The following is a 253,743-nucleotide window of genomic DNA, read 5'->3' on the forward strand; positions in this document are numbered from 1 at the left end:
AACACCGGGGCGACCCGGGGCGCCTCGAGGCCTCTTCAGGCACGGGCAGTCGTCATGCGTCCTCTCTCTCTCTCTCTCTCTCTCTCTCTCTCTCTCTCTCTCTCTCTCTAGGTCTAGCGTCCTCTCTCTCTCTCTGTGTCTTGTGTCCTCTCTCTCTGTGTCTTGCTTCCTCTCTCTCTGTGTGTCTTGTGTCCTCTCTCTCTGTGTGTCTTGTGTCCTCTCTCTCTGGGTATTGCGTCCTCTTACTCTGTGTCCTGCTTCCTCTCTCTCTGAGTCTTCCGTCCTCTCTCTCTGTATCTTGCGTCCTCTCTTGCAATAAGACATGCGTGTCCTTGCGATTGGCGGCCGTCTGCAAGAGAAGCCATCGCCCTGTTTGGCCGGGCCATTCAGGACTCTATGATTGGCGTGATGACGGTATACATGCGCCTGGAATAAACACAGCCAACCACGAAACACAGGCAATGCTACAAAATTTTAACCCACAGCTGGTTGGAAAATTGTTTCGCTAAGTGTGCATATCTCTCTCTATCTCTCTATCTCTCTCTCTCTCACACACACACACACTCTCTCTAGGTAATAGAGACCTGAAAAATTCGCGGATTCATTTCGTGAAACGCTACAATTCAAATAATTATACCTTAGTGCTGCTTCCGACATTGGTTCACTGTTAATCTGGAGTGATGAGGACCAATTAGAGACCCCTCACTCATAGAAGTGTCGAATCACAGGCTACCCAGTCGAGACGACTCACAAGCCAACAGCCAATGAACAGTTGGCATTTTCCCGGGTGTGTAGAGTGTAGTGGAGTCTATCCTGGAGGTCATTGAACCCGCGAATTTTTTCCGGTCTCTAGTAATAGATGTGGTTTTGTTTATTTGATTAACGGTACTCAATGATCTCTAAGAAACCAAAATGTCAAAAGGTGCAAAGGGGGAGGAGAACGTTGGTTGTTGACATTTAAAATAACATACGAAATTCTACTTTTCCCCGCCAGCGGTTGTAATTCTTCCCGAAGGCGCTGCGCCGTCATGGAGCCTGGCGTAGGGGCGGCGCCGCGTGACGCCGTGTCACGTGGTACTGTCGCCAGGGGGAGGGGTGGTTCGTGCCCCGCGCCTTACGACGCCAATTTGACGCCACGTCTGCACGCGCCCTCCCCTCGCCGCCAGCTTCCCCCCCCCCCCCTCCACTCACCGGCCCTCTCAGGTGCTTCTAGCGCGGTCTCCTCGCCTTGCATAGCTCAACCATGACATGAGTAGAGACCGGGAAAATTCGCGGGTTCAATGACCTCCAGGATAGACTCCACTATCCAATACACACTCGGGCAAATGCCAACTGTTCATTCAACAAAAAAACAATCGAAAATTATTTCGGCGTTCTACATTTACAGCAACTGGTAACTATTCTAGAAATCAGTAGATTGTAGACAAGGCTATTTCCCGTGTGACAATGTGACGTTCACAAGTTTGAGCCCCCATCTACCCGGACACACACACACACAATGGAAAAGAACCAAAAATGGAAAGACATAGCTGAAAACACTGGTATTTTTTTATATTCCATAAGAAAGTAATGATTGTGTCTTACAAATGCCAGATTTAGAAGACAATTGTCCTGTTTCTTTGGCTCCACTATCGCTAGAACCTGATCCAACTGAGCTTTTCCATTATATTTTAACAGAAAAAACCATAATACCTCATGAATTTTATTTGGCATGAGTAGAGCTCCAGAATAAACCACGTGGTTTTGAAACTGCTGGACATATCCGAGTGGGGGGAGTGTGTACGAGAATAATTTAAGAATGCGCTGAGGACGCTGTTTCCGTATTTCATTTTCAAACTGTATTTCAGGAAGAGTGAAAAGGGATTAGACGCCTGTTTTCAGAATAAATGTTTAGACATGAAACAGCCGGTAGGGATACTGGAAAGCATTGCACCTTTATCTTCATTTACTCGCCATATCTCATATCTAGAGACCTGAAAAAAATCGCGGGTTAGTTTCGTGAAACGCTACAATTCAAATAATATTACCTTAATGCTGCTTCCGACATTGGTTCCCTGTAAATCTGGAGTAATGAGGGCCAATTAGAGACCCTCACTCATAGAAGTGTCGAATCACAGACACTCGGTCGAGACGACTCACAAGTCAGCAGCCATTGAACAGTTGGCATTTACCCGAGTGTGTAGAGGATAGTGGAGTCTATCCTGGAGGTCATTGAACCCGCGAATTTTTCCTGTCTCTACCGATAGCTTGATCCGTTGAGCTAGTCGGGGTCAAGTTGGAACAAGTTGTGACTTGTCAGGCGGCTTCCAGAGCCGGAAGAGTGAGGTCGTGTTTATAGTGTCTGTCGGGCGTCTGGCCTCAAGGTCACACACTTGCTCAGCCCATGGTTGCTCTCCCATTGGCTCATTTCTTAGCGGTAGCATTTTTATCCTTGTCAACTGGCACTGCCTGATTCGCTTGCTTCTCTCCTAGCTGGGCATCGTTGGCTCTCGGTCGTAAAGGGGCGTGTCCAGACAACTGCTGTCCAATCACGAGCACACTGCGAGAGTGTGAAGGCTTGCTTTTAAAACTGCAACTCAACGAACGCGCGAAATTCCATTGTCTCTAATCAAGTAATCGTAATCGTGTATTTCGAATGATTAGAGACCGGAAAAATTCGCGAATTCATTTCGCGATAGGTTAAAATACAAATATTTATACCTCAGTGCTGCCTCTGCTATTGGCTCACAACTCACCTGGATGACTCTGGGCCAATGAGAAACACCCAACCAAAGCTTTATCGAATCCCAGGCTGCTACGTTGGGACGTCTCACAAGTCACAAGACAGCAGCCAATGAGTGGGTGACATTTGACCGAGTGTACGTAGAACTATGGAGTTCATCCTGGAGGTCATTGAACCCGCTAAATTTTCCGGTCCCTAGTCATTAGAAAACATTGATGAAAAATTGCATACTTTTTTTAATTTTTCAATATTATTTACAGTTTTTGAAAATTAAATTTAAATAATTTGTTTAAATATTATCACGAACAGTTAGTTATAGAAATAAACTGAAATCAAATCAATGTCAATAAATTATAAATTTGAAATGACGAAATTGGACAAATAAATCAATTATTTTAAATTGCTGCTTTTAAAAAGCCTGCCTTAACCTGTTTTATATTATAGAAGATTTTCTCGCACAGTGGTTTGGCCGGTTCTTGCACGCTCGGCTCAGGCGGAACGTGACAATGAGTTATGCTTTTTCGTGCGTGCAGCCGGCGTTCATCGATTTATAAGACGTTAACACGTCAAAAATAAAATTACGCAACAAAGTATTTCATGGGCATGAGATGTACCGAATTACATCTTTCTCGTAGAATCACAAAACTATTTCTTGGCGAGTGGTTTTCGAAAGGAATGTTTTGTAAAAGTAAATAAATGTTTTTTTTTCCCTGTGCACTTTGTTCGTAATGCAATAGTTGGTGGTGTTGTTTGAAGCCGTGTGGAGGGGATAGCGTGTGGGTGGAGGGGGAGACACCGCGCGACCTAGTGACACCTCGCCAGGCGCGGGAAGTTGAGCAAGCCGTGGACATTCCTGTTTGCAAACAGTTGCATCACGTCTGGCAGTGGCTTGGCAACTATCCCGGCCTCCTCGCGACACTCCGCATGCGTGGCGCACACCCTTAACGAGGTCAGTTAACTTCATGCCTTTTAAACTACAACCCGACTTGGTCGTTCATCGAGATGTCACAGGTGATGCAGCCCCTTAATGAGGTCAGTAAGTTCATGTCTTTGAAACTCCAAACCGACTCAGTCGTTTATCGAAGTATTTTATTACTTTGTTTAATGCGAAGTAGCCCGTGGCTAGAGACCAGGAAATTTAGCGAATTCAATCAGGCTAAAATTCACAGTCCTGCATTATTCTGTGCCCACAGTGTCTTTTCTATCGGCTGATTTCTCACTGCGAAACCCCTCCATTAATTTTTTATCTTAACTCGGGCTTCTTACTGCTGGCTGTAAGACAACTAGCCCTCGGACTTAGAGGTAAGTGTCATCAAAAATCCAATCAGCAAAGCAAATGATAGGTATGCATGTTTGCAGGCTACTTTGTGTCGAAAACAATTCATGGATTTTCCGTACCACTTTCCATGGAAATATGCAGATATGCACACAATAACTGGGCGTAAATATTTGATTTCATTATTTGAAAATATCGATGGTTTAATTAAAAGACTAACCAAATTTGCGAAGAAAAATTTTGTACGAAAAGCTGATTTATTATATGATTAATTTTATCTGAATTTTCACAAATAAGATTTTATTTTGGCTCTAAGCCAAAGGCTCAACGAAGCCACAAATTATCTCCCTCCAGATCAATTAAAAAGAAACACTGTAAAGTAATTAATTGCGTAGGCATCTAAATTAACATCATTTAGTAATATTTTATGTAACGATATTTTGTTATTTTTTCTTTTTTATTTTGGCTCTACGCTTCACAGATGAGACCCATTAGTAGAGGCTAAAAAAATACGCCGATTGATTTCGCGATACAATAATGTCCAAATGCTTATGCCTTCGATCTGATACTGGTATTTCTCAATGTTTGTCTGGAGGACAATAATTCTAAAACAAAAACTGAAATGTTTAAAATCAATTTACACGCTTTAAATTTTATTACTACGGCCACACGCCGATTATGTGTATGTATTTGGTATTTTGAAAGAATTTTTTTTTTTTTAATTTTACTGAAAATATTTGTTGGTTTGTAAATAAGTGCCTTTTTTCTGTAGTCCAAATTCTAGTTCCTCGTCATAGTTAAGTTTTGCACTTTAAATTGGGTTTCTTTAAGATCGTGTCTTGGGGGATTTTTTAATTAGACTATTTGGGGAAATTTTAGTATTTTTTTAAAATGTTGTTGTTTTAAGTTTGTGGAACTGCGAGCCGTGTGTTCGCCAGGAGTCCGAGAGAGGCCACGCGCTCTGCAGTGAGAGCGAGAGGTAAACAAACACTCAGCCCTCGGCCATCCGGGCGCCGCCTGACAGCGCGCAGCTAGCGGGCCCTGCCCCTACCTGGTGCTCCACCAGCCACCACCATCCCACCACAGCCGGGAGGCCAGGCGGCCATCCCCAGAGACCTGAAAACTTCGCGGATTCATTCCGTGAAATTCTACCATTCAAATAATTATACCTTAGTGTTGCTTCCGACATTGGTCCACTGTTGATCTGAAGTAATGAGGGCCAATTAGAGACCCCTCACTCATAGAAGTGTCGAATCACAGGCCACCCAGTCGAGACGACTCACAAGTCAGCAGCCAATGAACAGTTGGCATTTGCCAGGGTGTGTAGAGGACAGTGGAGTCTATCCTGGAGATCATTGAACCCGCACATTTTTCCGGTCTCTGGGTATCACTAGAGACCCGCAAATTTCGCAAGCTAGAATGCAAACCTTCACACTCTCGCACTGTGTTCATGATTGGCACGCAGTTGTTTGGACACGCCCGTCTACGACCGTGAGCCAACGATGTCCAGCTAGGAGAGAAGTAAGCGAATCAGGTAGTGCCAAAGAACAAGGATAAAAATGTTCTCGCTAAGAAATCAACCAATGGGAAAGTAAACATGGGTCGAGCACACCTATAACTTTGAATTCTATCCTGAGGCCAGAAGAATCCACGAAATTTCCGGGTCTCTAGGTATCACGTACCACGGCCGCCGCTCAGGCGTGGTGGTCGGTGTGTGCCGGCAGAAGCACAGATAGAGACTGGCAGCTCGGGAGAGGAAAGGAGCAGGCGGGGTGACGTGAGGCAACAGCGCGGCAGCCGCTGGCCCGGGGTAGACGGCGGGCTGGCTGGGACAGTCGCCGGCACGAGATGGCGCCGAGCAGACAGCTGCTGCAGCTGGCGGTCCTGCTGACTGCGGCGCGGGTCTGCAGCTGCGCCCTGGGTGAGTGCTTCACTCCCCGTCACTCCCCGTCACTCGCCGTCACTTCCCGTCACCGCTTCTCCTCTGCCCTGGCGCGCGGTCTTCTCTGAGTGCGGAGAACTGTTCTATCTCATCTCACTCTTCCAGAAAACACGGGTATGGAACCACCAGTCCACCCTCAACGTGTTCTTGAATGACTTCCTACCACAAACACCACTCGGATATCGTGGTTTTTGACGTGATAACGTCTTATAAATAGAGACCTGCAAAATTCGCGGGTTTAATGACCTCCTGGATAGACTCTATTACACTCTACACACTCGGTCAAATGCCACCTGTTCATTGGCTGCTGACTTGTGAGTCGTCTCGACTGAGTGTCTGTGATTCGAAACTTCTTTGAGTGAGGGTCTCTAATTGGCCAGTGAACCAGTGGTAGAAGCAGCGCTAAGGTATAAATATTTGAATTGTAGCATATCACGAAATGAATCCGCGAATTTTGCAGGTCTCTACTTATAAATCGACGAACGCCGGCTTAGCGCACGAAAAAAGTGCCACGTTCCGCCTGAGCCGAGCGTGCAAGAACCGGCCGACCACCGTGCGAGGAAAATCTTCTATAATTTCAAACAGGTTGAGGCGGGCTTTTTAAACTAATTGTTCGTGATTATAATTAAACAACTTATTTAAATTAAATTTTGCAAAAAAAACTGTAAATAATGTTTGAAAATTAAAAATTTGTGCAATTTTTCATCAATGTTTTTATATGACGTTATCACGTAAAATTATCGTTCGTAAACCGACTTTACAGACAACCCTCTTTTTCCCCTGAAGCTCTGCACACAGTATGTGTATAGGTACGTGACTGATCTGACTATACAACCCGTGACATCGTAGCGCCGGCCACACTAGAGCCTGTCGCTCACAGCTCACGATTGCGGTAGGCCCCGGCGGCTCAGTGGCCAGTGCACTCCGTTCCCGGTGGGGTCGAACACCGAGTTTCAGCACGTGGCAAATGTGGCGGACGTTGTCATGTGATGAGGGCGGGGGGGAAGGGGGGTCCCCGTGCCATCGCCGCTCGTCCTCTCTAATGAACTCCAACGTCCACGAGACGCTAGGCCCTCCTCGACCTGCCAGTGTCTTCCAGTGTTGCCGTCAGCTGGCGGAGAAAGTGAAGCTACGGTGGTATTGCAACCTGGGACGCGCTCAGAGTGCTTCGTGGGAAAGTCTTGAAACTAGCAATTAGCAGAGACCGGAAAAATTCGCGGGTTCAATGACCTCCAGGATTAACTCCATAGTTCTGCGTACACTCGGTCAAATGCCACCCACTCATTGGCTGCTGTCTTGTGAGACGTCCTAACGTAGCAGCCTGTGATTCGATAAAGGTTTGGTTGGGTGTTTCTCATTGGCCCAGCGTCATCCAGGTGAGTTGTGAGCCAATAGCAGAGGCAGCACTGGAGTATAACTACTTGTATTTTAGCCTATCGCGAAATGAATTCGCGAATTTTTCCGGTCTCTACCGATTAGTTCTTTGAAGACCCTGCCATCTCGCGATATATTTGACTGTCGCGGTCCAACCAATGAGCGTCGTGAGGGAGAGGTAGTCCAGGCGCTGGCCCCGTGTCTACTCACTGGCGGCTGACTGCTTCGAAGAAGGCGTCGAGAAGCTCGTGTTTCGATATAACAAATGCCTTGATCGTTTTGGCGATTATTCAGAACAATAAGTAAGACCCTGCTCATCATTTGGTAGTGACAATGTTTGTGTCATGTAAATTTGTAGGTTGAAAAAAAGAAGAAGGGGGGGGTTATCTGTAAAGTCAGTTTACGGACGATAATTTTACGTGATAACTTCATAAGAAAACATTGATGAATAATTGCAAACTTTTTTTAATTTTCAAATATTATTTGCAAAATTTAATTTAAATAATTTGTTTGAATATAATCCACGAACAATTAGTTTAAAAAGTCCGCCTTAACCTGTTTGATATTACAGAAGATTTTCTCGCACGATGGTTGGCCGGTTCTTGCACGCTCGGCTCAGGCGGAACGTGACAATTTTTTTTCGTGCGTGCAGCCGGCGTTCATCGATCTATAAGACGTTATCCCGTACAAACAGGCCTCGTGCTGGTCAGGATGAAGGAAGAAAGGGACAGCAGGAGACCCGAGCACTCGGAGAAGCGGGCGAAACACGGGCGAGCTGCAGGCCTCGGAGAAAGTGGACTCCGTAACAGGCGCCAGCGGTGGTGTTGCGTGGCGGCGTGGTCAGCGCGGAGCTGACCCGTGGGCGAGGTCAGGCCCGGGTCGCTTCCTGCCCCGCGCGGCTTTCCCCGCCAGGGGCGCCACCGCGCCGCGTCGCGAGCTGACTGACCGCAGACCAGCAGCCTCGGGGTAGACTCGCGGGTTCAATGACCTCAAGGATAGACTCCACTATCCTCTACACACTCGGGCAAATGCCACTTGTTCATTGGCTGCTGACTTGTGAGTCGTCTCGACTGGGTAGCCTACTGATTCGACACTTCTATGAGTGAGGGGTCTCTAATTGACCCTCATTACTCCAGATTAACAGTGAACCAACGTCGGAAGCAGCACTAAGTTATAATTATTTGAATTGAAGCATATCACGAAATGAATACGCGAATTTTCCAGGTCTCTAGCTATTGGCTCGCAGTTTAACTGGAGCTCTCTGGGCCAACGGCAGACTATCGACCAAAGAAGCGTCGAATCACAAGCTACCCAGTGGAAACGCCTCACAAGTTAGCACCCAATGAACACGCGTGTTTGCTTGAGAAATGCAAAGGATAATGGAAGCTATACTAGAGGTCAATGAATCCGCGAATATTTCAGGTCTCTAGCTCGGAGTAATAACCCAGGTGTGCCAAACACTAACAATGCGGGCCGCTAGGCCCAAGCGCCCAATCTCTGCATGGTTGATTTTCAGCCCGCCCAACTCTTCTTACCCGGACATTCTTCCCTCTTGTCCAGTAGTTACCTGCTTGCTTAATGCATGTTATTGATCCCCGCATGACCCGGCCCAGAGTTTTCCCTGTGTCTATGCAGGTTTTACCTGGGTCACTTTAGTTAGCTCTTAGGCTAGACTTTCAATGGGGCGTCAGCCATGGCGCCAATCGCTGCCATGTCTGGCCAGTAAATAAACCCCAATTAGCACATTATGCACGCGCCCTTGTCCTGCATGGTTAAAAACCCGCATGGTAGAGTGTATAGGCATATGCCTGAGACACACTGAATTCCTCCCCTAACCTGGCCCTCCCCTTACACACTTAGAATAACTTAGGCTAGGAAAAAAAATCAGGCTCGGAGCTGCAAGAGCGGCCCAAGTGTTTTCTTGCAGGTTCCCTGTGGCTAGTGAACCCGGGTGACACTGCTTCTCTCTCGTCGTTACTGGTTCACTGCGTGGCTGTAATACATATTTGTCAGTGGCGCATACGGAATTATTTTCGGTGCCGGGATATTATAATTTTGGAAAGAAAAAAAAGTGGTTGTCTGTAAAGTCCGTTTACGGACGATAGTTTAACGTGACAACGTCATAACAAAACATTGATGAAATGATTGCATACTTTTATGAAAAAAATTGAATCATTTTTATTGAATTATCACTATTTTGTATGGACACAAAGAAGGAGTGAAATGAAATCTACAATTTAATTGATAAATTTACTTTTATTTCCACTCATTAATTCAAATATGTTTATTACTTTAACGAAGAGATTATTTTAACTATAACTTTTATACTTGTTTGCTATTTATCTTCTTCCAATCTGTGTTATTCTGTTAAGGATAGGACGATGATAGGAAAAGTAGGAAACGAATGGGAGTGTTTCAAGTTTAATGTGCCTCGAAAAAGTCATATCGATGGTTGTTCCAATCGAGTGGAAGAGAGATAGATGCGGCGCAAGCGTACAATGAGCGTAACGGGACAATATGCGTAACGGGACCGAGTCATCCTTTTTCATGCGTGCAGCTGGCGTTCATATATTTATTAGACGTTGTCACGTTAAAAACCAAAAAAACCTGTTTTGGGTCTTTTTCATTGTCCACTGTTGACGACACCATGGAACGAAACTTGCATGGACGAGTGCAATGGCTCTTTAAGTGCCGTTCGTTATCAGAAACTTTTAATAAATCTTCAACGGGTTGTAAATGGCGCGTTAACATCTGGAGTTCTCCACGCTGCCTGACGGCCTTAAGCTAACTCAGTGTCAATAGCCAGGATTTTATTTATTCATCTGTTTATTAGCATGGGAAAAGACGCGAATACCTATTATTATATTTAATTTATGGCCTTTGTATTTATTATTAAAATTAATATACCTTTGCATATTCTGTGACGGTGAGACCTCGATACTTGAGGCGGAACGCGGTAACCCAGGTAACGTCTCGGTGGTGGAAGCCGTGAGGCGCCCGGGGCTGTCTGGCAGCGACTCCGCAGTGGCTTGTCGTTGCCTTCCGCGGTACTCAACAGCACCCGGTCCTTCACCGGGAGGGGTTTTCACAGATGAATACTCCCCGACTCCACCGGAAAACTAACCCAGTACCTTTGACTACAAGGCCCTGTCACGCCCTCAAATATTTCATCTCCAACAGTATTTGACAAAGCTGGAAGAAAAATGGTTTCCAATTTTCTCCAACAAATAAAGTTGGACATAAAATCTCAAATACTTTTTAAATAATGTCACTTTATCAAATTTAATTTTTGTACTAAGTGATCTCCATTTTTTTTTTAAATGTTAACCTTATTTAATTATAATTATGCACTACACAGTGCTGGATGGAAATTTTGAACTTGTTATATTTCAACCCTGTAGGCCTATTTTCTTCGGGAAATGACCCCCTCCCCCCCCCCCCCCACTCCCTTTTTTTTCCCCTCATCCAATATTCCAAAGGATGCTGAAGAACCACCACCTACATCTTTTCATATTTCTCTTTGCCGCCCTTGTTCTTCCATGACCATAGACCCCTTCCCTTCCATCCATGTCAAAAATTCTGAAAATAATATATATCTGGTAATATTGTTTTGCTCCATTAAGAATTATTATTTTAATTAAAATTTTAAAAAATATATATTAAAAATTAAAACTCATTTTGTTAAATACTGTTAGGACCAGATTTCCAAAAATCTATCTGCCTAAAACCGTCACAGCACAATAGGTTTCAATTTATTGCTCACAGTATAATAACAAATTAACAATATTAAAAAACAAAATATATATTAAAAATTCTAAAGATAATAATTTATTGGACTAAAAAGATAACATTGTTTAATATAGAAGAAAACAAAGAACATCTATAGTGTTGATTAGAAAATCAAATTAAATTAAACATTTGGAAAAAAAATTAAGTAAATGAAAAAATAATATCTATGTATATGTTTCATTTCTGGACTTGAAAGTACATATTGCCCGTTCGGAAGGGCCAGGCAATCAGGATGATGATGTGAGTGTGTCGAACGAGGCCCCTCCCTCGCAGCGACTGCCGCCGCCGCCACTGAGTGCGCCTGTTGCAGCGGACCACATCTCGGTGTGCCACCGCAGCGACCCACGAGTCGACGACTGCATCAACGCCTCCATCGACGCCCTCCGGCCCAAGCTGCGAGTGGGTGAGTTGGAAGACTCTGGAGTCAAGCAGCCGTCAAGCACCACCCCCCTTTATGCCTTAGGACATGACATTCTTCATCGCCGCTCCTGGTGATAAGCGAGTAGTGGAGTCCAACGGGTCGTTACCACAACGCCGAAATTACATAACGCAGAATGTCAAAATCGACCACAACGCCGACAGCTAGAAAACGCCGAAATAACAACTGAATGAATTTGTGTGTGTTTCTTAAATGTACCTTAACGCCAAAATACCACAATCAAACCTAACCTAACTCAACCTAGCCTAATATAACCAAACCTAACTCAACCTAGCCTAATATAACCTAACCTAGTCTAACCTAACCTAACCTAACCTAACCTTTGTGGCAGTCCTGCAATGACATTTTTCGGCGTGTGTATTTCGGCGTTGTGGTACACAGCAGTTTTCTAGCTGTCAGCGTTGTGGTCAATTTGGCATTTCGGCGTTGTGGTATTTCGGCGTTGTGTTGCGTCCCCGAGTCCAACCACTTCTGTCCACGTCAGAATAATCTGCTTCTAGCAAGGCCGGATCCGGAATGAATATACGGGGAGGGCCAGACGGAATTTACTAACACAATTTTAGTAGGTACATTTAGAATTGAAATATTTAGTACATTTTATGTGTGGCTCAAAAACCTCCTGTCATCTATGTCACTGCAGTAAAATAATACTTACGTAAGTTTGGTAAACTATGATAAGGAATTAGAAGAAAATTGAAAAATCATTTGGTGTTCGGTTGGGGGGGAGGGGGTGGGGGGTTTGCCGTTACGCCCCTCTGGATACGCCTGTGGTTTCCTGTGTGAGACTCAATATACTTTTCTTAAATATCACGTTTACAATATTGTTTATTTAGATAAGACTATTCTTAAAAAAAAAGTGGGGAAAAAAAGAACCATGTCGTCATATGTGACTCTATAGTAGGCTAGTAGCCAGAGTCGCAAACCACTTCTTGGATTCCGAGTCGAGGGCACGTATGCACTTGTAGTTGATGATGTGCTGACGTTTCGGCGTGCCTTGTTGCAGCCATCTTCAAGGCCGACTAACCTAGAAGCCAAGGAGTAGGTAAAATGTTCTTCGTTCCCTTTCCATGTGACTTCATTGTTTGTGCTAACATTTCAAAAATACATTTGCCCAGTTTTGTCAAAGTAATCGCTTATAACCTGCGGCATACAGTAATTATCACATCTGCCTCGTAGCTAGGGCCGCGGCCGCAGAACTGGATGACCGAGAACGGTTGGTATTGAGTTCTAGCTGCGAGACCCGCAACCGGTAATTGGGCGCACAATCGAAAGAATAACATTTAAAGTAGCTCGTACGCACAAGATTTGGCCGCCATGTTTTTCAACCTACTGATCCACAACAGCGCATGGGAGACAGGTCGCGCGCATGGAAGGGAAACGAATAAATTTTATTTCTGTTACGGGCGCATGACGCAATAGCCAATGAGAGTAGAGTAGGAAGCCATTTTGCCGGGACTAGAGAACTGTTTGTATTTACCAACCATATTGAGGCACGAAAATTGTCGAGATATACCAATGTTCGGGCGTGATTCCTGCTTTAAAATTTAATAAATGCAATTACTTATACATCACTGGCAAAAACTGTAAATAAAAGAAATATGGCGTGGTTAGAAATGATTAGCTAAAAATTGTATATTACTTATTTATTTATACGTTGAAATTCTGTGCTCATAAATTGCTGATCATGTGTCACGGGATAATCATTTGATAGTTAATATCACTCCTTGGTTAATATAGTTACTGTTACTCAACACTGCCAACAGATGTCGGATGCATCGTAAGATTTCATTGGCTGAACTTAACAGTAAGATATCAATTGTGAGTGGACTTCGCTTAGTCGCTCACGTCTTTCAATCGCGAAGCCAGCCTCACAGGAGGCGACGTGTGCGCAGGCATCCCGGAGTGGAGCGTGCCGCCCATAGAGCCGCTGACTATAGACCGCGTGACTCTGAGGCGCGGGCCGAACAGCGCGCTCCTGGAGGCCGTGGTGCGCAACGCCACCGCGTGGGGCGGCTCGGACTTCGTCATCACCAACCTGAAGTGAGTCCCCCGCGCATGCATCATTCACAGACGAGAGAGCCGAATCATAACAAATTTTGAGAATTTTAAAATGCCAAGTAAAATTAATATGATTTTCTGAAAGAAATTCAAACCATTTCTTGAAGTAGCCAGTGGCATTGTAGTTAAACCTAAAAAGTTTCAGTTCTGCAATAAATTAAATTCTCCTTATTTGTACAACCCAAAAACGTGAAAAATGTAACTTTGGCAGCTAATTATGCAAAAAGTATGCGCTGTATATATATTTTTCATTTCGTGAAAGTTAAACAATTCAAAAAGTCTACAAGTTTATCTGTGATAGCTGTGAATATGTAATCTTGACCTGATTTGGGAGGCACCCCCTGAACCGAGCATGCAGAGTTGCACAGGAGACGCTGGTCGTGGGCTAGAACGGCAAGTGTGTGTGTGTGCCTGTGCAGATCGGACCTGGACAAGAACGTGTTCCGGGCCAAGGTGTTCCTGCCCAGGATCCGGTTCGAGGGAGACTACCAGCTGAAGATGACGTTCCTGCTGTTCCACATCCAGGGGCAGGGCTTCATGACCGGCAGCTTCAGTGAGAGCCGTCACGCTCGGACCACTAGGCTAGAGACCACAGCCAGCCTCGCACACGCTCGAGAACTGTCTGCCGCTTGCTCGGAGCCATCACCACATCTGACGATTATTCCTGTTTCATCTTGGTGCCTGCAGCGTCACCGTCAGTGGTTCGACCCCACCTACCCGCTGAGCAGAGTTAATACCCAAGTGTATTGAGAGATAGCATCCACCTTAGAGTTATCCTTTATTGCATAACGCAAACCTACATCCTGGTTCGACTTATTTCTAACACCACTCCGGCACTGAAGTGTCTATTAAACAGTGGTACGCTAACTCAATTCTTATATACTTATGGTTGAATTCCACCAAAGAATTTTACACACACGCAGCAATTCAAGTAAATTGAAAAAGTAATCCACCATGGCCCGATATAAAATCCCATGTGCCTGGAGTGAATTTTGGTCAGCAAAATCTAAAACAAAAGTTTACTACAAGCTTTTATTCTTAACTAATTATTCTCATATTCAGGAAAATATTTCAGGATTCATTTTGCATGCTAAAATTAAAAAAAAATTTTACCTTAATGCTACTTCAGTTATTGATTCAAAATTAACCACAAGTTAACCCAACAGAGATGCCTCACATTGTCAGCAACCAATAACAGGTGCTGTTTGCCCAAGTATGCAGAGGATCTTAAGAGAGTATCCTGAAGGTCATTAATCAACTTCCAGTCCCTAGTAATGAAAATTTATGTATTTAATTTCTATACATAATTCACCCTCTTTAGTGTCTTAAACTATAAATTTTCGGACTGAAATTTATTACTCGCTTCAAAAAGTGCAAAGCGGTCCGTATTTAATTTCTAGGTATATATACTCGGTAAAAACCCAAAATGTTAACATGATTTACTGTAAATGTGCTCATTTGTCCCAAATTATCAATTTATAACTTTTACATAGCATTTAAGTGGCTGCCAAAACCAAGCAACCTAACAATTTTGACGTAGGTATGTTTTTTTGGCAAGTCACAAGCAACACAGAGTGCACGTGTCCGCAGGCAACTACACGTGTGACCTGCTGATGAAGGGCCACAAGGTGAGCAAGGGCGGGCAGGAGTTCCTCGAGTTCGAGAAGATGAGGTTCAAGCTGAAGGTCGGCGACGCTCGTTTCAACCTGTCCGACCTGTTCGGCGGAGACCCGGTCCTTGGTGAGCTTCAGTAGCGGATCCAGAGGGGGGCTAAGGGGCTCAAGCCCCCTCCAAAAGCATCAGGGTCCACTATTGTTTTAGTGTTTGCCTTGATAAAGCCTAGCCTCAGCTGAGTCAAGCCCCTCCCAAACAAAAATCCTGGTTCCACCACTGGTGAGCTTCAACAACCACTGTCCTTCACCGGCAACAATTCCCTTTCACTCGTACGACTGTCTCGTGAGCCATGATTAGGACCGGAAAAATTCCAGAATTCATTTCGCGATAAGCTAAAATAAAAATACTCTGCTATTGGCTCAAAACTCACCTGGCTGACGCTGGGCCAATGAGAAACACCCGACCAAAGCTTTATCGAATCACAGGTTGCTACGTTGGGACGTCTCACAAGACAGCCAATGAGTGGGTGACATATGACCAAGTGTACGCAGAACTATGGAGTTCATCCTGGAGGTCATTGAACCCGCGAATTTTTCCGGTCCCTAGCCATGATGGGTTTCTCCTTTTTCTTGTCAATGCTATTAATCATGGGCTATTTATATAATTTTAACACAATCAATCTCCACTATCTTGCATGTGTTTTTTCACAAATATTTTTCAACAGATATTTACAAAGTGCAGAGAGCCAACTTCTAGAAACATAGTTAGTATAGAGCTGACAAGCGTTCTGAAAATACAATAATAAAAAACTCTATCCGTAATAAAGAAAACGTGTACAATTCATCCCATGGTCAACACTGATAAAAAGTTAACTACCGCTTATCGTGCAATTAGAAGCCATCAGCACACACAATGCGTGTTCCACAAGACGCTAGCAGATCAACTTTCCGTATCATAGAAAGACAAAGGCAGACTATTGTGAAGAGAATTGTTGAAGTTACAAGCACGCACTGTTCTCAACACCTAAATTTTTTTTTATTATTTATAAAACTAGTATTAAATATTTCTTAAGTAGTATTCTAAAAGAGTAACTTTGCAGAAAAATTTGTAACTATTAAAACTGATTTGTATTTGGTATTTCTGTAAGTGTAACATAATGGGTATGCAAAACAAACAACAATGATGATTACACATTTGCACGACTTTTCAAACCCATTATATTACACTTAAGTATTTGTTCAAAATACATATTGTGATAAAACAAGTGCAAAGAACTGTGATGTTAAAATTTTGCAGAAATAGCCCGTACAGTAATGCCAAAAAAATAAAATAATTAACTTATTACTTTAACACTAAGCCATAAGGAATACAAGGAGCCACCCCATAAAAACTATTTTCTTTAACTCTTGATTAAATTACAGCACCATTTACACTAATCAATGAATCATTGATAAACTATGGTGAATTGCAAAAAATGGCAATTGCACAAAAATTGAAAAGCATACACCATAATCCTTAGTCATTAAATAAAACCAAATTAAACAAAAATTTACTCAAACCACCAAAATTGTATGACATAATATTTCAATTTTTAGTTTGTAACCAAATGAAGACTAAGTGGACTGAAAATTATTTCCCAATTGATACCAATCTCATATTACATCATGGTTACATAAGAATTTTTTTGAGGAATTTTACCTATGGTATCAATAAACTAAAATTTTCATTTTTAAATTGCAGTATATCAGACTCAAAATGCACTCTTCATTAAAACAAGCCAAATTCAGACCTGCCACCATTCAAATTTAAAAAATCATGAGGTCCTCGATAAAATTTTTAGGCCCATAAATACAGGTTAGATATAAAAAACAAATGAGTATCTTTAAATTTAAGTGACGTACCTGTACATATGTTACATGGTCTCTGCTTCAAAATTTATTTCAACAAATTATAGGTTGCAGATTTAATTTAGTTGAACATAATTTAGCACTGTCGTGTAGTGATCATGCAGGGCCGCAACTAAAAAAGATGTAAAATAACATTCTGCTCGTGTAACACTATTATCACTGTTTACAGCAAAATTAATTTTTTTATTGGTAGCAATAGCAATACACTTCACGTGTTAGTTGTTTTTTTGTAGCGGCATGTTTCACAATGTCTCCTCTTCCACTATGCAAGATAGAAAAATCAGCATGGCACACGCTACAAAACACAAAATTTCTTCCTTTACGTGACTCGAGTATTAATGGAAACTCGTTACTGTAAGCTTTCGTAAAACTTGTTTTGTAACTTTTACAAACAAAATCTTAGGGCCTGAAAAATTGTTAGGAAACACTATTTTGGCGTGAGGGCGTGAGATGGACCTTAAAATCGTGAGCCTCACACCAAAATCGTGAGAGTTGGCAGGTCTGCCAATTAAATATTTTTATTTTCTTATTTCTTAAAATTACTTATCTTCATATATTAATTACATGAATTAAAACAAAATCACTAACAAAAAAAATAATTTTAAACATTAAAGCAGAACCCAAAAAAACTCATCTCTCTTTATTGGTTACTGGATAAGTAGTTGACTGAAAATTTAATGCCCTAAATTCATAATTAAAATTTATAGAAGTTGGTTACAACTATATGGTATGAACAAACAATTCTTCAAAAAAAAATGTTTTAATAAGTAATGCATTTAAGCACACCTGTAACAATTTTTCCAATTGCTTGGTTAAAAAAGCCAAGGAATCTAAACTGAAAATCGAAGCATTCCTGACGATTCAATCTGAAATAGCAAGCCCGTGGAGAGAGAACTGGGCTGCCGACGTGTCGCAGGTCCGGCCACCAACACCCTCATCAACGACAACTCTGCCCTCATCCTCGAGGAGGTGACGCCGGCCTTGGAGAAGTCCCTGGAGGACATCTTCACCAGGATCGCCAACAGCATCACCCTCAAGTTCCCCTACGACGAGCTCTTCCCCTAGTCGCCAAGGAGAGACACTACCCAACCTAGCGCAAGTTCTTCTGAGGGGCGTCGATACGGCCCCCGAGATCGTCTTGTGCAGAGGAGAGAGTTACCAGCCCTAGCAGAGAGGGCCATCAAGCCAAATATCGCACTAATGGGACACATACCACCATCATTCATCCTTCAACATAGTTGAATGCAATAAAAGCGTAAACGTAACTACATATTCATTTAGGGGACCAATAATAAAAATGTGCAAAATGTAAGAAACGTAAAACAGGATCAATTTACGCTACATCAAATTTGCATTCAAACAAAAAAACAAGGGTATGAAAACATAAACTGGAAATAAAATCCATACAAACCCTTTCGAGTTTCAACTTGCTTCAAACCCTGACAGCAATGCAGTAACCTTAAATGTCCTAAAATACTTTCCAAGTGCTTAAAACACCAACTTGGTACATTTACATTTCAATAATCCTTCAATACAATGTTCAAACAAACTAGATTAGATATACGTACAGTAGACTTATGATAGACCAGCATGTTCCGACTTTGCAAAAGCGTGATAATGGAAAATGCTGGATATTCATGCGGTCCTACAATGACCACTGAATGCTAAAATGTAGAGCAAACATATCTGCAAGATTGTGTTTGACAACAAACATTGTTTAGCAGGAGCATCATACCAAAACTATGCAACCCAAGACAAAATGGCAATTTATTTTTCTGTCAACGACTGCTGATTTCTGCTGAAGAAAATGAAGAGTGCATGTCAATTGCAAACCGCACTTAACACTTACAGCTTCTTCCAGATAGAGGACTTCAAACTAGAACTACTTATGTCTTAAAGTGGTACTGTAAAAGTGTTTCACCTTAGAAAAAAATAGGTTTTTACTTTTTAGCATAAGTTTGCTTTGTTGGCTTAAGTGCCATACCATTGAATGTAAACTATCAAAATCAACTGCAACAAATTACAGCTAATTAAAATGCACAGCATTAATGAAAACAATTACACTTCAAAAAATACCCATATATCAATATGAAATAAACTTCTACAGCCAACATCATGCATATCTATTTATTTACTGTATGCTTCAATTTGGAGTTCTTTGTTTTAAATGCAAATTTGCAGTAAAATTAAACAGAATGCAAAGCCTATGATAAAACTGTAGGTATATATGTGGAATATTTTTAAATAATACAACTTTCCAAATTCCATCAAATGCACATGCATGATTATTAAAAAGTACATCATGCCAAGTTTTCAGTTAACACCTAAGTTTTTATATGTTCTAAAAATTTATGTAATTAGTTTTACAGTAAAAATTACTATACTGTTCGTATTTTTCTTAGATGAAAATTACCGCAGTTTCAAAAAACCCTAACTTTTCGAAAACAAGTGGCAAAAGAAAAATTAAAAAAAAAAGTCTCAGAAATTTCGGTTTGAACGGCAGCACCAAAAACGTTAATGCAATAATTATAAACTACAGCCAAACTTCCAACAAATTTATTTATTATTTAAACAGAATACAGAAATGTAGTGTTTGGAGACAAGTCATTTTTTAAAGGCAATTCAATGAAACCTGCACTAAAAAAAATTCTTATCTTCCAATTTAATAAATACCATAGAAACTAAATATTCAAAATCATTAGTATAGTATTACTTACTCCAAAAAGTTTTCAGAAAAGCAGGTAAAGTTATCTAAAAATCAATGTTAACTAACTTCAATATTGTCAAAATTCAACCCCATTAGCACATGAATCAAGGGGGAGTGACAGTACCGAAAGATACCAACTTGGTTTCAATAGTATTTTAGCTGTACCATTTATTTAAAATCATACTGTATAATATTGAAAACTGACCATAAAGGCATAGACCCAACATAAAGAGATTATCAAAATTCATCACAAAATGCATGGTGACATATCACAGCCCAATAATAAATAAAGTACTTTAACACCAATGACTTCAAAATTGATAACTAATGTAAACAATATCACCTAAATACTGTTGAAACCCACTTAACATTAATCACTCTACATAAATTGAACCAAGCAAATTATGTACTTTGAATGGAAGCCAAGTTCTTCATCTTTGTATCAAATGGGCAGTACATTAGGTCTACCAATCCTTGCTTGGTTCTATCCTTTAAGTAACCCTACTTAATTAGTTCCAGAAAAGCAGTGAATGTTTACGTCAAGTTTTCTTCGGTAGTAAATTCTATTTTAAAGACATTATTTACTCATTTTTGCTCAAGTCGACTATATTTGTAAGCTGCTATCAAGTACCATATTCACATGAAAATAGATCGACCCCAACAACAAAATAACCACTAATTAGTATACAAGTCAAGGTTCCAAGAAAAATTAACTCACCTTTTTTCTCTCCTTGCTTAGTCACAGTACAGATTTGCAAATATAAAAAAATCTGTATATTCTTACCCAAATCTCTTGAGAATTAGAACTGTTTAATATTCATCATTAATTATGCTTCTATTGAAAATATTTAAAAAAAAATCAAAATTCTGTAATTTTTATCTTTTTTTTTCTCAATACACTGCTAATAATTTTCCCCATCTCTCTCACTGCTGAGTCTTGATCACACCACACACATGTATTTTGCAACTCTGTAAATAGAGTATCTAACATAAATGGTTGTTCAAGAAACTCTTCTTAATTTCAGGTTAATACTGTAATTACATTTATTTGTCATGAGTTTCATACTAATCTTTCCGCTGCCATTACATTTACATTACTAAATGTAAATAGTTATTCAATCTTCTAAAAAAACACATATGCTTTAAAAAAAGGTTTGTGTTAATCTCAACTGTCGTAAACTGCAGGAAACACCACATAGGCATGTGCACAACCAATTTATTTGCCGGGGGAAAAAAACACATACACTAGCATCAAGACAAAGAGGTTGAGTCATCAACTTGCTTGAAATTGCTGGATTCAACTTTGTTGATCAACTAGGATTTTAATATTTATCAATGATTAACACTTATTTTAGATGGTAAATTAAGTTACTAAATACACAAAGCTAATATGTTTTTAATATTATAAGTATAAAAATAAACGGACAAAAAAACTTAGCGTATATTTTTTAAATGATTTCATGAAATTTCCCACAAAAAAACCATTAATATTTCACAACCAAAAATTGTTTTGCTTTAATAACCGTTCTTTAAACAAAAGCATGTTTGTAACTAATAGCTAGAGACATGTGAGATTATCAAAATCACTCACTTTTCAGCAACAGTTTTACAATTTAAAAAAAACTCTTGGAGCATACTCAATGAGACCAATAAAAATTACTATGTTTTAGAAGTGGACAAAGCAAAAGTTGTACACGTAGCAAGCATTATCTGATATCAGGACTATGTGAAATGCAGGAATGGTGCACACCAATAAAACAATTGTCAATTTTAGCTGATTATATATTCAAAAATATTCAACCAAACACAAGACACACACAACCAAACCAGTCTTCCTGGAGTCCAGTCGCCCAACTAGTCGAACAGACCTGCCAACCAAACACAGCCACAGTTAGTTTACAAGTCGACACCAGCCATTGCACATTCCCTTTCACTCTGCAAACCAGGGTCAGGAAAAAGCCTGTTTTTTTTTAATTACTTTAGTTATTTCGGTTCTCAGCATGTTCAAATGAAAGCCATATTACAAATCCCGCTTTCTGCAACTCATGTTGAACCAGAAAGATAACATGTAAGAACGGAATTCCAGCAAATCTGCACATCTGACTGGGACTTAACCGAGGAAGGGTTTTTCTCTTCACAGTACAGTTCAGGATTTCCCACAAAATATATTTTTAATATTTTTTTTTTGACTACAATTTACTAATTAATTTTACTTTAGAAGAGTATTTAGCCGAGTACAATTTACGACGATTGAATTTTCATTAGTATATAATTATTTGTTCCCGTAAATCACAAGAGACAATAAGCAAACTATTGTTAATAGAGTAAAATTAGACCATACTTTAAGATTTATTAAGATATTCTATTTGAAATTATATTTTTAAAAAATATTTTGGTTTTTTTATAAAATAACCAAACCTTTCCACACACCCTCATAACATCTGGAAGACATCATTAGCATCAGGTCGTTGCCCCAGAACTGTATAATCATTGGGTATGAGCACTCCGCTTTCCAGCTCGCGAACATACTCCCATTACTAAAGTAGTACACCAATCCGTTACTTAGCACAACTATTTCGTTCCTAAAAATACTCCTGTTATTCAAAATAGCGTATTCTGAAGCATTAGTTTCCATAAACAGCAAGGCTAATTTATTTAATGTGTTCCAAAATTGTAAAGGAAAATACACCTTACATAATATAAATGTGTTTAATAACACTCAACTATAAATATTTCACACCATTTATCTTTATATGCCTCTCATAGCACTTTGTATGACAAATACGACACCCCGTAATGGGAGATACGTGGTTATGTACTTTACCGTCAGTCGGTTGTCTGACTTGCCCGCCCAGGCATGACCTTCAACTCACGTTGCGTACTTTCAAACCATCCTTTACTGACAGTGAAACCGATATTACTGTCCGGATAATTACATTATAATTTTTCAAAAATTAAAGTGCTTGTTCGTGTATCACCACCTGGTTCACATCAATCCTGTCAGGACAATGATTATTTTTTTCATTGCAACATTCATTTAACAACCTTTTCCACGGAATCATCTGTTCATTTCTGTTTCGGTATCTAACGTTAAAATATATTCCCGCTAGAACAACCCACATCAGGCTTTATATAAAATTTTGGTAAGGGTCCTTATTTTGTACGATTGTGCGCACAGTTGACTTGCTTAAAACTCAAGTGCGACCAACATAAGCGTAGCCTTCATGACAATCTGCGTGCCGTAATACTTCTAGTTTTGTCTCAAATACTTGAACATGGTGCATTATGAGTGATCAAGCACGTACAGTTACCAGCAGCTGAATGGGCAGACAGTGCTTTTGTTTGAGTGAATTCCCTGCCACTGGCTATCTATGGCCAGGCGACAACGGTACGGCACGGCGGCATACGCACGGACGTAAAAACATTTGGTCCTTTACACTCCATAGCAGCACTTTAACTTGCCATAGCTGATGTTAGTACAACAGCCGATAGCGTAGTCAGACCTGCACGCATCTCTTCCCCCCTTGTTTGGCTACCTGTATCCCACGGCACATCTGTTGTTTACAGAAGTTGAAACAGACTTCGTGGTGTCGTGCCCGTCTTTTTTTTTTGCCTGTGGAGATTTCGCTCCAACTGAAATTTACAGACGTGATATTCAAGACTGGGGCAGTAAAATTCACATCGCGCTAAATGAATCCGCGAAATCTAAAGACGTGCTAAGTGAGGAATAGGTGTAAACACATCCTGCTGAACAGAAAGATAACATCTAAGAACTTAAGTCCAGCAAATCTGCACATCTGACAAGACTTAACCAGAGAAAGGGTATTTCCCCACAGAATGGTTATTCACAGTATAGTTCAGGATTTCCCACAAATTATATTTTTAATAGGTAATTTTTTTCCTTCTTTATTTACACTTTTGACTACAATTTACTAATTAATTTTACTTTAGGAGTATTTAGCTGGGTATAATTTATAACTTATTCTGATAATTTAAATGATTGGATCTTGATTAGTATGTAATTATTTGTTCCCGTAAATCACAAGAAACAATGAGCTAACTATTGTTATTAGAGTAAAATTAGACCTTACATTAAGATTTATTAAGATATCATATTTAAAATTACATTTTTTTTAAATATTTTGGTTTTTCTATAAAAACCAAACCTTGTCACAACCCCTCATAACATCTGGAAGACATCATTAGCATCAGGTCGTTGCCCCAGAACTGTATAATCATTGGGTTTGAGCACTCTGCTTTCCAGTTCGTAAATATACTCCCATTACTAAAGTAATAAGACTGCAACCATGACAGAGGAACACCATCAGGGAGACTTTGAGAAAATAAAGAGTTGTTTAGGGGACGTAATGTGCTTGCTTTTAAAAGAAAGATACCTGCAGCATTAAGCACATGTGTTTGAAATGACGTGAATACCAGACCTATGAAAGCCATCTGCAATACAAGGTTAAGCAAGTCTTATCAATAGGGTTGTGCAATTATTCAATACTGCAATCAATAAAATTAATTCATGTCATTTCTATTTTGATAATAAATCCCTTTGAAAAATGTTGATAAAAAAAAATATTTTTTAGTTAAATGAACATTGAAATGACTACGAAAATTAATTTGGCGTATATGAAGTTACTATACAATTTTGAAGTTTTACACTCTTTAAGTGGAAATGGAAATAAAACTGTAAATTTGCTGTTTATATACTTTCAATTTCATTTTTTTTTTTTAATGCTTAGCATCATATTGATTCAGTCGATGCCTGTATGGTTTACGCATAATACGTAGTCAAAAACAGACAAGTTATTTTCATCAAGAATGTTCCTCCCGACCGACTACCGTGCGAACGAGCTCCGCTCAAATAGTCAGACGGGACGCGAGACGCGACTCACCGAAGCCCATGTCGTCGTCCGACTCCTCCGACTCGTCCTTCTTGGCCTCCTCCTTCTTCTCCGGGGCGGCGGCCTCCGGCGCGGCGGCCGCGGCAGGCGCTGAGGACAAGACACGGGCGTGAGCACGGCCCTGCGCGGCTTCGCACGGCCCCCCACACGCATAAGCCGCGCCCTCATAACCACAGCTGTCATCACTAGTCAGCAGCTAATACATGCTTCTATAATCACTGGGCACGGCAGTCGTACAAACCTCCAGACGCAAGAGCGTGAATCCTTCTAAACTGACCAGGTGAGACCAACAGAGATCCATCTTAGATATGCAAGTTTGAGTTGAAACACTCACACTCTTTCTCTCTCATACTTTCAATCTCTCAATCTCTCACACTCTCAATCTCTCACACTCTCAATCTCTCACACTCTCAATCTCTCACACTCTCAATCTCTCACACTCTCAATCTCTCACACTCTCAATCTCTCACACTCTCAATCTCTCACACTCTCAATCTCTCACACTCTCAATCTCTCATACTTTCTAGCAGTGCAGGAAAAGCTAATTAATTTGGAACCATGGCCTCATTCTGAGAAAAATACCAAATACCTACAAGCACATAAAAAAAACACAATCGGGCAGAGGTGGTGAAAATGTATCACCACAATACACACGCCTGACATCACAAGACCAGTAGATAATGCACACAAACCTAAAATCACAAAGCACTTCATCTCTCGACGCCAGCAGAAATGCCGTAGGAAAACAAAAGCAGGACTAACAAGTCTTCAGAATGTAGGTCTAGTATCTTGCTACTAACACCACCTTGCTCCACAGGAACAACACTTAAGTAATTGCTTAAACATGTCTATTGTAATCACGTATCCAAGTTAATCCCTCGATCCTGACAGCATGATCCTGATGTATTATTTGTACATGCTTTCTATTTACTTTTAACAAATAATTAGGTTAGGCCATATAAAAATTTTCATGAAAATGGTCGGTTAGGTTAGCTACATTTACAATATGTACTTAAACCAGCATGGATGTATTATTATATTTGGTTAGCTAATTTAACATGCTGTAAAATCATTTGAATGGCTAGTTAGGAATTACCAATTTAAAATGTAGTTAATTTATTTAACTGCCCTAATATTTTAGCCACAAAGTTCAAAAAAATGTCAATATTAACCTCAAATTATTACTTTCGCTACAATTCCTCTGTTGCAGAGCTTTTCTCTTGCAGTTACTCCAAAATTCCCATTACTTCATGGCCCTGCCCGCTTCAAAGTTTCTGAGAACCCAGAAGGAATTTAAAATATACTTAAATGGCTAAAAAATTATTTAGCTGGGCTTCCTTTAGATTTGAAAAGCCAAACTTGGGATTTTCCTTTAAAAATACCTCGGAAAATTGAACATTTTAGTAGCAGTTACTAGGAAATATAACAAATAACGGTAATTGTTAAATTTCACATATCCAAGTATAATCCCTTAATCCTGATGGCATTATCCTGTATGATTGATCATGTGGTACATGCTGCATACTGCTTTTGGTACATCAAAAGATCCTGCTTAAAACATATTACAATACAATGTTAAAAAGTATTAAAAAAATTCGGGATTTTTATTTGAAATAATACCATCAACATTCATTGTTAATCCCAATTTTTGTTGTATCCAGGATCTTTAGATGTACTAAATTAAAACAGCAGGCAGCATGTACCATATGATCAATCATCAAGGACCATGCAATTAAGATCAAGTGATATGACTTTGATACGTTATGCGAAACTTGGTTTCACATGAGTTATTCGATTCCATTAACCCCCGGAATCGGGGACTTTTCAACATTTACCGTGCTTTGTCCTGTGCTTCGAGGCCACCCGACAATGGGTGGTATCGCAAGTTACAGTAATAGTTAATAGCAGCTGTGCGCCCTCAGAACAACTCAAAGAAACAGTACCTGCTACTCCAACAGCGGGTCCCGCGCCTACTCCCGACCCGACATTGGTGATCAGATCCTTCACGCTGATGCCTTCCAGGGCTTTGGCGAACAAACCCGGCCAGTACGGTTCCACGTCCACATTCGCCGCTTTCAGGATCGTCTGGATCTTCTCACCCTGAGGAAGAAGACACGGCAAATCACGACCCTGTCACGAGTCACGCCACGGCATGATCCAGTGAGGTTACAGACTTACCGTAATTGCTACATCGTCATCCGCCAAGATGAGCGAAGAGTACACACAAGCCAACTCCGCCTTAGAACTCATTTTAGTTAGATTTAGTTAGACGATGGTATGAATTCTTGATGCAAGTCGCCGATTAATCGGACTTTAACTTTACAGAACAAGCATCAAAAAAGTCAACACACCGGAAGAAATACTTTTCACATCAAGTACCAGAGACGGAAGTGAACAGATCATAAGCGTTATGGAGATTTTTTTTGGTAGAAATGCCATGAAAGTATAATATACAGCCATGATAATGGAATCTATTCTCAACATTTAGTTAAAACATTTCTTACCGATTAACTTTTTCGAAAAACTCTTAATTCTAGAAAAATAAAAAATATATTAAGAATAGCACTATTTAAATTATGCGACAAAAATTAATAAAGTTAAAAAAATTAATTTAAAGAATAAAAAATTTATAATATGGCAGCGAGATAAGGGCTTTAAATAAAGTAAACGAGGCTGTATGCAAGGCATTAGTATAGTAGTATAGTAGTTTTATTGTCCAAGTCGACTACAAAAATATTAAAAGGTGAAGGAGAAAAAATCAAGACAGAAATGAAGTACCTGGGTAATAAATCAATGAAGAAAACAAAGGCAGCAAGGGAAGCGCACATAGAAATGCTAATGGGTGAAAGGAGGAAAGTAAATGGGACACATCTTTACGATTATGTACAAAAATTGAAGGTAGATGAGAGAATAGCAGCGCTCAGGGAACAGAGAGATAGGAAAACCAAACTTGCTACAAGAGAAGTACCTATTGACGTCCCTCTGCTTTAGGTCCCTGATTCCCCGTTTGTGTAATTGCCCTGTCTTGCCCGTGCAGCTCTCGTCGGTGAGGTGTGGGCCCAGGCCAATGTGGCCGGGACCGGGAAATACGGGACCTGGAGGGAGTTTTAGGTGAGGAGGAAGAATGGTAGGCAGTTCCAAAGATAACTCGGTGTTGAATGTTCCACGAGCCCCTTTTACTGTCGCTTAGAGAGCCTGCCGCAGCCTGGCGGACCCGTCGCGGAACGAGCGCCCTCTCCGCTGCGACCCGGACTCCCGGAAGAAAGTCTCGTCCGTTAACACGTCCCAACACAAACTGGGAAGTTTCTCCCGTAACAAAGGCCCCGATTAAGGTTACTCCAATGATGTGCAACGCGTGCGCAGCCTGTTACGTAAAAGTCTCGTACTGACTGCGAGGTTCGGCGGTCCGTAACTGCGCGTACGCGGCCTATGACAGCCGTCTGGTGACGTCCCGCAAAACTCGTAAAACTCAATATGGTGAGCGAAGCAACGGATGCAGCTCGGCTGCAGCGACAACCCGTGATTTTACACTGTCATCGGTCCACGAGCTGAGAAGACGCGCCTCACGAGCAGCGCGGAGCGGCGTGTACATCTGTCCTCGACCGCGCTCAGAACACCACTGCCCTTCCCCGCCCGCCAGCGGACCGAGGCCCGCGGGCCGCGGAGGAGGGGAGGGGAAATCGGCCGGCGTGGGAGAGGCCCACCCCGCGATGCGCCAGGCTGCGATTACATTACTAGCACGGCGAAACACTTGAGAAAAATCACAGAATTATTTACACATGAATTAATAAGTTACGATTACAAAATATACACAATTGTTGAGGCTCGTGATTGTTTAAAAATACATAAAAACCATACTTATTTACACACAAAAAGAAGCCCACTGGCATACTAGGGCGCACGCGGGTGCGTCCCCGACCGTCGCACTTCACAGTCAGTGCACTAGTATTGCAAGAGAGGACGTTGACGAGGCATAACGGCCTGAAGGAGCCGAGGAGACACTTGGGTCGACGTCACTATGTATTTGTATGGAAAGTGGCATGGGAAGGCAGGAAAGAAGCTAATGTGGGTTTTAGAATTATGGTTGTAAGAGGTGCAAAACGGATTAGGAATTTGAATGGGAGTTAGACTGATGGGCTGGATGGGATAGGGCACAGTCACCTTAGGTTAGGAGGTACGGAGATATGGCGATACCAAACGGTGATGTACCAGCAATCCTTGGGAAAGGGAAATACGCCAAAGTAATGGATAGAAGAAGTGGTGGTACTGATTTACAAAAAAAGGTAGTGATAAGGCAAATACAGGAAATTACAGGCCAGTCAGCCTGACATCCTGCGTAGGGAAGATAATAGAGAAGCTTGTTGGCTGATATGTGGGAAGAGGTGGAAATGAATCATTTAGGGTGGATTGATACGATACAGCATAGTTTCAGGAGAGGGTTCTAGTGTTAAAGGCAGATGGTGGGGTTTGCTGGAGAAGTAATGGATTGTGTTGGGGGAAACAGAAAGACACAATATTCATCGACTTTGAAAAGGTGTCACATAAGAGGTTAATGGAGAAGGAACAGTTGGTAAAAGATGGCAAGGTGATAATTTGGGTAAGGAATTTCCTTAGAGATAGAAAACAGATGCTGTTTTTGGGGGGAGGAAAGGTATGAAGTGACACCAGTAGTGCTGCAGGCGAGAGTGTTGGGGCCCCTGTTGATGATAATGATGAACTACATAGGAGAGAAAAGGGAAGCCAGGATCAGATTGTTTGTGGATGATTGTGTGGTGTATGAGGTGGTTTGGGAAGGAGTACATATGCAGAAGAATCTGATCAGGCTATAAAGATAGATAAGAATTGAATGTCACTGAATGTTGGAAATATAAAGGTGGTTAGATTTCTGAGGAAGAGGGAGTAAAAGAAAGAAGTCTTAACACATCAGTACCCATTCCAGTGTTGAGAGAGTAGTGTGTAAAGGTCTTACCTCAGGGTTCAGATATCGTCTGGCTGGGTCATCTGCAATACTTAACCTATCATGCCACTCTGTCGCTCCTAACCTGCCTTTATGAGTATGTGTGATATATTTGGCTCCAACCACACCTTAATTACACAAACCAATTTCTTATATATATATTTAATGTCAATTTTTAGCTATTAAGGGTTAAGAAACTTTAATTATCGTACGCTGTGACATCGACCCAAGTGTCTCCCCAACTACTTCAGGCCGTTATGCCTCGTCAGCGCCCTCTCTTGCTTTAGTGGTGCAGCTCAGTGTTGTGTTTCGATCAGAGATGCACCCGCGTGCGCCCTGGACCGCTCACGGACGGCCATGTATTTGTATTATATTTTTATTTTATTTTATTATTCATTTGTAATTGTATTTGTATTTTATGTGTATAATGTTATTTCAGTGCCTATGTTAGTGTGTGGATCTGCAGCCTGGCCCGCCGCGAACTCGTGTTCTTCCGCGCCGGCCTGCTTCCCCTTCCCCTCCTCCGTGGCCCGCGCGCAGCGGCGCTCGGGCGGGAGGAGTATCAGTCGCTTATTAGCTGCTGCGCGGAGCAGACGTGCTCTCACTCCGCTCCGCTCGAAGTACACATCACGTACGGTCGAGTTTCGCGACTAGCTGAATATTTCACGGGGCTGCCTTCAGTAGTCATACCAGATCGAGTGCTAACTATTTTAGTAATTCGAGAGTCCGAGTCGCGGCGAGGGAGAATCGTTCGTCTCGCAATGTGTCAGCCAGGCTGTGATAGGGCTTCCGCAAATAAAACCCGCTCACGGACACGGACAATACATACTTTTCCTACTACCTTCACCAGTACCTCCAATCTCCCAGAAAAACCCTTCCCTGTCCTACTTATTTCGGTCCCGGCCACGTAGGCCTGAACTCATCACTCTCCGGCTGGAGATACGCGGGCAATTGGACGAGTTCTCAGGGCATCCTTTGACAGGACCAAGTGACATATGGCCAAGGGATGTTAATCCATTGTTCTTTCTCCTCAATCCCCTCTCGACCAATCACTTCGACCTCTGCAAATCAAGCTACCTCTCCGAAGCTGAAGTCACACAGCCAGATGGTCGGTGGGCTGAACACTGACAAAGAAGGCTCATGTCAATGTAGAGCTATAAGGAGCAAGAGATAAATAAGGCAGAAGATTATTAATACCTGAGGGTGACTCTGCAAAATAACCCAGGAAGGACAAAAAAAAGTTCAGCAGGTGGTGAGTAAGGAGAGGAGGGCGAAGGGTTTGCTTTGTCAGGATCCTATAAGGAGGAGGGAGGAGGGTAAGGGAGAATGCATACTCCACATTGGTCAAGCCAGTGATGGAGTATGCGGCCATGATCTGGGATCCTTAACTAGTGTCGCGGTCTGGTCGACTAGTTCCTGACAATGCTGCTGTACTGCCGGCTACTCAGGGTTCGGTAGAGAGGGGGTTCAGGCCGCGTGGCCGAGAAACTTAGTCTCCAGAGATTAAATGAAAACAATTCTAATAAAGTTTGATGGTCCTTTATGTACAAGACCCCGAACACTTTACATGGGGCTGCCACGTTTCCGCCTGTGACTAATTCGAGGTGGGTCGAAACCCGATTCCGCGCACTGATCCAGTTAAGAAAATTACGGGACGTCCCGTCCGTGATAACTATCACTCCCACGGTAAAGAATATATTCCTTAAGACCCGCGCGTGATAGGATGTCTGTCTGACTGTATTCTGCACAGGCCAGAAAGAAATTAAAAGAAAAATAACACAGAACCTAAGACTGCGAATGACCAGGATGAAACAAAGAGTCGCAACTCGCCCGAATTGACAACAGAACACACGTGTGCGAAAAGTAAAACGAAAACTCGCGACCGTAGCTGCTCAACGACAAGCTCGACTGCAAAGTTTATGAAAACGTCTCCGCACGGCAAAAGTCTAGTGGCTCTGCAAATACCGCGCCCGCTTGCCTCACCGTCCCGGAGCGACGTCCCCAAGACGTCCGTCGCCTCTCGTGCCGGGTCCACGACTCCCTCGCACTAGCGCGGAGCGATGACACTCGCGTGACCGCTGTCTGCCGAGTCCTGGCGACGACTGCTTCCCACTCCCCTGCCGCGCCCCAGCGCCCGCGTCTCCCCCCTTCTCCGCGAGCCCGCGGAACACTCTGATTGGTCACAGGCGGAAGCTGCGGCCTTGGCGCCCGGTGAACAATTTAAACTTATAAAATACAAAACCCTTCAATACAGAATTAATTATAATAAAAATATACAAAAAACGTAAAGCAAAAATATATTTATAATAAAATATTAAGTCATATCCTGTAAAGCAAACATACGTCGCACGTCACCGACACTTGCGTCGCACAACACACTCAAGAGATGGCGCTGGCGAGGCATAACGGCCTGAAGGAGCCGGGAGACACTTGGGTCGACGTCAAATGCCCCCCCTCCGACGAGGCCGTTATGTCCGGGAGCGCCACTCATTTACCCGCATGGACGTGATGCATTGGGTCGCTGTACTGGAACACTGACCTGGTGTGTCCGGCATCGTCGTGGTGTCCGCGCTGACCATACCTGCTGCCATGGGGGAGGCCGAGAAGGGCGGCGGCGGCGGTGTGGCGGCGCCTTCAGCGGCAGGTGTCATGCGCTCCAGGTGGCTCGCGTGGCGGGCGGCGGCGGTGTGGCGGCGCCTTCCACGGCAGGTGTCGGCGCGCCCCAGGTGGCTCGCGTGGCGGGCGGCGTCGTGCCCCAGGTGGTGCGCGTGGCAGGTGGCGGTGGTGTGTTGGCGCCTTCTGCATCAGGCGGCGGCATGCCCCAGGTGGTGCGTGTGGCAGGCGGCGTCGTGCCCCAGGTGGTGCGCGTGGCAGGTGGCGGTGGTGTCGGCGCCTTCTGCGTCAGGCGGCGGCGTGCCCCAGGTGGTGCGCGTGGCGGGCCGCGGCGGTGTGGCAGTGCCTTCAGAGGCACGTGTGATGGGTGTAGGTGGCGCCGGGTTGACTGTGAATGGCTCGACAGGTGGCTGATTCCCTTGAGAGTGTTGCAAAATCGTCGTTTTGCGAAGCCGTTCCGTGCCAGCAGCTTTCTCAGCACCGGTGGGCGGCGCCGTCGGGGTAGTTCCTCCAGGTGATCTTGTGTTGTTTTGTCCTCTGGTGGACGTGGCAGCACGGCCGGTTCGCACCGCGTCAGCCCACTGTGAGCCTTCACGGCAGTTGGGGGCGGCGGCGTCGGTGGTGGTGGTGCGATGACCACGGCATGGTATGGCGTTGACTCGGCAGTCTCGCAGTGTGTTGTCTCGCTGACGATGTTGCCCGACGTCGCAACAGCAATCCACTGGTCAGCTGGGGGCGGCGATGTCGGAGGCGGCGTCTGGAGTGGTAGCGTCGGTTGCGGCTGCGTCTGGTGCAGCGGCATCTGGTGTGTTGGCGTCTGTTTTGGCGGCGTCTGTTGCCGCGGCATCTGGTGTGGTGGCGGCGTCTGTTGTGGCAGCGTCTGTTGCGGCGGCGTCTGGTGTGGTGGCGGCGGCATCTGTTGCGGCGGCGTCTGGTGTGGTGGCGGCGTCTGTTGAACTGTCGTCTCACGCAATGGCCACGTGTCGGCGTCCGCACAGTACAACTTCATTCGGCACGGTTCACATGTAAAGCCAAACATCCACGCCTCTTCACGAGCGGTCGGATGTAAACATTCCTCGTGCCTCAGATTCCCACACTCCTCGCAGAACCACCCATCAGGTGTCCCGCCGGGGCATGAAGGCGCACCGCATTTCGTCATGCTGTACATCCGGTATTCGAAACAAAATCCACATTCATAATTGGTAAAGTGCTCGCAACTCTCGCCTGACTCTGGAAAGTCTGCGTCGGCCCACGACTCATATGCTTCCTGGAAGTCGTTCATGATTGTCACGACGTGTAGCCTCTGTGTCGTAGTCGCGATCGCTCAATCTCAGTCACGTCTCGGGGCGTTTGCTCAGGCGACAGCAGGTTCCCGTTCCACTCTCGACTCGTGCACGTCTTGTCTCGTCATCCACACCACTCGCCCTGCTCGTAGTTATCTGCCATTATCCGTTACTCGTCTTCCCGGCGTATTCAATCTCCGCCTTATCTCGTATCTTCCCGCGACTTTATCTCCCCCAGGTCGGCGATCTCTTCTCGTCGCGAGATACCTGATCCACGCGGCCAGCTATAAGCCGCGCTGCTCCGCCGCGCGAAATACGATGCCGGCGTGAGACGCCCCGCGTTATCTTGCTCCCGCGCCGCTGTGTCGCGCCCGTTTCGTGCGCAGCTGCTCCCACGTCTCACGACTGTCTCCGCGTCTCGTCTCGCCCCGCACACAATGTCCGAAAAAACTATGTCCAATGTCCCGCGAACTACGACTTTTGCCACTGTTCAATGTTCCGCATGCGTAGTCAACCTAGACAAAGTTCGAAAACGTATTTTGGCTAGGCCACACTAGTTAGGGCGCCACATGTCGTGGTCTGGTCGACTAGTTCCTGACAATCCTGCTGTACTGCCGGCTACTCAGGGTTCGGTAGAGGTGGGTCGAAAAGTATCAACCTGATACTTTGTCACTGATACGCACCTGTATCAGGAACGGCAAACGAGTACACTTGAAAAGTATCAGAGACTTTAGTATCAGTTCAGAATTCACCTGGAACAACACCACGTCCAATGAGCGCAGTACCCGATCGCAGATGACGGTCACTTGGGCGGAGCTTGTGAAAGGGAAGGGAGCAGGAACGACGAATAAGGGATAAAGAAGGGAAAGAATGTAGGGGAGGAAGCGCAGGGGAAGGCGTTGAAGCCTTGAAGGAGAGGCGCAAAGCGATATTGTTACAAGCAGAGCTGCCACTCATGGGTTTTTCCACCCAGATCTGGGTTTTTCCAATGGTGTTTGGGTTTCTGGGTCTTTAAATAATGAATTCCAACAATTCTAGGTTTTTTATAATTTTAATTATTTTTATACCTAAAACAACAATAAAGGTAGTAGCTACTGTATCTGTTGCAATATCTGTTTGATAAATGCAAACAAGTCTATGTGTTTCACACACAAAAATACATATAAACACAAAACTAGTTTTCAAGAAGCTAAGTCGAATATTAAATTAGACACATTCTTCAAAGAGGCTTGCAGAACACAAAACCAATGCAACAATTAACCTTCAAACCAATCTTGTAGAATCAGACTCTAAATAAAGACTAACGTACATGATGCAGTTTTATAAAAACAATTACCGGTTTAAAGAATGCAGTGATGGTGTTTGTTTTGTCATGTATATATTTGTAGGTTTTTTTTATGATATGTGCTGGTCCAAGAATTACTTATACAGCCATTTTGCTGCAGTGTAATTTTCTTGTATTGGTTGTATTTAACCATTTTTAGTCTTGTAAGTTAATTAATTAATTGTTTTATATTAAAACCAGTTATGTTTATATTTTTGAATTAGTACGCAAACATTTTCAACGATAGCATTTTAGACGCATCTGGGTTTTTTACCCATGTGTCTGGGTTTTTTTGTAGGTTATCTAGGTTTTTCATGAATATCAGAGTGGCAGCCCTGGTTACAAGTCGTTTTGTTTATTGTCCTACTTAAAAGTACGCTCAGTGCGCAGTGCGTGCACCGTCTCGTTCAATAATAAAACTAATGAAATTTTAATATTAAAAAGTACATTAATACAAGATATAATATTTATATTTATGCACCTAACAGCTATGAAAATGCAAATAAATTCTCAGTTGACACTAATAACAGATGTAATCAACATATGGACTTTCTTTTTTCGAAAACAATTAGTAACTAGTGTTTTTATACATTAAAAATTCACGATTTTATCAAAAATAAAAAATAAAAAAAAACAGATAGGTACATTAGTGAGCATACTATATCAATGTTTTTTCAAATGTTTCTTCAGATTAGTCGATGATTTATAACTAAGTTTTTGTTTACACAAATTACAATTAGCAAACTCATTATTTTCCGTGAAAAAATTCCACACAAATGAAGTCTTTTTCGTGCACTTATCCATTCCTTATTTCACTATAAAGATACTAACTACAAAGCATGACAGCCCGCAACATGGTGATACACGGCCAGGACGAACTGCAGTGAATGTTGAACTGATTGATACTGGTTGTATCAGGCGGGCATGAGAGTATCAGAGTTAGAGAATTACCAGGCGTGATAAATAATGTATCAGATTCTCCTTCCGGTCGCACGGTCTGCGTACGCGGAGCTTTGTTGCCTCCTGGGACCATCTGATACAGAAGTATCAGAGACTTGTAACATGGTACAATGCTGTATCAGTATCAGGTTGGAACAGATACCGAAAATTGCTGTCACAACCCACCTCTAGGGTTCGGTAGAGAGGGGGTTCAGGCCGCGTGGCCGAGGAACTTAGTCTCCAGAGATTAAATGAAAACAATTCTAATAAAGTTTGATGGTCCTTTATGTACAAGACCCCGAACACTTTACATGGGGCTGCCACGTTTCCGCCTGTGACTAATTCGAGGTGGGTCGAAACCCGATTCCGCGCACTGATCTAGTTAAGAAAATTACGGGACGTCCCGTCCGTGATGACTATCACTCCCACGGTAAAGAATATATTCCTTAAGACCCGCGCGTGATAGGATGTCTGTCTGACTGTTTTCTGCACAGGCCAGAAAGAAATTAAAAGAAAAATAACACAGAACCTAAGACTGCGAATGACCAGGATGAAACAAAGAGTCGCAACTCGCCCGAATTGACAACAGAACACACGTGTGCGAAAAGTAAAACGAAAACTCGCGACCGTAGCTGCTCAACGACAAGCTCGACTGCATGTTTATGAAAACGTCTCCGCACGGCAAAAGTCTAGTGGCTCTGCAAATACCGCGCCCGCTTGCCTCACCGTCTCGGAGCGACGTCCCCAAGACGTCCGTCGCCTCTCGTGCCGGGTCCACGACTCCCTCGCACTAGCGCGGAGCGATGACACTCGCGTGACCGCTGTCTGCCGAGTCCTGGCGACGACTGCTTCCCACTCCCCTGCCGCGACCCAGCGCCCGCGTCTCCCCCCCCCTTCTCCGCGAGCCCGCGGAACACTCTGATTGGTCACAGGCGGAAGCCACGGCCTTGGCGCCCGGTGAACAATTAAAACTTATAAAATACAAAACCCTTCAATACAGAATTAATTATAATAAAAATATACAAAAAACGTAAAGCAAAAATATATTTATAATAAAATATTAAGTCATATCCTGTAAAGCAAACAAACGTCGCACGTCACCGACACTTGCGTCGCACAACACACTCAAGAGATGGCGCTGGCGAGGCATAACGGCCTGAAGGAGCCGGGAGAGACTTGGGTCGACGTCACTAGCATATAGCAGCAAGGTGGGTGATAGGTATGTGGCGGATAAGGAAAGATGGAAAAATGTCTAGTTCATCTGAGATGATTATGGAGTTTGGGTGGGAAGTATTATGGGAGGAGGAAGATGGGGAAGTAAGTCAGGTTGTTTAAAATGATAAAGGGAGAGGGGCTGGGGATAGCTGGGAACTAGGGTACACAGAGGTGGGTATAAAGATCGGAAATATAACAAGTGGAAGCTCCAGAGGGAATAGAGGTGAACAGAACGATGGGGGTAGGCTTTCGTACACTTTCCTTGTGAGGACAACGTGGTAGTAGAATTGGCTGGAGGAAGGAATGCTGGTGGTGTAATATCCAAGGGACCTATGAGACAACTAAAAATTGGGAAAGGGGGTGAGAGAAAGTTGCAATTGAACATGCTTGTGACATTATGCTCCTTCTGTGTTTTTATCTATGGGCTGTTATCGAAACCTCAATTTCGATCGATCGATCGAAATTATTATTGTAATACTCTTTATTCTATGATTGTAATCGACTCACTTCAATGTTTATGTTATTAACAAGTTGTCCTGGAATCTAAATATTTCGTACTTGAACGTTGTGTGTTTGCGTTGTTTTTGAATGTAAATAAAAGCGATGTCGTCGAAGAACCAGCCACTGATAGACGTGCGCGGCGAACTAGCGGAGCTGGTGAAGCGCAAGGCGGAGATCGCGGAGACTCTTGCTAACCTCGAACGGCAGATCTACGCGTTCGAGGGCAGCTACCTGGAGGACACGCAGCTCTACGGCAATATCATCCGTGGCTGGGACCGCTACCTCGCCAGCAACAAGAGCACGAACAGCAAGGCGGACAAGCGCAACAGGTGAGGACGAGCTACATTCAATGCCGTTGAATGACGGTGACAAGTTTTGAAATATACCGTGTGTTTATCCGGATAGCCTATTGCTAATCAAATCCATTGGTCAGCATTTAAGTTATGCAATACATGCAGGTCACCTTTGCAGGTATGGCCATGACAACATTCAGTATGTAGATTTCTTTTTTTATTTGAGGTTTGAAAAATCGAACATAAAGTAATGGGGAGGTGTCCCGACATAGGACTCTGGCTGTACTAGGGACATAGTGGTGAATGCATTAAGGCTAAAACCTATTTGCATCCAAATACTAGCTAATCGAGCCACTAGAAGTGCATCGTAGTGGACGCTGTGTTCTTTGCGTTGCTTCTGATTTCTCACAAGGGATGTATTGGCATCTCTACACGCATCCATTACAATTGAAGTTTCTAGGGATGCACACTCGCATCTATTAATGCATCCCTACATTCATTGCCTTCGTAATCGTGTTTTATTTTTTGTACATAATATACGTACTTTAGATTTTTGGTATAAGATTGGTTTGAAATGTTATAAGCATAAGTGGTAACCAAATAGAGATAAATAAAAAACACTGATAGGCAAACTTTTATGCAGGTATTTAATTCTTATATTAAGTATTTTTCATATTTTGAGATTCATAAACAAATTTTTATTTTGATCATTAACATTTATAACATTCACTCTACATTTAACTTAATTTCTTTTTATTTGGCTGTTGTTATTTACGTTTTGCAGAATATTCGTAGATATCACGACTCAAAATAGCTGGTGCACAATAGTACAGCTGTCAACAGTTGGTGCTAGCAGTAAAAGTATTTGGATAGTACTAGCCAACCATTAGAAATGAATCCTTTAATTTATGGCTTCATTTGCTAAGGGATGTAGGCCTGTCGGCGCATTTCTGTGTTCGGAAACAGCTCTGGTCTCCGAAGGTGTGAGCAGTCGCGGAGTCACAGTGACATTTCAATGCGTTAAAAAAAAAAAAAAAATTCAGTGCCTGATTTGTAATACATTGTTAGGACTCTGGTATCCGTAGGTCTGAACAGTCACAAGTTACAGTGGTATTTCAATGCGATAAAAAAAAGTATTTAGTGCCTAATTCATAATACATTGTTAGGACTCTGGTCTCCGTAGGTCTGAGCAGTTGCGAAGGTCACAGTGGTATTTCAATGTGTTAAAAAAAAAAGTATTCAGTGCCTGATTCGTAATACATTGTTAGGACTCTGGTCTCTGTAGGTCTGAGCAGTTACGAAAGTCACAGTGGTATTTCAATGCGTTAAAAAAAAAGTATTTAGTGCCTGATTCGTAATACATTGTTAGGACTCTGGTATCCGTCGGTCAGAGCAGTCACAAGTTACAGTGGTATTTCAATGCGATAAAAAAAAAGAAAAAAGATTCAGTGCCTGATTCATAATACATTGTTAGGACTGTGGTCTCCGTAGGTATGAGCAGTTGCAAAACTCACAGTGGTAATTCAATGCGTTAAAAAAAAAGTATTTAGTGCCTGATTCGTAATACATTGTTAGGACTCTGGTATCCGTAGGTCTGAGCAGTCTCAAGTTACAGTGGTATTTCTATGCGTTAAAAAAAAGATTCAGTGCCTGATTCGTAAATTGTATGTTAGGATTCTGGTCTCCGTAGGTCTGAGCAGTTGCAAAAGTCACAGTGGTATTTCAATGTGTTAAAAAAAAAGTATTCAGTGCCTGATTTGTAATACATTGTTAGGACTCTGGTCTCCGTAGGTCTGAGCAGTTGTAAAAGTCACAGTGGTTTTTGAAAGTGTTAAAAAAAAGTATTCAGTGCCTGATTTGTAATACATTGTTAGGACTCTGGTCTCTGTAGGTCTGAGCAGTTGCGAAAATCACAGTGGTATTTCAATGCGTTAAAAAAAAAAAAAGATTCAGTGCCTGATTCGTAATACATTGTTAGAACTCTGGTCTCCGTAGGTCTGAGCAGTTGCGAAAGTCACAGTGGTATTTCAATGCGTTAAAAAAAAAAAAATTAAGTGCCTAATTCGTAATACATTGTTAGGACTGTGGTCTCCGTAGGTCTGAGCAGTTGCGAAAGTCACAGTGGTATTTCAATGTGTTAAAAAAAAAGCATTCAGTGCCTGATTTGTAATACATTGTTAGGACTCTGGTCTCCGTAGGTCTGAGCAGTTGTGAAAGTCACAGTGGTTTTTGAATGTGTTAAAAAAAGTATTCAGTGCCTGATTTGTAATACATTGTTAGGACTCTGGTCTCCGTAGGTCTGAGCAGTTGCTAAAGTCACAGTGGTATTTCAATGCGTTAAAAAAAAAAAGATTCAGTGCCTGATTCGTAATACATTGTTAGAACTCTGGTCTCGGTAGGTCTGAGCAGTTGTGAAAGTCACAGTGGTATTTCAATGCATTAAAAAAAAAAGTATTCATTGCCTGATTTGAAATACATTGTTAGGACTCTGATCTCCGTAGGTCTAAGCAGTTACGAAAGTCACAGTGGTATTTCAATGCGTTAAAAAAAAAAAGATTCAGTGCCTGATTCGTAATACATTGTTAGGACTCTGGTCTCCAAAGGTCTGAGCAGTTGTGAAAGTCACAGTGGTATTTCAATGTGTTAAAAAAAAAAAATATTCAGTGCCTGATTCGTAATACATTGTTAGGACTCTGGTCTCCGTAGGTCTGAGCAGTTACGAAAGTCACAGTGGTTTTTGAATGTGTTAAAAAAAAATAATTCAGTGCCTGATTTGAAATACATTGTTATGACTCTGGTCTCCGTAAGTCTGAGAAGTTGTGAAAGTCACAGTGGTAATTCAATGCGTTAAAAAAAGTATTTAGTGCCTGATTCGTAATACATTGTTAGGACTCTGGTATCCGTAGGTCTGAGCAGTCACAAGTTACAGTGGTATTTCAATGCGATAAAAAAAAGATTCAGTGCCTGATTCGTAAATTATATGTTAGGATTCTGGTCTCCATAGGTCTGAGCAGTTGCGAAAGTCACAGTGGTATTTCAATGTGTTAAAAAAAAGTATTCAGTGCCTGATTTGTAATACATTGTTAGGACTCTGGTCTCTGTAGGTCTGAGCAGTTACGAAAGTCACAGTGGTTTTTGAATGTGTTAAAAAAAAAGAATTCAGTGCCTGATTTGAAATACATTGTTAGGACTCTGGTCTCCGTAAGTCTGAGAAGTTGTGAAAGTCTCAGTGGTAATTCAATGCGTTAAAAAAAAGTATTTAGTGCCTGATTCGTAATACATTGTTAGGACTCTGGTATCCGTAGGTCTGAGCAGTCACAAGTTACAGTGGTATTTCAATGCGATAAAAAAAAGATTCAGTGTCTGATTCGTAAATTATATGTTAGGATTCTGGTCTCCGTAGGTCTGAGCAGTTACGAAAGTCACAGTGGTTTTTGAATGTGTTAAAAAAAAAGTATTCAGTGCCTGATTTGAAATACATTGTTAGGACTCTGGTCTCCGTAAGTCTGAGAAGTTGTGAAAGTCACAGTGGTAATTCAATGCGTTAAAAAAAAGTATTTAGTGCCTGATTCGTAATACATTGTTAGGACTCTGGTATCCGTAGGTCTGAGCAGTCACAAGTTACAGTGGTATTTCAATGCGATAAAAAAAAGATTCAGTGCCTGATTCGTAAATTATATGTTAGGATTCTGGTCTTCGTAGGTCTGAGCAGTTGCGAAAGTTACAGTGGTATTTCAGTGTGTTAAAAAATAAAGTATTCAGTGCCTGATTTGTAATACATTGTTAGGACTCTGGTCTCCGTAGGTCTGAGCAGTTGTGAAAGTCACAGTGGTTTTTGAATGTGTTAAAAAAAGTATTCAGTGCCTGATTTGTAATACATTGTTAGGACTCTGGTCTCCGTAGGTCTGAGCAGTTGCTAAAGTCACAGTGTAATTTCAATGCGTTAAAAAAAAAAGATTCAGTGCCTGATTCGTAATACATTGTTAGGACTCTGGTCTCGGTAGGTCTGAGCAGTTGCGAAAGTCACAGTGGTGTTTCAATGCGTTAAAAAAAAAAGTATTCATTGCCTGATTTGTAATGCATTGTTAGGACTCTGGTCTCCGTAGGTCTGAGCAGTTGCTAAAGTCACAGTGTAATTTCAATGCGTTAAAAAAAAAAGATTCAGTGCCTGATTCGTAATACATTGTTAGGACTCTGGTCTCGGTAGGTCTGACCAGTTGCGAAAGTCACAGTGGTATTTCAATGCGTTAAAAAAAAAAAAAGATTTAGTGCATGATAATTAATACATTCTTAGGTTTCTGGTCTCCGTAGGTCTGAGCAGTTGCGAAAGTCACAGTGGCAGACCTGCCAACTCTCGCGATTTTGGTGTGAGGCTCACGATTTTAAGGTCCATCTCACGCCCTCATTCCAAAATAGTGTTTCCTAACGATTTTTCGGGGCCCCAAGATTTTGTTTGTAAAAGTTACAAAACAAGTTTTACGAAAGCTTACAGCAACGAGTTTCCATCAATACTCGAGTCACGTAAATGAAGCAATTTTGCATTTTGTAGCGTGTGCCGTGCTGATTTTTGTATCTCGCTTAGTGGAAGAGGAGACATTGTGAAACATGTCGCTACAAAAAACACAACTAACACGCAAAGTGTATTGCTTCCAATAAAAAAATTAATTTTGCTGTGAACAGTGATAATAGTGATACACGAGCATAATATTATTTTACATCTTTTTTAGTTGCAGCCCTGCATGATCATGACACGACAGCGCTAAATTATGTTCAACTAAATTAAATTTGCAACCTATAATTTGTTGAAATAAATTTTGAAGCAGAGACCATGTAACATATGTACACTTATGTCACTTAAATTTAAAGATTCTCATTTGTTGTTTTTTATATCTAACCTGTATTTATGGGCCTGAAAATTTTTATCGAGGACCTCACGATTTTTTATATTTGAATGTTGGCAGGTCTGCAGTGGTATTTCAATGCGTTAAAAAAAAAGATTAATTGCCTGATTCGTAATACATTGTTAGGACTCTGGTCTCCGTAGGTCTGAGCAGTTGAGAAACTCACAGTGGTATTTCAATGTGTTAAAAAAAAAAAGTATTCAGTCCCTCATTTGTAATACATTGTTAGGACTCTGGTCTCCGTAGGTCTGAGCAGTTGCGAAAGTCAGTGGTATTTCAATGTGTTTAACAAAAAATTGTTTAGTGCCTGATTTGTAATACATTGTAGGACCAATGACAGACCTGCCAAGACAGCGTGACCTTAACAAAAATATCCTATAAGAAGTTACATTTTACAGGTGTATTTGTGTACAAAAGGTAAGTTTTAGTACATTGTTATGATCCTCGTGTCTCAGTAAGCTCCTAAATATTGGCTTGTCTTGTCAGTCGTAAGATTTACATTTTATTCAAGTTCTGTGAGTAGCATTTATACTTCTTCAAAAACCACCCTACGATTTATATAACATTCCTTACGACTTCATCTAGTTTGCCATTGTAGGCAGTGCTTTAATGTCTTGTCTAAACGGAGTCGTTTGAGATTATATATGAAATTATGAGAATTGAGCACTTATAGAAATAAATGGCCGGCAAGTGGGGGTATCCCAAGACATTTTCCGCTAGCAAATAATCTTGCGTGTGTTCTACTGGCAATCAAACCCTGATTTCTTTGGTGAAATGCAAGTCGTCTGAACACTTAACAGGGATACAAAAAGAATTCAGGAATAACATGATATAAAAGGTAACTTTATTTCAATTAATTTTTCAAATTCTGTAAAGACATGATTGGTACATGTAATACTAACAGTTTAGACAACTGGTCAAGGAATATGCCATGGTCTCCAGAGATCGTGACTTATTGCTGTTGTGCTGGGAATCTTTAAGGTTTCACAAGGGTATGAGAAATGAATAGAAATAAGCTGTGATTCCGTCTGAATATAATTACTCCATACTTTGGAAACGTATAACAGATATTAAAAAAAATATTAACATACAATATCAATTACGTACTTAAAAAAGCTCTCAGGTATATGTTAAAAACAAATATGGGCCGGCCCCGAATTAAATTATAAAAAGGTTTCATTAAAAAAATACATAAACCAATAAAAACAATACAAATATGTTTAAACCATCCCAGTATATATCCTTATAAAGTACAGAAATGATGTTTATCTGATGAACTTCGTCTGACGGCGTAATTTAAGAAAGTTCAGAAAGAGGTTAAAAGATACAGTAGCACCGGAGGTCGGGGCTTCGTTTCCCGGAGATCAATCGGGAACATAATGCCAGGGCGCCTGTGTGTTGTTGAGGAAGGGTGGTGAAAATGCCAAAATGGCGTCCGGCTCTCGGACCTTGTCTGGAACAGTCCGAATCAAAACTGATCAGAACTATTACACAGACAGTTAACAAACTGGGCAGAGAATGCCGGCAAAAGTTAAGGGGAGGTTGGGGAATTTCGCGGATCGTAACTCACCAGACAGGGAAGTTGGCTTGTATTTTCCGATGCGTCGCCAGTCCGGATCTGAAGCCCGCGAATACGCGGCTGGGCGCGGACGTTCCCACCATTTCAAAAAGAAATTATTTAAAAGAAAATAACTACTATGTTGATTACTGTGCAGATGGACTAAACTACTTAAAGAAATTTACAGGGATTGCATCCCTTGTCTAATTGACTACATCGTCGGTTGCGGCCGAATGGAAGTCTTGCAGTGCGTTGATCCGCCGATAATCACAAACAGTCCGTCTGGGATCGCGACACGAAGTGTCTCGCGAAGAACCGTGTCACGTAATTAAAAGTAAATGTTCAATCAAAAGTAGAGGGGGGAGACTGGGAAGTCCGGACCGAAAGGTTCCGAAGTTCCCCGAGTGGGACTTATGACTGACTTTGATGTCTCGAAGTTGGTAGCACTGGCCGACTTTAGCGCTACCTATTGAGGGGTGTCTGAAATAAAAAATCGACTCGCCCAAGACGTCTGCATTAACCTAGGGTTAATGGCGCAGTCTGGTGCTGCACTCTGGCGGCCTACAGGGGAAGGTACTGGGAGGTTAGTAAGTTTGTCACCAGATGTCGCAGTGGTCAGCTCCACGGGCTCGTGACACGAAAAGAAGTTGCTATGTCCGCCGCTAGATGATGTGTGTGGTCCATCTTTGCACACACATTTTTTATGCCAGTCGTCCTTGGAGTCGGTCAACGCTTGGCGAGGTTCACGACCGGTCAATACTCCGGGGCTAAATTCTAAGAACCGAGAGGGGAGGGGGGGGTGGGCAAAAACGCAACGATGCTGGGAACGAGCGTCCATGACATGACTTTCGAGGAGAGAACCTAAGACGAATGCGTGACGGGAAAGGCTAAGGTAAGCTCGTCTCTGAGAAATGGTAACTCGTCCAGAGCTGTTGTATGCAGTTTTAGTCGTGAAGTAATATTACAGGCCTGGGACGTGCCTGCAAGCGAGAGAAATGTCAAAAGGGCTGCCAACGAAGTCTTAGATTTGCAAATATCAGATAGGTCTCTGGGAAAGGTGCTTCAGTCTACTGGCACAAAGTTTAACTACGTAGAGTACACCAGCCTAACAAAGAGTAAATCACCCTATAGTAACCAAATTATAAAGCAAATAAAATTTCCAAAAATAATTTAAAATTATAATAAAAATTAAAAAAAAGGTGTCGAAAAACCAAATTTCCAGCCCACTGTAAAATTGGATTATTGTTAGGTTTCTATCCTACTTGTTTGCTGTCTGCAGTTTTTTGTTTTGTTAATGATGATAATCAAGAAAAGAATCTTGTTATCCATTTGATTGTGCCAATAAGGAATAATCTGCCAGAAAATAACGAAATCATGAAAAAAATTTTCTTCCTTAAGAAAGTATTGTAAGAAGTTAAATAGCTTGACAAGTAATACTTGGTAAATACTGTAAGCAATAAGTCAACATACCTGGCATTGGTCTACGACTTTGGGATAACAGCACAGGTCCACACTTTTTATTTCTGAAAGCTGAGAATCAGCATCAGGATGCCACTCATTCAGACAGGAGTAAAGAGGGTTACATTTTGTCTTGGTTTAAATAAAACTAGAAGTTGTTTCTTTATCAGCCATTCCTACCCTTGCCAACATGTCCTATTAGACGTGTGTTTGTCACACTGCCTGTGCATTATTTTTCCCGTCAGAAAGTTCAAGGGTTCGGAGCGGCTGTTCTCCAAGTCGTCCATCACGTCGATGGCGGCCGTGAGCGGGCTGGTGGACCCGGCACACGACAAGGACCGCAGCAGCGAGACCGAGTCCCAGACGGGCAACAGCGGCAGCGAGGACAACGCGGCGGGCAAGGAGTCGGGCAAGAACACCACGACGGCGCACCTCAGCCCTGGCGCCTCCACCAACGGGGCCGTCACCAACGGCACGGCCCTGCTCGAGCGTCCCGGCACGCCCACCAAGGACATGGCGAAGGACGGCAAGGTCCTGAACCGCTCCGGCGGGCCCAAGAAGAACTCCAGCAAGAAGGCACGCCACCGCTAGCTGCTTCGGCTGGGAGACGCGGAACGCAGGAGTGCGTTCTGCAAGTGCGAAGCAAAATGAGTTCATGCTCAGCTTTCCCCTCGCAAGAAAGTGTTTGTGGTTCCAGACGAGGATTCATCTACATCATGATGTTTAAATAAGCATTTTGTACTAAATCAAATTTGATTATTTATACGTGAGCAAACACAGTATGACTGTATGGGAAATCTTTCATATTATACTTTAAAATTAATGTGCTCTCACCTAATTATTATCTGTGGAGTTGAAATTGAGCAAAAATATAATTAGAGAAATATTTCTTGATTCTCTATGATGTTACATCTTGCAAATGAATGTGTAGTGCATCATGTAATGTGTGAAAGCTGTTGAATTGTTTAGAGTTGACTGTCACTCAAGATTAGTAACCCAAATTGTGGTACTGTGCATTGGAGTTACCAAGACTTTGCTCATTTATGTACATGATGAATTATGGTGTAACTGTACCCATAATGATAATTGTCATCTGTAATTGTTGCTTTGACTATTTTTATGTTACCTTGACTTGTCTACATTAGTGTGTTCATTTTTGTTATGATTGCTAAAGTAAAGTGTTACATTTTTTCCATCAAGGTTAGCACAGGCATATTTAACAAATAAGAATCATAATTTTATTTAAAAATTATTTTGGAAGTTACAATTAAAATGCATTCACTTAAAAAAAAGTCCTTTATGTAAAAATGTATAGTTTTAGTACATCAATAATCACATAACATTGCATATCAAAAACAATGCTCTTACAGAGTCAAATGCATACATGCTGGCACATGAAAATGTAAAATTATTACATTAAATATTCTACAAGTCTGGTGAAGATATCTGAGGCAGCAGTTTTAGAATGCAGTGTCTTGGGTTGGGCGATTCCTCAAAAACTTTTATTCATATTTGAAACTTACTAAAAAAAATTAAATGTTGCTTTTTATCAAAATACATAAATTTTACGCATCCACCAAAATAATTGTACACTGTGTCGTTCTCTTGATTCTTCAAAGAGCACACACATTTAGTCAAACACTATGATCTACTTCTGAAAATTTAAGAAGTGGACACAAAAAACATTTTGCCAAACCAATGAAGTGGTGTTTTTCGCTCCCTCTGATTACTTCAGTATTTTATGTACTTTTTTTTTTTAAAGGTTCATGGATTTCAACCCCAGTGTTATTGCTGCAAATAAAATTAGAATAAAATACAATTTTACAGCACTTTTAAACATTGATCCTCATCTTTAGGCAGTAAAGTGACAGTAGTTGTGATATTTTTTTCTTGCAAGTGTGATGAAATACCAGATGCCAACATTACTTCATACGTGAGGCAACATTTGAGCTCACTTGTACATTTTATAAATATATTTTTTTTTGTCTTTTATGAAAATGTAAAATAAAGAGTTCTAAGTTCCAAAATTCAAAGAAAAAAAAAAGTATTTATTAAAATAATGTTGGTCTCAAACAAACAAAAACAGCAGGACTCAGTTATGTTCAAATACTCAACGAAAAGTGCTACAGCACAATGAATTACAAAACATAGGCAATAGCCACAATAAAACAATACTGATATAACACAGTCGTCTTGACTCCTTCCACAACATACAACTTCTATTAGTCACAATATTTTAAAAAAATCTATGAAAACCTAAATATACTGTGACTTGACAGGAAATGATATCACAAACACAACTCAAGCATCCCCCTTACATTAAGATTTAGTTTTAGTATACTGTAAAACATACACTACTACAATACATTGTAAATGCACCAATAAAAATTGACAATAATACATCAGTAAAAGAGCACAAAATATAAGTCTGGACGTGACTTGGTTTGATCATATCAACAGTTTCTGGTAATCAACTTTACGGCTCCTAATATTAGACCTGTGCAAATATCAGATATTTGTTTGAATACAAATACTGAATTTGAATGGTAATAATGAGAATCCCACAAAATATATATATTTTTTTACATCATGAAACAAATATATAGGGAAATAAAACAAATAATACTAAAATGAAATGTTGGTTATATTAAGGCAACTACAATAACTACATGTAAATATTGTTCAAATATTAAAAATTTTACAGAAAAATATTGTGTTTTTACTTTTTAATTATGCAGCTAACCTAACTTAACATAACCTACCAACATTTCATTTCAGTTCCTATTCACCTTATTTTCAATAACTACATTTTGATCAAAAACAATTTTTTGTATCAAAAAATAATGTTAAATCCTATCCATCTCACGAAAACCATGGTTTTTGTTTTTTAGTTTTTTATGCAGTGTTCTCAAATTTGTGATTAAATGAGCTTATATTTACATATTTAAAGTCTAGTTATTCATGTTTTTTCATTGTTAATGGTACCCAGGCAAATTGTATTATAGTTCAGCAATATTATAAACATCATTTTCGCTAATTTCATTTAATATCCAAGTGTTATTTTCTCTTTGTTTGCTTTTGAGTCACAGAGTCTTGTTTTGTAATAAATACATACAGCAAGTAAGCTGCTACTGTATCACATGGCATTAGATGTCACAATTATTGTGACTATCAATTTATACCCCGTTGAAACTATAGTGTTTAATTATTTTAATGGCCATCACATTGGAATGTCCATATTTGGTGGTCGTTTATTGTTGTTGAGGTAAATTTTTTTTTCCTATTATTGATGTGTGTGATCAAATGAATACACATGATACTTTGTTTTAAATGCCACAAACATGCCATGTTTATAATCAGTAGCACAATTTTCTGTTACTGTTTAGCTGGACAGAGCGAAATTTTTTTTGAATATTTGCTGCATGTTTAAAACATGACATATTGTTTACAATTTTAAAATCCCATTAGAATATTATAAAAAAAAAAAAAAAAAAAAAAAAACGGTATTTATATCACACAACTGACTACCTCAACAGTGAGCGTTAGAACTCATTAGGTATGCTATGTAAAATATTCCTAAACAAATATTTGTATTTTCAAGTGTTAGCATTCGAGTTTAAATCAAATAATTAATTATTCGTATTCAAATATTTGCACAGGCCTACCTAATATATAAAAAGAAAACTTGCATACTAAATGTTCAGTCTTTTACAATCATTTATATATTCCTACCTGAATCTACGAAAAATTCTCCTATAAGATATCACACAAGTTTATATAGTTAACTAGTAAACTTTGGCACTAAAAATATTTTTATTAAAAATAAAAAAAAAACCTAACTTTGCTATCTTTGTTTTCCTCTTAAAATTCTTGAATCACTACCTTCTTCTCAGGTATTCCAGCCATCTTAAAAAACATCACAAGTGTATTTCTCACCTTAAAAGCTTGCGTGCATATTTGGTGATGACAAAATGTTCCAACGTACTCAACATTTAAGAGTTAAACTAAAAAGTGCGTGCTTGCGGGAACTTCATTTCACCACGTGAGCACACGTGTGAATAACAGCTAGTCTAGAATGTAAGTTAAACAGAACAGTGTACATTAAACCTGCTACAAGGCTTGTGCGACAAACAGTTTCATTACAATGTGGGATATGACTTCTCAATTAATTTTTAATACATTACATCTTTCCATTAAATGTTCAAAGTGGCTAAGGATGTATGGTACTATTTCTAGTGCAAATGTTATTTTTCAAAGAATAAACTCCGTGGGATAAAATAGTTACACTCGCACAACTCTATTCATCTCGGCTGTTAAAAATGTAGTTAGTGCATTGAAGGATAACGCCTGCTCATTAAAACAGCAAAAAGCGGTGTTAGATCCTGGCGCTGAGCCGTAGCACGGGTCGTGAGCGGGAGCAGCAGCGCGCTCAGTCGATGCCGTGTCCCTGGCCGGCGTAGTCGCTCTCGCGCTCGCCCTCGCTGTGCTCCGTGCCGTGCCGACACGCCCAGTCGCCCGCTGCGGACACACGGGCGGGTGCGACGGCTCAATCTCCAGTCGTCTCGTGAGCCGACCAGATTTCATGGTTTTATTTCCATGGTAATTCCAATTAAAACATTAGATTTCAGTGTAATATACATATATTTTTTTTTATGAACTCTGTTCATTAAAAGAAATAGCATGGTACTGAACAAACAACATACTTTAAAATGTTCCATGATACTTCTCCAAAACAGTGTCATTTCGACTGATACATAAAGCATTTTTTTTTCAATATAACTATTGTAATTAAGGATGTCTTAACTTTTCGGAACAAATAAAATAAATCTCTCGAGTATTTATGTGTTTGAAAAATGTTCTACAGTCTTAATGTAAAAATGAATAATTAATAACTGTTGTAAGATTAAAAAAGTAAACTTTTTCCAAGTCTTGTTTTATTAAATTGTGGTACAAACATCAGGCTAAAAAAAATTACTTTTATTAAATTAAATATTTAAAAGATTAGGTATGTCATAAATCTGGTAGTGCGAAACAGGAGTTCTGTTCGCGATGGTTTTACTTACAGCGGCACTCCGAAGAGCAATACACCCTCACGACCGTCCACTTCTCGGAAACACACATCTCGCACTTCATGAAAGTCCCTGGGCTCTGCTCCATTTTTTCACATCCGAAACAGCCTAGAACAAAGTTTCCACCCTGGAAAAGAACTATTGGTACCTGTGCATGTACAGAATACAGAAAACTACATACCCTTTAAAGAAAGAAAATTCTCATTTAGAAACATCTACTAACAAAAAATTTTTATTCAAACACACTCCTCTAAAACTGTTCTGTTTTACTGAAGTAAGGATTTGAACGGAGCAGTACCTAACCAATCCACAAGATATTTTAGTTTAAGTAAGATCACGAATGCAAGTTACACTAATAATTGTGTGGTACATTACATGAGTAAGGATGAATTGTTATCAAACCAGGACTAGTTCTACAGTTGTCTGGACGTTGAGATTCGTCAGTGTATTGCAATGCACGAATGGTGGCGTCAGGTCGAAAACACTTGATGTCACCATCTTCCATTTTTAGTAACTATCGTAGATGTCTACCAACACCGGCACTTATCCATGGTCGTGGTGTTTTTGGCCAGAAAAATCGAGTGCGCAGAGTGCCGAAGATATCCAGCAATTCGACAGCCAAGACGGTTGTCAGGACGCTGGCGCGGGGATGCGGGGGTTTTCCTGTCCTGCCTTCAGCTACTCAAGCAGGGCACCAATCAGCTTAGCAGCGACAGAACTATCCTCCAGCAGTTAGAGGACCTCCGATAAGTATATATACTCCCTGAAAGTTTTTTTCCCACTCAAGGTAAAACCAATTACTAAAAGCAGTTACCTATTGTTTACCTGAACCATCTTTGTTAATCATCAAAAAATATGCAAAATGACGTAAAAATTTTATTTATTAAATATTTCCAAAGCACAGGACAATATACAGATTTGAATAAGTTATATTCTGGTTTCAGGACTTCCATTCTCGGCTACCATCTTTACCACAGAATGAAAACTCAGAATATATATTTTTTTTCAGTCTCAGCTTACAACATATTAGTTACCAAATTTTTCCATAGCCACATAGCTGTGTGAATATCAGATTTTTTAAATTTGAATAAGAATATCAAACTCAAATATAAGACAATACTAATTTACTACTAATTTCAACATTTTTTTTTATAATTTTTATGTCATGTTTCAAATAGTGATGGGTCGAATTTCAATTTTTTTTGAATCCAAATCTCGAATCCAAATACTAATGAGTGCTTCAAATCTGAATCTACGTTTCAAGAGTCAAAAATGAAATAATATAAACGGAATAAAATTTTTTTAACAGATATAAAATTCTTTTGCATTGCTTGTTTGTTTCTGAGAGTGTTAGCTACATTTTAAATTCCCAATGATTTTACAGTAATTTAATTGTCGCTAACCTACATCAACCAACCAATTTTACAATCCAACCATTTAATAAAATAGAAAACTACTGGAAGTATCACAATTTCACAATGCCATCTTGCAGAATGATTCAAAAACATGTCAGGAAAATAACAAACGTTTTGGGTTTCAGAAACCATATGTACGAATATACATAAGATCATCTTCATAACTGTGTAGAATTCAACCAAAAAATTAAAATAACTTTACTGTTGATTCATTAAAACATGTGGTAGGTACTAAATGAAACAGGACACCAACTCTATCTTTTGGCATAAACAGGGCAGAACCTACAGAATGTGTACATTTCTAAACGTAAGTAAATGAAAACATAGAGGCGGGGCTAAACGTTATGTTAAACACATTGTAACATATTTGAACACACCATTAACAATTATTTCTTTGCTTAACCTATAAGATTTTCAAATCGTTAAGTGTAAACCAACGAGAAGATAGGTTATCATCATATTATTATTGAATTTATAGCTGATGTTTACCGGGAAACAACTTTTTCTCCATCTGAAAAATTAAATTTTATGTGTCACATTAAGTAATGAAAGAAATATATGTAAAACCAGGCATAAATATAAAAAGCATTGCAGCATTTCCTGTAAACAAAACCATCCTTTTTTTACCCACTAAATAACCAAAGATATGAAGATACAAGATGTACAAAACGATGAACACAGCACAAAGAGCAACTTGTGTTTGTGGCGTTCATTACAAAAATCAATGGGCAGTGTACTAAAACAAATTTTTTTTGAGTTATATCAAAATACTTTTTATTGAAATTTGTTTCCTGTGTTAAAGATCTATGAACTTCCGCATGGCGTCAATCAACTCGCATGAACCGCTGGATTCCGTGCCAAATAGAGACCTGTGAGTACTCGAATTTCGAGTTCGAGTCGAGTTTTTAATTAGTGCTCGGACTCGGCACGGCTGTTCACGACTCACGAGTCGAGTTCGAGTTTAATGATTTCTTTTCAGACTTTTTTGGTTAGGCCTAAGTATAAAAATATTTAAAATTACGTGTTAACTAACCGTGTTTGCGCATGTAAATAAAAGAAACCCATTGTATCTTTCAGTTCAACGTATGATTTTAAATTCCCGCTCAAAACACCAATGTAAACAATGTAAAAATATTTCACATTAACATTAAAAGCGTATACTACCTTACAATACGACCATTCTTTTCCAGTTATCAGGAAAATTAAATTTTACATAATAGTTACTGTGTTTGCGCAGGGGTTCTTTAATATAAATGTACATTATGATTAATTTTTATCACTTTCAAGAATCGTTAACAAGTATCAAACTTCAACAAACACAGTATAACGCCCCATTCGTCCTCCATGGATCACACACTTTAGTGCACGAGACGATCTAAACAATCAATTGCTATCTCGCCCCTCTTCAAGACAATTGTTTTTAGCTGCGCCATCTTTTGGTTATTTATAGAGTACGTTTTAAAAGTTTCAATTACCGCAGATACAAACGTCAAATAATAATTATATTTTATCTTATCTACAAAATATAAAATCCAATATAATGTTAATTATGCAGGATATTTTTTTTGAACTGTTTGGTGTCACAACATGGCCGACACGCTTTAATTGTTTTGCCATGAAGGTCGGAATGTTGCCTGGCACAGCCATGCTCGCGACGTGCGCTACTAGTGCGGAACTGGTTATCTATAGATGAGAGGTTTGTTTACTTTTGACTTGGCACGAGGCAAACAATATTGTTGATTGAATATTTTAATCGGGATGGATGGCCAAATAGATAAAAAGAAACACAAGCAGTTTACTTTGAAGGAAAATGTGGAAATTTTAAAAGAAGTTGACAAAGGCAGAAAAAATGCAGATGTGGTAGGTCATTTGGATTGGTGCCCACTACACTGTCAACAATAAAAGATCGCGAAAAAATTATTAAACTGTATGAACAGTCATCTTTATCTGCTGGTCGCCTAGAAGATGACGAGGGAATTCTATCCCAATAAATGTTCTGCAAAATAGTTTTAACCATTTGCCATTTTGTGTTCGACAGATATAAATTTTGTATATGTAGGCCTAGAATTTAGGCTAATGTATTAAGTTCAGTAATTTTTTTTTTAAATTCTTGTTTTACAAATATTTGCTTCCAAGCTAATGTAACATTTTATCCCCTACTACTCTATTTTCAAAAATTCAAAAGTACTACACTTTAAAGGTAACTTTCAGAATAAAGTACTTTCATTACTAAGTAGGTATAAAAGTTAAGGGTTTATTGATGTACTTTATAACAAAATTCTACTGTATCTACACGCCGAGAAAACCTTGCTCCAGAGCACATTGAACCGCTGGTGTTTCGCCATGAAAGACTTTTACAAAATGTTGATTATGATCATTCCTATAGTAAAATGTTGATGTCTTTTTTTAATTTTAAATAATGAGTTATGTTCAGGCTTAGGCATTATATTAAAATATATACAGTATAACTATTCTTAAAAAAAAAAAAAGTTGATATTTATTGTATGGCTACAAAAATTTCCTGGAACAGTGGAAATCCTTAATATACCCTGCAGCTAAGTGACTGGTAAGAATTTTGACAAATACTTTTGCACTTATGCTATGGTTTTGAATAAAATTTTGCTCGGTGTCGGTGATTAAAACATTCCTTTATACTTTTTTTGTTAACAAGTAAATTTTATTAATACTCTGCATTTTCAAAAGAAACAAAATTATTAAAGACCATGAAAATATTTGCATCAATGAGAATCCTCACACCAAAGATTTGTATAGGGCCTTGATATTTGCTGGTCTTTAAACATGAATGTTATATATAAATAATGGAGATCTATGTATTTTACTACTTAACTCGAATTTAACTCGAACTCGAAACATTTCTTGAATACTCTCTTGAACTCGACTCGACCTAAAAATCCTATACTCGCATGACTCTAGTGCCAAAAGTTGAGACATTTTGGGAAAAACTTTAAAAACAGCCAAATTTTGACGTTTTTCACGAATTTCGCGCTTCACCATATAATTGGGTCCCTGAATATGGGAAACTATTCATTTTATGAACTAAGTTTTCCAGATAAGTACATTATATATATTTAATTTACTTAATATAATACATATATATTAAAAGAATAATATTTTGGGAATGGTAATAGAATAAGTTCAAAAATAAGCCAAGTAAATTTTTACCAATGTTGAATTTTTTAATTTACCATTTTTAATCCACTATTTTTATTTGAATATTTTCCCTAGATCACCAAATGAACAAATAGCTGTTAAAATACACAGACAAAATATTGCAAAACATAACACTAAAATAAAATGCAATAGATACAAAGTTGCAAAATGGTAGGTAGTACAAATCTGTAGTGCAGACTGTAGTTAAACCGTGGTGCTCCTTCGTGGTGGTAGCCACTCTAGTTAAATCTCCTTGATCTGTATTATATGGTATTCAACTCGCTCTAATTATTGATATGTGTTCTCATGGGGTGCTTGGCGCCTACCCTTGTCGCAGTAAATACCAGGAACGCTGCTACTGGATGGTCTACCCAGACTGATAGTCCAGCTAGCACGTCACTGCCCTGTGTTACTGTCCAGAGAGTAATTATTAAAAGGAAATTTAGTATTGTTGTGTGAATAGTAGAAATTTGCATTACTTATTTATAAATGAAATAATAATAACTAAAAAACATATGATTTTAATGGGTTCTTGAATATGGGTGTGAAGTTACGGTTAACATGTGATTAAGCGAGAACAACCAAGGTGTCAAACCTAGGTGTCGGTAATTAGATGCAAATGACGTCACTGGAACACATTGAATACCATGCCGGGTCTAGCTATACGTTGTCGGAGGCTTGAAGCTCTCTTCACAGGACCTCCAGGTGGTCTGCTGCTACGCTGGAACACTGGACGCTGTAAGCTGTAATTGGCGAACTACAGAAGGTCTGAGGTAGCCGGGTATCTGGCTGAAGACTCGACTTCCCTCTCGTCCTAGAAAGTCTGGTTTAATCTGGATCGGTCTCACCAATCGTCGTGGCCGATCGCAGCTGGTGCTGACCTCAGTTGACTGGAACCACTACGGGACAAAAACGGGATCGACGCGGAAGTTGGTACTCGACGTCGCCGATACTCCCTATCTAGGACTTATTTAGTCCAGATACAATTCTCTCAACTCGTAGAGCGGAGAATTCTAAGTAGTACTCGATCGCGGATGACGCGAATCTTCTATTTCTCGGGCAGCAACCAAGGCTTTGGTTCGCCCCAGCCCGAGAAACGTCTTCCCGCTGCAAGATGGCGATGGCGTCTCCCTTCTTCCTCCTTATAACTATTTACTTTCAGTCCCTAGCAACCAAGGAGCTATAGCTATCAGCAAACAGAATAAGGTGCATAGTGAAATAAAAACTTGGATGTTAGAGTGTAAGAGTATCGAACTAAGACCAAATGAATAAAGTTTCCAAAGAATAATTCTTAGAAGACCCTGAAGTTGAAAGTGTGTTGTCTCTGGCAATAAGATGTGTTATATCTGTTATACCTTGGTTGTCCTCTTTACAATAAAACAATTAAATACATAATATTCGCTCATGGAATATACAATTAATGTTACAATCATAATAAAAATAATAATAATATAACTGTAAACAGTTGTACTGGTTACAAGACATGTGTTCTTTTTCTCTATGCAGTTGAAATTAAATATTAAAAGTAAAGTTTCAGTAAGCATCTGTACCTAAGTAATACTAAAGTAAGGCATGCAATTCTGGTTTTTTATTGGTCAGTTTGGTTTCATTTTGGTTTAACTTAAAGAAACTTGGTTCCAGTTCCGGTTCTTATAAAACAAAAAAAAAAGTTATAACCCTAAATACTTTAAATAAAAATATGAATGAGATTTATTGGGTCAGTACTTGCTTACTGAAAACAATTAAATAATCTTTGCATTAACCTAAAACATTATTTTAAAAGTATTATTAAAGTTAACCTCAAACCAAGAAATAGCCCAAACGGCCATCCGCTGCTGAAAATCTAGATCCAGATGGTGAAAATACATTCTCTTTTTCTAGTTCAGAATAATTATTGGTACTCTAATATACTTCATATAAGCTAAAGTTTATCTGTGGTTAATCCAATTAAAAAAAGAAAAAAATATATCCCTATGAATTATCTCAAGAACATGAGAGTTGGTACATAAATATCTCACAGTTTAGATGAAGATTCTGCATTTTCTTCACTGCACCAGAAGCAGCATTTTTCTTGCCAATGGAACTATGGTTTGTGCAAAACTTTGTGCTCTTCTCTTTGCCTAGAAAATAACTTCACATAAATAACTCTACACCGAAACAAAAATTCAGAAAAATGAAAAATGCTAGTTAATCAAACTGATACTGGTGTTATATATAAAGTTTATATAGGTACCATAATATGTATGTTGAAAGTATGTTGTCATAGAAAAAACTTTAGGAATGGACAAATAAATTATATATACATATATACACACACACACACATATACATATACACACACAGACACACAAATTCACTAAACCGGAAGAAACAGACATATTTTCCGACAAATGACAATACTTCAAGTGCCCATTCAAAACAATGGCATTTTCAACCCATCAAATTAGGCCGAATTTGAGTGGAAACAGGAAATAAGTAAAACGTGTGTATTCTGATAGTTGAGATGGAAAATTCTTAAACAGGTTTGTCTGAGAAACTCATGAATCTTGCAGCTTTGTGAGCTGTCTTGTAGGCTCCTTGAATTATATGCAAACAGCACGTTCCTATACCAAAAAAAACTTGACACTGGACTTATGAGGTACTTGAAAAACACTTTACTTGCAAGTTTCCAAGGAATTTAAAATTAACATTTGGCTCATCTAAAGATATCTGAATAAAATTTGGAAGATTCAATCTCCATTTTGTTAATGCAGTTATCAAAGTGGTCAGAAGGTCTTCTGCTGATTGAACAGTCCAAATATACTGACGTTAAAAACTTGTAGACATAATTTTTAACGTTATCCCTATGGTGTTCAAACTCTCATCAAATGAGACTGCAAAAAAGTGGACAATTTAACATTTTTGAATAAACAATATTGAAAAAAATGACAATGTTCATATGTTATTACATCAGACAATTTATCTCTATGTATCTCCTTAAACTCGTGGGCAATCAAACTATCAGATAATGTTAAAGGACTTCTGGCGGATATATGGCACAGAAACCTTGTTTAACGCCCAAATCATTTCTGCTGTCACTCTGTTATTCATCATGTATTTATGTATGTTGCACGCAAACTTACGACTTGTTACATAACTGATGGATGTACCTGCCACTTAAAGTTCATCGGTGTCCATTACAAATGTGTTAGATGATTTTTGCTGTCCTTGGAGACATTTAAGTGCAAGTTTGAATCACTTGATTCCAAGGTATCCAACCAAGCACATACAGGCCCATGCCCAATATATGCCTCATGACCACTCACATTTGAACTGCAAGTGAAAGTTAACATGGGCTGTTTGCCCGAATTCAAGTCATTCACTAACTGAATGTGGCATTTTCCTTCTTTTCGTGCAATTTAACCGAGTTAATGCTCCCATGAGTGACGTCAAAAGTTTGTTCCACAAATGCAGCATAATACTCTGTTTGTATCCTTCTCTACGTATCTCAGCCACATCTTCCAAATACTCGCATGTGGTGAATCATACCAGCTGTCTCAAAATCTACATTTTATCACATTTAAATTATGAAATAATAACATTTTAACAACACAAACAGAAACATCTAGACAATCTCTAGTTACTACACCTCAGAATGCACTCACCTGATGCCAGATGACAAGTGATGCGCTATCGTAACAGTAATATGTTAAAATAAAATATTTCTTTAACAATAAACACACACATGTATTTAGTTCTCATTTTGCCAAGTATAACGTAATAGCACCACAAATGGGATTGAATAGATTTATTAAAAAAAAAACTAGAACTGTACCGATTCATAAAATTTTGCCGATATGCCGATACAACTGTTGCCGATTCAGGAGAAAACACATCTACTTGTATATAATTTCTATAATTTTACTTGATTACCCAAAATAACTCATTCTTCGAAAAGCATGCAATGCAAATGCACATGTATTTTAGTTCATAAATGGAACATAAGACCATAACATATTTTTTTTTTAACTCGTATTTTTAGCTTGTTTTCATTTGTTAGTTGCTTACTGAAACATGAATTTACTAATGGAGGCTGGGATATTTAGTTTTTTAATACGTAATTATATAAAATAAGATTATTTAATAATAGGTAACTATGAAATATATTGATTCACAAAATACTAAATTAAAAAAATGAATTTAAAATGTGCAAAAAGACTTTATAATGTTTACAATTCAAGAACGGGAGTTCCAATACCATCTTAATGTGTGCGGTGGCGAAAATTTATGGTACTAAACATATATACGAAAATGCCTTTCATTTGGTTGCTTTGCGTGGGTAACAGTAAAAGTAGTTTACTTTAACTCCTATATTATTAGGTTATTATTTTTTTATTCAATTTTAAAAACTTTTCATCAGTTAATTTAAAAATGTCTCCGTCATATTACGGACATTTCTTTGCAGTTAAAGCAGTTGGTATTTTCCGCTGTTTGTAGTGGTAACCATGCTCTAAAAAAAGCAAGTTTTTATTCTATCTAACTTTACCATGCTGGTGATATATTTATTTACAATGCATGAGATTCAAGAATGTTATTAAAACATAGGATGTTTAAGTTTGATATGTACAACTGGCTCACGTAGCTAAAACATGATCGGAGTTCTAAGTATGTATGTAGTAGTACGAAAAGTGAAAAGGGTACCGATGGATTTTTAGGTTATGACAGGCAATTTCAATTTTCAACATCAGCTCAAAATTAACAAGCGTATCGTGAATCAGCAGAAATGCAGATAAAACTAAATATCGGGAAAATATGCTTTTGCCAATTCGTATAGGTTCAGCTCTAAAAAAAATGTATTCTCTCTTGTTAGTATGCTTTCTAGACTCGCAAAATGACTTCAGTTAGAAACAGGAAACGAAACTGAACCGAATTAAGTTGAAAGTAAAAATACACAGTTTATGTGGAACATGGCAGAACATTAACAAGCTAGCCACACACTAATACATAGGGCCACCTGAAAGTGGTGAATAAAAATGAGGTATTTCGTCATTATAAACAGGTAAAAGCGGTATAAAAATTCGTTAAAAAAACTGAAAGGCGGTGTTAAAAATTGGCAAAAAAAATTACCGACAAATAATATTATTATTTTTTAAAATTATTTTTCCATTGAATTTTCTATACAAATATGCATATATACACTTTATTAACTTTAGAATAGCATATTAAAACTAATCAACTTAGCATATAATATATAATGCATTTATATTCAAGCCACTTAATGCATATACTTTGCAATAAATTTTAAAAATATATACATATATAGGTATATTTATATTGATAATTTATTTAAAATGTACAACAATGTCCCTAGAATGCTTGAAATGGTTGGCCTGAAGTATCAGACTGCAGTTACAGGAATCAAGTCTTTTCGTAGCCACTCCACACTATATACAATACTTGTACATCATAATTTTACTTCCTTCATCAAAAATTAAAAAGCCATAATTTTAATTCCTTTACACGTTTTTGGCATGTTGAACTAACCAACAATTAATTACTTCCAAGAGATTTTTTTTTTAATTTCAGGACCTAATGTGTTGCATTCATTGTGAATACTGAACATTTCTAGAATGGCGCCATTTTGGAATATGTAGTGACGATATTGCCTTCTCCTTCCGAAGTTAAACGTTATCTTAGGTTAGGTTGGTGTTATTTAAAATACTTAATGACCGTAAAATAAAAATATTTTAATCCTTTAATTATGATGCTTTTTTACTTGCGATCGGAAAACTTCGGAACTGTTCGGGTGAGCAACTTTCTACATCTGGATAGACACATCTATGCATAGAAAGAGTCTGTGACTGTTTGGTCAAATTTGCAGTATCAACAAAGAAGATGGCGCGTGACTTCGTTAATAAAATATATTACCACGATCGTTTCGACGGATGGTTCTATTTAATTTTTTTCCGACAGCTTTATATATACGACAAGTTATCTGAGGTTAGAAAAAAAAATTATAAATGGTTACGTTGCTACGGGGGAAAAAAATACCATTTGGATTCCAATCCACATCCCTTACTGCATGAATTTATGAGAATACAAGTTTAAAACTCTACTCACGTCAGATTTTTAAGGATTGTTGAAATTTCTTGCCGTGTTTACAGATATAAAACGTATTGCATATTATTTTCGTAGTAAGGTGGTACAAGTTGGCACTGTCTCTGTTGTGTTGAACAAAGGAGTTAATAAATATTTTTTGCGTATTTCGCGTGTTTTATCGTGAATTGTCAAAAAAAAAAAAAAAAAAAAAAGGCAAATTTCGTGGGAAAATCAGATTTAATGAATATTTCGCGTTTTTCGTCGTTTTTTTCGCGATCGCGAAAATTGCATGGCCCTACTAATACACCATGTCAATACCGCATGCACAATAAATAATCATGGCATGTCACAAAACAATTTTATAGGCTAAATAAATAAAAAGATATTATAAAATTAAGAGTCACAGTTTTATATGGTTTCCCACTTATTACAGTTGACTGTCCTAAAATAATTACATATATTTAATTTGCCACTAAACACTGAAGTGAGACATTAAAAAAAGTTAGCAAAAGCCTGCTGAAAATTAAATTTTTGTGACTTTTCGCACCAAAACTGTTCATTTCGTGAATTTCATGACCTGTAGACACCCTGGGATTGTAACTAATATTGGCTTTTTTTTTGTCCATTTAAGTTTCTTCTATGACATCCAGTCAGTGGCGGATCCAGAGGTTCACCTCGGAGGGGGCACTCTAGGATTTCAGAGAAGCCAGAGAAAAAAATGTCTTAAAGTTACTCAATTTGTATTTAATCTACTCACACTACACATAACATACAACCATCAGATTTTATGATTCTACAAGAAATTCATTAATCATATTAAAATATTTTATTGGTTTCAGAAACAATCATTTTTGCCGGCAATATTAATGTAGCAGACAACGGGTTTTTCGGGGGGGGGGGGGGGGAGTCTTGCCCCTGGTGGCCCCCTTTCCCCCCCCCCCCCCCCCCCGGATCCGCCACTGCATCCAGTGTTACTTCATAGTAAAACTTGCCGGCTGGTACCACCGACTGTTTGCTGCACGACAGTAGAAGGTCCATCTTCAGTAGCACTCATGCATTACAACCAGCAGCACAAACCAGCAATGGCACATGTCCACTAACATATTATGGTAAATTAATCTTCCCCATTGCAAAGAATAATTTGATAAAATGTCTAAATACAGGAGAAACTTGATATTGAATTATTTTTTTTTAAAGAGAAATAGTACACTTACTAATTTTAAGCCTTAAACGATGCTAATGTCCATGACAGGTCTTTGTGAACAAGAGCTTAACTTACTGTTCTTGTTCTTCCCCTTTTTCGATTTCTTTTCTTTGCGAGACCCGTCCTCCTTAGTCGTGTTCTCCTGTCCGATATCGTTCGTGCAGGCAGTAGTTCTGGGCTCCGCCTTCATCCCCGCCTTGCTGCCATTGGTCGCATCACCACTCCCCTCCTCAGGATCAACGGCTGACTTCTGCTGACTCGAGACAGCCTCCAGGTTGTCTCCCGAGCTGGCGGACTGCTCAGCAGTGGCAGTCGCCTTGTTCACAAATTCTGCACGCAAGATACTTGTCAGTGAAAACCATAGCACACAGCATATGTCATCTACAGTTTCACAATAGCGTTAATAATTACTGCTTGCAGCATTTGTAGCTACGAGTCTGTGCGTACTTGAAAAAATATTAGATATTCATGAATAATTTGGTATGTTCAATATTCATAAATAACTTGATATTCTATTCGAAATTCCAAGTCGTGTGTGTATATACAAATATATGGTTATCAATAGATATTCCTACACCACTGGGACCCAATCACAAAAAAAAAAAAAATTGTAAAAAAAAAATTGAACTTGAAAGATGATTTACTGATTAATTTAGATTTTCTTTCAGCAACATTTACACGTGGATTTTATATTTAATAAATACAGAATATAATTTATAATTACAGCGGAACCTCGTTACTACAAGAGCTGACAAGGGCGGCAAACATTCTGGTAACGGAATATAAAAAATTAAAGATAAGTTAGATTCTGGACCGTCCAAACAGTCTTAATTTCACACTGTAACTTGAAAACGGTGCACTATAGTGATAAAATGTATTGAATAAAAGTTGTAGCAAATTAAATTACGAATAGAAAGTGTCTCTATGGAATATTTTGTATCTACAACAGTTTTTGATTTAATCACGAATGAAATGACCTGATACAAAGACCGAAGTCGTTCATGGTCACAGAGGGAAGGTATGTGAAGCGGTGGGGGGAAAAAAAAGGAGTGAAGGAAGGAAGGAAGAAAGGGTGTCAGCTGGTCTATTTTTAGTTTTATCCCTCCGCCGACTTAGGAGGGGAAGCAACTGGTGCCGTCAAGAGAAAGAGAGAGAGCACATGTTGTTTTTCACCAGTCCTTCCTCCCCTGATCCTTGCTTATACCTGCTAAGGACCCAGTCCGTCTGGCGCCCGCGTAGCCACGCAGTTGTCTGTATTTACTGCGTGAACATTATTTTTTGAACTGACGGTGATTTTCCTTTTTTGAAGATGCCATTCAAATCACTCGTACTTACGAAAGGGCCAACAAGAAGGCACTCGTAATAACCAGTTTAATTTAGTAAGATTTACGTAGTCAAACTGACGGTGCATTACAAAACTGTCGTAACAACGAAGGTCTTGTAGTATCCCGTACTCTTAATAACGAGGTACCACAGTATACATTATTCATTATTTTACGTATATAATCAGTTATATAAAGAAAGCTATTTGCATACTTAAAAATTTTACAGTATGATAGATTTTTTGATTTGTCTACATTTTATACCTCTTTAATATGGTTCCATCTATATTTCTCTCTTTTTTATTTATTGTATTTTAAATCAATTTTTCTTGGAATCCTGTGTGAAGTGTGAAAAATAAATGCACTGTATGTTGAAATTTGATTTAAAAATATTTAAATATTCGTGAATATTGTAATATTAAATAAAAAATTTGATTTGAATGATAAATATAGTATTCGCAGATGCCTATTTGTAGCATATACCGTATTTACCTGAATATAATCCTATGATTTTTTCGAAACCTGCAGGAACTAAAAAAAAAGGGGGGGGGGGGGGGTCGCATTATAATCGTAACCTTGTATCAGAACAGCTTAGTTCAAAAAATGAATGTTGTGTCTTAACTGTGTCACCACTTAAACCACATTAGTCTAGAGCATAATGAACGTGTGTGTTGCACGCATGTGTGTACATATGTGTGTGTGTGTTTGGATGAAAAAGGAGGGGGGGGGGGGGGGGAGCATTATATGTTCGTGAACTGGCACAATACGCAAACATCACGTTTCTATTTCTACAGTTTTTGTGATGCAACCAAAAGCCAAATCGTTGATTTTTTTTTAAAATACAGCTATATACATCACATATGGTCACAAATTACAAATTTTACATAAAAAAATGCAGCAGAGTGAATATTGTTGAACATTACAAATTGCAACATTCTTATTCCCAAACTTGTGGTAGTATTAACTTTAAACCTGAATCCATGTACACTTAGTAACAACATAAACATCATAGATATACACATGTTTGGTTTGTAAGAGATAGCACATGGTGTACACAAAACATAGGTACTCTTTGAAAAGGTGTCAATGCCATGTTTTTCAACTTTGTCTTCTGCAGTAATTGATGTAACGCTCACAGAAAAGAGAATCATTTTACTGTATTCAAGTGTCATTATAAAAATATGGTTCTAACTTCCAAATAAACAAACATTGGCTCTATCGTGAAAACAGCATAAATGACATTGTTGCAGAAATTCACTGGTTAGTGATGTTATTGTGTTTTGTCACATATAAACGTGTTTAAACATTTATTAGCGGGGCTATATCGTTTAAATATCATGAACTCTTAACGTGTTTCACACTTTTAAGGCAACAATTTGTGTCAGTTCATTATTCCTCTCTCTCATCAGAGTAAACAAGAACACACACAAAGACACCACTAGACAGGGCCTGATTAACCCTTAGGCTAATTAGGCTGCAGCCTAGGGCGCGAGGATTGGGAAGGTGGGGGGGGGGGCTGAAATTGTGTCTTCGCATGCACTAATAATCTAGCATCACTGCATCTATCCTACATATTTTAACTAGACCGAGACAAAACACTAAAACAAAATGTGCTGTGAACTGATAAAGCTTGGGACTCCCTGATTTATAGGTAGTATAGGAACCATGTTAAAATTTTCACACTAGTAAACAAAGTCAAAACTAATATACGACCGTAACACACACGCCTGGCGGGGGTGCGTCCTCATAATTAGCCTAGGGCGGTCAGAACTCTATATCAGTCGCTGCCACCAGAGCCTGGATCTTACCTGCCAGTGGACAGCGTCACGCTGGAAAGGAAGGTAATCAGACACTCGCCTTTCAACTGGACGGCCCTGACGAAGTGCTTGACACTGCCGTCGGCAACCGAGCGCAGGCACGCCGTCCACTCCGGGGAGCAGCCGCGCCAGCCGGTGCGGGTCGGCGCACGGATCGGCTGCAGGCGGCGCACCAAGTGCTTCAGGTCCGAGAAGACAGCGCAGTAGAGCCGTGCGACGGCGCCCGGCACGCCCTCCTGGGCGTCGCCCGCCGCGCTCTTGAGCAGCAGCACGCCTGCCCTCAGCTGCGAGGGGCACACACACGACTCCCCTACAGGCAGTATCGCACACTCTCATTCCGGGAGGGGGGGGGGGGGGGGAATACAACCACTTTGCCTGCTGTTTTATTAAAATAAAAAAAATAAAAAATAAAAAAATTGGTTGGTGTGGTATGATATATTTTTCTTTAGGATTTCAGGGGGAGGGTGGAAGAATAAACATCTTTGACTGCTGTTTTATTTTAAATTCTTCCATTTTGTTAATGGAAAAGGAAAGAGGTTTTTTTTTTTTTTTTTAAATTTAGGGAGGAGGATAAACACAGGTCATCCCCTTCCCGTCAAACTCACTCCCGAATGCACACAATTAAAAAAAATACACCTATGACACTCTTCACAGTGCCGTGGTTTCAATTTCTGCAAAGCCAAATTGAGTTCTTCGAATTTCCCTGTGAAATAACTTTGGATTAAAAAAAAGAAAAACCCAGGCTTCAATTTTCCACACTGGAATTGAAGCGCCACTCACGAGCTGGGCGAACGAGCCGGGCACCATCCGGGCCGTCTCCAGGTCCCCGACGAGGGCCCCCCGTTCCGCCACGTGCAGCAGCAGGTGCGTGCCGGCGCCGTGCAGGAGCTGTGCGTGCTTCATCGCGTCGTCGGGGACGCACGCCGGGTCCGCGTAGAAGGCCGGCACGCTCCACGCTGCGCACACACACCCCCCACCACCACACGTGGCTTCACTCTCGGGCAGCGCTCTCCGCGATGCGTCTGCCGCCGTGTCCCGTCACATCTTAGGAGGCCACTCCAGTGTTTCAAGGGCACTGCGCAACCCGCGTTAACCTCACAACATTCAATGCTATTTTCATTTTGTTTATAATAACTAATCAACTAATATATATATTTCGAAATGATGCTTGCTTGATATGCAAGACAACGATGCTCTTATCATAAGCCCCTTTCTTCAAAAAACGTTCATAAATTACAGTTCAAACCTAGACAATACACACTTATGCATAATTGGTAAAGATTAGTATAAAATCATAATTTATGCACGTTTTTTTGAAGAAATGGGTTTTTGATAAGAGCATCGTTTGACTTACATATCAAGCAAGCATCATTTCAAAATCTATATTAGTTAATTAGTTATTATAAGCAAAATGAAAATAGCATTGAATCTTGTGAGGTTAATGCGGGTTGCGTAGTGCCCCTGAAACACTGGAGTGGCCTCTTCAATCTCCCAAAGTAGGGGACAACACTCTTACTACAAAGCTTCACACAGCACAGTACCGTAGGCTAAATACATCATACTGACTGGTTCCTTTCTCCTGCACACGAGGTCATCACGAGCTTACTATCTGCCATCATAACCAGCCAATCAGCTTTTTCCAAAACATTGAAATTGTGTGTGTTTACAAATGATACTTCAATATTTCAAAAATTCAATCATTATAACTTATACTATATAACCTCAAACTGCATTGCCACTCTGAGAATCAACGTGACATGAGCAGGCCTTAGTAAATATCAGTACTTAAATTAGAATAAAATACAAAAAGCAATTATTCTCGAATACATATACACATCAAATTCGGTTAGTAAGAATAAAAATACAGTAGCAAAAATTTTTTGAATACTTAGTATATGTTTGAAACACAAGCGTATAGATCATGTTTTTGACTACGCAGTCCCATTTAAGTATCTAAACTGGGTATTTATATAACAGTTGACAACCTTCACAGTGAAAGTTGATACATGAAAAAAAATCACATGGTATGCTATGTAAAGTGTGCACCAACTCGTAGTTAAATGCACTAGGATAATAGAACAAGCTTTCTATGATGTTGCCTGAACCCTTGTGCGCCGAACTTGTGTTCGCCACAGTGAGCCTTCGGCTGTCTTCGTCCTACATCGATGTTAGGTGTCGTGATCCTACCCCTTCCCCTCTCCACATCCCACTTACCCTTCCTGTCCACTCCAGTTTCTGGTGACCCTCCCTCCTTCCCCTTCTCTGGACCTATTTTCTTTGCCTGCAGACTTTTTTCCTGTTAAAGTTATATAAGATCGTGACCACATGCTGCTCCCACGACTTCACCTTAAGTTTCTTGGACGAGCTGTTTGTCCTGTTGTCTCGGCCGGTCGATCATGGGTAAGTGTCGAAATTCAAGTTCGCGATGTAGCTTAGTGTCATATTGACTCGTGGTAGTTATTGTACTCTGCTTACAATTTGTTTCGTGGCCACATCTAAATTAATAACCTGATTGTCTTACCCATGATCGACACCCGGATGACACGCTTCACATATTATTGCCTTGTTTGTAGAACCCTAACATTAGGGTGTGTAGAAGCATTCATGATCGATTGTATCTTAATAAATGTGCCTTGCCTTTGAAATGATTTCTCTTACATCAATGTTGAAACACGTAGGGGAACTAACGCTTTTCACGGAGTTACTACATGAAAGGACTTATTAGTACTTCTGTACGCCTGGAGCTTTTTGAACGCTTCACTAGTATAGTTTTTAGTATTTATAATCCAGTAAAAATTTTTTGTAGCACTTGTAAAATATTACTTTACAATTTATTGCAGTTCAGGTAAAAAACCTTCGAAGTTAAAAAGTAAGTAGAATTCATAGAGTTTTGACTGTCTGTATGATAATGGCGGGATTAAAAAATATGTTAACAAAAGTAAGCTATTAAGTGGTAAAGAAAAACTAAATCTACATTTTATTAGTTCGTTTTGTGTCAAACAAGTTGACAAACTTTATTTGTGCATTGCTGTGAATATTTAACTCAATGGAAATAATTCTGGCTTTGCAGACAATTTTCCTGTAATTTTACCCAGAATATTTACCAAAAACACCTTTCCGGAAAACTACAGTGTAACCTCGTTACTACGAGAGCTGACATCGGCAAAAATTCTCGTAATAACCGAATATAAAAAATTAAAGTCAAGTTAGATTCTGGACCGTCCAAAGAGTCTTAATTTCACACCGTAACTTGAAAAAGGTGCACTATAGTGAAAAAACATGTCGAATAAAAGTTGTATCAAATTAAATTAGGGATAGAAAGTGTCTCTATGGAATTTCTTTTATCTACAACGGTTTTTGATTTAATCATGAATGAAATGGCCTGATACAAAGACCAACTCGTTCATGGTCGCGGAGGGAAGGTATGTGAAGCGGTGGGGGGGAAAAAAAAAAAAAAAAACAGGAAGGAAGAAAGGAAGGGTGTTAGTTGGTCTATTTTTAGATTTACCCCTCCGCCGACTTAGGAGGGGAAGCAACTGGCGTCATCAACAGACAGAGAGAGGGAAAGAAAGAGAGAAAGCGCATGTCGTTTGTCACCAGTCCTTCCTCCCCTGATCCTTACTTATACCTGCTAAGAACCCAGTCCATCTGGCGCCCGTGTAGCCACGCAGCTGTGTTTACTGCGTGCATGTTAATTTTTTCAACTGACTGTGTTATTCCTTTTTTGAAGATGCCATTCAAATCATTCGTACTTACAAAAGGGCCAACAAGGAGGCACTCGTAGTAACCGGTTTAAATTAGAATGATTTACGTAGTCAAACTGACGGTGCATTACAAAACTGTCGTAACAACGGTCTTGTAGTATCCCGTACTCGTAATAATGAGGTTCCACTGTAAATTGTCGGACGGAGAAGTTTCCACTGCGCAGATTGCATGCACATCACGGGCCGTGGCTCGGGAACACGGCACCTCGCAGGCAGTCCTCCAACAGCTGCTCCAGGTAGGCGAGGCCGGTCGACTCCAGAGCCGCGCAGAGCTGCGCAGAGTAGGCCACGGTGTCGCTCTTCTGGCAGTTGGAGAGCAGCACCTCCACGAGTCTCAGCAGGAGGCGCTCCGACGACTGGAACACGCAGTCGGCACGTCAGCCCTCTCCGCGAACCCCACAGTCACCCCCAAACTGTCAATAGGAAAACTACCGTAGAATGAACACAAAAAATAACTCGAGACTTGACAAATCAACGACATCATCCTCTTAATTCTACCCGTGCCATTGTGATTTAAGCTTCCGAATGATATAGTTAGAAATCATTACTATTAAACAAGATTATATTTCACTCAAATGATTCAACGTGAACATTTACACTGATGGTTTATGACAAGTTTATGTCACCTAGAACTAAATATCAGTACAAGCATTTCCAAAGCGAATGAATCGGACTATTACGAACCAATCATCCGAAAGTTGCGTAACATTTATCCGTATTTACCCGCAGAAGGATCGCCCCTGCGTACGGGTCACATCTATAATTTTGGGGGAAAAAATATAACATACAGTGAAAGTCCGTTGTAGCGAATACGGTCTATAACGTAAAGTCCGCTATAATGATAATCGCCATCGGCACCGTCAGTTTTGCATATGCTGCGTACGATAAAAATTTCGGAAATAACGAATGCAACGTGGGCTCATTTTTGCTATAGCGATAGATTACACACCTTGTAACCAGTACAACTGTTTACAGTTATATTGTTATTATTTTTATTATTGTAACATTAATTGTATATTTCATGGACCAATATTATGTATTTAACTATTTTATTGTAAAGAGGACAACCAAGGTATAACAGATATAACACAGCTTATTGCCATAGACAACACACTTTTAACTTCAGGGTCTTCTAAGAATTATTCTTTGGAAACTTTATTCATTTGGTCTTAGTTCGATACTCTTACACTCTAACATCCAAGTTTTTATTTCACTATGCAGTTTATTCTGTTTGCTGATATCGATAGCTCCTTGGTTGCTAGGGACTGAAAGTAAATAGTTATAAGTAAGAGGAAGGGAGACGCCATCGCCATCTTGCAGCGGGAAGACGTTTCTCGGGCTGGGGCGAACCAAAGCCTTGGTTGCCACCCGAGGAATAGAAGATTCGCGTCATCCGCGATCGTGTACTACTTAGAATTCTCCGCTCTACGAGTTGAGAGAATTGTATCTGGACTAAATAAGTCTTAGATAGGGAGTATCGGCGACATCGAGTGCCAACTTCCGCGTCGGTCCCGTTTTCGTCCCGTAGTGGTTCCAGACAACTGAGGTCAGCGCCAGCTGCGATCGGCCACGACGATTGGTGAGACCGATCCAGATTAAACCAGACTTTCTAGGACGAGAGGGAAGTCGAGTCTTCAGCCAGATACCCGGCTACCTCAGACCTTCTGTAGTTCGCCAATTACAGCTTACAGCGTCCAGTGTTCCAGTGTAGCAGCAGACCACCTGGAGGTCCTGTGAAGAGAGCCTCAAGTCTCCGACAGCGTATAGCTAGACCCGGCATGATATTCAATGTGTTCCAGTGACGTCATTTGCATCTAATTACCGACGCCTAGGTTTGACACCTTGGTTGTTCTCGCTTAATCACATGTTAACCGTAACTTCACACCCATATTCAAGAACCCATTAAAATCATATGTTTTTCAGTAATTATTATTTCATTTATATGCAAATTTCCACTAGTCACACAACAATACCAAATTTCTTTTTAATAATTACTCTCTGGACAGTAACACAGGGCAGTGACGTGCTAGCTGGACTATCAGTCTGGGCAGACCATCCAGTAGCAGCGTTCCTGGTATTTACTGCGACGAGGGTAGGCGCCAAGAACCCTGTGAGAACACATCAATAATTAGAGAGAGTTGAACACCATATATTACAGAGCAAGGAGATTTATTAGAGTGGCTACCACAACTAGGGGCCAGCAGCATAAAAGTTAACTTTCAGTGGCGATCCAACTTTGGGGCTTCGACGAGGGTCTACGCGCACTGGACAGTCTACCAAAAGTGCATTTGTGTAGTTTGCTGTAGCGTAGCATATTAGTAAGTCGGAAGCACTACAAGATGGCCGACGAAGGTATGTATTTCCTGAGGCACAAAAAGACCAGCTCTGACAAGGAGGAAACGTCAGTCGAGGGCCAGAAAGAAATGCTAGGCTGTGTTGAAAACGAAAACAAAGAGGACACACCCACACTAAGCATTGAGGCAGGTCAGGAAAGTAGCTTTGCTCCCGAACCCGCGCGCATAGAGGAAAGTAACGCTTCTGAACCAGTTGTGCAGGCAGCTAAAGAAAACACGAATAATATTTCCATGGAGGATTTTATGCGAGCCTTTTATGTGGTAACTATACAAATTAATACTGGTTAGAATCACAGCGTATGGAAGTAACCGAACATATGTCTAACGAAATGGCCAGACAAATTAATACTGCGTTAGAATCCCAGCGTGTAGAAGTAACAGAACAAAACAGGTTACAGTCGGAAAGACTAACTAACGAAATGGCTAAGCAGGGGTCAGAAGCGGCGGAACAGGCAAAAACATTATCTGACGAGATGGCTAGGCAGAGGTCCGAAGCAGCGGAACAGGCAAAAACATTATCGGACGAGATGGCTAGGCAGAGGTCCGAAGCGGCGGAAGTCTAAAAATTTGTCTGAAGAGCTAGCGCGACAACACTTTGAATTGATAGGCAAAGTAGAAGCTAAAATTTGTGACGTAACCAGACAGCTAGTTACACAAATTCGCGACACACAGGAGGAAGTTAATAACATTCGTGAAACGGTAATGAACAGATTTGAAGAAATTGATGCGCAAGTAACCGAGCTACAACAACACGTAATTAACACAGAAACTACGTGCGTAGAGGTTGCGAAACGTACTGCAGAGGAACAGTTCAACCATTACGTTCAGCTTAGCGAAACACAATTCGCGAACGTAAATACCGCGTTACAACGACATGAAGCGAGTAGTGCAGACGACATTCGAACCGTGAATAGAAAATTGATCCAGCTCGAGAACTGCGTGCAGCATTTGTCATTGTCTGGAGCGGCAGCGCATACACAGATAAACGTCGACACAACGAGCGCGTCTGTGGCGGAAACGATGACGTCAGCGCAGCGAGACCCATCCGCGTCGTCACACCAGGCTACGCCTACTTACCGTTCACAAGACGTGATTACCAACACTGCGACCGGACAACAAGTAATAGTAGTGGATACAGCAGCCTTAAATCACCCTGCTAGGCATTGGTCAGATGAAATGCCTGTATTTTCCTCAAAATCCACGGAAAATCCACGTAAATTTATAAAATTATTTGAAGAATACGCGGAGAGATTTAATCTTTCGGACACAGAAAAATTGAGGTGTTTGAACAACTGCTTGAAAAGTACCGCATATTATTGGTGGGAAGTTCACCAAACTTCCATATCGTCATATATATTTATATAATTTGTGTGGTTGTCCAATGTAATTAGAGATTTTTTTAAATTTTTTTTGTATTCGCGAATATGCACCCGATATCATCAGCTTAGCGCACGTCTCCAGCAAACCAGCTGCTGTCAAAGCGACAGGAAGCGGCCGGCATGACCTTGCGTGACCCCGCCTGCCCGTCTCCACGTAAACAAACAGCTGTGCGCTTAGCCACGATGTGCGTGACGGCCTCATCATGGCCACGCGGTCTCATATTTCGCAGTCGGCAAGTGCTGATATAGCTTAAAAATATTATTTTAGTAAGTTTTATGTATATTTCCTTTACTTTGGTTGTTAATTTCCATAGTAAAAACAAGTCAGAAAATAACATATTTTAAAAATGCTACAAAAAAAAGATTTTTTTTTTAATTTTGGCTATAACGAAAATTCGCTATAACAAACTTTTGGCGCCGTTATAAACTTACGTTATAACGGACCTTTACTGTATTTATAGTTACAGTAAGGATCGCCCTAAAATATGGATTGCACCATACATGTCTCCAGTAGAATACAAGTGAATTCTTTATGGTCCGTGTTTCCGTTTATTGCCGTGTAAGAAACACTGCACCGGTTCTTCATTGTTCCCCTTTCCATTCTTCATGGCACAAGAATACTATTTTTTATACTCTTGTTTCCCTACCTGTCTGTTGTATTTTTTTTTTTAACCAATTTCCTTCCCCAAGAGAAAAAAAGATGGCAGCTAGCTGCTTAATTTTTTTTTCAGTTCAATAAAAACAAACACGCTCTTTGCGGCAGTTTTGTCATGGCATGTGGCAGTAGAAACGTGGGGAATCTCACGCCAAAAACAATTTTAGGATACAGTTGCATCACAAAAACCTGTCGAGAAAGCATGATGAACAGTGCAAGTTAATGGACCATTCTTTAAATGATTCATGCAATCGGGTATCTTGATTCAATGCAGTTTTTTGGACATACGTCATTGCAGTTTTGCACTGTTTGCCATGGGAAAAATCCTAAAATAAAATAAATAAAAATATGACGATAAAAATTCACAGAAAACAAGACTGAATCGGTTGATGTCGGACAAACAGAACCAACGATGAAACTAAACAAGTATTATGGACAACACGATGACGACAGCACGGACCAAATACTTGTGTCAGAATGAAATAGTACATGGCCAGGTACGAGTCTTGATAGTAAATGAGCACATTATACACACAAGCGAACCAGAGTTGGCATCAGCGGGAGCGAGACTTGCCTCGCAGAAGGGGTGGGTGGTGAGCAGCGGCGACAGGTAGGCCAAGCAGACGGCGCGCAGCTCCAAGAGCACGGCCAGCACCCGGGAGCGCAGGTTGCACGCCCGCGGGAGGAGGTCGGGCCCGCTCGCCTCCTCGGCCCCCCGCTCGTCCCCGGCCCGCCAGCGCCGGCACGAGGCCACCGCGCGGTTCACCCTGAGCACCAGCAGCTGCTGCAGCCTGCGCGACGCCTCGCGGCAGCCCGTCTCGCGCGCCTTGCGCAGGGCCGCCAGCTCCTCCGGCAGTCTGCGGCACGTTCCAGCTCGCACGGTCCCAGACTCCATATCCCTTCATCATCCCACGTCAACTATACAAGCAAGCTGCATATCTACCACCGATTTTATGTTCGTTCCTTTGCCGAAACTCCCGTGTTTTCCTCTAAGCCAACTTAACTTGCAATGTTTGTAACACTTTTTTACATTCAGATAATCACATTTACAAGAGAAGTTCCAAAAAAATTTTTTAATAAATAACTGGACTTATTGACTCGCGACCTTCAGGACCTTCGTAACTCGGCAGACACGCAGGGTAAGCCAATGGGAAGCTCACAGCACGGGTGTGTGGAGCGCCGTGCCGGGACCAACACACCTGTACTCCAACTCCGAGAGCAGCGGGTATCTGCGCGGCTCCCCGCTCCCACCCGCTTCCGCCCGGTACTGGGCCCAGGACACGGCCGCCAGGAGCTCCGCGCGCTTCTTCTCAAGCTCGCGCACGGGGTCCACACGCATCTGCACGTCGCTCAGTTCCAGCGGGTCTGCGGGCACACGACACGACCGTGCTAGCAGCCTGCGTCTCGTGAGGGTGGTCTGGATATGTGATTATTATTCTACTTTCATTAAAATACTGTATTTATACTGTCAGTTGCTAAAAGCTCTGTGAGGAAACTAGCAGAAAAAGAATAATCACCACAAACTAAAATGTTTAGCAAAATACAACTTTTTTACCAGAATCCTCAAATACTGTATTTATACTGTCAGTTGCCAAAAGCTCTGTCAGGAAACTAGCAGAAAAAAATAATCAACCCAAACTAAAATGTTTAGCATATACAGTAGAATCCCGCTGATGCGACCCCTCATGGTTCCCGGAAAAACGGACTTATAAACGGAATGGTCGCAATAGAGAATTCGGGCCAATTTTTAACCCCCCCCCCCCAATTATAAAGTGAATTCACGTCACGCGAGTTCGGCTATGCTAGCTGGCTGGTTGTTATTTTCGTTCAAAACGTGGCGAAGGAACTTGTGTGGATCAGGTAGAAAACATTCGGCTATAAACGAAAGATATAAGAACAATGCTATTCTGAAATGCTGTGACATGTTTTTGGAGTAGATAATCACAGCGACAGACCGACAGGATGCTCTCCCGCCCTTGCCGTCAGCAATGTTTATTTTGACAGCTCAAGCAATTATGTTTTCCACGTCCCTTCCGCAGCGTAAAAAAAGGAACAAAATAAACACGTAGGAATGGAGATGGAAAAGTAACTATGCAGTAAAATATATATATTTACGGCCCTGCTAAATTTTTCTATTCAAAAAATTTGAGGTATTAGAGATTTTTCAGCAGAAACTGCTGTGTGACTAATAAACAAATTGTATCATAATAACTTAAACTTATAAATTATTTATTAACAGCGAAGGACAGTCGTATAAGCCCATAAAAATATTTATTTTACCGAGAATGGACTATACAACATGGCTTTTGCCGCACGCGGTGTGGGAGGGGAGGAGGATGCTGACAGTTTCTCACGCAGAAGGTTGAAATAAGGGAGGGAATGACTGTGTTGAAATGTTAGTTGAAAAAGGGGGGGGGGGGGGGGGGGGGGGGGGGGTGTTTTTACATGGTTTGTGGCTCTGGGAGGGATGAGCCTTGAAGAATTAGCAGGGGATGGGAGAGGTAAGCGTCATCACGTCACGTATGACGTCAAGCCGCCGCTACCGCCAGCCTGGCCGGACGAGTTTTTTACGCTCTCGCAGAAGCTACCACAGCGGCTTTTCGTGTGGGCGGGTAAGATAACATGACAGCTGAGACGGCTTTTCGTGCGATAGTGCACGCGCCGAGCTCGGCTAGACACTGCCGCGTGGACAGTATAGAGGGGTGGTATCTATTTTTAGCCGTCTTTTGTTTGCCTACCTGTTTACAGTACAGCTCCCGCCAAGATAAACGTGAACACATAGCGTCCAACAAAGTGTAACAGACTTATTTTTCAGCCGATTTTACTCAATTTAGACTTTCTCTGCTCAAATTTTTCACGGTTTCTCAAAAAACGGTCATATAAACGGAATGGACGCATCATAGGGGGGTCGCATCGGCGGGATTCTACTGTACGTAGTAACTGTTTTACCAGAGTCCCCAAATGTAGGTTAGGCTACTCAATCGGAAATTTTTTTAGCTTTGTGTTTTTTAAGTGAATTTAGGGAAAAATAGACATTATAATGCTCAATAATGCTGAGTGTTAACCATTATAAAAAAAACAATCTCTTTTATTCTTTCTGAACCCATTAGCCATGCAATTACCCAAACCTTAAAATATTAGTATCCACAATATTAGGATGGTGGCAATTCTACTATACTTGTCACACTATCAACTTTTAAATGAGCTAAGATCTACCATACACTAGTCTGAATAGGTTAAAAACTACTTTTTGAGTACCAATAAATGCTTATTTGAGAGCAACAAAAATTCACAATTTATAATTAATAAACACTTCAATTTTTTTAACACAACTTATCTTCTAATCACTATTCTACACTAACTGAGATTATGAGCAGGTTTATCATCCCGTGCTTATGAAAATAACTACTAAGTTACCACTCAGGCCTTTCTTATTCGCTTGGCTTGTTGTGCTGGCAGTTCGACCACTCTCAAACCACAGGGGGAACACCGTGACGATACCTTCGCACGGCCCGTCAACGATCACGTTCCGGGACGTCAGTGTGTCCAGGAAGGCGTCCGCCTGCCCCACGCTAGAGATGACTGCTGCTCCCTTGGGGGCGACGGCGATGCTCTCGCACGTTTCGCTGAAGAACTTGGGCGCCGGGCAGGCGGTTCTCTGGTTGAACATGTTGAACACGGCACAAAGCCGCCCGTTCAAGTCCGCCCTCAGACGCAGGCACTCCTTCATGAGGAGATGCCCGAGCAAGTCCTTGACAGACAAGACATGAACAGGAAACTGACTCCTGCGAGGTCCGCCTCACAGAACGCTCCATAATCAACCTCAGACAGCCTTACACATAGATACGAACTTTCAAGAAAGTTAATTACAGCGTTTTATCGCATAATCAACTCACATTTTACACTGCTACCACAATGGGGGTTGAAGTGTTCGTCGAATCCTAGGTCGCCACCACATGTATAATAGGAATAGGCATGTGGACCCGGCTACACTGTTCTCAGGGCTGTGACATAGCTAGTGTGTGGCGAGGCCCGTTTCCCCCTATAGCACTGAAAACCTCCGAGAACGACGACAGGTGCATCAAGCTCCTTCCTCTAGCAGCGCTCGCGACTCACTGCCCCTTCGTCCTCGCTCGGCAACTCTCGGGAGCGGAGCACTGACGTCACATCGGCGGGCGCGGGCCGACACACACGCACGCACTTCAGCGGGCGGTCATAGAGGGTGGAGGTGGAAGGAGGGGGCTCGCAGCGTGTAAGAGGAGAGGTGGTGGCACATCGGGCTCAGAAGGGCGCAGCCCGGGACGATGTCAACACTAAAATCCAATTTGAAAAGTAGGGGTGCGATTTTTATGCGAAAAAATCATTATTGTTGAGGTAAAGATGTTCATAAAAACAAAGCCAATACATGGAAAGTACATTTAATTAAACCAAACGTGAGCTAAACTAACGCATAACTATCATCGTAGTACTCACTAACCATGAAAGAGTGCATGCTATCAAATGTAGTTTACTTGGAATGAGACAGTGCGCGTAAAAAACGCAATCGGTAAGCTATTGATATTGATATTCAACCACGTGTGCGCACTCTATACAGGCATTAACGTAACCAAAAATAATGCCAACTAGCACTGGATACAATTTTATTTGCGGGCTAACAGATGAAGGTTATAAAGTTCGATAACTTCTTCAAAATAAAATTTTACACTTTGGAAAACTTTGTATTTCTGTTAATTAAATAAGTAAGCAGTTTACGGCATCTGGGGCTGCTACCCACAGAGCCCGATATGTCACCACGCCTCCCAATACCGCTTCTTATGGCATTTGAACTCCCCGCCGATGACGTGCATGTGTGCGTGTGTTGAGTGCGCCACAACCAAACACAAGAGGGCACGGTCGTGACAGTGCTATAAAAGTAATTAATATTTTAAGCTTTTCTTTTACGGACTACAGAAGGCCATTTTATATTTTCTTCAGTTATAGTTGTTACGTAAATTGTGAAACTTCTTGCTTATTAGGCTTAGATAGAGAAATTATTTACATTTTCAATCACACTATTCACATAAAAATTGCACCAATAACTCTTTTCCACACAAATAAATATTTTGTAGATACTGTTATGACCTATGAGGGGAGAACAGGGTATGCAAGGGATAGCCCAATTAAGTTTTCCCATTAAGTTTTTATTAATTACTAAAATTTTTATTAATAATAAATGATTGTACTTAAAAATGTCCGATCACCAATCACAGGCACTTAAAAATGTTTATTCGCAAGTCACTCAATGTCTGTAAAGCTCCACAGTTCGCACTCCTCACTGGAGCTAGGCTCAACAATGGTTAGCCCCACACCAAGCACCTGTCCTCACACACAGTCTCCACCACTCCATCACTTTCAATTGATCCCGTCGCTCCGCGTCACGCCACTCTCAAGGGCTTCTTCGCTGATGTCACACTTCCCTTCACTCGCGGAACTCTCCGAACTCTCGGAACTTGCCCGGAACTCCCGCAAAGGCCGACGTCGCCCTTTTATACTAGTGGGTCATCTTTCCAGAACAAACGAGAGCAGCTGTGACGGGATGACCTGACGTCCGTAAAGTCCAGAAAGGCAGCGCCCATTCACGCCACTCTGTGCGGCAACCTTCGGAATTCCCAAGGCCGCTCAGCGATAGATAACAGCGCCAAGGAAGGACGATGCACGGGGAGCGTAGAGGGGAAGGGGAGGTTACGACGACCCTTGTAATCCGGCCAGGCACGTGTGGCATGCCTTACGTCAGTGGACAGCACGTGACATTGTGTGTGACGCCAGTAGCCGTGGCGGGCTGCCAGCCAGCTCCGAACCTGTCTGCGTTCGTAACAATACTTTAAATTAAATAAAAGAAATATGGTATTAGCAGTTACAAAAACTGAGGAGTAGACAAACACATGTAGCGTTACAAGTATTCTGTAGCAACACTGCTGTGTCATTTCTACCTCTCCCCTGCTGTCTCCCCTCCCGGCCGTTACAACTAGCATATAGCATGCTCCGCTACGTACCTTCCCCCCTGATGTTTTCCCTTTCGACCGCTAGTGCATGCTGTTGGAGCGGCGTCGCCACTAACTCACTCTCCTCTAGCGGTTCCCCCACAACGAACCTAACTATTCCCCTCATGCAATTGGAATTTCGTAACATTCAAAAATTGTAGCCCCCTCAGCAAAGAAGTTTCACTTCAAAACTGATAGAAAAAGATTTTTCATGTTTTTTAAATTATTTCTAGCAAAATTGAAAACTCTGTGTGTGATATCGATAGGTGATGAATCATCCAAAGTATTCACACTTAGAAATGCTTCTAAATAGTAGGCCTGTGCGAAGTGGACATTTTCAGTTCGAATCCAATTCGAAGCGAATATTGTAAATATTCTCGAATTCGAATCGAAGTTTGAATAATTTTTCAAGATGTGTTCAATACTGCTCCCACATGACATACAGCACAATTATTTTAATTTTGTACTGTCACTACCCTTAAAAAGTTTGTTTCTAAGGTTCCTGTCATATTTCCCTTTTTTATGTGGCTCTTACTGTTGCCCCAAATTCCTTTATTCAGAAATGGGCCTGACAAATATCTGTAGCCTGAATCCCCACCTTTGTTCATACTGTTAACAACACCATATCATTGTGCTAACTACTAAATTCACAAAATGGTTTGAGTTAATTAAAATGTATAACAAAAAATTTTGTGCTAGATATGCTAATTTGTGGACTGTGAAAGTGACTGAAACCGTCGGGAACACATTTTTCTACTCCCTAATATTTTATTTAATCACAAATAAACGTACCTAGTAAGCTTACACATTTTTTGTTTATATAACCTTCAAATAACACATTTCACGCAACATCTTATGCACTTTTCGCTTTTAACAGCGACTCACTTACTAAATAATAAAGAAAACTTGTAGCGGTCAGGTCCGCTAATTTCGAACTGCGCGCGTAATCGCGGGCCTCCGGCACTACGTTCCCCTCCTCCTTCTCCCTCCCTTTCACCTTCCTAGTGATGTTCAATTTTTACTCGTTTCCCCCTCCACTTGATCGGTGCACGTGTGCGCTGTGGCGCGAGCTTATAAATTCAGCTACAACCATGTTGTTCTACTGGTTTACTTAGTCAGACTCGGTTGTCAGCAGTAGCTGATCTGTTGTAATTCTACTAGCATGTAGTCCGAGAGCTTCTAGTTGAACTTTGTGCGTGTGCGACCTCAGGGGAGAAATGTAAGTTGGTTTGAGTCGTCAGTGAGGCGGTGGCCCTCACCCTAATGTAGAGTCATTTGTTCTTGAATTTGTTCTGTCTAAATTCCTTTTCGGCCGCCACCATCAAAAATTGTTTGGATTATTGCATTAAATTTAACTTCATCTTCGCTTCCGTTTTTCTGTTTGTAACTGTCTCCCCCTGAGACGTCGTCGCACGTATTTGTTTGTTAAAGTTTTTTAAAGAATAATGTTACTTCTTTCTTTCTTGTACCTGCACTTTGCAGTAGTTTTGTAATTTAATTTTGTAATATAACTTCATTCGTGGCAATGCTTGTGTTTCGAGTTAACTGCGCATTATCTCTTATTGACGATCGTTGTTTGGATCGCTTAGTGTAGTCGGCATACCCATTAAAATTACAATTGTCAACTAACTCGCTTTGTCAGAAATTGTTCTCACTTTATGTATTCAGCCTTGCAACATTATCAGAAATGTTAAGGTAATGGTTTTTGAATTAATTTTGAATTTGAATAAAATGTCTGTGTACCTGAAACCATTTACCGTGCATACCTGATCTATTCCATTCACGTATACCCCAGTCCATGCCAGGTTCTGGCCTCCCTCCACGCTTAGTAAGGCCCCCATTTCATTACAAACTGCTTGCCTGTTGAAATTTTGTATTCCTTTTTGCATTTATTGCAGCTTGCAACTTTTCAGTCACTCAATTTTGTGAAATAATTCCACACTTCACTGCGAGATCTCTTAGCAGTTTCCTTCGATTCCATTGCAGGTTTAGTTTACAAATATACGTCAGAAAAAATATAAAACGGTGACACTTTCTACTTAAACAATTAAAGTTTAATGTAATTACATTTTTTACCATTCAAATTTTACATTGCACGCTTATAGAACTCAACCAACGTGGTGAACAAGTAAACAAAAAACGTGACGTCGAGACATAGAAAAGAGAGGGTATAAATGATCGCAGTTAATACAGTGAAGACAATTTCAGGCTACTTGGATACCACCAAGCCAATATCATTCTGTGAAATGTAATGGTTGGCAACCACGGCACTTTACTTTCCGAACAAGAATTTAAAGAAAAACATGCGGTATATATCTGAAAAACTAAGAAACATATTTCCATTCAAATTATTTCCGTGATCATGTTAATACACTGTGTGCGCATTGTGCAACTGACTGGCGTAGTTCGGCTAGTTGGCAGCATCTAGCCGCAAAATGGCGGTAATATTGTCGTAGTAAATAAACATTAGAAAACGTAAATTAAATTTTAAGCATAACGTGGTGTTTTTTTATGTCTTGTGGATGTAAATGCATTAATAAAGATTTTGTAATGAATATCTGCACTAGTAATAGTCAAGGCATTCATATTTGCTATGGTACCTAATATTTATGTATGACGGAATTGTACAAGTACGCCGTCCGTATGTTTAATCTCAACGTAAGTATACGAATACTTAACCAATTTTCCTGAAGTTTAAAGCAGAAATTATGCACATTTTAATAATTGGCTCTACTAAATGCCAAGTTAAAGAAGACTAATTTATACTCACTTGCCTTCGAAGCTTCAAAAATTTACGAATATTATTTTTTTCAACGAATCGAATACGAATCCAAAAAATATTCGCTTCGGATTCGAAAATTTCAAAGCTTCGCACGTCCCTACTAAATAGCATACATCGCACATGCGCGTCACAGTTCGTACCGACCTGCTTGGCTGCTACTGGAATGTCCTTGAAGTACTGCGCAACCCTGTTTGCGTTGAAGAGACGCAGAATTTCAATGCCCGGAATTAGGTGGACTACCAATTCTAGAAACAAGATACAGAAACCAGTTGGTTTGATTACAACTAGCATGCTACCATACCTACAGAAGAACTACCCATATCTAAAACCATTGATTTTAATGGTTTTCAAAAAATTTGTTGTAAACTGGAAAAAAAAAATATAAAATCATAACACAGAAAAAAAATGGCATTTTCAAAATACAATATAATATTGCAGAGGCAGAAATATTGATTGCAAATTTATTCAATGTTAAAGATATCATTTAAACAAGAACTTGAGCAATTCAAAATATAATAGTGTTATGCCCAAGTGTAAGAATAGGAGATTTCATGTTTTTTTAAGTTTGGTTGGTTCAAGAATTTTATGTATGTACTAGCTGCAGTACCCGGCGTTGCCCGGGCTGAACACAGGGTGAAGGGGACCTTTTTCAAAATCAGATGTAGTTAGTAATTGTCTTCTTAATTTTAATGTCAAGTGTTCAAAATAATTTATGTATATCACTTTCAGACCCCGTGCCAGTGTATAGTTATTTACCTCTATATATATAAAAATTGGTGTTCTGTATGTAATCTAGACTCTTATAAGCACTACAGAAAAAAGCTGAAAAATAAGAGATTACTAATATTGAAAAGATTCCATTATCTAGCTAATGCTCGGCATGCATTGCAATGCCTAATTCAGTTTTGTTTTGGAATATGTTTGTAGTAGTTACACATATACAAATCATCTAAACATCTCTCTAAATATATATTTATCTCTATCTACATCTATATATGTTTATATATATGTATCTCTATCTATTTATCTCTTTATATCTACATACATACATATATACCTTCCACTATTTCTATCTCTTCTATATATAAATCTCTATATAGCTATATACATCTATATATCTCTTTATCTAACCCATTTCATTCTCTATACCTCGCTCTATCTCAACTTATCTCTCTGTCTCTCTTTTATATTTAAATAAATTGTGTCGTGCGTGCGCACTTATGCAACAAAAACATACAAAGTGCCGCTATATAATATGAAATAAATGCATATTTTGAAACGATTCGTGCTCCAACTATTGCAAAATAGTTATACCGTCTCAGAAACCTCCACGGGCATGAGCATAACAACTCACCAAAATTTCATCGCAATCGGATGAATGGTATAGGAACGCATACGGCACAAACAAAAAAAAAATAAAGACATGACAAAAGCATCAAACGATGGTGCGTTTAAAATTCAAGTCAACTCTATCTATTGATGAAGTTAAGAACAAAACTGTTATTAGCGCCTTTATTTTGCTAGCCGCTGCGAGCTCCACTAAGCGGACTGGTCTCACCAAGGAGAAAAATATTAATTTGCCCGACCTTACTATGTGTATGATCGTGTGTCAGACATACTGAAATGACACTCACTCACTATTTGTATGTCTATGACCCATGATTTTTTTCTGTTATAAAATGGAATTATCACTTTTTCACTCCCTTACGGATGGAATTTCATATTAATATGTGGTATGTGTGTTAATCCAGGTTATGAACTCACTGTAGGCCAAATTTCATCCAAGTGCGTGCATGTGTTCGTCCGTCCATCAGTTCTATCCTTCGATTTATTTAGTTTAGAGGTGGGACGATACCACACTTTCGATACTACGATACTTTTGATACTTTCGATACTTCCGATACTCCAGGGAAAAATATTTTCCCATTAAGTAATAATTATTACAAATAACATAAATTAGTTTTAAACTATATAAATTCAATCTATCATACCAGCATTATGTCAGATTAAAATTAAATACATAATGTGTAAATAATTGCATTATATTAATGAAAGATATGAATTCATCATTATATATACATATAATAAAACCACCAGAAATGTAAAATACAGTCCATAATCAAGTAAAGCTGTCATGAGAAACAGTGGCCTTACAAAATGTTTGAAGTCCTTTCTTGGAGGGAGGGAAAAGTCAGCAAGCCTAAATTAGAAATTAAAAAAATTAGGCTATTGTAAATAGAAAACCAGAAATTTTTGCTTGTTTGTTTCATTTTACAAACAACTTTATGCAACAGAACAATTTTCAATAAAATTTTAACTTGAGAAACATAAAATACAAAACAATCCGATCGTAAGAAAACAATAACAAACGAGTATATTCAGTTCAAAGATTAATTAATGCACAATATATGAGATCCGTGCCTTGGTAAAGCGCGTGCACCATTTTCATAATCATTGCTAGTTTGCGCCACTAGTCTCGCTTGGTGCTGGCCATAGATGCTACTAGCGAAGTGCACAGTCTTCCTGATACTATCCATATCTATGGTGCGATAAAGTTATTTTCTTAGGCTGGGTTCACAATTGAAAAAATAACAGTAACAATAACAGTAGGTCGTGTGCATAGGATATGAACGCCATGTTTCCTAACCTAACGATTCACAATAGCAGAAAGTTGGTCGTGTGCATGGGAACGAGGTCGTGCGCATAGGAGTGAAATGAATATACACTAGAGTCCCGTTATAGCGAGGTGTCACGGTTCCGGGTTTGATCCTCGCTATAACCGTGTCCTCGCTATAACCGAATTGGACAAATTTTGGCCCCCAAAAAATAAAAATTAACAGAAAATAGCATAAAAATTGTGTTTAAACCTGTATAATTGGAAAATAACAGGTTATATTAACGAAATCTTAATTTCTGTGAGCAGATGTGTGAATTCTCTTTAAAACGATACCCCATAAGTACGGATGCGATCACCGATTGCGTCAAAATAACCAGAATACCCTACCACGCCACGTAAGTATAGCATCTCAGCCCGCGGCGGACGCAGCATTGTCCTGCTATCTATTGCCGACGCGGGCTGTCTGCTAGCGGCCATGTTGGTTCGGGATGTTGCTAACAGGTGGTGCTAGTGTAGCGCGACGATTTAATTCCTTACAAAATAGCAGGAGTGCGGCTGCGGCAACGCACGTACGCCTCAAACAAAATAGTCGCTGGAAAACTATACTTTTTTTCATTTAAAGAAACCGGTCAACTTTTTTAGAAAATAAATTTGGGATTAAACTCAAACCATCACCACCCCTTTCCCGGACAAATACCCCAACAACTGACCGAAACAAAAGTTACAAGAAAACTGTCCTAGCGATTCGGAAATAAATACAGTAGTGCCTACTAGAAGTGTAAAAGTAACGAAAAAATGCGTACCCGTATGTATTCGTTACTATCGTTACGTTACTCGTTACCGCATAATTTGCTATGTTATGTTGCAGCAACGAATCCAGTCGTATTGCGTACGCGTACAGTATGACGTCGCGTAAATAATAATAAATAGAATATAAACAATTAATAGTTTTTGTTAACCAAGAAACAATTAAATCTCATTAGAGCGGCTTTTTAATATTATCTCTTTTAAGATAACAAAAAAAACGTGAAAATATACGCGATTATAAAAACAAAAACATACATATTTCTAATTTGTAAAAAATACTTTCTTACGTTGTTTCTGTTCCAATATCAAACTTTGTCTACACACGGTACAGATAACTAACAGAAGTTTGATAAAATAAAGAAAGGACGGGATTCTATTTTTTAAGCCACGCACTTAGGTGGCGACTGCACGGCTGAAGAATGTGACAGGCGTCAACGGCAAGATGTCTAGTGGCGAGCGAGAGGGGTGGAGATAAAGCAGACAAATAACAAAAGCGCGCTTCAAGCTCTCACGCCGTAAATTCCTCAAAAATACCTCGTTATAGCAGTGTTCTCGCTATTACCGTGCTCGCTATAACGAGATTCTACTGTATTTTATTTTGGTCGCGTACGCATGGCACAACAGCCAATTAGAGAAGAGCAGGGTGCTTTTTTGGCAGGACTAGAAATATGTTTATATTTACTAACCATATTGTGGTAAGAAAATGTCGAGATAATAATAGTATTATCGTTATTTTGAAATTTAATATGTTTATTTACTAACACTGCTAACAGATGTCGCATAGTTCGCGAAATTTCATTGGCTGAAATTAACAGTAAGAATTCAATTGTGAACCGATTTCGCAGTTGGCACAGGTCGTGTGCACAGGTCGTGTGCATGGCTTGCTATGCACTCGCTTAATTTTTTTAATTGTGAACCCAGCCTTACGTTTGCAAAGGTAAACAATGAACGTTTTTCAAAATAAAAGCAATAATTCAAACGTAATTTATCAGGAGGAATATATCTAACAAAAAAATTTGTGAATTTTAGGACTTTTCCGCTTCCTAAAAACGTATAAAACAGGAAATTAATGATTTTATAAGTGTATGTTCCGGGAAAGTAAACCATTGTAAATATAGTAGTAATTTCGGCGGGACCAAAATTAATCAGCGTATGACACAGGAAAATGTATGAAACGGGAACGTATCATCGAGGTTCTACTGCAGTTGTATTTTGTACGATGGCGACTCAAAACTTAATTCAATACAAATGAACAAGCATTCCAGTATCGAAAAAATGTATCGAACTTACAGTTTCGATACTTGATACTTTGCGATACCGTCAAGTATCGAAGGTATCGAGGTATCGAAGGTATCGAGGTATCGAAGTATCGAAAATCCCATCACTAATTTCGTTACAATTCAAGCATTTAATCATTGAAATTTGATTCTATTAAAGTACACTTATTTCATTATAATTGGGTTCTTTTGATGCTTTTTCATGTAATTTTACTTTATTTTATTTACTTTATTACATTTGGGTACAAATCATTTTTTTTCTATTGTATCAAGTTGGTTGTTTTTTTTTTTTTGGGCTCGGCTGTGGAGTTGCGATGCGTCACACCCACAGCTACGCACCGGGCAACTGCAACTGGGACATCATCTCCAGGACGCAGTAGTTGAACTGGAACAGCACTGACTCCTGCAGCAAGCCACTGGCATGCATGTAAGTGCTCGCATCGAAGATGGACTCGGGTGCCCGGAAGACGGTTGGGCCCATGGCTGAAACAGCGTGGTTATGCCCCTAAACTTCTACATGGTGCACCCCAACCTTAGGCGAGGTTACTGTTCTATATTTAGTTTTCGATTTATTGTGGCTTGTACACATCATACACAACACAACAACGGTCCATCTTGACTTGACAGTGGTACCAACAGAGGCTATGCACATTTACCATTCTAGGCAATTATCCCTTTTACCATACATAACAGTTACACAAAATAGTAGGGGTCTGCATGTAATCTAAAAATATTTTATATTCATGAATAATTTCATATATTCAATATTTTAAAATAATTTTTTTTAAATTACATTTTGTCACCAATAGATGGTCCTACACCAGTCGGACACATTCACAAAAAAAAAATTATTAAAAACAAAATGCAACATGTTTAAGGCCAAGATGATTTATAACAGCCACATGTTTCTATGGCACATAATTTTTTTAAATTTAATTTTTTAATTATCAACTTTTAATTTTTTTTTATTACTTAAAATAAGCACGTATACGAATGCAACATAGTGTCGAAATTTCAAAGCAATTGGTGAAGAACTTTCGGATATGTCATTTTATACAAACAAACATTTACATTTTTATTAATGTAGCTATTTTATTTTATGTATTTAACCAGATCAACAAAACAACTTTCAAACTTAAGATTTAATGGTTTAAGAAAATGCTTGCCAGTTTTTTTTAATCCCTTTATTTTATAGCTCTTTGTAATGTCAAAATGTATATTTATCACTAATTTTTTTTATTTTACTCTAGATAGGAAAAATAATTCTCAAACTCCTGTGACGGATGGGAAAAAAAATTTCACAGAATATTAAAGAAATTTTATTAGATTAATTTCAATATTCGTGAATATTGTGATATTTGATTCAAAATTCAATCTGAATGAAGGGGGGGGGGGGGGGGGGGGGAACAGTATTCAAAGAAGTCTTCAAAAGAACCAAAATAAATAATAAAGCCACTATAAGCAGGGTCGGCTTCAGAGTCACGTATTTGGGCAAGTGCCCTGGGCCACACTGCCCTCTTTATTACCAACTCACCTGCGGTATCAAAAAATTTTGTAAGTGAAATGAGAAAAACCACTGTCTAAATTCAAGTTCCAGGCTGGCGTAGTAACTTTATTTTGAAGAGTTGATTTTTTTCCAATTTTCCGGCAGAGGACCCATGAACTGTCCTTTCTCCTGGGGGGATGTTACACACCCCCAAGCTGCTAGGTGAGACAACCCCCCCCCCCCCCTTCCCAACAAATTCTCGGGGCCCCAAAAAAGTAAATGGCCCAGGGTCTTGCGAAGTCCAAGGCCACCACAGGCCCGGCGCAACAGAACAGATGTTATCATTATGCGTACCGTTGCTGAACTTCCGGTAGTACAGCTGGTCGAATTCAAGGCCCGTGCTATTGTTCTTGCGATGTACAAACTTAAAATTTCCCACTGCTTTCTTGAATGCTTCAATTTTCTAGAAGAAAAAAAAAGTTTTAATATTAAAAATTTAATTTTTTAAGAATTCCCTTATTCACTTGGACCTCCAGATAACCCATATTTATAACATATGAACAAAAAAAATTTATGGGAAAAAAAATTATTACCAGCATGAATGTGAGGCTCAGAAGCAGCACTCCACACTTATGCAGCAGGAACATTCGAGTTTTACTTTTAGAATTAAAACTTTACTGTTACATATACTTATGTTTGATAAGGTGTCTCGGTAAGCTCTAAATGTTTCACTTGTGTTTGGTTCAATTAAAAGAACATTGTCTACTTGAACTTCTCTGGTCAATTCAGATTTTTGCTAACCCATACAAGCTATTGCCCCAATTGCCAGATTTAATGACTGTTTACTACAGTAAATCCCTCTTAAGAAATTTACCAAGGTACTTAAAAAAAAAGTCTTTTTTTGACTTAATAACATAGAACACTCATTAAAAGGTAAAAGTATATCAATTAGTAGGTCACGTTCTAAATTTTTTAAACTTAAAATACAGGAAATTTTCTTAAGTGGAATTTTTTTATGAGGGTTTTATTGTACTTTCATTATTTCTTATAAAAAAGAACAGACATCTCAGAGAATCAGTACATCATAATAATAAAACAGCGCTATTATAATCCATTCCACCATTTCACTAAACAAATTCTAGACGTACAGCAGAGAAAGTAGAATTTTAAAATAATGGACTCTCATCTGAGAGTAATTAGGTACGAATCTAATTCCCATCATTCTGATTTGGGTTTTATTCTGTTTCCTGAAATGACCCCAGGCAAATGCTGGGATTCTTCCTTACTGAAGGACTACAGCGGTCCAACTGCCTGTCTTGTCTCAATCTGCCAAATGATTTAAGTGGTCAGTGACAATTCATTCACGAGTTTAAATATCTCTGTTCTATTTATGCAAAAAAAAATTAATCAAAACAGAGACACATTCCGAGAATATTATTGGACTTGGAAAGGCACTGGTGTGAACACAACTCACCTTACAGGCTTCAAAATAATGTTCACTGCGTTCGATTGTGTGCGATTCATTCATTTTGAACCAAAAACCTGTACTTCTGAAACCAAAATTTCCAACAAAACTTCAGCAGTTTAGAAAACCTCCAAACAATTTCCTCAAAACAATGAAATTCACTTTAAGTTCCTTAAAAGCATGGCACAAACAAGTCCAAACAGAAACAGGTAGCAGCTTTTCGCCAGACATAAAAAGTGCTCATTCACTTTTTTTCTTTTGTAATATTGATAGTACATAATATAAAACACTCCAACAAACATAAAATCAAAATCGTGTTACGAACCATGACAAGCTTTGATCAAATGCATCATTTTCGCTCAGCATGGCACTAACAGATGTGCATTTTTCTAGTTTTCCCCCACATGTCTACAAGTAACGCATGGTATGACATAACTGTAGCGTTATAGTGTGCAAGAAGCACGATACTGGAGCAAGTCTATGCCAACATTGATGGTGGAGTCCTTGTCCTGAACATCTGAAACACTGTCTCATAAGAGTATTCTCTGCAACGATAATGCTCATCCAACTCGAATGACAAACACTAGGATACCACCACTCACCTATAGTTCTCGGAAAAGCACAAGTCTATGTTTATGTTTGCTGTGTTGGCGTCGCGCAGAAACCTGAAATCTTCCTTCTGGGCGTCAATGCTTATCTCTCCTTGCGTTCGCTCCTCCGCCGTCCAGCCGGTCTCTACAACAACTGTGAGTAACTTTCTCAGTACACACACTGGAACATCACTAGCCATGAGAAAACATTTGTGAAAAAAGTGCAGGTATTTGTTTAGAATTATTGCCATGAAAAGACATTGTTTGCATGATACTGAGCCGGCTCCGGGGTCGCCAAGGGAAGACATCTACGGAGCGTCAAAAATGCTTTAGAGATCCACCTCGACTGAGATGTTTCCCCTCCTTATTTCCTTACCTGGTTTCGTTTCCCCTCTTTGTTCCCCCTTCCCCTTGTGTGGTTTCTTGGTTGCGTGGCAACGTTTCCCCTCCGCGCCTGCACTGTTAGTTCGAAGAGCCGAAAAGGTGAAGCTTGAGAGGGACGGGGCGTTCTTGAGCGAGCGGGGAACGGACCAACATGTGGAGGTAGCAGCAGGGGATCCCTTCTAGACTGTGGTCACGAGGACAGCGTGCCAAGTAAGTTGACTTAATAGATTGTGGCCTTATTTCAAAATTTCGTTTGGCACCGTCCTTCTAAATTCCGTTTCGATTTAATGTTTGTCTGGGCCATGTTTCTTCAGTTATCGTTTAGTCATGCAGAAACCTCCACCTATTTGGTCTGCTTAGCTCTCTTCGTGTAAGTGCCCACGCTGTCTAATAGGACCTGTAAATTATCTGTGTGAGTCGTTCACGCAATGCGTGTGCTTAGCGTGAATCATTAATGTTTGTATCATTTTAATTCCATATTTGTGATTTGTATTTCCTGCAATTAATGAAAACTCATGGTTTGTAATCACTACTGTAATTTCTGCAACTCTTAATTTTGATTTTGCTTATTAATCAGTTGGAATTGTAATGTCTGCAGCTTTTAACATTGTAATATTGTATATTAATCACGTTCGTAATATCCAAAGCTAAGATTTGAATTGTTTATACGATTTACTTTGTGTCTGCTGTGCAGATGAGCTCTATGTGCTGCAGCATAAGTTATGACCTGTTATCAGAAAATATAAAGCTATTGAATGGAACCCTCTTTGTTTCCTTACAAGCAACTGTGAACTAGCTTGAGTCCTTTGAGGCTCATTACTATGATTGTATGTGAATAAGGAAAGGCGTTAGACCGTACTTTCGTTCTTGTTTTGGCCATTAATCCCTTCGATCGGTTCAATATGATATAGAATGATCAATAACTAGGCACAAGATTATACAAAGAATTGCGACAAAACCAAAATAACACCACAAAGCAAATCAACACAACACCTATATGCAAGTAAATACATCATTTAGCACTGAAATGTAACTAAAAAAATTAAATCAATCAGCAATTTGACAAAACTTAACTCAGATAACAGAAATTTATCTTTTATCATCGTAAATTCATTGAATGTAATTAATTAACATGATCTTTGTACCAAAATGTATAAACAAAATGGATTGGAAAATATCAATATGATGTTTGATCTTGCATCTGATTTTAGTTACATATTTTACATCAATCACATTTGCACATTTTTCAGATACACTAAAATATGCTGATTTCTTTTTCTTTTTCTGAGTTCATTTTAAGACATGTTTATTACAAATTATTTTATTGTATGATTGCATCTGTCAGTCAAAATGAGACTATTTAAGTGTAATAAGTACTAAGAAATATTGTGGAATACCTAATATTAATCAAAAATATTATACCATTTTAATGAATAAAAAAAAAGAGTAAAAGAACACTGAAGTCTCCTGCTTTAAAAACAAAATTGATCGAAAAATAAAACCATAAAATAGTGTCTCTATCATTGACCATGCAGAACAGATGGTCAATGAAAGTTTTTTCACAATTACAATGTGTTTTGAGAACTAAAGCACTTCACTGGAAAATAAATAATAGTTTAAAAAACTTAAAAAAACACGCTTTTATAGAAAATCCAACTAAAAAATAGAAAATAATTTTAATAAATTTGAATTAAAAATAGTGTAAAATAAAAAAAATGTATGTTATTTAAAAAAAGCGTGGGGTGCATGGTGTCAATAGTTATAATTATTTTATTGACAGATATGAGTAGAAGGATTATCATTTTGATAATATCTTAAAAAGCACCCCATGCTTTTTTTTAAATAACATACATTTTTTTATTTTACACTATTTTTAATTCAAATTTATAAAAATTTATTTTCTATTTTTTAGTTGGATTTTCTATAAAAGCATGTTTTTTTTTTGTTTTTTTAAACTATTATTTATTTTCTACTCTTTAGTTTGGTTTATTTATAAAAGCGTGTTTTTTTTAAATTTTTTTAACCTGTTACTTGTTCTAATCTACTATTAATTCCGTGACAACTATAAGTAACTGTAATTATTTTCCAAATTATTAATGTGTACAGCTGTATTAATAGTCAAATCTCAATTTTAGAAGCCATTCAAAGATTTTAACGTTATCAATATATACAGTGAGTCTTAATGGTATAAGGTTATTGACGAACAAATGATATTGACCAGTCTTACATACTGTACGAAATTAATGCTGTGAAGCAGGAAAGGATGGAAGTTACGGATTAATTATTACGTGAAGCGTTTCACATTTACTTAACAGGAATTTTTGGAAGGATAAGGATTGAGAAAGGATGAGGAAAGGACCTTCTCAATGAGACTGTATAGAATATGTGAGAAAAATTCGGATAGCCCGGACTGGGATTCAAACCCAGAGCCTTCCAATGACATGTCGGCTGCTCTACCATCGGGCGCTCGATGTACAATAAATATGGAACAAAGAGCCCCACGCTTTTTTCACAATAATACTAGTATTTTTCATTCATTATTGTTTTTAAGATTACAGTAGAATCCCGCTGATGCGACCCCTCACGGTTCACGGAAAAACGGACTTATAAACGGAATGGTCGCAATAGAGAATTCGGGACAGTTTTTATCTCCCCCCCCCCCCCCCCCCCCCCCACAAATATATCCAAATACATAAATTACTCGCGCTAAATGAATTCGCGTCACGCGAGTTCGGCTATGCTAGCCGGCTGGTTGTTATTTTCGTTCAAAACGTGGCAAAGGAACTTGTGTGGATCATGTAGAAAACATTTATCTATAAACGAAAGATATAAGAACAATGCTATCCAAAAATGCTGTGACATGTTTTTGGAGTAGATAATCACAGCGACAGACCGACAGGATGCGCTCCCGCCCTTGTCGTCAGCGATGTTTATTTTGACAGCTCAAGCAATTATCATTTCCACGTTCCTTCGCAGCGTAAAAAAAAAAAAAACACGTTGGAATGCAGATGGAAAAGAAACTATGCAGTAAAATAAATATATTTATGGCCCTGCTAAATTTTTCTATTCAATAAAATTCGAAGTATTAGTGATTTTTCAGCAGAAACTGCTGGGTGACTAACAAATTGTATCATAATAACGAAAACTTATAAAGTATTTATTAACGGCGAAGGACAGTCGTATAAGCCCATAAAAATATTTATTTTACCGAGAATGGACTATATAACCTGGCTTTTGTCGCATGCGGTGTGGGAGGGGATTAGGATGCTGACAGTTTCTCACGCAGAAGGTTGAAATAAGGGAGGGAATGTGTTGAAATGTTAGATGGTAAAGGAGGGGGGGAGTTGTTTTTACATGGTTTGTGGCTCTGGGAGGGATGAGCCTTGAAGAATTAGCGGGGGATGGGAGAGGTAAGCGTCACGTCACGTATAACGTCAAGCCGCCGGGCGGGTAAGATAACATGACAGCTGAGACGGCTTTTCGTGCGATAGTGGACGCGCCGGCGGGTAAGATAACATGACAGCTGAGACGGCTTTTCGTGCGATAGTGGACGCGCCGAGCTCGGCTAGACACTGCCGCGTGGACAGTCTAGAGGGGTGGTATCTATTTTTAGCCGTCTTTTGTTTGCCTGCCTGTTTACAGTACAGCTCCCGCCAAGATAAACGTGAACACATAGCGCCCAACAAAGTGTAACAGACTTGTTTTTCAGCCGATTTTACTCAAATTTTTGACTTTCTCTGCTTAAATTTTTCACTGTTTCTCAAAAAAACGGTCGTATAAACGGAATGGACGCATCACAGGGGGGTCGCATCGGCGGGATTCTACTGTATTTAAAAAATTATTTTTTACTTTTTAGTTCAATGTGCTTTAAAAGCGTGTTTATTAGTTTTTTAACTATATTTATTTTTCACTTTATATTTTGAATAGAAGAATTGGCGAAGTCCCAGACGAATTACAGTTGGATTTATGGCACCAATCCCAAAATTTGTTGAAAAGAAAACAAAAAAAAAAATTTTTTTCAGCCGTGGATAGGATTAGAACCCACGACCCGTGAATCCGTGGGTTGATGTCATCGAAGACAATTGCAATTTTACAATATAATAGGTTTTTATTCGCACATATTCAAACTTTACATGTTTTGTACATTTTTTTTTTTAATGGCATCCCAGCACGCAGTGCTCTATTGCCAAAGTTATTTTACAGATATTTACAATGATTGATATTATGTACAGTTTTGATTCAAATAAAAGGAAAAATTTTAAAAACCTTTTGTTAATTCGCTCGGCCAACAAACCAACTGTCGAGGATATATTGTAATAATACTAATACCCCGAGTGCTCGAGCTGGAAAGTAGGTAGACGGTACGCATGCGCTGAAAGCACGGTTGTCTCACTTGCTCTCACACAGAGGCTGGGTGAGGAAATTATTTAATCCTGTCGATCCTAATCAGGATAATGAGATAAACCTATTAAATTAGTGTATTTATTGTCACCGGTCCTTGATAAGTGTACGAAGTTTAGATTAAATCTGTTCGTTTAAAGTGGGTCAAAATCGAGTGCAAAGGAGTCTGTTACAAACATACAAACAAACATACAGGTGAAGCTAATATAAAGCGTGTAAAAATCAACACCTTCATTTAATTACAATTTTAAATTGGTGAGCAGCCACTCAACACATCTACTCTAACAAATGCATAAGTAATGACTGTCGAACATTGCCACGCATCTTACTCCGAAATGACCAAAGACACTTATGTGACAAGTTGTGCCGTGCCGTGAGCTCATCCGTGTCGGACTGCTTAGCGCGCGCTCTGTGTTTATGATCAAACTTAAGCGATTAGTTGTTTGGTGAATTCAATATTAATTCCTCAATTTTAGACCAACCTGACTTCCAAAGGGTTTTCAACACTCCAAAACAAAGCAAATAGATCTCACTCCAGTTCTAGAGGATCAGTTTATCATATTTAAATCACGGGAGCTAATTATACTTTTCTTTTTGGCCGTCCAATACGGAAATTGGTAAATTGGAAGAGCATAAATTAGATTATCTAATAAAAAAACTTTGAATTGTTATTAACTAAAGTGGACGACTTTAAAAGAGAAACTTGATATTTTAAAGACTTTGCTTAGACTCCCGTGACGAAACCACCGCGAACAAACAAGAACGCCTTCACTTACGGCAAAGCTTATCATCTAAAAATGTTGGTGAAACGTTAAAGAAACCCACGAACATGAAGAAGGATGTCAGTTTGTAAACACTGCAACGTGCGCTTCGGCATTCAGACGCCCGCCGGCTCCTCCCCTTCCCTCGTTCCCCTTAAAACCCCCTCCCGCACTCTCTTGTGACGTCCACGTGACGTAGGCGCCTCCTTCAAGCCCTACTGAATGTAACACTAGCGCCATCTGGATTTTTTATATATAGGGCTGTAATTATTTTGCTTGTTCTGTTCTGTTCCGGGAGCGATCGCCGTGAGGGGTGCTTCGGCGTCGCGGCGTGTTACGCATGGCTACGAGATGTTCTCTGGTCGGTGTCTTACTTTTTTTTTCTTGATAATTCTGTAGTTTGCCTTCTGCGTCATGTTTGGCTTGCCTCTTTGTGGCTTCATACTGTAATGTTTGCTGGACACCGAATTTGTTTCATAATTTTCTGGTTTGCATTGCCAGTGTGTCTCACCTTGTGCATTTCCTTGATTTTTTTTTTTGCATTCGACCCATTTTCCATTAGGGCGTTTGCCGTTTTTCTCCGCCGCACCTCTCACGTCCGGACAGACAGCATTCTATCTGCTTGATTTAAATAACGTTAGCACATAACATTTGTATATTGGCTATTTGTATTGCTCACCAGTACCTGTTTACGTAATTATTTCTTTCGTAATTCTTGTTATGTGTTGCCCCTCTACATTCATATGGGGCTTGATTTAAAGAATAATAAAGTTGTGTATTTTTGTATTTCTGATATTTACACTTATTTCTTTAAGGGTTGCACAACACGTCTGGCACTCTGCCTGTCTCTTTACAAGGGCCATTTTTTTTTTTATGTTTCTAATTGTTAACGTCATTGAGGTAAAGTGAGGTGGATTTCCCCTTCCCCTTCACGATACTTCAACACCTGGTGGCTCGGGTAACGGTACTTTGTCTCATGACCTACATTAAACGCAGCATAAAAACATGTCATTTGCAGCTCTAATAACAACCAGCACGCTGATGACAACCACGGCTTCGCAGTTGTGCAATATGCACAAAAGCCTAGAACAGAGACCAACAATGAAGTCAAAAACGATCAGAAATGATAGAAGGTAGAAATTCAGCCTTCCTAGCAAAGAACAACAACTTGTGATTTGGCCAAAGACATTTTAATATTCATCATATCTGAAGTATACGGGCATTTGTTTCTTACATGTTTTTTTTTTCCTTACATGTTTTTTTTTTTTTTTTTTTTTCATTTGGAATGATATCCTTGCTTATAAAGGTTTATATAAGCAATAATCTTGTTATTATAACGTACGCTGGGCTGCAGGTAAACACTCAAAACATGAATAAGTAAAAAAATAAGGCCTTGGAAGCGTCAGCCCAGAAAACAAAACAAACAACAATAATCTCATAGGTGCCCAGACGTCGTACAAAGGAATTTACTTATAACCTACTAGCAACTCTAGGAGGCTATGTGGATCAGGGATGAGTAATCAATAAATAATAAGAATGCTGGTTTGATTTATATAACTGCCCTTTTACTAAAATAATTTACTTAGTTTTTTCTTTTCTTTTATCTTCTTCTTTTAGGTAGACATGTATTAAAATATATTAATTACAAACAGGAGGGAGCCCTGGGGCAACAAAATAAATATAAAAGTAAAACAACTATCTCTCTTAAACTTGACCCTGGTTTTACGTGAGCTCGCAGGCTCAAAAGAAAGACAATTACATTTTGTTCTTAATTTGGTTTTCAAATGAATTTAACCAAATCCTATGTCCTGAAAACTAGCGGTCCTGGCACTGGAGGTTTCTGTAGATTAAAGTCCAGAAGAATTAATTTTATGTAGAAACTTGTATGTCGACCGGAGAGGGGAGAAATCTTGTGACTGCATGAGGCCAATCACGTACTGCTAAATTTTGGCAGAGAAGTTCCATTCTAATTTGGTGTCCAATTGTTGAAGCTAATCTTGCAGCTAATCTTGCATCCCACCCAAAGTAGCGGGGTGAAGTCACGTTAGCTGGCTCCAGGAGTAGTGTAGGCAACTCCCGGCGCGGAAGTTCGCGGAAGCCATGACGAAATAAGGCATCTATGCCTTGGACTACATGACGTAGTGTTCAGTCTTGGAAGTACAACAGAGATGGACTCTCGCGAATCGCGACGCGTGGTCTGTACTGACCAGAAGCTGCAAGCCGAATGTTCAAAAAATGGCGTCGGTGTGCCTAATTAAAGAAAGTTACTGCCCTCATCCAAAGAGGGGGGGGGGGGGGAGTGTGATTGCCCGAAGGTTACCGAAAATGCCCGAAGGGGCGAAGCAGACAGCAAATGAGCTCGCCACGCGCTCTCGCGTGTCACAGGCGGACTAAGGCCGCAATCGCTGCGCGACTTCTGCTAAAGTCGATTGTGACAAGCTGTCTCTTATGGGAGGGATGAGTAGTGCGCTTTGGCGGCCAAGATGAGAAACTGCCTGGAGGGTCATAGAAACGTCCGCTAGAGTGCAGCGGGCGCACTCGTAAGCAGCGGACAGAGCAAGGTTAGGGATTTTTCTCACCGCTAGGCTTCGCTGATGGCTCTGTTGAACAAGGGCGGATGTCCTTGAATAGACCATGTACCCTGCCCGGGTTCACTGGAGGTCGATGCTCCGGGTTGAAGTTCCCTGGAAGCCACAGGTGGGAGATGAGGAAAGGGGGGTCAGAACTTGCTAAGTCGCCTGGGAAAGGCGTCGTGTGGACCGGCCCAAGGCGTCGCCGAGGACTGTAATATGCTCCTCGACGTGCTGCCAAACAGCTTACCTATGCTTGCCTCCGAGAAATGAAAGTTGCTAGCGGTAGGCTTGGGGTAGCACGAAAAGTCATACTGTTACAGGGAGAAAACGTGATGCAAACCGCGGCCGAGATGCTGCGATAACCAAACGTCAGCAAACGGTATCTGATTGGGCCTGCGAACAAGAGCAGGTGCACTGGGTTGCACAAAATTACGTCGGAGAGTACAGTAATGGAAACAAAATTAAATGAAATTAAAAATGCAACTTTATTTTTGTGGTTTCCTTCTTTAAAAATTAAAAATTAAATTTAAAATTCAAAACTTTTGCGCAATAATTATGATAAACGGCACATTATGTGTCCACATTTCAAATATGGCTATATACCTAAGTTTATACTGATTCTACATATATAAATTTGGTTTAAATAGTTTATTTAATTTTTATTTACAAGGAATGGCTTTTGGTTAATGTACTAAATGTTTGCCGCATTGTAGTTGTTCAGTGATTAAGGTGCAGGAACTGCTGCCTTAGTATTTTCTTTATGAATGCAAAATATTTAAGTGAATATCAATTTTGATTCAAACTGAAAAAAAAAAAAAAGTAATTACACACCCGTAGAAGCAACATGAAAATATTCTTACTTACATTTCAAAAGTGCATAGCTGCTGCCATCATTAAAAGACTTCATTTTTGGAGCCAGTCGCTCCAGACAAAATTTGAGAAGCTCGCGAGACTTTCTGTAAGTAAAAGTAAAACATAAAATAAATAATCACGAATATTTACTTTCATTAACAACAACCGAAAAATATAAAACATAACTAACAGCTTTCTAGATAGTCAACATGCATGTTGAAACATACAGAACTATTACCCAAGAATCTCAGCCCATCATATTTCCAAACATACCCACAAATAAATATTGTTTACCGTGTTTTGTCTCTTAATCGCCGCACCGTTATTTTAGGGCATCAAAATTTGGATTAAAAAAACCTCTCGCGTAAACGTTGCATGATTTTTTTGGTCCCGCTATCACATTCCGATTGCATTGTGTAGGTAGTTTTCCCGTATAAAACAATGTATTACAAGTTGAAATTTAATACAGTGGGACCCCTGAATTACACTTTTCAAGGGGAAAGTCAAATTTTACTAAAAACTTCATGAAGATATGTATAATTCTTCAAGTCAATGCCTGCTGTAATAAAGTTTTACAACAATAACTATAGGTATTATTTTTGTTTGCAATTAACTTGAGTAGTTAATGGCAATCTCAAAACTTAAGTAAAAATATGTTATAGGCCTAACATTTAACAACTTGACCGGTCCCATCGGCATTAAATATGTCCTTAGGGTGATAACCCTTTAACACATCTGGCAAGTGTTTTTCCAGTGTTCAACTGTTTCCAGATCAACACTTTTGCTTTCACCGCAAACAGTATGGTACACAACATTATCTCTCTTTTTGAACCGATTAATCCAACCATTTCAGGGGGTAAACTCAATGCCTAAGCGATCCGCAATCTGTGTTGCTTTCTCGCGAATCAACCTGCCGTCCACTGGAATGTTTGCTGCCCGTGTAGCATCAAACCACTCCTTAACTAAGCCTTCCAGTTCTTGGTATTTGGACACCTTCACAGTTTTGATTTTTTTTGCCATTGGTCCACTTTGTTCTGCAGCATTTTCGATGGATGTTCGATTACGAACAATTGTGTTTAATATAGACACGGGGATATCCAATGCCTTGGCTAAGGCCACACGTGATCCAAAGTGGTTGTCAAACTGCCTCAAAATATTACATTTTTGCTCAACTGTTAAAGCGTTTCTTTCACAACCACTCGCCATTGCACGAATATTGCGAAAATTTAATCACAAACGTGAATAAATTATCTGTAGAACGTGTCAAAAAAAACGCTGAAATTTACGTCAAGGTAAACAAAAATAAAGCCCAGAATCACTGGTACCAAACCAACACACGAACACAGCGGTTTGCAGTAATGTTGCCAACATTTGCCAAGGAGCGAGAAACTGTACAATGTATGTGCTACACGGACGTGTTCCTTTCACTTCATGGAACAATCTGAAGAACGAAAAAATTTTTGTAACAATAAAAGCACCCGAATTTCCATTTGCGACGTAGTGCAGAACATGCATGTGCGTAACGGAACGATACTCTATTCGAGGAATCGATAGAATCGAAATGGAGTATGTATTCTTACTATAGTTGCGGTTGGCAACACGTAACAAGCGCTTTATTCGATGACAACAATGGTGTATATCACGGGAAGGCATTTGATTTTACCATGTGATTAGCGGGAATGTAATGTATTGTAAACATAGGACAAATGGCGGGACCAGCAAAAAATGGTTTAATTGACGGGAAAATGCTATTCGCGGGAACGTAAATGCCGGGTTCCACTGTATTCATTTGGATATTACCGCTTACTTATTTAATCAACAGAAATACAAAGTTGTCTAATGTGTAAATTTTCTTTTCAAAACGTTTTCAAATGTTATAAACTTTATCTGTACATCTTCGTTGCCGCTGTGTATTGCTCAACAACCACTTATAAAAATGTAGCCAGCGCTAGTTGGCATCATTCATTTTTGGTTAGGTTGATGCCCGTATAGTGTGTGTGCATGTAGTCCAGCTCACGTTCAGGTCACAGTTTTAGTTTTTCTATTTAAAGTTGAACAAAATGTTTTTGTTGCATGACTCATTATTTTTAATTGTTTGGCATGCTTTTGTATACTCTACTCTTTAAATAAATGTACTTGCCCTGAATGGGATTTTGTTTTCATGAATAACTTTACCTAACAAAAAATGCTTTTTTTTTGCATAAAAATTGCATCCTTACCTTTCAAACTTGATTTTAGAATCAAATGTGCACCAATTATGCCATAAAACACGGTAGTTTCATAAACACACATGTAAAGTAAACCCACTCTAACTCCACTTAAAATATGCAGAGTTATAACACATGACCTCCAATTTTGTTTAATGTTCGCTCAATCAAGTTAAAATAATATCTGCTACAACAGTTCAATATTCTTTGAGCCACTTAATGTTCTTGGCAGACTGGAAAGTTCTGCAAAGAGAGACTGGATGTTCTTCAAACAAACTCGTTAAGAAAACAATAAATGAAATAACAGAGTTAAAAAAAATACTCTCTTGACTCATTGAAGTGGTAGATTGTACTGACGTTTCGCTCTGTATTTCAACAGGCATCTTCAGAGTTGATAAATAAATGGATTTTATTTCATAACCCAGGTGGCAAGATACTGTCAGGTTCTCAGATCATGCATGTCCTTTATGCCTCTTGAACACATGTGAGGTCAAGCCATCTGCTTTGTTTTGACATGATCACATAATTCTGTGTTCATAATGTTCAGAGTATTGTGATTTTTAGGACAATGAATAACTTATGTATCACATTACAAATGACAATGATGATGACATATTTATCTCTCATGATATTTGTAATATAGTATTGGTGTTAACATGTATTTATTTAATTACTACACATTATGTGGAGTGTATTCATATTGATGATCGATGTTAAAACACATACCGTAAGTGGATTAGGTTCTTATTAGGGATGGGTCGGTTCTGTAATTTTTTTGGTTCCGGTTCCATTTCGGTTCTTGGAATTCGGTTCGGTTCTTCTCCGGTTCCGGTTCCTGTCTCATTGGTTGTGAGGATAATTAATCTTTAAGAAAAGAAAAAAAATTTACTGTCTCATTGGTAGTATTTTATGCAATGTTCGCATATAGCAAACTTCTCATCTGCATCAAGATCAAAATGTTCCCACACAGACGACATCACTGCAACGAAACAAACTCATCATGCACAAAGCTGAAAATATTACTTCCTTTATTAATTTACGTGCCAATAACACCAATTATTTATCGCCTAAACCACGACAGTAGCCAAAACAAAACGTAGAAGTTCTGGCTGTACCTCCCGGTATTATTGGTCGCATGTGTCGAAAAATTACGATAAATAAGTATCATTTTAAAGTAACATCTAAAAGGGTGTTAATTGTTTACTTCAATTTTCACATACATTAAAAATCACATGGTTTAATTTTGGAATGGTAAAATAACGTTTACCGTTTACAAGTTAAAACGTGTGACAAGTTGTGTATTCCATGGCAAGTTGGTCACTATGTTCACAAAAACATGGCAGCGCAGCCTCGGCATATTACGTAAATAAATGAAAATAACAATATGACCAAGACGGAATTTCGGAAAATTTCCCAATTATCTGTATTGTGCTACACTTACATACAGAACAAAGTTATCCCGGCACTAAATATAATATAGAACATAGTTATGGCTGTGATTGCATCAATTTTCTTAAGCGCATTGAGTCACGCCTGAGGTATGTACGTACGGTAACGTCTGTCTGTTTTATATATGCGGAATGTTTTATTTACCTATTTATTATTTATACGATTATACGTAATGGAAAACACCATTAAATAAATAATTGTAACACGTCTTAACAATAATTATGCCGAATGGTTGTGCTTTAAATTTGAAGTGTAGTGAAAATACTGAAAATGAACATTAACCCCGTAATTTTAAAAAACAGGTCTTTTCAGTATTCGAAAACGGTTCCGGTCCGGGGGCCTAGAACCGGGGAACCGGGGAACCGGGGAACCGAGGAACCAAAGAACCGACCCGACCCATCCCTAGTTCTTATCATTTGTGGAACGACATTAGGTATTGCCTACGCAGTTTTACCTTCAGGCGAATCTTAATCACAATTGTATTTTTCTAGAAGTCTGCTCTAGTGCCATGTAAATAAAAAGTAACATATATATAAAAAAAACCCTAGTTGTTATCTTTGGCTATTGGGGGTAACCAACTCTTTTTGACCTAGGTTCATATGCTCCTAACTCTTACAACTCCTAGGGAGCGAAAGAGATTGCGAGTGAAACAAACCTAAAAATGCATGTCCCTGCTTAATCACACCTGCCCACCATCTCAGCGATAACAGCCACAGAGTAGCCGACAAACGCAACTAGAAGCCAAAGCACTGACTTGTGGGCTCCTTCTCTGCCATTGCTCTCGTCCAGCCATATCTTCTCGGCGACAATGATGGCGGCCTTGGCGAGCAGGCGGGGCTCGTGCGACAGGGTTGCCAACATCCTCTCCAGGAGCCTCGCAACGCTCTTCCTGACCGGGAAGTGACACACAGCCAGGAACGAGCTCTCGAACTGCAACAAGCGGGACAGGTCCGTAACGCCCGGCCTGTGACATCCTCCCTTTCCACTCTCCACCTCTCGCAACCGTCTATACCATTCTTACCAACTGTCTGCCACCTGTGAGAAACCATCTGCAATTTGCGAAAAAACTATCTACGCTGCAACGCATTCAAAAATCAACGAAAGTAACTAGGAGAAAAGTTAACTGTTGTTTTTTTCTTTTATCTGTTAGCAGAAATTCGTTTTTTTTTTTTTTTACACAAACTCATTCAACATTTGTAATATGTATACTTACGCCAACAAAACAGTGGTAAAATTTATATGCTGCATTTTTACGATAAAATAATCAGAAATGAAATTTATTCAAACAAATACATAAATAAATACAGTCAAACCTCTCTGAAACGACCCCTCACGGTTCCCGGGAATAGGGTCTTAATAGAGGGGGGGTCGTAATAGATGTTTTCCAAAATTTTCAGTTGATTTAAACCCCCCCCCTTCACAAACAGCTACTCACTAAGAAACCAGCCGTACAATGGCAGGATGCTGTCACTCACAATGCTAGACGGCTTTGCTTTAAACCCACTTCAACCTTCATGACAAGTCCGTTGCCCTACAGGCCACCTCTAAAGAAAATATGTCAATAGACAGTTTATTTTTACTGGTTAGTTTACATGTAAATTTTCTGCTAGAACCCCGATGTCACGAACCCCGGATTTAACGAAGCAGTGATTTTATGAATACATTCTCGGGAACCGTCAAAAAATTGGACATTTTGACCAAAATGTGAAAATCAAAAAAAATAAATAAAAAAAAAACGAAATGAAAGATAATTAAAATCTGTTAATTTTAACACACAGCGTATTTTTGTGTCGGCTTTAATACTTCCAATAATGTTCATGTAAGAATAACAAAAAAAATAATGGGACATTTATTTTAAAAATATGGCAGCAGTAGGTTCTGCAACGCGAGTGGGTGCACACGAAGCTCGCCCGGCTGGCTGGCGGCAGCGGATTCATGACGCATAAGCTCACCCCTCCCTCCCCTCGTTAGCATTCTTCAAGGCTAGCTCATCCCTCCCAAACACACAAACCATCTAGTGTCCTCCCTTATAACACCCCAACTTCGCTCCCCTTTGAAAAACCTTCAGTGAGAAAATGCTCTTTTCACCCTCTCTTCTCCAGTAAAATTATCTTTTCCACGACCCTTCACAGCGTAAAAAAAAAATCACGTTGGAATGCAGATGGAAAAGAAACTATGCAGTAAAATAAATATATTTACGGCCCTGCTAAATTTTTCTATTCAATAAAATTCGAGGTATTAGTGATTTTTCAGCAGAAACAACTGCTGTGTGACTAATAAACAAATTGTATCATAATAACTTAAACTTATAAAGTACAGTAGAACCTCGTTAATTCGTGATGGTCGGGACCGAGATAATCACGGATTACCGATTTTCACGGACTAGCGATTAAAAGCCCGGAAGGTCTTGTCAAGCTTCTCAGACACCGGCGTGTAGCTGGATTAAGGCCAAGGTCATGTGATGTAACATCTCCCGAGGCTTACTGCGCCTTGGCAGCAGATGAATAAAAAATAGTAAACTCCCAATTATTCGTGTTAATTGGGACCCGCCGATGCCCGGATAATTGACACTCTGTTAAAAAAAATAAATAAACTTGGATAATCCGTTAACGGTAAGGGCCGTCTTCGAATTAGTGTCTCGGCTTAAAAAAATACGGCTCTGCCTAGCCATTAGTTCATGGTCATTTACAACAGCCGAAGAGAGAAAGATAAGATCGTGCTGACCTTGCACTCATAAATTTTGGGTAGGCCCCCCCACTCCACCCTTCTTCATCCAGCCGAATGCCAGCCAGACACGACACTCGCCAGGCGCCTGCCGTGCGTTGGCGGGTGGAAACAAAGGGAGACGGTAAGCAGAAGTCAAGACATCCCCCTCAAGTTTAAAGAGTGACAAATGTGACAGCTGAAAGGGGGGGCGACACAAAGGGTCCGTACAAACAGAATTGCAGAGATTGGCGGCCCACGCAATGGTTTGCAGTGTTTGCCGGCCGCCGGCCCGCGTGACGTTAATTTTAAGCGCTGACAATTTTTACTTCTCTTTTTTTCCTGCACTTTTAAATCGTCCCGAATAAGCGTGTCACGGATTAACGAGGTTCTACTGTATTTATTAACGGCGAAGGACAGTCGTATAAGCCCATCAAAATATTTATTTTACCGAGAATGGACTATACAACCTGGCTTTTGTCGCACGCGGTGTGGGAGGGGAGGAGGATGCTGACAGTTTCTCACGCAGAAGGTTGAAATAAGGGAGGGAATGTGTTGAAATGTTAGTTGGTAAAGGAGGAGGGGGGGGGGGGTTGTTTTTACAATGTTTGCCTGGCTCTGGGAGGGATGAGCCTTGAAGAATTAATTAGCAGGGGATGGGAGAGGTAAGCGTCACGTCACGTATGACGTCAAGCCGCCGGGCGGGTAAGATAACATGACAGCTGAGACGGCTTTCCGTGCGATAGTGGACACGCCTCGGCTAGAGCTCGGCTAGAGCTCGGCTAGACACTGCCGCGTGGGCAGTCTAGAGGGGTGGTATCTATTTTTAGCCGTCTTTTGTATGCCTGCCTGCTTACAGTACAGCTCCCGCCAAGATAAACGTGAACACATAGCGCCCAACAAAGTGTAACAGACTTGTTTTTCAGCCGATTTTACTCAAATTCTCGACTTTCTCTGCTTAAATTTTTAACGGTTTCTCAAAAAACGGTCGTATAAACGGAATGGACGCATCAGAGGGGGGTCGCATCGGCGGGATTCTACTGTATCTCAAAATATGTCACTTTTCACATCAAGTTCGAGTTCAGTCATCTCTGGCAAGGAATTTACAAGCTTTCAAAATTAAATATAAATATTTTTTAATAGCAAGGGTCCTATGAAAAGGAATATACCAAATAAAATCAAGCTGCTGTCACCAAACAAAGCATAAAACGGCCCAATGCGTGGTCGCTTCGTTATTGCTCGCGCGAGAGGCGAGACGTGGAATGTTAGAAGAAAGATAAATGCGGGGGAGACAGACGGCAGCCAGTGTGTTTCCTGCGTGGGGAATAAGTGGCGTAGCCTTTTTTTTTATGCTGGGTGTAGCGACCTTTTTCTGTCAACCCACGGGAAAAGATAATTGCTTGAGCTGTCAAAATAAACATCGCTGCGGCAGTTAAACAAGTCAAGGCGGGCGTGCATCCAGTCGGTTGCTGTGTATATCTACTCGAAAAACATAACATCTCAATTCATAACAAGATTCCTTATAACTAGAGACATGCAGTTTTGGGGTTTATTTTATAGCAAAATTCGTTGTTATTTACCCTTAAAAGTGGTGTTATCATACATCAAAAGCGGTGTTATTTTTTAAATAGTTTTAGCACTATAAATTAAAAAAATTAAGCTAAGCATACCTTGAAATTTTGGACACATTCTTGCATTGTACAGTTGCACTAGCAACAGTAATTTACAATCGAATTTACACATCACTTTTTACATACAGTAATTGAAAATATTTTAGTACCTAAACCAGCAAGAATAAATATGAAGTCTCTAAAATAGTGACATAAACACATGGAACAAAATCCTCAAACTTTAGCTCTCGAAAGCAAAAGTAGCCATGATACACAAATTAGCCTCACTTAAATTTGTCCTGCGGTCTGTTAAGACTGTGTTATATGAGGACAAAAATCGTTCACAGTCAACGTTTGCAGAAGGCATCCAGATGGCTTCAAGGCAGCTGGAAGCAAACAATGGCTGTGACAGCTTTACTACATTCAATGACTTCACTACGTCCACTGAATTGTCTGTTTCCATTTGTTTTGTAACAATGTCCTGAAGCTGACCAAAACCAGCTGTTAATTCTTCAGTGCTTATGGAGTAGAGACTATGGACAGTTTTCAGTTTCTGCACCATTTCTGGGTTTAATTTAGCAAGCAACAAACTTTCCTGACTAAAAATTTGAATTGCTTCAAATCTCTTTCTACTTGGGTCAGTTGTCATGAGAGAGTTCAGTTTGGAAAGGGCTTGTGTTGCTGTTCTTGTGATGGACACTTTAGCTTCAGCAGCTTTAGCGGGGGGGCATGTTAGACAAAGCTCTACTGGTTGCCTCAAAATAAATGCCACGAGTGATGTTTTCAAATTTTTTTTTTATACCTTGCAAGTCCCCATATAGTGAATGGGCAGTTGGATACAAAGAACCTTCAAGTTTCTGTATTAGCTCTACAAGGCTCTTGGCATGCTCTTTCACAAAGACAGCTTGACAAAGAATGAGAGAAATGTCATTTTCTGTGAGTGAACACAGAAACTCAACCCCTGAATTTTGTGTTGCCTTTAGTTCATCTGTTTTGCAGAAATCAACAATGTCATGTATGTAGTCTGCTACATAAAAAACGCTGTTGAACCAGGAATTCCATCTAGTAACAACAGGAAGTGGGAACAATGGACGTTTCTCTCCATGCTTTTCTTCAAGAAAGCTAGCATACAGGTGCCTTCTTTTCCTGGTGTTGTTGAACACATTTTTTATTTTGCTCATAGCATTGTTCAACTCAGGCAACTCTTTCACCCAGACATTGCCAACAAGATTTAACTTATGTGCCCAGCACTGGACATGCGTTAACTGGTCTCCAAGGATTACTTCGAGAGTACTAACAGCCTTGGTCATATAACGAGCAGCATCGGTTACTACTGAGAGCACATCACCATACTGTACATTGTACATTTTGAGTGAATCTAAAATTGCCCTCACACAGTTTGTGGCATTAGCAGCTTCAAGAAAGTGAACTCCTGCAACAAATATTTCTGGTTTATCCTGTTGAAGATTCAGAATTCTAAATAAAACAACAAATACACACCTACCCATTTTATCTGTTGTTTCGTCGCACAGTATGTCAATTTTTTTGTCCTTTAATGCAGTTTTGGCATCTTCAATTCTGCATTTGGCTATGTCCCCTACATATTTCTCACGGACTGTTCTCGCAAGTGGCATGTCTCCAGCACCTTCGATGTATTTGTTCAGCCATGCCCTGATATTAGGATCATCAAGCTTTTCAAGGGGTATATTTGCCTTTATAAAGGTCTCTGCTGTTTCCTTTATAAATTCCAACTTTTTGTCTTTTTGGACATTATTTTTTGCTGTCTGAAACGCTGAAGATATTGACGACTGGCGTTCAGACGCACTAGATGAGCCTTGCAATGAAGAGAGACGCTTCTTGTGTTTTTCACTGCCTACATGTTTTTCACATGAGTCTTTCCTATCCCAAGAGACGGTGACATTACAGTGACGACAAAAAAGTGTGGTTGAATCACTAGCATAAAGTCCGTGTTGAGAAAATTCAGAGGCTCGCTGTTTTGCAGTTACCGGCACTTTAGGCATTTTAATAGGCCTAATGTTTTAGCCGACCTTTAAATTGTACACCTTTAATTTATTTCACACGTTGAAAACTATCTGTAACAAAATTCGACCCGTTAAACTTTAACTTGCGCACAACAGAATGTTACGAATCGTCACCGTGTTTGCATTTTAAATTTGGTATTTGGTTAATAAAAATGGACGCAATGGACAAACAACGCTAAAGACTATATAAGAGAATAACGCTTCGAGAAACAACCTGCTGTAAACACCGTGATAATCGACTGTCCAGGCGAGCCGAATATCAAAATACAGCAAAACCCCTTATTTGCACTTTTCATGGGGACAAAGTAAAAAAGTGTAAAAAGCGGGAAAGTGTAAATAAAGGGAAAAGTAAGAAATACGTTAAAGTTAATTAAAATACAGTCGCATCCTGCCGCGTTCAGAACGGGCTACATTACACAGTAAAAATAAATAAAAAAGGGGCGCAAATTGATGAAAATTTACCGTCAATTGCGCGCCTTGCGCGGAGAAAGGTCATTGTACTCAATCATCTGTTGTTACAGTGCGGCGTCTGTTCTCTGAGCTGCGCATGCGCAGTATAACTCATTCAATGCTCCGCCCAGACTCGTGACCTTCCATCAGCAGCCAGCCAATAGAAGCGAGCCTAGCGGAAAAAAATATAAGCTCCACCTCCCGTGTACCAGTTTTGTCCAGTTCTAATACCAGTTTATTGGTATACGCACCCGCTTACTCGCTGCCGTGACATGTTCAAGTTTACGTTCATCTTGATGTCTTGATACCAATAATTAATAATTTACGATCCCCACAAATAAATGGTTAGTTTAAAAAATATGCGTCAACAGTATAATACTTCCGAAATTATATAATACGTATAAAACAGTTACCAAGATTCCACTCATTTTATCTTGTGAAGTTCATGTCTCGTACCAGTATTTCGGCTAAGTTGTGACATAAATACAGTATCAGCACTTACAATGTTACGATCAGCCACGTAATATTTCCGACATTTCCGACATTTCCGTTACGTTTCTATATTCGTGAGTTTACGTTTTTCCCTAGTACATTTTAGATTGTCTCCTGCTGTAATTACTCGGACTTTTACACGCCTAGGCTTAAATTTTTACATGTTTAGAAATAAAAGCAACTTTTCATGTTATAAAATACACTGTGTGGGTAGTTATCTTTGGTTTTTTGTTGTTTCACGTTTGTTACTGTATTTACAAATTGAATTGCAGTGTTCGAATGAGGAAAATGTTCTGACTGTTCGCCGAAAATTCAAGGATTTCGCGTTATTATCCAAAATGTGAGAAATTCGCGTTATTCTTAAAAATGTACTCAAATTCGCGTAAAAATTCGTTTTATCGCAATCGCGAAATATGCATGTCTCTACTTATAACCTACACGTATTGCCGGATGTTTTCAGCCTGATCCATACAAGTTCTTTAGCCACTTTTAAATGAAAACAACTGGAGGGCCAGTGTTGTGCCCTGTTTTGCGGACACATAAAGCTTTTATCAATTTGCTGACAGTTTTAATATATTTTTACTCTCCTTAAAATGAAGCAAATAACGTGATTCGTGGAATGGGGGTTGTCAAGCGCTGACAGCGGTCGACAGGAAGTGGTATCTATTTTTAAATATGCACTGCCTAGGGCAGTACAGCACTCGGCAAGAGAAACGCAGTAACACACTACTCACCACAAGTAACTTATTTTCTGTCTGATTTTCTTCGGATTTTTGGCAATTTTTTCATGGTTCCTTGAAATCGGGTTGTAATAGAGAGGTGGTTGCAATAAATGGGGTCGCAACAAAGAGGTTTTACTGTAAACGAGCATTTGTGTTTTAAAAGCGATTCAATAAGAAGTGCACAGTAAAAAATTAAAAATTTTTTTTTGGGTCCATAGACTTTGGTACAAATTTTTGTCTGAAAAAAAAAAATACTTTTCTTGAATACCAACAATAATCTAACTTTTTTTTATGATTTGTTTTAGTTTTAGTTAAATGCTACTTAATTCCATGACATACTTGCATTTCAATGCTGTATAATGGATTGACTTGCATTTCAGTGTTATTTCGGTTTAATCGCAATTCACCATAAGTATTACTGTTCACAAATAAGTGTGTTTTGTCATGTAAAAGTGTGTGCTGGTAGTGTAAATTATTATACTGTTAGAGACATGTATTTTTTTTTTAAAAAAAACTTCCTGCACTACTACAGAGCAATATCCAGCTATCAAGTTGTCTGCCTGCCAAGGTAGGCATGCCCTGTGGCTTCTGGAATAGAAGCAGTTGATGTTCGACCATCATGGTAGCAGTGGCGGATCCAAAGGTTCACCTCGGAGGGGGCACTCTAGGATTTCAGAGAAAACAGAGAAAAAATGTCTTCAAATTACTAAATTTGTATTTAATCCACTCACACTACACATAACATACAACCACCAGATTTTATGATTCTACAAGAAATTCATTAATTATATTAAATTTTTTTATTAGTTTCAGAAACAATCATTTTTGTCGGCAATATTAATGTAGCAGACAACTATTTTTTTTGGGTGGGGGGAGGGGCACTTGCCCCTGGTGGACACCCCCCCCCCCGCCCCCTGGATCCGCCACTGCATGGTAGTCACTTGCTGCCAATCTGTATGAATTGTGTTTTATTGTTTATTTGTTATAGATTTTACAGTCCATTAAAGTTTTGTGAAAAAACAAACTTTGTTTCTTAAATTTGTACACATATGTTTATTTTTAGAGAAACTAGAGGATCAATAGAGGGAGGCATCTTTTAATTAGAATCAATGGCATCTGAAATCTGAGTAAATATGGTATCTACATTAAAAGTCTTGAAAAACAATCAAATCACCAACCCATGAAAAAACACCACAGAGCCTATGGTTGTAAGGCACCCATTGAAAAATATTGAAAATATCAAACACTTTAATTTAATACACATGATATTTTTATTAATAATTAAATTTATTTTAAAGTCGTGGAAAAGAAACTTATTTATATATATATATATATATATATATATATATATATATATATATATATATATATATATATATATATATATAAAGAAATTAAGTGACCACAAAAGAAGAATATGATATAAAAATTCAAAAGAGCTTAACTACAAAAAAAAATTAATCTACCATAAAACTTTCTGGTATACAAACACACATACACACATAAAGGACAAAAATATGAATGTTTTTATTTAATAAAATTAAAATAATAAACATCAACGATATAAACATATTAAAAAAAAGTTTTAAAATTCCCAGTGAGGCAATCTTAGATTTGCAAATAGGGAATTATTTTCATGGTTTTCTTCATTTAGAGCTAAACTTTCTGAAATATAAGCCTTTTAAGAAGCTCATTGAAAAAATGATGAATACAACGAACACTTTAATTTAATAACGAAGGTGTGTTCCACTTGTAAAGCTGTATTTTAAATGTTACTCCATTGTTACACTTCCATTTTCTATTGTACACACATCGAGTAGGTTAATATTTGTGCTTCACGGTACACATATCATTTTCACGCTACAGAGTCAGTGATGAGCGTAACTTGACATCGTCCCGGGCTGCGCCCCTCTGAGCCCGATGTGCCACCACCTCCCCCCTTACAAGCTGCGAGCCCCCTCCATCCTCCACCACCCTCTACAACTGCCTGCCGTGTGTGTGTCGGCCCGCGCCCGCCTATGTGACGTCAGTGCTCCGCTCCCGAGAGTTGCCGAGCGAGGACGAACAGGCAGTGAGTCGCGAGCGCTGCGAGAGGAAGAAGCTTGATGCACCTGTTGTCGTTCTCGGAGGTTTGCGAGTGCTACTGGGGGAAACGGGCCTTGCCACACACGGGCTACGTCACGGCCCTGGGAACAGGGTAGCCGGGTCCACATGCCCGTTGTACATGTGGTGGCACCCTAGGATTCGACAAACACTTCAACCCCCATTGTGGTAGCAAACTATGCAACTGTCTCACCGCACCACCTGTGACACTGCATGCCACACAATGGACCCACCGCGTACGTCTGCACCAGCGCCCACTCCAGCCAACTGAGGCACAGCGTCATGTTCCACGGCAGGCGTGCCAACACCTCGGGGGATGTCCACGTCTCCGCGCTCGCCACAGTGTTGTGGAAGCTGGGGTCCAGCGTCATGGCTGCCGGGAAGAAGAAGCCACGTCACAGCTCCGTCCCCGCTCTGCACTACAGTCTCCTGGAGCGAGCGGAGGGCTCGAGTGACGGCCGTATCCCTGCGCAGTGCCTCATCTCACTCATGTCCACAAGCAATCACCCACATCGGTTGCAGATGGCTAAAGTAAAGGAGTGACTTCTATCTTTATTCATCGCAATGCCCACAGCAGCATATGGGTTCGAGTCCCTACCGCGATCCCGCTAGAGAAACAAATTTTAACACCGCCTTATAAGTAACCCAGTATCATCCTTCTCAGACATCCACACATGAACTCTATTTCACAACAAGCGGTAGCGGGCGGCACTCCGCGGCCTGGGACTCCTCACAGGGCCCTTGGTTCGATGCTCGGCACGAGGCCCGCAGTAGCTGTGATGACAATACAGTTTGCGGCACACTGTCGCGGTGTTGTCTTGTTGTCTGATTAAGTAAGAAGTCTGAGCACTGCAGTGCCTCGTGGAGGGTTCCAGTCCTTGATGGCACGGGCGGTACGTGGGGGACACTTCCCTCCCCCCCCTCCCCAATATTTTCAAGTACATCCAGTAGTTTTATTTACACTATTATTTTCATGTTTATAAAATACATGTATTTACAGTGATGACATATAGTAGATCAGGTGTCAAATAAAAATTATGTACAAAGTGTAGTTTGAAAATAATAGTTTGAAAATAAACAGACATTTTATTCTTAACTCGATGGAGGTGCTAGCATTTAAATAAATTAATTTAATTTCCCCCCCCCCCCCCCCCCCAAACTTTATGTGCCTGAGACGCCCATGCCTGATGGCCATCCTCATTTTTGTGCACCACGGCACCCAGAAATCATGTCAGGAAAGTATTGATGGGCCAATAAAATTATCAAATACCATCAAATCCTTAGTATTTGAAGGATTCACTATTCGAGGAAAAAATTTGAAGAAAAATATTAGAGGGAATAAAGTAAATTTAAAAAAATTCAGAACTGATAACTTCTAAAGTTTACTATGTCAATTTGTTTTCCATTTTCCAAGGTATTGTAATTTAACATGTAATTATATAAATAAAATTACAATATGCATTTATTCTGAAAACTTAGTTTGCGAAAGAGTTGTGTTATCAGTTTTTAAAGAGTTGAAAGTTTCAAAACCATAGCTAACATTTTTATTTCTTGTGTATTATTTTATTTGTTGCCCTTGATTGAGACACAGATTCGGATTCAAAGGGTGTATTCGAGGTACTCTGTGAGATTCATATTCAAGATTTCGATTCGAGAAAATTGTTGTTTGGCCCATCACTACAGAAAAGGTTTGGTACTTCCCCTGCTGTCAGCCATGGCTGATTCATTTTCCAAACATCCCTCACCTGCATAGTTGTGTGTTACTGTTTTCAATGATCTGCTGTCAACGAGACAGGAAAGCAAATACAATAAAAATAAGTCCCTCTTTTCCCAGATAAGCCACAGGTAGGATTTGCACTGCATCTTTATATCCACAGCAACGAAAAAGGCAGTTAAAATAGGGTAGGAAACACTATAATAATGGCCTGATTCAATAAAACAAGTTAATTCAAAAACCAATTCATATTTTATTCAATGAATACCTATATTATAAATAAATGAACAAGCATATCAAAAAAAAAAACTTTAAAAAATATTTTGTAAAAAGAAATCAGAAGCAATCGTCGTACCTCGTCACCTTCATCATTTGGTAAACTGATCACTTAACATCTGCCGTTTACATTAACATTTCTAAACCTCTTTTCGTTGCTTTGAGGCACCCCTCCCAGGGGTGAACCACTTAACTTAATTATTTTATTCCCTTTATGGATTTTTGCCATTTTTAAGTAAACTCTAACTTTAGACCAGGACACAGTGGCTTGGTCTTAAAATATACCAATTACATGCCGTTTGCTTTTTAACAGCTTCAGTGCTTGTTATTTGGTTTTTATTGTAAAGAGGCTTGGTCAATAAAAACCCTCTTACCAGAACTTATCGTTATTCTTTAGTGACCACCTTTTCAATTGAAAGACTGAGGCATGTGGGATGTTTTAGTTACCATTTATATGCGTTGATGAGATGTATTTGTGGTGATATTTAGAGCCTAGTGCCACACGGACCACATCACGGCCCTGATTGTGAGACCTAGCTGGATCCATGTGCTCTCCACGAGGTGGTAACCTTGCAAACGCACCGCCATCCGAAACCCTAAATTCCATCTCGCCCATATTCACCCCCATTATATCACGCCTAAGTCGCCCCATTCTATGCTTTCTGAACGACTACAATCATTTACTCAATTTTTTTTTTAACTCAAGCTTTCTGGTTTAGAATAAGGCCAAGAAAATCACTATACTTATGATAGTGGCACCAGAAAAACTTTGGTAAATGCTGTATAAATTTACTAATCGGAATAATTTCTTAAGTGCTTTTTACCTGAATTGATGATTTCCACCCCATAAAGTCTTTTTCATAAACTCCTAAACCTAGTCAAAAAGTTTGGGGTCATACTATATTCAGTCACATAATTTTCTGGTAAATATGATACACGACATAAAGATTGAAATAATAACTTCAGTTCCACAAAGTAACTGGTTTTAGCAGTCTACAGATTCTTTTGATTATACGTATATAGTTACACAATGTTTCAAAGGTGACATCGTCCTGGCCTGCGGCCCCTGTTAAGTCCGATATGCCACCGCCCAAACACCACCCACCCGCCATTCAAACCTCCCGCCTACCCGTGCGTACGTGTGCGTGCGTGTGTGCTCGCCCGGCAAGAGGGCGCTGTCGAGTCAGTGCGCTGCACCCCTAAAACAAGTAAATATAATTGTGTTATTTGTTTTTATATTCCCTAAGTGCAACATGACGGCAGATCGGCCGGGAGGGTTTTATGTACTTTTAATTAAAGTAAGGTAACAAAATAGAATAGGGTTTCCGGACATTCCCGAGGAAACCAGAAGCCAGACAATAATTAAATTTAAATCTTAATAATTATAATTTGTACAATCTTTTCTCTTTATTCAAAAATTGTCACGTAATTTTTAAATTTTTCTTGTCATGTTAATTTAGTTTCCCGTGGCACGAATTCGCAAATATCTTTAACGGCAATTGTTTCGGCGGGAGGACGCCATGTGAGTCGAGCGAGCCATGATCTCATCCGAGTCCGCCGCCATCAACGACAGAGGGTAGACGCGCCAGCACTCCGGGGACCTCACCGCTTGTTTCACCGCCAAGTAATTCTGTTTCAATTTAATTCCGTATAAATCGTTTTCTTTTCATCCTCGGAGCTCCTCTCGGTCGGGGGACTGCATAAATAATTGTCTTACGACCAGAAATGGTCTTTTCTCTTTTGTACTACGTAATGTCAGATGTGACCACGTGGGGGTCTTCACACCTAAACCGACTCGTGCCGTGGGCGTTTTAAACTGTTTCAATCGTGTTCGTGTGTAAGTTGCATTCGCCGAATAAATCACGTGTGTAAATAAAAATATTATTTTCTTATTTAAATCTGTTCGACTACGTGGAGCGTGACGGCGTGTGGGACGCCTGAGAGCCCACTGCGTAGATAATAGCGTACCCAACGCTGAGAGCGGGCAGGAATTCGTGCTAGGTGTATTCAGGGGGGAATTAAAATCACGCCTCACATGGGCGACGTCACGACCCTGGGAAAGAGTCTCACATCGGTCCGTGCACGTGGCACGGTTGCGCCCATAAAACCCGAGCACGCATTAAAATTCAGTCAGTAAATATCAGAGACTACGGCCCCCGTAACAAAGGTTTTTCATATTTATAACAACTTTTTTAGTTGTTTTTTAAAGCTATATTTTCAAAAACAGCATTGGATTATAGTATGTGCTGTTTTATAGTATGTGCTGTTTCATATAAAAAAAAATTAAAATTAAATTCAGAACATATGGTATTTAAAAAATCTAAGTTTTACCATCTGGCTTTTTATTCCATCACCAGCCATAAATAAATGGTTTACCTTATACCTCACTATCAATAATACCTCAGTAGATACATACATGATTCTGGGCAGAACTATCTAATATACTTTTGAAAAAAAACCTAAGGTTCTCAATAAAGACAAAATAAGACAAGCCAAGCGGACCAAAGATGGTAAACTATAACAAAACCAGGTTTTACCATTTTCTGTGCAAGTTAACTGTATTTTATAAACTCTGCCTCCTTTTCTTTGTTGTCCGTATTAATTGGTACATCCTTAGAATGTGATGTGGTCATATGTGAAATGTAATCTCAAATGGCTTTTCAATATGTACTACTTTGAAGCAATTATTTGGATTTCACATGGCCATTTTGTGGATCTTATGTTACTTTGCACAGACTTTGCACCGCATGAGGGCCATCGAGTAAAATTCAATTCATAGACATGAAAAACTGGATAACGTAACTGTTTTCCAATAATCTACAGTCTAGTTAATCAATTGTAAGCAGAAATTGTGCCGTTAAATACTCTCAGTTACTTTCGAAAATAACTTCACACTCCTAGAACTGTTGTCGTGATCGCTCACAGAATACACACTTAACATACCTGCATGTGCCCACATACTTGTACTACATTGTGAACTGCCCCAAACTATTCACATGTTGCACTAAAGAAAGTCAAAATAGTAATGAGAATCACACACACACAAACACACACAGAGACAAACAATTCCATGCTATTTACAAGTTAAATCCGTATTTTCTTCAAACGAAATAATAATTATTAGTCCTTGCCAAAGAAATTTTACAATTTTTTTGTTAAATAATTTCAATTTTGAATTAACTACCCTAATTTAAGCATGAACCTTTCTCCCCATTAATTTATACCTTGTGTCAATATGACATTCATTAACAGACTCCAGTATGCAACCACCATAGAAACTTATTAGTTCAGCACTGTGATAATTACGTCAGTTCCAGATAGTTGACTCCAGAAGTGACCACAACTTGGGCCTAAACTCTGTCCAATCGGAAACAGCAATTTGGAAGCTGTTTAGCAGGATGTGGCATCGTGTTTAAAAATCCAATATAATCAGATGCTGTAATTATTTCAGGATGTAAGCAACAAAAAATTATTGCTCTTTTCACAAGCACCAAAAATTTTAAAGTACATAACAATATTAACTTTCTTCCACTTACCTTGTCTCACTTCGATTTGTACATGTATAACGTTCGTGACCCAGTTCTTTCTACCTGCAATGTCTGAAATCAAATTATTTTAAATATTTTAGTTTTCTGCTCCATTTTCATTTTACCCCAACTGCTACAGAAACTAAAAAAATATACCAAATTATTTCCATTGATTTAATTCATGTTGATGGCAATTCATAATTTTCAGGTACATTCTTAATCCTTTATAACACAAATATAAAGTTCTCCTTCCGGCACAGGCCACAACAGACAAGCAAGCATGATGAGAACCTCGGTCCGGAGACAATGCACTGCCTTCAGCCATTAGGCACATGCAAAACCAAACAAACATGGCATTATAAACAGGCTCATGAAACGACAGGATATTAGCCTCGCACCACTTGAGTGTCAGCATAACCAAACTTAGCATCGGGTAAGTAGAATTGAGTTAAGAGTCAGCACTGAGTACAACATTGACATGCACTGATCGTCGAGTAAATGGAACTATTCAAAGTGAAAACAAGCCACACATGATTGTGGATACACACAAAATGTCACACTTGATATGGTATCTGAACGGAAACAACAAAAAAAAACTAATACCATGTTTTATCGCATAATCATCACACATTTTATACTAAAATCAAGTTTGAAAAGAAGGGGTACAATTTTTATGTGAAAAAAAAAACTGTTACGTCAAGTTATTCAGAAAAACAAAACTCATTCATGGAAAGTACATTTATTTAAAAAGAAGAGTATACAAAAGCACGCCACACATTTTAAATTAATAATTCATGCACCAAAAACTTTCAACTTTCTTCAACTTTAAACAGAAAAACAAAATCTGTGATCCGAATGCGAGCCTGAATGAACGCATAACTATCGTTGAAGTACACACTTCCAACGAAAGACGTGCGGGCTATCAAATGTAGTTAACTCAGCACTTGACAGAGAGTGCGCGTTGCATGCAATCTGCGAGATATCAATATCAATATTCGACTACCTGAGCGCGCTCTATACGGGAAGCAACATGACCAAACATGAATGATGCCAACTAGCGCTGGCTACAATTTTATAAGCAGTACACCGCGGTGATGCAAACAACCAGATAAAGGTTATAACGTTTAAAAACGTCTCTTTAAAAGAAAATTTACACATCAGACAACTTCGTATTTCCGTTAATTAAATAAGTGGTAATGTCCGAAAGAATATTAGATTTAAACTTTAAAATACATAGTTTTATACGGATAAAACACCTACACAAAACTGTAATACTACAGTATTAGCAGATTGACTGGAACTGTTTGTTTATTATTTTACGTTCGAGGTTAATTCGCTTCCAGGACTATTCGGCAGTGTTTTGTTTTGTTTCTCGCGTGGCGGCGCGCGCAGCCTTTTCTGCGTTGCCATGATGATGCCTCATATAAATAAATTGCAAGGTTCAGGGACAGTTTTGATATGCCTATTCATGTTTTTAAAATGAAATTTGATTGGTCAACATGGCAAAGACGCGTACGTATCACTGCGTGATTGGTCGTTATTAATTAATGAAATAAAAAGATTTTCTTTTTCATTTGAGAGTTTTTTACTGTCCGAAAGACGAAACAACTGAATCCAATCACTTTCAAAAATTTTCTTACTCATTCAATTCATACATCCGCCTGTCGAGAATTGCTCGCAGCTCGGGCGATGTTAATTAACGAAAAATGACGTAGGTTAAGTCCTTCAGTAACGTTTTACTGTAAGCACACAAAATCAGTGCGGCCTCAAACAGGGCCGCACCCAGCAAAAACTAATTTCACCATGAGCCAGATGCCGACGTCGGTAGCCGCAATTTCTAATTAAAAATGTCCAAAAAGTTCCAAAAACAACAAATGATTAAATTACTATCTTCGGCATGGCTTGAGCTACCGACGTTAAATTTATCCTTCTCAATTTCTACTTTTTTTGTGAGAAGCCACCGAACGCGCCCTCCTGGTGCAGCGATCGAGACTACTGGTGAAATCATGGCACTGGTTCCTCCACGCAGGAAGGGCAGTCACATGACCTCACCGACCAATCACATACACTCTTCATTCACACTAACAATTACAAGCCAATCAGAACACAGAACATATACACTGAAAACCATTTTCCTACATAGAAACAGGGGATTCACTTTCTCCAGTTCCCACGCAGTGACGAGATATCGCTACAGTCTCTCTCTTACTGGGGAATCACCGTTTCTTTCTCACTTGCACTTACAGGCCTCTTATGCCTCTCTCTTTCTACACATCACCCCAGACACAGTCCCTTGTTCTAGAATCATTATGCAACATATGCATTCTAATAAAAACGTAATATTTAATTATAATACAATATTCAAATTTAAATAAATAATAGAAAAAACTCATTACACATAATATTAGGCAACTATAAGTAGCAAAACAAAGTTGAAAGGATGACAGAAGAAACATGATTATTAAATAATTATAAATTCAGAATAAAATATACTGGCAACCTACCCTGTTCTTAGTAACAATTTTATTTGTAGAAAAGGCATGTATACTGCAATGTTACAATTTTTGGTTAAGAGAAAAGAAGAGTGAAAAATGACGCCATTCAGTTAATCGTGGTGTTAATTCCCTCAGGGAATTTTATTAAATGGCGAGTTAATATTCAATGTTTTCGTCGTAAGAAATACGTCTTCCGCAAGAGGAGTAGTTGAAGCAGCACTGACCTTGAATGCCAGTTTCAGGCATTAATTTTCCATCAGTTACGGCGGATTTTGAGACGGTAATTAATCGTCCAACTATCAGGTTTGGCCGGCATTAGCAACTTATAGTGACGCCAACGTGATATTACCGTGAATATCACTCTAAATGTTAATAAACATTGTTCGTTCCATTCCTAATTTCTTGATAAATTAAATAAACTGTGACATTTCGGCATAAAAATATTAATTTATTATAAACCAATCATAATAGCTACACACAGGTCTAGAGGTTTGGAAGGACTCTCGTGTGCGAGCGAACCGGAGCAAAACCCCAAAAACTTTACGTTTCGAAAACTTTAGAGGAATTAAATAAATTTTATTTATTTTTTTATATTTTTTTTTGTGTTAGTTTAACATTCGGACATAACTCAAGAAATACCATAGACTGAACAACTCTAGCTATCTCATATTTGGTTTTGTCTGTTTAATTATGACTCGAGGTTTTTTTTATGAGATTGGTAATGTAATAAAATAAATATTTTAATTTTAGTTCAAGATTACACTAAATATTATTTCTAACTTCTATGGTCTTCATTTTGTACTATGTTTTAATTTACTGGCGCCCAAGGCAATTCATTCCTTTATCGATAGTTCGTTCGTATTAAAATTATTTTTATTCGAAACACGTTTATGTACAAAGCGCTCAGAATCTATTAGCAGGACCATAAACATCATGCAACGTTTACGCGAGAGGTTTTTTCATCCAAATTTTGACGCCCTAAAATATCTGTGTGACGATTATGCGATGAAACAGGGTACTACACTACATTTCTCTGAAGCTAAAGGCATTCACTGAATGTCTCGATTTCAAAAGCAGTAGAATCTACAAATGGGAAAACCACAACAGCCGATTCCAGCCTAAACGATGCAGCATAAGACAAAATAACTGTACCAGACTTCTGTGAAACAATTTTTTTTAATCAATTCGAATTTTGAATAAAATATCAAATTATTATATTTGAATACTCGCAGGCCGCTACTCTGTGCATCAGGTGCCAGGAGCGTGCGGGGTACGCTCGGGAGGCGACGGGATGCTCACCCGTGAGACAGTCGCGGGAGCTGCTCTCGGTCTTGTCCCACCGCCGCCACAGCCATGGCCCCACCGACCGCGCGTACACGCACGCCGGGAACTGCAACACCAGGTGATCCGTGGGTCCGCTGGAGAACAATGTAGGTAACCTCCACTCAACCACAAATAAATACTGTTTTCACTCCTACAGTAGAAACCCGCCGATGCGACCCCCCTCTGATGCGTCCATTCCGTCTATACGACCGTTTTTTGAGAAACAGTGAAAAATTTAAACAGAGAAAGTCGAAAATTTGAATAAAATCGGCTGAAAAACAAGTCTGTTATACTTTGTTGGGCGCTGTGTGTTCACGTTATCTTGGCGAGCACTGTACTGTAAGCAGGCAGGCATACAAAAGACGGCTAAAAATAGATACCACCCCTCTAGACTGCCCACGCTAGCCAATACCGGTAAACTGAGCGCGTCACCTGATAGCATCTACGCGCGCGTCTATTGCCATCCCAGCCCCGTGCCGACGTATTAGGTGCTTCAAGTGTGCGTTAGTGATAAGATAAAGATGAAGAGGGCCATACCTGCCAGCCAATATATTTGTGGGAGGGGGAGACAGAAATAAAAGAGAGTGAGCCCTGCAACAAGCCAAAGTGGTCAAGGTTGACATTTACCGTCACACTCTCGCTAGCTAACGATGCTGCTGGTCGCCAGCCTCTCACACACACACGCGCGCGCGCTCGCGTACTCACGGCTCACTGCTTAGTCACAAAGTAGTGTTCAAGGCCGACCGAGATTGCCCGAGCCTGAAAAGTTTGGACAATTATCCACCCGAGCCCACCCGAAGTCAAATTTTGCTGCCCGACCATGCCTAACAGACACTCAGACCTAGTGCCTAAACAACTTACTGCCTGCCCAAGTCGGCAAACACATTTACTTTGCTCCGTTCCATCGTCAGCCAGTGAATAAAATACAAGTGCCTGTGTCGCCAAACAGTGGCGACTGGCGTGTAGAGGTGTGCGCAGCCAGCAGCTCTGCTCTCCTTCCCCTCACTTACCCATCCACACCTCTCCCCTCCTATACTTACCCTACTTCTCGCATTCCTGCATGTCAGCCGGACGGACCAGAGCGATAAGCGCCGCAGACCACCCGTCACGCACATATTGCTACGTATTGTGTCACGGGATGCAACCTTTCAAACGCCACACTAATAAAGCCCGCAAGAGACATAATAAACCTTTAATAAAAAGTTATTATTTCAACACTAAATTGTCTGATTTTTCTAAACAAAGATGGCGAAAATGGACACGTTGCACTATTTGAAATTTTATTCTAGGGTATCGTTTTTTTCGGGAGGCAAAATGCTTTTTAAATACTGTAATATGAATTTAAAAAGTTGTCTTTTTTACACCATAGACTATTTGAATATGAAATCTATGCAAACAGTGCGAACAGAGGCGATTTTTTTATGTATTTGGATACATTTGTGTGGGTGTGTGTGTGTGTGTGTGGGGGGGGGGGGGGGGGGGGGGTAAAAATGGGCCAGAATTCTCTATTGCGACCATTCCATTTATAAGTCCGTTTTTACGGGAACCGTGAGGGGTCGCATCAGCGGGATTCTATTGTATTTGTTTTACTAGTGATGAGAGATACGGATAAAAATATATAAACACATTTCTTTAACAGACCCGATAATTAATACAAATCTGATATAAAATTTTCTCTTAATATATTGACATCGTTCAGGCCTGCGGCCCCTTTTGAGTCCGATATGCCACCGCCCAAACGCCACCCACCCTCCATTCAAACCTCCCGCTTAGGCGTGTGTGCGTGTGTTGGTCACCCGGCAAGAGGGCGCTGTAGAGCCAGTGCGCCGCACACCTAAATATAATTAAATTCAACTTTGTAAATTATTTTTATTGTTTCCCGAGTGCGACGTGACAGCAGATCGGCCAGGAGGGTTTTTATTTACTTTTATTTAAAATTGTGCATTTAATTATAAGGACGTTTCCGGACATTCACGAAGCACACCGAAGGAAACCGAAGCCAGACAATATTTAAATATATTTCTTAATAATTGTAATTTCTATTATCCTTTTTTTTATACTCAGTAAATATCACGTACATTTTTAAGAACCTTTTTCATGTTGCTTTAGTTCCCCGTGGCAAGGAATCAAAAATACCATTAACGGCAATTGTTTCGGCGGGAGGACGCCATGTTAGGCTAGCAGAGCCCTGAGCTCCCTCCAGTCTTCCGCCATTAACGACCGAGAGCAGACGCTTCAGCACTCCGGGGACCTCACCGCTTGCTCATCACCGCTTAGTAATTCTGTTCAACTTTAATTCTTTTCAAATCTTTTTTCGTTTAGTCCTCGGAGCTTCTCTCGGTCGGGAGACTGCTTAAATAAGTACCTTGTGACCATTATCTGTCTTTTCTTATGCTTCATACGTAAGTCGAGGTGTGACCGCATGGTTGGTCACTGCACTTAAAACGATTCGTGCAGCAGGCGTTTGTAACAGTTTAAATTGTGTGCGCGTGTAATCGAAGTTGGCCAAATAAATAAGGGCGTGTAAATTTAAATGAATTCTTTTTTTTTTTTAAATATGTGTGACCATCTCCAGTGTGACGGCGTGTGGGACGCCTAAGAGCCCACGGCGTAGGGAATAGCATGCCTGATGCTGAAAGCAGGCAGGTATTAGTACTAGGCTGGCTTCAGGGGGAAATTAATATCACGTCTCACATGGGCGACGTCACGACCCTGGTAAAGAGTCTCACATAGGTCCGTGCCCGTTGCACGGTGGCGCCCTTAAAATCCGAGCATTCACCGAAAACCCCGCTTATTAAAGATCAGAGGCCACGGCCCCGTAACAATATATAAAAAAAAGGTATTTCACTCATAAAATTTTTTCATACACATTCTGGATTTGATGAATTAACATGCACAATTTAAGTTTTGAATTCATTATTAAATATAAACAATATTCTCTCCTAAAATAATTGGCCTTATATATTTTCAGAAAATTTAAAATGCGTAAGGTACCTATGGTTAATTATTAAACTAGCCCAATTAGTCCGTAATCACCCAATTAGTTGTGAACTGTCTGATTAGTGGTTGAACACACATTAGTAAGGTATCTGACAATTAGTGGAGTATTGCTCGATTAGTGGGGTATCTAACAATTAATAGAGTATGGGACCATAAGTGGAGTATTACCTGAGTAGTAGGGTGCCTAATGAAATTTGTACATTTTTAATAAGTATCGATTAGTTAAGTATTGGTTGTAAACAAGAACATCAAAAATACAGAAGATTGGGAATATCTGTACATTTTGAAATTTGCATGAAGCAAATATATGTAATTGGTATTGCAAAAATACTTTTTTAAGAAACCACAGAGACGCACTGCAAAATGTAGTACAATGTAAAAGAAGATGCATTTATAGTCCATTAACACAGTATTGGAACCCAGAGAACTAACATGAATTGAAGGAAAACATTAATAGAATTTTTGATTCATATTATTTAGAGATGAGAGAGTTTTAAAGCAAGTTTCAATTCATCATAATGATTCTGTTGTAATAGATGTCGGTGTACATACGCACAGGTATAAAACAGAAGTTCTAATGTAATATAACAGACTCTACAAAACACTCCATGTCCTCGTGAGAATCAGCCCTTGGCAGGGCCAGAGGACCAGATAGTGCACGAGGTATGGATCTGAGCATGGACGTAGATCCCGGGGAGGGGGTTAAGGGGGGTCTGTGGAGGTGGCAAGGAGGGTCCGGGTCCCCCCCACCCCCCTTGGAATTAAAAAGCCCCTCACTGAAGGGGCCCGCTTGAGCTTGCAAAATCGTGATCGTGAAACAGGTCTGATAAACGTAAGGTCAAAACTATATTTTTTTTATGTGGAAAAACTTTCTGTATATGTTAAAGTTTTTTACTTATCGCATGCACATAGGCCCAACATATGGGCTGTATACATCATACAAACACCCCATCCAGAAATGACTTGGGTCGGTTGAAACCCACGCTAAAATCTTTCCCCCCCTTGCTAATTTCCACGGGGGCCCCCCCTTATCCCCTTGCTAATCCTGCAGACTTGCGCCTCGGCACGGCTCTGGAAGCCACGCACGCACCTGCGCATATGGATGGAAGACGAGGCTCTCCTCAGCGATGTACATCTCACGCAAGCACACCAGCAACCTGAACTCCGGGCGCACGCCCGGTATGTCAGACAGCAGCATCTTCTGACCCATGGCGATCATCTGCATGTTGCGTAGACCCATGGGTCTGTCCGACTTCACAGTGTAACACCAGTCCACCTTTCGGGTGAACTCCACCTGCGCCACGCACAGGGGTCAGTTCCCGGGTGCTGTTGAACCGCTCACACCGTCTCTAACGACCTCAATGTCAACTACACGATTAACCCCGATTCAGACATTCGCTATCACTAGGGGCAAGATAACATGGCGAATGGCGATAAAACGGAACGAACACTGAAAAGTAGAGATGGGTCGATTCCATATTTTCTCAATTCCGATTCCGATTCCAAAAATGCTTCGATTCCAGATTCTGTTCCGATTCCGATTCCACCAAAAAAAATTGCCATGTACCTAATCATTAAACAACTTAAAGGAAAAATAATATATACCATGATTCCAAACAAACTTCTATTTCAAGACAAAGTTTTTAATGCAATTCTAATGAGAACTCAGCTGCTTGTATTATGCTAATTAATTCATAAGCAATACAAGGTTAAAATTTCATCAATTTCTAGAAATCAGAACTCAGGTGTATTTACAAAACAAACTGAAATTCTAAAACAGTATATAAATCAAAAATAGAATCTTATGGTACATTATGAATTTCATTGGAGTCCCCCAAAGCAAGATAGGTCCTACTTACGGCATGTTGAGTCCGAAAATGTTTTAATAGGTTGGTTGCGGTCTTTGTTGGCCCACGAGATATTTTCGTGTTACAATAATTGCATATTGCAAATTTGTCATCGAACAGGTAGATTGTAAAATGTTTCCACACTTCAGACATGATTTTTTATTTCTAATACACAGTATCACGTGTGTTTCTGCAAAAACGAGTTATATACATCACAGAAATACGTGTACTATACTATAGTAGAAATAAACTGACCTGATCTCTTGAAAAATAGTAATTGAAACCACGCGTGTCAATAGAAACAAAAGTGAGGTTACAACATAAAGTATGTATTTGATAATATCGAGGCTTTCGTTCTGCATCTCATGCAGCAAGTGCTCAGCCGCGTCAAAATGTACCATCTATGTGCGAAGCAAACCAAAAAAATTTAATGAGACATACTAGTTAAATATATTATATTAAATAAAAATACTGTGATATATTACATGTTTTAACCCAATTTTAACCATTTTAAAACTTCAAACAAAAGAAATTACGATAGATAGTATTGCTTTTGTTGTGTTGTACGCTCTGTTAGCTGTTTACAACGTTAAAGTATGGCAGACTCGGCTAGATGAGATGATGTATTCGTAATTTGTTTCTTTTCCTTTCTTTACGTATTGTGTAATTCAACACGAAATAAGTTAAAACACGGTTATGATTCTAGAGTTTGGAAAACAAATATTTCATTTGATTAACGACTTTTATAATGTAATTGTACAAGCTGAAACTGCAACCAATATAAACGTGATATAAGATAACTATCATAATTTACCGAATTTTGAAATCAAAGTGCAAGGTGAGTTACGTAAATATTGTGACAATATTCTGGCCGAAAAAAACTGTAATTTTAGCAGGAATCGCTGGTTTCATTCAGGAAAAAACATTTCTTTTTCTAAATTATTAAGAGTGCTTAGTACCATACTAAATATGATACGATTCCTTGAAACTTGGCGGAAGAATCGTCGGTTCAGATTCCTGGCAGAATCGGTGGAATCGAAGTACCGAAGAATCGACACGACCCATCCCTACTGAAAAGCACGTTAAAATACCGCTGAACACCGAAATGCAAGTTAATGCACCATATAGCACCAAAAATACAAGTCATATCATGGAATTTAGTAGCACACAACCAAAACTTAATAAAAATCATAAAAAAAGTTATCTTTTAATGTTCGATATTCAAGGAATGTCGTTAATTCCAGAGAATTAAATTGTACCAAAGTGCATGGATCAGGAATATTTATTTAATTTGTTTTATTGTGAATCTTTCTTTGAATCACTTTTTTTTTAAAAAAAAAAGCTCCCTAATTTATTTTTATTGTTCTGAATGTATCTGTTTCAGACTAATTTACTTAATACAAATTATTTTATCATAAAAATGCAACACAAAAATTTTATGAAAATAAAAACAAACAAATCCTCGATTAAAAAAACAAAATTGGAGTAAAACTAAAACCACAAAAACTTGTCTCTACCTATCACATCACTACTTCATGAGCATGTAAAGAGTCCTGTTCCCAACCACTACATACAGGCAATACTATGAAAAGTAATAAACTTAAAAAGAATTGAGATAGGACACTATATTCGTATTAGCTATGAAAAGTTGTCAGTTACATTTCTCTTTCGGATTTCTTGCCAATAGAGCCAACTCTCGATTTTACGACTCTACTCATTACTTAATAAATGCTTCAATTTTTTTTAAAGGTATTGCTACTGCAAATTGGATTTATTTTAACTCATTCCAGACCTCTAAACTAGAGAACAATTTTTGCACGAGGTCAGTGTTCAGTTCAGGTGCACTGAGCGCGTGCCGAGAGACGACACGCCACTCCCCTGCAAGCCACGAACCTTGAGTAGATAACAAGCTCTGAGGGTAGCTAGTGTGTTCGAGAAGGGTATCACAACAAGCAATACTTACTTGTTGACCTATTAACTTCAAATTTTCCACAATTGCTTACAAATTAATCTTCATTTTTCTCCAAACATAATGCCTTTGCTTTAAGGCATGTGATATTTCCAGGAGTCGTAAAATTAAATGAATGAACGAATGATTGAATGAATGAGTAAATAAATAGAGTAATGAGTGAACAAATGAGAAAAAGGGGGTGAATGAATGAGTCAATGTGTGAATGAATGAAACACGGCTTGAAGTCTCGCCCACATCTATGTCACTGGAGATGATGAGAGGTGATGAGACATAATAAGTTGGAGGAACAAGAGTATGGTGACTCGCCATGTCGACGCTGTTCCACCAGGCGGTGTGGTCCTTGATGGCCAGCATGGAGTAGAGAGACTTCCCCCAGCGCTTTTTCAGGTGCGCCAGGAAGGGCAGCATCTCGTTGCTGTGATACCAGGACTCTGGCGGGGCCCAGTCGAGGCGGGCGCTGCCTGACGCGCCCAGCCACAGACGGAACACCCCCAGCAACCCGCCAGTGGCGTACAGGTGCAGCACATGGGTCATCAACACCTGCCGAACCGACAACACATTGTGCCCGCACTTCCGCATGCTTAATGGTGACGTCGTCCCGACCATGGCCTCTAAGCCCGTGCTCCGCACCGCTAGTACCATATTCCGTTTTCGGAGCGCACCCCTAGCCCAGCGGGAATGAGTCGAGCGACCGCCTCGGGCGTAACCCCACTAGACTCAAAGAAACTTAAGGGTACGAAACCGGGGGCTCGATCCCATAAAACAATTAAGGAACAAGACACTAGGACATAATTATTAATTCACAGGCATTAGACAAGTGCGTCGTAGCCACTCCGGGCGAGTACACCACGCACGGAGTAGACAACGAACCTCATTAACAGTCACCGCGGCCACTGGCCGTAATTAAAGTGCCCGTGACAATGATCGAGTCAGATTAGGAGAAATCCCACTAATACAGTTCACAGGGAGACAATATGTTAATAAATTTACAGTCGCCAACTTGATGCCACAATTCAAATAATTAAATACTCTAAAACAGTTGTTAAGCCTTAAGCACCCAATTACCAGGTGCTACCTTTTAATGGGGCACCTGGAACATGTTTTTAGCTTATAAAAGAGTAAATACAGTTGATATAAGTTTTTGGCGCCGACTCACAAAGGAGATGAAAGTTTCCCTACCTTGCGAGGCGGCCATGTTCGGCAGTCTCCAACCACTCCGCGCCGGTTCAAGACGTGTGTCCGTGAGCAGCCTTCAACTTTGTTCCACCGATCATTTACTCTGTACTCAATTTAATATCCAAACCTTTTTACTTCATTGCTGCTCACGTCGACTCGGCGTGTATTTCGCGGACCCGGGCTTGATCTCTCAAAAATACCATTTTTTGGAAACTTTCCAAACTTTTTTTTTCTCATAAAAGAAACTACTACTTCCAAAACTTGCCTTAATACGTGGTTGTTCAAAACACTGGTAGTGTTATTTACTATCTGTAGCATCCAATAAACAGTCTGGACCAGAAAGACACTATGTTTACCATTTCCATTGTTTCATCTGCTTTTACTCCACCAAACAAACGCTTGAAGGAAGCCATGCCGTCTATTCGTTCACCTGCAGGAAAAATACCAATTTGTTTTAGTGACTTTGAACTTGTACAAATTGTTGTTATTATATGTTTTCTACCTAGCAGGAGCAGGAGCAAAGAAGTAAAATATTACACCATTCAATAAACTTCACACATAACCATAGTAATCACATTTATTTATTATTAATTTTTTTTATATGCCTTATCGACAGTTGTGCAAGTTAACTTTAACGATAGGCACAAAAAAAACATAATAAACAATACCCAACAAAGACACAAGATGCCACAAAAATAACCTATACACACATGAAAACAAAAACTTCTAATGTTAATTGAAATACAGTGTAAACTCCATTTAACGCCACTCTATTTAACAACTCCCTAAAACGTCAAAATTACTTGAGACTGGTTGGTTTGCCTTGTTGTCCATTCAATTACTATACACTCTATGTAGCATCACACCCACTCTAAATAACGATACGTCATTATTAAGCAATAAACAGTACTTTCTAAATTGCCGAAATTAATAAGAACTGCAGCTGTGTAAGTTCTTTTGTTTGTTATTTTGTTGCTTTATTGGCTAGCACGTACCAAAGATTTTAAGAAATCTGTTATTTTGTTTTGTTTTTTTTGGTTACCTTGCACATGTTTACCTTGGCTGCTAGACTGTCGTTAGGTTGTTATGCATTGTCTATGTGTTATCATATTCTTAGTTGCTCACAAACTTTCAAACTGTGAACATGGCGAGTCATAGAAAATCTTCGTGTATTGACGAAAAAGTTCTATTAATATGTGCAATAAAGGCGGGAGAAAAGATAAGTGATGTTGGGAGACGCTTTGGATTCAGTTGCTCTTGTGTGTCCACAATATGGAAGAACAAAGCAAAAATTCTACAAGCCGAGGAGGATGGAAAATCTTCTAAGAAATTAAAGAAACCTAAATAAGATCAAGCTATGATATCGTGGTTTCACAGACAGCGCCAGAATAATATGCCTGTCTCGGGGTCGATTGTGAAAGCTAAGGCAGAGAAGTTTTCTGAATAACTTGGCTTAATGGCTTTCAAAGATCATAAGGATGGCCCGGGAAGTTCAAGCAGCATCACCATATAAACTGGAGAAGCACAAAATGTTGATACAAATGTTACTCACGACTGGATTAATAGTGTGTGGCCAAATTGAAAGAAAAGTACATTCCAAATGACATTTTTAATTATGAAGCTGGAAATTTCTTTAAGTTGACCCCCAATAAAACTTTGAAATATAAAGGAGAAAAGTTTATGGGAGGAAAATTCTCCAAAGAGTGTATCACAGTGCTTGTAGCTGCTAATATGAATGCCACAGAAAAAAACGAAGATAGTGGTAAAAGGAAAATCAAAAAATCTGCTGTGTTTTAAGAACATTAAACAATTACCAGTCACCAGTAAAGCTAATAAATCAGCCTGGATGACAAGTCAACTTTTTAAAGAAGAATTGCAAAGGTGGGATGCAGAATTAAAGGGACGAAAAATCTAGCTTCTTGTCGACAACTGCCCTGCTCACCCTCTTATATCTAAACTTCAAAACATAGTTGGCATTTTTTTCCACAAAACATGACTAGTGTTTTACAACCAATGGATCAAAGCATGATTAAAAGTCTAAAGGGTCACTACAAAAGGAAACTATTGATGGATCTTCTAATGCTTCAAGATATGTTGTATATGTATTAGTAGATGTTTAAGGGCGAATTATTAGTTAGTAAGTTGGTAAATTTTTAAGTTTGATCAAGAGAGCTTCAATTCCAGGTAAATTATAAATTTGATTTTGATGGACTGATGGAAATTCGTGTTTATTAAGCGCAATCAAAACACCGCCACCTCTTTCCAGCAATGCAAGATAATGATTTGTGAAATTGTGAGAATTTATGCTTCAATTATTAAACCAAGTTTCTGTTAGACAGATAATGTTATATTCGGTGGAGACTAAATCATCAATAAATTCTGTAGATTTAGTTCGCAACCCTCTTGACATTTTGGTAATATATTACCCACTCAATGGGATTAGGTCTCCGAACATAACAAGGTTGCCGTGGAGTTACCAACAGATGGCTTCTAGTTGATGGTCCAGGCATTTTCTGTAGTATCATTATTAGGGGCCGGAAAAATTCGCAATTTGCGATAGATGCGATTTTTTTGCGAATTTTGAGGTTAGATGCGATTTTTTACTAATTGTTGTTATAAATGCTATATTTGCGAAATCGCGGTAAAATTGCCATTATCGGACGAAAAACCACTATAGAATGCAACAAAATGGCTTGAACACACATTCCTCAAAGTATTTTTTTTGAAAATAGCCACCATAACACAATTACCGTAAACAATAGCTTCTGACAAGGCTTGTTGAAGGAATAAAATCCGAATCCTAACCTTTATTTATGAAACATTCCTTAACCAAATATCACGCATGATAGTATAGAATAAGTAATTTTGTAAATTTATTCTTTACGATTTACTCAAGATACCGTTGAATGTTGTTTAGAAAAGAATGTTCACACTACTTATCGACGCAGTTATTTTGTTTTGTTAGATCACATCACGTTCGCCTACGTTCGCCATTGCATCGTGTGTTGCCTGTTCATGAAGAGTATCTAACCTAACAAAACAAAATTTCCCGGGAAGCGCATCACGGAAACCAACAACCTAGAAAATATCTAGGTCGTTGACGGGATCGTAGTGAACTTGCAAAGATAAAAATGAAAATATTTTAAATGCTGAAAACTACTACAAATATTTTAGTACGCGGTTTTTTACATTCGTTGATAATCACTTTAGTCTTCAAATTTTTTTCTGATCAATATTTTACATAGGGACAAATCATACATTTTGTGGTGCACGTTTAGCGTACTGAAGTTGGTCAACTCGAATCGTCAGTTTGTTTCCATCTGAAATTACTAGTGGTCAAACGTTTGTTTACAAATACCGTTTAATGATTTTGGTTTGTGTTAAAATTCGTCATAATGGGTATAAACACTATTACAACTTCTTGTATTGTTATGTAACTTTAATATCTTATGCAAATTTCTTAAAAATAGATGCTAATTTCTGGAAAATAGATGCTAATTTTCAACATCATAACTGCTAATTATGTAATAAATAGATGCTAATTTTTCCAGGCCCTAATCATTATAGCATAATCGTAGCACATTTTATTCTAAAATCAAGTTTCAAAAGTATGGGGTACGACGTTTATGCGAGAAAAGTTTTTTTTTTTTTTTAGATAAGTTATTCATGAAAACAAAACCCATTCATGGAAAGTACATTTATTTAAAAAGTGAAGTATAAAAGAGCACACCAAACAATTTAAATTAATAAGTCATGCAACAAACACCTTTCTTCAACTTTAAATAGAAAAACCAAAACTATGAAGTGAACGTGAGTCAGAATGCATAACTATCGTTGTAGTACACACTTACCACGACAGAGTGCGCGCCATCAAATGTATTTAACTCGTCACCTGACAGAGAGCGCACGTTGCATGCAATCGGCGAGATATTGATATTCGACTACGTGTGCGCGCTCTATACGGAAAGCAACTTAACCAAACATGAATGATGCCAACTAACGCTGGCTAACGCGGCGATGCTGACATATAGATTAAGGTTATAACGTTTAAAAACGTCTTTAAAAGATTATTTACACATCAGACAACTTTGTATTTCCGTTATTTAAATAAGCGGTAATTTCTGAATAAATCTTAGATTTATACTTTAAAATACATAGTTTTATACAGAAAAGATACCTACACAAAGCGTTCGGCATCTAATAGCGGGACCAAAAACATCACGTGACGTTTACGTGAGAAGTTTTTTTATCCAAATTTTGACAACCTAAAATATAGGTGCGACAATTATGAGAGTGCGACGATCATGCGATAAAAGAGGGTAAGTTATTGCTGGCAATTTGCTCTGGACGTAATTTTCCAAACAAAGGGCTAATCAAACACCTGCTGGGCCAGAAGAAAAAGTTGTTGATTCTGTTGAAATTATTCTTCTAATACTAATACTGAAAAATAAAATAATTCATACATATTGTATTTGGTACGCAGTTTGACCACCTTAACTTGAGAAAGGTTAGTTCATTAGTGATGTAATAGTATATAATATCTTGCTCTTGGATGGATGGTTTCAAACTGTTACAAATAGTGCTTTAGTTTTTTTAATCACAGGATTGCCTACTGTTTTTAAGGTAGAAATATTCCTTATGCTGACTTGCATCGGCATTTACTTATGTTTGTTTGAGGTTGCTGAATGATCCTGGGTGCCAATTTGGTTCTGGACTTACGTGTTTGTTGTACCAACATGAATCCTTGCTCGTCGACAATCTGTTTGGGTCGAGTTCTGTTGACATCGCGCGATTCCCACTGTGTCGAAACCGGCCGCAACACGAGTGGGTCACTGGTCGAACTTCTGTCGTCCGCTGTTGCCAAGCGTTTCGCTTTCTTGTTGTTTGAAGATTGTATGAAAACTCGGATATAGGATTTATCACACCTTTCAGTCATTTTACATGCACAATTTTAGTTTAAGTTTAATTCTTTCTTTGTTTTTATCGATGTGAAATATATCATCAAACTTCTTGGTATCCACTATCAGTTCCGGAGGTTTTCCCGTTTATTTTAGAGACCTCTTTTTAGGTGATGATTTGAAAACATTCAAGGAGTCGTCGTAGGGTTGATCTAAAATAATTTCACTGTCGTTATGGGGCATTAAAAACCCCAGAAACTCTGATTGATCCAATAGTGATGAATTGATGTTGACAGGCATTTCGTATTAAAGTGAATAATACTAAAATAACATATATAACGACACGGACACATCTACTGGGAATGAACAATCAGTCACGACAATACTAGGTACACAGATGTGTAACGTAACCTAACATGTAAATACATTATTATCACTCTCTGGCTGATTAATAAAAATAGAACATGCGGTAGTACTAAATTTAAAGTCGTTCCACCTCCACGTCACCTACTGAAACGCTGTGACCCGTGTTATGGCTTAACTTTCAAAGCCAGCTACGAAATGGTCATAACTACGGGAGAGTAGACTTACTGATGTTTTGGTACTCCGGCAGTGTGGTGTCAATGCAGCTCATGAACTTGCCGTAACGTGCCATGGCGACCACGTCATTGATGTACGTAACGACGTGCTCCGGCCTGAAAGAGCCGTCATTACAGAACATTACAAAACAGGACATAATAGCCATACCAATTCCAGGCAGGCTAAACTTGGAGATACCTCCAACCTCTCTGATGGGTGGGCATTTAGACATGACGGGTTACGACATTACAAGGGCTAAGTTACCAAACATAAATAAGGTGAAGTCCAGTATGTTAAAAATACTACGGGCATGTTAAGCATCCAGCATTGCTTTTGAGAGGCAAAGCATTGTTTAGTGGCTTATCGAGCAGCATTTGCAGAGCTCCAAAAACATCTCCATCTGTTCTAGAAATCTTTTAGGCTCACCATTTTCTACTTTAAAATACATTGCTTTATATGGAAAAAATACCCACACAAAGCGCTCGGAATGTAATAGCGGGACCAAAAACATAATGCAATGTTTATGTGAGAGGTTTTTTTATCCAAATTTTGACGCCCTAAAATATAGGTGTAATGATTATGCGATAAAAGAGGCCATATACTGACTTGTAGAAGTGACTTAAGTTTTCAGAAAAATACTTACAATAAGATAAGAGAATAAAGTTATAGATTGACTGACAATACGAAATTTTCATTAAGTTAAAAATAGGTCCTTCTTGAAACATGTTTCAGCAGCGGGCTCGAGGGTCCTACACTCGCCTTTTGCTGATCAACACGTCGTGCAGGCCGATGAAAAAGCGGTCGACCAGGTTGTGCTTCGTGCCTATCAGCACATTCATGTCATTGTCGCGCCGCTGAACCTCCCACAGCGTCACGGTGAACGCCACCCAGAACGCTGGCGTCTGCAACCCGTTCACACACATGTGAACTACGTACATCACAGGCTCCACACGATGCCAGTAGTACCACAAAAAAAAAAAAAACACTAGTCCTTGATACCAGGACGGCAAGACATCACTTAGCCAAGAGCAGAGAGCACAGTAGTCTTGTGTTTCTTGATACCAACCATGTTAAACACAGATGACACTAGTTTCTTTATGGTCAAAAACAAAGCATTTCCAAGTTATTTTATAACTGTGATTTCAATACATAGACACATGTACATTCCCATGGCCAGCACTTGGGCTTGTGACCAGTGGCGGATTTACCAGCAGGCTGAGTAGGCTTGAGCCTAGGGTGCCAGATTTTTGGGGCAGCAAATTAGGGGACCAATTTTTTTTTTCCCTCATAGAAATCAAAAAGATTTCTGCATGATGTGACGTCGTCCGGGCCTGCGGCCCTCTTTCGAGTCCGATATGCCACCGCCCAAACACCACCATCTCTGTTCAAACCTCCCGCTTGTGCGTGCGTGTGTGCATGTCTGAGTGTGTTGGTAGCCCGGCAAGAGGGCACTTAGTTGCAGTGCGCCGCACCCCTATTTGTAATTAATATTATTGTAACCTTTTCTTTTCGCCCCTAAAATAGTGTCCCGACGAGCCAGTAAGTGAGTGTCTTTTATTTAACTAATATATTATGTTTTTGTAATAAAATACGTGCAAACACGGACAAGGGCGCTCCCTAGCGGGCGACGAAGGAACCAACACATAACTTTATTCAAACTTTATTTTACCACATAAGTAATTATTACAGACGGTCTGGTCATGGATGTGATATGCTAATTTTTATAAAGAGGCTTTTTTTTTTTTTTAATAATAACCCAGGGCACGCAGTCGCAGAGATGTAACAGTAATTGTGTTTGGCGCGAAGAGCGCCATGTTGCCTGCCGCAAGCCCTTGTCTCAGCCCAGTCTCCTTCTTCAGCCGGCCGAGAGTGGACGTCTCTGCAGACACCCCGAGGACATCACCGTTGTCTCCCCGATAAGTAGTTCTGCTCAGTTAATTAATTCAAATCGTTTTCTCTTATTCCTCAGGGCCTCTCTTGGTCAGTGAGGCTGTTTAATTAGTGATTTCTATACTCTCCGGAGTTTTTAACCACCCGTGTTCTAAGTAAAGGCTTGAGGCGACCACGTGTGTGGTCCGCCTCCTCAACTAAACCGATTCGTGCCTCGGGTGTTTTCTAACAGTATCAAGGAAGGATTGTATGAGGGCGTGTAACGTGTAAGTAAATAAAAACAACTTAATTGAGTCACGTCACTTTGTGTTCGGGGGGGGCCACGTGGGTCCTTAACCCAGTCAGCGGCATGTGGGACGCCCTAAGAGCCCACTGCGGTTAAGTAGAAGCGTGCCCGACGCTGAGAACGGGCTCGGTTAGGAACAGGTGTTGAATTAAATATCAGGAGGGCTAATATCTCGCCGCACACGGGCCACGTAACGCCCTGAGTAAGAGTATCAAGCCGGGTCCACGTGCCCACTCACGTGGTGGCGCCCACTATTTCCACCAATAATTCAGATCGTAACGCCGGTACGCCCTCAGATGGTTTTCTGTTTTCTGATGTTTTACAGATAGAAGTCTGCAACAAATTTTGCCGATGACTTTCCCCTCTCTCTTATTGTACGTTCCATGAATCCGTGTAGCAAACTTTCATATTCTAGAGTAAAACAGCTAGTTCCCCCCCCCCCCTCCACAAACCAGTAATCTGCCTCTGCGCCCTCTGCCCACACTTTGAATGAGTGAAAAGAGCGAAATTATAGAAAATGTATTTCTCTCTTCCCACTATCAACCCATACATGCCAGTCCTCCTACTGGTTGGAGTCTGTGAACTGGATGGTTTGTATATAATGAACACGATTACTTACGACGAAATCATCGACGATTTTGCCAACAAAAAAATCGCGCAAAAACGTATTGTAACGAACTTTTACAACTTGACTGAGTTGATTATTTTTAACTGTTTGTAAGTGCAATAAAGATTATTTATTCACATTTACCAAATGTACATTATTGTGTAAGTAGCATGCATTACCCCGCCTTATTAATCGTACATGATTGAGCTTTGATTAGCTCAAAAATATACCCAAAAATTATTTTAAGTGCAATTTCAAAGAAATTGTTGGATTGTAAAAATAATCTAGGACATGAAAATTGTAAATGCAATGGCAGAAAAAACTTTACAGCCTATACCTTGAAAATTTGTAAATCCGCCACTGCTTGTGACCATGTATGAATTTGCACCCAATTGGAAATCATTTTTAATTGTCTAAGGAGCCATTCAATGTTTTAACATTTCTAATGTGTAATAATTGAAACCCCTAAGGTGGTTCCTGTAGCTAATATAGAGATTCTCAAATTTCTTCAGCTGACGCCTCCTTTGAGATGTGGCTAGTCCCCAAGCACCTTATCACTTTTCAACACAACAGGGAGGAATTTTAGAATCTACCTAAACAAAGCAAACATATGTCTAAAATTAAGAGCCATCCTGTAACAAACTCAAAATAATTCTAATATATCTTTCACGTCACCATTTCAGATTTCCATCAAGTTTGCCACAAAGGTATCCTCTATAGAAACATAGAAAAACAATAAATATCTTTGTAAATAACCCAGTTTAGAAAATGACCCCACAATCAGATTTTTCCATATGTATTTGTTTTATAATGAGATTACAGTTTTCCTAAGTAAGATTGAATAACAAGATAGGAGTCATCCACAGCATTTTTAATACTATTTTCTTAAAAATAAAATGGTTCAACTAAACACCTTTATTTTTTTACACTGTACAAACAAATATGAGCGAATAAAAAAGTAAAAATAAAACAATACACCTTCTGAACATCACCCCATTCAGTTTTGAATTAAATGTGTGCAACAATTTCAAGTTACGATTATGTCACAAAGGGCAAGAAGAAACTCAATAACATCTTGATGTGTGTGCAACATTCAGATCAAGAATCTTTGAGCATCCCCCCCCCCCCTTGCATGTCTCCCCGGTTCAGGAACCAATGGGCTAATGCTACCGACGGCAGGTACCTGGTCCTTGATCATCCGCAGGAAGTCGCTCTTGTGGTTCTTAAGGAGCATGTACAAGGTGCGGTTGATCCGACACTGGAACACGGGGCTCTCCTCCCGCAGCGAGACCCGACGCATCCTCTCACAGTCGCACACGCCCTGCAACACACGACGGAGATGTTGTCGGCACTCTCGAGCGTTCCACTCAGGGACCTCAAGGCCCCACCTGTGAGTCAAAAGACATTTGTAATTTTCTTGACGATATCAGACAGAACATAATCAATCAGCTTACTGATGACGTAGCAACAAACGGACCTTTGAAATATTACTTGTGGTTGGACTGTATATATGGAAAGCCATATCCGTTCGATGACAAAGTGAAGAAGTGAGCATTCAAGACATTGGCTGCAGTAATTTACAGTTATGACGATGTGAAGCAAACTGTTAAACACGGTATTCAGAAACTCTGTCAAGAAGAGGAGGACTATATGTCAGTAAAGGATCTAGTTGGCCTCTGTCTAGTATAAACCGGCTGGAGCTAAGAATTAGTCATTTCACGCCTATGCAGGCCTAAATGATTATAAAAAAAAATCTTTATTATTACCATAGTATGTTATAATATACATTATGGCTAAAGAGGTATAGTCTAAAGACATACCTATGTCATTAGATATTAGTTTAATCAAAATTTCATTAAAAAGTATTTTTATTATGCTATTAGGTTATATAATAATTTTTATTCAAACCTATTTTTTTTAAGGAATCTCCAAAATTATATTTTTTCTGAGATATTCTTATTACATACGTTTATAAGACTATTGTATTTAATGAAGTCATGGTAAAGGCGTATGCATTTGTAAGGACAAAAATCAAAGTTAGGCGCCATTGAGTGTGGTTGGTACTTATATATATAAATCGTGGTAACCTATCCAAGTACCAACCGCACTCAATGGCACCTAACTTAGATAATAGTCCTTACAAAAGCATACGCGTTTACCATGACTTTACCATGATCGAGCAAACTATCGTACAGGTTGTCCCAGGAACCCTGAAGGCTCCACAGTGTGGTTTTCAAGATTTATATCACAAACATTATATTATTTTGGCCATTTTACCGATAGAGCTGGTACATAGGTACCAGCTCTATCGGTACCAAAGGCTAAAGCGGAAAAAAAAAAAGTTTATTAATATACTCCATGAAAACCACACATTGGTAGCCTTCAGGACTCGTGCGAATACCTGTACGATAGTTTGCCAAATAATTTACTCTTTATTTGTTAGTCTATACCTTTAGTAAATTATCTATGTATTAGTTCTAACGGTACAAATGGCCAAAGTGACCAAAAAAAAAATTGCCTTCAGGGCTCCTGGGACAACCTCTACAAGAGTTTTCTCGCAAATTAATTTTTTATTTGATAGTTTATACCTGTAGGAAGGTACCTATGTACCATCTCTATCAGTCACATCGGCCAAAGTGGCCGATATAAAATAGTGTTTGTGACATACTCTATGAAAACCACACATTGATAGCCTTCAAGGCTCCTGGGACAACCTCTACAATAGTTTGCCGTCAAATTTATTTTCTATTTGCTAGTCTTTACCTTTAGGAAGGTACCTATGTAGCAGCTCTATCGGTCACATAGGCCAAAGTGGCCGAAATAAAATGTTCGTGATATACTCCATGAAAACCACACATTGGTAGCCTTAAGGGCTCCTGGGACAACCTCTACGATAGTTTGCCTTCAAATTTATTTTTTATTTGTTAGTCTATACCTTTAGGAAGGTATCTATGTACCAGCTTTATCGTTACCAACGCCTCAAGTGGCCGAACAAAAAATATTGTTTGTGATGTAATCCATGATGAAAACAATACTTTGGAGGCTTTCAGAGGTCCTGGTGCTAGCTGTACAATGGTTCACACTCTAAATTTAATTTTTATTGATAGAAAACACATGTAAGAATGTCACCATGTAACTGCTCTAACATTATGTCTGTTCATTCTCTTGTAAAAATATTAAAACTTGTTTGGAAATTGCCATATTAGCGTGGAATGTCTTAAGCTGTTGTTGCCCCAAGTTCTCTGTCCCGGGCTTACTGAATAGAGCCGGCGGATAGAGCAACTTCTGCTCAGTGAAAATCTTGGTAAATATGTAGTTGGGCGGTATTTGTGAAAAAAAAAAATGTTAAAAATCCGAAAATACCTTTATTATATGCTCTTCAACTTCCTCTTTTCATTAAAAGTGGCAGAGGTAAGAAATTCCAAATACTTTAGGAGATATCGAATTTTTAAATTTCAGCACAATACCAGTGCATTCATGTGGCGTGCGTACACCATTGTTTCTTGTTTACGTACGAGTATCTATTTTTTTATTGGATAATGATGTCACGTGATTGTTCGTGATAGGCCAGAATTCAAATGAACTAATACGTGATTATTTAGTTCATTTATTGTTTAAAACGGTGTTTAATTACCGCCTCCAACTTAGGTGAGTTTTCAACGTTTCTAATTTTAAAGTCTTATTTTTTATTTGAATATTATTGCGCAAGTAATAAGTAAAAAAAAATTACATGAGTTCCTACTGTCCATCCTTTGTCCCGGTTAGTTAGGTTAGGTCAGGTCAGTTACATTATAAATAATTTAAAACTAAAAAATAATTAAAATTAATTCACATTATTTTTAATATCACCTTAGTTTGAAAGTATTTATAATGTAACTGACCTGACCTAATCGACCATTTTAGTTTACTGTTCATCCTCTGTCCGGGTTTGTTTGGTCAGGTCAGTTACATTATAAATATTTTAAAACTAAACAGCCATTAAAATTAATTCACATTATTTTTAATGTCGGCTTAGTTTGAAAGTATTAATAATGTAACTGACCTGACCTAATCAACCATTTTATTAATTACACATTCACGAACACACAGCAAAATAACAAAAATTGCCCCGGTCAAATGGTTGCAGAGGTCTTGTATTGCAAAATTAAAAAATTCGATATCTCCTAAAGTATTTGGAATTTCTTATCTCCGCCACTTTCAATGAAAAGAGGAAGTTGAAGAGCATATAATAAAGGTATTTTCGGATTTTTGACATTTTTTTTTCCGCAAATACCGCTGAACTACATATGATGAAATTTAAAAATTCGATATCTCCTAAAGTATTTGGAAATTCTTACCTCGGCCACTTTTAATGAAAAGAGGAAGTTGAAGAGCATATAATAAAGGTATTTTAGGATTTTTAACATTTTTTTTCGCAAATACCGCCCAACTACATATTTACCAAAATATTTGTACCTACATTAAAAATACCTAACAGAACATACAATAGATACGGGATTTATAATTTTGACTAGAAATTTTCAGCCAAACAAGCTAATAAATCATGTGATTATACTTCTCTATCAACTATTATAAAAAATTAATTCAAATAATAACATAGCATTAATAAGAGTTTAAGTAATCGGTTATTTTAGATAGGTAGCCTACTTTAAGTTCATTACATAATAACTAGTTAGACAACATTGTTATTTAAATTTCTTGCTACAACAAAATACTCTCATTAATCAACCAATAAATAACCACAACATATACTTGCCAGTTGTTGAAGTCTGAATATGGTGGATTTTAAAATACTACTCACTAATAAAGTAATCCATAACCAAAGATTATGACCATCAAATTGCGCAAAAACCGTATTTAACACACGAAATATACTGATTTTGAAAATCATTATAAGTTAAAGAAAATTTTTAACAAAAATTTTTGTTTACAATAGTCGTAAGTCAAAATTAAAAAAGCTTGATCTTTGCCACAAGTCCATTTGACCATCACTCAGACCTTTCTAAAAAAAAAAAAAAAAAAAAAAAACAAGCACAGTTAACGGTATTTTCGATTATTGCTGCCGACTGCATACGCCACTCAGTACAAAGAGAACTTTTAAGCTTTTATTTAATAATTTTGCAAGATATCGCAAAATATAACCTGAAAATTATTTCTTGGTTAAGGTTTTTCAAGTTGTAAAGAATTTTCAAAAATTAGTAAATGTGAAAATTTACCTCACGGAACCTTCAGTTAAATTAAAACAAAAAACCTCTCTCAGAGCACACACTACGTTAAACTTTCTACTTTTTAATGTAAACTTTGCACTAGCAAAATTCTTGAAATCCTATTTGCTTACAGACACAAAGAAACGGGATTTCCCTAATTTATTTTTACGTTGTATAATTTAATTTGTGAGGCCACGATGTGGTACCACACAGCCATAAGTTATCTCAAAAAAATTAGCTCGTGAAAGAACTACCAAAATTAAATAACTTTTTTAAATTAGTTAGATTGACGTCGTACCACCTCTTTATTTAAACAAAAACCCGGGGCAGAGTCCTGTCCGCGGCACAACATTCCGGCCATGGCCATTGTAGTGCCACCGCTCGTCACCCGATGGAAGTTGTACATATGAACAGACAATGTTATATTAAGACATGTTATGTTTTGTTATGTTAAGACATGTTATGATTGTAAATATTTATGAAGATTATTAAGTGTGTAGTGTAAGTATGTTTTGTAGCCTTGTAAATAATATTGTAAATGCAAATCATCCAAAGTGATAGCGATATGTAAAATTTAACACGAACGATTGTAAAAGAAAAATGTATATATAGTGTGGTTTATCTTTCCTTCTTCTCTTCTAGCTATTCATAGTGAGATCGCGAGCCACCCTTCTCTCCCTTGAATTCCATTCTTCGCTTTAATTTCCCCTGCTCATAGCATTGTTTACGAAAGAGCTCCAAGAGCTGGAGCATTTGAACCCAATTGTTGGTGGTGGGATTGTGTAATTTACACGAGTATCTTGCTCAATAGGTGATACTTGACTTGTCAAACCTATAAAAAAACCTAGCGACTCTTCGTGAGACTGCGGGCATCCCTCTCTTCTATTCCCAACCTTCCTGCTAGCTACTCCTTGTCAGCACATCCTCGATCAGCTGCACTGGGCCGAACGGTCCACTCCCGCCTCAGAGTGTGAGGCTGCTCTACCCAAGAGCTGATGCCGGGTAAACAACACGAAGACTGAGCGACGTCCGCCCCGTCTCCACATCTTCACCAGAGACGAGGCCGCAACAAGATAATGAAACACCTATTAGACGACAATTCACGACAGACTAGAGTTGCCTATTTGCAGAGTTGAAAATATTATTTTTCACTGTTAAAATATTCTAAAATATGACCCGAAATAGGGACATACTTTAGTTCAATTATTAATTGAATCACATATTGTAAAAAAGTATGTTTGACATCGTCCCGACCATGACCTCTAAGCCCGTGCTCCACACCGCTAATACCAGATGCCATTTTCAGAGCGCACCCCTAGCCCAGCGGGAATGAGTCAGCAGCCGAGCACCTCGGGCGTGACCCCAATAGACTCAAATAAACGTCAGGGCACGAAACCCCGGGGGCTCGACCCCATAAAACAATTAAGGAACAAGACATTAGAACACAATTATTAATTCACAGGCATTAAAAAAATGTGTCGTAGCTACTCCGGGCGAGCACCGCACACATGGAGTAGACGACGAACCTCATTAGCAGTCACCGCGGCTACTGGCCTTAATTAAAGTGCCCATGACAATGATCGAGTCAGATTAGGAGAAATACAACTAGAACAGTTCACAGTGAGATATTTTTAATAAATTTACAGTCGCCAACTTGATGCCACAATTCAAATAGGTACCTAATTAAATACTATAAAACAGCTGTTAAGCCTTAAGCACCCAATTACCAGGTGCTACCTTTTAATTGAGCACCTGGAACGTGTTTTTAGCTTATAATACAGCAAATTAAGTTGATATAAGTTTTTGGCGCCTACTCACAAAGGAGGTGAAAGAAAGTTACCCTCCCTTGCGAGGCAGCCGTGTTCGGAAGTCTCCAACCACACCGTGCCGGGTCAAGACGTGTGTCCGTGAGCAGCCTTCAATTTTGTTCCACCGATCGTTCACTCTGTACTTGATTTAATAACCAAACCTTTTTAATTCATTGCTGATGCTCAGGTAGACTCGGCGTGTATTTCGCAGACCCGGACTTATCTCGACCGTTTCCTTGGTGATTCCGCACCGCATCGTGGTCCATGCAATTTACTGCACTGACCGACTTCAGCCAACTCGTCTTCGTTAAGATCGCCACGCATACACCTGCCGGCTACAACCTCACATAAGTGTAGAATCGAATTTAGGACCACATTCATTGAGCTCTCCTAAAATAAATAACTTTTGGCTCTGGCCGTCTCTGGAGAACTAGTATTCACGTCCCCGCGAGACTGCCGCGGCAAATTCACAGTGTTATGTTAGTGTCGTGTTTTGTTTTGTAATCAGCATATGTTAGTGTAATAGTACAACGGCTCAGACGCCGCATAGCGCATTATCCTAGCTTTTGTAGCGGTTCTGCCACCATGTAGTGTATGTGTAGGGAGTAGAGCATACCCATGCGTACCACCGAAGAAGTCCGTGGATTAAAAGCCAATTTAATATAAACTGTGTCGTCTACGATTATTCCGCACCATTCCGTCTTCCACACGGCCGAGCGGCCTCACCGCCAAGTAGGGAGACTCAGGGTAGATTCCCAGCCGCGTACCTGGCGGGGCACGCGGAGGCAGAGTACCTGCGACCATCACCAACGGCCTAGTGTCCCACTAGCCTGCCCCCCCCCCCTCCCCCTTCCCGGACAAAAGCAGCACCGTGACGCCCGTAGCGCCCGTCAGGTACTTCCTGGGCCTTCTACAGAGACCGGGTGACGGCATGTTCACATAAAACTATTTGTGTAGCAGGTCTTATCATAAGTTTGCAACATTCCCTTCAGTGTGTATTTTCTTTATGTTATCAATTAACGATTCCAGCAAACAGTTCTGTTCTTGTTTGAGTGTGCTCGGTCGCTTTTTTACATATACCCTTAATGATAGAGCACAAAATATTTAGAATACACTTCATATGTAATTAACATTGCATTTTTGTTTTTAATTTTAAAAGAGAATTTTGGAAAAAACATTTTCATGATTTGGATACACTTAATATATAATTAACATTTTTTTTGTTTTTAAATTTAAATGAGAATTTTGGAAAAACATTTTCATGATGTGTTTCATCTAGGGCACCATCTGATAATTTTCTGTTTATACTTCTGAGGCTGTCTCGGTATCAGTTTTTGACGTGACAATGTCTATTAAATCGATAAACGCCGGCTGCACGCACGAAAAAAGTATCCCGTAACGCATATTGTCCCACTACAGATGTCCCACTACGGATGTGTCCGGTTATGCTCATTGTACGCATGCGTGGCATCTCTCTTCCACTTGTAGTTAGGAATGGAATTCTTTGTGAAAAGTGTGACAAGTGGTATCATTTTAATAAGTGTAGTGATGTAAAAGAAAACAACATTCCGGAAAATGAGTGGGAATGTGCCACGAGTGTAATACATGAAGATGACGGCAACAACATGGCAACCCGTTAGCTGGAATATGACACCACGCAACACTTATGTTCTGAAAATAATACTACGAACAAGCAGGAGGCTCTAATAAACCAACTTCTGGAAGAAGTTAGTTCGCTCCGAGAAATCATTAATGTGCTGCAATCAGAACTGAAATCCTTGTCACTCAAACAAAAAGACACTGTAACAACGAGTCTTAATGCTGGATGCTCATGGACGCAAGTGGTACAAAAACGTAAGTCAGGAAAATCAACTTCACCTCGTGACTTTTCCATTCCTGTATATAATAAGTTTGATGTTCTGAAAGAAAGGAAAGGTGAGGCCGTTGAACATGTAAACACAAGAAAGAAGCAAAGAAAGTCCGGTAGCACAGTAATTCTTGCCGACAGCCATGGAAGAGGGATTGCAGGAGAGTTGTGTACTTCAATGCCAGAGAAGTGTGTATTAGGGATGGTGAAGCCAGGCGCAAGGTTGCAAACTATCTTGGGTGATAGTGAAAATGTAAGTAAAAACCTCGGACCTAAGGACTCAGTTGTCATCATTGGTGGGTCCAATGACGTTTCAAAAAATGAAGGTGATGTAGCGATAAAGGTACTTAAGCAAAAACTAAAATCATTTAAGGAAACAAATGTGATTGTTACAGAACTACCCCTTAGGCATGACCTGCCATCTTGGTCATGTGTTAATGTAGCTGTCAAGGAAACAAATCGTAGGATTAACAAAGTTTGTAGTATGTTTAGAAACGTTAAAGTTGTAGAAACTGATAATTTGGACAGGAAATTGTTTACAACACATGGAATGCACTTAAATCGCGAAGGCAAACAGAAGCTGACTAGTCTAATCTATAGTGCAATTAACACGATGTCACATGGGGATAAAATCTCCAAGGCTATACCTTTGGGCTTTATTACACAGGGAAACTAGAAAAGGGAACCGACCTAATTAACAATAATACTTCCAATGAGGTTCGGTTCTTAAACACAATCAGTTGTAATGCTAATATAAATATAACTAATTATGTATTTCCAAATGACATTAGTACTTATGTAAAGCCTTGTGAGTTAAGAACTCAAACTAAAGATAATGCTCTCAATAAACAAAACAAATTCCAGGCATCAAAAAGGCCTGCACTTACTGTATTACATCAGAATATTCAGTCACTACGTAACAAACTCAATGAACTCGAAGTATTGGTAAACACTACTCTGTCAACAATTGAAACCACTATTCCAAATATTATATGTATTACTGAACATTGGTTGCATAATGATGAAATTAGGTTATACCCTATATCAAATTATATTTTGTTATCAAATTATAGTAGATCTAAACAAACTCATGGAGGTAGTTGTATCTACATTCATAGAGATCTGTTAGAATTCACAGAGAGTAGGCAGGATCTGGTCTTGTTAAGTAAGGAAAAATTAATTGAATGCTCAGCTGTCGAAACCAATCTGGCATATGCCAGATGTATAATATTGTGTATATACAGGCCACCTGATGGAGACATTGATATATTTCTTAAACAATTTGATAAAATAATAAAAAAAGCTTGGAACACTGGAAAAAACTCGATAATTATTTGTGGTGACCTAAACATTGATTTTTTAAAAGAAACTAATACCAAAAGAAAATTAATGAATATACTTAATTCTTATAACCTACTTAACATAATCAATGAACATACTAGAGTTACTAAACAAACCAGTTCTGCAATTGACTATATTATTACCAACCTTGACTATAAAGACTATACAAGTAATGTCATTGATTATGGACTTTCAGATCATATGGCTCAGGTAATTAGAGTGCAATCAGCACATTTACCTGATAGAAAATTTAACTATTTAAAATACAGATGCATTAATAAACATAGTAAAAAAACATTCTTAGATATTTTAGGTAAAGAAACTTGGCTAAATATTGATGAAATGACAACCATTGAACAAAAATTTAAATTACTGATTGATAAATTGATAAACATTACTAATGCATCATTTCCAATAAGACAAGTTAGGACTGACCAAAAACCTAAACCATGGTTAACCAAGGGAATAATTACATCAAGTGTAAAGCTAAAAAACTTATATTATCTTAGTAAAACAGACTGTCACAACACCAAATTTCAGCAATACTATAAGAATTATAAAAAAATTTACAAAAATGTTTTAAGACTGGCAAAGAGAAAGAATATACAAAACAGGATCACTCAAAGTGATAATAAAATAAAAACCACATGGAAAATAATTAATTCTGAACTAAACAGGGGCACTAAAATCGAAAAAGAAGTAAATAATCTGGAAATAAATGGTAAAATAAATCATGACAGTGACCAGATTGCTTTAGAATTCAACAGGTTTTTTACTGATGTTGCTGATTCATTAAACTCTACAAAAAACAGTCAAATAACAAATGCTATTGAAAACCTGAAAATTAACTGCCCATTTAACAACAAATCAATTTACCTATACCCAACATCATTTAAGGAAATATTAAAAGTAATCAATAAATTAAAAAGCTCAAATTCGACAGATGTCTATGGCATATCTAACAAAATAATAAAACTTGCTGGACATCACATTGCCAAGCCGTTATCACTATTAATTAATGAGGTTTTTATGGAAGGTATTGTACCAGATTGTTTAAAAAAAGCAAAAATACTACCTGTCTATAAAAAAGGAAATACACTAGAGGCAGCAAACTATAGGCCCATTAGCTTATTACCAATTGTTGCCAAAATTTTCGAAAAAGTGCTCTATAATAGACTATCATCCTTCTTCACGGACTGTAAAATTCTGAACAGTAATCAATACGGCTTCCAAAAACACAAATCTACAACAAATGCTATACATAATTTTACTAGTAAAGCTCTCGAAATCTTGGATAGTGGCAAAACAGCACTAGGCATTTTTTGTGATTTGTCTAAAGCTTTTGATCTTGTTAATCATGAAATATTGCTTGAAAAACTTAATCATTACGGTATCCGAGGCAAAGCACTTGAGCTAATGTATTCATATTTGCACAACCGTAAACAGAGAGTGGAAATAAAATCAAACAATAACATAGTGTTCTCAGACTGGAAAGTCATTAAACATGGAGTCCCTCAAGGCAGTAACCTAGGACCTCTATTGTTCTTAGTGTATATTAATGACCTGCCTTTAAACATCCCACAAGCCAGCACAGTGCTATTTGCTGATGACACCTCAATACTAGTGAAAGGTAAAAATGTAGACAACATTGTATCTAAGGCAAATTTAATCCTTGGCCATCTAAATCACTGGTTGGAAGCAAATAAACTTGTACTAAATACCTCTAAAACAAATTGTATAAATTTTAGGAACAGACATAATCCAGTAGAAGAAAAGTTTGAATTAAAGTTTAACAGTAATATCATAACTAGAACATCAAATGTTAAATTCCTTGGTGTGAACTTAGATGAACAGCTAAAGTATAAAGACCATATTAACTCTGTCGCTAGCAGGCTAAGTGTATCCTGCTATGTACTAAGAAGACTGGCAGACATAGTTAGTATTGAAACATTAAGAACTGTCTACTATGCTCACTTCCACTCTATAATGACATATAATATAGAAATCTGGGGAAACTCTGTGGGAATTGAAACAATTCTAAAATTACAAAAAAGAGCTATTCGTATAATGACACATGACAAAATGTCAGCTCACTGTAAACAAAAATTCAGAAAACTTAAAATCTTAACAGTCATAAACGAGTATATACTAAGAATACTATTATTCATACATAAGGAGAAACGCTATTTACAAAAAAATCTAGATATTCATTTATACAACACTAGAAACTCCAATAAATTGAGAATAACAGGTCATAATACCAGTCAGTATGAAAAGGGCACAAATTACATAGGTATAAAAATTTACAACTTATTGCCACAAAATGTCACAAATATAACCCATTTACCTATATTCAAAAGAACAATCAAACAAGTTCTCTTAGAACATCCTTCCTACTCTCTTATAGAATTCTTTGACCTAATAACTGATAATAAAACTAAACTCTGGTAAATTTTATTTAAATACATCAGAAAATGAGAAATATATTCAGTTTTGTAAATTAACTCTTCACTCTGAGGTTTAAACCCATGTTCTTTTTTATGTACCCATGTTTTTTTCGTTTTTTTTTTCTCTTTCTTACGTTTGAAATGTAAAAAGTACTGTGTAATATATATTTTTTTTTTGTGGTTGTACAGTTTGTTTGTATATATGTATATATTTGTATTAACTGACTTATTCTATATCCCGGAGTCCTTACCTCCATATGGGATCTACAGAACAAAAATTGAATAAATAAATAAATAAAAAACCATTGTACTGCAACATGTTATTTGTTTTGACAGATTAGTTGTTATTTATTTACGATTTATTTATTTTGTTTGCTCTATGTCTAATGTTATTTATTTTCAGAAACGGTAATTTATTTTTATGTGTATCTATGAGAAAGTGACTCTATGGATTTTTCCGGACTATTTGAAATAGGTATTGTTGATACCCCTCTAAGGACTAAATGAACTTTAAGACGGTAAACGGTAAAATTAACGCCGTTATTTTATAATGTAAATAATTATTTTAATATTTTTTTATTTAAATTGTACGTGAAATTTTGTAGTCCGCGCTATTGTTGCGTGCGGATTTCACGTTTTATTAAGGAAATTATGTAACTGATTTTGGTTTTCGGCCAATCACAGGCCGCCATTTGAAAGTTAAGTTTTACTGGCTTAATTTAAGAAGCTAGTAGGAAAGAGAGTTCTATAATGGCCAGCTAAGAGAGCTGTAACTTCGTGACGTCGGCGATACTAAATCCTACGAATTAGCTATTTAGCAGTAGGCATCCCGGATAGTGAATGATAATTATGTATCATTAGGGAGTCCAGATATTAAAATAGGATTTATCTAAAAAGATAAATAACTTAGGAGTGTAAAACGTGAGTAAATAGAAGTGCCAAAAATCTGTTTCCTCCACTGATGCACATCGTCACGTAACTCCCGTTTTTCCGTCACATCGCCGTCAGAAACTAATATAAACATTGATTTTATGAAGTAATTTGACATTATCTACGATTTAAATAATATTTTTATACAAGTTTAACGATTTTACACACTATTTCACCGACGACATTTCGAACCTTACTAGCCGAGGTAAAATTGATTTAAGGTCCCTAAAAACATAAATTAAAACTGTGTAGTTTCGACGAACCCGAATAAAGACTTTTGTTAAAACTTAAATGTGCGCACCATAACTCCTGGTAATTGGAATTTATTTGAGTTATATGATGTCAAGTACAAGTTAGGTTTTTGTTTTGAATATAATTGGTAATTAAATAAATATAATTAATAAGGGTAAACTTTGAATCCATTTTTCATTTGCAATAAATAATTATATATTTTATTTGAAAGTGTCGTGTCATGTTATTTATAGTTTCATTTACCCTAGTGTATATTTATGTATATTTGTACCTATTTAATTAACACCTAACTGTGGCCTACTTGATATCAGAACTTACCAGCGGAGAGCCACACAAGCAATATCAATTTTTTTCTACACAGTTGAACACAGCCCAACGTGTTACATGTATGTTTGTCTCCATAGAGGTGGGGCCTATACATACACCAATATTTTAAGTGTGTGTGAGAGAAGTTAAAGTATAGCCGCACATATTCAATTGGGCGCCCCAAGTGTGGCCATTTCCTTCAAAACACAAGTAGGAAGAATTTCTGCACAAATTTATTTGAAGGCATACACAAGTAAAGTTCTCCGCACACCATCGATTTGATTTTTCAATCATATTTTCGTCGTTTGAATTATTAATATTATGTAATTTAACGATCGTCCACCGATTTTCAGCACGATCGGTACGGTTATTTAAAAGTACATTGCGGACTACATACGTTTTTAAAACTTCCACAACACAAAACAAATTTTTTATAAATATATATAACATATGAAACAAATGTTTCCAATATGGCCTCGTGGCCGTGTGTTTAGCATCGCTGACTGAATGCAAATAAAAGTAAATTTATCAATTAAATTGTAGATTTCATTTCACCCCTTCTTTGTATCCATACAAAATAGTGATAATTCAATAAAAATGATTCAATTTTATTCATAAGAGTATGCAGAGGTAGATTTTATCATACAAAAGATAAAAAAATAAAAATAAAAATTTTTCCTCAAAGAATATAATATTTTTAATGCCAAAATGGTTTGGTTGCAGAAACCTATTACGGTTCAGTCTCAGGCCGAATATGATATTTCATTTTCTTCTGGATCAATAATTTCATAAATGTTTTGTTATGACGTTGTCACGTTAAACTATCGTCCGTAAACCGACTTTACAGACAACCATTTTTTTTTCCTAGCGTGCCTAAAGATGTATAACTTCAGAAACATTCCTATAGTAACCATGTGTTTTTTTAAAAAACAAAAGGGAACACGTTAAAAGTTTTAAAAATTCTGTAAAGGCCCTTGTTTTTATGGTGGGCAGCCCGGAGCAGATAGTTGGAAGGGAATTGAATGTTTGCGGGGGGTTCGAGAAGGGTGGGAGGGGGGCGGGTGGGACACGAGCGGGCGCATTCCGTATTCTCGGCGGCGCGCAGATCGGGGGCACAGGTGCAGAGCGCGCCTGCGCGGGCAGCCAATGAGAGGCCGTGCCCTGCTCCCACGCCCTGAGTCACGGCCCGCGCCGCCGCCAGCATCACGTGTTAGCGCCCGGTTCACACGCACGCAGGTCACGCCGGCCGGACGGAGCGGACATACGAACGACCAGCGCAGCCTCGTTTCCCGGGAAGCCTAACATGTACATCAAGTTCTGTTCCTGCCCGAACACGCCCGAATATTCACCTTCGGCCAACCTCGGGTTTATTTATATTTATATATATATATATATATATATATATATATATATATATATATTTATATTTCTCTGTTTATTTTAATGTAGCTATACTAACCTAACTAACCGCCAGCAGTGTTTTAAAATGTTTTAATGTAGCTTTACTAACCTAACTAACCGCCTGCAGTGTTTTAAAGTGTTTTAATGTAGCTAACCTAACAGACCACTTTTAATATTTGAATAAATTTTTCCTGCGCAAAAATAAAACAAATCCCGAGGTTGGCCGAAGGTGAATATTCGGGCGTGTTCGGGCAGGGACAGAACTTGATGTACATCTTAGGCTTCTCTCGTTTCCCTCTTCGGCCGCGGCGGAGTTCCAGAGCGCAGTGTCACTTGCCTGCCGCTCAGCGGCTGTTGGATGATTATTTTTGTGAAATAACGTAACTGGAGTTAATAAGGTTCTGTGGTTATTTAATTTATGCATATGCTGTACCTGGCCACATTGCCTTAATACATGACCAACTTTAAAATATACCTAGAAGTCAAGCTACTATAAATTATGAAAGCATATTAGTAATTATAATTATTATTAATTATATCCTATGGGAAATACGAGCTACATAGACCCTAGAAACGTATTTACGACAGTTGAAAAAAAAAATTATAACAGAAAAATATTGGAAATGATAAATATGATTAACTTTGCAGGAGATTCTACGGGTACATTAAATTTTTTTCTGGAAAAGAAAATGGAAAGAACGAAATTTGTGAATGTATCAATAAGCAGACTGGCACAAACTCTGATTATAAGTGTTGCACAAATTACCACAAACCACAAACAACTGAGAAATTTTTACCTTGATTGGTTGGGAGGAGTGAGGGTTGAAACCTGATCCGAGGAAATGATGAGAGTATATTCACTTTACCTAGCGCATAGCTCCATCTGGCTTGTTTCACCATATTTGAGGTACAGATAGGGATGTTGCGATATTATCGGTATCATAATGAAAGTGTGACGTTTTATAGAGAAAATAATGTTATATTTACTATCCTTTAAATGATTTTATCTTGAATAATTTATCAAATATTATAACCTTTTAACATATTTCAAAACAGTATATAAAGTGTGTGTGTGTGTGTGTATATATATATATTACACACACTTAAGTTCTAGAATCCAAAATGGCGACCACTTTTAGAAAACAAATTGCCGCCTGTGGCGTCATAATTTCAGATAGCGTAAACCAATGTGGAGGCCGGGATCAATGTCATCTAAGATGGCGGCCCGGCCAAAGGTCAAGATCAAGGTCATCCAAGATGGCGGTCGACAATCCCAAACTACAACCAGGAACCAGTAGCAGGACCAGCCAATCAATTTTAAGTACTACCGGTACTTATAAAACTATTCTAAAGAGTGATCACACTGATCACACTGTTAAACTGAAAAAATACTTGTGGCAAATATTTATAGTTTTATGCACGTGTGTACTTCCATGGAAATTGTAACAAGATAACTTTTAAAAAGTGTTATATAGTTTGTTTTTTAAAATCGGAAATAGGATCGAAGAATGTTTGGTGCAAGTTATAAACAAACACCTCCCGAAACGAGAGAATATTGAGAATATAACTAATATACCAAATAAAAATAAATCTATTAAAATGCGGCAAAAAAATATTTTGAACATAAATAATGTATTTTGACAAAGAAAGAAATAAAACATTCAAAACGAGTATACTAGTTATATGCAGACGTGGCCACTTCCTGGTAGTACCAGGGGCGTAGCCAGTATTTGTGTATGGGGGGTGTTAAGAAGCTAGGCCCCCCCGTATTAAAGCGGGGGGTCCGGGGGTCCTCCCCCGGAAAGAATTGGATTTTAAGGTGTAAAATAGTGCTATTTTAGCAGATTGCGGTTCTTAAATTTAAATATTGTAATGGTAAAATTTTTATTAATTTTAATATGAAATTTGTTTGAGTGATGAATAAGAAATTAATAAAAGATTTGGTGCTGGGGGGGGGGGGGGGTTGAACCCCTTACCCCCCCCCCCCACCCTGGCTGCGCCCCTGGGTAGTACCAACCTAAGACAATAAAGACGAGAAATCAAACCATCAAAAAATAATGCAATCTGTAGTGGATATACGCACCACTACAGATTGCATTTTTTTTTTATGGTTTGGTTTCTCGTCTTTATTGACTTAGGTTGGTACTACCAGAAAGTGGCCACGTCTGCATGATGACACGGTAAGTTTTTGAAGCAGTTTTTTTCCCAATTTTCGCGCCATGTTGGTTAGACGCCCCAAACATTGGATGAAGCTTAGCGTTTGCATTGCGGATATAGTTTTAAATGACGTTTTTGATACAAGTGGCTGTTTTTAACGATGAAAATTCCAATCCATACTTACCAACGTTATCAAGAACAATTTCCAGAATGTTTTGGGCGGAACAAAGTGGTGATGGCGAGATTAAAGAGTGATTTAAAAAAAAAATTGTTTGTCTGTAAAGTCGGTTTATGGACGATAGTTTAACGTGACGTCATAACAAAACATTGATGAAATGATTGCATACTTTTATGAATAAAATTGAATCATTTATATTGAATTATCACTATTTTGTATGGATAAAAAGAAGGAGTGAAATGAAATCTACAATTTAATTGATAAATTTACTTTCATTTGCACTCATTAATTCAAATATGTTTATTACTTTAACGAAGAGATTATTTTAACTATAACTTTTATACAAGTTTGCTATTTAACTTCTTCCAATTTGTATTTTTCTGTTAAGGATAGGACGATGATAGGAAAAGTAGGAAACGAATGGGAGTGTTTCAAGTTTAATGTGCCTCGAAAAAGTCAATTCGATGGTTGTTCCAATCGAGTGGAAGAGCGATAGATGCAGCGCAAGCGTACAATGAGCGTAACGGCACAATGTGCGTAACGGGACACTTTTTCGTGCGTGCAGCCGGCGTTCATCGATTTATTAGACGTCACGTCAATACGTCTCAACGTGCCGTCTCCTGACTTTCCCCAACTCCGCCGCCGCAGAGAAACTATCCAAGGAAGTCAGTCAACGCGGGAGTGACGCGTCTGCCGCAGCAGGTGTGTTCTCCTTGGCGAGAGGGCTACACTCGCGTTCCGAGAAGCGCTCGCGTCGGTCCCTTTGAGGCGCGCTGACGTCACGCGCGTGCTCCGTCGCAGATGCCGCTCGCCAGATAGCAGCAGCGCTGCGGCGCGATGCGGAGCCCGGCGTTGCCAGATCGCCGCGTTTCAGTGGGACGTCATACTTCTGTAGGCGCGTTAGTAAAAATAATAATGACGAGAGTGAATTTTTACGATGAGCGCGCACAATGCATGAAATTTTCACACGATGAAAAAGAAAAGGCTACATAATATTAATATTATATATGTACTTTTAAATCTTATACTTTATAATTTTTTTGTTGAATTCTGGTCCATATAATACAAACAATGATATGCTGTGACTATTAATGATATAAATTGTGTTTACAAACATTTTAGAGTTCATTTATACAAGTGAGGTAATGTTCCCGTATATAGATTATTTGTATTGTTAAATGTTTCATAAATATTTAATAAATAATTAAAATTAATAAATTAGATTAAACAACCAGCATATTTATTGATTTTCATTAGGAATTAAAATTTATTAAATAACTAATTTTATACATATGTTTACATTAAAAATTGAAAACTGGGTATTTATAATTTTTTTAAATTTAATTGAATTAATTCTTTACCATATGTATTTTAAATATCACTCCAGTCCTCTTATTTTATTTCTATTATACATTTGCATTTCAAATTTGTTGCCATCCCGACAACTGGGTGAGATAGGTGATGACTCGCAAGCAAAGAGAAGATGCGCGTTGGGCCACAAACACAATTTTATTCAATAGTGTAAGCAGCATTAAACTCTCAATAACAAACATAAATCAAACAGCAAGGCTCTTGCTTCACACTGACTCAATGCTGCCCCGCACTTGTTAATTCTCGCCATGATCCCAAAGATACTGTAACACACAGAATGTTTTCATTAATACATGAGCAATAAACGAGGGTAGACAATTTTTTTTTTAAATCAAGACAAATAAGAAAACCAAATTGTTGACCCGTGATCTTAGAATTATTTCGTATTAAATATTTATCCTGTTAGCAAATTAGATCAGCGGCGGAAACAGCCTCGAATTTCTGGGAGACCATATTTTTGGCATGTGATACCTCCCTATAAATGAGGAGTCCAAAATTTAGTGTAACACATTTCATAGGTCTTGAAAAGCCATAAAGACTGTGTTTTTAAATTATTAAAAAAAAGGGAGGGGTTGTCTGTAAAGTCGGTTTGCGGACGATAATTTTACGCGATAACGTCATAATAAAACATTGATGAAAAATTGCATACTTTTTAATTTCCAAATATTATTTACAGTTTTTGCAAATTATATTTTAAAAAAAATTGTTGAAATATAATCACGAACAATTAGTTAAAAAGCCCGCCTTAACCTGTTTGATATTATAGAAGACTAGCTGCCCGACCCGGCTTCGCACGGCTATACTAATGGGAAAAAATTAAGCCACACTCCCATTTACAGTAATGGTAAATTAAAAAAAAAATCAGTGAAAATTTATTACAATGCTGTATAATGTACCGGAGAGAAAATGAATAGCACCGATGGTTTCCCGACTCGTGCACGCAACGTACAACTGATGTACCCGTACTTCGCTACGGCAGTCTACAGGCAGATCACTCTTGCGCCGCTCATTATACATGCTCCTCCTTGTGGGTACGCCACTGCCGCGCGATGCCCGTTGCCATGGAGACGCAGAAGGCATTAACAATGCAAAATCCTGTTCTCATGCAGACAAAGTACCCACTGTTGCCTTGTTTTAACCACCCATGGGATCTAATTTTCGGAAAATGTCATCCTGAGTAACATAAGGAACATTACTGTGAAGTTTCAAGTCTGTAAAATATATATACTTGAAAAAAAGGGCAATTTTTGATATTTAAAGTACCCGCAAAATTTCAACGGTGATGAGGAGTGCACTAACAATGAAATAGTCGTTAACTTCTAGCGCCTGCGGCATCGTCAACACACACTTCGTACGTGTACTGCATGTTGTATCTAACCCCCTCTAACGCATTTGATTCTAAATTGGACTTTTAGTAAGGATCCTTAATGTTATTGATAATATAATATAGCCTATAGCCTTCCTCGATAAATGTACTATCCATCACTGAAAGAATTTTTCAAATCAGACCAGTGGTTCCTGATATTAGCGTGTTCAAACAAACAAACTCTTCAGCTTTATAATATTAGTATAGATTTTCTCGCAGGGTGGTCGGCCGGTTCTTGCACGCTCAACGCAGGCGGAACGTGACTTTTTTCGTGCGTGCAGTCGGCGTTCATCTATTTTTAAGACGTTATCACGTCAACAAATACACACAGTATAGTAGATATAATGTTATTTTTAATACAATTTTTAAGATGATACTGTTTTTTTTCCCCCCTTTTTTTCATCTCATGCCAACTATTTTATTTATTAGCGACTGTAGAGAGTAACACGACATTTGATATTATATCTAATTGTTTGGCCCACGGATTAGTTTCATAAACGACACCCGGCCCTGGAAACGAGCGAAGCAGGCCGCCACTATTTCAGAGCATCGCGCGTGTGGGTCTCCGCGTGACGTCACAGGCGAGCCGGTGGGACAGCCCGCGGCGGCTGACGCTACGGTCGCCCCCGGGAGCCCGGCTCCGCGGCGTTCTTTATTTATTGCCTGTTACTGCTCGCTTTTCACGTACTCCCGCCGCGCGGCCTTGGACAGATCTCTCGTTCCTTTTTTTGCCTTTTGCCTTTTGCCTTTTGCCTTGTTCCCAGGCACACAGGTGTTTCCCACGCGCCTGGACCCCCGTCCGTGGCGAGGTCCGTGCTTGCGCGCTGCCGGACGTTACCGCGACTTGACGGACTTTCCAAACAAGAGTACTTCGTCATTTCAAGTAATATACTTTGGTGACTGATACTGAATACTGGTACACATAATTAAAAACCATATATTCTTGTGAATATTAAAGATATGGAAAAGTTTTTATAAACTTTTTCAAGTGTATTTATGAAATATATGTTATGTTCCCGGACGAACAATTTATTTGCATTATAAATCATTATTTAATAAATTTAATAAATTAGAATAAACATTAAGCATATTTATTGATTTACATTGTTGATTAAAATCTATCTAGATTATTTTACTAAATTAAATAACTAATTTTATACACATGTTTATATTAATATTGAACCTGAGTATTTATTTTTAAAAAAAATTCATTTAATTGAAATTATATTTTACCAACCGTATTAATAATATTACTTTTATTATTTTATTCATTTTTTTACATGCAAAACGAATGTTAGTTTTTTTTTTTTACTACGCCAAGTAAATTTAACGTCTAACGCGCGTACGTAAACACACGCACCGATTTTTTTTTCCATAAAGATATGTATAACACAGGTTCTAGTGAATTTATTTAACTTGAAATGTTACACAAATGCAAATCGAGTTTTTCGTGTTAACGTTAAACGTTTTTTTGGCGGGTTGGAAAGTTGGTCGGGGGGGGGGGGGGGAGACGGAGAGAGAGAGAGGAAGGAAAGAGTAGATCTGGTCCTGTGTGCTACACTGGATTCCTGTTGGTGTTTTTTTCATGCGAAGTTACTCGGAAAGGAGTTTCCGATCGTAAGATGACGATTATCGGACTACTTCACGTGTTTGGTATTCCGAGTCACGTGTGGAACTGTGGAGTCTCGATTATCGCTGGCTGCCTATCGCGTGAGACTGGCTCTTAGGCTGTCGGGACATGACTTCAAGATCGGCAGCTCGCTTTCAATCATGGCGGCTTGACTGCGTGGAGCCGTATAGCCACGCATTCATTCACTGTTTAGGCACTACTTACATTTATTCTTAAAGTTGAAGCATATTTAAATGCATTCACGTAGTTTCTGTTTAACTACCCGATATTCCAGTATATACGACGGTTTCCTCGCTTCGACTATACATAGTTGAAATGGTGGCGTCATGAAATTGTTAACTAAGGAAATAATTTTATGATTTCAAAGCTCTCCAAATGTACATATGTATTTTTTATTTCGTAATTAAGTAGATTTCATTGCTGTAAAAATGTGGAAGAGTACACTTGATTTATGATACAGAGTTGCAAATGAAAGAAACATCGTGTCTTCGTTTAGCACAAAAAAGGTAAATTTAGTCGGAAGTTTTTCCACTTTATGTCAATGAATTGTCCCGTGTATCTACACACATGCGTTTGGGTAAATGAAAATTGCATTTTCCTTACGAACATTCCTGCACAGTTTACACATGGAACATCTTGATTAAATTAAATGTAATGCAATCTCTTAATTATAATTTCAAAATTCTTAAATGGTTTTAAAGTTCAACACAGTGTTTATATGTCTACTGGGTAAATTCTTACGATAAACGTTGAAACTCAAAAGTTAAAAATTGATTGTCGGTTTACCAAAAACAATTACGGACTTATCCTCAAGTTTTTTTCAACGTAGTTAAAAAAAATATATAGTGGAAAGGGATTTGCAGAAATCGGTGAAGGCAAAATGTTATTTTGTTAAGTTGGGTTGTCACAACACCTGCAATGTCAACTGTGTGAAAGCTGCATCAGGTACGGCGACTACCGTAGGCCCGTATGTCTCCGTGTTGACTCTCAACGGTAATGGAAGTTATTTTTTTTTAACACACAATTTCCAATTTTTTTTTGACGTGACAACGTCTAATAAATCGATGAACGCCGGCTGCACGCACGAAAAAGTGTCCCGTTACGCTCATTGTCCCGTTACGCTGTGTTCCGTTACGCTCATTGTACGCTTGCGCCGCATCTATCTCTCTTCCACTCGATTGTAACAACCATCGATTTGACTTTTTCGAGGCACATTAAACTTGAAACACTCCCATTCGTTTCCTACTTTGGAAGAAGTTAAATAGCAAACACATATGAAAGTTATAGTTAAAATAATCTCTTCGTTAAAGTAATAAACATATTTGAATTAATGAGTGCAAATAAAAGTACATTTATCAATTAAATTGTATATTTCATTTCACTCCTTCTTTGTATCCATACAAAATAGTGATAATTCAATAAAAATGATTCAATTTTATTCATAAAAGTATGCAATCATTTCATCAATGTTTTGTTATGACGTCACGTTAAACTATCGTCCGTAAACCGACTTTACAGACAACCAATTTTTTTTATTTACTTCACTTTAATTTTTAAAAAAACGAAACCTCCCCTTCACCCGCGCAAAAGAATGACTGTAACTGCCCCCACGGGATCGCCGCGCAAGGAAGGCCTTCCTGGAAGTACAGGGAGAGGGGAGGGGGAGGACTCGGCGGTGGTCAAAGGTTCCCACGCCCTGGGGAGTGACGTTCCCCTCCCTGCCGTCTCCCCCCCCCCTACACAGGGCGAGAGGGCGCTAGCGAGACACACCGCATCACAGGGACACCTCGAGACGACTGGACTCCCGCAGGCGGAACAACGCTTGGATTGCAAATGGCGACCGCTGTCGCCAGATCTAATACCACCCGTATTGTTAGCGATAAAAAAAAAATACATTATTTCGCATACGATCTTTAATATTAATAATAATAGGGTTTTCTTACGGTTGTAGTCATTCTGAAAGAAGATGACAGTAATGATGATTGAGAGCCAAACACGCAGTCTCGTCGGGACACAGGCGCCAGGCCTGGCCTGGCTCCGGACTCCGGAGTCGACGACCTGCCCCTCCCCCCCCACCACCGTGTGGGGGGAGGGGGGTGTATGGGGAGGGGCTAATTGGTGGGCGCTCCAGCGCCTCGGCGCCGCGGGCAAGAGCGACGCAAGTTCCGCGCCCGGCCGCCGTGCGTGACTCACGCCGACTGGCTCCAGGATACAGGCCAGCCTGTTGGCTATGCCGTATAGACGCCAAGTTGGTAGTAGTACGGGAAGAATCCATGAAAGATTGAACGGTGTCCCGCTGAGGTTTCCTGCAAGGCCCTGGATTCTTGTTGGGTAGGGTCCGCACATGGTGGTGGTGCTCCGATCGCTTGGAGCAGGCTCCAAGGGTTCCCTAGCCCGATGCGGAGTCGACGTGGTGAGCGACGACACAGCTCCGGTGCTAGCCCGGACAACTGGCAGAGGTTGGATAGGACCTCCACTGGACCACGGGTTCACTAGGTGTTTTGAGGGGTCCCGGCGAGATGTGGTAGATCGGTGAAGGCGCCAGCAGCGCTGATAACGTCTAAGAGCTTAGGACACAGCCAATTGTCTGGTTGGCTGAGTGAGGCAGGGGGTGAAGGTGGTGTCTATACTGGGATGGGTAGCCTCAACCTCTGGACATAGCCTGATCTCTAACACCTCTCCTGTTTCGCGTATACGCCCGTGGGGGCCCCAGGCCGGAAAGGCCATATGGCTATGGGGGCTGGGTTAAAAAACCAAAAGGGGAAAAATCCCTTTGCAGTCTGTCTATCTGTCATTGGTCTCCAGGATACTTCACGATAGAGTTGGAGGGGAACTGTTGGACGGAAATACACGGTGTGAAAGTTACTATCATAATCGCAGCTATCAGCATTTTCATCTCTTTTACTGCAAAAATTAGAAATCTTAGATTCGAAGCTTCTTCATCGTCTACAAGACTCATTTCTAGTGTCCGTTATTTTTTCCAAAGTTCGGAGGAACTACTTCAGATCGGCTTGAATATATTCTCACTTTTCGTGTTAATGATACTTCCATTGTCTTCAGTCATCCTTAATCCTTCAAAATCCTTCAATTCAAGTTCTCTATCGAGATCAGGAGAGCTTTTTGTAGGATCACACTCAAGACGAGGAAAATTATTTTCGACTTGCAGTGCACTCTTCTTTGTCGTAGTAGCTCCATCGTTGACCTCTATCTTGTAAGAGTGCATGTCTTTGGAAGTCCTACCATGTATTTTTAAGCTTTCACTGCGCGTAAACATCCTGCCACACCGATGACAACTTAACACTTTGCGTAGTGGGCTTTCAACACTTGGGACACTCCTTTGCCACACTTGTTGTTGGTGTGTCTGTTCCTTCGTGCCCACGCAGACAAGTGATATTGCACGCATTCTGGCGGTGCGCTGGTGTACTTGCCACTAGTTTTGGTTCCGAGTGTTCCTGTGTGCGTAGGTTAACTGTATACTTTAGTTTCCAGGCTGTTGTTTTTTATGCTGACTAGTACATCCAGAGAGGGGTGTTTGCTCTCCGCTGTGCTGCAAGTGTACGACTACTTCCAAGTCGCGGTGACACACGGAGTTGTTGTTCGGTCCAGCGTGCACTGTGGTGGGACAAGAGGGGGGGAGGGGGTTGGGGTAAACAGGCGACCTTTGGGCGCGTGGTGGGGCCTGCGCAATGCGGCTCCCACGGGCTCATCCGGCATGCGGGCCGCGGTCAGCGCCGAGGGAGGCCCCTGTTGTCTGATCGCCCCCGCTGGCGCACCGCCAACCGGCTATCTGTAGCACTTCCCGCCGGACGTGACGAGCCTCGGCGTGTCCCCGCAGTCGATATCAACATATATATCGAATTTTTCGCCCCTGAGAACGACGGCAGCATACAATAGAAATAATTCGTTTGAGGGTGGCGTGCGCGGGGATGGTAGGATATCACAGCTTCTACACACTTCTTACAAACTCTCTCAATTTTCTTTGGTAATCAAGCTGATACCTGCTAGCGCACGATTTTCACAGATGTCCGACGATGCCGGTGACAGATCAGCCACTTCCTCCTGGTGGCCACCAGGAGTGATTGAGTTGAGAGCGCCATGATGGCGCCATATTTGAATTTGGAAGTTTCCGACACTTTTTTTTTTACAAAACTGACATATTTTTTGGTGGGAACAATAGATATATTTAGGATTTTGGAACGAGGGGGTGTCTAAAAACCCCTCAATCTACCTCCTTCCTGGTAAACGATTCATAGATTATTAAATAATAAATTATAATCCTCCTCCCCCAATTCCACCTCTTAGAAAAACACCTTCCGGCACATTACCTATTTCTCGCGCCGCCTAACGTCAAGTCAATTGTAACGCCCCTCGTGCCCTTGATTTTTAGTGTTATAACACCTCTTAAAAGTCCTAGGAAACAGCTGAGCAACAAGCTACAAAATTCACATAAAATTCGAACATCACCAGAGGTGGCACGAGGCGGGGAACAAAACAATTTAGAAACTCCCTACAAACAATCCATTTGGGAGTCAGTGGATCGGTAGAAATATACATATAGGTACTCAATTAAATAAAAACAACAAATAAGTCATGTGATCTATAGGCTTCCTGGTTTATTTATATTAATATTCTTTTATGTAGTGCATAATCTTTCTTTAATTAGATTTTACCAGAAAATATCAAGGCAGATTAACCATCGATCAACTAGCATTTTAACATCTTAGCAATCATTAATGAAGAAAACATGAACACAATTTATAGTGTTAGCGAGTCCGGACCGCGAATCTAGCGAAAATTTAACAAGGTTCTAGCCATAGTGAAATGTTTACAAAAATAGTTAGAATATATTGCCTTGGTTTTGAATCTTAGGCAAAAAAAATTACAATATCCCCATGTCCAATAAGGGTTAATTCTTCTTGAGTCATAATTACTGAAGATATAACTTTACATAGTTCACAAAAACTTCTCCCCTGTACACTGGCACACCAAGATTAATGAAATTTTGTCGTTCAGAACTCACGAACAGGTAAAATTCGGCGGGAAGAGCAGAATAAATTTTGTTGGGGTTCACTCAATTGATTTTCAATCACGACCATTTGTGGAGGGGTGACTCTCGGATGACGGGGGTGTTTCTTCAATCGGTAGGTATCTCTTGCACCCTGCCTGCAACAAGGTCCAATATCGACAGAGATTAGACCAAGTAGCAGACAGACCATCAATCAGGCAAAAGCCCGCTAAAAGGGAGCGAATTGGGGGAAATATTTAAAGCAAAAGACTCACTGAAGCAGGGTGATGACAGATGATTCCATTCATGTTGCGCGATCGCCAGTTAGGACGCGCATCGCGGAGATGTCGCGGAAGCACAACTAAAACGTAGCTATTCGGGTTGGCTGACTAACTAACAGAAGACAAAGAAAAGTTTTAGGGAAAAATTCCCTCGGCCAAGACGATCACATCCTATAGCGCAGAAGAAGGCAGATCTGCCCGCGATTTATTATTCAAGAAGCAGTTCGACAGAGACGCCGATGTAGTCAGACCAACAGCCCGCGCATTAATTCATCATGGCGGCTAGATCGTAAAAAAAAAAAAAAAAAAAAAAAGACGCTGGGACCCGGTTGGCCGAAAAAGGGGGGGGGGGAGACATGGCTCAGCGCCGAAAGGAGCCGAAGACGTCCGAGGCAAGGTAAAACGAAGGTCTGTTGCTTGGTAAAAACCTCTATAGCCGTCGAGCGCCGCGCGCTCTATGGAGGCGCAGTTGAACTAAGTTTAACTTCAACTCGCAAATCTCGCGCTAGGTGACTTGCAACCAGCATGGTGCTAAAGGGGTGGGGGACAAGTGGGCTCTCTGGCGGCCAAAGAAAAGAGAGAGGGAGAGACTTAAGGACACGGCCACTAGTGTGCGCCGAAAACCAGGGAAAGAGAACTAGGATAAAAAAGGTTTGATATGAGTGTACAGAAGTCTGACAAAAATTAAATAAGAATAAAAATGCAAAAAATTTAAAAATGAAAATTTGAGCCTAAAAATTAAAATCTGTGCCAATCATACCAATAAACGGCACACAATGAAACAAACGATATCTATCAAGAACTTTGGGTGCCCTTTTATTTTGTTTCTTCTTCAGATGATACAAATCATCACACAATATTGAGAAGTTAAATGGTGCGCTGATCAATATACAACAACGCCCAGCTAGATGGATGGTGTTTGAATGAAATAAACGCAATTTCGATCCAGATTTTTTTCTTCCAAACACTCTGTATTGTCATGGACTATCTGTTTATTCTCTATCTTCTTTATTAAGGAAGCGATAGTGTTAGTTTTAAGCTTCAGAAATAACTGGGACTCTTGAGACTGTTTGTTTGCATATGGAGGAAATTAATAATTACATTTTGTTTTGTCACAATAAAAGTAATTTTATTTAAACATAAATCGATGTTTATGCAAAATAAGAAATTTGGACGCTTTATAAAAAAACACGAATTATTTCTGGATAGGGTGCTTGTATGTTGTATTCTGCCTATATTTTGGCATTTATATAATTACAATTATCAGTAAATTTTAAATTATATACATAAATTTTTCCATAAAAACGTTGACGCAAAATAAGAAATGTGGACGCTTTATAAAAAACTGACACGGATCATCTCTGGATAGGGTGCTTGTATGTTGTATTCTGCCTACATTTTGGCATTTATGCTTACAATCATCAGTAAACTTTAAAATATATACAAACATTTTTCCATTAAAACGTTTTGGCGTTCACGACAGTTACGATCTTACAAGCGCCAGCGGGCCCCATCAATAAGGGGCTTCTTAATTCCAGGGGGGGTCCGGGACCCCCTGCCCCCCGGGATATACGCCCATGGTGTTACTAGCAAAGTATTAAAAATATGCAAAGACAGCTTACACATCGCAGTACCTGCTACAACTAATAATATTTCTTTGTCGAACGATTGTTTAAGAAGGCGACACGTTTAACTTGAGAACAATTTAATATGAACCTTTAAAGCATAATTTCCAAATATCTTTTGAAAACTATAAAAGATACAATATTTTAAAAATATAAAACTAAAAACCGTACCAGTCATATTATTCAAACTTTAAAGTTTATAAATTATAATAGCATTAAGGCACTTAATAGAACAGAACAATTTATAGCGGACTATTTTCAAATAACTCTTAAGACATCATAAGAGAGGGATTCTTTTCCAGCAATGTTTTCAAAATCACAGTTTATAATGAAATGCCTAGAAGTAATACTTGTGAAACTCTGGCGTTAACGCCACGGGATTATTGAGGCCACGAACACATGTCGCAACTCGTCTCTCGGACTAGTAGCTGGCTGCCCCTCCAGCACTCGTCCGATGACTTATGTCGTGGAGCAGAGAGTTGGAGAAGCTCACGTGAGTTGACTCTGCTCGCCGACACGCCTCTCCGGAATACCCAGTCGCTACACAGACGCGTATGTACGTACAGTGCATGTGCATCGGCAAGAACACATCGCATCAATAATCCCTGGCTACGTGTCTCCACTTGGGCAATCACGCTAGCCGTCTGCCCAGTCTTACTTTCCTAACAAGCCAGTTGCAGCGCCTCGACGTAAGCAATTATTGTAAACACAAGCCGTGGTCTCCGAGCAGCTGCCAGCGATGGCCGCGCTTCCAGTGACGTAACACGCGGTGTGGAGGCTTTTAAATATATATAGCGCACTGCCAGTTGCCTACTCCACAGGCGTTGTCACCCGCGGTCAACTGCGGGCTGAGTGTTGCCTACTGCACAGGCGCCATGAGACGCGCAACAAGGCGTCGGCTGATAGGAACAGTACACGACAAAGAAATTAGCCTGGAAGGGGGAGGGGGGTATAAAGGCCAAAATACGTAAAATTAACATTCAAAACTTAGCTGCGTACTAGTTTAAAAACGACAAACAAAAAAACAAATCGGAATACAATCTGATTTTTGGCGCTCTATAGATTCGGATATCGCATTTTCAGACAGGGCAGTTTCAACGTGCGGCAGCGTGACATGAATCACGTTAGGATAAGGACACGGGCTCAACACAGGTTCGTACTGTTGCAGACGGACCCGGTATTAGAATTATTGTCACAACTTGTAAAAACACAACTTGGATCTCCCATACATACCTTCGAAGCACGAGGCCCTCTATCCAGTGTGTCTGCGTGTTTGTTGTTATCTGGATAGGACCAGGGGGGGGGGCGACTTGACGACAGCATCCGGAGATGTTTTCTCACGGTGCGAGGGCCGGCAGGACACGTAGCGCCCCCACAATGCACCCGGCGGGCAGGTGGCGACCTGCGCGGCCGCTTCCCACGCTGCCTGTCCCGCCGACTCTCTCCGCGGCTAACAGTGTCCCCACCACCACCCCCCACCCCCCGGGTAGCCGCTCAGAGTCCCACGGTCGTCGAGACCCTTGTCCAGCGTCGCCGTCAACACGTTTCTCACGTTCTTTAAACCATTCCAGAGCGATGGGGAATTTTGATTTAAGGCACTTTTTTTTTGGACATATGCCATTGCAGTTTTGCACTGTTAAGTCATGGAAAAATCCCCGGAAAAAAAATGAAGATAAATAATTCACAGAAAACAAGGTTTGAATCAGTTGATATCGGACAAACGTCGTTTTTTCCGTTTTGTTTTTGATTTTCGGGATTTTTTTTTCCCATGACTAACAGTGCAAAACTGCAATGACGTATGTCCAAAATAAAAGGGGGGGGGGGGGAGTGGTCCGGATCCCACGGAGTTCTCTTGAGGCTACGCCCCTGCGAGACCAAACATGTTCCGTTAGCAGGGGCTTACGAAGGGATCGTGGTTGGAGGGAATATATCCCCCACCCCCTCTCGAAATACTAAAAACTCCAACCAACTTCATGAAATAATTTGAAAGCAAATAGCAGGGAAAGAGGTTCTATTTACTACCCCTTCCCCCACCTAGGAAATAAAATTCTGCATAAATTCCTACCCTAAAAAAAGGGTGGTAAAAGGGGGGGGGGGGGGGGGAGAAATTAATTGAGTCGAGTCCCCTTCCCCTTACTTGTACAATATTTCAAAAAGCACAGTTTAAAATAAAATATGAATACTGTAAACTTCACCGCGGCCATAGCTGTAAATGTGATCTGCGCGTATCGTACAAGTTGTGAGGTTACCTGCAAATTATATTCGCAACTATCAAACAACCCACTGCTTTTCACACGTGATTTCAGTGTTATTACAATTTGAAGAAAAGTGTGCAATTAATTCCAAAATTTTTACGAAAGAAAAAGACACAATAAATTGTTAGGTGCATACAAATTTATTAAAAAAAAGTTTTCAAATTATATAATATAAAGTAGTTATGCATAAACGTTTTATTTTTAGTATATATTAAGTATCTGATTTTATAATTCCTGTTTTAATGTGTTCGAGCTTCGAGGATATATTTGACATGGATGTAATCGCACTTAACCTCCTTTCCATTTTATGAGATAAACAATTTTAATTTTTTTGTACAATTTTTTTATTTAATTTAAGATTATGTCATTGTTTACACATACATAATATATTTTATATTGTTTATGGTTATGTTTACACAAATTAAATAACATTATTTTTAAGATTTTTGAAAGAATTAATTTTTATTTTAATTGTACAGTACAGTTATCAAATTTATTATCCAACAAATTTGTTGATTCTTAGCCAAAAAATTTCGAAACTTTTCACCCCTCCCCGCTTTTTCACACAAGGATGCCTATGTTTTTGTAGTACTTTCTTCAAGAAATAAAGATGATATTTGCACTATAAGATAATATTTTTTCCCCATGTAATTCTTAGAACTTTCTGTTTCTCAGGTGTAAGTATACTACTCGGTTTTGATTATTACTTGTATTTGTACACTTAACTTCCATGTCTATCAATAAGAGAAAATAGATTAATAAAAAAAGGGGGTTGTCTGTAAAGTCGGTTTACGGACGATAATTTTACGTGATAACGTCATAAGAAAACATTGATGAAAAATTGCATACTTTTTAATTTTTAGATATTATTTACAGTTTTTGCAAATTTAATTTAAATAATTTGTTTTAATATAATCACGAACAATTAGTTAAAAAGTCCGTCTTAACCGGTTTGAAATTATAGAAGATTTTCTCGCACGGTGGTTGGCCGCTTCGTGCACGCTCGGCTCAGGCGGAACGTGACAATTTTTCGTGAGTGCAGCCGGCGTTCATCGATTTATAAAACGTTATCACGTCAAAAAAACCTTAATGAGAAATGCTTTTTTTACTCATTGCGATTGGCCTTTTTGCTAATGACGCCAACACCGATAAACAACGTTGCCGCACTTTCCAGAGATACGCACAACTCAACCCGGCAATGTTGGTTCCGACAGCCGCTACAGCAGCTCCAACAATAGGAACAGGCTGTGGGCCCTCGGGAAGCCGTCTTTTCACAGACGAGAGAGCCAAACCCCCGATCGAGCATCTTCGCTTTTTTTTGTTCCTCGTAACTCATGATAACTAATGGTCTATTAGGTTAGGTTAGCTACAATATAAATACTTTAAAACATTGTGGACGGTTGATTTGGTTAGGATAGCTACATTAAAGATACTGTGAAATCATGTAAACGGTTTCCTAGCCCTGGATAGCTACATATTAAAAAGTCATTTGCTAAGCAACCATAAAATGATTTTACAGTATTTTTAATGAAGCTATACTTACCTAATATAACCAACCATCCACAATGTTTTAAAGTATTTATAATGTAGCTAACCTATCCTAATCGACCGCAAAATTTAATGTCACACGGGTTTATAGAATGAGATAGAACGGGGGGGAAAAAGCGAGCATGAACTTCGGGGAACTTCGGGTGCGGCTCTCTCGTATGTGAAATGAAGGCTTCCCCCCGTACAGAACTGTTCCGACAGCGAGAAGTAGAGCTGTAGCAAACCGTATGTATTCGGTACTGAGTAACGGGTGCGGCATCTAGTACTGAGTGACGAAACGTTACACACGGCTGGATTTCGTTACTCACATTTTTCGTATGTTTTACGCATGCGCGCGCATATTCGATGAATTTACGTTTCAAAGAACAATGTTTGTTTAGTAAGTAAAGTATAATATGGAAATTCGTCGTCCAAGTTTTTTACTGATAATAAGAAAGTATTTTTTACAAATTAGAAATATGTATGTTTTTGTTTTTTATTATCGCGTATTTTCACTTTTTTTGTTCTTATCTTAAAAGAGATAATATAATAAAGCCGCTCTATTGAGATTTAATTGTTTCTTGGTTAACAAAAACTGTTAATTATCTTATATTGTTAATTGTTTATATTCGATTTATTATTATTTACGCGACGTCATACTGAACGCGTAAGCAATACGACTCGATTCGTTGCTGTAACATAACATAGCATGTTATGCGGTATCAGAAGTAACGACTAACGAAACGATACGATAGTAACTAGTACCAGTGGCGTAGCCAGGATTTGTGTATGGGGGGTGTTAAGAAGTATGCCCCCCCCCCTTCCCCGCCCCGTATTAAAGCGGGGGGTCCGGTGGTCCTCCCCCGGGAAAATTTGGATTTTAAGGTGTAAAATAGTGCTATTTTAGCAGTTTTAGGTTCTTAAATTTAAATATTGTAATGGTAAAATTTTTATTAATTTTGATATGATATTTGTTTGAGTGATGAATAAGAAATTAATTAACGATTTGGTGCAAAGGGGGGGGGGGGGGGTGGAACCCCAACCCCCCCCCCCCTTCTGGGTAGGCCCCTGACGAGTACTAATTGTTATAGTAACGAATACATACGGGTAGGCTTTTTTTCGTTACTTTTCCACCTCTATACAGAACTGCTCCGACAGCGAGGAAGCAGGTCTGGTTCCGTGTCGCGCCGCGAGATGGTGCTGGCGGCGCGCGGACACGAAAGGGCCCGGCGCGGCGGTTCCCACGGTCCTCGCCGCAGAGAGGAGGAGTGGGGGAGCGAGCGGAGGGGCGGGTGAGGGGTGGTAGCCCCCCCTGCCAGGGGTGCTGGAGGGGGGAGAGCGCCGGAGGTGTGGACCGGCGGGCGGGCGCGCTCCGACAGTCAGTGTGCCGGGCGCGACCTGAGCACTTGCATGATGAGCTCTGCTGTGCTTCTGGCGGCGCTGTGCTGGGCGCTGGGCGCCGCGACGCCCCAGGGATCGCCGGCGTCGCTGCTGCTGCGGCGCCTGGAGACGCCGGGCGACCAAGAGGCCACCCCCACCACCACGCAGGTACGGCGCAGGCCAATTGTTGCCCCCGCGGCAATTCCGGATCCAGTATGACGGTCAGGCAGTGGCGTAGCCAGGATTTGTGTATGGAGGGTGTTAAGAAGCATAGCCCCCCCGTATTAAAGCGTAGGGGGGGGGGGGGGGGGTCCGGGGGTCCTCCACCGGGAAAATTTGGATTTTACATTTTAAGGTGTAAAATAGTGCTATTTTAGCAGTTTTCGGTTCGTAATTTTAAATATTGTAATGGTAAAAATTTTATTAATTTTAATATGAAATTTGTTTGAGTGATGAATAAGAAATTTAATTAAAGATTTGATGCTGGGGGGGGAGGGGTTGAACCCCTAACCTCCCCCCCCCCCCTGGTTACGCCCTTTGGTCAGGGCAGGGCCAAATCAAAATTTCTTTTACAATTTTAGTACATTTAGAATTGAAATATTTAGTTCACGTTACTTGTGGTTCAATAAGTCCTATTAACTGTAGCACTGCAGTAAAATAATACGTTATGGCGAATTATGTTAAGGAATTATAAAATAAGAAAATTATTTAGGGTTGGGGGGGGGGGAGGTATTTGCAGCTACGCCCACTCCCCCCCCCCACACCCTTTTTCTGGATCCGTCAGTGACCCACAAAAATGTAGCAAACAACACACAAGCGTTGTGCGTCAGTGTTTATAGCAAATATGCAGACAATTGTGGTGGTTGGTAAACGATAAATATGCGATAACTTACATTTGTGGTAATTTTATTTATTTATATCTTTTGGTGGCGAAGTAAAATTCGATACGCCTTTTCTTACGCTTAGCCACATTTAAAATCTATCTATATTCAAGGCCGGCATAGTACTTAGCTATGCCTACTTGTTGAAGTCAACACTTGTAAACTCGTGATTATCATGATAATTGTAGTCACCCGCGCGAAATAATAAGTTATTTCTTTGCGGCGCTTACAGGCTGGAGCATGTTAGTAAATACGTGGTTGCAACAATATAGGAGGTCTGGGATATATGCTTTATGCCTTGACATGCCTAGATAACGGGGCCTGATGCCTCTTAACATTTCATATTTAAAAAAATGAATTGAAGTTTAACAAAAGCATACGTGATAAGTATTAACCTATGAAAACAAACTTTTATGTTAACTTATTGTTCAAGTATGAAAGATAAACAAACTAATTCAAATGTAACTCGAGATTGGCATACACCTGCAGGAATGTAATTGAAGATTAAAAGTCATTCGTTGTCAATGTAAGATGAAATGATATAGTACCTATTAAATTAATACCAGTTACACATTCACAAATACACATTCTAACAGTATGTACGCAGCTAATTAGGCATTCCACTGATGCTTTTTAATCGATAGCTGGTATCTTGAAGAAACTATATAAAACTTTTGACCTTTTTTAATTCCCTTAAAAACATTTATTTCTTCAAATTTTCAGACCAACATCATAGCTGTATAAAATTTTGAACAGAATTTCAAATGTAATTATATACATGCATTAAAATTGAAATTTAAAGGAGGCAGAGGTATTAAAACATGAAATTGTTTTAAAAAAAAGTTTAACATTTATGCTGACCTAAACAGTTAATTGCAACGTATCTCGTTTGTTACAGTTAACCCATGATAAACTATGTATGCAAATGATAATTTAAATTTTCATGTAGCTAGCTGACATAAAAGCATGTGATTGAAATAAACAAACGTAGCCAATAAACAACTAGGTCTGTATCTAAATAATAAAATATGTAAAATACTAAACAAAATCCTCAATGAAAAACCTAATAAATTTGAATTATAAAAACAAAGCAACAAAACGTTCTATGAAATAAATAAATATTACTTCGAAGTTCATAAATATGTCCTGATAAAAGAAAATAGCAAGCATGATGTATCCTCTCAATTATATAATCATCTGACCTCCTGTGTTGTCTCATATCTCTTTCGAACTCTTGATGCGAAATCTAATTTTGAAATTCTGAGAACAGGTTAGTTAATGGCATTTTCGGTGTTAATTTATTTAACCTTGGTTCTTAAAATTTACCCGGGGGATATTGTTCTGGTAATCTAGAACTGGAGCCAGGAATTTTCCGCTTACAATTTGAACAAACTCTTTGGGTTTCATTATTGTTAGCGCATTCCATCGAGGTTACTGTTTGCCGTTATCTAGTTTCTGCATGAGAATAAATTGTAACAATGATTGGCTGCTTGCTTTTCGCGCGAAAGTACGAAGCTAAACGCCGATAACTATTCCAAACAATGCTTCTTATCATCTGAGTGTCCTTTAATAATAAAACCCCCTTAAAACATAATTGTTAGCTTCCTCACTGGGGTTGTTAGGGGCGTGGTACATTTGGCGCCTCCGTAGTTCGATGCCCGGGTCTGGCATTCGACGCTCGGGGTTCGACTATAGGGATAGGGAGGAAATAGTTGGGCGCTCTCTTCCTTTTGCTAACACACAACGGCTGTTTCTGCGTGCGCTGTTGCCAAATATAACGTATTTGAAATTTAAAGTATTCGATATATTTTTATTTATTTATCAAGTGAACATTTAAATAGTCGTACGTATCCGTATCAATAAATTTGTGTGAATTGTTAAAAAGAGGCGATGTATTACGGATTCATGAGCGTGGATGGTAGTAATAGGCCTGAAACATCTATTTATTCCTAAGATTGATTCTTAAAATTCTTCTCGTGCCCTCAGAATTCCAAAGGAGTGCATCCCCCTGAACTCGTTTGTAACTTGTTAGAGATCTGGCAACAGCGCGTGCCGTAAGGGGTTCTGAAATCTATCTGTGAGAACTTATGTACTTGTTCGCCTCCTTCAGATATTAATATTTTTTTCTGGAACAATGTGATACTTTATCATGCATTAAAAATAAAATATTTTTAACTTTAAACTTTATAGAAACTAATTGAAGTTTTTTTTCTTGTTATTTTAGTTTATTTTTTTACATTAGTCAAAACACCGCTCGTAGATAAGTGACTAGATGCACTCACACACAAGCTAAACTTCCTGTTTGATTGTGATGTGGTCAAATGTAAAAAAGAGGAGATAAATAAATGAACAGAGGTGAGAAGAGAGTCTGACACGAGCGAGGCAGCAAGCGCGCAGACTCTGCGAGCCAGCACGATGACGTCACCGCCGACCCACTTAGTACGGTATTCCAAACACGCCGGGGTCGAGGTAGCGAACAAGCGCTGCCTTGTTGGGATACAACCGTAACTTAAACCCGCGACCCGTATTCCAGACCGTGCCAAAAGACCGGGTCCCAGCCAGGGAAACCAGAAAACCCAACTGTTTTAATGAACCGTGTTCTGCGCGAGGCTAGAAACTGGTTTCCCACGCATTCTAGCTGATGTTTTGCCAACAACTTGTTCCTTCAAAAATTCCCGGAGATGCCCCCACCATCGCACGGATTAAATGATGTTATTCTAATTTTCTCGAGTACTTTTTTTATGTTGCGACTATTTCTTGTCATGACCATCAAAGTGTGCCAAATGTATTCCAAAATAATTTCGCCACCATTAAGTTTCTTCGGGCACGCCAATACATTTGGTACAACCCATGATATTTACGGAATTGAATATATATAGAAGTTAAATGGCGCCAGATTCGGGTCCGCCATCTCGAGGAAACAAACAAAAAAAAATTGGTTGTCTTTAAAGTTGGTTTACGGACGATAGTTTAACGTGACAACGTCATAACAAAACATTGATGAAATGATTGCATACTTTCATGAATAAAATTGAATCATTTGTATTGAATTATCACTATTTTGTATGGATCAAAGAATGAATGAAATGAAATATACATTTTAATTGATAAATTTACTTTTGTTTGCACTTATTAATTCAAATATGTTTACTACTTTAACGAAGAGATTATTTTAACTATAACTTTTATACATGTTTGGTATTTAACTTCTTCCAATCTGTGTTATTCTGTTAAGGATAGGACGATGATAGGAAAAGTAGGAAACGAATGGGAGTGTTTCAAGTTTAATGTGCCTCGAAAAAGTCAAATCGATGGTTGTTCCAATCGAGTGGAAGAGAGATAGATGCGGCGCAAGCGTACAATGAGCGTAACGGGACAACTTGCGTAACGGGACACTTTTTCGTGCTTGCAGCCGGCGTTCATCTATTTATTAGACGTCGTCACGTCAAAAAGTGAGCTCTGCGCAAGCGCGGAATTTGGGCAGGAGATCGGCAGTTGATAGGACACCAAATTCCGTGCCCTGAAAACAAGTGACTGGCCGTGTCCTATCGTGTCCTATTGGAATACTGTAAGGGAACAGGTGTGTTGGAATACCCGCCTTAGTGGCCGCACTGACTCAGCGGCGCGCCGTCGCAGTCAAATGGGACACTTCACTGGTCTCGTCCACTTGTTCCTTGTTGCCAGGGACAAGATTACATAATTAATTGGGACTAAACCAAAATGAAACCGAAAAGCCATGTCAATACCCCCATATAACACCCAAAATTCAAACTAATACGCCACAAATGCAATTAAAAATCGTGGAGCTAATCAGCATTTTCAATCAAAACTTAACTCTAATGACAAATACCTAATCTTTTAAGTATTGTACTAAGTGAGGTAATTTATTAAGCATGGCATTTGTAGCAGAATATAAATAATTTTTTTTTAATCAAACAATCTATACATTGCATACCGCCAATGGGGGTGAATATGTGAACACAGACTTGTTGGCGACATTAAGGGATCTGGGAATTCAGTACCAGACCACTTTCCCCCACACACCTGAACAGAATGGAGTAGCTGAAAGACTAAATCGCACCCTTGTGGATAAGGCATGCTGTCTTCTCATTGAGGAAGGGTCCAACTAAAAAAAAATTATTGTGAATACCTAGTCGATATAAATTGTTTATAAACTTTTCAAGTGTATTTATGTAAGTGAAGTTATATTCCTCTATGTATGATTGATTTGCATTATAAATTTCTACATTATTATTTAATAAAAAAAATTAATATATCAGAGTAAACTTTCAGCATATTTATTGATTTTCATTATTAATTAAAATTTATCTCGAGTATTTTACTACCTAAATTAAATCATTTATAATATCACTTCAATCCTTCTATTATTATTTTTCTTTCAGAAACTTGCACAATATGTAAATTAGAACTTTTTTCACGGAGAGTCAAGCTAAATTCATAAAAAATTTTATTGCAGATTTCTAATAAATAATAATTTTTGAAAAAAAAATAGAGGTACGCGTAAAACTAGAAATATTATTTAGAGAAAGAGTGATTTTTCTCGCAAAGTTTAACGGTCTAGTCATCTAAAAGACGTTTTGATCCTGTGGAAGGCACATCTTTCCCCGCTGGTCCCGGTATGGCGAAGGCCCGTTCCGATTTCGTAGGGACCGGAAAAATTCGCGGTATCAATGACCTCCAAGATGAACTCCATAGTTCTGCGTACACTCGGTCAAATATCACCCACTCATTGGCTGCTGTCTTGTGAGACGTCCCAACGTAGCAGCCTGTGATTCGATAAAGCTTTGGTTGGGTGTTTCTCATTGGCCCAGCGTCATCCAGGTGAGTTGTGAGCTAATAGCAGAGGCAGCACTGAGGTATAACTATTTGTATTTTAGCCTATCGCGAAATGAATTCCCGAATTTTTCCGGTCTCTACGAATTCGACTAGGCCAGCGAAGACTGCAGCTACTCTGTAGAGACGCGATTATTTTGGGGGGTTTTCTCGCTCCGAGATGGACCACACTAGAGCCACTTCAGAGCAATCATTGGGTAACATGATACCAGGAACTTTTCATTCGTGGGACTGTGTCGCGCATGATTGGGTTAAAACTTCTCCTCTTGTTCATCGCTGGCTCAAAGTCGTGCATGCTGTGCCAAGAGAACTCCAAGCCAGCCATTAAGGGTGGATTACTGCTAGTGAGGTGCAGTAAGGGTGACTCTGGAAGGTGTTTCCAGCGCGGTATCGCCTCTAAGCGCAGGGCTCGTCGTACATAGGGTGACTGTGAGAGTTGTGCGACGACATTAATATCATATGGCGGTTAAATAAGATAAAGATGTGTTGCAAATTCCTTGAGTGCTTTCAAGAATGTGCACCCTATGCTTATAGATCATTTAGAAAACACTCGTTTTAGTCATTTACACTGTTTTAAAAAAGACAGTTTAAAAAAAGGGGGTTGTCTGTAAAGTCGGTTTACGGACGATAACTTCACGTGATAACGTCATAAGAAAACATTGATGAAAAATTGCATAATTTTTTAATTTTCAAAAATTATTTACAGTTTTTGCAAGTTTAATTTAAATAATTTGTTTAAATTTAATCACGAACAATTAGTTAAATAGCCCGCCTTAACCGGTTTGATATTATAGAAGATTTCTCGCACGGTGGTTGGCCGGTTCTTGCACGCTCGGCAAAAACTGTAAATAATATTTGAAAATTAAAAAGTAAGCAATTTTTCATCAATTTTTTTCTAATGACGTTATCATGTAAAATTGTCGTACGTACACCGACTTTACAGACAACCCCTCCCTTTTTTTAATACCTACAATTACTATGCAATGCGTATTTTATAGTAATTTAGGACTTATTTTACTAACGTGATGAAACAAATTTGTTGTGTGATTATTTTTTCCCGTAAAAATTGCGAAAAAGGTTTTCACTTCTGTCGGCAGTACTCATGACTGCTTTGAAAAAAATTTTTCCCTGCTCCATGACTCGCACAGAAAACAAGAGTGTTGTATTGTTTGGAAGCTTGTGGGTGCTCAGGAAGACTGTGCTGCGGCGGTTGGGAAGCCATCTTTTCACAGACGAGAGAGCCAAACGCCCGATCGTGCATCTTCGGTGTTTTTTTTTGTTCATTGTAAATAAATATGGCGGTGTTGATAAAAGGATACTAATGGTTAGAGACCCGGAAAATTCGCGGGTTCAATGACCTCCAGGATAGACTCCAATATCCTCTACACACTCGGGCAAATGCCAACTGTTCATTGGCTGCTGACTTGTGAGTCGTCTCGACTGGGTGGCCTGTGATTCGACACTTCTATGAGTGAGGGTCTCTAATTGGCCCTCAGTCCTCCAGATTAACAGTGAACCAATGACAGAAGCACTACTACGGTATAATTATTTGAATTTTAGCATAACACGAAATGAACCCGCGAATTTTACGGGTCTCTACTAATGGTTAGAGACCTGCAAAATTCGCGGTTTCGATGGCCTTCAGGAGAAACTGCACATTCTCCTGTACACTCGAGCAAATAACGCAAGTTCATTGGTTGTTGACTTGTAAGTCGTCTCACCTGGTTTGTCTGTGATTCGATCCTTCTTTGCTTGAGGGTTTATAACTGGTTGAGATTCGCCAAGATGAACAGTAAGCCAATAGAAAAATTATCTACGAGGTAGGCATATATGGGTTTTAATTCTAGCCTATCACCGAATGAATCCGCGAATTTTGCAGGTCTCTACTGTTGGTCAATTAGGTTAGGTTAGCTACATTATATGTAAATAGGGACCAGAAAAATTCGCGGGTTCAATGACCTCCAGGATGAACTCCATAGTTCTACGTACACTCCGTCAAATATCACCCACTCATTGGCTGCTATCTTGTGAGACGTCCCAACGTAGCAGCCTGTGATTCGATAAAGCTTCGGTCGGGTGTTTCTCATCGGCCCGGAGTCATCCAGGTGAGTTGTGAGCCAATAGCAGAGGCAGCACTGAGGTATAACTATTTGTATTTTAGCCTATCGCGAAATGAAATCGCGAAATTTTCCGGTCTCTAATTATAAATACTTAAAAACATTGTGGACGGTTGATTTGGTTAGGATAGCTGCATTAAAGATACGGAAACAGAAAAGCGATTATGAACTTCGGGGAACTTCGGGTTTTGGCCCTCTCGTCTGTGAGAAGAAGGCTTCTTGCGGCGGTCAGCGGGGACCGCTGCCCTCAGCCCTCGCGCCAGTGTCTCGGCCGTCGTGGCCATGGGCGCCATTAGACTAATGGGGTAATGGCCGCCAGTTGCCCGCGCGTCGGCCGACCTGCCTCGGCGCGCCGGCGCAGACACCGCGCCGCGTCAGCACAGAACTGCGTTTGCGTTCCAGGTCTTCTTCCTGCCTCTGACAATTACTCGGCGCGTCTTTCATTGAGTGAGGGCCCTCACACTGTATCTGTGTCGGCGAGGCGAGATTATACGTAGAGCCACGGATTTTTCGCGCATTCATTTAGTCGCAAGCTAGAATGCAAACCTCCACACTGTCGCACTGTGTTCATGATTGGACCGCAGTTATCTGGACACGCCCCTCTACGACCGTGAGCCAACGATGTCTAGCTAGGAGAGAAGTAAACGAATCAGGTAGTGTCAAATAACAAGGATAAAAATGTTGTCGCTAATAAATCAACCAATGGGAAAGTAAACATGGGTCGAGCACACATAACTTTGAATTCTATCCTGAGGCCAGAGGAATCCGCGAAATTTCCGGGACTCTAATTATACGTTTGGTGTTTCTAGCGCGGTATCGTCACCACTAAATTCTTTATAGTTTTTGACGTGACAACGTCTAATAAATCGATTAACGCCGTCTGCACGCACGAAAAAGTGTCCCGTAACGCACATTGACCGTTACGCTCATTGTAAGCTTGCGCCGCATCTATCTCTCTTCCACTCGATTGGAACAACCATCTATTTGACTTTTTCGAGGCACATTAAACTTGAAACACTCCCATTCGTTTCCTACTTTTCCTATCATCGTCCTGTCCTTAACAGGATAACACAGATTGGAAGAAGTTAAATAGCAAACATGTATAAAAGTTATAGTTAAAATAATCCCTTCGTTAAAGTAATAAACATATTTGAATTAATGAGTGCAAATAAAAGTAAATTTATCAATTAAATTGTAGATTTAATTTCACTCCTTCTTTGTATACATACAAAATAGTGATAATTCAATAAAAATTATTCAATTTTATTCATAGAAGTATGTAATCATTTCATCAATGTTTTGTTATGACGTTGTTACGTTAAACTATCACACGTAAACCGACTTTACAGACAACCAATTTATTTTTGTTTCGTTTATGTTCCCGGTCTCTGAGAACAGCCGCTCACTGTAAACGGAACTGGCGGGACAACAGAGGTACACTTCAGCGATGCGCGACATTTCAGGATACCTAGAACAATTGCGGCTCCACCACTGAAATGGGTCATCATTGCGCTTTATCACCGGTAACGCACAGTAGGACTTAAGTTCACGAGCTGCCATTGACCTTAATATTGAATATCTTCTATTTTTCTTGATGCAAATTTTTAGTAGCATTGCCGAAAAATTCCTGTGTGTTGCTGTTTCTGTATCGTCTTCATCGATGGAGGTGCTATGTAGATGATCTTTGCCGTTTTCGCTTTTGTCATCACTAGAGACCTGGAAAATTCGCGGTTTCGATGGCCTTCAGGATAGACTGCACATACCCCTGTACACTTGGGCAAATAACGCAAGTTCATTGGCTGCCGAGTTGTAAGTCGTCTTAGCTGGTTTGTCTGTGATTCGATCCTTCTTTGGTTGAGGGTTTATAACTGGTTGAGATTCCTCCAGATGACCAGTAAGCCAATAGCAAAATTATCTAAGAGGTATATGTGTTTGATTTCTAGCCTATCACCGAATGAATCCGCGAATTTTGCAGGTATCCAGTCATCACTCATGCTATTTTTCTAAGATTCCAATAAAAATTCAGACCTAATGGTGATGAGATCCTCTGTCTCGAAAAACTGTTGCATATATCTTGGATCCAACAATGTAGCCAGGGTGATGACTTTGTTATGCTCCAAGTCGAACCTACTCTTTAAATAATTTTCCAGCTGGACTTTAATTTGGATGATTACTTTGTTTTCATCATTGTAAATTTCTAGGTATTTCAGTAAGGTTTTCAGATGAGGTATTACTTCAGAACACCGAAGAGCATCTTGAACCTATAATCTTGGTAATTTCTTCAAATGGGTTCAGCAATTCAATGCTTTAAGTATTTTCCACTTTTCATTAGGCAAATTTTTGTAATTTACTGATGTTTCAGCCAGGTATAAATAAACATCCCGTTTTTTGTTCTAAAAGGGGAGATATCACATACATAGTACGTGGAATTCCATCTGGTACATACGGCTTGGACAAGCTGGTGTTCTCATAAATTTAGTTCTTGTTACAAATCACTAAGTTTTGACTGAATTTGATTAGAATGGTTAAAGTGTGTGACAATTCGTCTCTGTTTTACAAGTATTTGTGCCATGGTATCATGTTTCAAAGCAGTGTTGATTGCCAGTTGTATAGTATGTATGAAACAAGGTACTCTCTTGAAAACTGAATCGTCAATTGCTTTCGTCCAATTTCTGCCGTTGTCTCGCACAACGGCGTGCATATTGGTCGTATCTATATCCCACAAAGTGGGAATTTCTTCTAAACAGTTTTCTTATATTATTGGCAGTATGTGTTTTAGGGAAATATTTCATGTGAAATACTGCGTGATGGTATTTGAATCTATCGTTAAGCCAGCGAGCTCTAAAACTAAAAAAAAAAAAATTCCTTGTTATTTATGTTTGTCCACATGTCAGTAGTGACTGAAATTGCAGCTGCACTCAGCACTCCTCCTCGTATTTCAGATTTAGTCTCTTCGTAAAGTCGAGGAATGATGTTCTCTGTGAAATACTTTCTGCCCGTTGTGTTATATTTTGGTTTAACTTTTCTCATAAAGTTTTCTAAAGCCAGTATTTTCGACAATTGACAGATGCTGGTTGTCGAGTGCAATCATCTCACCAATAGCGATATTGATGTCTCTTGATCTGGAGTCTTCGCGTGACAGTTGAACAGCAAAACTATCTGGAATATTTCGCTGGCTTTTCTGACGTAAACTGACCTCTGACGACACTGAAGTTGACGGAGTAGGCACTGTTGTAGGTAGTTCTGCTTGGATTCGCGACTGGGAGGAATCGTCTGTGGTCGAACATTTGATCGCAGAACCTAACTGAGGTATCAGGGTTGGATGTCGGTGTTTAATATGGTTGTTCATACTTGTAGTATTTGCTGCTTTTCCCTGCCCATCACGAGAAGTTATCATTCGGCACCGTTTACACTTGATTTTACGGGAATCATTGTCCAATTGGTCATGGAAAAAAAACCATGCACGGGACTTTCTTTTTGACATGATTAAAATTTAATTGATCTTTTTTCACTTTAATTAACAATAACGGTATTGTCTTTATTCTTTTACAAAAACAATCAAGAAACAATGCCAAGTTAAAACAAAAAAAAATGTTCCGACACGCTCGCAGGCGGCGGTTGCGACTTGGCGCGCGAATCGGCTGTAAACGAAGCGTCACGGAAATTGCCGAATACTCCCGAAACCGTGATCGGCTTGGCCGACCAGGTCTGCTTCTTTACAACCAACTAATCGGCCAGTTGCGACGTTTCGGGAACTGAGATCTGTTCCCGTCCTCGTGGCACGAACGAGAGACCGTTCAGAGAACGTGTTAGTTTCGACGACGATGGACGCCGGTGAACCACGACGGACCGACAGGCCGAGCCACGAAGCTGTTCTCTTCGCGCGTGACGCGTCAGCAGGGAGCTGCAGTGAGCCCGGTCAGAAGTGGGGACCTGCGACGGGTCGCGGCGAGCCGTCCTCAGTGCCCCCATTTCCGTCAACCCCGTCCCCCGTCACGGGGCGTGTACGGACAGGTTTCCGCGAGTCCGGACCCGGTCTTCGCCTCCGGCGATGTGGCCGTGAATCTTCCACATCGACGCCTCCCGCCGCTGGGCGCGAGTCAGAATAACCTAGAGGTGTAAAAGTAACGAAAAAAAGTGTACCCGTATGTATTCGTTACTATAACAATTAGTACTCGTTACTTTCGTATCGTTAGTCGTTACTTCTGATACCGCATGACATGCTATGTTATGTAACAGCAACGAATCGAGTCGTATTTCGTACGCGTACAGTATGACGTCGCATAAATAATAATAAATCGAATATAAACGATTAAAAATATTTGGTAATTAACAGCTTTTGTTAACCAAGAAATAATTAAATCTCATTAGAGCGGCTTTATTATAATATATCTTTTAAGATAAGAACAAAAAACGTGAAAATACGCGATAATAAAAAACAAAAACATACATATTTATAATTTGTAAAAAATAATTTCTTACGTTGTTTCTGTTACAATCTCAAACTTTGTCTACACACACAATACCTTTAATAAACTGTAAAAAACTTGGACGATGAATTTCCAAATTATACTTTTCTTAATAAACAAACAAACATCGTTCTTTGTAACGAATAAGCGCGCGCATGCGTAAAACATACGAAAAATGCGAGTAACGAAATGCATTCGTGTGTAACGTTTCGTTACTCGTTACTAGATGCCGCACCCGTTACTTAGTAACGAATACATACGGTTTGCTACAGCTCTAGAATAACCACGCGCAGCACGACAGGTCTGACAAATCACGGGAACCCATCGGTAAAAAAAAAGTTGACACAGGACGAACGACCATGACTGGCCGATTAGTTGGTTGTAAAGAGGCAGACTATGGTCGGCCAAGCCGATCACGGTTTCGGGAGTATTCGGCAATTTCCGTGACGATTCGCGCGCCAAGTCGCAACCGCCGCATGCGAGCGTTTCGGAATATTTTTTTTTTGTTTTGCATGCTGTGTTCGTCTGTGCTTTCGTCGTTGCGGCGTTCAAAAATATTTGTTCGGTCGCATCGCTGGGTTCTCCTGTGCGTCTCTTGATGGGTTGTCGTTTTGTTGGCCACATTATCTGTTCATTGTCATCGTTGGGCTCGTCTGTTGTTCGCTGTGTTCCAAGGTAGTTTTCATTTTCTGTTATTGTTGCAACTAACTGTCCTTCCAGGGAATTTTCTGTAGGTACTGTCTAGGTTTTTAATTTTTTGAAATCGGTTGATTTTTGGCTTCTTCTTTGTGTGATTGCATTTTAATTTTTTTTGTCCATTATTGAGGTTTTTATACTACCTACAGTGTAACAATCAATGGCGTATGTAAAAAAAAACCACCTTAAATCAGAACTGATGTGGCCTCAAACCTAACGACGAGCAATGAATGAAAACGTGTGGTGGGGGGGGGGGGGGGATCACGACTGTAGATAATTAAGCGTTTCTAAAACTCGTGTCGCAAGGTTTCTACATGCTGGAAATGCCATGGAAGTTATTGGTCACGGGAATGTAGGAGATTTACTTGAAATCCTTGAGAAACCACGGAAATTCCAAGTGGTAGTAATTGGAGCGGAAAATTTCATGCTGCAGTCTGCAATCACCCTGACTGCGATTTTTTTTTTCGTACAGTGTCTTCGCGCTTTTTTATTCACGCTATAAAATGGCGTATAAAAGGTTATAGGCCAGCTATGTGAATGGTAAACTGCTGTATTTTCATAATTTTTTTTCTGTTGAAATACTCCATAAATAAAAACTGTGGTATCACTGTCTTTTTAAACAATTCTGCCGTTTGGAACACGCCAAATCTCTGAAGGAAACATGACAATCATAACAAGTAGCGCCATCTACGCGGGAAGTGCAGGGACTGTCTCAACAGCGCTCTCTACGCTGCTGGTTGAACAAGGAGGAACGCGAGCGTTCTGGTAGCAAATATAAAATTCAAGGCATTTACAGCCGACTGTACAGGATACCTATATCTATTTTCTGAAGCAAACATAAGCGCACGCTCTCTGTCTTATTCTTTCATTAATCTCGGTTTTATATTTTTTGGGGGGTTGGAAAGGGGGGGGGGAATTCATCTAAAAAAGAGGGGAACTAAAAAGAGCCTAACAACGTTCATAGCTTTAACTCTTTTTGGCCAAGTGCCTATTCCCTGTCCTTTTAGTGTCAGAAACGTGTCCCAACAATGTCACGAAAAGTTGCATTAAAATTCGGCCTTGAGATGTTGCTGTCGTCGCGCCCGAAGATGTGTTTCACTCCTGAAACTGTGTGAAAGGCTGGTGGTTAAAGCGGGAAGCTGGGAGTGGGTGGGGGGAAGGCGCGGTCCAGCGCCCGGGAGGGGATGGGTGGGAGGGGAGGGAGGCTGGAGGAGAGCCGTGGGAACCTCCCACGGCCCTGAGTGGACGCCGCGGGACTCCGGTAGCACACCTGGGGCCGCGCGCAGGTTCACACGACCCCCTCCCCCTCTTCCGACTCCCAGCCGCGCGGCGTTGCCAGCTCGCACCGCGCTCTTCGCCATTCCCCCCCGCCGCGACTGCCCGGGCTAGCAGCACGCGGTCTGCACAAGAACCACGCCATTTGAGAACTGCTACAACACTTCCGTGGAAACCACGATGGCGTCTTTTAATTACGACTCCATTGAAATAAAAAATTGAAATATGATGATGCTGTTAATGAATTACCTACAGCAAGAAAATGTATTAAAAAAAATGGGGAGTGTTGTCTGTAAAGTCGGTTTACGGACGATAACTTTACGTGATAACGTCATAAGAAAACATTGATGAAAAATTTCATACTTTTTTTTTAATTTTTCAAATTATATTTACAGTTTTTTTTGCAAAATTTAATTTAAATAATTTGTTTAAATATAATCACTAACAATTAGTTAAAAAAAAAAAAGCCCGCCTTCACCTTATTTGATATTATAGAAGATTTTCTCGCACGGTGGGGGGCCGGTTCTTGCGCACGCTCAGCTCAGGCGGAACGTGACAATGAGTCGTGCTTTTTTCGTGCGTGCAGCCGGCGTTCATCGATTTATAAGACGTTATCACGTCAAAAAAATTATTCGATTTTTTTTTCGTAAATAAAATGTTTGAGATACAATTGAAACAAATTTTCATTTCGTTTTAATTTTGTGTCTACAACTGTTGAGCTCTTTTGCTTAGATCTGGCAACAGGGCAAGCTGAAACAAGGACAGAGATCGTGCACTGTAAAGAGAGAGGAAATGTCCATTAAATGCACTCTGCAAACTATAGCTACGGCCACACAGAGCGCTGTGTTCGCTATGTTCGCTTCGCGAGCAATATATAGCCAGGCATATTTAAGGGGGTGCCTCCCAGTTCAGGTCAAGTATTTATATTTACAGTAATTTCAGATAAACGTGTACACATTTTCAATTTCTTTAACTTTTACGAAATGAAAAATGTTTACAGTGCATACTTTTTGCATAATTAGCTGCCAAAGTTACATTTTTAACGTTTTTGGGTTGTACAAATAAGGAGTTTTTAATTTATTGAAAAAATGAAAATTTTAGGTTTAACTGCAAAACCACTGGCTCCTTCAAGAAATTGTTTGAATTTCTTTCAGAAAATATTTTATTAATTTTACCTGGCATTTGACAATTCTCAAATTTGTTACGATTTTGACAGCCAAGAAACATGAAATGAGTTTTTGTGATAGAAATGCAAACCATATCATGAAGTAGCCAGTGGAAATGCAGATAAACCTAAAAAGTTCCAGTTCTGCAATAAATTAAATTCTCTTTATTTGTACAACCCAAAAACGTTAAAAATGTAACTTTGGCAGCTAATTATGCAAAACGTATGCGCTGTATAAATTTTTCATTTCGTGAAAGTTAAAAAATTGAAAAAGTCTAAAAGTTGATCAGTGATTAACTTAAATATAAAATCTTGACCTGAAATGGGAGGCACGTTAAGGTATCAGACAACACCGAGCTATGTTCGCTATGTTGAGATCCGGGCGACATCGCCTGGTGTTTGCTTCTCGGCTGTTTTTTCTAAACGTTGCTGACTTCGCGCATGCGCAGATAATAAATCCTTTTTTTTTTTTCGCACGGAATTGGGCTGTTCTTCTAAGTTTGATTTTTTTTTATGAAGTTTTGCTTCTCTGAGTAGCTATTTTGCTTTAAATAATTCATGTCGATGGAAAAGTTAATTGAAGACGTGTACGAAAATAGGCACGTTTATGGAATAAATCAACGGAAGAACATAGAACGCAAGATATGCCTGGGATTTAATTCCAAGGGAAATGCTATCAAGCAGAGTTGCGTTTATTCTGAAATAATCCATTTATTTTGGCTTCGTCCTCGCACGCAATTACTTCATCAAATGATTAAATTATTCAATTTTTTTAAAAATTAACTTCGAGAACTCATTTCTTTTTACGTTCACATACTGCGAGAGTCAGCAGAATATTACAATCGTCGTAATCATATCCCAATCTACGGATAGTCTCCGATATCGCGAACCAGACTATTCTGTCTGGCCGCCTGGCACAGCGAACATAGCGAACATAGCGAACATAGCGAACATGTCGAACATCGCTTAGATACCTGTGTGGCCTCGCCTTAAGGCCCCCGCCCAGCCGGGCACACACACGGTGAGCCAGAGCTTCAGGAAAAACAACGCGATTTCAAAACTACTCAAGATATCCGAGTGGGGTCCGCTTACGAAAAGCATTTAAGAGTTCGCCGAGGGCCGAAAAGTACTTTTGATTTCGGATTAAGTATTTAAACTGTATTTATAGAAGAGTTAAAATGGCAAAAACGAAAGATTTCAGAGTAATTTTTAGGATTAAAACAACCAGTACAGATTCTTGTAAGCACTTAGGGACTTGCAGTACACCTGTACCTTCATTTCTTCACCATATAATGTTACGGTCACCGCTCAAATTTCACAGTTTTCCTGTGACTACGAGGAGACTGCGCGCCAGTCCAGAGGCTATATCGCGCTAGAAGCACCATCATCTCGCCTCACCAACACACATACACCCCTGACGAGGCGGGCCCCTTAAGGAGGCCGTCTGATCGGGGTGTATATGTGTATATGTGTAAGGCTGGTATTTCCAGCGCGTTATCGCCTCTAAGCGCAAGGCTCTGAACTGGCACGCATTCTTGTCTTCGTGCATAGGACAGCTGTGAAATTTGAGCGGTGACCTTTAATATTTTATGGCGGAGAAATGAAGATAAAGGTGTAATGCAAGTCCCTTAAGTGCTTTCAAGAATCTGTACTGGTTGTTTTACGCCTAAAAATTACTCTGAAAACACGCGTTTTAGCCATTTTAACTCTTCTAAAAACACAGTTTAAAAACTTAATCAGAAATCAAAAGTACTTTTCGTCCCTCAGCGAACTCTTAAATGCTTTTCGTAAGCTGACCCCTTTTCGGATATCCTGAGTAGTTTACAAATCGCGTTGTTTTTCCTGATGCTCTGCGCACCGCGTGTGTGCCCGGGGTAGGCGGGGGCATCAAATGATCAGACGCGCTGTAGCGGCGTGGACATTGTTGCGACACATCTGGAAGAACCCCGCTGCGCGCTCCTGATTGGTCGAGGAGCGCAGCGTCGTGACTGGCCGCGTTCCCTTCGTCGCGACTCGCCACAGGGACACTTTCACTCGGCACTAGACCGTGTCCATCCTTGCTTTGCCATTCGCTCTTTTCTCTCTCCAACACACGATATCTGCCATTAGAGCTGTCCTTCTTTCGATCGCTCTGTTGCCAAATATAAACCATAGAGCACAGCAGTTTTAGACACTACTTAATAATGTAATGATTTTTTTTAACTTATCTGAAACATTCTATGTATTTTGTTAAGGAATATACGGAATGGGAATTTCAGAAATACCTTTTCTTCAAGAGCGTGCGCAGTATTTCATTTCGGAGGAATGGGGGATAGAACCACTTTGTTCGCTATTTGCTTTCTTTTTATTTTCGTTTTGTTGGTGGGAATGATAGATATTTTAAAACTTCGTAAAGGGAGAGGGGACATGTACCCCATCTCAAACTTTCCACTCCCCTTGCGAACATTCCTAATTTTCTTGTATTTTATCAAGATTATGAACTGACATAAATCAAATTTTGCTTCTAAGTTGACTTGGTTTCAATCGTTGTTAAAAACTCAGTACACAGCTGCTTTAAAGGTGATGTTGTAAAATAACACACACAAAGAATTTTTTACTTAAACTAAAGGTTGAAATCAGATCTAAAATGTTCCGCGGTCTGGTAGCGGATCGGCTGAGAAAACTGGGTTTGACAAATTGTTGAGCTACTTGGTGATGTAATGTACTTAGTGTTGCGCTGAGTGGTGATGGAGCGTACTGCATGTTGAGCTGAGTGGTGCTCTTGTGATGTATGTTGAGTAGAGTGGTGATAGAGTATACTGCATGTTGAGATGAATGGTGATGTTGTGTACTGCACGCTGACATCTTGAGCTGAGAGGTGATGGTGTATGCTTCATGTTGAGCTTGAGTTGTGATAGTGTGTGCTGCATGCTGAAGATGAGTGATGATGGTGTATTTTGCATGTTGGGTTCAGTGGTGATGGTGTGAACTACTTTTTGAGCTGAGTGGTGGTGAAGTGTACTGAATGTAGAGCTGAGTGGTGATGGAGAGTATTGCATGTCGAGCTGAGTGGTGGTAGAGTGTACCGCATGTCGAGCTGAGCGGTGACGGAGTGGACGGTTGCAGGCGACTCCCAAGCTGCCCAGGCCCGAGCTGTACAGCCTGCACGTGGTGTCGCACGTGACCTACAGGTTCGCCACCACAGTCATCTCGAGCAGGGTCGCCAACCCCGCCAACGCATCCCAGGAGGTGTTCTTCTCCGTGGTGCTGCCCGAGACGGCCTTCATCTCCGGCTTCCTCATGTGAGTGCGAGCTGCTGTCCTGATTGGAGGGTTCCTCTAGCGCAGTGAGGGCTTTAGTTGTTATTATGGTAATTATCTAAAGATAACTATTGTGCTTGTACTGTAGTTATGGTACATCATCCATATTTCTTCGTAAGTTGTTGCTCATTTGTCTTTTCTTCTTACGTATTTATGTGCGCCATTACTATTTAAGAGGGCGGTAAAGGGCTTCATTTAGAGCTGTTTTATGGGTCAATGCGACGGCAAGTAGAGGTCAAACCAGTTAATGCAGATGAATGAGATTTTTACACATCATTGAGGAAAGGTACAATGACTGATCCCAGTTGTCAGAATGCGGTTAATGTTATTAATACGCAAAATTAATTAGTAAAAAGGTTTATATTAGCGCAAATTTGACAACTTGCAGAAAATAAAGTAATCGCCCGCAGAGGTTTTGCTTGGATGTTTCTTATTTGACCGTGCAAGCCGGCATTGTAGTTCTCCAAACAGTTTCTGTTGCACTCCATTCGCAATATTTTACATTTCCCGAAACATTTTTGGTTTGACATGCAGTTGGCTAACAGTTTGGAATCCGCTAAAGTTTTAGGCATATATATATATATATAACAAAACAAATATATATATATATTTGTTTTGTTAAATATAATTTAAATATTTCAAATAGATCGATGCAAGTCTGATGCAGTTAAGTATAAACAGCATACATACTTCCAGTGTTACGTGTAAAATATGCAGCTCTTGTTTTCTCTCTCTCTCTCTATTTCTCACAAGTTAATAATAATGGAGCAGCCTATCTTTTTACAACATGTCCTTAAGTGAATTGCTACATTTATTGTTTTTTTTTTGTTAACTAATTTGGGTACTTCAGTTCTTGTATGGCCAAATAAATCAAGAAGGTTACATATTATTATTTTTTAACATTCCAGTTCTCTTTTATTAAACATTCCAGAGCTTTAAGAAGAACAGAACTGTGAGGGATCGCTCCTTGTTTGATCGGGAGGGTATTAGACCAGCGGCTGGGGCCACCAACCCAGCATAGTCACCGCCTCAGCCCCTCCACCACGCTAGGGTACAGACATAGTAGCGCGGATACGTTTGCCCGAATCAGGGTACGTCTGGCAACCCTGGGAGCGACCCCCGCGGGGGACAGCATTCCTGGCGCCGAGGTCGTAGGGCCCGAGGCGGGGTCAGAACCGGGAATACATGCAGCAGTCTTCAACCGAACCAAAGATTTCCGGTACTCTCGGTACTAGGTAGTGTTTTATTAATGGCGCAGCAGTCGGTGATTGAAGTAGTAATAGTTCTGAACGATTTAACAAGTTTTAGTGACCAGAAGTAAAAAAAAAAAAAAAATACAATACAATTTTTTTTCCAAAAGTATCTATTAACGTGAAAAAATCGCACTCAGTCTTAGTCTCAATCTTTTACTTTAAAAAAAAATACAGTTAAACTAATTATCGTTTTAACGCTTGCAAAACCACAGGATATTTAACTTAAAATAACAATTATTATTTTCATAACAGAACACCGACTGCCGAAACACTCGCCTCGTCATAGGAGAGTATCAAATGGAAGTAACCTTAGCGCGCAATAAAACGAAATTTTATGCTGTCGATGTCGAGTCCCGAAAGTACCGAAAGAACCGGGAATCGATTTTAAATTCCTGGTATTTTTGACGTGACAACGTCTAATAAATCGATGAACGCCGGCTGCACGCACGAAAAAGTTTTCAGTTACGCACATTGTCCCGTTACGGACGATGATTTTACGTGATAACGTCATGAGAAAAAAATTGATGAAAAAATTGCATACTTTTTAATTTTCAAATATTATTTAAAGTTTTTTTTTGCGAATTCAAATTAAATAATTTGTAAATATTATCACGAACAACTAGTTAAAAAGCCCGCCTTAACCTGTTTGATATTATAGATTTTCTCGCACGGTGGTTGGCCGGTTCTTGCACGCTTGGTTCAAGCGGAACGTGACAATTTTTTCCGTGCGTGCAGCCGGCGTTCATCGATTTATAAGACGTTATCACGTCAAAATGTCGCGCCCAAAGATATTTTTCCCAGCCTCTTTGGCCGCGCCCCACTGACACGTATTCGGTCCTTCCCCGCTAGGAGCGCTGGGCGGAGAGTCTTGCTTGGCGCGGTGATACTTCAGTGTGTGACCTGGTCTTGTAGCGACGACTCGTAAATATCCCCGGAACCTCCTGTAGCGACTCGTCCGATCGATGTATTTATAACCGCCACAACCTCATCGTGGCTGGCTGACTCGCGAACGCCTAGAAGGTCTGCGACCCGCCAAGCAAACAATAGTGGCCGGCAGCGTACGTTCAGGAGAAATAGCGTGTAGCTCTCCAGACTTGGCCACAGATGCAACACACACACACACACACACCAACACATACACCAACACACACACACACACACACACCCACACACACATTCTAGGATCCGTTTAAATATCTTCGTCCGGATGATAAATCCACAGCAGTGTTTTCCTGGAGCGAATACTTACGTGTAAATTCACAAAGGCTGTCTTTTGAAATCTCTTTTTTTCCAATATTTGTAGAATCATCTGCAAATTCGTTCAATTATTTTTCTTATATTTAAATAGTTTAAGTTGTCTAAAAGGTACCCGAACTTTATATTATATATATACATATATATAATTTATTATAATATGTAGAGACCTGAAAAATTCGCGGATTCATTTCGTGGAACGCTAAAATTCAAATAATTATACCTTAGTGTGCTTCCGACATTGGTTCACTGTTAATCTGGAGGACTGAGGGCCAATTAGAGACCCCTCACTCGTAGAAGTGTCGAATCACAGGCTACCCAGTCGTGACGACTCACAAGTCAACAGCCAATGAACAGTTGGCACTTGCCCGAGTGTGTAGAGGATAGTGGAGTCTATCCTGGAGGTCATTGAACCCGCGAATTTTTCCGGTCTCTAATAATGTGTGCAGTAAATGAATTTAAATGAATCCAGGAGTGGAAACGGCTGTGTCCCGTGTGCTAGCACAGTTAAGGGAGATGTCGTCTCCCCAGTGAGGTGATGCAGTGGCGACTGCGGCTGTGTTGCAGGGAGGTGGACGGCAAGCAGTACGATGCCTACGTCAAGGAGAAGGCCGAGGCGAGGCGCGACTACGACCAGGCGCTGGTCACCGGCCAGGCGGCCGCGCACGTAGCTCTCAGGTGAGTCGCCAGCCTGGCTTACACACCATGGGACCAGCCTGGTCAACACATCATGGGACCAGCCTGGTCAACACGCCAGGGACCAGGCCGGTCGACACGTCGCATTTGCCCGTGGCCCCCACTTTCAATTACGGGCCCTAAACCCAGGATCGGAGACAAACACAATTTGAGTAACAGGCGATTTGCCTAAACATGAATTCGTTACGGCGATTTGCCTAAAGTAATTTCGCCTAAAGGCGTTTTGCCTAACGGCGATTTGCCTAACGGCGTTTTGCCTAACGGCAATTTTGCCTAACGGCATTTTTGCCTAACGGCATTTTTGCCTAACGGCATTTTTGCCTAACGGCATTTTTGCCTAGCTCCTATTTGGACAACGGCGTTTTGCCATACGGCGAATTGCCTAACGGCATTTTGCTAATGGCGATTTGCCGTTAGGCGTTTTGCCTAAACGGCGTTTTGCCTAAAATTAGGCAAAACGCCTTTAGGCAAAACGACACATGCCCTCGGAGACAAACACAATTTTAAACTCACGTGCTACATTATAATTGCATGGTAATTTCTTACCTACACACCCTTTTAGAATGTTATTTAGCACGAAAATACAGGGTATTATTACGGTACAAGATCTGTTTAACCGTGCAAAAACACTGAAATTTATAATACGTAGGTATTGGATGTAGCAGGAAGTACTAGTAGTGGAGACCCTGGTCGTAACGTCGTAACTCCGTCGCAGCAGGATGGTTGGTTGCGGAGGGGAGGGGGCTCCACTGACCTACACTACGGCGCCGGTTGCCGGGCGAGTTGCCGGAGGGGGTTGGAGGGGAGGGTGCGCGAACCCGGATGCGCAGAGGCTCTCTCTCGGGCCAAGGACGGCGCCTGCGCAGTTCCCACGGTCGCAGGTCCACCGCTACCCCCCACACCCCCGGCTGCACGAGTCTTCCGGGAGGATGAGCCAGGTGTGCGCCTGCGCAGTCACGCTCCCGGGTGACGTCACCTCACGTTTCTATTCGCGCGTGTCTCCCCCCCCCCATCACTCGTACCACCCCATCAGTCGATGTTGCTGCAGCGTCAGCTGCTCACGACCGATATACCGCCTTGATGCTTTAGACATACGCACAGCCATTTGCATGTGCAAGTGTCGGGGATAGGTTTTATACCTTGTTAAAATGTTACGTTTAAGGAATAATAATATAATGTAATAAAAAAAATTGTTGTCTGTAAAGTCGGTTTACGGACGATAGTTTAACATGACAACGTCATAACAAAACAAATGATTGCATACTTCTATGAATAAAATTGAATAATTTTTATTTTAATAATAAAAGAATAAATACTTGAAATTATACTAATAATCAGATTTGTAAAATGCAAGAATAATTAACCTTTATTGCCGAAATTGTTGTTGTAATAAGCAATGAAAACCACATTAACTTTTCACTTCACTTTATAAACAGTCGAGTGGAAGAGAGATAGATGCGGTGCATGCGTACAATGAGCGTAACGGGACACAGCGTAACGGAACAATGTGCGTAATGGGACACTTTTTCGTGCGTGCAGCCGGCGTTCATCGATTTATTAGACGTTGTCACGTCAAAAAAGGTATTGAAACATACATCGTATCATTTAATGTTAATGCATACAGTACTGCCAAGTATTACTGATTTATGTGTCCAGTTACGGAACCACGGAGTGTTATGTATTTCTTACGAAAACAGAAGAAACTTAATGGAAGTCTCAATCAGCATTTCGTGCGAGATAAATATCGCTCATGTAGATCTTTAAATAAGAAGGTTTATCTTTGTTAAAGTGCTTAACGTACCGAAAGTGGTTGGCAAACCTGTGTAATTAGCTGTTACTGTAATGAAGTAACGTTTATTATATTGTAGTCTTGGTATCGGGAGTAAATTTCATAGCGTTTGTTTAACATGTGTTGCATTGGATTCATAAATAAATTTACTGACGGGTGTGATTGGAAGTTGGCAGCACTGTGCTTGCATATATGCTTGCAGTCTTATGTGTTTAACATTCATATTAGAGACCGGAAAAATTCGCTAATTCATTTCGCGATAGGCTAAAATACAAATAGTTATACCTCAGTGCTGCCTCTGCTATTGGCTCACAACTCACCTGGATGACTCTGGGCCAATGAGAAACACCCAACCAAAGCTTTATCTAATCACAGGGCTGCTACTTTGGGACGTCTCACAATACATCAGCCAATGCGTGGGTAACATTTGACCGAGTGTACGTAGAACTATGGAGTTCATCCTGCAGGTCATTGAACCCGCGAATTTTTCCGGTCCCTAATTCATATACCTATATTTACATTTATTTGTATGCACCTAATTGCAAACGTCAACAATTTATACAATGTAATTTTGTGAATAATTGTAGCCAGAGTTAATTATGGAACAATCCAAAGAAAGGACGGTAAAGCAATGACTTTTCGCAATATCTTTGCAGAATATCATTCCTCGTGCCTCGGAAGTATTCTGGTTTGATACGCAGTAGGCCGCGCGGTTATGGTGAAAGCCTTTCGGCCACGCGGAAATGGCGCTATTGTCCGAGTCCAGATTTACCTTCAGTCACACCATTGTTTTAATGTTTTATTCTTCAACAAAGCCGCAAACAGGTCACGTTACGAGCCAGTGGTCTGGATCCACCGCTAACTCACATGTTGTTGTAAGCCCTTCCGGTATTTCGGAGCTCCGACGCATTTTTTCCCCCGACATATCGAGGGCGTTATGTCAATGTCATGTCCCGTACATACAAGGCCAACACAGAATGTGTCATAACTAGAGACCGGAAAAATTCGCGGGTTCAATGACCTTCAGGATAGAATCCAATTTCCTCTACACACTCGGGCAAATGCTAACTGTTCATTGGCTGCTGACTTGTGAGTCGTCTCGACTGGGTGGCCTGTGATTCGACACTTATATGAGTGAGTATCTCTTATTGGCCCTCATTCCTCCAGATTAACAGTGAACCAATGGCAGAAGCAGCACTAAGGTATAATTATTTGAATTTTAGCATAACACGAAATGAACCCGCGAATTTTTCCGGTCTCTAGTCATAACTAGGGACCGGAAAAATTCGCGGGTTCAATGACCTCCAGGATGAACTCCATAGTTCTGCGTACACTCGGTCAAATGTCACCCTATCATTGGCTGCTGTCTTGTGAGACGTCTTAACGTAGCAGCCTGTGATTCGATAAAGGTTTAGTTGGGTGTTTCTCATTGGCCCAGCGTCATCCAGGTGAGTTGTGAGCCAATAGCAGAGGCAGCACTGAGGTATAACTATTTGTATTTTAATCTATCGCGAAATGAATTCGCGAATTTTTCCGGTCTCTAGCTCATAACTAACATGTGCTTAATCAAAATTGAAATACGTGTTTAGTTTTATAATATAATTAAAATACTTCCCTAACAGCATACATATATATTTTAAAGAAAGTTTACAAATACATTGTGACTCAATAAAATAATTAAGCTTAATCCGCAATCCCGCATGGTGATAACCGATATCGACCCTTCGAGACCGATGTGTCGAACTTCCATCGAGATGTTCCGTACATCGCACGTACTCCGTTTTGATGCGCCTGCTTCAAATAAAGGATTTACCAGAACTTGAGCCAAGGTCTTTAGACGCAGTCATATAATATAGGCGTTGAAATGTTGGAACATCAGACGTGTAGCAGAAAATAGATCACATGACTGACGTGGGTGTTTAGAATATGTACTAGCTCAGTTGCTGACAGTATTTTTTTTTTTTTTGCAAATGGACCTAGATTTTGACACGTGTAGACAGTTGTCTAGTGTAATTTTCATATTTTCAGCTATCCACGGGGTATGATGGGACATGGTGGGACAAGGTGGGACAAAGTGAGACGGGTGGGACAAAGTGAGAAATGGTGGGACATGTTGGAACATGGTGAAACATGGTGGGACATGGTGGAACAAGGTGGAACATGGTGGGACGTGGTGGAACATAGTGGGACAAGGTGGGACATGGTGGAACATGGTGGGACATGGTGGGACATGGTGGAACATGGTGGAACGTGGTGGAACATGGTGGGACAAGGTGGGACACGGTGGGACATGGTGGGACAAGGTGGGACATGGTGGAACATGGTGGGACGTGGTGGAACATAGTGGGACAAGGTGGGACATGGTGGGACATGGTGGGACATGGTGGGACATGGTGGAACATGGTGGGACGTGGTGGAACATGGTGGGACAAGGTGGGACACGGTGGAACACGGTGAGACGTGGTGGTACGGACTGTTGCCGGAGCGGCGAGTGCGGTGCGAGTGGTGACGGGGGTGTGTCGCGGTCCTGTTGGCAGCGCTCGGGACTCGAACCGGTTCACGGTGTCGGTGAACGTGGAGCCGCAGTCCAAGGTGACCTTCAACCTGACCTACGAGGAGCTGCTGACGAGGCGGCTGGGCACCTACAACCACGTCATCAACCTGTACCCGGGCCAGGTGGGTGCGCAGTGCTTAGCGGTGCTTGCGTTGAGATGTATCGAACATGGATATTTGCTAATGGCTAGGGACCAGAAAAATTTTCGTGTTCAATGACCTCCAAGATGAACTCCATAGTTCTGCGTACACTCGGTCAAATGTCACCCACTCATTGGCTGCTGTCTTGTGAGACGTCCCAACGTAGCAGCCTGTGATTCGATAAAGCTTTGGTTGGGTGTTTCTCATTGGCCCAGCGTCATCCAGGTGAGTTGTAAGCCAATAGTAGAGGCAGCACTGAGGTATAACTATTTGTATTTTAGCCTATCGCGAAATGAATTCGCGAATTTTTCCGGTCTCTACTAATGGCAGTTTACAATAACACCAGTATTAGCACTGTATATAGGTTGTCCATCATCAGACAACTTTTTTATTTCTGGAAACATCAGGAATAGTGAAAGACATATAATAATAGAGGGGATTTAAACGAAATGGTTATACAAAAATACTAATCACGTATCGCATTTTTTAAACTGTGTCATGCGTATTGTATTTTGAGTTCAGCCTTTGCTAAGCAGAACATTTTTTTTTTTTTTTTAGATATAAGGCAGTGCCTCTGAGTGGGATGTAAGAAAACAATTTAATGAATAGGTTTAAAATTTGTTATTAGTATGTAAACAGTTTTGTTACATTAAATAATATGTAACTGAGTTAGCAGTAATTAATGTATAGGTATTAGTATTTTCACTAGTATGTAAACAGTTTTGTCACAACATCGACGTATCTGTAATTGCTTTAGCACTATTTTAGTGATATGAATTGGAGCTTAATGTGTAGAGACCTGCAAAATTCGCGGTTTTGATGGCCTTCAGGATATACTGCACATACCCCTGTACACTCGGGCAAACAACGCAAGTTCATTGGCTGCCGACTTGTAAGTCGTCTCAGCTGGTTTGTCTGTGATTCGATCCTTCTTTGGTTGAGGGTTTATAACTGGTTGAGATTCGTCCAGATGAACAGTAAGCCAATAGCAAAATTATCTAAGAGGTATATGTGTTTGAATTCTAGCCTATCACCGAATGAATCCTCGAATTTTGCAGGTCTCTATTAATGCGATACTTCGATTTTCTTTGAAATGTCTATTTTTTTTACCTGTGAAAAATCATTAATGATGTAAAGAAGCCGGGAATGTTGTGTGTTTGTATGCTGGACATACTGAGTCTTTGATATGCAAAAAAAAATTTGAAGCTCTTTTTGAATGTATTTTCTTTGAAATGTCTATTTTTTTTACCTGTGAAAAATCATTAATGATGTAAAGAAGCCGGGAATGTTGTGTGTTTGTATGCTGGACATACTGAGTCTTTGATATGCAAAAAAAAATTTGAAGCTCTTTTTGAATGTATATCGATATTGATTGATTGTATCACAACTGTATTGAGGAGGAAACATCAAAGCCGACTGCTCAACATTGTTGCTGTGGGCCGATGGTTTCCTCCTGGTACTCCCGTTTTCCTCGCCGTCACATTCCCTGCTGCTCCATACCAACAGTTTCAGGTTTAATCCGTTCCCGATGACTTCGGTCTCGATTTAACGATGAACCCTAATTCGTTAATTGTCTGTCGGAACACCTGACGATAGTTGTTTTACAGTGCAGGCTTTGAATATATATACTGTATAGAAGTCGCCAGCCCAGGTTTAAATTTCTAATACGGTTTGAGGTAGTTGGTTAATTCACCGCCGCAATCGCCACCATCTATAGGGCATCGACTTATGGTGGTCCCTAGCGGACAAGTGTCGAACACTTTAAACACCCCTTCCCCACCCTCCCTCAAACATGCTTTGTCCTCCACCCACCCTCTACTCCAACCCTCATCCCTTAAGTTTTTTGACGCGCAAACTCCCGTTGAACGATCTTGAGCTGCAGTGAATGTTGGGTTGGGGGTGCGGGGAAATGACAGCGGGCGACAGCGCTGCGCTCTAACGTGTAAATAACAACCTAAGACGATACAAGGCGATACGGCAGCGCACTGCAGCGGTGAAGTTCCCAAGATGCTCATCATACGCGCCTGAAAAACGTAGAGTAAATCCTATACACTCGCGACTTCTATACAGTACATATATATATTCAAAGGTGCAGGCTTGGCCTAGCGATGATGTCAACAACTGACTGTTGCTGTCCCCCTGTGAGGCACGCCACCCGCCGTGCGGCAGTGTTGTGTTGCTTGCCTACTTCCAGGCGCAGCCGCTTGCGCTTTTTAGCGGTGGGACGTTACACTTAATAAAAAAAAAAATTAAGAGTCCATAAATGATTAATGATATACATGAATGGTATTCTAAATGCTGTTTTTTATTATACTTAACTAAATCTGGTTTATAAAATTCTCATCAGTTATTTGCCTTATGAATGATAAAGATTATAAAATGTTTGTATTTTTTAACCTTCATGTAAATTTGAGCCGGTGTAATGAATGCATGACACGGGAGGGTTGTCCACATAAAAGCCTCGCCTACCCGGGCAAACACATAGTGTGCGGAGCTTCGGTAAAAACTACGCGATTTGTAAACCGCTCAGGATATGCGAGGGGTTTCTGTTTGCGGAAAGCGTTTAAGCCCCCCGCCTACCCGGGCACACAAACGGTGCGCAGAGCTTCAGGAAAAACAACGCGATTTCAAAACTACTCAGGATATCCGAGTGGGGTCTACTTACGAAAAGCATTTAAGAGTTCGCTGAGGCCCGAAAAGTACTTTTAATTTTGGATCATGTTTTTAAACTGTATTTCTAGAAGAGTTAAAATGTCTAAAACGCATGTTTTCAGAGTAGTTTTTAGGCGTAAAACAGCCAGTACAGATTATTAAAAGCACTTAAGGGACATGCATTACACCTTTATCTTAATTTATGGGCCAAATATTATTTGGGGTCACCGCTACAATTTCACAGTTGTCCTGTGACTACGAGAAGACTGCGCGCCAGTCCAGTGGAGACACCGCGCTAGAAGCACCAGTGAGCGTCGCGCTTATCATCCCGCCTCACTGACACACATACACCCCTGACGAGGCGGGCGCTCCGGCAGCGAATTCTAACGGCGCGTGCGAAAACTACGTGTGATTCGCGTTCAGAAAAGTAGTTAAAAACACAATTTAGTACATTTATTCCGCTCAGCATTATTTTAAAAAAATTCTTCGTTAAATGTTGTGTCCGAGGATCTAGTTTCGAATCATAAGTGTATTTACAACATAACACATGAATTTGCAATTACGAGGTTAAAAGTTACACATCACCGGCGAGTACTTAAAGACTAGCTCATAATTTTTTTTTCTTAGTTTAAGGAGCAGCATTTTTAAAGAAAATTGAGGGAAAAATTACTAATTACCGCTGCAGTATTTCTTAGGTGTTGATGGGGGGCCTGTTCCTGTCTCTGGCACCCTAGTCTCTCTACACTTGTGCGAGCCACAGGCTAGAAGACATAGACTGTGCAGTTAAGCCCTCTGTATTCTCGCCGGTACGCGCACGTTTAGGCCGGTCCCGCCATGTTCTGGTCCCTCTGCTTGCTGCATTAGCTAGATGCCGGAAAAATTCGCGGATTCATTTCGTGATAGGCTAAACTTCAAACATGTGAAAAATTCTGCTGGTTCTGCTATTGGCTCGCAGTTTAACTGACTGGAGCTCTCTGGGCCAATGGCGGACTATTGACCAAAGAAGCGTCGAATCACAAGCTGCCCAGTGGAAACGCCTCACAAGTTAGCACCCAATGAACACGCATGTTTGCTTGAGAAATGCAGAGGAAAATGGATAGAGACAGGAAAAATTCGCTGGTTCAATGACCTCCAGGATAGACTCCAATATCCTCTATACACTCAGGAAAATGACAACTGTTCATTGGCTGTTGACTTGTGAGTCGTCTCGACTGGGTGGCCTGTGATTCGACACTTCTATGAGTGAGGGTCTCTAATTGGCCCTCAGTCCTCCAGATTAACAGTAAACAAATGACAGAAGCAGCACTAAGGTATAATTATTTGAATTTTAGCATAACACGAAATGAACCCGCGAATTTTCCAGGTATACTAGGGGTCAATGAATCCGCGAATATTTCAGGTGGTTGGTGGGGCTGCACTCGACACTGCTCAAGACGACTCAAGTCCTCGGCATGTTGTCGTCCTTACTTGCTGGACCGCTGCAGATATTAGCTGTCACTTGCAGGTGGACGGGTGTTGCAGATGGTAGCTGTCACCTGCAGGTGGACGGGTGTTGCAGGTGGTGCGAGACCTGCAGGTTGACGTGTTCATCAAAGAAGCGAGGAACATCACGGTGTTGCGGATCCCCGAGCTGCAGTCCGGCAACGAGATAGATCCAGAGGAGGACAAGAAAGGTTAGTCTCCCCCTCACTATACAGGGTGTCCGTGAAAGACCGCACGTTTTTTTTTTTTTTTTCTCTTTTGGATCAATTAGAGAATAAATTTCTGAGACAGGAAGTCTTTGCCCCTTTTTGATCTGACCCATAGGTAATTAGTAATTAATTAAAATAGTTAACAAATGATGAGCGCGCACATGCTCGCTTACTGCTGCTTGCCCCTTATACTCTTGGCGCGCCGTGAGAGACAGTAAGCAGTAGTACCTAGCGCTTCTCTATCTCTCTCTCTCTCTCTCTCTCTCTCTCTCTCTCTCTCTCTCTCTCTCTCTCTCTCTCTCTCTCTCTCTCTCTCTCTCTCTCTCTCTCTCTCTCTCTCTCTCTCTCTCTCTCCGGTAAGCACAGTCCCCCCACTCTTCTTCTTTCTCTTAGAGCGCGCTTATCATTGGTTAACTATTTTAATTAATTACTAATTACCTATGGGTCAGATCAAAAATCGGCAAAGACTTCCTGTCTCAGAAATTTATTCTCTATCTGATCCAAAAAAAATAATTAAAAAACGTGCGGTCTTTCACGGACTCCCTATATATGTTATTTTTTTTAATGATTCTTGAAATGGTGCAATTGATTTAAATAATTATTTTGTTCATACGCCATCGTTGTCTTGCCTGAAGATCGGACAAAGAAGGATAAATACACAGTAATGTTTAAAACAAGCAAATATCAGCCTATGTCAAATGGTAAATATTTCGAGTGCACAGATAATTTTGTGGAAGATATTAGTCATGATATCAAAGCACGGTCTAACAGATGAGTTGTCAACGACGAGACATTCGCAACAAGAACAGTATATACAAACAACCACCTCGGACCACACAGTCACAAATAGAGGAACTCAACAGATAATCCAGGCAACACGACAAAAATTACAGCAACGCAGATAACACAGTAGGCTTCGTAAGAAAAAATTATTTTTGTCATAGGAAGCCTACAATTATTATCGGCTGTGTTGTAATATTATGACTAATTCCTTCCATGGGAGTCTTTGTACTCTGTATACATTTTAAAAAACGACATCGACTGATAATCGGCTTGTTTTATGTGTGTTTGTTTTGTGACACGCATGTGAATGCTGTGGAGCCGCCGGAACCCGCTCAGAGTTTTAATGCCCTTGGCCCCTTTTTTGGCATTTAATTTTTTTTGACGTGTATATTGTTGGGTTTTTCCTTCTTTTTAAGTTTTTTTTTTTAATTTTTTGTCTTGTAATTTTTTGTGGAAGCTGAAGATGTTAACGTTGATTGTTATTTGGCCAATTACAACTAGCATCGCACTCTATTCCTTTTTTTTTATTACATCGTTACCTCCCTTTAGCTTAATTGTTTTGGTTAAGCTCTGGGGGGTGTTTCAGTGTATTCATTTCTCTTTGACTATTCCCGAGGGGATAACCTTTTCACAGACGAGAGAGCCAAACGCCCGATCGTTCATCTTCGGTTTTTTTTTTGTTCATTGTAAATAAATATGGCTACATTATAAATACGATAAAAAAATTGTGGACGGTTGATTTGGTTAAGATAGCTACATGAAAGATACGGGGGGAAAAAAAGCGAGCATGAACTTCTGGGAACTTCGGGTTTTGGCTCTCTCGTCTGTGAAAAAAAGGCTTCCCATTCCTGAGGTTTTCTCTATGATATAGGTACTGTGCAAACTGGTAACTGGTGTCTCGTCCGGAACAATGACTTGAAGAGTGTGCGGTGGGCCAGGGCTGATGTTTGGCGGGTTGCAGCGAACCCGCTGGCGACGGTGGAGCGGCCCTCGCCCGCGGAGGCGCACGTGCGCTTCGCCCCCAGCGCGGGGCAGCAGCTCGCCCTTGGGCAGGAGGGCGGCGGGGGACTGCGGGGGCAGCTCGTGGTGCGCTACGACGTGCAGCGGGAGCCGCAGGCCGGCGAGGTGCTGGTGAGTGTCCCTGCGCGTGGCGTAGCTGTGACTGGCGCCCCTGGCCGGACTTGAACATGGCGGCCCCCTCTTGGATTAAAAAACAGGAGGGAGGAGGGTTCAGTAACACGCGAAACCGTCGTGGCGCCGCCCCCCCTCCCACCCCTTCGACGGCTAATAACTAAATAATCACTTGAACTTTGGTTAACATTTATGCATGAAGCATAATTAACATGGTGGCACTCGTCCCTAGATTAGGATCGATCACGTGGACGAACAAGGTGCGGGCCACGAAAGTTTTTGTTAAAAAATTTTTTTGAATGAAAAGAAAACAGTTTCACTGAGGTTGTGCTCTCGACTGTTGGGGGGGGGGGGGGGGGGGGGGGCTAGCCGCAGAGCCGGATGGACTGGGACATCCCTGCCACCCGCTTGCTACGCCACTGTGCGCGTAGCTCCAGGGGTTGCGTGTATAACATATCGGAGCGGCCAGCGGGGCTTGTGCCCCGGTGTGCAAACTGGCAGTCATTTGTACTGTAGATATTTACTTGAATATCGCAGTGTAAGTACACAAAAAAATAAATGTTGGGAGAGCATGTGAACTGAATTATTTGTACTGAAATATATACTTTAATATATAATTGTATATCGTGAGATGTTTAAAAACTGGGGTACCTTTCGCTCTACTAGTCAACTTGCGATGTAGTGTTAAATAATTGCAAATAAATGTATTTATTTTGCCATCTAAGTTGGATTAAAACATTTTGAACAGTGGAATTAAATGTGTGGTGGCGACATGAGGTAATTTTGGGAAAGGTTTTGTTTTGTCTGTTTTGAAAAAAAAAAGAGGATCACCAAGATGAGTTCTCGGCCCGGGTGGAACCTGGTCTAGTTACGTCCCTGCTAGTGGTGCCTGTTTGTGAAAAGCATGCACAAATATGCGGAGGACGGATGAGTACTTCTGTTTTCGCAAGTTTGCTTCGGACCGAATACAACCTCAAAACTGCGCGATTACTCGGTGCGCACACCTGAACGCCGAAAGTACCCCGGGCGCGGCTTGGCACATACAACTCCATGAAAAATTGGTTGTCTGTAAAGTCGGTTTATGGACGTTATTTTAACGTGACAACGTCATAACAAAACATTGATGAAATGATTGCATACTTAAATTGAATCATTTTTATTGAATTATCACTATTTTGTATGGATACAAAGAAGGAGTGAAATGAAATCTACAATTTAATTGATAAATTTACTTTTATTTGAACTCATTCATTCAAATATGTTTATTACTTTAACGAAGAGATAATTTTAACTATAACTTTTATACATGTTTGCTATTTAACTTCTTCCAATCTATGTTATTCTTTTAAGGATAGGACGATGATAGGAAAAGTAGGAAACGAATGGGAGTGTTTCAAGTTTAATGTGCCTCGAAAAAGTCAAATCGATGGTTGTTCCAATCGAGTGGAAGAGAGATAGATGCGGCGCAAGCGTACAATGAGCGTAACGGGACACAGCGTAACGGGACAATTTGCGTAACGGGTCACTTTTTCGTGCGTGCAGCCGGCGTTCATCGATTTATTAGACGTCACGTCCAAAGATTTTGCTTAAACATAACAAAAGGCATGCCACGGAAATTGACTTAACAGCATGGTCGCACCAGAAAATAGCCAGCGCTTCTACCAATTGATTTGTCCGCGCGTCGCTAACAACTATTGCCACGGGATAACCTTGAAACATAAAACTCCGCAACACTGGAACAGCTAATAGTTTGAAAACTGCTAAAAAAACGCAAAAGTTTTCCTTCTACCACTACACACACCAACAGTGGCGGATCCAGAATTTTGGTTTGGGAGGGGCTTGACCCAGCTGAGGCTAGGCTTTATCAAGGCAAACACTAAAACAATAGTGGACCCAGATGCTTTTGGAGGGGGCTTGAGCCCCTTAGCCCTCCCTCTGGATCCGCTACTGCACTGTGGTGCACAGCATAAAAGAAAATAAAAAAAGGGGGTTGTCTGTAAAGTCTGTTTAGGGACGATAATTTTACCTGATAACGTCATAAGTAAAAATATTGAAGAAAAATTTGCATTCTTTTTAAATTTTCAAATATTATTTACAGTTTTTTGCAAAATTTAATTTAAATAATTTGTTTGAACATAATCACGAACAATTAGTTAAAAAAAAAAGCCCGCCTTAACCTGTTTGATATTATAGAAGATTTTCTCGCACGGTGTTTGGCCGGTTCTTGCACACGCTGGGCTCAGGCGTAACGTGACAAATTTTATCGTGCGTGCAGCCGGCGTTCATAGATTTATAAGACGTTATCACGTCGCTTTGTGCGCCACAGCCCAAGAGCCGCAGTCAGATCAGAACGGGCACACCGAGCGAGCGTGGTCGTTGCAGGGCAGGACGCGCGCGGTACACGCACCTCTAGTTCGCCCAGGCCCGGGCAGGGTGTCCACAAGCGAAAAAAAATATTTCGTACCAACTAAGTCGAGAAAAAAGTACTAGATTTGGAAAAAAAAAAAGTACTAAATTATAATTTGTTACGGTTTTAACAAATCAGGAAGTTAAAATGAAATTGAAATGCTCTAACTTAAACACCACACACACATACATTCCATAGTTTTTAAAAATAATTACGCTTAATAATAAAACATATTGGAGTTACTGTAATATTATTATATTAAAGGGAAAAAAAGTACTAGATCTGAGCGTAAATGTACTAGACCACTAAAAATCTTATAAAAGTACTAGATCTAGTGGACACCCTGGGCCCGGGGCGTATCCGTCCGCGCCGAGTGCCGCAGCTGACTCAGCATCGCCCGTAACACACACACTCAAAGAGCGTAGCGGTCGGAATATGATCCACTTCTCTACACATGATGTTTGGCAACATCGTCCTCTTGACCAGCTCACTGCGAACTGAGCGTGGGACACTGTATGGGCAGCGCACTGCGCCAGGGTTCCCCCGGGTGCACATGGGCTGGAGGTCGCCCCCCCCCCCTCCCTCCCTAGTGACGGTCTGGAGCGACGCCAGACCTTGTGCGTGCTCCGTGGCCGAGAGCAGTCTCGGCGCGTGACTGCAGCCGGTACACCGCCGCGTGACTGACTGCAGTGACATACACACTGTAATAATGGCATAAGCAAGGTTCTGTTCGAACTAGTACAGCTATAGAGATGATGCGGACTTACTGTCGTTTTCCTTCAGAGAATTAAAAATATGAAAATTATTGTAAAATTCGTCAGGGAAATTTGTAAATTTGGGTAATGGGAAAGTCACGGAGAAGTCAGGTTTATCTACAGGTGTTATGTTGACACCCTCGGCTGGTAGTGCATGCTGAAGGCCAGGGAATTTCGACCTTATGACTTGGCCTCAACTCGAGCAAAGTACACGTGTAGCTGGCTGCGCCGGGGTAGTCCCCTGGCGGGTAGACTACCGCACCGTCGCGCGCGCCGGGCGGGTGGCATCTTGCCTCGCAGGCGCAGTGTCGCAGTTCAGGCTGACCGCGACTATATAGCCCGTCCCACTCTTAGATTGCAGTACACGGCTTATGGCGCGCGCTGTTGCCAAATCTCTAACACATTACGAATTTCAGGAGATCAGTGTCTTTGTAATTTGGATCGAACAAGAAGCATTTTAAGAAATCATATCGTAATTTATAATATTTTATACTATTACACATATAAATTTGTAATAATGCCACTTTTATGTAAATTTCAAATAAAAACTACCTATTGTAGACGAAAAATATTCTTATAGTTTTATTTTCTGTTCTAAAAATCCCATATATATATAATTATATATATATATTTATCACATTTTCATGGGCCCGATAAATGCCGTATTTTTGGACAAGTCATGTCCAAAATGATAAATAAAATACGGTAATGGAAATTCTCGGTCGAGTAATTTATGGGAAAAATCCGAACAATTGGTTCGAAATTGGGAAGATTTTTTGAAAAACAGAAAAATCGCAACAACTCCCATAATATGAGTAGTATCGAATCCGTTTTAACGTATGATAACTCGGATTACCTAATGCCGAAAAATGTTTTCTAAATACATTTTTGATACGACCAGCCATAACTGCATGGGTTCGAAAAAAATTTTCACCGGACAAAAAACGTAACTGCCTTAGTAGACACCTTATCAAATCTGTTTAAATTGTTTGTAATAATATCATAATTATTTTCCAAAACTTTGTCTAAAACAATGTTTGATAAGATGCTTGGTGTTGAGAAGGATAGAAAAATAATTCAAAATTTTGTACCATGATCGCTATTGTATTCCTTCGTATTTATTTCATACATTTTACATATTATGTTCAAGAATCGATTATAATATTTTTTGTTGACTAAGGAAGCCATGTATTTGAAATTGCTTGTAGGACAGAACCCCACTTATCTAAACACACGACCCTGTTTCCTCTTACGACGGCAGCGCGCGCTCTTGTACCGATAAGACACATCTTTAACAGCTATTTCCACTGAAACTGTAGAAGAAATTGAGATGGGGCTGCTTTTAAAAACTAATTCAGTTCATTGTGAACATTTTTCTCGCTTTCGTCCCCCATCTATCTTTAATAGAAAAATTTTTTTCCGCTGGTCAACTTTTTGATGTGTCAGTTTGTGAGAAAATGCATTTCAATATATTAAAAAAATTATTTAAGTGAACCCTGTACAGTTTTTGTCTTAACATTTGTTCGGTGGCGTCCTAAGGCATTAATTTACTAATAAAAAAAATCTGAATGAAATACACATGTTGGTTTCCTTTTTTTGATGTGAAACATATCGGAATACTTAAAAACAGTTCGCAGCGAATAAGTTATGTTTTTTAATTTTTTCGGACACTTAAAATATTGTTAATTATTTAAAATAAGCATTGCCTGATGCGTATTTTGATTCTATACAATATGAAAAAAAGCTTGGTCCGAAAATTAAAATTTTAAATTTGGTTTGATATTTGGCAACAACGCACGAAGAAACAAGGACAGTGCTAACGGCAATCGGCGTGTGTTAGAGAGAGAGAGAATGTGCCCATTTACTTCCACACTGCAATCTAAGAGTGGGATGCTCTATAGTCTGTCTCACGCTTAGCTTTCAGTAGTACAGTTATAGTCGCCCTCTGTTGCCAGATTGCTACAAACCGGCTTGCTCTTTTCAAATTTTGTTTTGTAAATCCACTTTATTTACAAGTTTTAATATATATAATTTTACTGTATGAAGGTTTTTTAAGACTATATATTAGTATCTATTGACAGTATTATCACAGTTGTAGTCATTCTCAGAAAAAAATAATAACTGAATGCTAAAAACCAAGAATGATTTCACGGGAGAAATTATTTCTAACAGTCCGTCAAAATTAATAAAAGGCATCCCATAAAAATGATGGGGAATGTTTAGAAGAGCATATTAATTTTTGCCGACAAAAAACATATTCGATGAGCAAATTATTTTTTTCTGCGAAAAAACGTATTCGATGCGCAAGCCATTGTGCCCTTTATCACTCCAGCAGTAGGATCAATTTCGCGAGAGATGTGTCAGTCCTTCACTTGTCAACTTCTATCAGCAATCCGCGTCCTGTTTAACCTCTTACACCACACTCATATTTATTTGGCTTCATGTATGTTATAAGCTTATGCACGTTTAGTCTTTTAAAAGAGGCCCTGTGGAACATGCGTGAAAAATAATGAGTGATTTGAGTAAATACAGTAGTTTGACAACAATCCACCCAGAGGATCTGCTGGAAATTTATTCTCTTCTAGGTAGGTTGCTGTCACACTATACTGTATTTACCAAAGTATTTATTTATTTTTTACTAGTTTCAGAGAGTTTCTTTTAAAAGACTCGCTCTGTACTTGGAACACAATTTAATTATAAAAGCCGTTTTCCTTATCTAATGAACAATTTCGCTAATGGCCATTTAGTAATAATAACACTCGGGTAAACACACTGAGCCAGCATGCGAAGAGCTGACACGCCAGCCTCGCCGCAGAAGTGCTACGCCAGCCTTGCCGTAGAAGTGCTAATCCAGCCTTGCCGCAGAAGTGCTACTCCAGCCTCGCCGCAGAAGTGCTACTCCAGCCTCGCCGCAGAAGTGCTACTCCAGCCTCGCCGCCGAAGTGCTACTCCAGCCTCGCCGCCGAAGTGCTACTCCAGCCTCGCCGCAGAAGTGCTACTCCAGCCTCGCCGCCGAAGTGCTACTCCAGCCTCGCCGCAGAAGTGCTACTCCAGCCTCGCCGCCGAAGTGCTACTCCAGCCTCGCCGCCGAAGTGCTACTCCAGCCTCGCCGCCGAGGTGCTACTCCAGCCTCGCCGCAGAAGTGCTACTCCAGCCTCGCCGCGGAAGTGCTACTCCAGCCTCGCCGCAGAAGTGCTACTCCAGCCTCGCCGCCGAAGTGCTACTCCAGCCTCGCCGCAGAAGTGCTACTCCAGCCTCGCCGCCGAAGTGCTACTCCAGCCTCGCCGCCGAAGTGCTACTCCAGCCTCGCCGCAGAAGTGCTACTCCAGCCTCGCCGCCGAAGTGCTACTCCAGCCTCGCCGCAGAAGTGCTACTCCAGCCTCGCCGCCGAAGTGCTACTCCAGCCTCGCCGCCGAAGTGCTACTCCAGCCTCGCCGCAGAAGTGCTACTCCAGCCTCGCCGCCGAAGTGCTACTCCAGCCTCGCCGCCGAAGTGCTACTTCAGCCTCGCCGCAGAAGTGCTACTCCAGCCTCGCCGCCGAAGTGCTACTCCAGCCTCGCCGCAGAAGTGCTACTCCAGCCTCGCCGCCGAAGTGCTACTCCAGCCTCGCCGCCGAAGTGCTACTCCAGCCTCGCCGCCGAAGTGCTACTCCAGCCTCGCCGCCGAAGTGCTACTCCAGCCTCGCCGCCGAAGTGCTACTCCAGCCTCGCCGCAGAAGTGCTACTCCAGCCTCGCCGCCGAAGTGCTACTCCAGCCTCGCCGCAGAAGTGCTACTCCAGCCTCGCCGCCGAAGTGCTACTCCAGCCTCGCCGCCGAAGTGCTACTCCAGCCTCGCCGCAGAAGTGCTACTCCAGCCTCGCCGCCGAAGTGCTACTCCAGCCTCGCCGCCGAAGTGCTACTCCAGCCTCGCCGCCGAAGTGCTACTCCAGCCTCGCCGCCGAAGTGCTACTCCAGCCTCGCCGCAGAAGTGCTACTCCAGCCTCGCCGCAGAAGTGCTACTCCAGCCTTGCCGCAGAAGTGCTACTCCAGCCTCGCCGCCGAAGTGCTACTCCAGCCTTGCCGCAGAAGTGCTACTCCAGCCTCGCCGCAGAAGTGCTACTCCAGCCTCGCCGCAGAAGTGCTACTCCAGCCTCGCCGCCGAAGTGCTACTCCAGCCTCGCCGCCGAAGTGCTACTCCAGCCTCGCCGCCGAAGTGCTACTCCAGCCTCGCCGCCGAAGTGCTACTCCAGCCTCGCCGCCGAAGTGCTACTCCAGCCTCGCCGCAGAAGTGCTACTCCAGCCTCGCCGCCGAAGTGCTACTCCAGCCTCGCCGCCGAAGTGCTACTCCAGCCTCGCCGCAGAAGTGCTACTCCAGCCTCGCCGCAGAAGTGCTACTCCAGCCTCGCCGCAGAAGTGCTACTCCAGCCTCGCCGCCGAAGTGCTACTCCAGCCTCGCCGCAGAAGTGCTACTCCAGCCTCGCCGCAGAAGTGCTAATCCAGCCTCGCCGCAGAAGTGCTACTCCAGCCTCGCCGCAGAAGTGCTACTCCAGCCTCGCCGCAGAAGTGCTACTCCAGCCTCGCCGCAGAAGTGCTACTCCAGCCTCGCCGCCGAAGTGCTACTCCAGCCTCGCCGCAGAAGTGCTACTCCAGCCTCGCCGCAGAAGTGCTACTCCAGCCTCGCCGCAGAAGTGCTACTCCAGCCTCGCCGCAGAAGTGCTAATCCAGCCTCGCCGCAGAAGTGCTACTCCAGCCTCGCCGCAGAAGTGCTACTCCAGCCTCGCCGCAGAAATGCTACTCCAGCCTCGCCGCAGAAGTGCTACTCCAGCCTCGCCGCAGAAGTGCTACTCCAGCCTCGCCGCCGAAGTGCTACTCCAGCCTCGCCGCAGAAGTGCTACTCCAGCCTCGCCGCAGAAGTGCTAATCCAGCCTCGCCGCAGAAGTGCTAATCCAGCCTCGCCGCAGAAGTGCTACTCCAGCCTCGCCGCAGAAGTGCTACTCCAGCCTCGCCGCAGAAGTGCTACTCCAGCCTCGCCGCAGAAGTGCTACTCCAGCCTCGCCGCCGAAGTGCTACTCCAGCCTCGCCGCCGAAGTGCTACTCCAGCCTCGCCGCAGAAGTGCTACTCCAGCCTCGCCGCAGAAGTGCTACTCCAGCCTCGCCGCAGAAGTGCTACTCCAGCCTCGCCGCAGAAGTGCTAATCCAGCCTCGCCGCAGAAGTGCTACTCCAGCCTCGCCGCAGAAGTGCTACTCCAGCCTCGCCGCAGAAGTGCTACTCCAGCCTCGCCGCAGAAGTGCTACTCCAGCCTCGCCGCAGAAGTGCTACTCCAGCCTCGCCGCCGAAGTGCTACTCCAGCCTCGCCGCAGAAGTGCTACTCCAGCCTCGCCGCAGAAGTGCTACTCCAGCCTCGCCGCAGAAGTGCTAATCCAGCCTGGCCGCAGAAGTGCTACTCCAGCCTCGCCGCCGAAGTGCTACTCCAGCCTCGCCGCAGAAGTGCTACTCCAGCCTCGCCGCCGAAGTGCTACGCCAGCAGTTATACGGGAAGCTCTCCCGGGTGCTGTAGCCATATGTCCGGCGCCACTGGTTTAGTTCCGAAAACCATGTTTACTGTCCAGTGTCCGATATCAGTCTGTGCTCGATGTCGGGAACCATTGCTATTTCCCAAAACGCCGCAACTGTCTTATCATAGGACACCTACTGTGTTCGTCTGTGTTGCTGTTTGTGTGTTGTCCATAATATCTGTTGACATAGCTGATGTAGGCTTGTTCTATGTGGCTTTGTGTTTGCAATTTATTTTACTTAATTGGCTATCTTGAAATTTTTCCATGACAAACAGTGCAAAACAGTAATTGTGAATGTCCAGGAAATTGTATTAAAACGCAATTCTCCTTTGCATGAATAGTTTAAAGAACGTTTATTTATTTTTTCCCCCTAATTTTATAACTCTATTTCTAAGAAAAATCTTTTTAAATTTTCCAAGATGTACTTTTTTTTTCCGGACCACGTTTACAGTCACGGCCACGGTAGCTGACATGACAAATAGGAAAAATTCGCGAATTCATTCTCGATAGGCTAAAATACAAATAGTTATACCTCAGTGCTGCGTCTAGTATTGGCTCACAACTCACCTGGATGACGCTGGGCCAATGAGAAACACCCAACCAAAGCTTTATCGAATCACAGGCTGCTACGTTGGGACGTCTCACAAGACAGCAGCCAATGAGTGGGTGACATTTTACCGAGTGTACGCAGAACTATGGAGTTCATCCTGCAGGTCATTGAACCCGCAAATTTTTCCGGTCGCTACAAATAGATCTTTAATTGACGTTTGAAAAAAAAAATTTCACATAAAGTAAAACGTATTTTCTCTCGTCGGCCCTGGCCGCGGCTTCACAAGCCTTTCCCTTCGCTCGTCGCGTCGCTGGCATTTCGGAGCCGTGCGTTTGTTTCCCAACGGAGCGGCCAGAGGCCGGCTTTCTCGCGAGGCGCGGCGTGTGTGCGTGTGTTTGTGTGGTTGCGTCACAGCGCTCGTCTGCCGAGAGGAGCTTCTTCCCACCCCCCTTCCCCCTTTGACCATCTCACCTTCTGTCCGGGCCGTGGGAACCTCCGCCGCGCGAACGCATCACGCCCCGCCTCTCAAAGTCATTTCATTTTTCAAGTGAAACTTCTTTGCTTTCCTGATCGCGTGAGGGGGGAATGGGAAGCCTTCTTTTCACAGACGAGAGAGCCAAACGTCCGATCGTGCATCTTCGGTTTTTTTTTGTTCATTGTAAATAAATATACAACTCATGATAACTAATGGTCAATTAGGTTAGGTTAGCTACATTATAAATACTTTAAAACATTGTGGACGGTTGATTTGGTTAGGATAGCTACATTAAAGTTACTGTGAAATCATGTAAACGGTTTCCCCCAAATAAATACACCTGTTGTGGTACGGGAAAAAAATTTAGCGAGCATGAACCTCGGGGAACTTCGGGCGTGGCTCTCTCGTCTGTGAAATGATGGCTTCCCGAGGGGGAATAGTCGAGTCACATGGTGGGGGAACCGTCAGTGTCAACGCCACTCGGCATGCGCTAGCGGTCGAATGGGAAGACGGCAAAAAAAAAAAAAGTGGGGGAAGGGATAGGTACGTAACGTACCATGCTATATGCTAGTTGTAACAAACGGAATGGGTGTCGAAAGGGGAGAGGTAGTAATGACGCAGCAGTGATGCTACGGAATTCTCGTAACTATGCTTGTATTTGTCTACTCTCCAGTTGAATATATCATATTTATTTTGTTTTGTTTAAAGTATCAACGATTTATTTATTACTGTGGAAAAGAGTTACAGATCTGAGCAATTAACTTTATAAGTATCATTAATTTTTTATTTTAATAGTGTTATTTAAAAGGTAAAAAAGACGTATTGACTACCTTTATAAATGTAATTAATTTTGGTATTTAAACACCGTGATGGAAATGTCAAAAAAAAAAAAACTTGTAGACTTTTGAAATAGACTTTATAAGTGTAATTTATATTCGATTAGACTGTTTTTTGACGTGACAACGTCTAATAAATCGATGAACGCCGGCTGCAAGCACGAAAAAGTGTCCCGTAACGAACATTGTCCCACTACGGATGTGTCCTGTAATGCTCATTGTACGCATGCGCGGAATGGCGGAATCTCTCTTCCACTCGATTGGAACAACCATCGATTTGACTTTTCAATCATGTTTTCGTTGTTTTAATTATTAATATTATGTAATTTAACGATCGTCCACGGTTTTTTGTTCTTCCATTTTATTTAGTTGAAGATATTCAATTAATATAATTCCTAAAAGTAATAATAAGGAAAATCAGATAAAAGGTATTATCAAAGTCAACGTGTGAATAATGCGGCAAGAGGCGCCGAAAATGCCAGTTAATAAATGCAAGACTAAAGGACGTGGAAAAAGGCTTACTTGTTTCCATTTCAGATCATACCCACATCCTTATTATTCTCAAGAATAATCTCTTGTTCAATTGAAGAGTACTAATAATTAATCCCTAATTATACCTTATAATCAAGAATTTACACTTCTGTCGCACATGGAATCCCACGCACAAATTTTTTTTATTCACGTATTATTGGTGCTAACACTCGTCACCTTTAAACCGCACATTATAAATAAATTAGTAAAGGCTTCCACAGAAACTATTAACCGAAATATTCAATATATATTCATCTGAGGATGAGGTTACCGCTAATATATAATATATTTTTTAATTACCCAAGGCTAACATGGATATACATTGCAAGTTAACGACGCGAGGGCTACTTCATATTGCCGCCTTAACAGTTACACGTCCGGGTGTGACGGCAGTAGTAGTGTAGTGGTGCAGCGGCGGATGTAGTCTAGCAGTGTTGCCACGGCGGACCGAGTGTGGGGTGGATGTCGCAGGTTAACGACGGCTACTTCGTGCACTTCTTCGCCCCCGCCGAGCTGCCGCCGCTGCGCAAGCACGCGGTGTTCGTGCTGGACGTGAGCGGCTCCATGGAGGGACGCAAGATCGACCAGCTGAAGGAGGCCATGTCGGCCATCTTGGACGAGCTGCGCGAGGGCGACTTCTTCAACCTGGTGGAGTTCTCGTACTCGGTGACGGTGTGGAACCTGGACTCGGCGGCCGCCAGCTCCGTGTTCTCGCCGCTGAGCGCGTACGCCTACGACGACGAGCCGCGGCACCCGACCGCGCGCACGCCGGCATTCCCCGCCACGCCCGAGTACGTGCGCAAGGCCAAGGACATCGTGGCCAAGATGCGCGCCGGCGGAGGTGGGTGGCTCTCTGCTCCGGGGCATGGCGTACCAGCGGGCTGCCGTTGTATCATGTAGGGGGGGAGACCCAGGGCCGGCGCGTCCACACAGGCGAACTAGGCAACCGTCTAGGGCGGCGCAGCACGACACATAACAGCTCATGTAATATGTTTAACGATTACTGAAACTAGATGAAAATGGATTTTTGTAACAGTTTGGAATGTTTATACTGATATAAGTAATTATTTAAAGTCCACGGTGAACTGTTTATAATTTGTAATAAGTAAAAAAGTAAAAAAAAATTGATTGTTGACAAAATCTTCATCTTACGTAATGTATTTTCAGGCAAGGAAATTTTTTTTGTGGTGTCCTTTGGTGGGGGGGGGGGGGGAATTAAGGTTTTTCGCCTAGGGCGCCAATTTATCTTGCACCGGCCCTGGGGAGACCTTATGTTTTCCAACTAATATGAACACCTAAAATTCCTTGCTTTCGTTTTTTTCTCCTTCCTGTCTACAAGATAAAAGAAATTGAAACTTTTCTCCCAGTTGTTTTCCTCTTGTAGCTGGTGTAGGTAAGTCTGTTGATAAACCCAAAAGGTTGAGGTTAGGTGAAAAGGACGGCAAACATGTCATACCGGGCGAGGTGGCCCGTTGGTGAGATTTTTGAACTCGCATTCGGGTTGGACTCCCGGTCCAGGTCCATGAGTTTAGAGAGATTGTGGCTGGGTAGATGACGAGGTGGTTCCTTGCATCAGGGTGTGTGTCCGTCTTGAGGACGATGAGTGTAGCAGCCGCTCCTCTCCAGAGACGCAGCTACGCGGTGTGTCTGCAGGCACCAACATCCACGACACGCTGAAGACCGCGATCGCCGTGGCGCGCGAGGGCCTGGCCAACGTGACGGTCGCCGGCGACCCCCCGGAGCCCATCATCGTGTTCCTGACGGACGGTGAGCCGACGGTGGGCGAGGTGCGGCCCGCCAAGATCCTGTCGACCGTGGGCGAGCTCAACGACGGGCCGCGCGCCGCCATCTTCAGCCTGGCCTTCGGCGACGACGCCGACGTGGGCTTCCTGAAGAAGCTGTCGCTGCGCAACTCCGGGTTCGCGAGGAAGATCTACGAGGCGGCGGACGCGGCGCTGCAGCTGAGGGACTTCTACCGCCAGGTGGCGTCCCCGCTGCTGGCCAACGTGACCTTCACGTACCCTCCGGGGCAGGTGAGAGCCCTTACTAGTTACCTTCATGTACCCTTACGAGAAATGTGAGAGCCATCACTGGTGACCTTCACATACCCTTACGAGGAATGTGAGAGCCGTCACTGGTGACCTTCACGTACCCTTACGAGGAATGTGAGAGCCGTCACTGGTGACCTTCACGTACCCTTACGAGGAATGTGAGAGCCGTCACTGGTGACCTTCACGTACCCTTACGAGGAATGTGAGAGCCGTCACTGGTGACCTTCACGTACCCTTACGAGGAATGTGAGAGCCGTCACTGGTGACCTTCACGTACTCTCACGAGGAATGTGAGAGCCGTCACTGGTAACCTTCACGTACCCTTACGAGGAATGTGAGAGCCGTCACTGGTAACCTTCACATTCCTTCCGGGGCAGATGAGAGCCCTTACTAGTGACTTTAATGTACCCTCTGGGGTAACTGAGAGCCCTCTGGTGACCTTCACATACCTTCAGGGGCAGGTGAGCCCTCTCTGTCTCGTGCTTGACTGACACACATGTTGTCAACAGTGGCGTGAACAAGTGTTCAAAATGTGATCATCCCCTGTGTGTGTCACAGCAGTCTATTATCTCAGAGTGAAAGGCACAGCTTACTAAACAAGAAATTAACATTATATACCATCAGCATGGATTTTTTTTATAATTTTTTTTTTTAAGTAGCTTTTAATGTGCTTGTGCTTTTAAAGTGCTGGTGACAATTTCTCTCATTTCTTACCATCAATACGAATACAGACCATTTTTTTTTCTCATGAGCAGTAGGGGCATATGCTGAATTTGTTCTCTTTTTTGGGAAAGAGGGGGGAGGGGGATGGTTAAACTACTTTGCCCACTGTTTTATTTTAAATTATTTTTATTTGTTGGATGAACCGATAATTTTTTAAAGATTTCTTGGGATATATTCCTCCCTTGCGTCACCACCTGTGTGTGCTCCTGATGATCAGGCAACACTAAGGGCTGCTTTACTGCCAACCTTGCTTGTTGAGGTGTCAAAAGAGCTCACTAAAATAAACACCATCTAGACTAACAATGTATTTTTTTCCACCTTGTATCAACTGAGTCTTTGATGTGATGTTACAAGATCAAAGTTTCTAGTGGCGCACTCACAAGGGGACGCATGAAGAAGGAGAGTGAGCTTCTGAGAGCTATAGACACTTGTTATGCAGGATGTCTAGGTGATTATTGGCCAAACTCTGGGGACAAATTTTTCAGTTCGTAAACATGGAAAAAGAAATTTGTACACATTTTTTTTTTTTTTGAAAAATCCTTATTTCAGGAAGTAATTCATGTTTTGTGTTTCTCCAACTTTACTACCTTACCATTTCACGTAAAAACCGAAACAATTGCTACAAGAATGAGCATAGACTTCCATATATGAAAATACTGCTCTAGTAAAGTTGGTAACTGAGTTTTGAATGTTAAAAAACATAATTCAAATTTTTAACAAAATGGGGAGTGAAGGGAATAAATAATAAGTCATTTGATGATAGACAATCAAAGGATGTAGTATTTTTAAAAAATACAATAATTTTTACAACATTTTTATAAATTTACATTTTTGAAATTTGCAAATGTTTGAACTTGGTGCAATTGACTTGCTGTAGTCTCAGTATATATATGTAATTATTTGTGCTTCTATGTGATAAGCCATGAAAAGTTGTAAAAAAAATAAACAACCCAAAATGAGATAATTTAAGAATCATAAATTTAAAAAAAATACAATTTTTTGCTTTTTTCTTTTCAAGTGTACAATTGATTGCCAGAGTTTGGTAACTGAGACACCCGGGATAATCATATGAAATCCTCAGTAGCTGTGAAGGTCTAGTCTTCCTCAGTTGGTTGAACGACATTGTGGGTGTGTGTTACAGGTGGAGAAAGGCTCACTGGAGATTGGCAGGTGTGTGTTACAGATGGAGAAAGGCTCGCTGGAGATTGGCAGGTGTGTGTCACAGGTGGAGAAAGGCTCGCTGGAGATTGGCAGGTGTGTGTTACAGGTGGAGAAAGGCTCGCTGCAGATTGGCAGGTGTGTGTTACAGGTGGAGAAAGGCTTGCTGCAGATTGGCAGGTGTGTGTCACAGGTGGAGAAAGGCTCGCTGGAGATTGGCAGGTGTGTGTCACAGGTGGAGAAAGGCTTGCTGGAGATTGGCAGGTGTGTGTTACAGGTGTAGAAAGGCTCGCTGTAGATTGGCAGGTGTGTGTTACAGGTGGAGAAAGGCTCGCTGCAGATTGGCAGGTGTGTGTTACAGGTGTAGAAAGGCTCGCTGTAGATTGGCAGGTGTGTGTTACAGGTGGAGAAAGGCTCGCTGTAGATTGGCAGGTGTGTGTTACAGGTGGAGAAAGGCTCGCTGTAGATTGGCAGGTGTGTGTTATAGGTGGAAGAGAGCTCAATGAAGGTGATGGGAATGTGTTGCAGGTGGAGGAGGGCTCGCTGTAGATTGGCAGGTGTGTGTTACAGGTGGAGAAAGGCTTGCTGTAGATTGGCAGGTGTGTGTTATAGGTGGAAGAGAGCTCAATGAAGGTGATGGGAATGTGTTGCAGGTGGAGGAGGGCTCGCTGTAGATTGGCAGGTGTGTGTTACAGGTGGAGAAAGGCTCGCTGTAGATTGGCAGGTGTGTGTTATAGGTGGAAGAGAGCTCAATGAAGGTGATGGGAATGTGTTGCAGGTGGAGGAGGGCTCGCTGTAGATTGGCAGGTGTGTGTTACAGGTGGAGAAAGGCTCGCTGTAGATTGGCAGGTGTGTGTTACAGGTGTAGAAAGGCTCGCTGTAGATTGGCAGGTGTGTGTTACAGGTGGAGAAAGGCTCGCTGTAGATTGGCAGGTGTGTGTTACAGGTGGAGAAAGGCTCGCTGTAGATTGGCAGGTGTGTGTTATAGGTGGAAGAGAGCTCAATGAAGGTGATGGGAATGTGTTGCAGGTGGAGGAGGGCTCGCTGTAGATTGGCAGGTGTGTGTTACAGGTGGAGAAAGGCTCGCTGTAGATTGGCAGGTGTGTGTTATAGGTGGAAGAGAGCTCAATGAAGGTGATGGGAATGTGTTGCAGGTGGAGGAGGGCTCGCTGTAGATTGGCAGGTGTGTGTTACAGGTGGAGAAAGGCTCGCTGTAGATTGGCAGGTGTGTGTTATAGGTGGAAGAGAGCTCAATGAAGGTGATGGGAATGTGTTGCAGGTGGAGGAGGGCTCGCTGTAGATTGGCAGGTGTGTGTTACAGGTGGAGAAAGGCTCGCTGTAGATTGGCAGGTGTGTGTTATAGGTGGAAGAGAGCTCAATGAAGGTGATGGGAATGTGTTGCAGGTGGAGGAGGGCTCGCTGTAGATTGGCAGGTGTGTGTTACAGGTGGAGAAAGGCTCGCTGTAGATTGGCAGGTGTGTGTTATAGGTGGAAGAGAGCTCAATGAAGGTGATGGGAATGTGTTGCAGGTGGAGGAGGGCTCGCTGTAGATTGGCAGGTGTGTGTTACAGGTGGAGAAAGGCTCGCTGTAGATTGGCAGGTGTGTGTTATAGGTGGAAGAGAGCTCAATGAAGGTGATGGGAATGTGTTGCAGGTGGAGGAGGGCTCGCTGTAGATTGGCAGGTGTGTGTTACAGGTGGAGAAAGGCTCGCTGTAGATTGGCAGGTGTGTGTTACAGGTGGAGAAAGGCTCGCTGTAGATTGGCAGGTGTGTGTTATAGGTGGAAGAGAGCTCAATGAAGGTGATGGGAATGTGTTGCAGGTGGAGGAGGGCTCGCTGTAGATTGGCAGGTGTGTGTTACAGGTGGAGAAAGGCTCGCTGTAGATTGGCAGGTGTGTGTTATAGGTGGAAGAGAGCTCAATGAAGGTGATGGGAATGTGTTGCAGGTGGAGGAGGGCTCGCTGTAGATTGGCAGGTGTGTGTTACAGGTGGAGAAAGGCTCGCTGTAGATTGGCAGGTGTGTGTTATAGGTGGAAGAGAGCTCAATGAAGGTGATGGGAATGTGTTGCAGGTGGAGGAGGGCTCGCTGTAGATTGGCAGGTGTGTGTTACAGGTGGAGAAAGGCTCGCTGTAGATTGGCAGGTGTGTGTTATAGGTGGAAGAGAGCTCAATGAAGGTGATGGGAATGTGTTGCAGGTGGAGGAGGGCTCGCTGTAGATTGGCAGGTGTGTGTTACAGGTGGAGAAAGGCTCGCTGGAGATTGGCAGGTGTGTGTCACAGGTGGAGAAAGGCTCGCTGGAGATTGGCAGGTGTGTGTTACAGGTGGAAGAGAGCTCTGTGAAGGTGATGGGAATGTGTTGCAGGTGGAGGAGGGCTCGCTGTAGATTGGCAGGTGTGTGTTACAGGTGGAGAAAGGCTCGCTGGAGACTGGCAGGTGTGTGTTACAGGTGGAAGAGAGCTCTGTGAAGGTGATGGGAATGTGTTGCAGGTGGAGGAGGGCTCGCTGACGAGACGCCGGTTCCACACGTTGTTCTCGGGCGCGGAGCTGGTGGTAGCGGGCCGGCGCGGGAGCGGGGACCCGGGGCTGGCCGCCGAGGTCAGCGGGCTGTCCCTGGACGGGCCCTCGCTGTTCCCTGCGGGCGGGACGCGCCCCGCGGGCACCGCCCCCCTGGAGCGCCTCTGGGCGCACCTCACCGTGCGACAGCTGCTGGAGGACAGTGACGCGCTGGGCGGCGACCCCGACAACACCACGGAGAAGGGCGAGGCGGCGAGGCGCAGGGCGTTGCAGCTGGCGCTCAAGGTACCTGCAGCCCTCATCCACTTGCCGGTCCCGACCGTTGCCCCCTTCGCTCCCTCTGTACCTGCCGGTGGCTTGGCAGAGCGCCAGTGCGAGGTCCGGAGGCTCGTGAAGTCAAAGTTCCTAGCCTTCTTGACGATTGTGTCGTCTCCTGTCGGCCACATGAAACACTGTCATTTCCTCCCGGCGGTGACGTGTTGGAAGTTTTATCAGTATTCGAACCACGCCATCATTTAAAACAAAAGCTAGGTATTATTTAATTAACGATTCTTCAAGCCATTAATTTTTACAAAATATAAAAATAAATCTATTAAATTTTTTTTTCTTCAAATTTAAACATTTTGGGAAATCGACAATAAATTGTGCTTCTATTGATAAATTTTGTAGAGAATTTTTTTTTTTTTTAAGATGGATCCATATGATAGGCACCACTACTAAAATCACACCTCTTGCCTTGTAGGTAGGAAGACATTCGTGTTGTGATCCTACATATAAGTAGTAGTATAGTAGTATTGTAACAAACTATTTATTGTGACCTCACATTGAGAAATCTAATGGTCCTGTGTTTTCCCACTAAGGTATGCAGCAGGTAACTGCGTGCTTTGTGACTGCCTACCCGCCAGGCAGGTCGTTATGATATGCCTAGCAAAATAACTAAGTACTTATCTTTGGAAACTGATTTGCTGACAATTATTTTTTATTCTGTTAGGTACCTCTTATCTATCTTCACTTATAAAAGGTTGTGCAAAGGTCTGAAAAATCTGGTTCATAATATATAATTACCAATAAAACACTTATAAAACGTCAGAATAAATTGGAAAACATTTCACCAAATTTCAAGGAACAAAATCTATATATACCAGTAGCAAAACTAAAAATATTATTCGAGATTTTTATCACGTTCTTTGAGTGGTGTTGATTTACATTGAAATAATACAGTATATTGTAATTGTATTAATATAGTAAAAACTCAATAAAAGATACCTACTTTAAAGCAACTCTAGATTTAAATACTTGCTAAAAGTGGTTTATTATCAATTTTAGTAACATTCATAATTTACACACTTTCATATAGGAACCAGAGCCTAGGTTAGAAAAACCTTCATCAGTACATATCATAGACAATAGTAGTTGAAATTGTATCTGGTAGTTTACGACTAAATAATTGGATTTCATGTTTGCAGTACTCTTTCGTGACACCACTGACATCACTGGTCATTGTGAAACCCAACGAAACGAAGTCTGTGGACTCTGAAGCCATACATCCAGGTAACTGCAGTGATCTCATTCTGTTATCTGTAGCTGATTGATTAGAAATAAGTTAGCTCATTGGGTCCTGCGTGCAAGACATGTGTCCTGGCTGATAATCTGTACTTATGGAGCTAGTGACACAACAATAAGACAAGGGATCGAATCCTGGTCTGGCCATCCTGATTTATTAGGTTTTATAAGGTGTCTCGTCAGTGACGGATAGAGGAATTTTATTTCTGGAGGGGATTAAAAGCACAAAAAAAAAGTAAGAATTTTTGTATTCACAAAACTAATGTCAACTACAAGGGGTTTGGACTTTTACATTATTATTATTCTCGACATGCGTCAATGCTTTTGAAGTTTGTGATTCCAGGTGTTGATACAACTCGCCTTGTTTCACCCAAAATAATATGCTGTTTTCGAGATCTCGCATGGTTGGTTTTTACAACTACAGTAGGAATTCCCCCCCCCCCCCCCCTCGGCCCTTTTATCCCTTTTATCCACCCATCAGTGTTTCCTGATATAATTTCAGGAAAATGTTAGGATGGCTGCTCACTATATGCTGTATTACCGATTTCTTAAAATCCTAGTTTTGTATCGTTGAGTGTTGTCATTACTAATGCTTTGTCACTGATACTAAGTAAAGACAAAAGTAAATAGAAGAAAAATAGCGCATGTAACTAAGTACATGTGATAGAAGTGAAACTTCTTTGGCAATTCAAACCTTGACTTGTATTTCATAAGGAGTAAAAAAGCAGAGAGAAGGAAAAAGAGAAAGAAGACAATTTTCTAAATAAACATGAATTAACAAAATTATTACTCACTTCAAAATAACTGATCAGGATATCAATAATTACGGTACTGATCAACCAATAATAAGCAGTTAACAATAAATTTTACTCACTGTTGAAAAACACCATAAAGAAGAACTCTAGGTGTTACTGTTTCTTCTTCATACAATTCTGTCATTTGGAACACACCAAATCTCTGAACAAAATACGACATTCATAACAGGTAGCAAGCGCTATCTATTCGGGAAATGCAGGGACTGTCTCAACAACGCTCTCTACGCTGCTGGTTGAACAAGGAGGTACGCGAGCGCGCTGGTAGCAAACATAAAATTCAAGGCACTCACAACTGGCTGTATAGGATACCTATATCTATTTTCTGGGCACTCACAACTGGCTGTATAGGATACCTATATCTATTTTCTGGAACAATCACATGCACACACACACACTTGTTTTATTCGTTCGTTTTTATATCTTTTTGGTGAAGTATCTATTCTCTGTCCTTTTAGCATCAGAAACGTTTCACAATAATGTTTCACGAAAATGCTGCATTAAAATTTGGCTTTGAAATTTTACTCTCATTGTGCCCAAGGAAGTTTCACTTCAAAAATACTTTGTTTCCCGTACAATTATGTAGTATTGATGTCGACCAGGGCTACGCCCTCCCTAAGCCCAATGTGCCTCACGCCACTGCCGACCCCTCTGTTTCAAGCCTCCCGCCAACAAGTGCGTGTGTGCGTGTGTTCGGTCGCACTGCGCGAACCCTTTCGACGCCCACCCTAACTGGAGCAGTGGAGACAGCATTTTTTTTAAATAATGTAATTCTTAAATATCTGTAATATGTAATCCTTATATCTTAATTAACTTGTAATTTTTAAAAGGTTTTAATAATAGTTATGTTTAACTGTCTTTAATATCAATGTAATAACGGGAAGTTCAGCACTTTCTGCGACCATAACACCCGGGGCCGGGGGCAGTCTCAACCGTTCGCCGTGCGGGGTAGGACGCACCTCAGCACCTCGTCGACTTCAACTGTTGCTCGTAAGCGATCCGTTAACATCCGCCGTGGTAACTATTTTTTAAACCTTTTTTAATCAATCTTCGAGGCCTACCCCGGCGGCAGACTGTGTGAATTAATTAATTAAAGCTCCCCAGATCGTTTTTTGATTAATCGGCGGACTTAATACTTTCGGGACCGGGCCACGCGGTGTCCTGGTCAGCATGAAAGCTGGACTATGTGCTGTTTTCTGTGTGCATTGTCAGGGTACGTGTTGGCGCCAATAAAGCTCAATATTCACTAGTAGGCTCGTTGCACTTAATTCTCGACCACGAGTTTCCCAGCACAGAGACGGAGGTGTGTGGGGTGCCTCAAGACCCCACGAGCAGTGACATAGCGGACCGGTGAGTGCTAGCTTCACATGGGTCACGTCACGGCCCTGGGGCAGAGTCGGTAGCCGGGTCGCCCAAGGTATACTAGTACGCCGATTCGAAACACACCCCCCCCCCCCCCCCCCCCACCCTCACGACAGTGTGAACCTCGTAGAAAAACTGCCGTTCTCACAGTTTCACGTTGACTCACAATGACGACTGTCACTCACAGCGACAGTTGTGTACACAGTCTGGAGACAGTGGTGTTTGGCGGTCACTTCCATGAGAAGCCCTGTGCAGGTCTGACCTGGTGATGCAGAACTCCAATTTCTGGCTCTGAAGGCAGTTGGGGCACTGTTGTTCTCATGTGGGCGTGTGTAGCGCTCATTACTACATGCTGTAGGGTGTTGCAGTTGGTATAGTTAGGCAAGATGTTAAGTTGGCCAACCTGATAAAAAAAAATTAGCATGTCATCATAGCAGCCCTAGCTGCATTCAATACTAACTCTATACTGTATTGTTTGTAACATGTATTGAGTAATAAACAAGTGAAGCTTATAAAGTTATTAAAATATGTAAAGTGAACCATACCACTTGAACAGTACTGTGTTGTGTTGAAGTTGGCCATATATTCAGAAACATGAAATTGTGAATTTTTTTAAAAAAAAAAGAAAGTGAACTAATGTTATTCAATTTTCTAAATGAGGTGATATATTTTGCTGTTTCAGCTAATGATGGGGGACACTACGCTTTACCACTGCACGGAGGTAATTTGTTTGCAAATCGTAGTAAGTTTTATATTTATCATAATTACACCTAGTCCTGTAGTGAGCGTGTCGTGTGTAAAGAATTCAAGGTTTGCAATACCATTTCTAGATATCTACCACTTCCTAAATGCCAACATGTTTCAGTTTGAAAGTAGATTTTAGCTGTGAGCTTAACTTTAATTTATGTAAACAATGTTCAGGATTCCGGTCCCCTGAAAGTCCTCGACAAGTGCTTGATAATTAAGTACTTTATTCAAAGGTTATCTAATTGCTTGGAAAAATAAGTACCGGTATGTACTTGGAAGTGCTTGGTTTTTTGTGTTCATTTTCTTGGTTGGGTGAAGCATTATCATTAGGCTAAGTTCTGATACTGGCATCTATTTTATGATAATGATACCGTATACTTTGGTGTGAATGCACGAGACATGTTATCGTGAAAACTGCTTGCTTGACAGGTGTTGGCTTGGAAATTATTCACAATCATAGTTTTATAGGTATTAAACCATTTTATATTTTTTTCATTCTAAGCCACAATTGATTGGTGGGAAATTGGTTTTAAAATATATGCCTTCCTACGCAGTCATAGTTTTATTTTCAGTAAATGAGTCAATGTATAAACATTTTAATATATATAACTTAAGTATATTGTTTTGGGTTGGAATCAGATCGCACAGTTTACACCAGTTGTGTGTCTTAAGTTCAGTAACTTTATTTTGTACTGAAATTCACACATTGTACATTTATTCACCTCATCTTGTCAAGCTAGAAAATATGTATTAGTATCAGTTGTATTATATTTAATGGATAAATTACTATTATAGTTTGTCTGTTTTCATGCAGCCATTTTAATTATTTAGTTAATTTTAAGTGTTAAACTTTTATAGGTACACTTTCATACTGTTGATAAACTAGCCAGTGCTTTAAGCCAGTTTCGTTGGATGCATTGTCGCACTCATCATTTAATAGTCACAGTGATGAAGGAGACGGTCTTAACGAAAACCCAGAGGCAGAAAGCAACAGAGAGAAAGAATAGTTGAAATACTGAAAAAATGACCCAACAAAGAGTGACAACTGTGTTACCTCTGCAAGTGAAGAAATAAATCATGTACAATATCTATCTATATTTACCTTCATTACGCTCAGACTCCTAGTTTCAGGAGCACAGGCAGGGAAATAGGGGATTGTTGTGACGATGCAGACAGGGTAGACTAGAGCAAGTTAGCCAGACTGTGTCGCCTCGCTGGAGACTGGAAGTCGGGAAACTGTAATGAGGAAACGGAAGAATGTTTGATGCTAGTGTTGACAGCGATGACAACTGTAAGATCAGTCACTTAGCGGGAGAATATGTTTGTGCACAGGGACGATAAAGTTGGTAATAAAGCATGCATACAAGATCACAACGTTGGGAACACCTGGGTGACGTGTCTTGTGAATGAAAACTATGTAATCAAGTTAAGTGGTATTGTAAGAATGAACCTCTTGTTAGCCTAAGCGAGTATGTCCTCTGAGTTACAGTTTTCCCACCCAATGAAGTTAAAGAAAACTCATTTTAGTTACTGATTGATTGATTGATTTTATGTATGTAATTTATTGTAAATTTTTTCATTTAAATTTTTTTTTAACCACGTTGCGACTGGTGACTTAGCAAGTCACCAGAGTTAATGCCTTGCTATTACTAATCCTATTCAATAGGCATATATATATATTTAAAACTTTGTCTTCTTGATATAAAAGCCTGAGGGGTATGCAGGAAGTAATTTATTTTACGAATTTAATTCTGAATAACGTTTTAATGCCACTACATTCTCTTGATTATTTTATTTTTATTTGGTTTTAGGGCATAATATTTTATATATATTTATATAGATTATTATTATAATTATATATGATTAATTGCGATTATATATATACGTATATTTACATTTCAGCAACATATATGTACTTATGTAATTTTCCATTAATCAAATCCATCTTAATGCCGCCTAAAATGGATTACATATATGTAATGCCTTGCTAGTGGGAGAGTGTGCATGTAAAATGGGAGAGATACGAGGCCTCTAGCAACGCTGTTGTCTGCAGGCCCGTTCGACCGTCTGGACTCGCCGGCGTATCCGTCCTACCTCACCCCGCCCCAGCCAATGGGCAGGCCCGACGGCGCTCCGGTCATGTTCAGCGATCAGTTCCACCTCGGTGAGGCTTCGTCTTCGTAGCGGCGCTTGCAGAGATGCTTCTACATTGTGTTTACCTGAAATTATAATGATGAGCTGGTTCTTCTATCCTCTAGCTGATAACTCCTTATATGTAGAGACCAGAAAAATTCGCGAATTCATTTCGCGATAGGCTAAAATACAAATAGTTATACCTCACTGCTGCCTCTGCTATTGGCTCACAACTCACCTGGATGACGCTGGGCCAATGAGAAACACCCAAACAAAGCTTTATCGAATCACAGGCTGCTACGTTGGGACGTCTCACAAGACAGCAGCCAATGAGTTGGTGACATTTGACCAAGTGTACGCAGAACTATGGAGTTCATCCTGAAGGTCATTGAACCTGCAAATTTTTCCAGTCCCTACTGATATGTACACTCTTCATACTGGTTAGTTCAACGTATCACCTGAAAGGAAGTTTGGTCTTTAAAGGGGAAAAGAATCTGGCCATGCAGCCTATTAAACTACTTTCGAGTGTTATAATTTGTCATTTTTGTTTGGACTGACAGTGGCATTGAGTTGCATGGCCCTCAGAGGTTTCGATAATCTCAGTCCCGTCCTTGTGCCTACTTGAACCAAAACTGGGCTTCAAGAGACAACCACACGCACAAGTGTTGTTACATTCGGTAACCTGTAAGAGACAACTAGGGGCAAGGAGCCATTCCACGGGGAGTCCAATGTGATCTCGACTCTGCGAGAAAGGCTGATAATAATTCAACATTGCCCGAGCATACCTTTTGTCTTTGTCACAAGTCAGCACAGGCCTTTTTTTTGATCTAACACTCTGACGTGATTTTGAGTTATAATGTTGGAATTTTAAAAATCTTATATATTCTATTTCAGAATTGCGTCAGTCATTTTGTCAAAAAAAATTTTTTCTTCATTTCCCTGTAGATTTAAGCATAAATTAGCAATGAGGATCCTGTTTAGTTAATGTCCAAGGTAGGGTGCACTAGTTGTTTTTAATCATTAAAGAAATTAAAAACATGTGGCTATGTGCTTGGAAACAGTGGGCGAGGGTACACCACACAGTAACACAAGCAAGCGACCACTCACAGAGTGCACGGCGCCCGAGACAGCCTGCGGCTTGCCTGCAGATGAGGCCGAGGACGCGCTGGACGGGGGAGGGGCGGACTTCCTGGTGACCTTGGACGACCTGGCTTGGCTTCACGACGCCACCAACGGCACGGACACCATCCTGCTGCCCGTCGGAGCCAACGGCACGGAGGAGGTGTTCCGGCTGGCCTTCAACCAGGTGAGCGCGACCGTTGTGTTGTTGTTGGATATGTTTTGTGAGACACACAAGTCATGTTTTATTTGTATTTGCTACATAGACTTTGATTTGACTTCCTTTGTTTAGGTGCCATATTGTTTTTTTTTTGTATGTGTACGAATGTTGTTATCATTGCAGCCATGTCGGCTATGTGTGTACTGTGCGATACTAGTAAACAGAGAGTGAGTTAAAAGCAGAAGGTTGGCTACATCATTTATTGAAACTTACAACAGTTATGTCATGTTAGCATCTATGGCAGGAAATTGTAGATGGCAGAGTCAGTCAACATGAAGATAGAGGACAGTAGTGAGTGTGATGGAAAGAGGAGAGCAATCCATATAAATGTGTATTAGTCAAACATGTGATTAGTTGATGTCTGATTAAAAGAAGTGAAAACACAACAACTGTGCAGTGCAGTGAGACTTGACTATATTAATAGTCGTGGCCAGCCAGTAGGGGGAGGGAGGGGGCGGGAGTGACAGGAGGTATCGGTGTGCTGTTGCAGACGGAGCCCAGCCTCGTGGCGTGCTCCACCACCTCGGGCACCACGGGCGTGTGCCGACACATGGCCCACTGCGTGCTGGACTCCTTCCGCCAGGACGTGCGCGCCTACCTGCGCTACTTCTGCAGCATAGGCAGGTGCGTGCAGAGGCTGTTGGCAGCACTGTGCAGCTGCCGGCCCTCCGGGGCTGTTGGCAGCACTGTGCAGCTGCTGGCCCTCCGGGGCTGTTGGCAGCACTGTGCAGTGGGGCTGATAAGAGACAGCAAGGATATTGGCCTGGCCATTCCCAGCATTTACCTGGAGATCACGGTGCACGGAAACACGAGTCCAGTTTACCAGTCTGTGTCACCTCGCACCAATGGCACTGTTGACCGAGGATCACAAAGGTCATAGACTGTGTGCGCTCGCCACACTAGAACATTCGTGGTCTCCTTATTCAAGTATTTATCACTAATAGGGACAAGATTGAATTGTGATAGAACCAAAATAACACCGAAATGAACGTTTATACACTGTGTAGCACAAAAATGCAATTGAGATTGTGGATTTAAGTAGCAAATAACCAAAACTTAATTGAAATAATTAAAAATTAATCTTTTAATGTTTTAAATCCAGGGACTGTCATTAATTCTGGACAAAATTTGTACCAAAGTGCATGGATCAGAAAAATTAATTAAAATTATTTTTTTGTGCATCACTTATTTTATCACTTTCAGGCCACAAATTATCGCTAATTTATTTTTATTGTTCTGGATTAGTGATGGGATTTTCGATACCTTCGATACTTGACGGTATCGTTAAGTATCGAGTATCGAAACTGTAAGTTCGATACATTTTTTCGATACCGGAATGGAATGCTTGTTCATTTGTATTGAATTAAGTTTTGAGTCGCCATCCTACAAAATACAACTACAGTTGAACCTCGTGATACGTTCCCGTTTCATACATTTTCCCGTGTCATACGCCGACTAATTTTGGTCCCGCCGAAAGTACTATATTTACAATGGTTTAATTTCCCGGAACATACACTTATAAAATCATTAATTTTCCGTTTCATACATTTTTACGAAGCGGAAAAGCCCTAAATTTTACAATTTTTTTTTGTTATATTCCTCCTGATAAACTACGTTTTAATGCTTTTATTTTGAAAAACTATTATTGTTTACCTTTGCAAACGTAAGAAAATAACTTTATCGCACCATAGATAAGGATAGTATCAGGAAGACCATGCACTTAGTAGCATCTATGGTCAGCACCAAGCGAGACTAGTAGCGCAAACTAGTAATGATTATGAAAATGGTGCACGCGATCTCATATTTTGTGCATTCGTTAATCTTTGAACTGAACATACCTGTTTGTTATTTTCCTACGATCGGATTGTTTTGTATTTTACGTTTCTCAAGTTCAAATTTTAATGAAAATTGTTCTGTTACTTAAAGTTGTTTGTAAAATGAAATAAACAAGCAAAAATTTTTGATTTTCTTTTTACAATAGCCTAATTTTATTTATTTCTCATTTAGGCTTGGTGACTTAACCCCCACCCCCCCAACCTCCCCCTTTTTCCACGCTTTTTTCCAAGAAAGTACTTCTTAACATTTTGTAAGGCCACTTTCTCATGTCAGCTTTACTTGATTATGGACTGTATTTTACAGTTTTGGTGGTTTTATTATATGTATATATAATGATGAATTCATATCTTTCATTAATATAATGCAATTATTTATTTACACATTATGTATTGAATTTTAATCTGACATTGTGCTGGTATGCTATAGTGAATTTATATAGTTTAAAACTAATTTATGTTATTTGTAATAATTGTTACTTAATGGGAAAATATTTTTCCCTGGAGTATCATAAGTATCGAACTGAAAAAAAATACAGAATCGAGTATCGAAAGTGTGGTATCGTCCCACCTCTATTCTGGATGTATGTTTTAGACCAATTTAATATATAAATTGTAACCACTTTTTTGGTTGAATAAGTATTCAAAACAGCCTTTATAAAAATAAAAACAATAACACCAAATTCCTGTATTTTAAAAACTATATTGGACTAAAAATGAAACATTTTAGTGCTGAGCCGAACCCGGTTCCGATTATCGAAACCGGCTGATATAATCAATGTCGGAGTCGTGACGATTCATATAAATAATGCCGATATTACAGATAAATTCGTACCGTTTAATACTTAAACATTGTTTTTTATTACATGATCCCTACTGAGTTTATTTATCCATTTCTACAAACTTTTCGCTAAACAGAAAGAAAAAATATGGTTACAGTCTACAGTGTATGTTTATGCGTTAAAAAATCAAAATACGAAAGTATAAAATGGCACAAGTAGTTTATGATCTCACTCGGGTTATGCCCGGTATTGTAAAATTTCAACTCGACGCGTTCAAAAGTTATGCAAATGAAGCTTTGCTTGCGTTGCAGTGACTTTCCAAACATAGGCCCGTGTTTAAGCAACAACGTTGAAAAATTACGTAAATATAGTAACAGCCTTTTGTTTATAATAGGCCTGCAGCGATGCAACTCGTCTGTATAGCTACTTCATTTTCATTAGAAACCGTAACGTAACTTCTTGCAGTGTGTGTGTGTGTGTGTGTATATATATAGCATACACTATTAAAAACAATAGTAGCAAATTTGAAACTGATTCTTCGGTGCCGTTATCACAATAAAAACAAGCTGTTCGGAAGCGATGATGTGTACTTCACGGAACACGTTTGTGCTGTACCAAGATGGCGTCCACAACAATCGAGGGCCAAGGAAGAGCAAGTCATTACAGCGTTGCCAGATGCAACGGCATTTCCACCGTTGCCATAGCTCTAGCAAGGTACAAGCATTCGTAGTGTAGCCAATGTGGCGGCTAGGTTCTGTTTTTACCTCTTTGTTGTAGTAAGTAATCTACATTTATTAAACATTTTATAAGTTATATTTAAAGTTATGGTCATTGATTTGTGTTATTGCATTATATTTCTAAAGTAAAATATGTTGGCTTCATCCAACACACTAGTAATAACATTTAGGCAGTATCGGTAAGTTAGTATCGGTAGTATCGGAAAAGGCTCAGAATCTGTATTGGCTCAGCACTAAAACATTTAAATGTTTTCTCTACACCATTACGTGGCTCACCGTGCGGCAGTCAGCTCAACTACCAGGCCCGCGTGAGACCAGGTGCGTTCCGGAAACAAATCCACAAACTGTATGTTCGATTTACGTTTCTGTTCGCTCCCAACATCTGGAATCACTGACTTGTTGGGTCACCTGCGCGGGCCTTTGAGGACTCGGCACGGCTGGGACCAGAGTTGAGGCGTATGTCGGCCTCCCCTGGATCCACGGCGACGAGACGAGGGCGCGGTTGTTCGCAGGTACGCGGGCGTCTGCTGCCCCGACCACATCCACCAGGAGCAGGACACAACGACAGAGGCCGACGAGGTCACGACCCTCGCGCCAGAGCAAGACGCCACCCACAGTTCCTAGCTCGCGACCGGCCCCTCCTGCGAGACAGCTCGAGAAGAACTCTCTACCTCTCGGCCACACTCCCGGGATGCAGAATAAGGTCGTGAGCGAGCGAATAATTTTATTCAGCGTAACATAATCATATTCCTTGTGTATTTTTTATACATGAAGTTATTAATATATTTCCTACTTAAAGAGTATTTTGTGTTGGAGAACAGAGGACAATGATATTTGCGATGTTGCTTATAATAATTGCGGGGTTTCGATCCAGTATGGATCGTTAAACAACACAGTGGTTAATTAAACATCAGATTCTCATCAAAAATATAAGGCAACCTTGTACAGTTTATAAAACCATGTTACTAAAGTGAATGACACTATGGGTTTTTTTTTTATGTTTTAAAAATACACAACTATAAATTTTTACCCAGTATGTTGTGTTGAGAGAAGACTGACTTATGTTGATGTGTTTTGTTTTGAAAGGTAACATGAAACCAGACAAAAAGTTTGAAAAATTCTACATTAAATTTTGTACCTTGAATTAGCTTTTGAGACATCATATTTTATCTAACTCTTGTGTTAGAGTTTATACACAATTGTCAAAAAAAATTAATGTTAGAGATAGAAAAAAAGTTGTGAATAGGTTATATTACAATATGAAGAGTTAACATCACAGTATGAAGTATTTTGTTGCATTTCAATTTACAAAATTTTGTACCTTCTTTTAGGGTACATGGACATATCTCTATTATATATATATTTGTATATTTTGACCATTATTTAAATAAGTGGTTTTGTACATAGTAATTTCTATTACCTAATTGCAAGTTTATAAGCTTTGTATACTCAAAAAAATAAACAAGTCAAAAATAATTTTCCTTTTTTTTATTGTTTGCTTAATTTTTTATATAAACAAACTCATTAGTTGAGAATTATTTTTTTTTGGCGAGGAATGTAAATCAATGTTCCTGATAATAAACGTAACTATTTACATAGAGAACTCTCCTGTTCTGAAACTATTTGAAACCTTCCTCAGATGCACTTATCATGTCCCTGAAAGCCAAGAAGACACTCGTCTACGTGAAGGCTCCTTAATGTCTCCAGTTCTCTGTAATCGGCGGATGACTGGAGTCCCAGGAAGGCGTGGTCCACACGTTGTAGAGTCCACTTGCATGTTCGTGTGTCTGTTGCTCGATCCTGCGAACATGACGACCTCTCGTTTCATCGAAGGGTTATCACTCGGTTTCTGCTTTCAGGATAAAGTTATGTATAGTGCTTTACAGCAGGTGTGACAGTTATTCCCATCCATGACTGTTTCAGGTGTTAACCAAAACGTAGCCGGATTACGTGATGTGGTGTATGTGTTGAGGGTGGAGAATGTTAATTTTGTCAGTGTGGCACGGCTGGAATAAAAGAGTGAGAATGTTAAGATTGTCAGTGTGGCACGACTGGAATAAAAAAGAAGCAGTGTTTGAGGAGTGATTCGATGGCATAAAGAAATGTAGTGAATAATATGTAAGGAAATAAAGAAGTGTACTGGACCCTAATACACTGATTACAAATGACGGTGTATTGGGTCCAGCAGTTTTTTTTTTCATCTTGAAAGTCCAATTACCAAACAATTGCGATTGTTCAGATAAGTTGTAAGGCATTATACGTAAGCTGTTTTGCAGTACCTCCTCTTCCGCTGCTAAATCATGAATCTCGTTTGACTGTTACAAAAGATTGGTTGCCTTTTGACCTTGATTTTCTCATTCTAAAAGAAGTCTGGAAAAAAAAACTGCTCACAAACGTTTCTTGGATACAGACTACACTATAACTAAGGCTTTCCATTTTGCTGTGACGATTCCTTAAAATAAGCAGTGAATAATAGTTCTTATCTCAGGTAGGTACTGTGCTGTCAGCTACATAATAAGTCTTATATTCCCCGAGATTTGAGTGTGAGACAACAAATTGTCTTAAAATTCCGTCATGAAGAAAACTTGCTCATAAAACATGATGTGACTGCAATACAGGACCCTGCCTTCACATGGCTGATGCTCTAAGGTGCTGGTACCTCAGGCTGAGGCAACCAGAGGTCACACAGCACTGTGCTGAGACGCTGAGACTATCGGCTGAGGGGTCAGGTGTCAGTGACAGGGACTGCGTCTCCTCACCTCTGAAGGCTCCGTGCAGACGCTCCCCCGCCAAGTACGCGGTGCTCCCTATGGCGTAGTTGTAGAGGAAGAAGGCGGCCTTCTGTACAGGAGACATGGACTTGAAGAAAGGGTATATCCACACGTCATCTTGGGACAGCACGTACACGCATCTGCAACACACTGCAGGGTATGATTTTTTGAAATCCACCGACACTGCATCTGTTACTCATCATTTAGCATTACGTCTTCTGATAATTATCCTCTTTTTGTGCCTACTATGGACTTTAAAAATATTAATGAATTTATAATACATAATTATGAAAAATTACTTCATAATGTGTTTTTCCATAGTTATATTACTATTACTATGCTGTAAATTATACTGTGAATTCATATCATTTAACTTCCTTGAATAGAAACGATGCTAACACTCATAAGTTTAAGAGCATTAATTATGCTGTAAAGGTATAAACTTAAAGACTATCGTTCAGGGCTAAGCCTGTCTAAGCCACCTCCCTCCTTGCCCCATAACCTGCCAGCTCTATCTGCGTGTTGTAGTCCGTCACCGCAAGAGACTTGCATGGAGTCTGTGCCACGTACCCTTAATAACTAACTCGGTAATTAATATGTCATTTCATTTTTTTCTTTTGCAATTTCCTAAATGTGTTTCTTGTTACATATAAGGACGAAGCAGCACCATGGCAACCCTTTCGGAACGCACCCTCGTACGAGTGGTCGAGACTTCAAATTAAATAAGAAATAAATTAGTAAATATTATTAATGAATAATAACTTGAAATTAAAAGCTGAAAGGGTTTTTGTGTTATTGTAAGTTTTCTCGCATCTTGGTTCATGACCTAACGGTTCTTCCGAGGGTTCCGGTCACCATGACACCCTGACCAAAGCACAGTCTCTCTTTTGCCGCCCGAACTGTTCTGTCCGAACTGAGTACATGGACTGATCGTGTGTGCATAGGACTCAGTCCGAACAGGGAGCTGGACTGATTGTGTGTGGGGGGACCTTTAGAGTCTCCGCCCAGCAAACACATGGTGGCAGCCAGTTACCTTCCATCAACGTGTACAATCAGAACGTGTAAGACCCTATAACAGCAACAGATTTGTATGACTATATTCCTTTAGAAAATAGGCACATCCTATAGCACTGCTAATTTTTACAAGACATGTTTAAAATATGTTTTAATGGTTTCCAAGCATTGAGATGGTTTTCAGGATCACACGCCCAGAGTCCGAGTGGATCTGGAAGCTCATAAAGCCCTCCTGGGATCTACCAACTGCTGGAGTCTCATTGAAAAGTTTGTCAAATATCAGAAGAATTAAGGGCTTCAGAAATACATTGTTTTTTCCTTGATGAATCAGTGTCTGACAATGAAAAAATAGATAAGTTTAAATGCGAGTGACATTTATACCAGGGGCGGCGCCAGGAAGACTTGAGGGAAGGAGCTATCGTACATACGTAGTTACAAAAGTTTTTATTTTTAAATGTTCTCAGCCTCATTCTGTGTATTTCTTCTCGCAGCAGGAGCTGGACATTTCCGTGCATCTAGTCTGGTTTTGCTTGATTTTGTTAGTTGATATGGAATAAAAAGACACTTAAAATTTAAAAGTAATTAAATTAATTTGGAGTGTGGCTATCTCCTCCACTGTCCCTCTCTTGTAGCCCCATTTGATTTGTACCCATCATTGCCACTACACTTGGGAGCATAATGGCCCATCCACATAAAACTGAACCAGTGGGCAGACCATGTCCTTATCCTGATGTAAATATCACATTGTCGCAAGGAAAACTGCCCTGTCTACAATTTTGGTGTCCGATGCCTGAATCTACTGATTAATAAATTAGTCATCAGAGTGTAGTAAATATACAGTGCCAAAATGTTTTTGTCTGTTTTTTATGTTTATTATTATTATGCATTGTGAAAAGTACGCAATAAGTCTTGGATATTCATTTAACTTCTGAAAGTCGTGGGAGTTCAGTAATATTTATTTATCATGCAAAGCAAAAGTAAATGCTAATAAATCAACCCTGGTGATCGGTATTTGAAAAAACGGTGGTCGTAAACGGACAGCACTGATCAACATTTTGTATGTCTTCTTGGCTTCCTGTCACACCGTCCGTACTTTTCTGGTTACCTGTTTGAAACGGTAACTGGTAAAAGCAAATGTCATAAGTCTTCTTCTTCTTCTTCTTCTTCTATGGTTATCAAAGGTCACATATTGGGACGAAAAATTCCAAGTTGACTAATGTGTTCGGACCAGGAAGATTCGGACTATCGCCCACACCACCCATGATGATAGAGGTTCACGTGGGCCAATCAGCGATCAGTGTCCATCAAACACAATTTGGGACATTGCGATTGTGGACGGGTCTCAACAGTTCCGTATGAAAGCACACGATGAGAGGTGCTGAACTGTCTCAGCCTGGAGCGTGAGAGAGAGAGAGAGTGTGTGATAGTGAGAGAGGGAGACTCACAGCCCGAGGTAGGCCAGCACCAGGGCCGAGAAGACGCCGAGCCCCCGGCGGCGCAGGGGGTAGCACAGGCGGGGGTGGCAGGCTTGCTCCAGGCAGCACCACGCCAGCACCCCCGAGTGCATCACGTGGTTCATCCAGGCGGGCACCGCCTCCAGCAGCTCGCGGTCATCCAGCAGGCCGGGGTCCAGCCAGACCAGGCTCCAGTAGTCCACCACCACCAGCTGTCCACACGCCACGAGACACTGGACATGCGTTCAGGAGTGTAGCTCTGCGTGCAAGTGGCGCCGTCTGATCCAAGGGCTTTCTGACCGTTAATTATGAACGGAATTACGTTTTCAGTGGCGGGAAACACGTAAAAACCAGTTTCTTCTTCGCCAGTTTCTAGATCCGCTACTGAACAACAATTATTTTATTGTGTGTATTGGTGATTCTTGTAATGGTGGTGGTGGTGGAGATCTCAAAAAAGTGTTAGTTTGTTTTTGGGCTCCACATTTCATCCATGTAATGCAGGGGAATTGGCCATTACCAGAAGTACTAAACCGTCCTAAAATTTTCTGGAAATGATTTTCGGAAACTGTGGGAAACTGAAGTCAGTATGTCTTGGCTAGTATAGACGTTGTGTTCTCCAAAAAGGTAATTCCAAGCTGTTGCCAATTTCTTGGATTGTGCTTTAGAGGGGAGTATCGGTAGGTATGTAATTAACAAATTGACGAAAAGACGAAAATCACGAAAATTATGATTACTAATTTAATCTGTTTTCGCTCAGCAGTTAACTAGATAATGCCCGATGCCATCTCTGAAGACTTTGCACATCTAGCAAGCTTTAAAATGAAGAGAGAAGATCTTTAAAAAAATTTAAAGGCATTTTATCACAAATTGTATTAGCCCAGAGATTTAAATTACGCAAGAAATGCATGAACGCAAGAAACGCAAGCCGCAAAATTTTCAGCAAATATATTTTAGACTTTTTAGAGTATCGGTTCATAAACTATGCCAGACGCAGTAACGCAACGCAAGTATTGTTTAACTTCCAAATTTTTTTGTGTTTTGGCTTGATTTCTTGACAGCCATACTTTAAAGAGAAGTTTTCAAGCCCATAATGTTCTTTTTATCATATACGTAATGTTACACTTGTTCAACTTTTACACAATGAAAGAAAACAACTTTTTAAAATTAAATTACTGGCAGTTTGTAATATTTATGTTCAAAATATTGTTACGAACGTGAGCAAGGCCGCGTCACACGCAGGTGCACGCCGTAACATGAGATGTGCTGTGCGCACCTGGGTCGCCGCTTTATCTCCCTCCAGCCCTCCGCTCCCCCCGCGCGCCACTGTTAGTTTGACATCCGAAACCTGCCAGCTGCGGAGTTACGCGAGCCGCCGACACTTGTTTTAGAGAGATTTCTGCCGTCCGGACGGCTCGCGATGACGCGACAGGCCCCGGCCGCGCTCGTGAGTTCTGGAATCGCGCCGGGGCCTATATATATGCCCGAGGACGTCAGGGCAGGGAGTCAGTTCGGAGTGTTCAGTCGGGAGTTCTCCCGCGGCGATAGTGCCGCGGGTGCGGCAGAGTGGCGAAGTCCTTGGACGAAGGATCCAGGGCAGGGAGTGAGTGAGATCAGTGGAGTCGGGAGTTTTACCGCGGCAGAGTTTCCGGGCGATAGAGTCGCGGGCGTGGCGGAGTCCCGAGCGAAGTTGCGAGCGAGGGGTCGAGCGGATCCTCGGCGAAGGGGAAGTGCGTCGGCGGCGGCGGAGTGTGGCGATGGAGTCCCGCGGCGGAGACCCACGAGGGGTGCTGCGGCGAGAGTTGCGCCAGAGGTGCTCGGAGTGTGGAACGAGTGACTGGGGAATAGACCTTTCTTTAAGTGTAGTTAATTATAAAAAAGTATATTTCCCCCCCCCCCCCCCCCCCACCCTTTGGAAATTTAGTTGTTGCACTCCTGATTGATATGTGTTATAATCAGAGCTCGAGATTATTACAACATAAATGACAGGTTAGGAGACGACCAAAGTGCGACTGAAAGGCCGGGCGCGCAGATCGTGGAGGAACGTGGTTGCGCTCACCGCCGAGGAGGGCAGCACCGCGCCGGCGAACAGCAGCGAGAGGGCGCTGTCGCCGCGGTGATAACCTCTCAGGTCCTGCACCAGGCGCGCCGCGAAGTATCCCTGCTGCAGCACCTGTCCGACCAATCACAGTCCGGCGTGAGTGCTCCCGCCGACCTGCACAGCTTTGAATATATATACTGTATAGAAGTCGCGAGTGGATAGGATTTACTCTACGTTTTTCAGAAGCGTATGATGAGCAGCTTGGGAGCTGCACCGCTGCAGTGCGCTGCCCTAACGCCCTGTATCGTCTTGGTTGTTATTTACACGTTAGAGCGCAGCACTGTCGCCCGCTGTCATTCCCCGCACCCCTCCCCCCCCCCCCCCCCATCAATCATTCACTGCAGCTCATGGTCGTTCAACAGGAGGGGGAAGGGGTGTTTGAAGAGTTCGACACTTCTCCGCTAGGGACCACCACAAGTCGATGCCCTAGAGATGGTGGCGATTGCGGCGGTGAATTAACCAACTACCTCAAACCGTATTAGAAATTTTAACCTGGGCTGGCGACTTCTATACAGTATATATATTCAAAGTGCACAGCGACTACTCACGGGAGCGCACGCAACGTTCCTTTCTGTGGAGGGAGGGGGGCACATTACCACTTTGCCCACTGTTTGCTTCTTTTTTTTGACCAGACAACGTCTAATAAATCGATGAACGCACGAAAAAGTGTCCCATTACGCTGTGTCCCGTTACGCTCACTAGGTACGCTTGCGCCGCATCCATCTCTCTTCCACTCGATTGGAACAACCATCGATTTGACTTTTTTGAGGCACATTAAACTTGAAACACTCCCATTCGTTTCCTACTTTTCCTATCATCGTCCTATCCTTAACAGAATAACACAGATTGGAAGAAGTTAAATAGCAAACATGTATAAAAGTTATAGTTAAAATAATCTCTTCATTAAAGTACCTAGTCTAATAAACATATTTGAATTAATGAGTGCAAATAAAAGTGCATTTATCAATTTAATTATAGATTTCATTTCACTCCTTCTTTGTATCCATACAAAATAGTGATAATTCAATAAAAGTGATTAAATTTTATTCATAAAAGTATGCAATCATTTCATCAATGTTTTGTTATGACGTTGTCACGTTAAACTATCGTCCGTAAACTGACTTTACAGACAACCAATTTTTTTTTGACGTGATAACGTCTTTTAAATCGTTGTACGCCGGCTGTACGCACGAAAAATTGTCACGTTCCGCCTGAGCCGAGCGTGCAAGAACCGGCCAACCACCGTGCGAGAAAATCTTCTATAATATCAGATTTGATTTTAGTTTATTTCTATAACTAACTGTTCGTGATTATATTTAAACAAATTATTTAAATCAAATTTTGCAAAAACTGTAAATAATATTTTGAAAATTAAAAAGTATGCGAATTTTCATCAATGTTTTCTTATGACGTTATCAGGTAAAATTATCGTCCGTAAACCGACTTTACAGACAACCCCATTTTTTTTTTTTTTTTTTTTTTTGGTTGGTTGGGAATGAGGGGAATTTCCCCCACCTACCCCATTTGTATGTCCTTGCCTACTGACATAATTTTCACGACTTTTTGATGTTATACTTCTTCTTTGTGTGCGTTATGGAAAAAAAATGTGGAGTGAATTTTTTTGATGCACGCGCACCATGCGACAAAGTTTTCACAGAATGAAAAAAATATATATACAAATTAAAATTATATATGTGCTTTTAAATCTTACACTTTATTGAGTGATATTGAATACTAGTCCATATCATTGAAAATATTTATTTATTGTAAATATTTGTGATAGAATTTGAGTTTATAAACTTGTTAAATTTCTCAAAATCTGATTTGTATCTAATGCTGAGTTCTCGTAATATAACTTCTAACATAAAGATTTAAAAATCATCACCATTGACTGACTAAATGGAGAGTTATAATGAAGTCATACCAGCAATCAGGCCAAGTTCGGTCAAAAAATGGAATTGAATGTTAGAGCCAAATTTAGATGGAGCAGTTGGAACGCTTAGAGCAATTGGAGCAGTTGGAGAAATTGGAAGATTGGAGCTTTGGAGCTGTTGGAGCAATTGGACCTTTTGAGCTGTTAGAGTTAAAGATGGAGCTAAATATTGTTGGAGCCAATGACATCTGAAACCAAAGACTTTTGGAGCCAATGACAGTTGGAGCTAAAGACTGTTGGAGCAAAAGACAGTTGGAGGCAAAGACATTTGGAGTCATTGTATCCTACCGCATCTTGCGACCGATCGTATCTTACTGTTGATTCTGGATCGTTATGCCTGTAGTCAGGTCGATTTTCCTCGTGGTTTGGAGACGTCTGGTCTATAGCCTGACATTGTACATGGCCTTGTCTCGTGGCCTATACGCCTATCATTGTACAATACCTGGTTGGAAGGTATTCCAAGAATCGAAAAATTAGACTTCCGTGGTAGGCATAGCGGAAACCTGTGCGTGGTCCGTGTCCTTATCCGAATGTGAGTGACGTCACATTGTCTCACCGGAAACTGCCCTGTACACAATTGCGATGTCCGATGTCCGAGTGTATTGATTTCTAAAGTTGTCACCAGAGCGCAGTAAATGTGCCAAACCAAATGTTTTTGTTTATTGTTTTGATGCTTTGTAGTTTGAGATTGAACCTATGAAAGTTGTGGGTGTTAAATATTATATATTTATTCAGTAAGGCAAAGTGGCAAATGTAAATGCTAAAAAATGAACTCATATTACACTGCCAGAAATGTATTCGAGTGTACCTTCCATTTCCTTCAATAGCAAAAACAAACACAACGTTTTCAAACGGGAACCGTAAATTCAAATATCGTGAGTGTTCTGTTCTTTTTCTGTGTCCGAAGTACACAGGTCGGGACAAAAAGTTCAAATTGACGAATGTCTTCGGACCAGGTAGGTTCGGACCTTCGCCCACTTGACGCATGACGTCAGAGGGTCACGTGGACCAATCAGCGATGAGTGTCCTTCGGACACAGTTTAGGACATTGCTATTGTAGACGGGCCTTTAGCGGCACACTGCGTCGCAGTGTTGTCTGATGAAGCAAACAGTCTAAGCTCCATTGGTATAGAATACCCCGCAGACATGCCCCCGGGGGATTTTTAAAATAAATTTTAAGGCTATCTGAGGACCCTCGAGTGCCTTTTTCAAAACCCGAAATCCTTCAATATAAAACCACTAATGAAAGGTACGCCCTTACAACACCACTGCTTATGACTATGTCCTACGTCCTATGTCCTAATTAAAGTTTAAAATGTCAGTGGCCTTAAATAGAGCCATACCTTAATTACTGGGTAATGAGTTGCTTTAGGGGGGGGGGGGGGCACAAACTTCCCTACCCCTACCCCTTCCATTCCACTGCACTATTCCAAATATTCATGATTAGAATGTATGCCTGCCGTCAAGGTCACGCGCTGGAAGTTAGTTTATCTGTTTAGTCACATCTCAGGGTTTTGCCTGTACTAATATTGGCTTGTTTTCCGTCTGTCCTATGTCTTAATGCAGTGGTTGAAGGAAATGGTATGGTAATTTGGAAAAAGGGTGGGGGGGATAAATTATATTCCACTCCACGAAAGTTTTGAAAAGTTAGTAATATTTCGGTGAAGAAAATATGCTACACAGGGAGTTACTCAAGTTGAGATTGGTAATTTAACAGTCCAAACCCATTGTTGTTGACGTGAGGGTTTTGAATAGATATATTCTAATTTTATTTTGGAACCCACTCACACATGTAAAAAAAAATAATTCTGTATCCCTCACTGTATTCATGTATATATTTGTTGTTTCTTTTCTAAACCCGCAATGGCGTACTACTCACAATATGTTATGCTACGTCAGTGCAGTTAATAGGGATCGTGGGTTTTACGTGGCCAGTAGTGTCTGAAGTTGCTTGGCTTCTGGGGGAAGCCTACGTTTCAGTTGACCTCCGCCATTTTTCAAAGGTGGCATTTAACTACTGAGTTGTGAATATTTTCGCGGCGGCAGTTTTAACTCGGAAGATGGCGGCTGCAAGGTCGACCGAGGTGTTCGCCCCGGGAAGCCGTTTCACAGACGAGAGAGCCAAAACCCGAAGTTCCCCGAAGTTCATGCTTTTTTTCCGTAACTCTTATGTAGCTATCCTAACCAAATAAACCGTACACAATGTTTTAAAGTATTTATAATGCAGCTAACCTAACCTAATTGACCATTAGTAACCTTTTATCAATACCGCCATATTTATTTAGAATGAACAAAAAAAATTGGTTGTCTGTAATGTCGGTTTACGGACGATTGTTTAAAGTGACATCGTCATAAAACATTGATGAAATGATTGCATACTTTTATGATTAAAAATGAATCATTTTTATTGAATTATCACTATTTTGTATGGATACAAAGGAGGAGTGAAATGAAATCTACAATTTAATTGATAAATTTACTTTTATTTGCACTCATTAATTCTAATATGTTTATTACTTTAACGAAGATATTATTTTAACTATAACTTTTATACATGTTTGCTATTTAACTTCTTCCAAACTGTGTTGTTCTGTTAAGGATAGGACGATCATAGGAAAAGTAGGAAACGAATGAGTGTGTTTCAAGTTTTATGTGCCTCGAAAAAGTCAAATCGATGGTTGTTCCAATCGAGTGGAAGAGAGATAGATGCGGCGCAAGCGTACAATGAGCGTAACGGGACAATGTGGGTAACGGGACACTTTTTCGTGCGTGCAGCCGGCGTTCATCGATTTATTAGACGTTGTCACGTCAAAAAACCCCGAAAAGAAGGCTTCCCAGAAGCCGAGCCCGGTGTTGCCCTGTCAGGGGAGGGGAAGGTGAAGTCCCAGGCCCAAGGCGCGCTGAGTTGCGCTGCCCCAGAGGACAGGCCGCTGATGGGATCAGGCAGCGCCACTTGTAGGGTCTCACGAGGGAAGCCTTCTTTTCACAGACGAGAGACCCAAACTCCCGATCGTGCATCCTCGGTTTTTTTTTTTGTTCATTGTAAAAGGTTAGGTTAGCTACATTATAAATACTTTAAAACATTGTGGACGGTTGATTTGGTCCGGATAGCTACATTAAAGATGCTATGAAATACGTGTAAATGGTTTCCTAGCCCTGGATAGCTACGTATTAAAAAGTTATTTGCTAAGCAACCATAAAATGATTTTACAGTATTTTTAATGTAGCTATACTTACCTAATATAACCAACCATTCACAATGTTTTAAAGTATTTATAATGTAGCAAAATTTAATGCCACACCGGTTTATACAATGAGATAGAACGGAAAAAAAAGAAGCGAGCATGAACTTCGGGTGTGGCTCTCTCGTCTGTGAAATGAAGGCTTCCCACGAAGCCATGGCGACACCCCCACCCTTCCCGCCAAGCAGCGAGACACGTCTCAGCTCACGAGTGGTTGAGGCAGGGGAATATCCAGGACTTTGTGAAGGAGCCAGTAGAAACTATTACACAACAATGTTCGCAGGCTTTCACGGCCATTGTCGGAAGTAGCTTGGCTTCTGGGTCGTAGCCGAGTCCTTGGCGAATAATCCTCACCGACTTTTCGGTCGACATTTGCAGTCGCCATCATCAGGGAGCAGTTACCTACTGGTGGTAACTGCTCCCCTGATGATGGCGACTGCAATGTCGACCGAAACAGTCGGTGAATTATTCGTCAAGGACGCGGCTACAACCCAGAAGCCAAGCTACTTCAAAAACCATTAACATGACTTGATGTAATCTTTTGGACATACGCCATTGCTAAGCACATGTATGTCTGTAGAAGAAAACTAAAATTTAAAAAAAAATTTTAAAAAAATGACAAAAACACAAATGAAGCAAAAAAAAATTGTTGTCAGGATATAAACACCACACAATACTCCACAACGGGAATATGGTCAACAAACAAAGAAAAACAAAGAGAAATGGACTAACAGAACGAAAAAATCCACAAATGATGACAGCCCAAAAATACCGAACCCAAAAAATTCAGCACAACAGTTGAAACGAGACAAAAAAACAGCAAAACGAAAAGACGAAACAAACACAATAGTTTTCCAAAAACAGAAGAGAACGAAAAAACCCCACAAATGATAACAGCACAAAAATATTGAACCCAAAAAATTCAGCACAACAGTCAAAACGAGACAAAAACACGACAAAACGAAAATACGAAACAAACACAACAGTTTTCTAAAACAGAAACAAGCGACTGCATTTTAAGATCATAAAAGCCACTACACAGGGACTTTTTTTTTCAATAGAAAACCCCTTTAATAAACAATAAAATATGGTTATACAGGCTGAGTTTGAATTCGGTTGCAGTTTCATCACGACAAAATAAGTTGAAAACACGACTTTGGTCTAAAGTGGCGCCCAACGCTGGTATACGTCTTTGAAGTTGAAGCTGAAAACATTTTTATTGAAAATAATAGAGGAAGTATTTAAGATGGAACACTAGGCGTCTGGATTTATTTAATTGAATGTAGTTCTACAACCACTGCGAAATTTGTCGCTGTCGCAAAATTAACACCATTATTTTTCACATACTTTTGTGACGAGTAAATTCCCCCAATTCTTTCAATGAACTAATTTTCCGTCAGTGACAACATTTTGTGGTGGTTGTAGAACGACAGTCAATCAAACGCTAGATGTTCAATCTTAAATACATTATTTTTTCAAATAAAAATTGTTGTTCAACGCCAACTTCAAACACGTAGGCCTATATCAGCCTTGGGAAGCGTCGTATGTTAACTTATTCTATCGTGATGAATCTGCAGCCCAAGTTTGTCACTCGAATTCAGACCCAGTCTGTATTTAAGAATTTATTTAAAATTATGTCGAAAAAAAGGTTGTGGCTGTGTCATGGACACGGCTGTGTGTTGTACGTGAATGCGTGTACGTAACAGGTAAGATCAAATATGCTATTTTTTTTTATTTTAATACTATATATATATTAACTGCAAATATTTTACACTAATGTTTTATACATGCAATCGATAGATTTTGACGGGAGCTGACGATTGAAATTCAAACGAACATCTTAGTTTCTCCGAGTCAAAAGTTATACTAAATAGAAATCTCGAAACGCAGCAAAATGACCTCAAAATGGCGGCGCTTCCCCCCTTCCACCGCGCGCGATGCGGCACAGTCCTGACTTAGCGTAACGAATTCTATCCAGTGGTGTAATTAAATTTTGGATGGAGATGAATGATAGATATGTGGCTGCAACACCAAACTGTATCCCCCGATATTTTGTTATCACTCTGTTTTTTTGAATTGCCTTCGACAATGGAAGCAATTTGAAAGATGTATTCACGTCAAAAATACGAAACTATTGAGGCCACTGCAAAGAGGACTGGCAGGGGCGGTGCAAGGTAAATTGCCGCCCTAGGCGAAAAAACCTTAATTCCCCACCCTCACCCCCCCACCCCACACCCCCGCCGCCGGGCCGGACAACCCAAAAAATCTTTCCTTGCCTCAAAATACATCACGTAAGCCTAAGATTTTGTCAACAATCAAATGTAAGCAGGCTTGTGTTTTTTTTTTCCTTTTATACTTATTATAAATCATAAACAGGTCACGGTGGACCCTAAATAATTACTTATATCAATATAAACATTCCAAACTGTTAAAAAAATCAATTTTTATCTAGTGATGTGTCGTGCTGCGCCGCCCCCAGCTACTTGGCGCCCTGGGCGGTCGCCTAGCTCGCCTGTGTGGACGCGCCGGCCCTGAGGACCGGTCGGCTGGTCACCTGGCTCCACGTGGTGAAGAACTGCAGTCCCAGCAGCTGCGGCAGCCAGCTGTCCCCGGGCAGCCGCCCCCGCAGTTCGCCCAGCAGCCGCGCGAGGCGGTAGTCCGTGTACACGTATTGCGCCGCCGCCGCCGCGTGCATTGCCGCCGCCATGACAGCCTCCGGCCGCCTGTCTTCCGTGCGCGCTCCCTCCGACCAGGAGACTGTCCGGGCACCTCGCCTGCCGTCTGCTCCCACTGGTCGGTGGGAACGACAGATATTTAGGATTTCAGGGGATATACCACCCCCCCTTCCCCTTCTTCCGTAAGCCTCTTTCAAGGCTGCTCTTCTTCTCTCGCTGGTGCGTTTTTATTGATCGTCGATGACATGTCTAGCAGCTGAAGTCAGGGATTCTTTTTTCCAATACATAATGATAGCACAGTTGGGTTACTCTTCCGTTCGATTTTAAGTAAAAAAACAATACAGCAAATGGAATGAACCAAGGAACAGTGCAATTCAAGAAACCTCTTGTGGGCAAGTAGTAGGTAAGCGAGTTTGATTCGCCTTGTGTGATCGGCAATCGTTGGGCCGGTGACCACCATGATCGCGCATAGTTGTTTTCTTCGACAACGAGTAGCCCGTTACCTAATGTATACAGCTTTAAAACTCCACATTATAATAAATAAAATATCAAAAAATAGAAAAATTACATACCTACAGGCTGTAAATGTAAACGTGATTTGCGCAATTCGCAAATAAAATTGTAAGGTTTCCAATTATTTGTGTTAACAGTGTGCTTGTAATTTTCGTCAAACTATCTGGGTAAACTCACACATTAAAAAAAAATCTCGAAACTTAACTGGGCCTTGAGTATCCCCCCCCCCCCTTTTTTTTTTCTCAATTTTTCAAACCTTACTACTCCCATATTCCCACTCGTCGATCTTGCTAGTTAAATTAACCGTGGTAATAGAGCTTCATGTAATTAAATTAAACGCCACAATCCTCTGTGTACTCTAACCAGTTTTGCTTTTATTCGATAAATATAAACTGGGTCACACCTATGATCATAATTTGGTCATTCTACTGCTAACAGTTCATGCTTTTTATTGGCTCAGGTCCTATCATCAAAGCCAAAATACATGTGGATGGGATGCCAGGGGCGTAGCCAGGTGGGGGGGGGGGGGGGTTAGGGGTTCAACCCCCCCCCCCCCTAGCACCAAATCTTTAATTAATTTCTTATTCATCACTCAAACAAATTTCATATTAAAATTAGTAACATTTTTACCATTACAATATTTAAATTTAAGTACCGAAAACTGCTAAAATAGCACTATTTTACACCTTAAAATCCAAATTTTCCCGGGGGAGGACCCCCGGACCACCCACTTTAATACAGGGGGGGGGGGGCATGCTTCTTAACACCCCCCATACACAAATCCTGGCTACGCCACTGGGGATGACTGAGATGTAATCCTTCCTAAAAACATCCTTTACCAAGTATGGAAAATATAAACATCCCATAACATTAAGTCAAATATGAACACTGACGATTAAATCAGTTAAGCTGGCAGTCTCATGTGTATTAGCAAACAGCTTTTGTAAAAGTACTACCAATCACAATGCAACATGCAGATAACTGCAAACATCAATTTCATCTTTATTATTGTAATGTACTGTACTGCTCTACTCTTGACTTGTAAAATTTTTGGTCGAGTTTCAGACATTTTTGGTCATTTGAAATAGAGATAAAATTGATTCGTTACATAGCAGAGCTATTGATAAGATTGATTGCAGCAAGGCGTCGCTATCATGGTCAAAGATATGGGTTGGTTGTGGTTATTTCCACCGCAACACGGCCTCTACTCGTGTGCGGGTCCAGACGTCCAGTTCACGCCCATGTGGGGTCATCAGGTTATCAGCCGTTCTTTCCGCCGACTCGGTCGCCGAACTCTGGCGTCTTCAAGGTCGCTCGAGGCCATGTCCGAGTTCGCCTCAAGTATATACTTATACTTACTTGTCCCCGGAAGTGACATCACAAGAGCTGGAAGTTAAGTATGCAAGTATGAAAGTAAACGAACCAGTGGCGACCCTAGGTGAGAGGAAAACTTTCATATTTCCAAATCCTTTGAAGAAATCCAAGTATTTATCTGGTTGCGAAAACCCGACCACCTAACCAGCAGGAAATAGCCGCCATATCTTCGTATATGAACCTTATGCACCAGAAACATGTCGGTGTATTTCATAACTTGAACCTCTTGACAGTAGAAAGTACTGCGAACCTCATTGCCATTCAGATCCACCCAAGTAAACACTCTCGGATAACTGTTCTGGATGCTCGCAACTTTAAATATTTTGTAGAGCCAATTGGGTGTGTAGCCCCTTTTAAAACACACCTTTATGCCTCGAAACACGAATGTGATCGCCAAACCGAGTCTTGAGCTATCTAGCATCTATTATTTTTACGTTCTTGTACAATGTATACAACAGAGAATTATCACGAACATCCTGATGCGCCATGGAGATAGTTCTGTGGAACTTAAGTTAAAAACATGCAAAGTGCTGGGTAAAAGCATAATCCACTTGTAGCTATAACATTTTGCTACAATAAAGAATTAAGAATTTGATTAAAGTGTTCGTTAAAACCAGCTCTTATTTCGTTGTTTGTGGAATGATGGTTTATTCCATCTTTCTTCATTAAGACCTTAAATGGTCTATTAACATATATAACTCCATACCAGTAGCAGATTGAACGTTCTTAAAATAGACTGGAAGCTTTCAAAACCTTTTCCATTACTCGAGCAACAAGCTGACCAGTCTTTTGTTTAACAATGATGGCATACTCCTGCTTATATTAAACATCTATCGCAATTATAATGTTTTTAAGGCCATTATTCACATCGCTGCAAAATTCTCCCTTACTAAATACCAGAAAGTCGGGTGGCGACGGGCTCAGGCGGGTCCCTACTGTAACCCGCCTATCCCTGCAGCGTAGTAGGTTTAAATATAGAGCCCGCCCAAGGGAACGAGGTAAGACAAGTTTTCTGCACAGTTCGCAACTTATAAGGCGCCAGAAATCGTTTCACAACAATGTTTCACGAAAACGTTGCACTAAAATTCGGTCTTGAAATTTTACTTCCATCGCGCCCAAGGAAGTTTCACTTCAAAAACATATGGCGAGATGCACAAGGAGCTCAAAAATAAACCAAGTTAAAACAATAATTTCAGAACTATGGCGTTTCCTAATCAGTTAAGGCAAAATAATGAATTAAGGTCTAACTCCACCAGGGGGTCTTCATAAGGCCGCAGCTTCTGCACTTCATTTGAGTAGAAGTCGTATATACAATATCATTAATTTAAATCTCAGATGGTACTGCTAGCCTATATTTAGATGGCTGTAAACGAACACATATATTACAATGAAATATATAACG

The 253,743-nt window shown here is 40.5% G+C and overlaps 7 protein-coding genes and 1 long non-coding RNA gene across 19 annotated transcripts; 4 read left to right on the forward strand and 4 right to left on the reverse strand.

Annotated features, from left to right (window-relative positions):
• The first annotated feature begins 3,587 nt into the window (after positions 1 to 3,587).
• LOC134532107 (uncharacterized) lies at positions 3,588 to 19,232 on the forward strand. The gene is made up of 7 exons (XM_063368415.1): positions 3,588 to 3,671; positions 5,723 to 5,919; positions 11,414 to 11,506; positions 13,435 to 13,582; positions 14,020 to 14,153; positions 15,191 to 15,340; positions 18,038 to 19,232. Exons 2-7 carry the CDS (start codon positions 5,847 to 5,849, stop codon positions 18,184 to 18,186), a joined length of 747 nt encoding a protein of 248 aa, XP_063224485.1. The 5' UTR covers positions 3,588 to 3,671; positions 5,723 to 5,846; the 3' UTR covers positions 18,187 to 19,232.
• A 2,364-nt stretch (positions 19,233 to 21,596) lies between these two features.
• LOC134532108 (large ribosomal subunit protein P1) lies at positions 21,597 to 27,160 on the reverse strand. Its single transcript, XM_063368416.1, has 4 exons — positions 26,917 to 27,160; positions 26,682 to 26,838; positions 24,730 to 24,828; positions 21,597 to 21,696 (listed from the first exon to the last, which is right to left on the reverse strand). Exons 1-4 carry the CDS (start codon positions 26,986 to 26,988, stop codon positions 21,683 to 21,685), a joined length of 342 nt encoding a protein of 113 aa, XP_063224486.1. The 5' UTR covers positions 26,989 to 27,160; the 3' UTR covers positions 21,597 to 21,682.
• Positions 27,161 to 32,342: 5,182 nt separating this feature from the next.
• On the reverse strand, positions 32,343 to 33,467 carry LOC134532317 (basic proline-rich protein-like). Its single transcript, XM_063368735.1, has one exon. The coding sequence runs from the start codon at positions 33,465 to 33,467 to the stop codon at positions 32,343 to 32,345; it is 1,125 nt and encodes a 374-aa protein (XP_063224805.1).
• Positions 33,468 to 37,537: 4,070 nt separating this feature from the next.
• On the forward strand, positions 37,538 to 47,072 carry LOC134532110 (chromatin modification-related protein MEAF6). Its single transcript, XM_063368427.1, has 2 exons — positions 37,538 to 37,899; positions 46,026 to 47,072. Exons 1-2 carry the CDS (start codon positions 37,673 to 37,675, stop codon positions 46,369 to 46,371), a joined length of 573 nt encoding a protein of 190 aa, XP_063224497.1. The 5' UTR covers positions 37,538 to 37,672; the 3' UTR covers positions 46,372 to 47,072.
• Positions 47,063 to 167,692, reverse strand: LOC134532109 (uncharacterized). Of its 9 annotated transcripts, none has more exons than XM_063368419.1 (28): positions 166,933 to 167,692; positions 140,575 to 140,712; positions 137,368 to 137,510; positions 136,621 to 136,724; positions 131,488 to 131,561; positions 130,262 to 130,495; positions 127,227 to 127,430; positions 123,113 to 123,203; positions 119,328 to 119,390; positions 114,035 to 114,174; positions 104,434 to 104,609; positions 100,036 to 100,127; positions 99,178 to 99,282; positions 91,065 to 91,206; positions 90,472 to 90,547; positions 89,352 to 89,460; positions 87,851 to 87,994; positions 82,955 to 83,055; positions 77,510 to 77,759; positions 75,208 to 75,373; positions 74,583 to 74,865; positions 69,826 to 69,976; positions 66,637 to 66,812; positions 65,897 to 66,140; positions 62,793 to 63,047; positions 57,454 to 57,555; positions 50,844 to 50,957; positions 47,063 to 50,298 (listed from the first exon to the last, which is right to left on the reverse strand). In XM_063368419.1, exons 1-28 carry the CDS (start codon positions 166,963 to 166,965, stop codon positions 50,210 to 50,212), a joined length of 3,999 nt encoding a protein of 1,332 aa, XP_063224489.1. In that variant the 5' UTR covers positions 166,966 to 167,692; the 3' UTR covers positions 47,063 to 50,209. The 9 variants fall into 9 exon arrangements, with proteins under 9 accessions (XP_063224489.1, XP_063224491.1, XP_063224488.1 ...); XM_063368421.1 differs by lacking the exon at positions 166,933 to 167,692 and adding an exon at positions 144,608 to 144,747; XM_063368418.1 differs by lacking the exon at positions 166,933 to 167,692 and adding an exon at positions 144,148 to 144,395.
• LOC134532112 (uncharacterized) lies at positions 132,156 to 139,532 on the forward strand. The gene is made up of 2 exons (XR_010075127.1): positions 132,156 to 134,530; positions 137,341 to 139,532. It is a non-coding gene; the product is annotated as an uncharacterized LOC134532112 (long non-coding RNA).
• Positions 167,693 to 173,739: 6,047 nt separating the features above from the next.
• Positions 173,740 to 236,740, forward strand: LOC134532113 (inter-alpha-trypsin inhibitor heavy chain H4-like). 2 transcript variants are annotated; one of them, XM_063368428.1, is made up of 15 exons: positions 173,740 to 173,893; positions 192,288 to 192,463; positions 195,556 to 195,666; positions 200,011 to 200,149; positions 204,378 to 204,492; positions 206,255 to 206,424; positions 217,985 to 218,354; positions 219,167 to 219,546; positions 223,934 to 224,245; positions 225,427 to 225,511; positions 228,380 to 228,439; positions 230,498 to 230,608; positions 231,726 to 231,883; positions 232,407 to 232,540; positions 235,780 to 236,740. In XM_063368428.1, the coding sequence occupies exons 1-15, from the start codon at positions 173,756 to 173,758 to the stop codon at positions 235,889 to 235,891; spliced, it is 2,571 nt and encodes an 856-aa protein (XP_063224498.1). In that variant the 5' UTR covers positions 173,740 to 173,755; the 3' UTR covers positions 235,892 to 236,740. The 2 variants fall into 2 exon arrangements, with proteins under 2 accessions (XP_063224498.1, XP_063224499.1); XM_063368429.1 differs by having other exon boundaries at positions 228,380 to 228,418.
• LOC134532114 (androgen-dependent TFPI-regulating protein-like) lies at positions 236,104 to 250,581 on the reverse strand. 3 transcript variants are annotated; one of them, XM_063368431.1, is made up of 5 exons: positions 250,334 to 250,568; positions 242,563 to 242,676; positions 240,498 to 240,739; positions 238,027 to 238,178; positions 236,104 to 237,067 (listed from the first exon to the last, which is right to left on the reverse strand). In XM_063368431.1, exons 1-5 carry the CDS (start codon positions 250,484 to 250,486, stop codon positions 236,916 to 236,918), a joined length of 813 nt encoding a protein of 270 aa, XP_063224501.1. In that variant the 5' UTR covers positions 250,487 to 250,568; the 3' UTR covers positions 236,104 to 236,915. The 3 variants fall into 3 exon arrangements, with proteins under 3 accessions (XP_063224501.1, XP_063224503.1, XP_063224502.1); XM_063368432.1 differs by having other exon boundaries at positions 236,106 to 237,067; positions 240,498 to 240,718; positions 250,334 to 250,581; XM_063368433.1 differs by lacking the exon at positions 242,563 to 242,676 and having other exon boundaries at positions 236,105 to 237,067; positions 240,498 to 240,718; positions 250,334 to 250,573.
• Positions 250,582 to 253,743: the final 3,162 nt, after the last annotated feature.

The sequence above is a fragment of the Bacillus rossius genome, chromosome 5, assembly GCF_032445375.1.
Source record: "Bacillus rossius redtenbacheri isolate Brsri chromosome 5, Brsri_v3, whole genome shotgun sequence".
Lineage (NCBI taxonomy): Eukaryota > Metazoa > Arthropoda > Insecta > Phasmatodea > Bacillidae > Bacillus > Bacillus rossius.

Coding starts and splice junctions, on each gene's coding strand:
- LOC134532107 (XM_063368415.1), top strand. CDS start 5,847: ATGGCGCCGAGCAGACAGCTGCTGCAGCTGGCGGTCCTGCTGACTGCG. Junction 5,920..11,413: donor GGTCTGCAGCTGCGCCCTGG/GTGAGTGCTTCA, acceptor CGCCTGTTGCAG/CGGACCACATCTCGGTGTGC. Junction 11,507..13,434: donor CCGGCCCAAGCTGCGAGTGG/GTGAGTTGGAAG, acceptor ACGTGTGCGCAG/GCATCCCGGAGTGGAGCGTG.
- LOC134532108 (XM_063368416.1), bottom strand. CDS start 26,988: ATGAGTTCTAAGGCGGAGTTGGCTTGTGTGTACTCTTCGCTCATCTTG. Junction 26,839..26,916: donor ATGACGATGTAGCAATTACG/GTAAGTCTGTAA, acceptor CTTCTTCCTCAG/GGTGAGAAGATCCAGACGAT. Junction 24,829..26,681: donor ACCCGCTGTTGGAGTAGCAG/GTACTGTTTCTT, acceptor TCTTGTCCTCAG/CGCCTGCCGCGGCCGCCGCG.
- LOC134532317 (XM_063368735.1), bottom strand. CDS start 33,467: ATGACGAAATGCGGTGCGCCTTCATGCCCCGGCGGGACACCTGATGGG.
- LOC134532110 (XM_063368427.1), top strand. CDS start 37,673: ATGTCGTCGAAGAACCAGCCACTGATAGACGTGCGCGGCGAACTAGCG. Junction 37,900..46,025: donor AAGGCGGACAAGCGCAACAG/GTGAGGACGAGC, acceptor TTTTCCCGTCAG/AAAGTTCAAGGGTTCGGAGC.
- LOC134532109 (XM_063368418.1), bottom strand. CDS start 144,282: ATGATTTTCAAAATCAGTATATTTCGTGTGTTAAATACGGTTTTTGCG. Junction 123,204..127,226: donor TCTTCCATCCATATGCGCAG/GTGCGTGCGTGG, acceptor CTGGTGTTGCAG/TTCCCGGCGTGCGTGTACGC. Junction 89,461..90,471: donor ATTATTTTGAAGCCTGTAAG/GTGAGTTGTGTT, acceptor TTTTTCTTCTAG/AAAATTGAAGCATTCAAGAA.
- LOC134532113 (XM_063368428.1), top strand. CDS start 173,756: ATGATGAGCTCTGCTGTGCTTCTGGCGGCGCTGTGCTGGGCGCTGGGC. Junction 225,512..228,379: donor CTCTGAAGCCATACATCCAG/GTAACTGCAGTG, acceptor TTGCTGTTTCAG/CTAATGATGGGGGACACTAC. Junction 228,440..230,497: donor TAATTTGTTTGCAAATCGTA/GTAAGTTTTATA, acceptor TGTTGTCTGCAG/GCCCGTTCGACCGTCTGGAC.
- LOC134532114 (XM_063368431.1), bottom strand. CDS start 250,486: ATGGCGGCGGCAATGCACGCGGCGGCGGCGGCGCAATACGTGTACACG. Junction 238,179..240,497: donor GTGCTGGCCTACCTCGGGCT/GTGAGTCTCCCT, acceptor AGTGTGTTGCAG/ATGCGTGTACGTGCTGTCCC. Junction 237,068..238,026: donor TCTGCACGGAGCCTTCAGAG/GTGAGGAGACGC, acceptor TCATGTTCGCAG/GATCGAGCAACAGACACACG.